The 288358-nt window shown below is 41.2% G+C and overlaps 3 protein-coding genes and 1 pseudogene across 8 annotated transcripts in view; 1 reads left to right on the top strand and 3 right to left on the bottom strand.

Moving 5' to 3' along the window:
- The window catches only part of ldlrad3 (low density lipoprotein receptor class A domain containing 3), a 107445-nt gene extending 13980 nt beyond the window's left edge, over positions 1-93465 (bottom strand). Inside the window, exons 1-4 of the mRNA XM_061821876.1 lie at positions 93339-93465; positions 57049-57195; positions 40125-40250; positions 37704-37838 (exon numbers count right to left, since the gene is read on the bottom strand). Coding sequence (XP_061677860.1) covers positions 37704-37838; positions 40125-40250; positions 57049-57195; positions 93339-93381 — 451 coding nt within the window. The 5' untranslated portion in view covers positions 93382-93465. The remainder of the gene's footprint in view (positions 1-37703; positions 37839-40124; positions 40251-57048; positions 57196-93338) is intronic.
- A 20784-nt stretch (positions 93466-114249) lies between these two features.
- Positions 114250-234133, bottom strand: trim44 (tripartite motif containing 44). 6 transcript variants are annotated; one of them, XM_061821870.1, is made up of 8 exons: positions 233942-234133; positions 230675-230851; positions 222544-223163; positions 219584-219661; positions 184571-184858; positions 169408-169430; positions 126515-126607; positions 114250-114598 (listed from the first exon to the last, which is right to left on the bottom strand). In XM_061821870.1, the coding sequence occupies exons 2-7, from the start codon at positions 230805-230807 to the stop codon at positions 126517-126519; spliced, it is 1233 nt and encodes a 410-aa protein (XP_061677854.1). In that variant the 5' UTR covers positions 230808-230851; positions 233942-234133; the 3' UTR covers positions 114250-114598; positions 126515-126516. The 6 variants fall into 6 exon arrangements, with proteins under 6 accessions (XP_061677854.1, XP_061677855.1, XP_061677858.1 ...); XM_061821871.1 differs by lacking the exon at positions 169408-169430; XM_061821874.1 differs by lacking the exons at positions 114250-114598; positions 230675-230851 and adding an exon at positions 226046-226246 and having other exon boundaries at positions 125403-126607.
- Positions 234134-258976: 24843 nt separating this feature from the next.
- Positions 258977-262768, bottom strand: fjx1 (four-jointed box kinase 1). The gene has a single exon (XM_061822489.1). It carries the CDS (start codon positions 262417-262419, stop codon positions 261169-261171), a length of 1251 nt encoding a protein of 416 aa, XP_061678473.1. The 5' UTR covers positions 262420-262768; the 3' UTR covers positions 258977-261168.
- A 9686-nt stretch (positions 262769-272454) lies between these two features.
- LOC133502818 (5S ribosomal RNA) lies at positions 272455-272573 on the top strand (annotated as a pseudogene).
- The last annotated feature ends 15785 nt before the right edge of the window (positions 272574-288358 follow it).

Raw genomic sequence — 288358 nt, 5'->3', positions numbered from 1 at the left:
CACAAAAGGCAGAGCGGCTTGCTATTGCGCAAAAAAAAAGAGCTCTCCCGCTCTCTTAAAAAAAACGTTTGTGTTCATCCATATATTTTCATTTAACTACGCATTTTTCCCAAGCATTTTGTGAGTGAAATTGACAAATTATTTCCTCACAAAATACCATGCTAATCTTTCCTGCTGCGATCACATGAACATGGTCAGGAGATGGATCTGAGATATCTTCTCCGTGTTGAGGTCGTCTTGCTCGGGGTTAACTCTTCCTTCTCTCATTGCACAGTTGAGGTGGGTGGTGGGAACAATAAATTCCACAGTTTCTATTGTGCTTTTTTTTCTTCTCACCCTCCCACTGCACAGGCTGCGGAGTCCCGTCTCTCTTATCAATCGATGCACACGAAGACGCACACTGAGGTTGTTGTTATAATACCCATAAAACACGTAATAAACTCAAGCAAAGTGCGCACGTAAATACCATGATAAACGCAAGCAACTACTGTAATGAACCCAAGCAAAGCACACGCGTGCGCGCAAACATAAACAGAGCTTTAATGTGCTTTTGTACCTTCAGAGCTGCACGAAAGGAGGAGGAGAAAGAGCTGCATGCGGCTCGAAAGTCGCAGGTTGGCCACTTAGATTCTAATAAAGGGCACCATCATCAAGAGAAGCTGCTGCTATATTCACTCATTTTGTGAGAGTTTTCAGTATATTGTTTCACCTTTATTACCTCTTTTACAATGAATCCATTTTTGTGATTGTTTTGTTTTGTACCATCCTGTAATATGTGGAGAACCTAAACTAATTTCCATGTAAGAATGAAAGCAATTCACCCTTTGTGAAGTGAAGTCTAATGAGATCACCAGAGTATACTGTATATACAATTGGGAGCAACTGACCCAAATGGGGGAATATACAAAAACATTTGGAATGTCCATTATCAGGGATGCCCTGACTCAATTTTTGAGATTGAAAATCATTCCGATCTCAGCAAAATAATTGAGCCTCAGATCGGATCGGACTGGATATAAAGTCTGAGAGGCCAAGACGTGGACAGCGAGAACAGCGATTGTCAATAAAACTAAACCCCAGTTTCATCAAGATGTTCCAATGTGCACTGCTGCACATGTGGAGAAAGCAAATGCGGTTCCCGCAATATACCGAGAGGAAGAAAATAACTGAATTAAAGAGTGTTTTGCACTTCAAAAGTATAATTTGAATTTTTATTTAAGGAGATTATTTTTTATCAAGGTTTTCATATTTGACTTTGTTTTTTGTATTCAGATGTAGAATATGCTTATTTTAAACGAAGCAGTGGTTATGTTGCAATTTCAAGATGTATATTTATTATTGGTGTTATTGAAGCTATTTTTCAGGATTGAAAAATATTTTTTTATTTCTTTTATTCAGTTGGAGTACATTCTTTATGTAATGCTTTGGTTAATAGTAAACGGGTCAGTTTTTCTCACACCCACTGTTGCTGACTATTGTTCTCTTAGTGCGATCACTTCATCAAGCCTTTTCTAACATCCCAAACTACAAAAGCAGTGATGTATGATTATTGCTGATATCAGATTGGACTGATATGGTAAATGACAAAATTTAAGGCTGCAATATCGATATCGGATCGGAAGTGAAAAAGTTGGATCAGGACATCCCTATCCATTTTTGTTAAATGAACTTGCAAAATATTTGCCAAAAGTTTCATTTAATTTTTTTAATTTGCATCCCTACATGTCAGTAGTTTGTGATTATCCTAGCTGGGAAAGTCAATGCAAAGTCCAATGTCATGTTTAAAGAAAAGATGGGGCCACAATTGCCTACAGAACCTGAACCTGTTTGGTTTTAAATGTAAAAGTGCAACCAACAGCCAACACGCTGCTGAAGTTAAATCTGTGTTCTTTATGCTCATTGGCTACTTGTCCATGTATATAAGCAACCAACTGTGGGGATGAACTTCATTTAGAATGAACGAGAGTACAACATGAAATAAAAATGAAGTACAGCTGGTAATAAACTCATAATGGCTGAATTGGCACACTTAAACCACTCCCAAAAAGTGGGGATAGAGACAACCAGTACTTTTAGCAAATTCCTCCGAGAGGTAATGGGCCCCACACAGTCCTGCTGTGCATCTCCTGCATCACGCTGAAGACCTATTTCACATTCATAAAGCACTTTCTTTAAAAAGACTCAAATTTGAGGGGCTGGAAATTAGTTAGCATTCCTCTGCTCCAGTTTTCCAGGCTTTGCTAATCCAAGTCTGTCAACGGCCTCATTGCAAAGTCACTTTGTATGATCCTAATGACAGGTAGGGGGCTGCTGGCTCCTTTGGCAGATCGGCTGCCACAGTTACGTTGACTTGTGTGTGATATAATGAGATGTAGGCGTAGAGATAGACTTGGCAGGCTGAGAGTGCCGTGTCCTGTATGAGATGAAATGAGAAAAGATGGAAAGAGAATAGGACCACTAGGAGGCAGACATTTCACATGTTTCTATCCACAAAAAAAACACTAGGCAGTTTTAAAGGGGAGGGGGGGGGGTAGCCCACACCATCTGTCTTCACACAGCTCTAATAGAAGTTCAATTAGTGCAATTAGCTTGCTGACTATCCCATATACAATCCATATCCACCGGCTTCAACCACTGTTGAGGGTAGTCTGTTTTGCACCATCACTTGAATTGCGTTTTTATCAGCTAAAGTATGACAACAAAATATAGGATAGTTAGCTCAGTCTGAAATATATTGCTACTAAAATCAGGATTAGCCCTCCAAAAAAAAAAAAATCCACAAATGTCATTCATGGAGAATTAATGTACATTAAGTGACAAAGAAAAGCACAATATATGCTCCATATACATGACTATAAATTAGTTACATACAGTAACAGCAGTTTTTATTTTCCCGCTACAGTTAAGACCTTGATAGCGTATAAGCTTATAACCTAATAAGGAAACACCTGCTGGCATTCCGTAAGTAACACAGTAGGCCCTAAGCAACATCATATGTCAGTTCCTGTGAGAAAGTGTGTGTACTGACAAAAACTTTTTGCAGGTTCAATAACAACAAGCCATGGTTTACTGCCATACTTGGGTAACTTCGCCGGGCTAAGGAGGTCGCATATTGTAGTGGGGATGGAGCCCTGTACAATCACACAAGAGACCGACTGACTAAAGAAATTAACAATGCAAAGAGGGATTATGCAGCAAAGCCAAAAAAAACAGTTTGGCGCCAATGACAGAGTCAGTCTGGCATGCATTATAATCACTAACTACAAGTGACAATACCCACAGTGAAAACAATGGTGGCCTAGTAGCCTGACCTGAACAGCTTTTACCTCAGACATGAAAAGGGCACTTTCACTCCACACACCCTCTAAGTTGCACCACCAACCGACTACATCAACGTTTCCGACTCCTCCATTGACCTTCCACAAACAGGACGTGAGGTGTATCATCAAAGAATGAAAGATTAACAACGCGGCAGACCCAGACCTTGTGTCCCCCTCCTGCCTCAAACTCTCCACAGATCAACTTGCTCCAGTCTTCACAAAGATTATCAGGATGTCTCTAGAACTGTATGGAGTACCAACCTGCTTCAAACGCTCCACCATCATCCCATTCCCCAAGAAACCTGCACTCTGGGCTCTAAATGACTACAGGCCAGTTACCTTGACATCTGTAGTCATTAACTCCCTTGAACGCCTCGTGCTGGACCACTTCAAGAGCTGCACGTCCACAGCTAGACCAACTGCAATTTGCCTACCGAGCAAACAGGTCTGCAGATGATGCAGTCAAAATGGATCCAAACAGTCCTTAAACACCTCAACAGCGTGGGATCCTATGTGGGGATCATGTTCATGGACTTCAGCTCTGCGTTTAACACCATCATCCCCAAAGTCCTGTCCTACAAACCTCTCCACTCCTTGCCTGCAATCTGCCAGTGGAGCTACAATTTCCTGAAGGGCAGGACACAGCAGGTGAGGCTAGGGGACAGCACCTCATCCACATGCACCATAAGCACTGGGGCACCCCAAGATTGTGTCCTCTCCCCGTTGCTCTTCTTGCTCTATATGAACGACTGCACCTCAATGCACCCCCAAGCTATCAAACTCCTTACATTTGCAGTTGACAACACAGTCATTGGGATCATCAAAGACAGTGACGAATCTGTGCCTCCACATGAAGTGGAAAGACTCGAACCTTAGTTTGGCCAACACAACCTGGAGCTGAACACACTAAAGATTGTAGACGTGATTGTGAATTTTAGGGGGCATTCTTCATCACCGCTGCCCCTCACGCTGTCCAACTGTCTCGTGTCAACCGTCAAGACCTTCAAGTTCCTGGGAATTACAGTCTCACAGGACCTGAAGTGGGAGACAAGCATCAAATCCATCCCCCAAAAAGCCCGGCAAAGGATGTACTTCGTGCAGCTTCTGAGGAAGCATGGCCTGCCACGAGAGCTGTTGAGACAGTTCTACACAGCAGTCATTAAATCAGTACTGTGTACGTCCATCACAGTTTCGTTTAGGGCTGCCACAAAAAAGGACAAACTCCGACAACAACGGATAATCAAAACTGGTGAACTAATTGTCAAAACCATCCTGTCCACCCTTGATAATTTGCATGCCACTAGAAGAGCAGGCAGGATCCTATCTTACTCTCCACATCCTGGCCACCAACTCTTCCAGCTCCTTCCCAATGCAAACTAAAAACTAGCAGGTATGGCAACAGAGTCTTCCCTCTTGCAATTAAATTCTTGAAAGGTAACATATATATATGCACTGCAACATGCTGCGAATTTTCTGCTTCGAGTTTTTGTCACATCCTGCAGGGCCAATTAGTATTATATACCATAGACTACTGCACAACTTGTCACTTTAAACTGCATGCAGTTCTTGGATTCTTGACACCTTTTGTACAATGATAATGGCATGGGACTATCACTCTAATGGGCACTCTAAATGGCCTCTAACTGCTAGAAAACTGCATCCTTAGCACAACTGTGTTTAAAAAACTGTTCCTAGTCAATTGACAGTCTGTCTGCTGTCGTACTAAACATGTATGTCGTACTAGGGGGGCTCCGACTACCAGAGACAAATTCCTTGGGTGTAGTTTCCATACTTGGCCAATAAAAATGATTCTGGTGTGGATACCATATCCCAAATCTGATCACAGTATAATTTATAGACAAAAAGGAGTCAAGGATCATCCTCCCCCAGGTAAGCCAATATCACAACTCCATTCTATGATGCATGTGCTCAGCTTGTCTACTATAGTTTACAATGTTTCATGTTTTGACAGGTTTCATCCGACTACTTTGACAACTGGCTTGTGAAACAAACGTCTACAACACACAGGTATATTTTATCCAGCAGAACCGTGGAAGCACTTGGCTACATGTAGTATTCTCATTGCGGTTTTTGTGAAGGGCTGGTTGACAAGGGATATTAGTAGAAAAGTATATGATTAATTATTTTGCATGACACTCAAAATACATCCGGAAAAAAGTGCCCGTTTGCCATGCATCTAAAACGGCACGAGCATTTATGTCTAATCTCTGTATGAAAAAATGTGTAATTTACAAAGACAATTATGGCTAATTTTGACTGACAGTGTCAGAGTGAATTTGTCAGTCTTTATTGCTGTGGTTGTAGTTTGTGCTTATTTAGGACTGCAATGCATCATCCTGAGAATGCTTTCTGATAAAAAAGTTACATCATTTAGTTATGTATGAGATGTATGTGGCCATGTACTCGAGCTGGTTATTGTTAACAACCTCAAGCTTCAACTTCATTTCAAGCCTTTCTTTTGCAATTCAATTGGATTTTATTTCTTCAGGTTGTGATTCGATTTGATATTGATTCAGTAAGAACGATATTTACGATACATGTGGTCTATCCTCACATTTTTGAAAAATATCTGAAAATTTTGGACAATAATAACTAATTCGTGTAACTTTAAAAAAAACGGAAAAAGTGCATGTGAATTTCAATAATATTTCTTTCTTCTTGGAAATGATGAGGAAAATAAAAATTTCTGCCTGCCACAGCAAAAGACCATTTTTTGGTGTCTTTCCTGTGTTTTGGATTTACAGGGGAATCTAAAATGACGACAGATGTCTGATTTAAAAGTTGTGCTTGCTTTGGTTTGCAATTTTTTGCTGTTTTTGTTGAGGATGCCTTCGTTAATACAATATGAATCACACTTATTGTTTAAGAGAGTTTGCTTAATCGAAGTTAAATTGAGGAGGCAAATGAGATGATTTGATTGATTGATTTTTCTGCTCACACATACCATGCCCCGGTACCTATTGCCACTTGGTGAACACTGACCTTCAAGAACATTATGACACTTTCACAATTTAAATAGATACAATACATGAACTATATGTCATATCGAGCCTTTACAACAATAGAAAATCCGTTTTGATCAACAGTACCATTGGGATAGGTTGCCATGGTGTAGATGTGTAATCCATTCTCTTGGGAGGTATTTCTAACATTTTGATTGGTTCATTTATGTCACGAACCAACAGTGCAGGGGCGGACCCAAAGGCAGGACATGATGTTCAATGGGTTTTATTATAAACTAAAGTTGTGCACGATAAAACTGTCCAAGAAACCAGGAACCAAAAAACAAGAAACAATGTCTGATAACGATGAGTCAACTAAAGAGCATAACAAAAGCGTGACTGGACTATAATGGCGCAGTGGCGGAGTAACCCTGGATGCGGGAAAGCATACTCAATGAACTGGCAAATGACTGGTGACAAAACTCCAACTGTCTTGAAATGCATGATTTTTAGTATGTTATTAATGAAAAAAACAGCAGCCGACATGGACACATGCGTTTTTTCACCACAAAACATGCTTTGACGTATATAGCTTTTTGTAACACCTGCCATGAAAATCCTCTCGAGGGATTTGTTTTTCGAGAAGAAGCAGGAAGTGACGTAAAGGACAGGGCCGCCCTCAAGTGGACTCGTTTGTTTCCATTAGTTTTACCTCCGTGAAGGTAGCTCGTTGTTCCTTCGTGTTAGTCAAAATGCCGGCTCGTTGGATTGCTGGACATTGCTTTAACACTTGGGAGGATGAATTTACCTTTCATATGTTTGCAAAAGACCCAGTTTGTTGTGAAAAATGGATTGCACAGGTGCAGAGGACGAGAGCTTCGTGGGTTCCAAATGACAGATAGATGTGTATACAGCTACTAAAAAAAATAATAGTTGGGGCGGACCACGTAATCAGTCTCATATAACGTAACAAAAGATCTGCGTACGAAATGTGTCGATGTGGGCGCCGGACTGTGTCGGGCTCCTGTGCCGCTTCGCCAGCGAAGGCTGCGCTTCGGGCTCACGGACGGTGGCGGCTCTGAAGAACACTGGCACAATGCCACACTCAGCCGCGTGCGACGACAACGCAGTAAAGCGCCCCGGCTTAACATTTACATACATGTTAATTAATAATTCATTAAAAATGGGCCATACCGGCCAGCTGCCCTCAGCCGCGATGGCCCATCTCTGCCGCGGAAGTGGATTGGACGGGGAGGGGGTTTGGCCGCGATCGCATATCATCTGAATATGGCTCGAAACAATAGTCTAATATTGCCCCGGTAACTTCTCTCGGTTGTGTGGTGTTCTCCTTTTTGAAAAGAGCTTCCGTGTCAGAAGGGGCATGTTTGTCTTCCATAGTAGGGTGCACCGTGCGTTTTCATGAGCGAATGTCCGGGTGACATCACGGAGAGAGGATACAGCCAATATGGCGACTACTTGGATGTCGTAGAATGACACTTCTGCAACTTTGCGCATGGATGACGCACTCTCCGCTCACATTTATTTTTTCGTATAGACATTGAAGTGACTAATGTTATATGTATTTTTCATTACAATATCTATTTTGGAAAGTTTATAGGATGACACTTCACCGTTAAATAAATGGTCTAATCATAGTGCCTCAAGAGAAACAGCTGTGAACGGCGACAGGTGTAATAGATGAAACCACTCGGAGGGGTGGTCAGGCCACGCCCTTCTTGGTCGTGGTCCAGCCTTGCACACGACAATTTAGCTACAAAGGAGTCTTTGGAGGTTTTTGGAAACAACTACCTGTATGATCCAGTGCAGTTTGAGACAAGTGAACAAAAACTAAACCAAAACCATTATTATCTTGGGGGGTTTACATGCAGAATTTAAAAAAATATATTTTTCTGTCATTCTGATTGAATTCATTACGAGTGAAAATCTCTGGTCAACTGTTTCCATCTATTTCAATTGGGTTAATACAAGTTCACTACATTTAATCGGACCATTGACGTGACAAGCGCACATTGACCTAAATATAAGATTATTAATCAAGATGGAGGTGCATTGTCTATTTAGCACGGTAGTTGGGATTGTTATTCCTCTTTAATCAAGCCAACAGCTTGATGAAAACAAGTTCCTCGTTTGACCTGTGCGCGACATAATTCACAAGGGAATGTGCATCCAAAACGTGGTCAGTTTCCTCAAGCTACACATCCATCCATCCCTCCATCCATTTTCTTAGCCGCTTATCGTCACAAGGGTCATGGGGAGTGCTGGAGCCTATCCCAGCTGTCAACGGGCAGGAGGCAAGGTACACACTCACCTAGTTGCCAGCCAATCGCAGGGCAAATGGAGACAAACAGCCGCACTCACAATCACACGTAGGGGCAATTTGGACACAATGATAGATTTAGTCGAACTATACATGTGTTGGTCAAAAGTTGTATGACACACTGATAAATGCAGCAGGAACGTGTGCACTGGTATCACTGCTCTTATCTGTGACTGTGTTTCCATTCCATCAATTGGCTGCAACCATCTTTGGACCTCCCCTTGGGTTCTCCCGAAAGCGAAGGTCCCCTTGGAAAGATGGAGATCCGACATACATTGATGCAAATGGCATCCCAACGGCGTACCAGATGAGTATAAGTTGATTAACGAGATTGCTGCAGGATGGGAATCTATCTTGTTATGGATACCTCTGAATAAAAACATTGAAAGAATCAACTACATTCATTACAATGTACAGAAACTGGGTAATTATACGGAAGCAGGCTTTATTGCCATAAGGGAACAACCAGCTGCATCCTCACTCATGACATTCCAGAACTGCATAGCGGTCGACATGCTCCTGGCCGAGAAGGGTGGCGACTGCTCAATGTTCGGTCACCAGTGTTGTTTATTCCAAATATCACAGCACCTGATGGTCACTCACAAGGGCCATTCAAGGCCTCCGCACCCTGAACCACAAGATGAAGGAGCACTCTGGTGTAAACACATCAGCCTGGTCTGAGTGGTGGGGAAAAAAAAAAATAACTTTGGCAAATCTAAAAATTTTTGTGTTCTCTGTCCTAGTTTCTATAGCTGTTTGCAGCTATTCTTGCATTGTGTGGATGTTGTTGTATTCCCTGCATAAAGGCATCACTTAACCAACTTATAACCACTGCTCTTGCTCAGACAAATAAAAAATCGGCAGAACTATATTCACTATTGGCACAACAGGGTAATGACAGTGATGTTGACCACGATGATGACGTTATGACTTCTCTTCCAGACCTGTTCTCTAATCCAGAAGATTACAAGTAATTATTGCTATATTTTCCTCAGAGTGTAACTATGTAGAATAAAGGCGAAAGGGTGATCTTTTAGATGATATGAGAATTTGAGCAAATGTAGGATAAACAGGAGGATAATGTAGAAATAATTGTAAATAGTATTAAGTATCTGCTTCTGACTGCAATGAAGAAATGCTTTGCTCTGGTCCAATTCAGTTACTGCTATGCCTGCAATGAAGAATGCTTTAGTCTGCCTGCAATGAAGAATGCTTTGCTCTTGCTCTAGAAAATGTGGTAGCAAATGTAGGATACACAGGGGGGAAATGTAGGAATAATTGTGATCATAATTATCATACATCTGCTTCCAATAAAGAAATGCTTTGCTCTGCTCTAGATAACGTGGCAGCCTCCTATCAGGAGAGAACTGTTAGAACTGCTGCCTGTTAAAGAAATGATGACCACACATGTATTTAGGAATCTTCCACAGATGCTCACGCACATGAACAAACATGTACACCTTGTTTCCAACTGTTTTGCTTGTCGTCTCCTTTTTGTAACATCCATGTAAATAAGGGGTGTCTTAAAACTAAATACAAAGAGGTGCTGAAGAGAGGATAATCAGAGAGTGCAGTGGTGAATTATACGAGACAGTTCCTCTCCTCGCTCCTCGCGAGACTTGAACTAGTGTCTTTGCTTCCTTTTTTGTCATGTTTAATGAATGTGTGATTGGTGAACCTGAAAGGCTTCTAAACCTATTAAAAACTCCCTATTGTTGTAATGTATACCACATTGCCTTTTTTTCGCTTCTCATTAGTTCAAATGAACATGCTAAAGGGCTCATATGTGTGAATATCACTATGGAATAGTTATCAGATGGCTTTGGGTCCAATTAACACAAGACCCAGGATCAGTTGAAGAGTATAAAAAATAATTGATGGATGGATGCTTTATATTCAATTATGTTGTTCATAAACCACCAAAAACCATTAGGGTCATGAAAGATGGACTTGATAAATTGAGAACTGCCATACAACCCACTAACATGCCTTGCTTATCTTAACCAATTAGTGACTGAGCTGTTCTAGAACTCTGAGTTCACATTCATGTCAATGATGAGGTGTCACGTCACATACATGTTCATAGTGTGAATGTATAGCACAATTCTGTAGGACTATATCTTGACTGCTGGGTTGTATTTTAATGTGTGGAAAAGGGGGTCGTAATGCGTCATGAGACCTCTATTTAACGGTCCTGTAATAACTTGTTCGCTCCATTGTTTGCTTCTATCACAACCACCATAACATTCAGTCAACGCTTACTGTGGTTTGCTGGAGGACAAAAGGGGGAGGATAGGCTAGAAGTAATAGATGAATTTGGTATTGAGTAGGGAGAGGAGAGTGGAGGGACACAAAAAAGGTGAAAGAACATGATAACATGGCTTCAGGAGGGTTTTTGTGGGTGGGAAGCTAAAGCATAGAAAGCGGAAATAAACTATATTTAGCTTGAAACGTTATGATCTTGTAATATTGGGTTATGTACATTAAATGCAGAATAGCTACTCCAAAATCTACAAAATTAATCATGGCTTCCTTATTTCTGATGAGGAATCACATGTGCAATGTTAAATAGTGATGTATACAATACACACTATAATTGTTGCTTAACAGAGGTTAATCACTGGAGGTTTCACTTCAAGCAGCAGTTCAGTTGGTAAAGTTGTAGATTTCAGCTTACAACAAAACTTTGATCTTCTTGGGTAACTACAGTATGTCTGACAGAGGATGTACTTTTTTGTACAACACAATGACATACTGTAGGTAAAAAATGATTACATTTTGTTTACAACTTTTCGAAAATACAAAATACATCACAAGTATAGTAGTACTGCTGATATAAATACTTTTTGTATTACAATCATTCAGAATCACTGGACCAAACTGTTTTACATGATTAAGAAGACAGTAGAAGCTGAAGGGACAAAAACAGTTTCTCCCCTCATAATAACTCAACATACAGCCATTATGTCACATCTAAACTGCTAACAACAAAAGTGAGTAGAAAATGTCCACATTGTGCCCATAGTGTCAGTATTTTGTGTGTTATCAGTGGTTGCCACTGGCATCCATTACTATGCCTCCATGACAACTTCACGGAGCTCATCAATTTTAGAGACCCAGTGCTCCTCCAACTTCCATTTGAATAAGCCCCACAGATGCTCAATAGGGTTTAGGTCTGAGACATACATGGCTAGACCATCTCTTTTACCCTCAGATTCTATAGTAAGACAATGGTCGTTTTTATATTGGAATTTTGTATGTCAAATTACAAGTTGGCATAAATGGTTCTATGCAGAGCCATTCTGAGGGGACAGTAAATAAATAATAAAAACTAAAAATAAATACACAAGCTGCACACTACATTGGAGCAAAATATCACTTATTCGATGTTGTGAAGAGAAGAAAAAATCTGAAGCAATATTAACAAAAATGTGAGGTCTGTATTGACTTTTGTGAAATACTGTGCAGTATATGCTTTATTCTTAGCATGTTCACTTCTCCTTTCGGCTTGTCCCTTTCGGGGTCGCCACAGCGTGTCATCTCAGATGAACGCACATATATGTTTGGCACAATTTTTACGCCGGATGCCCTTCCTGACACGACCCTTCTCAGGGAGTGGAAGCCCCAGTGGGATACGAGCCCACAACCCCTGGTTTACCAAACCAGTGCTCTAAACACTGACCTACGGGGCCTCTTATTCTTAGCATGTTCAAGGCTTCAAATTTTAGGAGTGGGAGTTTCTTTTTTTTTTTTTTCAGGACGCCCCAAAAAACCCTTTTATTTGAGGAGCTGGGTTGGAGAGGTTGACAGAGGAAAGGTTGCTAAGGATCACTGAGGCTTTGACGACGGGCTCATCCTATCTGTCTAATGGGCACAGTCGCTATGGCAACAATTCTTTTGGGCTCAAAGGTTAGTGGAACACAGCCTGACAGTGGATATCAAGCTCAGATGTGCCTGATACATGCACCAACAAGCTTAGATGTGACTGAGATGGCCAATAAAAAAAGATATAGAATCTATTTAGGGTCTTTGCACATGTGCAGAAACAGGATCCTGGGGCATAGATCAGTCTCAACTGGAGACCAGGATCAAGTGGTGCCCATAGCAACAGAGACTTAACAGTAGGCACGATGACAAAATAGGAATCACAAAGGAGTCACAGACATGTTGGGCGGGCTGAACAGCAAAGTGGCAGATATGGAATGACAGACGACTAAAGGGAAAAGTGCAAAGTATGCCACAGAGGTAGCACTAAACAGATGTGGAAAACGTTTTTTTTAGTATTTTGCAATAGCAAAAAATATGGTGAATTCCGACTTGATGGAGGAGGTGCAAAATGTGTATTACAAGACTTTCAGGTCTGAAAAGTTGTGCAGAAGACCTTGTGCAAAAAGTGAGCTGGCCCAAATATCTGCAACTTGGAGTTGAAGCCAATGTGTTCGGGAAAATGTGGCACTCAAGTCAAACAAAAACTCTACGATAAAGGATGACGTCAAGCAAGTCTTCTGAGACTTCGCTCGCCGAGTGTCTAAGACACGGGTCATCAACAGACCTTCTGCATTTACTATTTTGCTCTTCAGAATGAAATGAGGCAGACGCGGCAGCTGTATCTGTGTATGAGGTGCGTTTGGGGACATTGCATAAATGGGAGTGAATGTGTTCATTTGTAATACATTTTTTTCCTCATCTTTTTGAGAGTAAAAGGTTCTGTGAGTTATGATTGTGTGGACTGAATGAGGAAATGAGATGCCGGTCAGCAATATAGGGAAAGAAAAAAACTGTGAACTACTTCCTCCTTGGACCGGTGAACTTAATTCAAAATATGGAATTATAAACTATCAACTAAACCAGTGATTCCCGAACAGCGTGCTGGGATACAATAGTGTGCCGTGAGCACTCTTCAGGTGTGCCGTGGGAAGTTATCCAATTTTATGTAATTGCTAAAAAAAACATTTATTTCCAAGAAATAATGTATCTTTATTCATCTATTTATGCCAGTGAGGCACAATGACAGACAGAACAAAAAATTCCTCTTCTATGAGAGGGCAGGAAGTACATACAGTAATTAATCTATCCATTTTTGGTAACATTTACATTTGCTGGTGTGCCGTGGGATTTTTCAATTGTAAAATATGTGTTATGGCTCTATAAAGGTTGGAAATCACTGAACTAAACTACCATATTTTCCGGACTATACGTCACTTCGGAGTACAACCCACACCAGCCATAAACTCCTTAAAAAAGAAGAAAAAAAAGATATAGAAGTAACACTGGAGTATAGGTCACATTTTTGGGGGGAATTGATTTGATAAAATCCAACACCAAGAACAGACATGTCATTTAAAATTTAAATGACAAACAATCTAAAATAAAAATAGAATAGAGGCAACAACAGGCTGACCGGTATGCTTACATTACATGACACAACTGAGAACGTGCCTGGTATGTTAACATAACATATTAAGAGTTATTCCGATAACTATAGCATAAATAACATAATAAGAAGTTTACCATAACCATCCGTGTCACTCCAAATACCCGGTAACTAAAATCCAATGAAATCTTCATCCTCGGTGTCACTTATAAACTAGTCCGCCAACTCCAGAGGTAGATGACGCGTCGCTTCCTCTTCTACATCGCTTACGTCAGATTCATCGTTGGTTGCCATAACAACTAGCCTATTCCAGCCTTTCTGAATCCCAACAGGATGGTTTTGGTTGTCACAGAAGACTATACTTTGTCAAGCCATCCAATGACCCGGAAAGTTATATGTCCGATTCACCCGGAAGCTGTGCTGTCCATCGGTCATCCACTGCTCCCACAACAGGGGTCGGGATCCTATGCCTCGCGAGCCATACCTGGCTCTTTTGGTGGTTGCCTATGGCTTGAAGAGCCCTCATTATGACATAGTCTACATGTGATTTCTGTCGTATGGGCAATGCGAATGACGCAGAGAAGGTTTGTCCTAGTGGGGTTGCCATAGTTTGGGGCGGCAGGCAACGGACATGACGCAGGTTTGTCCGAGTGGGCTTGCCGTAGTTTGGGGCAGCAGGCAATGGAAATGACGCAGAGACAGTTTGACTTAGTGGAATTCCCACAGTCCACAGGCACAGAAGGGTTGAACTCCGATTGTGTCAGAACAACTAAGTAATTATGGAAACGCTTTTGACAAAGGTCGCTCAAAGAAAAAAAATATGAGGAGTACCGAAGTTTTCAACAAGAATGGACAACCTTTGTGGAGACGGATGGTTCACTTTGTGTCTACATTCACAGATGGGGAGTATGCCAAAGCATTCGTCCACGATGTTGCCAATAAACATTTTGCCAACTTCGTATATAAACAAGATGATCAAACGAATAAAAGACATCCCTTTGTTGGCAAGAACCATTCACCATCGCACCATCATGATGGCAAGTCAAACTGAAATACGTTCACGATAAACGGAAGGAAGTCTCAACGCCTGCATGAAGCTTAATCTAATGACGTATGAAAGACCACAAGTCGCATTCATGGTAAGAACTACTTTTGTCATCATGGGTTAGCAACATCATAAGAATGTTAATTATAATAATCTGCAGAATATGATTTTCTCTGCAAGGGCATTTTTGGTGAGTCCTTTTTAATTGTTATAAGTTACAGATAGACGGGCCTAGGGTGCCCTCTTACGGTTGTCAGTGTGAAAATAACCGATAAGCGACTCGGAAAATGGATGGATGTAATAATGTGTTAAAAATTTCACATACCTGTATAAGTCGCTCTGAAGAATAAGTCGGACCCCATGGCCAAACTATGAAAAAAACTGCGACTTATAGTCCGAAAAATACAGTAGTTCATTTTTGGAACAATGTAATGAAGTTTGAAGTAGTTCACATTGATCCTTTCTTATTTTACATTGCAAAACAGGGTGTCCCGTCAGTGTCCATACATAAAAAAAAGAACATTTCTTGACATGAACCACTTTTATTTATATAATGATAAATGACTTTTATCTATATCATATTCTAGGTCACCTCAACATTGTCTTAGTGTTAATAGAAGTGACAGCCATCATGACATGTGAGATTTTCCAGGTGAAATTATCCAAAAGTTCAAGTGTCAGCTCAAGGTCTCCATAAAATTATTGGCGGGACTCTCATTTATGTACCATTTTTTTAATAGACATTGATGTGGTCTGAAAGAATGTGTAATTCAAAGAATACACAAAAATGGTCAGGAACAGCCACATCCATTCTGTCAACTGATAAAATTTCAACATCCTTAGACATGACCAGGTTGGTCTCTTAATATCCCGTTGGTCTCTTAATATCCCGTAAAAGGTCAAATGTGTCCAGTGTAGCAGAGTTCCTTAGATTTTTTTCCCCATGTTCTTGTCAACATTAATGTTCAAGTCTTCCGTGATATCGAAACAGTCATAGTAGGTCTTGAAAATGCCCCATAAATTATTGTTATTATTATTTTTTTTTAATTAATAAGCACTTGGTTAATGGATCACTAAGATGCATTAATATGATGACTAAATGACAACTGGGCTAAAGGGATCAACATGCAGGTTAAATGAATATTTATTATGATATTGTGTTGTTATTTATTCAGGTCAGACTTGATAAAGTTTCACGTATAAGATGAATTTGGTTTCTTTTAATCATTCATTCATTCATTTTCTATGACTTGGGTCATGGGCGTGGCGCAGCCTATCCCAGCTGACTCTGTGGGGGTACACCCTGAACTGGTCGGCAGCCAAATGCAGGGCACATAAAAAATACGTTTTGCACTCCTCTTTACACTTTACATGAATTTTATTGATGATCGTGATTACAATATTGATCCTAATAATAGTGATTGGCATCTTGTCCATACTCTTGCATGTCTAATAGACAAACACATTTTGATCATGATAACATTTTGTTCCATTTAAATAGTACATTATTTCATCCCGGCCGCTTGTGTGGAGTTTGCATGTTCTCTTAGTGCCTGTGTAGGTTTTCTCCGGGTACTCGAGTTTCCTCCCACATCTCTAAACATGCATTTAATTGGGGACTCTAAATTGCCCTTAGGGCAATGCAGGGTAGGTTAACTGAGGATTAAATGGCCCATTGGCATGAATGTAAGTATGAATTGTTTGTTTAGATGTGCCCTGCATTCGGCTGGTGACCAGTTCCGGGTGTACCCTGTCTCTTGCACCAAGTTAGCTGGGATGGGCTCCAGCGCACCGGCGACCCTACTGAGCATAAGAGGAATGGAAGATAAATGAATGGTTTCATTTATACAAATGCTAATTTGACTCGAGAGGCATGTTTCATTATCTCTTTTCCCTTCACCAGTGTCATATTGTAGAACAGATATAAGGATGTCTTATGAGTGGGTTTCTCCTGTACATATTTTTTTCCACCGTCCTTGTCAAAATATTGTAATACTGCATTGTAAGGGACTCTGTGATTCCCAACCCTACTAAACATGCATACATTTCAAATATAAATTCCAGCATACAATCCCATTCCTGCCCCGGTTACTGTTCTGCTTTATTCTCATCCTAGTAAAGAAGTAGAGCAAGACCCCAGTGCCTATTCCACCATGTAATCGCTCTCTTTCAACAATAGGTCTGGTCATGCTGGAGGGAGAGACTGAAGCCCCTGCGTCTTTTATCAAAGTTAAACAAGAGAATAACACCCACCAAGTTGGTTTCTGCGAACTCACATCCTCCCTGCGCTTCAAAAGAGAGTGAATTCACTCTTTACAGCAGGATGGCAGACGGCGTGAACTCAATTTCAATCAATTTAAATATGTTTTTGGGGGGAGAGGGGTTACATCAATATAAAAATAATAACACCAATAATAATAATAATAATACAGTGTATGACTGGTTAGCACAATTGCCTGACAGTTCTGAGGACCAGGGTTAAAATCGCAGTCCTGCCTGTGTGGAGTTTGCATGTTCTCCCAATGCCTCCGTGGCTTTTCTCCAGGTACTCTGGTACTGGGAGTTGACCAGGAATTTCGTTGCTCCTGTTCCCATGGGACTATTATTGTTGCAAATACGGCTTTTTTTGTACCCTTTGTTCTCTCATCCCTTCTCTGCAGCAAAACCCATCCATTGTGTTTTATCTTCCCTTCTACTCATCCTACTCTCTCTCTCTCTCGCCATCTCAAGCCAACAGACTGAGGCAGACCGTGGCCCCACAGAAGGTTTATTTTTCAGATCCTTGCCTCAGTCCTCACTTCCTGTACATTCTGGAAAAATTGGCCACATTTGCCAATGTTGTACTTTGCTATGGGTTCTTGCTTAATTTCTTTATCAAAGGGCTGGTACATAGAACTTTCCTTGGCCTCCTGGTGATTTATTTAGCAGTGGCATTCAGCAAGCCAACACCAAATAAACGTACAAAAAGATACAGATGAAGTTGGGGTCATGCTCACTACTGAGTAATAAAAGCAGACTAACTCACAAGAGCATTGCAGGACACAAAGTATGTATATCAATCCCAGGAAATGAGAAGGCAAGCACATACGCCATTTTTATACAGTACTCGCTACTGGTTCTAACTTGAATTCTACTCTTTTTTTTTTTTTTTTCTTCAAAACAACAAAGGGTCTTTCTTAGAATGTTCTTTGGCTCCATGGTGGCTTATTTTGCAGTGGCACAAAAATGTCGCCAAAAAATTCTTACATCCACACAGAGGTGCAAAAAACATTGCGGAAAATGCAATCAAGAAATGTATGCCATCTCAGCAAGGGCCTGCATATTTTAGTGTTAAAGCATCATCTTCGAGACTGAAAACACTGAACTGCAGTGGTGTATAAAATGTATGGATGTTTTTTTCCCTGACACTCCTCAACTCACTTGCTGGTTATTTAGTATATCACAACTTTCTGAACTAGAAAAAAAACAGCGTTTGAAAAAACATTTGATGACACTCAAAAAGCCACAATAATAATCACAAATGAATTCTTTATTTGTATCGCTCCTTTAAAATATATTTACAAAGTGACAGACCAAGCAGAGACGCACACACACACAAAAAACAAAAAACAATGGTACAATAATAGAAACAACAACATTAACAATAATAGAGAAGCCCCAGGCAAAGCAGGAACCCAACAAAGCCAACTGCGATTAAGAAAGTTAATGTGGGAGTTTTAATATATTTTAAAACAAAGACCTAAAATGATGAGATACATTAACAATTGTGATTATCATAAAAATAAACTAGATTTACTGAACCATTTAACGTGGCAACTGCCGCTGAAAGAGTCCTCATGAGCAAAGAACAAGGACATGTAATTTTGTTTCACTCACAGAGACTGCACCTTTTACCACTTCGCTGCTCACTGAACCTCCAATCAAACTCGCACCGTGACATGTTGAAAGACATTACATTTAAAAGCTGTCGAGACACTAACTTCTCTAAGACTATGGAAAAAAAATGAAGTTTTGAGATCGATCAAGGCGACAAGGTGGATGACTGCTCAAAGCGTCTGCCTCATAATTCCTGTGTGGCATTTGCATGTCCGCCCCATTCCTGCATGGGTTTTCTGCGGGTAATCCAGTTTCCTTCCACATCCCAAAAACATGTGTTAATTGAAGACTAAATTGCCCATAGGTGTGAATGTGAGTGCGAATGCTTGTTTGTTCTTTTGTGCCCTACGATTGGCTGGCAACCAGGATGTACCTCGCCTCCTGCCTGGGATAGGCTGCAGCACTCCCATGACCCTTGTGAGGATAAGTGCCTCAGAAAACAGATGGAGGGAGATTGGTCTAAAATTATTATAATCAGAAGGATCATGGCTGTGTTGCATCACTCCATGTTTTAAAGCAGAGGGGACTACAACGTCAGGCAGAGAACTATTAATAATGGACCAACATCGCTTTTGCCGAACACATATTAATGGATAGTTTTAAACCAATCTCCTGGGTGCTGAGCACGTATTAATACATATTTATGGTTTCTTCATGGTTAGTGGTAGAGGACACTTTTATCTACCTCCCCACAAAGATTCAACGGTTTTCTAATAGCGAACCCGCTAAGAGAGGGCAGCGATGAATCATTTTTAGATTTGACACACAGCCCAGTAGCCTGACATGCGCTGCTGAGTGGCGGAGTCAGGCTGGAAATCGGACGAGCTGAAACATTTTTACACTCAGAGACAAAAGTATCGATAAAGTAATCGCAGAATATGTATTGTGGTAGTTAGCACCATTGTGTGTTTGTGTTAGAAATGTGATGTAACAGATCTTGTATGTCAACAGCTAGCAAACAACACGAAGCATCATAACTGACGTGATATCCGGTGAGTTTGAATTACAAACAGCAAATTACAGAGCCAAATACCTGATTATGCTGCAATCAATAGGCATTCCTAAATGTGTTTGTTAGCTGGATCATGCAAAGGAAAGACATAATGTGACAAAAAGCAAATAAAATATACCGGCATCAGAACTCCTGTTGCATAAATGTTGCTTTTCACAAAAAGCTAATTATCGCTATCATCTCTGAGATGCAACCAAAAACGCAAAATGTCTTAGATTTCACTACTCATAACTAATGAGCAGATCCATCTTTTTTTGCTCCTGAAAGAAGAGAGTTCATCCCTTAATTTGGTAGCTTTGGTATGCATACAATCATCAAACTAAATATTATGCAAGCCTTTAAAAGTTACTCAAAATCCTCCAAAACAGCTGTCACCACGGGGATTTTCTTTTCTGAAAACAGCTGGCACTATGAGTTAAAAACCTCAGAGAAATTTTGTGGAAATAGAGTCAAGGCTGCATGTAGTTGTTCTCATATGAAGCAACCGTTCTGAGAAGAGGGGAAAGGACATTGGATCAAAACTATGAAGGAGATCCTATTTGTGGTCTGAGGGGTTGATACCGTGCATGATGTCCTTAACCTTAGAATTAAACAAAGGTAAAAAACTGTCACACAGTTCCACGGAAGAGTAATTAAAATGGGGTGTTACATCTATTCATTTTCTGCGCTGCTTATCCTCACAAGGGTGGCAGGAGCACTTGAGCCTATCTCAGCTATCTTCAGATAGGAGGGACACCCTGAACTGGTTCCTAGGCAATCGCACGGCACACATAAACAAACAACCATCCACACACACATTCACACACACCTAAGAGCAATTTAGAGTTATCTATTTATTACGCTACTATAGATGTTTTGAGGATGTGTGAGGAAACTGGAGTGCCTGGAGAAAACTCACACCGAGGACATGCAAACTACACACAGACAGGGTTGGGATTTGAACCCCGGTTCCCCGAACTGTGAGGCAGATTCTCTAACCAGTTGTCGATTGTTCCATCTGGTGTAATGTTAGATTTGAATAAAATGCAAAAAAAATCTGTCATAACTGTGATGCATATGACAGTAGACTTAATATAGACTTGTTCCAGGTGGATTACAAGCAAAACAGAAGTTGAGGGACTGTTTTTTTCTTTTCGTTTGGATAGTTCAGGCTTTAGGAACTTTGAGGCTTTTCTCTTTGCATGAACTTTCATTCATGGTGGGAGATTTTATTGTCTATAATCTTTTTCATTTGATCAACAAAAGCCCAAGTTTGCATCAAAGATAATTTAGTTTCCTGCCTTATTCTCAGCAGGGGGACTCTGTTAATAGGTTAGACACCAATGTCAATGGATTCGGTGAGTTTCAGACAGTTATAGTTGATGTTAACATAAACAGGTACTGTACAGCGTGAGTATTTATATTGAACTGACAACTCACAGTCATGCACATATATCGTATTAACAATCGTTGTTCCGGAAGCCTTGACTTCAACTTTTCAAGTTGCCTGACCGGAATGAAAAAAACAGGGAAATCGCAACTGCTGAGTTCTTTGCAGTCTGTGAACACGGTGGATGCTTGGGTAAAGATGATGATACAATTATAGTACATGTACAGTGTTTACTACAAGGAATGCAAGTTTCGATATGACAAACAGATACAGAGAACAACACATCGAACAAAGCAATTTACCCAATTTTTTTTATTTTTAGCTTGAAGTTTTTCTTTTTCTTTCTACTTATCTTTCTATTCTATTTGTTGTGTGCTGACAGAGTACTTAACTAGTTACAACAAACTGGATATTTGCAATACATGAAGAAAATAAAAAACAAGCACACAAACAGTAGACTGTACATTAATAAATAAATTACACCTTAGACAAGATACAGACAAACAGAAGAAACACATATTTGTCAAGATAATGTTAAGTCCTCATCAGTCCACAGCTAAACATGTAACTTAAATACATAATAAAAAATGTTACTAACTTTAAAACCAAGGAATGCTAAATACCTCATTTGTGAAATTTAAAACTTGTCTTTGCTGCATATAAATGACTGCTATATTTGTAAATCATAATATTACTTAAACAAAAAAAGGTAATACTTTTTTTGAAGGAATACATAGCTCCCCATTTCGATGCTATTTCTAAGAATTTTTTCTCAAGTAGACTGCTGTGTCTTTGTGACACTCACAGTTCTAAAACACACTCAAAGCCCATCTCTCGAGAGACCACTTGGTCTCAAGATTCAGTCGATTTTAGTGGTTTGGACACAACTTGTCTTTTCGCTCAGGAGGCAAAAGCAAACCAAAGAAACAGAGAACAAACACTTTACTATATTAATGAATGCAGACGTGTACACCGAATTACTGGCACCTCACGAACACCACAATCCTTGAAATGTAAGCTTACATTTGAAAGTTTAAAAAAAAAAAGAAAAACTATTTGATAATGTGTTTGAATGTATTCAAAAGAAAGCTTTGTATACTATCATCTATGTCTCTTTTTGGCTTTGGAATGTTTGTGAGTATGGACTCAACATAGGCTACAACAGCAAGTTCTCATGATCTCATGATGATATGAAACTAACATAATGTGGTGTTTCTTTTTGTAGTTATTTCACAAAACAAGCTACTGTACTGTACTTCTGAAGTAGATTTTTCCCCATTCAGACACTCCAACAACAATGGTTGTTTTAAACGAGATTCTTCTAAAACAATTGTTGTCAAAGTAAGAATAAAGGGGCCCCTCTGTTACAAAAAAGGCAATGACATCAGGCAAAGTGTGCATGAGAATTTCAAATCAAACTGTCGGCAGAAATCAGAACATGTTTTGAGTAGGTGAGGCTGTAAAGAGACATCATAGCACAAATAAGGAGTATGGAAAAAGAAAAGCAAGCACTGGCAGAAATTGGAAAGTTGACGCTCATGTGAGAGGTGAGTCACAGAAACACATTTCCCCCACTGTAAGGAACAAAGAAGCAGTTGAGAGCAGCTAAGTGGCCTCTTGTTTTTGCAACGAATTTGATGACTAAAGCTTCAAGAGTGACCTTCAAAATGTAAAATAATTTTTTGCTTTTCACTATCTTTTGTTTCTTTCCTGTTTTAAGTCCTTATTTTCAGCCACTGATTTATTTCATTGCCATCTCACTAATGTTGTCATCCATTCCCCTGTTTTCTCATTCTGCATTTATACTACTTGCTCATTCCCATTTCAGCAAATACCACTACAGTATGTTCTGCTTACTTCACCTTTCTCTTTCACATATCTTTTTCCATATGCTCTCATGACCCCTCCCTGATCTGATGCCCGTCTCTATCATCCTGTTCTTTGTTCACCCCAAGATTCCCTGTCTTTCCACGCACTGAATCCAGAGGGTTATACCTCTTCCCTCAATGGCTTTGTCACTTTCCTTAATCCCTCATCTCTGTCATCTTTTCTCTCGCTCTGCATTATTCTCTGCCTCATGCTTTCTTTCCCTCTATCTCTCCACTCCCCTCTATTTCACGCATTTTACTTTAGCTCCTTTATTCACCCCACCGTCCACTCACATTTCCGTCTGTCATAGTCTCTGACACGACTCCTTTCTCTCTCCTGGGCACAGATCCTTTGTGTTTTTTCCAGAGAACTCTTTATTTTACCATTTCCCTGATGGATACACAAACAGCATATACATGGATGTGGAAACCAACACATGTAGGTTTGAATGATGTCTCACATTCAGAATTCTACAGCCTGTCGGCAACAACTTCAGTGAAATCGTTTTGCAGGTGAATGCACATTTACAGAACTGGCATGGAGCAGAAAATAACCAGGCCCATTACAGTGGGAAATGACCGACATCTAATGCATCACTTAGGTGCGTTTCTGTTTACTGGTAGAGTAAACACTGCCCATGATGAAAGCCCCCTGCCACTCAAGAAGATTCATTTTGGGATTATGTTGAGGCTATGGGATTTCATTATGGATTAGTTCATTTAAAAACCCTAATAATACATATTGAGGAACAACTATACTGAATATGCAAAGTATGTCATTAAACTTAGAGCTATTTATTGATCAAAATTCAGAATGATTCAACATGCAATGGCTACTGACAGGGAACGTGAGTTTAGGGAAATTTGTTGCCAGAGGTGGTTATACTGTATGTGATTTTCAATACATCTGCCACTGGTATTTGCATTTATCCATGATTCCTTCGAAAATATTTTCTATGAAAATGTAAAAATCGATTTAAAATTAAAGGCACATTCTTCGCAAAAAAAGTTTATAGAACCAAGGGTGCTATGACAGCATTTTCGAAATGATGCCACTTCATATGGACCTGCAAAAGATCACGTTGTAGTATTTATACAGGGCCAGTAGATGTGCCATTTTAAAAAAAATTAAAAAAACATAACACACAGGCCTTTCCCTCCTAATATGTTCCTTTGGCAATTAGACAGTTTTAAAACATTCAAAGTTTGCATTGTCAGCCCCCAACAACAATTAACACATTCAAACAAATGGCAAAGATCACATTGTTATTCATGCACCTTCTGTCAAAACCATGAAACAAGTTCCACAGACATTGTTACTCGATAAATGCATAATCTATTCAGAATTTACTGTCTGCAGAATTAAGTATTATTAAAAATACATCTATTTGAACACAAAAAAGCACAGGTAAAAAGGAAAAGAAATATTGTCAATAATGTAGTGTCTCTTATATAGTATGTGCCTTTTACAATGCCGCATTATTGTAATGAGATCACTCCCCACAACACAAATGCATGCAAAATGACACATGCAAACACATACACGTAAAAGCCCACAATCTGTCCTCGTACAGGTCTAACCTAAAGCAACAGAGTAGCCTTTGTCCACAGTGAAATTCCTCAAGCAGTCTGTGTATGCCTGTTGTCCCTTGCCCAACCATCACCATGGCAACTGCATAGGCTGCAGACAGGGAGCTTGTTGATTTACATGGACTTGACAAGTGACAGTTGACTAGTCCTGTTCCAAGGATGTGAGGTAATTTTTGTAGACCCAATACACGTTTGTGTGGCAAAAACCTTTTTCCAACAACCCCTTCAAGAGTAAGAGTTCCAAAAAGACTGGCCTTTGTTAAGTTGGAGATGAAGGAGTTTAAAAGTAAGGAACTTGCTCCTTTGTATTTTAACAATAGCACCGCAAAAACTATAAAACTCTTTTCAACATGAGTACATGTAGTAGTCATTTTAACACCACAAGAGCTGATGAATAATCATTTTATATATACTAAATGTTCACTAATTTATATGCATGTATGGAGGAAATTTGGTGAAGTGGCTGTGGAGTTTTTGACCAACTTATTCAATAGAATTCTAGCGGGAGAGAAGATGCCAGAAGAATGGAGCAAAAAGTGTGCTATTCCCCATTTTTTAAGAGCATAGGCGATGTTCAGAGCTCTGGAAACTACAGAGGAATAATGATGATAATCCACACAATGAAGTTATGGGAAACAGTAGTGGAGGCTAGACACAGGACAGAAGTAAGTATCTGCAAGCAACGGTAAGGTTTCATACCTAGAAGGAGTACCACTGATGCATTATTTGATGCTTGTGGAAAAGTACTGAGAAGGTCAGAAGGAGCTACATTGTATCTTTGTAGACCTAGAGAAAGCCTATGACAGAGTACCAAGAGAGGAACTGTGGTACTGCATGCGCAAGTCTGGTGTAGCGGAGAAATATATTAGAATAGTACAGGACATGTATGAGGGCAGCAGAACAGTGGTGAGATGTGCCGTAGGTGTGTCAGAAGAATTTAAGGTGGAGGTGGGACTGCATCAGGGTTCCGCGCTGAGCCCCTTCCTGTTTGCGGTCGGAATGGATAGGCTGACAGATGAGGTTAGACTGGAAACCCCCTGGACCATGATGTTCGCAGATGAGATTGTGATCTGCAGTGAAAGCAGGGAGCAGGCAGAGGAACGATTAGAAAAATGGAGGTATGCATTGGAATGGAGAGGAATGAAGATTAGCTCAAGTAAAACAGAATATATGTGCGTGAATGAGAGTGGCAGAGGAGAAAGAGTGAAGAAGCTCCAGGCAGAAGAGATAGCGAGGGTGGACGACTTCAAATACTTGGCGTAAACAATACAGAGCAATGGTGAGTGTAGTAAGGAAGTGAAGAAACAGGTCCAAGCGGGATGGAACAGTTGGTAGAATGTGTCTGGTGTTCTATGTGACAGAAGAGTATCCGCTAGGATGAAGGGCAAAGTTTATAAAACAAGTGGTGAGGCCGGCCATGATGTACGGATTCGTTTCAGTGGCTCTGAAGAAACAACAGGAAGTAGAACTGGAGGTGGCAGAAATGAAAATGCTGAGGTTCTTGCTTGGTGTGAACAGGTTGGATAGGGTTAGAAATGAGCTAATTCGAGGGACAGCCAAAGTTGGATTTTTTGGAGACAAGGTTAGAGAAAGGAAAGGATGGTTTGGACATGTTCAGAGCCGCGACAATGAGTATGTTGGTAGAAGGGTGCTGAAGATGGAGCTGCCAGGCAAAAGAGCGAGAAGAAGACCAAATAAAAGGTTGATGGATGTTGTGAGGGAGGACTTGAGGACAGTAGGCGTGAGAAAGGAGGATGCATGAGATATGCGTAGATGGAAAAAGATGACACACTGTGGCAACCGCTAACGGGACAAGCCGAAAGAAAAAGAAGTTCCCTAATTTGAAATGCTATTTTGGTTATCAGCTGTTTACAGCATTGTGCTTAAGTGTCCATCGACCCCTGAATGCAGATTTACAGCTGAAATTGAACAACACTGATTTATAAGGATTGTTTTCCGAATCTTTCCAAGAGTTTAAATGCACTGGCAGTGGTGACATGCATGGCCTCCAATGAAAGTTGACTAAAACTTAGAGATTGTACTCCCGTACCTCAGTCTAAAGCCATTACATTCCCTTATATTATTTCACACTCCCTCCCACACCCTTTCACTTTGCCATCTCTCAAGAGTGCTGCTGCTGAAGGGCATTTTTCAAAAGTTTCAGCCACACACACCTGTCTGCAACAAAAACTGCACATTAATTAACATTTTAATCTCATGCCCCTACTCTGCTATTATTTGGAGCTGTACTCTGGTTGGAATCAGTGTGGAGAAAATGGCAGCACGAGACACGATAAACTACTCACGAATACCACGAGTGAATACATGCTGAGGGCCATTAAATTACTCTGGCATTCTTTCCATACATCAGACTGACAAGACATCAATGTCACATTTATAGGCAATGGTAATGAAGATGGGGGAGATACTGCTTGATGTTTGCTGACAGTCACTGCATATTACAGCCCTATGTCAATTATTTGCTTTGTAAATGGCTGACTTGTATGGACAAATTACTGAAAGTGCTTATTTCAAAAGGGCAGATACACTAGATAGAATGCTAGTACATGTGGTGGGTAGCTATTACACTTCCTGAGCATCTCTCACTGAATTGGTGCAGATTACTCTTCACAACAGGCAAGTACTGCCCTGAGTCTAAAATGAGGAATTTGACATCTCAGCTGGAGTGCTTACACACATCAGAAGGTTATGACTGATAATGGTGTTGCAGTCATGGAAGTGAGGATATGAGCTTATGGGCAATTTCGTCATACACAATGACATAAGGCAGGCACTGGTTACAACATTTGCCTCCGAATTCTGAGGATTGGGGTTCAAATCCCGGCCTTGCCTGTGAGGAGTTTACATTCTGCCCGTGCCTGGGTTGCTTTACTCGTGGTACTCTGGTTTCCTCTAACATCCCAAAAACATGTGTGTAGGTTGACTGAAGACTTTGAATTGCCCGTAGGTGTGAATGTGAGTGTAAATGGTTGTTTGTTCAAATGTGCCCTATGATTGGCTGGACACAGTTCAGGGTGTATCGCACCTCTCGCCCGAAAATAGCTGGGATAGGTTCCAGCACGCCCACGACACAAGCGGGACAGAAAATTGGTGGATGGACAATATTATATGAAAACAACACTCAAATTTAAATGAACAGAAACAAGTTCAAGCAAACAAAACTGTTACCTTTTGGACACATCATTTGCTTATTTATCTTGCTGCTTAGTAGTAGGCCTAATTTTTATCAACGCAATCTAGGTCAATGGTGATAGCCAGCTGCCAAAGTTTCACACAAAACTCATGTTGTCAAATGAATCTTAATTGTAACATTCCCTGCAATGCAACTTCATGTTATGGTTCCCTCTTACAGAAACCTATTAGAACTATGCTGAGATCCTTAAAACATATCCATCCATCCATTTTCTGAGCTGCTTATCCTCACAAGGGTCGCAGGAGTACTGGAGCCTATCCCAGCTATCTTTGGGCAGAAGGTGGGGTACACCCTGAACTGGATGAGAGCAAATCACAGAGCATATAGAAACAAACAACCTTCCGCATGCACAATAATTAATCCAATTAATTCATGTTTTTGGCATGTGGGAGGAAACCGGAATGCCCGGACAACACCCACGCAGGCATGGGGGGAACATGCAAATTTCACACAGGTGGGGCGGGAGCCTGTGAGGTTAACCCTCTATTGGGTGGCACCACCATGCCGCCCCCATTAAAATGTATTGCAGTTAAAATAATAACTACTACACAGACACTGACTGACTGGCGATCTGTCCAGGGTGTAGTTCATCTTTCACTGAAGTCAGCTGGGAAAAACTTTAGCTCACCTGTGGTTCTGAAAAGGATAACCAGGATAATGAAAAAAATGAATGGATGGATGCTTTCCAGAAAATGGATTTTTGCATATGGCAACACAAGGCTATGAGAAACCTGAAAACCCACGCAGGTACATCCAAACTCCACACATGTGGGGCTGGGATTTGAACCCTGGTCCTCAAATGTGTGAGCCAGATGTGTATATATGATTGTATATTAGATTGTAAATTAAGTCAGATGGTGTTTTTTTTTTCTTCAACAAAAAATATGGAGTCACAATATTGCAACCATTCTTAAAGAGTGAGACCAGAACAGCGCATAAATCACAATTTCTACAGTGCAATAGATCAATTCTGTTGGTGTTTTAAGTACTTATTAAATGAGGACTCAAATCCACTTGTGTCCACCGGATATTTTTAATAATTTGATCAATAGTGGCAAAGATGTGGCCCAATGAATTTCCTTTTGTAAATCAATCCACTTTACTGAAATGAGTACAGTGTTCCCTTGCTACAACGCAGTTTACACTTATTTTGTTGTGTGCGTATTTTTTTTTACTGTGTAGAAGGCTTTTACAGCATATGAATGTGCAATTTGTTCTGTTTTCGGCTTCGCAAAGGGAAACCCTGCATCGTGTTCTACTTCTTGATTGCCTAAGAGACTATAGAATATTGTCAAGCGCCCTAAGTACCGGACCACTGACGCGGGGGTGGCCGGCGGCACACGTGAAATCATGGTCTCTAAGCCAAGTAGAGATAGTGAAAGGCAGGGACCCTTCGTCTTCTTGTCCGTGTGCCTATGTGCACTTTTGAAATACGGATGCTCACGTGCACAAAGCTAGGTTTTCTAACAGTGAGCTAGTAGCCACACAGTCACAGAAAATTTAGTGGCATTAATGCAATTAGTTCCAAAGCTAAACGCCACCACAATGATATAGGAACATTTTGGACTGAAGTTTAATGAAGCTCAAATTTGTATGAAGTCGTAACAAAGACAACATAATTCAAATTGTTTAATTTAAACGTGTCAACGTTCATTTTAAACACAATCATCCCACCAATTTATTCAAAAACAAAAAACATGGTGGGACAATTCCTGTTTGGGATCAGTTTGTAATAATGGAACTCTTTCCCCGACAATGCAAATACAAATGTGACTGCATACAGTATGTGATGCATATGTTCTCAAATAACATACAATATAGAGTATATTAAAGTATTGGCCTCACAGTTCTGAGGTTCCAGGTTCAATCCCGGCCCCGCCTATGTGGAGTCTGCATGTTCTCCCTGTGCCTGCGTGGGCACTCCGGTTTCCTTATAATTGGTAACTGGAGACTTTAAATTGCCCCGAGGTGTGATTGTGAGTGTGACTATTGTCTGTCTCCATGTGCCCTGATATTGGCTGGCAACCAGTTTAGAGTGTACCCTGCTTCCTGCCCATTGACAGCTGGGATAGGCTCCAGCACTCCCGCAAACCTTGTGAAGATAAGTGACTAAGAAAATGGATGGATGAATGGATGGATGGATGGATGGATGGATAGCATTACTTACTATTGTAGCAGATGTAGCGATTGAACATATGACAAAGGCTGCAGACTCTTGAAATGTAGTACAAATCTTGCATCAAAACAGGTTACTTTGATATACTTAGAGACCGCCCACTCTAAGTACCGGGGCGACTGGTGGGCCCCGCAGCGCTTCGTCACGGCTTCAGTTCACAAACATAATCAAAGGTGGCATGTCTGTTTATAAGAATATTCTGTCCTAGAATAAAAAAAGAGTCCCCAAAACGAACCATAACTATGTTTTTCACTCACAAAGAGACATATGCATCAAGGTGCTTCAGCAGAAAAAGACACTGCAGCAGAGCCGCGGCAAGAGGAAAAGGCACAGCCAGAAGAACTGTAAAATACGCCTGAGTTGCTATGAATAATTTCTTGGGTATCCAACCTCATGGATTATTCATTAAAATTACATTTATTCGTAAATTCTATAACTGTTTCTTTCTATGTGCCCTGTGTTTGATAGCAACCAGGTCAGAATATAGAGCTTGTGCACCTACGTCATAAAATCACGTGACATCGCCATATTGCGGGTCTAACAAAGCCTTGTTGCAAGTTAATTCTGTTAAACGAAGGTATGTGGAAAAATTAGACACTTGGCACAGAGGACCAATATTTAATGCCAAAGTCAATGTTTTCACTGATAAGAAATTGGACTGTTAATTTGTTTCCGCTTGTCTTGGACAACTAGATACATACACCTGGTAAGTAACTCATCGAGATTTACACACAAAAGTTCGAAAGCAGTCAAATTTTGGACACACACAAATACTTTGTTGCTCGATCTGTTCTTAATCAGGAATAAATCCCATATAATAATGGACCCACTCAGATTTTTTCAATATGAATACCAATATTTAAATAAATGACCCCGGTTTTACACAAACTCTCATTCATTAACTATGACTGGAAAAAAACATTTGCCTCCATAGGCGGAGTGTATTGCTATCCATCACGTTGAATTGCTGAAATCCATTGATCTTTTCTGGTCTTTTCAGCCGGTTTTCTATAGAATGATCTACTTGAAGATCTGTCTCGTCTGTTGTGACAACCAACAGCACAACAGGTCTCGGGCTTGTGAATATTCTGCTCTGGTTCATTGTCTCCCACAGTATCAAGCAGCTCTGTTTGACCGGCAATATGGCACCCTGAAAACGGTGACGTCACATCCATGAACTCTATACCCCGCCTCCTGCTCTAAGATAGATGGGACAGCACTCCCGCAATCATTTCTGTGGATAAGCGGCTCAGCTAATGGATGTTTATATTTCAATTGAAAGCTATCATATATGACATCCATAGAAAATGTAAAACATATGTACAGACTCTCAAATTGCTGGTAAATAACTATATAACACCAGGCAGTGACAACACAGACGTAACCAATAGTAAGTAAATACTACAAATACAATATAAAGCACTAAAGTTTGCCCGTGCTCAAGCTTCTCCTCTTAATTTAAATGAGGGATTATGTCCACATTACTCCATTGGTCACAAATGTCATTGGCAATTATTTTGCTAATTTGCTGATCAACACTTCAAATGTGCCATGTTTGGATCCCACTTTGCTGTGTTTTTTTTTTTTAAATGTTCATTTCTGTTGTTTGAGTTGACACATGGATACACATTCCTGATCCATGTACTGCATTTTTTTCCCCTGTTTTAAATGTTTTATTTATTTGAATTGAATTTTTTTTTGATCATGTAAAGTACATTGCATAACCTTGTGTATGAAATGCACTATACAAATACATTTGCTTTGCTTTGCTTTTACAGAGTGTATCCAATCTGTCAGCTCATGCTGCAGTCACACTGACAGATTTGAGGACAAAGGATTCCATGGGGTATTTTCTATTCACCCTGCCATGACATACTGTATATATATCTGAATCATGCCACTTGTGATTTAAAAAAAAAACAAAAACTGTATTTTGTCCCCTGAACCAAATGACGCTTGTCACTTGTGAAATGTTAGATTCTTATGCCGATGCAAAAAAATATTTTCAGATTGAAAATAAGCACTTGGGACTTTGTCAAATATTAAACGCTGCCCCCTCGGATCTTTGCTCATGCTCACGATTCTCACTCTACTTCTGCTACTTGTCTCTAACATCAACGACCCTCTAAAAGACAGCTCAGAGAAAGCCTCCTTGAAGTGACTTAATGTGAAATTTTATCACTTACTACAATCTCCAAACAGGTCATCACACAACTTGACATGCTTTTTACACTGAAACTACGTTTAAATTCAGACTCTGATGTGAGCATTTTAGGGGATTTTATTGCATTAAATATGTAGGACCCTGCATTGGAAGTGTCTAACACAAATGTTCCTCTCGTCGCAGCAAGGATCCAATGTGTCTAGGAACTCTGATTAAACAACAATCCCTTGCAGAAGTCGGCATTCCTTTTTTTTTTTTTTTTATGAAGACAAAGAGGATTGGAAAAGCAAAGAGAACACTGCAAAACTAGTTTCATGTTTCACTGCTGTTTCCAGATTTCCAATGTTCAGCCTCAGGGTTTGACTTCAGATAGATGCTGTTTTGATCCTCTCGAGTTATCGCACAATCCACACCTTTTTCTGCCTGCTTGGCACTTTACTGAGCTCGATCCTCCTACATTGCTATCCATCGCTACATGTGATGCCATTTCTGTGATGTTCATGAGGAGAATTTTCCATTTCTCATCTCTGTTAAAGGCACTTGAGCCCACTCTCTCTGCAGTCCTCTTCTGTGATTACAATACTGCATTTTTGGACGATTGTACATAGCGCACTTGAATCTCTCTGCCATTTCAAAATTAAATTTCAATCCACACTAAACAAACAATAAACAGAAAGAGCATCTGAGTATCAGACTGTCTGTACCTACATGTTTAAGGCAACTCTAATAAAAAAAATCAAAATATTAAAGGCATAAAAAAGCTGTAGATATCTAATTATCACCTCAAACAATTATAGCCCTGTTGTAATCAAATCTCATATGAGCAACGAAAGATTGATCTCTGGGAAAAATGTCCATAAATACAAGCTAAATGTGGACACAGGGAAGGAAGCAATCATTAGTAGTATACTGTAGAGTAGCATATGGACTGAGGTAAAGGGAGAAGAGGCAAAGTGTGGAGGGAAACGCCGTGCTCAGGTAGTTTTTGCTGGATATTGTATGCCTTATCTGTCACCTGCAGGTCTGTCCTCATTATAAAGGGAAGCAGTGCACGTACCTGCACATGCGTGTGTGGATGTGTGTCTGTGAGTGAGCGCGTGTGCGTGTTTTGAGTGATATACATGATTCAAATTGCAGTGATCCAATAATTCACACATCTCAAAGTAAAACTAATTGAAATGAAAATATGAAAAAAAGAACATTTTAAAGGTTGATACCTGTCCAAGCATATTCTTTTTCTGGGATGTGGATTACATTGATACACAGATTTTCAACATTCAATTATGCAGTAGTGCAATAGAGAGTGCAGGCTTGTGGAAAATGTAACAATCCAATCCAATCTGCTAAATGGCAAGGCTGCCAAAGTTCTCAAATTCATAACAAATGGAGCGCTCATAATACGACCAGCCATCCTTCCATTTTATGAGCCGCTTATCCTCACGAGGGTCACTGGAGAGCTGGAGCCGATCCCTGCTGTCATTGAGCAGGAGGCGGGGTACACCCTGTCAACCAATCGCAGGGCACAAAACAGACAACAGTTGCACTCACAGTCACACCTATGGGCAATTTGACTCTCCAATGAATGCATGTTTTGGGGATGTGGGAGGAAACCAGAGTGCCCAGAGAAATCCCACACGGGCATGGGAAGAACATGCAAACTATACACAGGCGGGGCCGGGATCGAACCCTGGACCTCAGAATTGTGAGGCCAACGCTCTACAGCTATTCCACCGTTGTGCGCTCATAACACGTTTTTAATTAAATACTTTATGTTTGCATTACTTCCTAATTGAACATTTTATGGCACTTTGTCTGTCTTTCTTTTCTCTCATGAACTCACTTAAGGACAATGGATCTTTGCGACTGGCGATCTTCAGCTCCGCCCCCCTTAGCTACAGTTGCCATCTCCCACAATCTTCCAAAATGGTGACTGAACAGAACAGGTATGAAGTGGATTCTCTATAACGTATTCCCGGTAACATTGCGGAATGTTTTTTGCCAAATGCGCCAGACTTGTCCAAGAGAGTTCTACAGAGAGGTCTCAACTATTTCACGCAAGGATATGTACACGGAATTATGATTTTGGACGGAGCAGGACGCAATGTCAGAGTTACAGCGAAACATTGGCAATCGATGCAAAAAAGTTTGACGCTTCACAAATTTCATATTGAAATCCAACAGGATAAAATAGTGGAATCGTACTGCGCATGTAAAGCAGGGTGAGTACTTTTTACTTGGAAAGATCACGAGCAATATCATTGAAGTCTTTATAAGTGAGTGGGTGTATTAATTTGAATTGGCTTGTAATGGAACCCAGTGCTGTGTTTTAAAAGTCGAATGTGATACAAATGGGCAAATAGACATTTTTCTTGCATGACATCGTGCATTTACGTATCACTCTTCAGCATAAAACATTACTCACTTCATTCAGCAGGTCAATGATACGCTAACAAAATGAAAGTTGTTCTCTTGCAATGTATAAAGCACTGATAATAATTAAATGGAACTCAGAGAAGTTACTTCTCCCTTAAATTTGAACATACAGCCTTGTGTTTGTTGATATTGTCCATACTTATTTGTACATGTGCGCTTTCGCGAGCCTTAATCCATCATAGACACTTCGTATGACTGTGTTTTAAGCTTTGGAAAATGAATCAACCGGGCCCCTCGTAACCTAGCTGGATATCTTTCATCAGAATTGCACGTTCCCCAAGCGCATCTGAGGACCATTTTTTTGTATCATTAACTTTTCAAAGCGCACATGACTGATAAGCAGCATTGCTTGTAGGATGTGACGACAAGAGGGGCGTGTCAAGCCAGGGGTCAAGACAATGCTGCTGATTGGCTATTATTGTACGAGTGATTGACCGGTCAGAAAGGTCCATTGACATTAGTCCATAACATTTATGTATGTATGGGCATTCATGAGGCCAATAAAAAAGGATTATGTGAGATGAATTACAGATTTTACCTTGTATATCTACTGTATATCTGGCAGACAATCAATATCATCATGAATAGTGATGCTTAAATCTCAAACTCGCTTAAGGGCCCTTTAAAAAACACATTTCCTTCAAAATTAAGTCAAATTTATCATTCCATAGCTTTTCAAACAAAACAAGCAGAAAAAATGAGAAGCTTTAATTCCCCTTTCTGGAGCAAAAAATCCTAACTGATTTAAATGGTACAGTTACCTGCAGTTTTTATTTGTCCTAATTTAATGGGGTACAAGAACTACTAAATAGCATAAAATCAAGATCAGAAATGAAAAACTCTACGTAGGTTTGAGTTCTGCTGAATACAACACATTTAAGACATGATAAAACAGGATTGCAGTCGTGCTGGTCAAATAGATGCTCGTTTTCAACAATTTCAGCAGAAAAAAAAGACTGTGTGCAAGAGCATTACCATCGAGGCCCAACATTGTTATTCCTTGTATGTTATTCCTTTTTTTTCTTTTTAAAGACTTCTCCCTCAGCATAAAAATAAAAGTCATCAGTGGGACTGACACACCTATACACAAGGATTGTCAAGGTTTGGCAGCTAGCAGGAAGCATCTCAACTTACATTCAAAGAGTGACCAAAGTGTTGACAGAAGCTATAGACACCAGCTGCTGTGTGAGGTAAGACTGCCAGTTGTACCAGACCCAGAAAAATACTTCATATACATAGAAGAAGGCTTCAAACTCACTGACAATGCTGATACAAATGTACACCAAACAGCCACAACACACAGTATTGCTAAAGGTGGATCAAAAATTTTGCCTTCACAAAGTTGATAATGTTCTTGCTGAAAGTATCCATCAAAAAAGATCATTATTGTCATTTGAAAGGGAGTGTATTGATTCAGCTCTTGTGTTGGATAGCATTCTATTGGGGAAGAGGTCACAACGTTGTAGCGAGCTCTGTGTGATATAGGTATAGTCACTCATATTTGAAAAATGTAAGGGTGTGGTCAGAAATGCCCGCACAAATAAAATTGTGGGTGTGAATAGGGTTGGAATGTCAAGACCTCAAAATAAGTTAGTGAGTTGTTATACCAGAGCACGTAGTTGTTACCCAATATCATAATTTCTGAGACACAGACTGAGACAGACATTTCTAAAAGCGGTCAATCGACATTCAATTTCAAAACTAAATATAGTCTGTAGCCTAACATTAGAACTTAGATCAAGTCAAAGTAAATCACAATCTCATACTTATTATAGTTAGATACTGAAACATTACCTGTGTTATATCCCAGAAATCTTTTCAGTGTAACTGAATTTCCTTTGACATGGCTCATGATGATGATGATGACTTTCGGTGTAGATACGCTCGGAACATGTGCTTTTGGCATAACTTCTGAACAAGCTCAGTACGGTTAACTTGCATTTCGTATTTCCGGGTGAATACTGATTGTTTAAGATCAGGCTTGTTTTGTTATCAAAGTTTATGAATTAAACATGCAAATTAATGTCAAGGCTACACAAAATATGCGACGTCTTTCAATATAAATTTCTACTCGTAACAAATTTTACGTGTGTGATTTTTCATGCTCAACTGTGAAGATTTGTGAGTTTGATGGCGCGCGGGCGCATACGTGCCCATCTAATCACAGTGACTGGGTATACATCCAAGATAATGCTCATCAAAAGAGGAATGAAGTCATAGCCGCTAACTTTGAGTTGGGTAAGAAGTGAGTCAGGCAGTCTTATTTCAAAATTGTGTTGAAAAGCCCGTAAGTCTTGTTAAATACAGTGTATTAGGCTATGGAAATATAAATATTGAATCCGCAACCTATCACCGTTTCTTGAATATTTTGCAGTCGGTAAAATTCTGTACAGTACTTAAAGTGCCAGGGAATCTGCCAAAAAACAAATTTTTTGGGTTATAATTTTATTTGATGATACATAATACTCAAGCTTGATAATTTAGCTGCAATCAGAAACCCAGATTTAACCAGTATAACTAACTAAGAGGTCAGTTGTGACACAGCACATTTAAACAGCTAAACTTGAAAAGTGGCAAATTTTCCTGCCACAATTTTTTTTTTTTGCCTGTCTGATTGCATAATTATATACAGGGCCAAGTAAGAATCTATTCACTACTGGCGAAGAACTTTTTTGATTACATTTCTGATAATAACATGCAGCCAGTGATAGTGTCAAACGTGACTACCGGTGCTAGTCAGATATCTTGGAGGCATTTAAGGTAAAAAATTTTGCTTTTCTTGTTCGACAAGCAGCTCTTTTAAAACTACATGGAGAAGACAAAGCCAGAGTTTTCATTGGAAATCTTAGGAAACGTTGACTGAACAGAAAGAAGAAATGTGTGCTACTGAGCCTCTAAGTATGAGGGAGGCTTTATTGTGACTTATGTGACATGAACTTTTGATCAACGAGCTTGTCTTACCTGCTGTACTCAGACAGAATTCCTCGTCACTGTTATCCTGACAATTGTCCTGACCATTACACAAAAAGCTGCGGTCTACACAGCGGCCGTTTCGACACTTGAAGCGGGCCTCAGAGCACACCAAGGGGTTACCTGCTATGAATTAGAGAAAGAATAAGAAATGTCAAAAACCTGTCTGCTTTGCTCTTACCTTTAACAGAATGCTAAGGAACCTCAGAGTAACAGGACCTTTCATCAGGACATCATTCTACTCAGAGAAGTAATAAATATCAAAGACAAGATGTTCACTTAATTTCATTCATTTATTCATCTTCTGTTCCGTTTATCCTCACTAGGGTCACGACCATGCTGGAGCCTATCCCAGTTATCTTCAGACGAGAGGTGGGCGGGGGACACCCTATACTGGTCTCCAGCCAATCACGGGGCAGATTGAAACAAACAGCTATTTGTGCTCACATTCACACCTATGGGGAATTTAGAGTCGTCAGTTACCCTACCCTGCATGTTCTTGGGATGTGAGAGGTAACCAGAGTGCCTGGAGAAAACCTACGCAGGCCTGGGGAGAACATGCAAAATCAACACAGACAGAGCCGGGATTTCAACCCTGGTCCTCAGAAGTGGGAGTCCTTTAACCAACTGTCCCCCCCCTGTGTGGCGTTACCGTGTTTCCTCCCAGATCCCAAAAACATGCCACATTAATTGGGCATTCTAAATTGCCCCTAGGTGTGATTGTGAGTGCGACTATTGTTTGTCTCTATGTGCCCTGCAATTGGCTGGGAACCAGTTCAGGGTGTAGCTTGCCTGCTGCATGAAAATAACTGGGATAGGCTCCAGCACTTCCGCAACCCTTGTGAGGATAAGCGGCTCAGAAAATGGATGGAAGCACAAAAACTACCTGGTACTTCATATTTTTGTGACAGGAAGGCAGTATTTTTTTTAACTGTCCGTGGTAATCCTGATCCATTACTGTTGTGATTATTGAAGCACACTTTGTGTATGCATATATTTCAAAGTTTTCTGCTCAAGTACTGGTGAGAACTAGAAGTTATTTAAGTTACAGGATTTACTCTTCTTTGGCTCACTGTACTTTATAAATAGGTTCAAACACTAGAACCAGTGTACCCTGATCTTCCGTATAGTTTGTGCTGCCTTTACAACATTACATTCAAGGATTACATATGCTGAATATTCAATACATAACGGGAGGAAAAGCCTTCAGGTTTCTCCAGTTCTGGTTCTGAGGGCAGACATGCTGTATATTTAGGAGCAAAACTAACACCCACTGGTGCAATTCAAGGGCAAGTATTAAATAGTTTACTTGCTTTCACCAACATAGCTGAATTTGTTCTGGTGGACCAGCTCCAAAAGCGTTAACCTACCTAACCTACCATACAAGATGCCAACCTGCTAATTAAGGAAAAAATAGGGGTTCCATTTCTTTTTCAAGTTTAGTGTGGCCTTTAGGGAACCGGTTGGAAACCCTCCACGAATGACATAGACATTCTAACATAATTTTAACATAATTCAAAAAGATTTTCTTTTGTCATTAATAAACAGCTAAATAAATGCTATATGTCTTGTGTAAAATTTGGAAATACAGAAAAAAGTTAATAAGCACAGAAACTTTAAATAGATTTTATAAAGATAAAACGTGATGATCTAAATTGCCCCTAAGTGTGCTGTCTCCATGTGCCCTGGAACTGGCTGGCAACCAGTTCAGGCTGTATCCTGCCTCCTACCCGAAGACAGCTGGGATTGGCCCCATCCTTCCTGCGACCCTTGTGAGGATAGGCGGCTCATAAAATGGATGGATGGATGGATGGATGGATGGATGAATGGATGGATTTAAGAACAAATTATCATAGTTTCTGAGGTAATTATTTTTTATAGCAATCACCAGAAACCTGACGCAGAGACTAACATTATTTGCTAATTGTGATATAACTGTACTGAAATGACGTCTTCACAGTCAGCTGCAGGCTATCCCATCTTTTGGGTGTGAGGTGGAGTACATCCTGGACTTCATGCCAATCATTTACAGGACACATATTGACATACACTCAGAATTTAGAACACTTGCATGTTTTTGGAATGGACGAGGAAACCTGAATACGGGACAAAAACCCACCCAACCACTGTGAAACTTGCTTAAACTGAGATTGAAACGCACATCCTCTTGAATGTGAAGCAGATGAGCTAACCTTTGTGAAAGTTATCGATGAGAAGTGTAATAGCTCCAGTTTACCAACTAACAAAATGTTAAATACTTAGTAGCTAAAGTAGAATATCAACTATGGAAGTAACAATATTTTGGTAGTACAAAATATTGAAATGCGATGACTCCCGCCTCATCATGAAATCTATTAACCTTAGCCTCATGCAAATGGAACTCATTAGATGTATTGATTGTGCGAGACTTACTGCAGTTTTCCTCATCGCTCCCGTCAGGACAGTCACTATATCCATTACACTGGAAGCGTCCAATGATGCAGTGGATCCCATTGGCACAGGCAAAAAATGTAGGTGCACACTTTGACCTGACTTTAGCTGAGGAGTGAATGGTGGCAGAAAATAAAATCACAAGTCATTAGTCTCCTAGCAGAGGACACAAAGAAACAAGCAAACAAAAAACACTCTATGCACAAATATATGTAGGAAAATTGACACTCAAACGATTGCAAATATTGCTACCATAAGAAAACAGAACTTAGCGATCACTACTTGTAGTATTTTATTATAGATGGAGATAGGATGCTCACTTCAACTCTACTAGTTAAGTTAAAAAATATATATTTTTCATATTTTAGGCAGCTGTCATTAGAGAGCTGAAGTAACTGCATTTCAATTCTTTGTAAGTACTGAATATATAGATAATTGAAAATAAAGATCCTTGAATGTTGAAATACATATCGCAAATGCCTGCAGGGGCATACTATTTTCAATAAATAATGTTGTGGGCAGTGTTGTTTCAAAGAGCATAAATGTATTTGGCAAAGCAGAAGGTTTAGACACAGCAACAACAAGGGGAGCACCTGTCTCCAAGATGAAAAGTAATCCGCAGAACAAGGGACGCAGCTGGGCTTGAGTCCAATCTGTCTGTATGTACTCTGGGAAGCCTTTGTTTACCTGGACAGCACACCCAGAACCACCCATAGCTCATTAGGCATGGTATATCATGCCCATTGGAGTCCAGGAAGGAAGGAGACATGGCTCTGAGTTATATGGCAAAAATAATAGGGACGAAAACAAAATGTTCTCGAATACAAAGTTTTACGCAATTTTCAGATTGTATTCTTCTATTTTCGTTCTGTATTTTGCCCATAGACCTTATGTTGCATTCTGCAAAATACATGGCTATGATCTTCTCAGTGAGGACAGCTCTGTGATTTCAGTGAGAAACGATTATTCACTTCCTGTCTCATCGACATCCTCATTACCACATCTGCTGTTGGCAAGATTTATCTGACCCGGTGTTTGTGTTCCCAATTAACTCAAAAGTCGCATGAAGGGCAAGCTCATGAAGGGAAAGCTCATGAAGGGAAATTTGTGGGTGGGAAAGACAGCAAAAGGATGGCGCTTAAGCAGTTAGATTAATTTGTGACGCAAGCCCCGATACGATGAGCTGGGTGGGATTCAGAACAAGACAACAAATATTATTACAGTAAGCACTGAGTAGTTCCAGTTGAAGATATGGAAAAACATAGTCATACTAGCATGCATTTGTTAATCATGTGAATTCAGCACTCTTACAGTCTGGAACACACATACAGAGCCACAGACAGCATATTAATCCTGTGTTCTTTTTCATTCCCGTGTTTCATCATTTGACAATTTTAAAGGTCTGTGCCAAATGTTCTTTTTCATCTCTCTTTAGAACTTGTTTACTATGAGAGAGCAGTGTTGGGCAAGTTCCAAACTGAGGAGTGTTTATAAGTGAAGCACAACTGAAGGTGAAACAAGATATAGTCAATCTGAAAATATCAAAAGCAGGGTATATGACAGAATACACTAGACTGCATATATGGATGGTATAGTTTTATAGTGAACTTTTATATTGCACTTGCACAGTCTAAGTTAGATTTAGAGGGGGAGAACACCCTTAACAAATCACCAGTCAACCACACAGTTGACTCACAGAGCTAGAGAACCAACCTTACATACCCGTCTTCAACTGACCAAACATACTGTTAAAGGAATACAGTACTATGGACTAGGTAGGAGAACCAGAGGTTACCAACACAAGCGTATGAAACTCCAAACAGAAAAAAATCTAAACTTTGAAAATGGAGCGGAGGAAATAATTACTTGATCCCATTGTATTTTTCTTCCATTTTCTAATTACTGTAAAAACAGGTGTCTTCTTCTCATGTTGCTTTTTTCCAATGGCTTTGTAGCCCATTCCAACCCTGTCCAAGGTCTACAATCTTTTCCCTGACGTCCTTATAAAGTTTTTTGGGCTTGTACACGACAAATAGGTTAATTGATTCTGTGGACAGGGAACAAGTTGATATAGAGGTCAAGATAAGGAGTACTTTCATATAGTGAGAGAAATAGTTTGTGGCAACCAGAATTCTTTATTGCTGGTAGGGTACCAAATATAATGCAAAGAAATGCAAATACAGAACACAATACAATAATGTTGTTTGCTGTGAACATCAACCCATGTTAACCTTCATACAGAAACTGTTAAATTTATAGACCGCTCATGTCTTTGTCAAATGGTGGACTTAAAAATTCAGTGAGTGATCAAAGAACTATTTTTCTCCACTGTAAATGCCTCTGGGCAACAATGCCGACCTTTGACCCACTGTGGAGACACACAGGTCTTTACCCTCTTACTATATGTGACTAATACACATTGCATGTAGATGTGCAGTGCCAGTATATAATTAGTAATGTCCCTTGTTCCAATTAGTTTATGTAAAAAATAAATAAATAAATAAATTAAAACTATATGTATACATATACAATATATTAAAAATACTAATAGTCATGATAATAAGAGATGGTAGGGTAGTAATTGATGAGCACATCGGGCTCATAGTTCTGAGGATCAGGGTTCAAACCGTCGCCCTGCCTGTGTGGACTTTGCATGCTATCCACGTCCTGCATGGGTTTTCTCCAGATACTCAGCCTTCCTCCCAAATGCCAAAAACACATGTGGTAAGTTGAGTGTGAGTACGAATGGTTGTTTGTTTCTATGTGCCCTGCGATTGGCTGGGGACCAGTTCAGGGTGTTCTGACCTTCTCGTCCGAAGATAGCTGCGATAGGCTTTACCCCACCCGCCACCCGAGTGAGGATAGGCAGCACAGAAAATGGATGGATGGATAATAATACCTCACAGTGCAACACACTCTGTTAACAGATTTGTCTCACAGATCTAAGGACCTGGGTTCGAATTCTGGCTTGTCTGTGTGGAGTTCGCATGTTCTCCCCGTGCCTGTGTAGGTTTTCTCTGAGTACTCCTTTTCCCTCCCACATACCAAAAACATGTGTCGAAGGTTAATTGAGGACTTTAAATTTCCTGTATGTGTGAATGATTCTTTGTGTATATGTGCCCTAAAATTGCTTGGAGACCAGTGTAGGGTGTTCCCCCGCTCTCACCCAGAGTTAACTGGGATAGGCATTCCCAGGACTCTACTGAGGACGGAAAATTAATGAAATAATAACTCAGTTCCTTTTCACAGTTACCAATAAACAATTAAAATCCAGGTCAGGAAGCGCAGTTACTCAAGCTGACATAAACCAGAACACTACTTTTTGTCTGCTCTTCCATGCCTTCTCCACCTACATACTTCGGAATTCATGTCAGGTGGTACCTGTGAGTGTATTTGTGTACTTTGTTTTGCCCTTCCCCCATATGCACCTCCATGCCCTTCTTCTGCTCTTTCTTTCCTCAACTCCCCAGAGTGGAGAATAACTCGTTTGGCACAGGTATGCTTGGTCGTGGTGAGCATGCGTGATTGATAGTGGGGTGAGAGAGGAATGCTGTGGGGGGACTGAAGAGACGAACACAAAAGATAAGCGTACAAAGGTCAGGGAAAACCGGATTTCAAAGATTTCTCTGACTTTACTTGATGCTAGTGAAGGAGGACAATCAATCAATAAGGTTATCTGACTCTGGGTGTATGAAAGAAGATCAGGAATACTTCCAGACGTGAGGTTTAAAAGATATAAACCATATCAGTGCCTTGAATAAATAGAAAGTAATGTGTCCAAGAGCCATAGTGAAGAGGCACAAAACAAACTGTACTGGGTTTAAGCTATCTGCTCCAATACGGATAGGTCAACAAGGTTCAGAAGAGCAAACATCATTGCTAGTGTTAAAGCCAGCATCACTGATTTACAACCTGTGAGGTGCAGGAGCTGAATATTAGAAATAATTCAATAGATTTTCATGACTGTACAGGGACAAAGACATGCTAGTAACAGGTCCTGACAATTCACCTGTGGGCCCAAAAAAAACATTTTCATCAGGGAAACCGTGCTTTTCTACATGTTTTTTCATTTATACTATTATATCAGAAACAGAAATGTAATTTAATGAACTGGTAATGTTAAAATTAAGGGATTTGCCACATCCTGTTATTCCCATTCCTGGGATGTGTAATCTATACAGGGTTCCTGACACAGACAGTAAGCCAAATATAGAATCAAGTGCCATTGTTACTGTTATTGCATATACATTTGTAGTGACAATAAATACAACAGATGACAACACAGAGACCTTCATGTTCTTGGGAATTACATTTTCACACAACCTGAGGTGGGAGATGGACATCAACTCCATCCTCAAAAAAAACTCAGCAAAGGATGTACTTCTTGCAGCTTCTGAGGAAGCACAGCCTATCACGAGCTGTTGAGACAGTTCTACGCAGCAGCCATCGAATCAGTACTGTGTACCTCCACCACAGTCTGGTCACTACAGTCTGGTTTGGGGCTCCCACAAAAAAGGACAAACTCTGACTGCAACGGACAAAAAAACCACTGAACAGATTGTGGGCACCTCCCTACCCACCCTTGAAGACTTGCATACCACTCAAACTAGGAACAGAGCGGGCAGGATCCTTTCGGACCCTCCATATCCTGGCCACTAGCTCTTCCAGCTCCTTATGTCGGGTAAACGCTACCGATCCCCACAAATCAAAACTAGCAGGGATTCAATCACTTTTTTCCCTCTTGCAATTAAGTCATGTAAGTCTTGTTCAGCGAACCTACTATTTCCTGTGTTGCGCTGTTGTTGGGACACACCCTGCTGGCCCAATCAGTATGACTATTAGTATTGCATACTGTAGACTACTGCACACTTTGAACTGTTCCCTTTGCACAGTTTTCATTGCACTGGTCTATAATGATGAACCCTAAACAGGTTCAGGCACTCTTTATTTGTTAGGCGTTAACACGTTAACTGCGCTAAATGCTAGAAGACTCTGCATCTTTGCATAACTGTGACTCTTATAAGGAATAGTTTCCTATTTTCGTTCTTGTTGGTTAGTTTGTTTCTTCTCAGTAGTATTAGTAGTGAATGTTGTACCAGAGCGGCACCGACTACCAGAGATAAATTTCTCGGGTGTTGTTACATACTTGCCCATTAAATTTGATTCTGAGCCTGGTATTTTTCTACAAAGAATTTCTGAAATTGTCCTCCAAATACTACAAGTGATATAGCAGTAAATGTAGTTACTAGTCAGAGTACGAATGTAATATTACGTACTGAGTAAGAACTGAATGTTCAGCGGATATCACACATCCAACAAACGTATCGTCACGCATTCATGACCACATTGAGAACAAACTAATCATCAGCTTCACAAAAAAAGAACAATAGTTACTTATATCCATATAAAGTGGAGGAAACAAATATTTTTGATCCCTCTGATTTTTTACGGTTACCCACTGATAAAGACATGAACAGTGTATAATTTTAATGGTAGGGTAGGGAGAGACATCTTAAAAAGAAAATCATATAAAACAAAAAATTTTGAGCAGGGGGGATCTTTTGGGTACTGCAGAATTTGAATCTATTACAGTGTAGTGTGTTGCCAATATTTTTCTTGGTAAATGTGGTTCGAGATGCCTTCAAATCATCAACAGGCTCCCCCCACGTAGTTCTGGGTTGTTTAACTTTTCTCATGGTCGCTGATACCCAACAAGGTGAAATCATGCAAAAAGGCCCAGACTGGGGGAAATTGAGTCTTTTTATGTTTCTTCCACGTTATAATAATTGCACGAACACGGCTCTTTTTGACCCAGCCTCTTGCCACTGGTTGTATTGCCCATTCCAGTCTTGTCCCTGATGTCCTCAGAAAGTTCTTTCGTTTTGTCCATAATGGAAGGTTGGTGTCGAATTGATTTATTCTGTGGGGAGGTAACAAGTTCAGATAGGTGACTTTCATACAGCTAACAAATTTAGATGAGAAGTACTTTCTTAAAGTGAGAAGACTTACACTGTGGGAGACAGAATTATTTATTGTTGTTTGTGCTCAAATACTTTATTCACTTATTTCACATTGAGTAAAAATAAAATCTTTTTTAAATCTGATGTTCTGGATTTTCTTTTAGATATTCTGTCTCACACCTAACATAAACCTACCATAAAAATGATAGACTGCTTATATTTTGTCAGTGGGTGAACTTACAAAGTCAGTGTGGGATCAAACAATTATTTCTTCCAATGTGCCTGTCAATCATGTTGAAATCCTATAAACGTGTGATTTTGGAGACTGAAATCTGGGAATAATTTAATTTTAATAGGAAGTACAAAGAAGAGTGTAAAGGAAAGTAAACATTCATTTACCTGTGTTTGTAAATGCCAAGACAACATGTATCCTTTTGCAACAGGATTGCTAGGAAATGGGTTGTGCGAAGTGGATGTCCATCGCATGTGATCCTGCACCGTGCAGCCACACAGGGTGCCGCCAGAACATCATGGATTGGAAATTGTGTGTGCTGACAGCTCAGCTAAAAGCTCAAGCTGCCATTTCAGAGGCTTGCACCCTCTTTAAGAAGGGAGTGAGGTCTCGCCCGATCAGTTGAAAACTGACGTTCCGATGGGAAGTGTGTTCAAAGTGACAATGATGTGCCTTGGAATGCCTATTACCTGTCACCACTATTTTTTTACTGGGTGCTTAACGTCTTTCCTTTGATAAAGAGTTACAGCTGGCGCAGCAGACATTTTGTAAGTGTTACTTCCGCATTGACTGGTGAAGCAGGATTTGCAGTTTCTTGGACCGTCAAGCGGACACAGCCCTATGGGGACACAACCCAGTGCAATATGTAGGCCTATCCTAAGCCCAGATAAATGCAGAGGGTGTGAAAGGAAGAATGTTTTGCGGCCTTTTGGAAAGAGGTGACAAAGACTTTATATGGACAGGAGGACCTCCCACGAGACTGGACGACTACAGCCAAGGTGATCAGAGAGACAGGAAGGAGAGTACTTGGTGTGTCTTCTGGTAGGAAATGGGAGAAGGAGACTTAGTGGTGGAAATCCAAAATACAGGAAGTTCTACAAGGAAAGAAGTTAGCGAAGAAGTGGGACACTGAGAGGACTCAGGAGAGGCGAAAGCAATATAGTGAGATCCAATGTAGGGCAAAGGTAGAGGTGACAAAGGCTAAACAAGAGGCATATGACAACATGTACACCAGGTTTGACATAAAAGAAGGAGAAAAGGATCTCTACAGGTTTGCCAGACGAAGGGAGAGAGATGGGAAGGATGTGCAGCAAGTAAGGGTGATTAACGATATAGATGGACATGTGTTAACTGGTGCTAGTAGTGTGCTAAATAGACACTTGATGAATGAAGAATTTGAAAGAAGGAAGAGTAAAAGAGGAAAGTGTGATGGACCAAGAAGTGGCCATTATTAGTAAGGCGAAAGTCAGAATGGCACAAAAGAGGATGAACAATGAAAAGCCAATTGCTCCTGATGATATAACTGTTGAGGTATGGAGGCAATTTGGAGAGCTGGCTATTGAGTTTTTGAGCAACCTATGCAACACATACTTGTGGGCGAGAAGATGCTTGAAGAATGGAGGAAAGTGTGCTAGTTTCTATTTTTATGAACATATGCAATTGGCAGAGCTGTGGGAATTTATGGGAAAGAGTAGTGGAGGCTAGAATGAGGACGGAAGTAAGTATCTGCGAGCAACAGTATGGTTTGATCCCTAGAAAGAGTACCACAGATGCATTATTTGCCTTGAGGATGCTAGTGGAAAAGTACAGAAAAGGTCAGAAGAAGCTACATTGTGTCTTTATGGATGTCGAGAAAGTCTATGACATAGTACCAAGACAGGAACTGTGACACTGAATGAGTAAGTCTTGTGTGGCAGATAACTATGTCAGAATAGTACAGGACATAGATGAGGACAGCAGAACAGTGGTGAGGTGTGCCGTAGGTGTGACAGAAAAATTTAAGGTGGAGGTGGGACTGTATCAGGGATCAGCTCTGAGCTCCTTTTTGTTTGCTGTGGTAATGGATAGGCTGACAGATGAGGTTAGACTGGAATCTCCTTGGACCATCATGTTCACAAATTACATTGTGATCTGCAGTGAAGGCAGGAAGTAGGTGGAGGAACAACTAGAAAGAATGAGGCATGCATTGGAAAGGAGAGGAATGAAGATGAAGCAAAGAAAAACATAAATGCGCGTGAATGACAGAGGTGGAGGGGGAAGAGTGAGGCTACAGGAAAAAGAGATAGCGAGGGCGGATGACTTCATATCTTGGGGTCAACAGTTCAGAGCAATGGTGAGTGTTGTAAATCAGTGTTGAAACCAGTCCAGGCAGGTTGGAACAGCTGGCAGAAGGTGTCTGGTTTGTTATGTTAAATAAGAGTCTCTGCTACGATGAAGCGTAAAGTTTATAGAACAGTAATGAGGCCAGCCATGATGTACGGGCGAGAGATGGTGGCACTGAAGAGACAACAGGAAGCAAAGATGGAGGTGGCAGCAATTCAGATGAGATATTCAGGTTCTCTCTAGGAGTTGACTGGCCAACCCGTAGAGATCCTTTTCTCCTTCCTTTGTGTCCAACCAAGTGTACATGTCATCATATGTCTCTTGTTTAGCCTTTGCCACATCTACCTTTGCCCTACGTTGCATCTCAATGTATTCCTTTCGCATCTCCTCAGTCTTCTCAGTGTCCTACTTTTTCTTCGCTAATCTTTTTCCTTGTATGACTTCCTGTATTTTGGGGTTCCACCACCAAGTCTCCTTCTCCCCTTTCATATCAGAAGACACACCAAGTATTCTCCTTCCTGTCTCCCTGATCACTTTGGCTGTAGTAGACCTGTCTTCCGGGAGCTCCTCCTGTCCATGGAGAGCCTGTATCACCTCTTTCCGAAAGGCCCCACATCATTTTTCCTTTCTCAGCTTCCACCACATGGTTCTCTGGTCTAGTACGTACCTAAAGGTCTACCTTTGTCTTCTTAATCTTCCTACCCACAACCAGAGTCACTTTGCACACCACCATCCTATGCTGTTGAGCTACCCTCTCCCCTACCACTACGTTTTACAGTCAGTAACCTCCTTCAGATTACATCCCCTGCACAAAATGTAATCCACCTGCGTGCTTCTACCTCCGCTCTTGTATGTCACCCAATGTTCCTGCCTCTTCTGGCAAAAAAGTGTTCACTTCTGCCATTTCTATCCTTTTGCATAGTCCACCACCATCTGTCCCTCAATGTTCCTTTCCTGGATCCCATACTTACCCATCACTTCTTCATCGCCCCTATTTTACTCACCATGTCTGTTACAATCTCCAGAAATCACAACTCTCTCTGTCTGTCTGGGATGCTCGGATATACTTCATCTAGTTCCTTCCAAAATTTCTCTTTCAACTCTAGGTCATATCCTACCAGTGGGGCATATCCGGTAATCACATTATACATAACACCCTCAATTTCAAGTTACAGCTTCATCACTCGATCTAATACTCTTTTCACCTTTAAGACATTCTTCGCCAGAGCTTCCTTTAAAATAACCCATACTCCATTTCTCTTTTATTGGACTCATTGTAAAATAATTTAAACCCTGCTCCTAAACATCAAGCCTACCTTTTCCACCTGCTCTCTTGGATGCGTAATATTTCTCCTAGTCATCATGTCAACCAACTCCTGAGCATTTCCTGTCATAGTCCCAACATTCAGAGTCCCTACACTCAGTTGTAGGCTCTGTTCATTCCTCTTCTTCTGCCGAGGAATCTGCTTCCCTTCTCTCCTTTGTCTTCGACCCAGAGTACCTGAATTCCCACCGATGCCCTTCGGGTTAACGGTGCCGGGGCGGACGTTGTTCACCCGAGCCACGACAGATCCAATATGGGAAGATGATCGCTCATATTTGATTGGCAAAGTTTTACGCCGATGCCCTTCCCGAAGCAACCCTCTGCATTTATCCGGGCTTGGGTCCGGCCTCCAGATTGGACTGGCCCCCAAAGGGCTGCATTAAGGACACGAAGGAGGATGAAAAATGTTGGTCTGACTGTTGGTCCTGATGACATACCTGTGGAGGTATGGAAGCATTTTGGAGAGGTGGCTATGGTGTTTTTGACCAACTTCTTCAACAGAATTCTAGCGGGTGAGAAGACGGCAGAGGAATGAAGGAAAAGGTTGCTTGTGCCCATTTGCGTCTGTCCAAATGATGTACAGATTAGAGATAGTGCCACTAAAGAGACAGCAGGAAGTAGAGATGGAAGTGGCGGGAATTAAGACGAGACGAGGTTCTCTCTAGGAGTGATCAGGTTGGATAAAATTAGAAATTAGCTCACCAGAGAGACAGCCAAGGTTTGATGTTTTGGAAACATCCAAAGGAGAAAGTAAGTATATTGGTAGAAGAGCGATGAGGATGGTGCTGCCAGTTAAGAGAGCTAAAGGAAGAGCAGAAAGCAGGTTGATGGATGTAGTGAGCGAAGAGAAAGATCAAAGTTTGTGCTAGAGAAGAGGCAGGCGAGTTGCTAGGAAAAGGATGATATGCTGTGGTGACCCCTAAATGTGAGAAGTTGAAAGGAAAACAAAGAATAATTTGCCTTATTTGGTTTGTATACTAATATAATGCTGGATTCATTGATTTAAATATAAACAGCAAAAAATGTTGATAAAATGCTGCTCTCTTGGCATCATTAAGACATTACCAGCCAGGGAGGAAGCCCCTGCTTTAGTTTAAAATATCCAGAATAGCGCATGATACAATTTACAAACAAACAGCCTTTCATATCCTAGATGCACCATTTCAGTCTCATGGATGTACAAAAAGAGTGCTGCATTACTTTTTAAAAAAAAAAACATTTTTAGAAAAAAATGTTGTCCGTTTCTTGTCCTTTAATACGTGACCTGTTTACCTATGGGATGGAAAGGCTTGCACCGCTGAGTTTAACTTTCTGCGTGGAAAACAATGTAGGTCTGTAAATTGTATGGAAATATTCTGTGTCTAAGAAGATGACACATTCGTTCGGAACAGAAATTTCTTTGAAATGCAAATCCCCTTTCATGTCAGTCTCAACAGACAGCATTTGTGTCACCTTATGATCTCTTCTCATTGCATTATGAGTCCCGCCCAGTCACCCTAGCTGCCAATGCTTTTCATTTCTCCTCTTTTGCCTGCTCATGCCCTGCCCAGACAAGGGCAAAGAGGCTAATCCTGGCTCGGAGGCCCACTAGACTCAGTCAGCTTTACTTCTACACTTCTCTGTCAGAATCTATTTTGTCCCGCGCTGTCATTTGGCACCCTGAGTCTGTGGTCCTTTTGACCTCTTGTAAAATTTTGGAAATTAAACAAATATGAGCGTTCATCTGAGATTTTACGCTGTGGCAACCCCGAACAGGACAAGCCGAAAGAAAGGGATATTGATGTCTATCTCAAATGTGGAATTAATCTGGAACAATTTCCTGGGATTAAAAATGAATCTTGCGTCTATTGGCTCATCATTTCCTTTTTATACATACATACACTTTTAGTTATAAAACAAACTGTCTATTGAGTTAACCTGTCCAAAAGACTTGAAAATAATTTGGCTGATCACACATCACCGCAACAAACAAATGAAATTAATGGGAAGAAGGATTGACACATTTACTCTGTTCCGATGATCGATATGGTTTTCACTACTTTTATTATTCATTCTTGCATTTGTGTGTCTATTTTTAATCTCCATCTTCGACTTCAGGATAAGGTGCCCATTCCACTAGTGAAATGGGATCAATAATGTCATTTGACTCCAATCACCAATCAGACAAGACAGACACATACCTTGCACGTAACCTTTAACCCATATAATCAGCCCTCAAAGCCGGCTAATTGAAACAAAAACAAGAAAAAATGAGCAGTGTATTTGTATTTTGCATTAGTTTGCTTTGTGTGCTCGAACACAGGCCCTTGTTCCATCCAACCTGCCAAGTGGCACATTTTTCTCCTGTGAGATACATTAATACATCCTGCCTGGACGCAATGGCATCTGTTGCAAAGTCCCACTAAATCACAAATATCATTGGGTTTGTGCTAAAAAACTGTAATATCCTTTGAATTCTTCTTTACATATTTTCAATTAATAAGACAATATATGAGTAAACAATGCAACTGTTTGGCAAATGAAATTTAAGGTGTAGTTTATTTTTCAGTTTTAAAGCACAGACTACATCTATGACGACATGGTGGAACAACTCTTTTGACCTTTCGCCTCACAGTTCTGAGGACCGGGGCTCAAACCCTGACCCCGCCGGTGTGGAGGTTGCATGTTCTCGCCGTGCCTGTGTGGGTTTTCTCCAGGCACTCTGGTTTCCTCCTACATCCCAAAAACATGCACTAATTGAATACTATAAATTGCCCATAAGTGTGAATGTGAGAACAAATGGTTGTTTGTGTCTATTTGCCCTGTGATTGGCTGACGACCAGTTCAGCGTGTACCCCGCCTCCTGCCCAAAGATAGCTGGGATAGGCTCTCCCACCCCCGTGACTCTTCTTAGAATAAGCGGTTCAGAAAATGGATGGATGGATGGATAATAGATGGATGGACTACATGTATCTCTTACTGTCAAAACCCATTCAGTATATTCCATTAATAGATTAAAAATAGATTAAAAAGTGATAGAAAATTAAAACATACCCAAAAATGTATTCGTAGACGCTTTCCCAATACGGCAGAAACATAATGTATCTTTCTATGTTAGTTACATGTGAAAAGTATTGGAAAAGTTTCATCTACAAGTATATACCTGATCAGTGACAGAAACAATACTACACGTAAACCTGTATTGTGTTAAGTTTGAATAAATCACATTAATAAGTAATGTTAAATACTGTCTTTTTCTTCTTTTCCTTTCGGCTTGTCCTGTTAGGGGTCGCCACAGCGTGTCATCTTTTTTCATCTAAGCCTATCTCGTGCATCTTCTTCTTTAACACCCACTGTCCTCATATCCTCTCTCACAACATCCATCAACCTTTTCTTTGGTCTTCCTCTCGCTCTTTTGCCTGGCAGCTCCATCCTCAGCACCCTTCTACCAATATACTCACTCTATCGTCTTTGAACATGTCCAAACCATCTAAGTCTGCTCTCTCTAACCATGTCTCCAAACCATCCAGCTTTGGCTGTCCCTCTCATGAGCTTGTTTTTAATTCTATCCAGCCTGCTAACACCGAGGCCCCGTAGCTCAGTGGTTAGACCGCTAGTTTGGTAAACCAGGGGTTGTGGGTTCTTATCCCACTGGGGCCTCCACTCCCTGAGAAGGGTTGCGTCAGGAAGGGCATCCGGCGTAAAAATTGGGCCAAACATATATGTGCGTTCATCTGAGATGACACGCTGTGGCGACCCCAAAAGGGACAAGCTGAAGGAAACAGACAGAACCTGCTAACACCAAGCGAGAACCTCAGCATCTTCATTTCTGCTACCTCAAGTTCTGCTTCCTGCTGTTTCTTCAGTGCCACCATCTCTAATCCTTACATCATGGCTGGCCGCACCACTGTTTTACAAACTTTGCCCTTCATCCTAGCGGATCATTCTCCCTGCTTTCACTGCAGATCACAATATCATCTGCGAACATCATAGTCCAAGGGGATTCCAATCTAACCTCATCTGTCAGCCTATCCATTACCACTGCAAACAGGAAGGGGCTCAGCGCGGATCCCTGATACAGTCCCACTGCCACCTTAAATTCTTCTGACTCACCAACAAGCACACCTCACCACTGTTCTGCTGCCCTCATACATGTCCTGTACTATTCTAACGTATTTCTCCGCTACACCAGACTTGTGCATGCAGTACCACAGTTCCTCTGTTGGTACTCTGTGATGGAGTTTCTCTAGGTCTACAAAGATACAATGTAGCTCCTTCTGACCTTTTCTGTTCTTCTCCATGAGCATCCTAAAGGCAAATAATGCATCTGTGGTACTCTTTCTCGGCATGAAACCATACTGTTGCTCGCAGATACTTACTTCTGTCCTAAGTCTAGCCTCTACTACTCTTTCCCATAACTTTGTGTTGCTCATCATCTTTATTCCTCTATAGTTTCCAGAGCTCTGAACATCGCCTTTGTTCTTAAAAATGGGGACGAGCACACTTGTCCGCCATTCTTCTGGAATCTTCTCTCCTGGTAGTATTCTATTGAATAAGTTGGTCAGAAACGCCACAGTCATCTCTCCAAATTGCTTCCATACCTCCTCTGGTATGTCATTAGGACCAACTGTCTTTCCATTTTTCATTCTGTCCTGTGCCTTTCTAACTTCCCCGTGACTAATCATTGCCACTTCCTGGTCATTCAGGCTTGCCTCTTCAACTCTACCTTCTCTTCCATTCTCTTCATTCATTAACTTCTCAAAGTACTCTTTCCATCTACTTAGCACACTACTGGCATCAGTCAACATATTTCCATCGGTATCCTTAATCACCTTTACTTGTTGTACATCCTTCCCATCTCTATTCCTCTGTCTGGCCAACCTGTAGAGATCCTTTTCTTCTTCTTTTGTATCCAACCTAGTGCACATGTCGTCATATGCCTCTTGTTTAGCCTTCGTCACCTCTACTTTTGCCCTACGACACATTTCAATGTATTCCTTCCGCCTCTCCTCCGTCCTCTCCATGTCCCACTTCTTCTTCGCTAAATTCTTTCCTTGGATGATTTCTTGTATTTTGGGGTTCCACCACCAAGTCTCCTTCTCCTCTTTCCTACCAAAAGGCACCCCAAGTACTCTCCTAACCCTCTCTGAAAACCTTGGCAGTAGTATTCCAATCTTGCGGTAGCTCTTCCTGTCCATCTAGAGCCTGTCGCACCTCTTTCTGAAAGGCCGCACGGCATTCTTCCTTCCTCAACTCCACCATCTGCTCTACCTTTGTCTTCTTAATCTTCCTACCCGCTACCAAAGTCATCTGACACACCACCATCCTATGCTGTCGAGTTACACTCTCTCCCACCACAACCTTACAATCAGTAACCTCCTTCAGATTACATCGTCTGCACAAAATATAATCCATCTGCGTGCTCCTACCTCCGCTCTTGTATGTCACTCTATGTTCCTGTCTCTTCTGGAAATAAGTGTTTACCACTGCCAATTCTGTCCTTTTTGCAAAGTCCACCACCATCTGACCCTCAAAGTTCTTTTGCTGAATGTCGTACTTACCCATTACTTCTTCATCACCCCTGTTTCCTTCGCCAACATGTCCATTGAAATCTGCACCAATCACAACTCTCTCTCTCTCTCTCTGGGATGATCAGGACAACTTCGTCTAGTTCCTTCTAAAATTTCTCTTTCAACTCAAGGTCACATCCTACTTGTGGGGTATAGCCGCTAAACACATTATACACAATACCCTCAATTTCAAATTTCAGCCTCATCACTCGATCTGATACTCTTTTCACCTCCAAGACATTCTTAGCCAGCTGGTCCTTTAAAATAACCCCTACTCCATTTCTCTTCCCATCGACTCCATGGTAAAAGAATTTAAACGCTGCTAATAAGCTTCTAGCTTTACTCCCTTTCCACTTGCTCTCTTGGATGCACAAAACATCAACCTTGCTCCTCATCATCATCATGTCAACTAACTCCTGAGCTCTTCCTGTCATAGTCCCAACATTCAAAGTCCCAACACACAGTTGTAGGGACTGTGCATCCCTCTTCTTCTTCTGCCGATTAAGTCGCTTTCCTCCTCTTTTTTGTCTTCGACCTAGATTACCTGAAATTCTACCTACGCCTTGAAAATTAATAGTGCCGGGGGCGGGTGTAGTTAGCCCGGGCCACGACCTATCAGTTATGGAAGTCATTCACTCATTACCCACAACTTCAAACATAAGGTGCATTATTTTCCCCTGAGCACACATCCAAATTGATGTCAGGTGTAATGAGGTCTGCAGAGCCTCTCATGTTGCCCACTGCTGAGTTTTGGGTATTTTGTCAAGCAGTCACTTGATCATTTCCTTTGATTTTAGAGCTCTTTTGAATGTCATAGCAAAATTAACAAATAAAGAATGCATCCTACCTTTATTTATTCATTTATTAGCAATTAAACAGTACAGCAAACCAAGCCTTGCCTGTGTGGCATTTGCATGTTCTTCCTATATCCCAAAAACATGCATGGTAGGTTAACTGAAAACTCTAAACTGCCCATAGAATTTAATATGAGTGTGAATGGTTGTTTATTTTAGCCGTTAGTTAGGCTCCAGTAGACCCGCGATCCTAGAGACAATAAACAGTTCAGAAAATTGGTCGATGGCTAAACAGTGACGTTACAAAGCTTTTAGAGTAAATTTAGAGTTCTTTAATTTTCTATGTTTATGCAAGTTTTATTTTGCAAAAACGACTGATAACATGGACCAGTGTACATGTGGGAATATAAAAAACAAACATTTATAACTGGCTGTTTGTTTTAATGAGAGAACCACGAGGAAAACTGAAGAGGACATTCTGACAAGGCCAAAGCAGGCAAACTTAATTAATTAAGTGACAGAATGGGAGACAATTAAATGTGGTGTGCAAAACAAATCTCTGCAAGAGGGTCATGACTTTCTAAATGAAAAGAATCAGCTGTAAAGAACATTATAAGGAAAGACTCGGGTTTCAGTTGATCAGCTAAAAATTAAACATACAAACAGGTGAAAGAAATTATACTAGACTACCTGGAGAAAACACAACAACAGAAAAAACATCCAAACTCCACACAGCCCAAAGTCTATGATCGTTTTGTCTGCTAACCACTGCACCATCCGATAAACACACAATGACAAAAAATGTCTTTGTTGGTATTTTTAACACTTATATTACCATTTAACTATTAAATGGTCAAAATTAGGTGCGGTAATAAAATAATAGCAACAATTCCTTTCTTGAGGGGCAACATTGATAAAAACATGATACAATAAAATGGTCTTACGGCAGCCTTTCTCGTCACTCTTGTCAAAGCAATCGGGCAATCCATCACATTGCCATCCTCCTGGGACGCACTTTCCATCTCCACACATGAAATTTCCAGGGATGTTGCACTCTGTGGTGAAGTTATTCCCTGGAAGCAGCTGGCTCTCTGAAAACAAAAAAGCAAACACAAGACAATGAGATTCCAGACATTCCAGAAAAACATTCACCTACTTTAATTTGCATCTATGTTACTGTCAAACCAACAGTCAATATTAAATAATGTCCATTTGGTAAAAAAAAAGAAATAAATTAGAATGATCTTACAAAAGCCATTACATAAGAAGAGATTACAGACAATCTATTGCAAAAAGGCAGATATTTAAGCGCTTAGGATAGTTTCGCATATAAGCCGGGACTGTGTCTGGGGCATTTTACTGTGCTTAATGGGCATAAATGTGAAACATGGCCTTTTAGCTGAGATCCGACACCTTGGAGCAAGCAATAATGAGTGTCGCACTGACCAGGGGAGGGTGTTATGCTGCTCTGCTGAAAATAGGTTGTACGGCTGGTCAGCTTCATTGTGCTTAAAAGACCCAGAAGCTGTGCACGCTGCCAAGAGATTTGGGCCTTGAAACCATTGGTGACCGACTGGCATAACTAACTCTAATTGCAACAATGTGCAACAGTAAGCATTTCCTTGATGATTCCCCCAAATGAACCCTAAAACAAGTGAGTTAGCCTTGACCTCAATACTTTAAACTGATTACTATGACTCAAAACAAAAGTTCAATATTGTTGATGGCATGCTGCCATGATAGTATAGCACTAAGACACAGTACAGTACAAAAATTTACACTTAATAAAGGTCAAGTTTCATCCCTATAAACATTCTAAAATAGATATTGTAATAAAAAATATAAATAACATTATTCATTTCAATGTCTATACGAAAAAATAAATGTCAGTGGAGAGCGCGTCATCCAAAGTTGCAGAAGTGTCATTCTACGACATCCAAGTGGTCGCCATAGTGGCTGCATCCACTGTCCGTGACGTCACCCGGACATTTGCTAATGAAAACGTGCTTCACCCTACTATGGGAGACGAACACGCTCCTTCTGACACGGAACCTCTTTTCGAAAAGGAGAACACCACACAACTAAGGGAAATTACCGGGGCAATATTACACTATTGTTTTGAACCATATTCAGATGATATGCGATCACGGACAAACCGCCTCGCCGTCCGATCCACTTCCGCGGCGGAGATGAGCCATAGCTGCTCATCACAGCCGGCCAGTGTGGCTCATTTTCGGCGCCGAGGTGGCTTATCATGGAGCCGAGACGTGCTGCTTTAGGGGGTTGTTCATAGCCGCCACAGTACGCAAAGAACAACACCGTCGAGCCGGGGCGCTTTACTGCGTCGTCGCCGCACGCGACTGAGTGAGGCATTGTCGGCTGCGTTCTTCAGAGCTGCCGTCCACAAGCCCAATGCGCAGCCTTCGCTGAAGCCGTGACCGGTGAACGCGGCGCCTCAGCTGGTGTGGCTCATTTTTACCACTGTGGTGCCTTATAATGGAGCCAAGCCGTGCTGCTTTAGGGGCTTTTTCATAGCCGCCGCAGTACACGATGAACAACACGATCGAGCCGGGGCGCTTTACTGCATTGTCGTTTCACGCGGTTGAGTGAGGCATTGGTGATGCGTTCTTCAGAGCCGCCGTCGTTTGCGAGCCCGAAGAGCAGCCTTCGCTGGTGAAGCGACGCAGGAGCCCGACGCGCACATCGACACATTTCGTACGCGGATCTTTTAAGTTATGAGAGGCCGATTACGGTGTCCACCCCAAACTATTTTTTTTTTAGTAGCTGTATACATACCTACCCGTCATTTGGAACCCACGAAGCTCTCATCCTCTGCACCTGTGCAATCCATTTTTCACGACGAACCAGGTCTCTTGCAAACTTATGAAGGGTAAATCCATTCTCCCGAGTGTTCAAGCAATGTCCAGCAATGCAACAAGCCGGCATTTTGGCTAACACAAAGGAACAATGAGCTTCTGTCCTTTACGTGACTTCCTGCTTCTTCTCGAAAACAAATCCTTCGAGAGGATTTTCATTGCGGGAGTTACAAAAAGCTGTATACGTCAAAATCGTGTTTTGTGGTGAAGAAACGCATGGGCCCATATTGGCTGCCGTTTTTTTCACTATTAACATACTAAAAATCATCTATTTCATGACAGTGTCCCTCCAAGATAATGAAGTGCTATTCAAAGTCAATTATTTGGGGGTATTTTTGAAAGTTTAGAAAATAATGACTGCATTTGTTGGTGGGAACAAGCAGCTCTCACTAGGTCTCTAAAATGAAAAAACATTTTAGATATCAGAGAGAATTGTGGACAAAGTCTTAATTGTCTCTTGCAATTGAGAACAGAGTGTTGGAGAAACAAAGACAAACTTACTTGATAAACATGACAGGAAAGCATTGCAATTATAGGGATTTTGTGGAATATAAAAAAATTAATTAATGCAAAAAAATATGAACTGGCAGTTATGAAAAGGTGTAGAATTTTCCATTATGATTATTGTTTTCCAGTTACACTGTCAAAATATACTTTTGATGGATTCTTCAACGTTCAAACAATCTGGTCCACAATGCTCATTTGATGTGGTTGACTTTCAAAACAAGTTATCACACCCCAGTCCATTAAATTTTGAATGATTTAACTCTTGTACTGAAACCCTGCATACTTCTCATATGCCAAGAGTTCACTAGCAAAGTTAGAATCCCTGTATTTTTTTTTTCTAAGCTGCTAGGCTGTGTCTTAGTTGATTAACGGTGAGTTTCTCTTCCTTCTAGTTTATAAGGGCATTTTGGTTTAATGCACACAAAGATAGAAATTCAAATTAATTGCAATATTAATAGGGTCTGTAATTGTCATCCTAGCCTTAATTCTAAAATGCTGTTATCCATTCATGGTCTAATAATATGATAAAACAAAGAACCAATAAATTAGCTATTACACTTGATTGAATGAAAGCCCTAATAATATTGTATCTATGATTATGAATACATCAACAGAAACGAGCCATCGCCTGTTGCAAGGAACTATACAAAAGGACTACAAACGGTCCCCTGTTTGAGAGGCATCAAGAAAATTGAACAGGAGGTTTGGAGGCGTGAGAGAAAGCACAAAGAAATATTTGTGTTGCTGTGAATTTGAGAGGGGGCCAAAAAAGATCCCGTGTTTCCATGAGTCTCGAACACTGTCAGTAATAAATTCAGCAGTACCTCACAAGCATATTGTGAGTTCCTCTGTCTCACTGTACACCTTAACCACCTTATTCATGAACGCCAACAAAGTCCGTAGTGTTTAATCTATACGACTTGCAGGCCTTTACTTTTGAGTTAAATAAACCTGACCCCTCTCAGTTACAGACACTACTCTTTGCAGTTAACCAATTAACTCAATGAGTGAGGACAGTGAAATGCTTACAGGGGAACATTCAATGGAAATTTCATTAAACATGGCATCAAATTAATTTCTTCTCAAGCTTTGTGTAACGCACAGGACATGATACAGAATATGCTGTCAACAACTGTGGAGACACATTGCAGGTACAGACTCACTCGCAATATTCCAGGTATAGTACTTGGTGCTCCTGTTTGTGCGAATGTTAGTGACTCATATTCAGAAGGTTTAAATATCATCATAAGCTACAATATTCATTCTTACTCTGGTCACCGATGAAAATGTGACAAATTTTAAGCAAAATAGCATTAGTGGGGCTTCCTTATCGTTTCCTAACCACTGGTCAAAATGTACTTGTATTTTCATGGCAAAAATCTTCCAAATTGTGCATATGTTTTCATTACCGTTCACAGGTGGCACTGTAAAGAATAAGATGAAGGAAGACCTTAAAAAGCTGAACAAAAAAACATGTACACATATTTGTAAATAAGATGAACAAGTATGCTGGACACTCACACAACAGCAACTGAGGAGGGACACTTTTGGAAGGGGAACAAAAGGCAATTCACAAATCCTTTAACGGTGCAACGACAACGTATGGCTGTGAGCAACACCCGCGAAGCACGCTTGTTGGAAGTACGTCTACAGTACAATAAAATGAAAAAATTGTGGGAAGTGTTGTATGTGTTACATGGTAAAAGTAGTGCTGCCAGTTTGTCCCAGTGGGACAAGGATCACAAAAGTTGATTGTACATTACTAGCTAACTTAAACAGTAAGCCTGCAAATCAACAACTTGGTACAAAACAAGCATCCGTTTAAATGTATTGATAATGAAAAGGTATATGCCATTATTAGCCATGCTGCAAGATGTTAGTCCTATAGTAACAATGATAAAATCTCCGATTTGCATAATAATACAAATGCAAAAATTGATATCAAACTCCGTTCAGCTAAAATGTGAAGGAAGTGCTGGCGTTGTTACTGCAAATGAGTGTTCATTAATTATTCAGTGCCAATCGCAGTGATTTAATTGTCACAGACTGTGTTCACTTGCATGAACATATTAAAGTAGATAAGGGAACCAAAAATAGTATGCTCTTTTTCATCCTCAAGGTGTTTTGTTAAAGTTTTCTGGGGCAACAACAAATGCAGCAACAACAGCAACATTGTTTAATTCAATTAAAACTTAAATGTTTCTTTTTTTTTTTTTTTAATAGCCTAATATATTTGGAACTTTCAAATCTGAGTCACAGTCAAGTGATTGACTGATTTACGAAATTGAAAAATAGGCAGGATGTTTTAATCCTGAAATAATAAACCAATAATTCTGACTTTGTAACTTTTAATGTCATATAGTATATGCTTTTGCTGTCATGCTCAGAGTGTTTTGAATTTATATCTTGAGTATTAATTTTAGTAAAAGTGAAGCAGTGAGCTGGGGCAGTGTGTATGTATGTTTGTGTGTGTGTGTGTGTGTGTGCGCGCGTGTCTATGCATTAGTTTAGATCCGTGCATGTTTGCACGTGTGTACGTGTATGTGCGCGTGTGCGTGTGTGTGTGTGTGTCCAAAAAAGGAGATGTACTCTGTGCCCAAGAAGGGCTTTTTTCCTATCAACAACCCTGCCTATAAAAATCACAACCTTCTGAAGTAACAATACTTAAAACTCTGAGTGAAACTAAATCCAGAATTATTGTTAAATTTAGCTTTGAGCAACGACATGTGTGACAACTCACATTAGTTTTCATTCCATATGAAAATTTTAAAAAATGTTGAATCCCATTCCAGTCAATTTTGCATTTTTAATTGCAATATAAGTATTTTAAAGGAATTGCCAATTATTTAATATGTTCAAAGTGCAGGCAGTATGGGTTCCCACTCAGTGACCTTGTATGTGTCCTGCAACTGACTGGTGACCAGTTCAGGGTGTGGTCTGCCTTTCACCCGAAGTCAGCTAGGATAAGACTCCAGCACCCCATGACCCTAACCGGGATGAGCGGTGTTGAAAATGGATGGATATTTACCATGGGTACATATCATACAGTATAATAATATGACGACAGTCTTTTGAAAGTAACATCTTCGGAACCACAGCGCAACAAATGTTTTCTGGAAAGCCAAATCAAACAACCACCCGGAACAAATGTTAGCTTGCTGCCCCAGGAGTTACTTTTATTATTTGTATATACATTTTACACTGTACATAAGTACACATATATACTTGTATGTCTACATGTCATATTCTATTCATATATGTATCTATAAATATACTATATTTATATATGTATATAGAAATAAAATGTATTTATGTTATAGAAATACAATGTATTTATGTATACAGCACTGTGTCAGTGTCATAACACTAGTTGGAATATGACATGTGGCTGGTGTGTGTAAGTACAGTAATAGATATCGTATGGTATATTGTATCATATATCTCTAAGGTAAAAAATAATCAAAAATGTATTCACATGAAAATGGCCAGTGGTTCTAAAATGTTTGGGGACTGCTGCCTTTTTATAATATATATATTATATATTGGGCATTACTTGTTTATGTGTTTATCTATTTCGAGGATAGCCCTTTGCAGTGGCTCATCTAATTTTCAATGGAGTCCTTTCAACACACACACATAATCAGACGATACAAAATAAAATTCCATTCATCCATCTTCCTTATCTTGTTCAGGGTTGCGGTGCAATGCATATTCCGGCTGACTTTGGGCAAAAGACAAACTACAGTACGTGTTTAACCGGTCGCCAATGAAAGGCAGGGCACAGACACAGACAATGATTCGCACTCACATTGACACTGACACTGAGCGGGAACTGAATCCACGCTGCCCATACCAAAGTCAGGTTTGTGTATCACAACACCACAGTGTAGGGTTAGGGTTCCCAGTCATTCCCCTGCCTCTAACAGACACACAGTACCCTTTTCATGTGTACCAGGACCATGGATGGGCAAACTACAATCTGCAGGCCATATCTGGCCTACCAAAGATTGATATAAATCATTACTACATTCATTTGACGTTGTCTGCAAAGCTGACCGGTTCTTCCAGGTTGTGATGTAATGCCCGCTAGTTCCACCAGGTGGTACGTTCGGTGATACATTGACTTGAATTCGGGTGTTCTGTTTCTATACTGCTTCAGTTCTGAACATGTCAACCACCAGTAAACCAAAGGGAAAAAAGTCAACAGTGAATTCTGAACAGTGATTCTGCTACTTAAGGAAATCAGTGTAGTGATATATTAACTTCTCCATCAGACTAACGAGAATAGAATTACTAATGGGTTTCAGACAATTCTCAGCAAAGCATGAGTGCATGGTAAAGATATAAAGGGTCATTGCCATAACATTCACAGACATTTGTAGATTGTGTATGTTTTGTCTTTGTTTTAATTTCCACATAAAAAAACAATTGTATTGGCTTAAGTGTGCAATGCATTGTGGGTCATCCCGACAAGTGCTGTCATGAATCGGTCATGGATGTTAAGGACTGTCTCATCGAAGGATTTACAATACTTATCTTAAATATTTACAATGAAAATCAATCATACAATCAAAACAGCTTTCTAAACAATAGTACAATAATTGTAACAATAACCCGCATCCTTACGGACAGTTGTCTAGTTATGGAAAGTTTTAGTCGATAATCCAGGCTCATTGTAATCCGGATTCGAAATTCCATCAGTAGACCGTGATCTGGTCACCATCTTGGGTCTTTGCTTGATGCAACCAGGATTACACAACGTTTGTTGTTGCCTTTCTTTTCCCTTTTTTGGGAAACTCGTCTGTATTTATCCATGGTTTTTCGATCTAACAGTGAATCACCGTGTTTGTCTCTATCTCTCTTTCTTTCTCTCTCTCTCTTTCTCTCTCTATCTATCTATCTACCACACCCTTAAAACCCCTAATCTTCCTCTGACATGCTGATAAAGGTCTGATCTACTGTTAATTGATCATATTAAAATCCTTCTTCAGCTTAAGATACTTATTGTGGAGCTGCACTATAACCTCTATTACAATTTCATTTAAAAAAACAAACACTGAAAACACATTGATACATCTTTGGCACTAAATATAGCAGAGTGAAGTTTTTGTATTTGTACATGTGTTTGCATGAGAATGAAAAAAGTCTGCACATTGTAAATATTTATTGTGAATGGAAGGTTTTCTAGTTCCCCCCCATCCCCACGACTGACTGGACTGTACCATAAGAGTGTCCCTGCTGGCTAGCCTCAACGGCAGTGTTCATCGTTTCTGGCCTAACCGAGGTGGATGCACACGTCCACATGGGCTCCAACCTTTACTCCTTAGCAGGACTTTGTTGGCCAGCAATGTCGCCTGACACCAGGGTGGCAATGGATCTCGCCGGTTGCCAGGAAAATGTAAAGCTCGCTGTTTGTAAATCTCACCCGCCTGAGTCCCAGGCAAAGGAAGACCTACAGACCCTGTACCTGATGCGTAGCGGGTAGTTAAGGAAGTTCCTGAGGTGCGAAAGCCCCTTTTGCCTCTCAACTGTCTGTCAACCTTTCGTAGATGACTGTTGTTTGATAAAGCATTTGTCCCATGAAATTACGTTATTGTTTGGTGAGTTGATTCTCGAATTTAAAAAAAAAGTTCTACTTTTACAACTACAAACTCAACAACAGAAGGCCTGGGACATCTTAATTATAACCCAGATTTGCTAAACACTACCTCTACCATGCTTCCCTGCCTTGTTTGTATACAGTTTAAAAATTCCCAAAAATCTAATTTAATTTCTAATTTATGGCCCTCTACAACTCATTATTTCTCATTACAACTGATTCCTGAATTGTTTGGCATTATAAATAAAGCTAAGCAAGCATCTTACAGTAGGACTACATCACAGCCTGATCTGTCTGGTGCACAATGCTATCGTCCACCCACATCCTAAGTCTACCAGGTTGTACCAGCACTTCCCAATGGGTGTTCGTGTCCTGCTTATCAAAGGGCTATTTGCAGCTTTTGCAAAAGCAAGCTACAGGCTTTTACAACTTATTTTTGAGTAGAAGCGCATGTTGACAGGTAAGATTGATGCTTAGTACTTGAATCGTATATGTTTTGTTGACCTCAAGGAAGGAATTTAGTTTGGATCAATGTTCCCTCAAAGCTGTGCATGTGCGCAATTGGGCACTGCTGATGTGGTCTCTGCACATAGACATTTTGCCCTGCGCACAAAAAAAAAAAAAAAAACCTAAATTGAAAGTATACCATAAACTATTCAGTTTGTGCCATTTTGCAATGTGATTCAATGAGTGAGGGATGACTGGCTGCTACATGCAATGGCACAATTCACATAAGTGCTGTAATGCCCTCAGTAATGGGCAATGAGTCACCACTGGGTTCTTTTAGTTGCTTTTCATTTAACACTTTGGCAGCACACCTAACTTTTGCTAACAATGAGCTGCTACTCATGCAGATTCACTCTCCCGCCTAGTTGACCTTACGCCGGCCCCCTCCACTCTTAAAGGAGTACACTCAAATTACACATATTACAGTACTTACTCGCCCCATCGATGCGGTTTACAATGACAATGTCCTTATGCGCAACCCACCACCAGTGCTTTAGTCACCAAAGCAGGAAACGTAGAGCAAAGACAAGCTAGACGATAATAATGGCATAAGTAAGAAAAAGAAATGCTGTCATTTTAAGATGCAATAACTGACGCAGTATGTGCTAATAGAAGAAAATGCGGTGAAACTGCATGAGATTTTCTCTTTTTCAAGTGAGAGAGATCTGGTCTAAAAAGTGCAATATGAAGCAAATGTAGAAAGTGGAGGATGAGATGGTGTGTAATGTTAACATTCCACATTGGCACACTCACATCAAGGATGAAAGCACAGGCAATACAGTGCACAAAAAGCTAATTCTGTATTTTAATTAGGTGGAGAAAAATAACCTTAAAACTGTTTGGGACCGTCATTCAGGTGTCAGCATGCATTGCAAAAGATTGTACCAACAATAATCCAGTTTTACACCAAGAAAAACAGATGGTAAAATAATTTGGAATTTGAAAAAAAAATGAATAAAGTTGCGGCACGTGGAACAACTGGTTAGATCGTGGGCTTCACCGTTCTGAGGACCAGGGCTCAAATCAAAGCCCCGCCTGTGTGTAGTTTGCATGTTCTCCCCGTTCATGCGGGGTTTTGTCCAGGCACCTGGGTTTCGTTCGACATCCCAAAAACATGGATTCAATGGAGACCCTAAATTGCCCCTAGGTGTGATTGTGTGCGCGGCTGTTGTCTCTTTCTATGTAACGTGGGATTGGCTGTGCAACCAGTTCAGGGTGTACCCCACCTCCTGCCCGATGACAGCTAGGATAGGCTACAGCACTCCCACGACCCTTATGAGGATAAGTGGATTGGAAAATTGATGGATAAAGTTGGAAGCCACGTTTCAATTTATAGTTCATAGTTGACTTGGTTGGGTTAGCAATGTATTTTTTTGTTTTATTGTAAGTTTGCAAAAAATAAAAATAAAATTGTCCTTAAAAGTGTTCCGTTGGTAATGTAAATGCTGTAATCTCAATCTTTTAATAAATCATGTAACTTCAATGGATGACACTAACCTGATCATAGTGTACATGTCTGATGTTGCTCATAGCGGTCAAAGGGAGCTTTCAGGGGCTAGGTAGTTTTGCTCATAAACATAAAAACGTGTAAATAATTAGAGGGAACATTGGTTCGGATAGAAATGTGCATGTTTACTATTGTTAGGAAACACAAGTAACATATTGCTCGAGTGATTCACCCTTTAAAACTAGGGCTTCTTTAAACAACATTATGTACATTTGACAATGTAGACCTTCAGAAAAAAATATGTATTTTTTATGGAATAAACTAGTTTTTCCAGCAGTAAAAACGATAAACAGAAAAACCCAAACAGACCACACAATGAGCCTGTCCCACATTTGTTTAAATTAAATATGCATCATGAGGTTGACTTAATGTGTCGATGGCATCTGTTGCCTTCATAAAAATGCAAAAACAAAAACAACAACAACAAAAATCAATTCAACACAGTGAGTGGTTGGAAAGTTGCTGTTTTCTTTTCCTTCCATTTATTTATTTTTTTTACAGACAGCAATGCAGGTAACTCTTCATTTGCAATCTCTGCTGGTAGGGACTGTCTGCCTTCCAAAGCTCAATTGCTTTCTACTACCAAAGGGTTCACGGATAACTGATACATCCACATAAAATCAAAAGACCTCTTTCACTAACAATTTTCACATGTTCAATATTTCAACATTCACAACATTCAAGAAGTATGCCAAAATGGAAAAAAATCTTACCTGTTGAACTTTAAACTCAGAATTATACATTACTTTTTGGCGCAATTTGGGGACTTTTGTTCTCCAAGTCAATGAACAATTAAGCACAATCACTATGAATAATTAACATGCTTTTTCTTTGAGTTAAGTTGAGTTTAGAATCAGAGCTATTATTTAATTTAATTTACTCACCACGTAACCAGAGGTGGGGGAGAACTCAAATACCATCTTAAAAGGCTCCAATTTGATAAAGAGGCTAGATTATTGATAGACACTCTTCGGGCAGAAATAGTACAATCATAACGAACTTGAATTTTTGAACAACTTGGATGGTTGGAATATAAAGCATTTTGAAAAACATTCTACCCAGTCTCACTTTGCATACAGCATCACATATTTAAATTTGCAGTACTTCATAAACCATCAAACACATTTAATGCTAAAATGCAAAGTGAGTATTGGGCTCCTAAACTCTAACTTGCTGAATTAAATTCCCACCCAAAATACACAGGACAGTCCAAATATTCAAACCCCAATTCCAAAAGAATTGGGATATTGTTTAAATTGTACCATATTTTCACAACTATAAGACACACTTAAAAGTCTTAAATTTTCTTCAAAATGGAGGGAGCACCTTATATGTGAACCAAAATTTGTAACTAACTAGGAGCATTTCCTGCTGACACGCTAGTTATGTAAAAGCAGATGTGTGAGAGGACAGAATGCGGACATTACAGGCAGAAATGTGGGAGTGGGAGAGGACGTTAAAGGCACGCCCCCCAGAAGGTATATAATTCCGATGTGCTAAATAACGTCCCTAGGGCAGAGGACCCACAAAAATGGCACTAACGAAGATACACGCTTATAAAGCACAATTTAAATTGCAAGCTTTCAGTCACACGGAGAAACATTGGAATCAAGTAGCCATGAGAGAATTCGAGATCAATATATCTGTGGTGCTAAAGTTGAAGAAGCAGTAAAACGTGCTTCGCCATGTCAAGAAGACAAAGCTGAGTTTCCGCGGAAACAAGCCAAGGTGGCCTGAGTTGGAAGAACAATTCGAGCAATGGATTACTGATCAAAGAACAAACAATCGCCGTAAAAAAAAAACAAGCACAGCAAATGAACTCGTAGCTTGCTATTATTCCAGGAGGCTTGGGGAAGCAACTTCATTCAGTGGACATCGGTGTAAACAGGATGTATAAAGTAAAGTTGCGAGTGGCGTGGGAGAGATGGATGACAAATGGCGAACACAGCTTTATTATGTCTGAGAGGCAGTATCGGGCGAGATACGCCACAATTTGTGAATGGATTGTCGATGCTTGGGCTAACGTGTCTGCTGCCACTGTTGTTTGAAAAGCCGGCATTATATCTGAGGACCCACACGCCAACAAGACTGACAATAACAATGACGAGAGGGAACCTGGCCTGTTTGATGGAGAACTTGCCCAGCTATTCATTTGGGATACAGAAGATGAGGACTTGGATGGATTTGTGGATGAGGATTAATCAAAAAATAACATGAATAGGGATATTGTTAAATACTTCAATAAAGTAAAACTCACTTTTGCTCCCGGTGTCTTTTTAAATAGCGTGCATGCATGCTACGGTATGTTTTAATGTAGTGTTGCTCAACAGCTATATGCTTTGGGGCGCTAAACATGAAAATAGCGTTTGAAGTACATGTTTTGTGTCAATCATTATATTATTAATAATTTAATTGATATATAATTATTATATCCTTGCTGATCGTTTTGGTTGTTTTGTTTTCTGCTGGTTGTGCTGTTCTGTTTGCTGTGGTGTAACTTTACTGGTTTGGTGTGACACCGTGAGTAAGGTTGGGATATTCACTAGTGACTGGCTTTCACTGGTCGTTGTGTGGAAAAAAATTATAAGCTTGTTCTTCTGATTACAAAAATGAAGAATGAATGAATGAAAAAATGAAACAAAGTAAAAGTAAAGAGAATAGTTTAGCACTGTACATTTCCATATGGAAATTTTTAACATTGAAAAAAAAACAATTAATAGGATTTCGGAATGGCTCACGAGAAATACAATGACAATCATCAAGTTGGAAATTCAACCCTGAGTTAGAAAAGGGGTACTCATCTTTGTCTACATCCAATGACTACAAGTACCATCAAGTTAGTGGGTTCGGATTTTGACACCTACTGTATTTGTACAAAATGTAGCTAATAAAAGATATTGGCACTGCAAGGTCCCACAATGCAGCACGCAGCTTATCCCATGCATTTGGCTCTATGTGAAGGCCAAATTGGACTGGAAGTTTTGGAAATGCAGTACATAATAATAAAAACTCAAGTATACATTCATGTCTACACTTGTCTATTTTAATAACTATAAATGTCTGAGTCTGCAGGCGCAGTGAAGAATCTGTGACTGTCTGCAGAGGTCAGTTAAGGAGGAATCTATCATGCTCCATCATAATCTGTTGCTGTGCTGATCCGTTCCTTCAGGGCAGATGAGCTTCGGATCCACAGCGAACATAGTACGGATTAGAAGCCCATGACGGTCAAATGTGACGTTAACCTCCTTGACTGATTTTGACTCAATCACGGGGTTTTCAGACAACTTGCAACTCAACAATTTACAAATGTGTAAATATTGACTGCATGATTTATTTCTGGAAGATGTCTGTATCAAACTATGAAATGAGTGAAGTAAATACATTATAGCCTTCCAAGAAAATACTGTTGTCCATTGTAGTTCAGGAGAGTTCGAATGAGTAAGAAACGTTTTTTTATGGCTGTCTGATTAACAGTGTTTCCGGTTGTATTTTACAAGCAAAGTCCTGCCTACAATTTTAGGCACATCAAATTACTACTGTGTTCTAAATTAAAGGTAAAAAAAGATGAGCTTTTACTTTTTGGGGAAGTTGTCCATATGTTTTTTTTCTAGTCCATGGTAAATAACTGATATAAATAGGTTTGATCATAAGTTTCCAAGTTTCCATTTTTACTATTATGATTTGTTTGATTTCACACATAATGGGGGGCCAGGCACTCTACAGACAAATAATTGTATGGAAACATTTTTCTGAAAAGACTTTTTAAGGATTGTGTTTTAAAAAAAACAGTTTTAAATAATATGTACATTTTCTATCAGTGAAAGGGGGAGAGATTTTCTTTTAAGGTCACTTCACCCAGGCATACACTCACAGGGGTCAGGAATCTTTTGGAAACTGATCTACTTGTTGAGTACTTCTTTGGGGGCGATTGGGGGTAGCGTACATCATCTTCTCATCATCACTAGTCCGTCTCTACATTGCTACGGTTTGGTCAGACACTATAGTGGTGCTTGTTGTTGTTATTGTTTTAACATTTTCATTTCCAGATTTTGATTTAAAAAGAGAGCAAAAAAAATATTAGGTGCAACTCACTTTTAAGTGGAAGTTTTTTTTTTTTTTTTTAAGAATAGGAGCACAAAAACAATGTTAACACATTTAATTGATAAGCTTTTTTTAGAACAGGGCTGGGAGATACTGGTCTTTGAGGCTACCTGTTGGCCACGAGCAACATGTTGGTGATCTCTGGTTTGTAACCAAGTGGATATAGAGCCATTTCTTTTGCATATTAACTACCACCTATTCACCCTATAACAGTATCCCTGCCAGCATAGTTCCTTTAATGATCCATTCAACACAGATTATTTTCAATCCATTCACTGAGCAGCATTTCACTTCCCTAAGAATGGCTATACAACAATGAATGGATCTTGAATTCTCTAAACAATATTGTCAAAAAACACATTTCACACGAGCTAAACTGATGCATTATTAGTGTAAGTAAGCATGCAATTATACTCTACTAATTACTGGGACTTTGACTGTCTGTCCTGTTACGTTGCTATAATGGTAGCAATCTGCATCTGTAAATTATTTCTGGAATTTATGTACGTACAGAATACCTATTGTATATGTGTGGCCTATCAACACCTAGTGTGTCCTCTAAGCAATGCTTTAATACCGGTGGCTGTCAAAGATGTATGACAATCATGATCAAGATTAATTATGCATGAGGCCATTTAGCAATCAGATTGCAATTAACACAGCATTGTCATCACCACATGCATTGGACAACTCAGTGTGGGAGATAACATGCTGGATGGCCATCCATCATCTATGCCCCTTAACCTGAGTAAGGTGGCGAGGGAGGTACAACCGATTCCAGCTGATTTAGGGTGAAAAGTGGGTACACCATGGACAAATAAGGAGTCAATCAACCACAGAAGCATCATACTCTGTTGTGTGTTGTCCACTTGAAATTTCACCAAATATGACAGTCGTGCTTGGTTTAAATCACGAGGAGCCCCATATACAGTACACGGGATCAGCTGCCTTCACTGTTTTTTAAGGCAACTGTATGTCAGGACCCAAAATGGGTAGGCAATTTTCAGGGTAAGATTTGAAAAATGTGTTGCCTGTCAAGCAGAAAGGGATAGACTGGGACAAAAAAAAAAAAAATGAATAGGCCCTGGCATTTTTGATTTAGACTGGCCCCTCATGGTTACCGGATCACAATGAGTATGAACATATGTACTGTTCCCAGAAAGAGTGTATTTTATTATAATGCTGCCCTTCCTCTACTCGACAGTTACACTTAGACTTTATAAAGTGGTAAAGTGAAAAAAATGTAAACCATAAATAAATAGCGAAAAACTACTTGGACGTTCCTGGAAAACATGGTGCAACATGCTAACTTGCTGAAACATGAAAATGGAACTATATATAACTATATACCGACATTATTAAAAAAAAAAAAAAAACAACAAGCACTTTTGACCTTTTGTCTGATGATAAATGTACAGTTGACACTACTGTGGAAAGGAAATTAGAAAATTTACTCAGCATTTATAGTTATATCTCCTGAGGTAGATGCTGTTTTAAACTTAATGTATCATCAACATCCTACTGAATACCAGACATTTACCGTATTTTCCGGACTATACATAGCTCTGGAGTACAAGTCAAACCAGCCATAAAATCCATAAAAAAAAGAAAAAAACACATATAAATCGCATTCGAGTATAAGTCCCATTTTGGGGGGAAATTTATTTGATAAAATCCAACACCAAGAACAGACATGTCATTTAAAATTTTAATGATGAACAATTTAAAATAAAAATAGAATAGAGACAACAACAGGCTGAACGGTATGCTTACATTACATGACACAACGGAGAACGTGCCTGATATGTTAACATAACATATTAAGAGTTATTCCGATAACTATAGCATACATAACATACAAACCATCCGTGTCACTCCGAATACCTGGTAACTAAAATCTAATGTAATCTTCATCCCCTGTGTAATTTCTAAACAAGTCCGCCAAATCCAGAGGTAGACAACGTACCGCTTCCTCTTCTACGTCGCTTACGTCAAATTCATAGTCAGTTGCAGTTACAACTAGCCTATTCCAGCCTTTCTGAATCCCGACAAGATGGTTTGGTTGTCACGGAATCCCATACTTTGTCGAGCCATCCAATGACTTCCCGGAAAATTGCATGGCGGATTCATCCAGAAGCTGTCCTCTCGCAATAATGCAGAGATAGTTTGTCCTAGTGAGGTTGCTGTCGTCCCCAGGCTTCGGGTCAAACGCCGATAGTGTCTGAACAACTACGTAATTATGGAAACACTTTTGACAAAGGTCTCTCAAAGAAAAAAAAATATGAGTACCGAAGTTTTCAACAAGAATGGAAAGCCTTTTTGGAGAGGGAGGGTTTTGCTGTGTGTCTACATTCACAGATGGGAAGTATGCCAAAGCATTCGTCCTCGATGTTGCACAGGTGTGACAGAAGAATTTAATGTGGAGGTGGGACTGCATCAGGGATCAGCTCTGAACCCCTTCATGTTTGGTGTGGTAATGGATAGGCTGACAGATGAGGTTAGACTGGAATCCCCTTGGACCAAAATAATTGCAGATGATATTGTGATATGCAGTGAAAGCAGGGAGCAGGTGGAGGAACAATTAGAAAGATGGAGCCATGCACTGGAAAGGAGAGGAATGAAGATTAGCCGAAGTAAAACAGAACATATGTGCGTGAATGAGATAGGTGGAGGGGGAAGTGTGAAGCTACAGGGAGAAGAGATAGCGAGGGTGGACGACTTCAAATAATTGGGGTCAACAATACAGAGCAATGGTGACAGTGGTAAGGAAGTGAAGAAACTGGTCCAAGCAGGTTGGAACAGCTGGCAGAACGTGTCTGGTGAGTCATGTGACAGAAGAGTCTCTGCTAGGATGAAGGGCGAAGTTTATAAAACAGTGGTGAGGCCAGCTATGATGTTGGAATTTGAGATGGTGGCACTGAAGAAACAACAGGAGGCAGAACTGGAGGTGACAGAAAGGAAGATGTTGAGGTTCTCACTTGAAGTGAGCAGGTTGGATAGGATTAGAAAAGAGCTCATTAGAGGGACAGTCAAACTTGGTGTTTTGGAGACAAGGTTCGAGAGAGCAGACTTTGATGGTTTGGACATGTCCAGAGGCAAGAGAGTGACTATATTGGTAGAAGGGTGCTGAGGATGGAGCTGCCAGGCAAAAGAGCGAGAGGAAGACCAAAGAAAAGGTTGATGGATGTTGTGAGGGAAGACATGAGGACAGTGGGGGTTTGAGAGGAAGATGCACGAGATACTACGCTGCGGCGACCCCTAACGGGACAAGCCGAAAAGAAAAGAAGAAGAAGAAGAAAATGTATTACGGGTTACATTTACATTTACATTTTGATGGGGAAAAAAACTCCATTAAAATATGAAATTTGGTTGATTTCATAATCTAACAGTCCTACATACTTTATTTCTTAAATTCAGGGGAAATCTGCTTTAACATACTGTCTGAGTGGTACGACACTGGATGCATTGCCAAAATATCAGTCAAAAATACCGTCAGCAGCTTAAGTGCCTGCCATAGTGTCTATGAGACAACAAAACAGCCAAAGCCTGCTGATGATTGGAACAGCAGGTTGGCTCGTAACTCAAACTAGGGAGCAAAAACAACACGGGAGACAAATACAGTGCTCTTCCTCTGTTGAAGTGCACATTTAATGACAATAGAGTGCAGAAACTAAGCGTTTAGGCAGAGCCAACTGGTGCTAATGTGTTAAAGTGTATGTCACGACCCAATGCCCCTTTTTGCTCATATTATACAGTTTTTATGCTTAATATGAATCTTAAATCCATTATGAAGGAAACATTTTTATTTTTGATTATCTGCAACAAATGATCGCACATAGCTGTATCCGCCGGAAAAGGATGGAAACGTCGCGGAAAAAGCCGATCAGGGGCGTGACAGACAACGTTGTGACAAAAACATGGATCCCGTAGGAATACACTGTAAGAACAACGATGAATTTTACGATAATTCGAGCGATAAACATTATTCTGCAGGTTCCCACAAAGACGTGAGGAATACAAGCATTATGAAGGCATTTAAGGTTATCAATTTGACCCAGTTAGACAGCACCTATGTTCGAATTCAGACAAAGTAAGTGGCGACGAAAAAGCCGACACAGCAGTTAGATCCATCGTGGAGGACATGCCTCGTGTTGGAAATATCGACTGGTAAGCGTTTGTGAAGTTCTTGTTCGGTTTATTTAGTCATAAAATGATCAATAGTAAAGGCTTTAAAATCCTGAATCTATATACAAAGTTTTCGGTCTTGTTTTGAAATCATGCAAGTGCCGTCTATTGAGTGATTTGGTACGCGACGACCACGACAACTACTTTGTGTATAAAATGCTTATTATTGCACCAAAACACACAGAAGCCGATAACGTAGTCTAACTTTGTATATTTTCACAAATGAGAATTTTAATGAACGTAATTAATTAAAAATGTTGCCACGTTTATTTGAGAGCTATAGCTGGTCATAACTTACTTCACCATATATATAATTTCACGTGGTAAACCGATGCCATAACCAGACAGTTCCCAGACCCGTCCAAACCCCATTTTTGTCACAATTTTCCCAAGATGTCATGAGCAGAACCGCAAAACTTTAAGATGAAAGCCAGTATCCTGTCCTTTTGTTTGGGCACTAAATTCATGAAATACAATTGACTCTCATCTTATAGTCGTTCTAAAACATGCCATCCCATCCCAGATTTTGTGACGTCAGAGGCCCACCCACTAAATGCGTCGTAGTCTGCCCACTTAATGGTGCGGTTTTAATTGTCTTTTTTTTCCGTTTTAAATGTTTTATATCTTTGTTTTCAATTGCCTTTAATCATTAATCAGCCATTAAGCACATTGAGTTACCTCGTGTATGAAATGGGTGATACAAATAAATTTGCTTTGGTCTGTTTTGGTAAAATGAGTCGTTTTGCAGGTAAGAGAAACTAGGGCAAAGTTTGCGGACTTTAATCCATAAACACTTATATTTTTTGGTAAAAACATCGAACAGGATATGCATTTTATATTTTATAACAGTTGAACATATATTTTCATCTAGATAAAATAATTTGCATTAGAAATTACACATTCCATACACTTTAATAGTAGGGATAAAACAAGCTTCAACTCGTTGACACAATTGTTACAGCAACTTTACAAAAAACGGTTCACCTTGGCGTATTTGTGCTAAGCTTGTACTGAAAATCTGCAGGTTTACAGGTGAAGAATATTGTATAAATACAATTCAGCACATAAAATAAAAAATATTGTGGCGATTGTTCTATTTTCAAGGTTGACATATGTAATAATAGAAATATGTACTGTATATGTAAAGATGTATAGTACATCTACATTTTACGGTTACTTGCAATTTAGTGATATTAAGCTAAAAGGTTTTTCTCTATAGTGAGTAACGCTGGATGATATGGTCTAAAATAAAATCTCAGATTTTAAAAAAACCCTCCTTGAGCCATCTTATTGTGGTGGAGGGGGTTTGTGTGTCCCAATGACCCTCGGAGCTAAGTGTCTGGGGCTTCACACCCCTTGTATGGTCACCCATGGCAAACAGGTCCTAGGTGAGGGACCAGACAAAGCACAGCTCCACAAAGCCTTATGATGAGTAAAAATAATGGATCAAGGTTTTCCTTTCCAGCTGGGATAGGCTCCAGGACTCCCGCAACTTTCGTGAGGATAAGCGGCTCATCACGATGGTCATGGCAGTGCTGGAGCCCATCCCAACTGTCATTGGACAGGAGGCAGAGTACACCATGAACTGGTTGCCACCCAATCGCAGGCCACATGGAGACAGACAACAGTCACACTCACAATCACACCTATGGGCAATTCAGAGTCTCCAATTAATGCATTTTTTTGGATGTGGGAGGAAAAAACACGCAGACACAGGGAGAACATGCAAACTCCACACAGGGGCAAGGATTTTAACCCCAGTCCTCAGCATTGTGAGGCGCTCCACCATGCCTCCTATATATAGAGTACATATGGTCTATATAGACATATGACTGTAATTTGGGTCTATAGGAGAGGAGGCAAAGGTCACTTGCTGCATGACAAATCACTAATCTCCCTGTACATTATACTGCAAGACATTTAAGTTTCAGTCATCATCCAACAGTGACAATTTGAGAAATTTAGCATGATAATGGACAGAAATAAATTCCGAAATCATTTGCAACCATCAACACAAATGAGAAATCGGGATTTAAAGGGAAAGTCTGAGCTCCAGTTGAAAGTGTTCCTGATGATCCTCAAAGGCAAAGTCATGTATTAATGGTGAACAGCATAAAGTCAAGATTAACAGACACTGTGTGTTCATTTAGTCAAAGCTATATTGTTACCAGGGTACCTAGAGTAATATGACTCGCCCAAACAAACCACTTGACCACACTTCTCGGTCAGTTGGCACAACAATCATGACAAAAACATGTAAGGATAGAGTCACGGCTTACTGCTTTACTGGACCCACTGGCCTAAAAGAGCAAAGCAACAAGGCTAAAATGTCCAAACATGACTGTCTTTATGCTTCTCTTGTCAGTTGGAGAAATGACCCAAATATGATCTTAAGCCGAGTCTCAAATGTCATAATTGGTTGTAAATAAATCCTTTAGTGTTGGTGCATACGCGCATGAGTGTGTGTGCATGTGTGTGTGTATGTGTGCCGGTAGCAAAAGAACTAATGACTCACAAACTGATTGATTAAACCGGAAACATCATGTTAGAGAACAGAATGCAACAGTCCTTTTTTGCTGGCTTCCTAATCTTTATGTTGAAGATAATAAATCAAGAAACCGCAGAGCAGATTGGTATTTTGTCAGTCAATTCATCTTGTCACATCTGATCATCCTCGACATTGAGCAAAGCACAAGACGACCAGGTGTTCTCTGGGTCAAAAGGAGGCTTTTCACTGCAGTTAATAAAACAAGTATAAAGAAACAAAGAAAAAAGGTTCCCAGTAACTGTCATGGATGGTTATGATGAATTATGTGAATGGTGCATGTTATCCATGCAATGATTAAATGTGAATGGAGTGATTCAATGGAAATTTGAAAGTGGTAGGCACGTTCTTTCCATGCCTGTGTGGGTTTTATTCAGGTATTCAGGTTTGCTCTCACATACTAAAACATGTGTGGTAGGTTGACTCTAAATTGCCTGTAAGTGTGAATGTGAGTGCAAATGATTGTTTAAATGTGCCCTGCGATTTACTGATGACCAGCTCAGGGAGTACCCTGCTTCTTGCCTGAAGATAGCTACGACAGGCTCCAGCACACTTGCAACTTTAGTGAAGATAAGTGAGATAGAAAATGGATGGATAGGCTTGAATTAAAGCTGCAAATCTGCAGTTAGCGAACATCTTGTTCGTTTAATTTCAAATCCATTGTTGTAGTATTACAGGCAAACAAATGACAATTGTGTACCTGACTAGAACCATATGGAATATCAATGATGCTAGTAACTTAAAGCCCAGGTGTCATCCCTATAGACATTCTAAAATAGATAATATAATGAAAAATATATATAACATTATTCACTTCAATGTCTATCCAAAAAAATAAATGTGAGCGGAGAGCGCGTCATCCATGCGCAAAGTTGAAGAAGTGTCATTCTACGATATCCAAGTTGACGCCATATTGGCTGCGTCCTCCGTCCATGACGTCACCCGGACATTCAGAAATGAAAACACGCGGTGCACCCTAACTATAGGAGACAAACGTGCCCCGTCTGACATGGAAGCTCTTTTCGAAAAGGAGAACACCACACAACCGAGTGAAGTTATCGGGGCAATATTACACTATTGTTTTGAGTCCTCGGGGCAATATTACACTATTGTTTCGAGCCATATTTAGATGATATCCGATCACGGCCAAACCTCATCATCGTCCGATCCACTTCCGGGACGGAGATGAGCCATCGCGGCGACGCGCAGCCTTCGCAGAAGCAGTGACCACCGAACGCGGCGCCTCAGCCAGGGTGGCTGATTTTCTGCGCCGTGGTGGCATATAAGGAGGAGGTGGAGCCGAGCCATATTGCTTTTAGGGGTATGTTCAAAGCCGCCACAGTACTTGTTGAACACCGTCGAGCTGGGGCGCATTACTGCCTACCTGTTATTGGGAACCCATGAAGCTCTCGTCCTCTGCACCCATGCAATCCATTTTTCACAACGCACCGGGTCTCTTGTAAACTTATGAAGGCTAAATCGATTCTCCCGAGTGTTCAAGCAATGTCCAGCAATGCAATGAGCCGGCATTTTGGCTAACACGAAGGAAATACGAGCTACCTTCCCGGAGGTAAAACTAATGGAAACAAACGAGTCCACTAGGGGGCGTCTTTGTTCTGTACGTCACTTTCTGCTTCTTCTCGAAAACAAATCCCTCGAGAGGATTTTCATGGCGGGAGTTACAAAAACCAGTCTACATCATGTTTTGTGGTGAAAAAACACATGGGACCATATTGGCTGGGGGTTTTTCATTAACAATATACCAAAAGTCATCCATTTCATGACACTTGACCTTTAAAGGCCCACTGACAGACAAATATACATTTTAAAATAGATATTATGATGAAAACTAAATATACAGTAATATTATTCACTTCAATGTCAATACGAAAAAAAAATGAGCGGAGAGCGCTTCATGGGCAATGCGGAAAGTTGTCTCACTCGGCATCCCAGTCATTTTCAGATGTCGCACTGGGACAGTCACCATCGAGAAGACGCTACGCCACCAGCTATGGGAGACGAACGAGATATTTTCGGATTTTTCTGACGCCCCTTCTGAGGCTGGAGCTCATTTCAAAGAAGAGATCATCTCAGAATCGAGTGAAGTGACTGGGGCAATGTTACCCTATTGTTTCGAGCCATATTTAGATGATATGCGGATCACTTCTAACTAACAAGACTGACAGATGGACGAGGAACCAGATTAAATATTCAAAATGAAAGGCCTATAATTGTTCGATTTCCTAATTCTTTTACACGTCTTGTGTGTATAGCGTACTCAGGAGGACCCATGCCGGGCGAAGTAACTACTTCAAGGACGACTGGGGGGGTGCTCCTTTCTCCTCCCCGCAGGCGGCCAAACCACCTCCCTACCTGATCCACCTCCGCATCGGGGCTAACGCTGGCGAGCGACAAGAACGCCGGGCCGCCGGTGAGCGACAACAACGCCGGGCCGCACACATCGACGAATTTAGCTCCCCTGACTTATGTAATTTTTAAAGTTATTATGACACGGATCTTTTGTTACGTTTTGAGAGAAGGATTACGTCATCGGACGTGGGCGGAGCTTTTTATTATTGCTGCTTTCAAGTTTTTTTTTTAGTTTTGGTGAGTATATGTCTAGTTAGCTTGTGTTACATGCGACTAAACTGTCTTTGTACTTCTATTTTGTTGTGTTGTGTTGTATTGTATTGTGTGTGCAATACAAGTGCTATGTTGCTGGTTAGACCAAGGGGATTTATTATAAATTCACACGTAACATAAGCCATAAACTGTGACAAATTAGACCCCCACAACAATTTTTTTTTTTACTAGCTCTATACATGCCTACCTGTCATATAGATCCCACAAAGCTCTCATCCTTTGCACCAGTGCAATGTATTTTTCACAATGAACCGGGTCTTTTGGAAAAGTGTGAAGAGTGAATCCATCCCTGCGAGAGTCGCCATTTTGGATAACACACAGGAAAAAAAACAGCTACTTTCCCGCCAATAAAACAGACATAAACACATAAACCCGCCAGTGTGGGCGTCTGCAAAAAACGTCACTTCCTGGTTCTTCTCCAACATAAATGCCTTGAGAAGATTTTCATGGCAGGAAATGCAAAAATCCATATACAACAACATCCTGACGTGGTAAAAAAAAACGGATGGGCCCATTCCGGCTGACTTTTTTTTTTTTTTTTTTAATCAAAAACATACTAAAAATTATGCTTTACGTGTCAGTGGACCTTTAAAGATTATGTTTATGGAGAAGGTCTTTGTTAGCTTAGAAAACCCACGCAGGCACGGGGAGAGGATGCAAACTCCACCCAGGCGGTGTCAGGATTTGAACCCAGGTCCTCAGAACTGTGAGGCCAACACTCTACAGCGGCACCACTGTGGCGTCCCCTCATGGTAAACCACCAAACATCTATCCATCCAACGATCCATTTTCGTTGCCGCTTATCCTCACGAGGCTGGAGCCTATCCCAGCTGTGAACGGGCAGGAGGCGGGGTACAGCCTGAACTGGTTGCCAGCTAATTGCAGGGCACATCAAGACAAAGAGCCGCACTCACAATCACACCAAGGGGCAATTTAGAGTGTCCAATTAATGTTGCATGTTTTTGGGATGTGGGAGGAAACCGGAATACCAGGAGAAAACCCACACAGACATGGGGAGGACATGCAAACTCCACACAGGGAGGGCTGAGATTTAACCCAGGTCCTCAGAACTGTGAGGCCATCGCTTTACCCGCTGCGCCACTGTGCCACCCCCACCAAACAAAAATGTCATTGAAACTATGAATACCGAAAAAATGATCTTGTCTCAGTTTACTCAAAAATGTACTTACTATGAAGTATGTGCCTCTTTAGTCAAACACAAAGTGAGGAATAATTGGAATGTTACATTTGTAAGCAATTCTCCACACACTAACAATATAGGCAAATCAATAGTCAAGATGTTGTTCACACTCGTGGTGACACATCAAAGTTATAAGTATCACACCCCAGTAAACAGAATAAAATAACTAGCAAATAATAAAACAAAACAATGACAGAAGAAATCATTGACACAAATTATGCACTTTCAACCCTATTTACATTCTTAGTAGTGCTGCAAAGCATGCTGGGAGTGTTCCCAGCTAGTTTGCATGCACATTATCTATGTAACAAGCATCTTTGGTTGTACATGTTGTTTCTTTTGTGATTAATGGCTATACATATAAAAGTGACTTGTGACTGTATTGTTGCTGGAGCCATAATGGTTTAAAACGGTGGAAAAGATTTATTGTAAGAACAAAATTGTGTTTGTAGTAGTCCAAGTAGTTTTTCGAACAAAGTGCAGTGATTATATCAGGTTTTCCCTCAGTTATTCACCTGTCAAAATGAAAACAAGAAACATAACAGTGGCTATGCTAGAAGCAGACTGCCTTTTTTCCGACATTAGTTTGGTACTGAGTCTGAGAGGACATGGAACAAGCACTACAGTAGTGAACAGGATTGTGTGGCAATAACCAACATGAACTGGCCTCAAAACCAAAGCATCTAAACGGAAAGCCCTCGTTAATATCAAATTTCTTTCTGTAAAGAAATATTGGCACAAACCAAAGGAGTAGTCAAAGACAATAGTAATACTAGTAGCAGAATAAGTAAATACCAGTCACTCGCATTTGAAAAATGTACGGGTGTGGTCAGTCATGCTCGCAGAATAAGTTGCGGGTGTGATTAGGAATGGAATCTCAAGACCTTAAAATAACTTACTGGATTAAGCTCACATAAGTGTAAATGAAAAACAAAATAAACAAATACATAACTAAAATGTAAAACAAAAAAATTAAACTCAGAAATGTACACTTTCTGTTTTGAGACAGTTTCTTAATGACGTCTTTACAATGTTATGCCTGCTGAAGCCACGTTCTACATCAACTATGTATTTTCAGTTCCAGCAAACGTGATCAGCTGTCTGCTGATTTTTCTCTAAGTCATCTAACTTCGGCGGCACCGATGATTTTCAGCGTGTCAGAACCATCTTAATTCCACTGTCAATACACTGTTGCAAAAAAAAAAGATTGAGAACCTCAATTTGAGCCACTTGAATTTAGAAAACCATTTCCGGTGAATCTTTCGCCTCTGCCCTGAAGTGACGGGAAGTAGATTTCCCGACAGCAGACAAGGTTGTGTTGGGCATCTTTCCCGCGTATTGACCACCTGTCAAAGTTGGTGGCTGACAAGCTGCACTTATATCACAGCCATCCATTGTTTTTCAGTAAATAATCCCAAATGTTTATACATTTTCTGTAGCATCCACAGGTAGCATGAACTGATGGCAAGAAAGTGTTGGTTTGATGCAGAAGCCGAATGCAGTTGTCTCCAATGTAAAGAATTATTTGCTCAACTTCCGGTATCACTTCCGACGAAACTTTTGTCACGCTATGGGTCAGGAATCAAATACCAATTCTTGTAACATACATAAAAGTCTATAACAGTACAGAATCGTATGCTAGGATAAACAGCCAATTTACACTTTTGCCAAATTTTTTCGCCATTTTAAAACTTTACTCGCCAGACTTAGTATTTGTTCGCATATGGCGAGGGCCCTGTAACTTCCGAACATGCTCAGTACGGTTAACTTGCATTTCCTGTTTCCAGGTGAATACTGATTGTTTAGGAGCAGGCTTGCTTAGTTAACAACGTTTACGAAATAAACACGTAAATTAATGTCAAGACTACACAAAATAAGCGGTCTTTCAATATCTATTTTTTCTACTCATAACAAATTTCACACACGTGATTTTTCATGCTTGACTGTGTAGATTTGGGGGCGCCATTGCGCTCGTCCAATCACAGTGACTGAAATACACTTCCTGCATAAAAACGTAAATTTTGCTAAGGCTGGATTTACACTGGATGGCTCCGATTTTTCTCTCAAGAGGCAGAATTTAAATGTGCATTATGGCAGTGTAAATATAAAAAAACATGACGAGATATCCTCACATTGTATTCAGGCATATTCCAAATATGGATAATGTTGCATGTTTTGGTGATGTGGGAGGAAACCGGAGTGCCTGGAGAAAACCCACGCAGGCACGGAGAACATGCAAACTCCACACAGGGAGGGCTGGGAGTGAACCCGGGTCCTGAGAACTGTGAGGCCAACGCTTTCTAACTGCGCCACCCTGCTGGCAAGAATAGACTATATTTCCAAAATAGAACATTTTAGGTTGCAAAATCATTAAGGAAAATAAGAAACTATATGTGGAACATCATGTAACCAATGCTGAAAACAGGATAGTTGACCTCCTGTGTATGCTAAGCTAACAAGCATATAACAAGAATTGAAGACGTGAGTCTTTGAAACCGAACTTGCTGAATTTTTTTTTTCTTTGTTGTCTTTGGACAAATGTTGAATACATGTATATCATTTTTAGTTACCAATATCCATCCATTTTTGTAGCCCCTTATCCTCACAAGGGTTGCAGGAGTGCTGGAGCCGATCTCAGCTATCTTTGGGCAAGGGAAGAGTACACCCTGAACTGGTTCAATATGATATACAGGACTGCATCTAAACACTAACGAAGTCTAGAATCGGCACTTGTCACCTTTGATGGCTTTTAGGTGACATCTTCTGTTAAAAAAAAATACCTTGTATACATTTAAAGTGCCCTATGAGTGATATATATCACTGTCTCCTTCACCTTTCACTTGAGCAACCAGGAAGAAGTTTTACTACTTTTCCCGAATGCGGTAGTGGATATACCCTATAAATTACCCTCATTTGAACGAATGTGGGGAAAATTGATCCCAGTCCAATTAAACAGTGTTTAACATTTATTAGCATTATTTATTTCTTACTATTTCAATGTTGGTGCACTAGTAGCAGTTACCCCAGCCAAAGCAATATTAACAGACAATATTAATACTAGACGGCACGATGGTTAGCACATCTCACTCACAGTTACGAGGACCCGGATTCAAATACGGCCTCTTGGGTTTTTGCCAGGTACTCCAGTTTCCTCCCACATCACCAAAACACATATGATAGGTTACTTGAAGACTAAATTGTCCATAAGTGCAGATGTGAGTGTTAAGGGTTAAGACTAATCCCAGGTCAATTAAACACTATGTAAAATTCATTATGTTATTGGTTAATATTTGTATTGACTGTCTTTTACTTATGTACAGGCAATTTGTGGATTTACATGTACAAATTATTTTCATCTGTGAATGTAAACAGTCACACTGATGTTTCAAGTACATGTCAATTGACAGTAAAAATAAATAAATAAAAATTAGGAATTATGGGCCATATTACCCCATTGTGGTGCTCTTACATCAAACTCCCATTTTTTCACTGTTTATGCATAATATGGTTCAAAAAGAATCTGGGACATGGTTTAACTTAGCCACCTATGAGACACTTTCACATATATAGTTTTGCCCAAGTACATGCGTACTCCATGGTTTTCAACACCGATTTAGCTAAACTGCAACATGGGACTTTGGGGATTTACAGTAAGAGAGTGGGTTTTAGACACACAAATAATGTCCATATAGTATAAGTATGTTGTGTTCTGCAACAATACTTAACTACTGTATTTTTCGGACTATAGAGCACATCCGATGAAAAAGCCCACCCACCTTTAGTAGAAATTTTTAAATACGTTAGCCACACCAGAATATACGCCTCTGATATAAACATTTTGAAAATTTATATCTACACTGAAAGATTTTTTAAAAATTTTATTTAAATACTTTTCTTACATACAGTGACAGTAACATGTAAAACAGCACAAACATAACTGAAGTCATTGTTTTTATTCATCCTCCTCCTGTTCAGTAAGACCACTGAAGTCGTCTTCAGTATCGGAGTTGAAGAGCCTCAGAAAGTCTCCATCACACACCATTTCAGTATCTCTCTTGCTCTCAAGAGATCTCAAGACAATTACCGCTGAAGTTCTGCTGTTCTCCTCAAGTAGGAGTCCAGCCTTCAAAATCAGTTGATCGTAGATTCTTTCACAGTGCTCTATGCTTTTAGGATACACTGGCAAACCTCAGAAAAGGATCATCTTCGCATGCGGACAGTTTTTGTGAGAGATTTCTTACCACTGCTCATCCAAGCCTCCCACTCACCTCGGAGTGCTGGTTGAAAAGTATGATTCACACTTATGTCCAATGGCTGCAAAAACTCTGTTGTACCTCCAGGAATCAGAACTGAAATTTAGTTTGATCTGTTGATGATTATTTTTTACAGAATCTCTTGTATGGGCCCGCATTCTGTCCCAAAAAAATCTATGCTTTTTTCCGGTGAAAAATCTTTCTGTAACACTCCGTCACCCATTCAGTCATCAAACTTTCGATCATCCACCTTTTTTTGTAAACTTTACCAACAATGCCTTTTGGGGAGTTTTTCTTTTGGCATAGTTCTCCATTTAAAACTCACCATCGGTAGAAGCTTTTGTCCAGAAGCGATGCAGCTCAAAACACACAAAAAGTGGATTCTCTTGTGGGCAGTTGTTTTCATCATAATGGATGATGGCTCCTTTCTTGTTCAGAGTTTGAGTTAGACGCAGGTTGAACATCAAAGGCACTTCATCCATATGTACTGTGTCGTCTGCTCCACTGGAATCGTCGGCTATTTTTGTTGCAATGAATTTATGGAAGTTAGCAAGTTTTTCCTCGCAGTCGGGAGGTATTCGCTAACAGTCGTCTGCTCCCTAATGGACTGACCTTTTAGTCTTATGAATTGAAAACCATGATGATCCACCATGAAAACAACACACTTTGTTGGCGATTTTTTTAGCTTTCAATTGGATCTGCACTGTGGACACACCTCTGCCATCTGATCGCGGTGCATTCACCTAGTCCTCAAGAACATTTTCAAGTTCAGGCATTTTGCTCTTATAACCTCTGAAAACCTTTGCTGCCTTTTGGCATTGCATCTGTTGCCCTCTCCAATGGCTCACCATCATTTCGTAAATGGCAAGCTTCTGTGCAGCAGCTCGATTTCCATCCTGTATGGACAGATAATGGCTTTCAACTTAAAAGCTGGATCACTTGCTATTCTTCTTGTAATTTCCACAATGATTGTGTGAAAAATAAAAAAAATATTTTGCGTCAGTGCATGTCATGCTTAGTTTTGCTTCGACCATGCCAAAAACTAGCGCCATCTTCTTCTACAGGCTGGACGTATCTTCCCATTCTATACGCTGGAGGCATTACGTTCGAAGAGGTTTTTGTTGTACGTTTAACATAAATAAATTAGTAGGGGCTTACAGTTCTGAAAATACAGGATATTCTTACTGTACAATTAAAGAAACCAACATTATGTTCAAGTTGATGAGAGTGGAAGATGACCCAAAACATGACCTTACTTTTATTTTTTTGTCTCCTTTTAGCTCACATTTACTAGGTAAATGTAAATGTCTTGTTCTTCGTTCTTGTTGCGTTTTTCTCTTTTTTTCTTTGTTATGAATCTCATACCAAGGCAGAACCGACTGTCGGGAAAAAAAATTCCTTGTGTATTTTTACGTCCAATAAAGCTGATTCTGATTCTAAACCAAGTCCAAAACTTGGTGAATTGTGCTACACAATAATACTAAGGCATGCCGCACACTACACAACGTGGTCAAAACCAGATTGGACATGACCATCACATAAATATAAGAGTTACCAATGCAACTCTCCACATTAGGTGATTGGACCCCCCTGAATATACAAGTTTGTAGACCCATTTGATGCTGTATAGAGAGTATTATGTAATTTATTAAATTTTTAAAGCCCATACAAAGATCACAGTTATAGTTAAGGAAGAAGCAGGTTGCTAACACCCTGAATTTCAAATTTTAGTCTCATCACTCGATCTGATACTCTTTTTACCTCCAAGACATTCTTAGCCAGCTCTTCCTTTAAAATAACCCCTACTCCATTTCTCTTCACATCTACTCTGTTGTAGAATAATTTAAACCCTGCACCTAAACTTCTAACCTTACTACCTTTCCACCTGCTCTCTTAGATGCAGAGTAGATCAACCTTTCTCCTAATCATCATGTCAACCAACTCCTGAGCTTTTCCCGTCATAGTCCCAACATTCAAAGTCCCTACACTCAGTTGTAGGCTCTGTGCATTCCTCTTTTTATTCTGACGACAGATCCGGTTTCCTCCTCTTCTTTGTCTTTGACCCACAGTCGCTGAATTTCCACCAACGGCCTGCAGATTAGCAGTGGCGGGGGCGGGCGTTGTTAGCCCGGGCCACAACCGATCCGGTATGGGATTCTTTAGATGAACGCTCATATTTGTTTGGCACAATTTTTACGGCAGATGCCCTTCCGGACGCAACCCTCTCCATTTATCCGGGCTTGGCACCAGCCTACAGATTTCACTGGTTTGTGCCCCCATAGGGCTGCATTTCGCAAACTCCTTTCATTTGAACATAAACTAGCTCACATAGATTTTAGTCACAAGCTACACTTTTCACCCACAATCACATTATAAATTATGAATATAGTTAAGAACTGATTTTAAAAATTTATTTTCAGCGTGAATAAAGTTTGTTCACAAATGAAACATTCTAAGGGAATATCGTCTTAAATGGCAGACAGAAAAGACTAGCTAGAATAGCTTGGAAAAGCTTATTCTGGGCATTTCCAACCTACAAAATATCGCAAACTCCAAAGAAGGATTTGATGGAAAGGGACCTTTAATTCAGATAATGCATGCAGCTGAGCCTTTTCTGGCTACACATATTCTCACGTAGGCATAGAACGGTTACTGATTTCAAGGTTTACTGCAGATTTTAAAAGTCACCGTTTCAAAGCTGCTAAACCTTTCTGTCAGGGTTATGAACTACTAGCTTCTGGTAGCACTGACTTATATTGTACTATACCTGGATAACGTCATGCATTATAAGCATCTACCATACAAAATGCTTTAATCCTCTATCATTTATATCATAATTTTGATGTGCAGTGCATAGGATGAGCTCCATTGCTACAATAGTGTACCATCCGAGACGATTAAAAAAAACAGTCGCTCTTCTTTTGTCGTCCTTGTTCCTCACTCTCCAGGCATGACTGATTTATGCTAAATCCAACTTTAGACATTTGCAACAGCTAATACAGGGTTGACATGCTAAAGAGAGACGACTGTTATGTTACACTGTTCACTTCTGAGCCCTTGTGAGTCTGGCCAATATGCATGAGTTTTTGTGCAACAAAAAAGACTTGATTTTCTACACCTCTGACTTCCCTTGAACATTGCATGAATAAACGAAGCTGCTGCAACACCACTACTGTACGATAACACATTTACAGTATGTAATATTTAAAGCATCCAATGCAGCCCTATGGGGGTACAAACCAGTGCAATCTGTAGGCCAGTCCCAAGCCCGGATAAATGCAGAGGGTTGCGTCAGGAAGGGCATCCGGCGTAAAAACTGTGCCAAACAAATATGAGCGTTCATCTAAAGAATCCCATACCGGATCGGTCGAGGCCCGGGTTAACAACGCCCACCCCCGGCACTCCTAACCTGCAGGGCGTCGGTGGAAATTCAGCTACTGTGGAGTAGGGGTTATTTTAAAGGAAGAGCTGGCTAAGAATGTCTTGGAGGTGAAAAGAGTATCAGATTGAGTGATGACACTAAAATTTGAAATTGAGGGTGTTATGTATAATGTGGTTAGCGGCTATGCCCCACAGGTAGGATGTGACCTAGAGTTGAAAGAGAAATTCTGGAAGGAACTTGATGAAGTAGTTCTGAGGATCCCAGACAGCGAGAGAGTTGTGATTGGTGCAGATTGTAATGGACATATTGGTGAAGGAAACAGGGGCGATGAAGAAGTGATGGGTAAGTACGGCATCCAGGAAAGGAACTTTGAGGGACAGATGGTGGTGGACTTTGCAAAAAGGATGGAGATGGCTGTAGTGAACACTTATTTCCAGAAGAGGGAGGAACATATAGTGACCTACATGAGCGGAGGTAGAAGCACGGAGGTGGATTATATTTTGTGCAGACCATGTAATCTGAAGGAGGTTACTGACTGTATAGTAGTGGTAGGGGAGAGTGTAGCTCGACAGCATAGGATGGTAGTGTGAAGGATGACTCTGGTGGTGGGTAGGAAGATTAAGAAGACAAAGGTAGAGCAGAGAACCATGTGGTGGAAGTTGAGAAAGGAAGAATGTTGTGCGGCCTTCCGGAAAGAGGTGAGATAGGCTCTCGATGGACAACCGAAGCTCCCGGAAGACTGGACGACGACAGCCAAGGTGATCAGAGAGACAGGCAGGAGAGTACTTGGTGTGTCATCTGGTAGGAAAGGGGAAAAGGAGACTTGGTGGTGGAACCCCAAAATACAGGGAGTCATACAAGGAAAGAGATTAGCGAAGAAGAAGTGGGATACTGAGAGGACTGAGGAGAGGCAAAGGAGTACATCGAGATGAGACAAAGGGGAAAGGTAGAGGTGGCAAAGGCTAAACAAGAGGCATATGTAGACATGTACACCAGGTTGGACACAAAAGAAGGAGAAAAGGATGTCTCCAGGTTGGCCAGACAGAGGGATAGAGATGGGAAGGATGTGCAGCAGGTTAGGGTGATTAAGGATAGAGATGGAAATGTGTTGACTGGTGCCAGTTGTGTGCTAAATAGATGGAAAGAATACTTTGAGAAGTTGATGAATGAAGAAAGTGAGAGAGAACCAACTTATTCAACAGAATACTAGCGGGTGAAAAGATGCCTGAAGAATGGAGGAAAAGTGTTCTAGTTCCCATTTTTAAGAACAAAGGGGATGTTCAGAGCTGTGGGAACTATAGAGGAATAAAGTTGATGAGCCACACAATGAAGTTATGGAAAAGAGTAATGGAGGCTAGACTCAGGACAGAAGTAAGTATCTGCGAGCAACAGTATGGTTTCATGCCTAGAAAGAGTACCACAGATGCATTATTTGCCTTGAGGATGCTAGTGGAAAAGTACAGAGAAGGTCAGAAGGAGCTACATTGTGTCTTTGTGGATCTTGAGAAAGCCTACGACAGAGTACCAAGAGAGGAACTGTGGTACTGCATGCGTAAGTCTGGTGTGGCAGAGAAGTATGTTAAAATAGTACAGGACATGTATGATGGCAGCAGAACAATGGTGAGGTGTGCCTTAGGTGTGACAGGTGGAGGTGGGACTGCATCAGGGATCAGCTCTGAGCCCCTTCCTGTTTGCAGTGGTAATGGATAGGCTGACAGATGAGGTGTGAGTGGAATCCCCTTGGACCATGATGTTCGCAGATGATATTGTGATATGCAGTGAAAGCAGGGAGCATGCAGAGGAACAATTAGAAAGATGGAGACATGCACTGGAAAGGAGAGGAATGAAGATTAGCCGAAGTAAAACAGAATATATGTGCGTGAATGAGAAAAGTGAAGGGGGAAGAGTGAGGCTACAGGGAGAAGAGATAGCGAGGGTGGACGACTTCAAATATTTAGGGTCAACAATCCAGAGTAATGGTGAGTGTGGTAAGGAAGTGAAGAAACGGGTCCAAGCAGGTTGGAACAGCTGGCGAAAGGTGTCTGGTGTGTTATGTGACAGAAGAGTCTCTGCTAGAATGAAGGGCAAAGTTTACAAAACAGTGGTGAGGCCGGCCATGATGTACGGATTAGAGACGGTGGCACTGAAGAAACAACAGGAAGCAGAACTGGAGGTGGCAGAAATGAAGACGTTGAGGTTCTCGCTCGGAGTGAGCAGGTTGGATAGGATTAGACATTAGCTCATTAGAGGGACAGCCAAAGTTGGATGTTTTGGAGACGAGATTCGAGAGAGCAGACTTCGATGGTTTGGACATGTCCAGAGGCGAGAGAGTGAGTATATTGTTAGAAGGATGCTGAGGATGGAGCTCCCAGGCAAAAGAGTGAGAGGAGACCAAAGAGAAGGTTAATGGATGTGGTGAGGGAAGACATGAGGGCAGTTGGGGTTAGAGAGGAAGATGCAGGAGATTGGCTAAGATGGCAAAAGATGACACGCTGTGGCGACCCCTAACCGGACAAGCCGAAAGGAAAAGAAGAAGAAGAATATTTAAAGCATCCCTGGAGGAGTATGATTGTAAACAACATTGTACATTACAACACACAACAATAGTCAGAGCAACAGTGGACATTCCTTGAAAACTGGTTGTAATTCCAGGTATTTATAATTCCCATTATTGTATTTGTATTTATTGTTTATTCACTTGTGTTTCCTACATTGAAAATTTCATTTAAAATTAAATAAGTGGAAAAAAGCCATTAAATGAATCCAGGAAAGTTACTGATATGAGATCTAAAATCACCAACACAGTGATTACAAAAGTTTGTCAATATCAGACAGTAATGGCTTCTGTCATTCAAAATTTCTTCATCTAAATCTGAAAAAGCACGTAATGTGTATAATTATTTCCGGTAATGAGCTGCTTTTTTTTTTTTTTTTTTTTTGGGGGGGACAGCAAGATAGGGACCGATTAGCACATCTGCCTCACAGTTCTGAGGTACCCGATTCAAATCCAGCCGCCTGTGTCGAATGACATTATGTTCCCTGTGACCTCCCTAAAACAGGTGTGGTCAGTTAATTGATGACTCTAAATGGCCCATCGGTGTGAATGATTGTTTAAATGTGTCCTGTGAGTCGCTGGGAACCAGTTGAGGGTGTACCCTCCTGCCCACAGTCAATTGGGACAGGCACCAGTACACCTTGGACCTGAATGAGGGTAAGGATGGATGGAATGTGTTGTTTTGGTTCACACATGTCGTTTTAGTGCTGTTCCTAGATTATCATATATATATATATATATATATATATATATATATATATATCTCAGTAAGAGGTTTTTTTTTTTTTTTTACCCAATATGACAAGTAATCAAAATTATATTATGTGTACTTCACTACTTTGCGTCAAATCAGTCCAACTTTTATCAAGATATTTTGGGGGGACGGGGGGGAGGGGGAATGTGTGCTTACTGAGGGGAAGAACTTTAGCCACCGTTGCTGGAAAAACAGCCCAAATCCAGTGGAGGAGCAAAGTACCAAGTGCCCCGTTATCAGGCCGCCCACGTAAGCTGTGCAGGAGCCCGGCTGCCATGGGCCGCCTGGGGAAACACTTTTGCAATGAGATCGCCGCTCAACAAGCTCCCTTCGCCGAGTTCATTCGTTCGCACAGAAGGAAGGATGGAAAGAGTGGAGGCAGGCTTGAGTAACACGCTTCCCTCGAGTCACTCATAACTGAAAGGAGCACAAAACTCGCTCAACAATATTCGACACTTGGCAGCGATGTCGCCAAAAAACAACATTCATTTAAAGTTCTTCACCACGGCAAACTAGCTAGTCTGTGGCGAGATACACCAGCTCGTCCCCTCCTCTTCACTGCCAGCGACCTCCCGCGCATCTGACGCCATTAAGTTTGCGTGTTCAGTTCCAAAACTTACCAACCGTGCCTGAGCCGAGCAGAATATACCAGATCCACATCATACGCTCTCCTTTCCCCGCAGACCTGATCCTTCCTGGCTTCACCGCGGGCCGAAAACGGGGAGTGAAAAATTTCCTCGGCGACGCTTGTTGGACTACAGATTTGGAACTACTTCATCACCGGACTGATTTAAAGTGACCATTTTTGGCATTCCTTGGAAAAGTTCGCTTTGACTGTGGGGAATGGCGTTCGGGTTAGGGAGAAGGGGGAAGGCAGAACGTGGACGGGTCTTCGGGGCGGAGGGTGGCAGCTTCAAATCTCTGTGGTGTTGTTGTTGAGAGGTGGAGGCGGAGACAGAAAGCCGGTTGCAGAGCTCGGTCCTCTGGGACAGTGGTTCCCAAACTGCGGTTCGGCAGGGGATCGCCAGTGACTCTTCCCACCAACTGCTTATTTGTCAAAATGGAAATGGATGCATGCTCAATTAAATATAAAATACAAATGTAATGCATCTGAATATGGGAACTTTTTCAAAAAAGTCTATGCCACAATTGTATTTTGTTTTTTCCACAATTTCTCATTCTTTCCATTCAGTGGCCACAACATTAGTACACCTGAACAATCTGACGTGACATATTTTCAAAAACAGATGAGTTCCAAAAATAACACTACAATCCAATCTCATCGTACTCACTAAGGTATAATTAGATTGGCTAAAGCCACATTAATAAACAGGCTTAATTCATTAGATTGTTTGTGTTTATAAGGTAAATTAATTGATGAATTCATTTTGATTTGATCGACAGACTGATCGATGCAGCGTCTGGAGTGATGCGGACTTTGCATCGGTCCGTTGTGGTAAAGAGGGAGCTATGTCGAAAGGCGAAGCTCTCAATTTACCAGTCGAGCTATGTTCCTATCCTCACCTATGGGGATGAGCTGTGGGTTGCGACTGAAAGAACAAGATCCCAGATACAAGCGGCTGTAATGAGTTTCCTCCGCAGGGTGTCAAGGCTCTCCCTTAGAGATAGGGTCAGAAGCTCAGTCATCTGGGAGGGGCTCAGTGTCGAGCCGCTACTCCTCCGCATTGAGAGGAGCCATATGAGGTGGCTAAGGCATCTGATGTGTATGGCTCCTGGACGCCTCCCTGGTAGGTGTTCCGGGCATGTCCCACCGGAAAGAGACCCCGAGGCCAACCCAGGACACGCTGGAGAGACTATGTCTCTCGGCTGGCTTGGGGACGCCTCGGGATTCCTCCGGAAGAGCTGGAAGAAGTGGCTGGGGAAAGGGAAGTCTGGGTATCCCTGCAGAAGCTACTTCCCCTGTGACCTGAGCCGGAAAAGCACTAGATAATGGATGGATGAAAGATTAATTGGACATGCTAAATTGCCGCTAGGTCTGATTGTGTGTGCAACTGTTGTCTATATCTACCTGCCTTACGGTTGGCTGGTGACCAGTTCAGGGTATACCCCAGCTCCTGCCTGATGAGCTGGGATTGGTTCCAGGACTCCTGCAAACCTCGTGAGGATAAGTGGGTATGAAAATGGATGGATGGATTAAAATCATCCATTTATGTACTGCTTATCCTAACTAGGGTTGCGGGCTTGCGAGACCAAATCACAGCTATTTTCAGGCAAGAGGCATGGTACACCCTGAAGTGGTTGCCAGCCAATCGCAAGCCACATCAAGACAAACAACCATTCAAAACCAAAGCTACGTGCAATTTAAAGTTTTCAATCAATCTACCATGCATGTTTTTGGGATGTGCAGGGAAACCGGAGTGCCCAGAGAAAACCCACTCTGGCATGGGGAGAACATGCAAACTCCAGAATTTCAACCCTGGGCCTTAGAACTGTGAGGGAGATGTGCTAACCAGTCACCTGTTGTGACGCGTGTATCATGTGCATGCTATCCTATAGAGCTTGTGCACCGACGTCATAAAATCACATGATTTTTGGTTACATGGCCACATTGCCGGTCAAAAAAAGCATTGTTGCAAGTTAATTCCGAATGGATACAAATACTTCATTCCTGGATCTGTTTTCAATCAGGAATAAATCCCACATAGTGATGGACCCACTCAGTTTTTCAATACAAATATTTAAATAAATGACCCCTGGTTGTGCACAAACTCGCATTCATTAACTATGATTGGGGGGGGGGCAGCAAGTCAGCTCTTCTCTACACGGAAGCGTATCACTGCCACACGTAAACCTCTCTGCGACAGACGGTTTATTTTCTTTTTTTTTAAACATGCATTGTTCTCAAACGAGTCAATTTGGCATTATAAATACTTCTTGGTAATTGGAAATTGAGAATAATAATTCCTACCTGAAATTAAATGATCACTACACAGGTGTGTGTATTTGGTTGGGTACCATCCATCACATTTAATTACCGAAACCCATCTTTTTTGGTCTTTTCAGATGGTATTCAATTCAAATACCAATATTTAAATAAATTACCCTGGTTTTACACAAAGCACATTTATTAACTATGACCGAAAAAAAATTTAGGACAGGTAGTCGTCTTTTCCGTACATGGAAGGGTATCGCTTCCACACATAAACCTCCTCCTTCTGTGACAGACGGTTTTTCTTTTTTCAAATACGCATTGTTCTCAGCTGAGTCAACTAGGTATTATAAATATTTCTTCCTAATTTTAGATTAAGAATATTTCCTACCTGAGATGAAGCAATCGCTTCACAGGGATGTGACTTTGGTTGGGCACCATCCATCAAATTTAGTTGTCGAAATCCATTTTTTTTTTTTTTTTTTCCCCTGGTCTTTTCAGCTGGTATTCCATAGAATGATCTCTTGGAACATCTCTCTCTTCTGGTGTGACAACCAAAAACCCAACAGGTCTCGGGCATTGTAAATATTCTCCTCCGGTTCAATGTCTCCCACAATGTCGAGCAGCTCTGTTTGACCGGCAATATGGCGCTGTGAAATGGTGACATCATCTGCATGAGCTCTGTACTTTCCCTCATCGCAGTTTATAACGCAAAGTTACCCCCAAAAAAAACCTACATTTTCTTTTTTTAGTATTGTGCAGACCAGTGGATGGCTGATATTTTATTTATATACACGCTGAAGAAAATGGTCAGAGCCAATATAGGTGCTCTTCAGTAAAACACCACAGTGTCTGGTAACTTGTCAAGACAGAATGTTTTCCAATGGATCTAATTGGATGATGTAGGTGTACCAAATGGTTTGGCTGGTGTGTTTCCCTGTGCCATCTGAAGTTGCAATGAAACAGAGTGGTTGATGGATACACAGGAGACCTCAACTATTAAAGCTTCCCCCTTTATCACCGAACCACAGCTGTGTTGCAGGCAGTCACCCAGGCTTCAAACAAATGGCTCCTTTTGATAGTGTGCTCACCTGGAGGCATGGACCCAATATCAGAATTTCCCAGCTCACTTTATTGCTTTAACGCTGCTTTATCAAGCCAGACAGACTCAGGCAGTCCCAAACTCCCTGGGATGGCCATGTCATGCAATTTAGGTCTTTTTCATCTTCCCACACCCAAACAAGAAAAAAAAAAAAGTTTGATTGCTTCTGCTTGTTAACCTGCAAAACAGACGGACTCATGAGTATGCAGGAGGTGAGGTTTTTGAAATGTGAAGCGATCCATCCGATGTACAGGGTTATCTATAAGGTTACGCTGCCCACATATCGGCGGCAATGTTGCCCAAAGGGCCTTGTGTATTTTAGTACATTTTGAAGGCTTATGATTGAATGTTCTGTAACTGCTCTTAAAAACTCTGGTTGGCAGAATATTTTAATAATTGCCAGAGCTAATGATGGCTGAGACAAGTCTGTTCAGTACAAATCCCAAATAAGCAAATGTCAAGTGAAAAAGTAAGCATAGGTCTTTAGATATAAGGGAAGCAATTTAGATTGCAGACAGGTCTTGCCTCTTCGAAAGTTCTACAATTTGGACTAACTAACCAATATTCAGGAAAAAAAATGCTTCTAACATTAAATAAAACTTGGTCAATTCATCATATCACACACAACTTCATTATAGCTCAAACCTGGCAGTTGTTTTTATTTTATTTTTTTGTGATAACTGTTATCTGTGAAACTCAACCAGAAATGTGAGATCACAACCACAGAACAAGAAATTAAACTTACTGTGACATAAGAAAGGTTCTGGTTTCTAGGTACAGTATAATACGATTAAATATCCATTAAGTACACAAACTGATACTTACTGGATTAATTTTTCATTTAATCAAGATTACTTAATTTTAAACTTGTAAGTTTAGGATTATGATGAGTATCTTTGCTTTTATGCAATTTAGTCTGTGCCAGGGCGGGACGGTGGATCAGATGGAAAGTGTTGGCCTCACAGTTCTGAGGTGTGTGGAGTTTGCATGTTCTCCCCGTGCCTGCATTGGTTTTCTCCTGGCTCTCCGGTTTCCTCCCACACATCCCAAAAACATGCAGCATTAATTGGATGCTCTAAATTGACCCTTGGTGTGATTGTGAGTGCGGTTGTTTGTTTTGTCTCTATGTGCCCTGCAATTGGCTGGCCACTAGTTCAGGGTGTATTCTTCCCCTTGACAGCTGGGATAGGCTCTCGCACTCCCCACAACCCTCGTGAGGATAAGCGGCAAAGAAAATAGATGGATGGAAAACATTTAAAGGCATTCAATTTTTCTTCATGCAAGTTCTCTAGCTTTACAGAACATTTTCTCACTTTTTTTATGTTTTATTCACCATATCCGATGACGCGATGTAAAATTGCTCGTTACATTATCAGATTGTCCAGTTTGTATATTCATTTGCTTCTACTTTGCTCTGTTTTATTCTGCTGTCTGCAGCCAGGTTGCAATGCAAATTCCTTTACCTGGATATGGTTCTATTATAAATAAATAAAAATTACATGACTTCATGGACATTTCTTTAAATAGAGCAGTGTGAAGTATTTGGTATCTGTAAATATGTTTGTAATTTAACAAAACAGACTGTATATTGCAAGAATTGATTTGTGAATGTACAAACACGGACAAAAATTCGGCTTCATTTACTGGTCTTGCACTATGACAAACACAGCATTTTTCCACATTTTTGAAGAGCCCCTGCCAAGGAAGTTTAAAAAAATAAATAAATTCCCAGCAACTGACTGTATTGGACCATCAAACCATCGTCATTGCTGGCTAGCTTCACACCGGTGATTGTCTCTTCTGGCCTGGCCGAGGAAGATGCATGCGGTTCAGAGCTCATCTCAGTAGGGCCAAGTGGGCCAGCGGTGTACCTCTCCACCGGGGCAGTGCTGGATCTTGCCGTTGAGACCGTAGCGGAAGGCAGCAGATTTCACCACCAATTCTCCCGCCGGTGTGAGGCTTGGTTTGACGGGGAGCTGCTGGGTGAGCACAGTCCACAAAGTCCATCCGGCTCTTTGTTGAGCTCAGTGGGAAAACATAAACATCGACATTTCAAAGTTTTTCTTTTCAATGTACACTGTATTCCAATCCTCTTATTTCTTGCTTTGTGGAACGCCACATCCAGTAATCTCAGCTCTGTGACTGAAAAGGTAAACATCTACAGAGGTCTGTCAACCAATCAGTTTTCATCAGCGGAGCCCGGCCTGGTTCCTGGAAGATCTTGGAAGATCTCATCTGGCAGGAGAAACAAAACAGTCCAGGAGGAAACCTTCCATAAACTAGTAGATTTTTTTTATTTTTATTTTTTTTTTTTTTTCTCTGTGGTGACACATGGGGAAGCTACCGAGATTCCAGTCCCATGCTCAAGATGGCACTGTAGCTAAGGAAGCTCCTGCAAAGGTTCCTGCTGTGGGAAAGCCGCTATATTTAGTGTAAGGTTTTGCATATATAACTTTTGTAACGCTTAGGTGGAATGATTCTCACTCAGCATGCTACTCACAATCTTACTGCCATAGACTGGCGATTAGTTCAGGGTACACTGTAATCTGCTTTTTGCTGGATAGGATAGACTCCAGCTCCGTAACAGGATTACCTGGAATAGAAAGTTGATGAATTGAACACCTTTTTGAGCTTTTGGACCGACAGCCCCGATAGAATAGGTCAATGGTATTTTTATAAGGACACCTGCACAAACAAGATGCGGAATAAAAGCTTAAAATGACAACGCTGCATTTGCACCAGAACCCTTTTAGTGGTGCAAATGATTGTCAACAAATTGACTCATTAGAGGAACATTAAACTCTAATATGAATTTTATTATGAACTAAATCATAGGAAATACCTAAATAGAGGATAGAGAATAGAAGTAGAGATGGCAACCCATGATAACTTTGTACTGTATGACTTTGCTTGTTGGTGAGTACTAGCCTTGAGAAGGAAACAACATGAGCCTGAGTTGCTGTGAGGAGTTGAAAAGGTAAATGGTAAGGATAAAGGTATGGAATAGACAGAGAAGTTTACTTTTATAGTTAAAACCACTATGGCAAATTGTAAGTGGATTCATCCAACGCTCTGGATCAACCATCACCCACTTTTGTTTATGATTCATAAAAACGAAACATGGTAAGCCATGATTTTATTGTGTTTGCAGTCTTGATAGATTTCTGACTTCTTCATCTTTTTCCTTTTGGCTTGTCCCGTTTAGGGGTCGCCACAGCGCGTCATATCTTTCCATCTTAGCCTATATCCTGCATCTTCCTCTCTAACCCCAACTGCCCTCATGTCTTCCCTCACCACATCCATTAACCTTCTCTTTGGTCTTCCTCTCACTCTTTTGCCTGGGAGCTCCATCCTCAGCATCCTTCTAACAATATACTCACTCTCTCACCTCTGGACATGTCCAAACCATCGAAGTCTGCTCTCTCGAATCTCGTCTCCAAAACATCCAACTTTGGCTGTCCCTCTAATGAGCTAATGTCTAATCCTATCCAACCTGCTCACTCCGAGCGAGAACCTCAACATCTTCATTTCTGCCACCTCCAGTTCTGCTTCCTGTTGTTTCTTCAGTGCCACAGTCTCTAATCCGTACATCATGGCCGGCCTCACCACTGTTTTGTAAACTTTGACCTTCATCCTAGCAGAGACTCTTCTGTCACATAACACACCAGACACCTTCTGCAATCTTTTCCAACCTGCTTGGACCCATTTCTTCATTTCCTTACGACACTCACCATTGCTCTGGATTGTTGACCCGAAGTATTTGAAGTCATCCACCCTCGCTATCTCTTCTCCCTGGAGCCTCAATCGTCCCCCTCTACCCTTCTCATTCACGCACATATATTCTGTTTTTACTTAGGCTAATCTTCATTCCTCTTGAAGTGCATGCCTCCTTCTAATTGTTCCTCCAAACCCCCTACTTTTCACAGACCACAATATCTTCTGCGAACATCATGGTCCAAGGGGATTCCAATCTAACCTCATCTGTCAGCGTATCTATTACTATAGCAAATAGGTAGGGGCTCAGGGCTGATCCCTGATGCAGTCACACCTCAACCTTAAATTCTTCCGTCACATCTATGGCACAACTCACCACTGTTCTATTGCTCTCATACATGTCCTGTACTATTCTGACATATTCCTCCATCACACCTCAAGGCAAATAATGCATCTGTGGTACTCTTTCTGGGCATGAAATCATACTGTTGTTCACAGATACTTACTTCTGTCCTGAGTCTCCACTACTATTTCCCATAACTTAATTGTGTAGCTCTCTAGTATTCTGTTGAATAAGTTGGTCAAAAACTCCAAATCCACCTCTCCAAATTGCTTCCATACCTCCAGTTATGTCATCAGGACCAACTGCCTTTCCATTTTTCATCCTCTTTAGTGCCTTTCTGACGTCCCCCTCACTAATCATTGCCACTTCCTGGTCCTTCACACTGGCCTCTTCTACTCTTCCTTCTCTCTCGTTTTCATCATTCATCACCTTCTCAAAGTATTCGTTGCATCTATTTATTACACTACTGGCACCAGTCAACATATTTCCATTGTTAGCCTTAATCACCCTTACCTGCGGCACATCCTTCCCATCTCTATCCCTCTGACTGGCCAACCTGTAGAGATCCTTTTCTCCTTCTTTCGTGGCCAACCTGGTGTGCATGTCATTATATGCCTCTTGTTTAGCCTTTGCCACCTCTACCGTTGCCCTATGTCACATATCAATGTATCATCAGGTTTGCACACACTGTAGGAGGGATTTTGGCTCGCTCCTCCACACAGATCTTATCTAGATTAGACAGGTTTCTGGGCTGATGCTGAGAAACAGAGTTTCAGCTCCCTCCAAAGATTTTCTATTGGGTTTAGGTCTGGAGACTGGCTATGCCACGCCAAAACCTTGATATGCTTCTTACAGAGCCACTCCTTGGTTTTCCTGGCTGTGTGCTTCGGGTCATTGTCATGTTGAAAGACCCAGCCACGACCCATCTTCGACGCTCTGACTGAGGGAAAGAGGTTGTTTCCCAAAATCTCACAATACATGGCTGCGGTCAACCTCTCCTTAATACAGTGCAGTCGTGCTGTCCCATGTGCAGGAAAAAAAAAAAAAAAAAAAACAAAGCATGATGCTACCACACTCATGCTTCACAGTAGGAATGGTGTTGTTGGGATGGATCATCATCATCATTGATCTTCCTCCAAACACAGTTAGTGGAATTATGACCAAAAAGTTGCATTTTGGTTTCATCTGACCACAGAATTTTCTTCCATGACTCCTCTGTATCATCCAAATGGTCATTGGCAAACTTAAGACGGGCCTTGACATGTGCTGATTTAAGCAGGGGAACCTTCTGTGCCATACATCATTTCAAACCATTACGTCTTAGTGTATTACCAACAGTCACCTTTGTGGTCCCAGCTCTTTTCAGGTCATTGACCAAGTCCTGTTATGTAGTCCTAGCGTCTTCCATTTTCTCATGATTGGTCCAACAGCGGACCTTTCACCGAGCTGCCTGGCAATTTCTCCGTAGAATTTTGACTCTGGTGTCTTTGGACAGCTCTTTGGTCTTGGGCATTTTACAAGTTTTCGTCTTACTGATTGTATGGGGTGGACAGGGGTCTTTCTGCAGCTAACGACCTCGCACAGGTGCATCTGACTCAGGATAATACATGGAGTGGAGGTGGACTTTTAAAGGCGGACTAACAGGTCTTTGAGGGTCAGAATTCTAGTTGATAGACATGTGTTCAAATACTTATTTGTAGCTGTATTTCACAAATAGATCGTTTAAAAAAATCATAAATTGTGATTTCTGGATGTTTCTTTTTAGATTATCTCTCTCACAGTGGACATGCACCTACGATGAAAATTTCAGACCCCTCCATGATTTCTAAGTGGGAGAACTTGCAATATAGCAGGCTGTTCATATATTTATTTACTTCCCTATATATGTTCCTGCCTCTTATGGAAAAAAAGTGTTCACGACTGCCATTTCCATCCTTTTTGCAAAGTCCACCACCATCTGTCCCTCAAAGTTCCTTTCCTGGATGCCGTACTTACCCATCACTTCTTCATCGCCCCTGTTTCCTTCACCAATATGTCCATTACAATCTGCACCAATCACAACTCACTCTCTGCGTGGGATGCTCAGAACTACTTCACATAGTTCCTTCCAGAATTTCTCTTTCACCTCTAAGTCACATCCTGCCTGTGGGGCACAGCCGGTAATCACATTATACATAACACCCTCAATTTCAAGTTTCAGCTTCATCACTCGATCTGTAACTCTTTTCACCTCCAAGACATTCTTAGCCAGCTCTTCCTTTTAAAATAACCCCTACTCCATTTCTCTTCCCATCTATCCATGGTAAAATAATTTAAACCCCTTCTCCTAAGCTTCTAGCCTTACTCTCTTTCCACTTGCTCTCTTGGTTGCACAAAACACCAACCTTTCTCCTAATTATTATGTCAACCAACTCCTGAGCATTTCCTATCATAGTCTCAACATTCAGAGTCTCTAAACTCAGTTGTAGGCTCTGTGTATTCTTCTTTTTCTTCTTCTGCCGACGAATCCCCTTTCCTCCTCTTCTTTGTCTTTGACTCACAGTAGCTGAATTTCCGCCGATGCCCTGTAGGTTAACGGTGCCGGGGGCGGGTGTTGTTAACCTGGTTCATCACCGATCCGGTATGGTATTCTTTAGATGAACACTCATATTTGTTTCGGACAATTTTACACCGGATGCCCTTCCTGACGCAACCCTCTGCATTTAACCGGGCTTGGGACCAGCCTACAAATTGCACTGGCTTGTGCCTCCATAGGGCTGCATTCTTAATAGAGGTCTGGCATTTTTGCTAAATGTACTTGTAGTATTGCAAAATAGTTTTTTTTTTTTTTTCCTTTTGCATTGAATCCTAAAGAATTCCTTTTTTTTCCATGTCAAATAATTGTATGGTACTGCTCCAGGGGAAAAAAAAAACCTATAACCTTGGCAATAACTGTAGGCACTCCAGTTGTATCAATTCATCTAATGAGAAGATGAAATGAGGCAAGGATGGCAGTAACGCAAGTCATGAGAGCTTCACGGTGTCATGTCCTTATCACGCAGACTGCACTAAGGTAGCTGTAAAATGCCAAGGCCCCAAGAGGCTTGGCAATGGGAGTTTGACAAACTAGTACAAGACTCCTTCCGTATTCATCTTACATTGAATAACCCGCCTTCTGATGTAAAGGACATCTTTGTTCAGGTTCCCGGGAGCATGCAAGCCAAGGTGCAATAGACACAGAAAAACAGGACGGAGACAACATAGTCTCACTTGCAATCCATTCAATAATGCCACTTGATCAGAGGGTCCCCATTCCTTAATGTCATTTGAGGAGATGAAAAGCCACAACTAGAATTATTCTGTCATGTGAGCTGAGACAGACAATGATTAAGCATGCGTGTAGGTGAAGCTGCACATTTTGCATTCTACCATAGACCCAATAGCCACACCCGACTGAGTGGCAGTGGCAAATATGATGTAATGCACTCCTTTACAAGTGTGTCTCTGCTCCCTACACACACAAAAACCAACATTCCAGAACCAACTAAAATGTTGACCACTTAGAATACAAATACATACACAAACCTAATTTTGGAGATTAGTAATCAACATCCACATCCTTTGGGAGTTGCTGTCTAAGATGATGAATTCAGGGAGACATCACTAAAAGAATTGGAGAAACATGGAAAAAGTGCCCACGGTGTGTGTGTGTGTGTGTATGTGTGTGTGTATCACACAAGTGAGGAACTGATATTGATTAGAGATATCAGAGGCTCAGGCCAAAAACAATTTAAGTGAGAGACCCTTAAAGCTTCAACAATTATTATCTTAATGGAGCCGGTCAGAACGATGTATCCATTGAAAGATGTTGCATAATAAACTGTTCTCTCAATTCCCTTACAAAGTGCTTTAGCAAAGAAGATAAAAATGGAAAATCGATGCGATTACAGTTATTCAAATGGACAGCCTGTGGTGTACAAGTAAAACAGATCCACACTATAAAACAAAAAAATAACATAGAAAAGTGTGTTGAATATACATATTTATGAATGACAAAGTTACTTTCTCACACACTCAGAGAAAGTACTGGTGGATATTTATTTCAATCAGCATTGAGCTGGTTGTTTTGCCAATCAACTGAGCTAATGATTTGAATCTTATTAAATTAGGGGGAATGTTGAGACTGAGGTCTTTCTGAACCAGAATCTTGAGTCTTATGAGTTGCAATGAGTAAGTACATGTTTTGGCAAAATCTTTTCTGACACCATAAGCAAGGATCTTTATAACAAAAAGAAAGGAAAATGTTTACATCACGGGACTGCCGTAAATAGGAGGCTGGCTTGCTAGAACGTGCCTTTATGTGCACGGGCCCGACGTATTAACCACACCTGAATCAAGTGACGAGGTCGATGATAGTCCAATGTTGTTGTTTTTTTTTTTACGCCGTCACACTGCCTCGCGATCGACTCAATGAGCACCCCTGGTGTAACTGAATTTCTTTTGACGTAGCTCATGATGTTGATGACTTTCAACATAAATGCGCTCGCATTATGTGAAGCAGTTCTAAACATGCGCTTTCGTACATGCTCAGTACGGTTAACTTACATTTCCTGTTTCCGGATGAATACCGGTTAAAGCAAGCTTGTTTGGGTAACAACGTTTATGAAATAAACACGTAAATTAATGTCAAGACCACACAAAATAAGCGACGTCTTGAGAGAATGTGAGTGGAGGGGCGTTACTCTTACTAGTGTTAGTGCGTCAACATGGCTACGCTCGTGAAAGCAAAACAACGAACTCAAATGCATGTTCGTCCAATGTCTAATATCCGGATTAATTTTAGGAAATTTTTCCTCAATTTTCTGGAGGTAACTTCATGAAAATTTAAAAATCTGAAATTCCAGGAAAATCCAGACGACTTTCATCACTGTCTGATGTCATCAATCTACTGCGACTACTACTACTACTAAATAAACTGTACCGATTTAAAATGCAAATATAAAAAACAAAGTTGTCAAAACACTAAAACTAACCAAACATGTTACTTAGTATAAAACATTAATGGCCTAAAAGAAAGTAAAAGCAAGGCAAAACAACTTAATACTAAATATTAACGAGCTAGAAGAAAGTAAAGGTAAAATGTGAAAAATGAAACAGCAAATCATCATTCAGGCAGTTGGATCAGCCTTCATGGGCTGAACTTTATGACTTTGATGACCTTAATGATCAATCGCCATAGAAGATGAGGAGAGCAGAAGACTCAGAACTGTCGGAGGCGCTGGGACCTTCACGCAGTGTGATGCGTGAACCCACGTAATCCTTTCAACAACCTTCACTGCAGTGTTGGTCACGAAAACGTCATGCAAGGGTCCATCTCCCGCCCCCTTAGTCAAAGATGTGCAATACCCAATTGTGTTGTCCTCATAAAGGTGTGGGTCCAGCATTTGGAGGGCCTGCAAACAGGATATCAAATGAGGACAGATTGTGCCTGGGACGCACCTGGATCCTCATATACAGTCAAGAAAATAAGTATTTGAACACCTTGCGACATTGCAAGTTCTCCCACTTAGAACTCATGGAGGGGTCTGAAATTTTCATCGTAGGTGCATGTCCACTGTGAGAGAGATAATCAAAAAAGAAAAATCCAGAAATCACAATGTATGATTTTTTTTTTTTTTTTAAGTATCTATTTGTAAAATACAGCTGCATATAATTATTTGAAGACCTGTTAGTCCGCCTTTTAAAGTCCAACTCCAATCCATGCACTTGAATCAGATACACCTGTGTGAGGTCGTTAGCTGCATTAAGACACCTGTCCACCCCATACAATCAGTAAGAGTCAAACCTGTAAGATGGCCTAGACCAAAGAACTGTCCAAAGACACCAGAGACAAAATTGTATTGCACATGGCTGGAAAGGGCTACGGAGAAATTGCCAAGCAGCTTGGTGAAAAAAGGTCCACTGTTGGAGCAATCATTAGAAAACGGAAGAAGCTAAACATGATGATCAATCTCATTCGGAGTGGAGCCCCATGCAAGATATCATCTCCTGGGGTCTCAATAATACTCAGAAAGGTGAGGAATCAGCCCAGGACTACACGAAAGAACTTGGTCAATGACCTGAAAAGAGCTGTGACCACCGTTTCCAAAGTGACAGTTGGTTATACACTAAGTCGTCGTGGTTTGAAATCATGCATGGCAAGAAAGGGTCCCCTGCTAAAAATAGCACATGTCAAGGACAGTCTTAACTTTGCCAATGACCTTTTGGATGATACAGAGGAATCATAGGAGAAATTTTGTGGTCAGATGAGACCAAAATGGAACTTTTTGTTCATAATTCCACTACACTAACCGTGTTTGGAGAAAGACGATCCCAAGAACACTATCCCTACTGTGAAGCATGGGGGTGGTAGCATCATGCTTTGGGGGTGTTTTTCTACACATGAGAAAAGACAACTGCACTGTATTAAGGAGAAGATGACTGCGGCCATGCATTGTGAGACTTTGGGGAACAACGTCTTTCCATCAATCAGAGCATTGAAGATGGTTCGTGGCTGGACCTTTCAACATGACAATGACCCGAAGCACACAGCCAGGAAAACCAAGGAGTGGCTCCGTAAGAAGCACATCAAGGTTCTGGCGTGGCCTAGCCAGTCTCCAGACCTCAACCCAATAGAAAATCTTTGGCGGGAGCTGAAACTCTCAGTAACAGCCCTGAAACATGTCTAATCTAGTGAGGAGGAGTGAGCAAAAATCCCTCCTGCAGTGTGTGCAAACCTGGTAAACATCTACAGGAAACATTTGACCTCTGTAATTGCAAACAAAGTCTACTGTACCAAATATTAATGTTGGTTTTCTCAGGTTTTCAAATACTTATTGGCAGCTGTATCACACAAATAAATCATTAAAAAAATCATACATTGTGATTTCTGGATTTTTCTTTTAGATGATCTCTCTCACAGTGGACAATGCACCTATGATGAAAATTTCAGACCTCTCCATGATTTCTAAGTGGAAGAACTTGCAATATAGAAGGGTGTACTTATACACTGAATACTTATTTTCTTCACTGTACATGAGGATGCAGGTGCGTCCCAGGCACAATCTGTCCCCGTCTGATATCCTGTTTGCAAGCTGTCCGAATGCTGGACTGCATCCTCCAGGCTTGCCAATGGACCCACACCTTTGAAAGGTGAAAAGAAAATTGCCAGACATTTGATACATTTTAATTTCGTGTCTTCACATTTTCTCAATTTAGATTTTAGAATCCCATTTTATTTTTCTCGTGCATCGCTGCGCTTGGGATGGTCAAATTGTAGTCCATCCAAAAGCTGAGTCATCACTTCATTTACAAAGTGCTTCCCATTGTCAGAAGAAAGTTTTTCAGAAAATTCACCATCTGGGAATAATTTCAGTCAACAACGCTTTTGTCACTGTAGACGCTGACGCACACTTCGCAGGAAATACTTCACTCCATTTTGAAAATATGTCAACCATAACTAGACAATATTTCTTCCCTTAACAGGGTGTTAATTCAATCAAGTCCATCATTGCATCATTGTTGGAATGGCCGTGTAGATAGTGGATGTACCGGCTGTTGCACAAGCAGTCACGGTGTACCAGAATTGAAGCAAGCACATGTGAGGTAAGATTTGCAAAAACCATCTGCGAAAGTGGAAAACCCTTTTGTAAACCAATGATATTACACCGCAGAAACTCCCCTTTTGAAACATGGTCCAATCCATGTGTCGTTTTAGCATGACAAAAAGAAAAGACAAGGGTTACCTTCAGGGTTCATCCAAATGCCATTCTTGAAAATCGCCCCCCCACTGTTGCCACACAGCATGTTCAATGAGAGTAGATAGTGAGTGAAGGTCAGCGAGAGAGCGAGAAAGAGTGGAGAGTGAGGAGATGAGATGGAATGAAGGAAGAGGCAGGCGTGATGCAGCCTTGGCAGCAGCGTCCACACGTGCATTTCCCTGAGAGACAGGGTTAGATAAGTCGGTGTGTGCCGCACATTTACACACCACGATAAGGGATGGCAGAAGGACAGCATTGAGGAGAGCTGCAAACTTGTCATGGTGAAGAATTAGTTTGCTATCAGATTTTAAACATTTGCAGTGGTGCCAGAGGGCGACAAAGTCATGGACCATGCCAAAAGCATCGTGGGAATCAGTGTAAATGGTGACGGATTTCCCCTCCCCCAAAGGACAGGCTTCTGTGAGCGCCACCAACTCAGCTGCTTGTGACGAGTCATGTGAAGGGAGTGGTGATGAAGCCACGACTCCAAAATCATTGACCACCGCAAAGTTGCAGCGTCAGGAACCAGTGTCAGGATCTTGTGAAGTAGAGCAGACTACATAAAAGGCCAAATCTGGATTTGGAAATAGCATATCAAAAAAATCAACACGAGGTGTACATTAAGTGCTTTCATTCCGCTACGCTAGAGTGTGGCTCCCCCTGATCAGGGAGTGGCAAGAGTAGCAGGGTTGAGACTTTTGCTACATCGTACTGATACATGAGGAAGGCCCAACAACACAGTGTAGTATTTGAGCCAAGGTGCAGCAGACAAGTGTGATGAGTGTTGCAAGATAGAAACTTACACAGTATGGGACATACAGAGTGAGGCCCGCATACCTCACATGGTCACGTGTAGCAAGTACACCCTGTTTACATGATGCCACTGCACAGTGGCACGCAGGAAGACATCATGCCGTTGGACTAAGTTGATGGGAGAAATACCCCATTGGAAGGAGATGGTCGCCTTGGCTCTGAATCAACACTGTCATGTTTCTGTGGCGTTCGTCTACAAATTGAACAAAGGGTTTGGATAAATCCAGAATCGCAAGAGTAGGGCAGGATTGCAAGGCAAAGTTGAGGTGTTCAAAGGCATTGGTAGCCCCAGGTGTCCAATGAAATTTTGCAAACTCACCACGAACGTATCAGATCATTCGACTTGGATTATTCGGTTGCAGCACTGGGCAAAACCGTGACACAAGTAACACCAGTGAACTGAATCACTTCGGGGCGTGCTTCAGATTTAGTTTCCCACTACTAATTCCACAATGAGAATACTTAGTATCACACCTGAAACCTGAGTTTTGCCTCATTACGGTTATCTTTCCATGCACAAAAATAGTTTTGTGACCAATGTCATGCATTTTGTCAAAGGAAGACACACTTGATCCAGTCCCTGCAATGTTAGAGTGCATCGTTTATTCAGAACTTTGCACACCATCCATCCATTTTCTTTGCCGCTTATCCTAACAGGGCGTGCTGGAGCCTATCCCAGCTGTCAACGGGCAGGAGGCAGGGTACACCCTGAACTAGTTGCCAGCCAATCATAGGACACATTGAGACAACAGCCGCACTCACAATCACACCAATTTAGAGTGTCCTATTTATGTTGCATATTTTTGGAATGTGGGAGGAAACTAGAGTGCCCGGAGGAAACCCACGCAGGCACGGGGAGAACATGTAAACGCCACACAGGCGGGTCCGGGATTGAACCAGGGACCTCAGAACTGTGAAGCCAACGCTTTACCAGTGCGCCACCATGCTGCCCTAACTTTGGACACATAATAATTGTTGACATCATATAATAGCATCCAACCGTAATAGTAAAGGCTAACAAGGATGCAAAGGGTCTCTTTAGCCAACAATAATCTAAACACGTTTAATCAACCAAAGGTTTGGACACGTGAAATGGAGGAAAACCATATACCCTAGAGTATCAACAAAGGGACGGAGTGAAGCGTTGCTCACATCTAATTTGGCTAAATGGCATCCATTGTGATTTGGGTTACTGCTAACACCTGCAGGCTGACTTGTTGAGTAGACTACCATCTAAAATAAAGCAGTTTTTTCTTATGGGCCCGTCATTCCCTGCCTGCCTGCCTACTTGCCATGCCCTGGCAGAGTTCTGCATTTTCCATTATAATGCTCAGTGCTCTAGGCTCTGAGAAAAGAGAAATAATGAGAAAAAAGATCCACATTGATGCCAGTACAACATTGAGAGTAACCTTGAAGGTAGAAAAGCACTAATATATGTCTACGGGATGGTATGGGCCAATGGGATTGCGTACAGCTCCAGCCAGTGATTGGCAGGTTTGATTATGGTGTGAACAGGGGAAGAAAAAGAAAGAGACAGTACTTGAGAAAACTGCCTTGGTAAAAGAAAAGAACCAGCTCCAAATCAAAATTCAGCGCTCATCTACAATTGTTGTGTCTGTGTGTGGTAATTAGGACAAGGAATGAAAACTTTATGGACTCGAGAATTTCGTCAAGGGCACAGGAAATTGGATTCTGGTGGGGTAAGACAGATTTTAAGAGATGAAAGCACAGCATGAGGAGAAACATTCTAAAAGAAGCTGCTTGAAAATGATGACTTACTTTGGCAAGAGGAAGCTGTGCTCAGAAGTGTAAAGAGTCAGTACAGTGAGGAGTTACACAGCTTAGTCGGAACCAGTAAGAGCTGCAAGGCTCCGGGATAATAAGCAGTAACGCCACATGGTTGTAACTCTCGCTGCCCTGCTCCAAGTGCTTACTTGAGTCGCCCCACGAGGTAGGGGGCTGGTCAAATAGAGTGAACAAAATGAGAGCGGAGAACACAACCTTTGATCGTCAGGACTAACTAGCTGAGTGCCCACTGTTGCTGGGTCTGCAGCTATAAAAATACCATCATAAAATACCATGTTTAACCATCAAGCCATTTCTTATGACACATTTGTGGTTGATATATCGGGAAATATTGCATCCAGACAAATGCATCTCCAGCATCCAATTTGCTCAAAATTCACTTTTATTTGCTGGTGACCAGTTCAGGGTGTACCCCCCCCCCAAAAAAAAAAAAAACAAAACAAAAAAAAAACAAACATACAACAAGCAACTGTACCAATGTCTCTACAATAGACCTATGAGATAATGTTTATTGTAGTACTTTATGCACCTTCTGCCCTGTGACCGACTGATGACTTGTTCAGGGTGTAATCTACCATCCGCGCAATGTTAGTTGGGATAGGCTCCGACAATCCCGTGACTCCTGAGGATGAGCATCTTGGAAAATGGACATGAAGATTTCTTAGTACTGGTTTCCAAAAAACTGTATATCTACAAAGGGTGTGTTGACAGGTCAGGTTTGGTTAAAGCATAACAGAGGGTAAATACTATAGTCTGATGTAATGCACACTATAGTCTGTGTGTGATCATCCGAATCACACTCCTAACAAGTGGACCACGATCATTTGAAGACGTGCAAGCCTTCTAGGGTGTATCAGTTAGGATGAAATGATGAAAACAGCAAAAACCTTCGGAAAATCATACGATGAAATCAGTCAAGCAATGTAATTGACTGTCGACCTGGTCAGCGTGTACCAATCCGCTTGCCCAACCTCAACTGAGATAGGCTCCAGGTCACCCATGTCCGAAATGAGGAAAAGAAATTAAAAAAAAAAAAAAAAAACTTTTTAATCAAAAAAGCCATATTGCGAGGCACTTTTGTCGAAATGGCTGCATTCTTGTGGCATATATTATCAGTGTAAAAAACACACCCAATGCCTTTTGGAACTTTATTATTATTATATTATTTTTATTTTTTCAAATCACACTCGACCCATTTATCTGTCATGCATGTCCAATGTTTTTCATATGCCACAATATAAATACAAATTCAATCCAACATCAGCATAAATAGGCCAACAAACTGCATTATTATTTGGCCTTTTTCTTAGCCATGTGCTTTTGGACATCTTGTGTTCTGAGGTTAAAGAGGACAGCGTGAATATTAAGTGAAGCGTGAACAAATGTACAAAGTGCCACTTTTTTCTTTGGTCAAGACCACAGAACAGAACTAGAATATATGTGAACACAAAGACAATATCACACTGACAAATTCAAGTGGCAACTTGTCCAAGAACAATTCAAATTGTGACATTCTAGCTCTGAATCTCCAAATCAGCTGCAAAATTAGCCCTTTGGATGCAGGCCATAAAGCAGGGAATGAAATGGCAGGTTTCAGCAGAGTATTCCTGTCCTCCCTCTGGTGTGTCTGGGCCAGTGGGGGTTTCCAAACTGCTATCGAGTGTGAGGAAATGTGAGCATGGAATGAGTACGGCTTTGTGGTTTCTAATCCTCAAAGGAGGGGAGGTGGTTCTCTGCACACTGCCGGGGTCAGAGCCAGCATTCCGGAAAATGTGTGAGCATTGCTTGCAACATAATATTGAGTGAGTTCCTTTGTGCTGATACGTTTGTATTTACGTGCTTGAAGTGTTTTTGAAAAGGGCTGTAATCAGCCTACTTTTGACATTTGAGCAACTGCTTTTCTTTCATTGGTGCGATGCCTTCAGGAAATACACCAAGCACAATCTTTAATGTCAAACGGCACTAAAAGGAACTTACTCCATCTTTACTTTACTGTGGATAACATAATGGAGAAAATGCAATTAAAAAGCACTGCTTGAGGGAACTGAGTCTAGGTAGGTGCTAAGCATGACCTTTCGTTTTAGGGACAATCAACAGGACTGAATTCATCCATCCATTTTCTCTAATGCTTCTCCTCACAAGGGTTGTGGGCATGCTGATGCCTATCCCAGCTACGTTTGGGCAAGAGGCAGCGTAAACCCTGAACTGGTCGCCAGCCAAGTGCTGGGCACATAGAACCAACCATTTGCACGCACACACACAGCGATGGGGAATTTAGAATCTTCTATGAACCTACCGTGCCTGTCTTTGTAAAGTGGGGCGAAACTGCAGCCCCTGGAGAAAACCCACGCGAGCAGAAGGATACAAACTTGACACAGGGAGCGTCCTCAGAACTGTAGGCAGTTCACCGTTCCACCGCTTTCCAAAACATGAAATTACAAATTTGTCATGATCATGAGGCATGGGACTGGACCCATTTGCAGGACTCCGAGGTGAGGGCGTGATATTAGGGGTGGTTTTATTCAAGATTAAGGTCGAACACAAATAAGCAGTCCAAAACAGGCGGAAGCACAAAAACGCTAGGCTACAGGCAAGATCCAAAAATGTGTACAAGGTCCGATGACTACGAGGCAAACTTAGAAACATGTACAAGATGTAATAAAAATAAAGTGGGACAGGCTTGCTGTGACAAAGGAATGCTCTTCACAAAACCTGCGAACTTACGCACAATAGCGGAGTCATGAAACGAACTGGCAAATGCTGATGACACATTGAAAGCTCAAATGCCTGGTCCAATTGGCATCCAATGCAGAGTAGCTGTGGAACTGCTGCCAGAGGCGGTACCGCCCAAGGCAGTGGTTTGGCCATGCCCCTGACAAATTTAGTATTTTAATCCACCTACTTACTGTGATATTTTCTTGTTGTTTTTTCACAAAAGGAAAAAGTAACCATTTCTCTATTTCCCCCCACTTATATTATTCTGTTTGGGATCTCGGGTGCGGGTTAGGGTTAGGGTTAGGACCTGAACCCACATTTGAATTGCCAGGAAATTAGCGAAAAAGAACAAAGGAAGTGAACAGCAAACTACACATAAAGAAATACAAAATTTAATTTCATTTAATTTTCAAAGCAACAGATGAAAAAAGAAATACAAGGTATATCTCAAATATACATATGTCCTTGCAGCCTTCTTGTTGTGCCACATTTTTTAAACTGAGGTAATTATGCATTCAGACCTTGTGGCATTTCAGCATAACCAGAAAAGCCATAAACATAACTTTTTGTATCCACCCAATATTCCTCTCATTGCTAACTGGGATTGGCTTCGCCATCCCCACAACCTTCGTGAGGATAAGTGGCTTGGATGGATGGGATGCCAGAAAATCCTCATGAAGAAACAAGCGTTTGTGGCACAGCCATGATATGCAGAGTACCTGATAGAGACACAGAAAGAATCAGGTCAATTCTTACAAAACTAACCACACACCTCTATTTTTCTGCCATGCACATTCGTGGTAATGGAGATGGAATGGCCAGATTTGAGATGATTATACTGACTTTAAAACGCCACCCTTTGTGGCTGTTGCGCTGCATCACAGCAAAGGACAGAGAGCGGCGTCTATTGCAACTGTTTCGAAGAAATTCCAAAACCACTTTCACATTGTGTTTGATATTGCGCCCCACAGGTAAACATCACAAGGCCACTCCGATCTACTGTGGGACAGCTCTCAACTGATTGTTCTATACACCGACGGACCCCGCAGAGGCACTCAGATGGCCGCCTAAAATTGGGACATATTTATCTCAATCTACTGGCTGCCAGCACGAATAGACGTTCCCTTGCTGGGAAAGAATAAAATCCAAGAAATTCCAAACTCTAATGGCATAGGCTGACACGTTACAAATACAAACACATTTAATCTATTAGCGTGGCAGTTTGTTCAATATAGTGTATATAATTTGTCATGTATAATTTGGCAATTTGGTAACAATATATAGCAAAAAATAACCCCACTCAAGATACAGCATTAGTCATGTAGAAATTATATCATCTTGGGGTTCAAATGCTTTCAGAAGACGTAAACCTTCATCTGCTTCATTGGAGAACATTAGACATCTGCTAAGCCTTTTAAGTGTTGTCACTTGATATAGCTCAACCCCCAAAAACAAACAAACAAAAAAAAAAAACACAAACCCTTGAGGCACTTATGGAGGGGACAGCTTGAGAGATAAAAAAAAAAGTGGAAGATGCAGCTGTGACAAAAGGATGGCCAAAATATTTTAAAACCTGTAAATCATTTTCTCAAAACTCACTCAGCACTCACCCCAGTACGCTTCTCATTATGGGGAAGGAGTGTCAGGGACTTGCAGAGATGCAAGGACATAAAGGCCTTCCACATATTAGTGAATAAATATACACTCTTACTGCTAGAAGCCAATATCATATGGAAATTTCACTTTCAACTTTACTAAGTGGCCTCACATTACTTTTTCTTGACTGATAATTGATATGGAATGTGTTGGAGTAATGCAACACATTAAGACAGTGTAGTCTATCTCTTCTTTGAAATTAAATACATCAGAATTAACTTCAGCCTAAAAGCTTAATTAAAGCCTGAAAATCAACTTTACATTTTAAAAAGTGTCTGCTTTATATTTCCCCCATGAATTAAAGTCTCTCAGAATAAGACCAATAAACTCACCAGGTTTCTGCTCTTAATAACCAGGTTCTTTGGATCACCATTTTACACTACATTTATAAAGTCTGTGCCTCAGGAAGTACCAACGATTTAGTGTCTATTAAGGGGATTTCACAGTTCCTGTGAGGCTAAGTTTGGAGAAATAAGAAGGCATTTGTTCTCTTTACTTTAAGATGTGAATACACTGCACAATTTTGCAAGTCTTCTTCAAGGTCTTCTTTTTACCTTCCAACCCACATTGCACATGATAATGGGCTGTGACGGAAAGTCAAAGCTAACGACAAAGAAAGCATGCGTGCAGTCGCAGGGTCGGAATGCTAATGCTAAAAACGTTAGCAACATTTCTCTTTACACTGCTTCCTTTTATCTGTACCAAAAACTCAAATCTCTTGACAGCAGAGCTCACTTTTTGAAATTCTTAAATACAATGCAAGTAAGCAACAGCCATAATATGCAAAATGGAAGGATGGAAGTTAAAAACTGTAAACATGAGTAGTGGTGTCCTGACAAATAACTGTGATGATGTTTGGCATCTGTGTGACGGCAGTGACGTAGCGATTATCATGTCGATCCAAGTGACTATGTTGTTTTTTTTTTATACTATAACCACTGCCTAAATTGTCCTTGCACGTAGGACAGGAGAGCCACAGGCACCAAGGCACTTTTCTTGTACAAGGAGTCCTCTGGTTAAAACGGTCTCAACCTACGTTTCGACTTTACAACACCGTCCCCGGTCCGCCATTTTGTCTAACTAATGAGCATAGTGCTCGTCCGTGTTTGTGCACCAGGTGTATCTTCACATTTTCGCCCTCCTTTTTAGACATTATGGCTTTGTCTTTTAGCAATGCTTCTGCAGCAACAAGAAAAAACATTACCATGAAGATCATAAAAAGATCAGGGAAAGGAGAGACACTGACAAACATCGGTAAAGAACTAGGTTTCAGTCGGTAGACCATGGTTACGATTATTAAAGACAATTCCCGTATTTTAGCACATGTGAAGGGTTCCGTTCCTATGTCGGATACAGTGATCACAAAACAACGTTCTGTGATACTTGTCGAGATGGAGATGTTGTTTACGTTATGGATTGAGGACCAGATCCCTTCGTAATAGCTAAGCACAGCCTCCCCTTCTTCTTTTCCATCCACCTCTTAGCACTAACAGTAAGTACAGCATCTTATTTTTCCATTTCAACATGTTTATTTTTTTATGCAAAGTATTTGGGCGTAAATTCTGACTTAAAGTTTTAATCCTATTTACAATGAAATTCGAGTTACATTACTAGCATAGGAATGGAACTCTTTCTTAACCTGAGGACTTCCTGGATTTAGAGAATGTCACGATGACAGTAAAAGACAACAAGAACATTTGGGCAAGAGCTGATATAGGAAAAAGATCTCACATGCATACTCCCCAAGAACACACACAACCCCACCTCCAAAAGGCACATATCTGTACATACAGGTACAGTATTTTCTAAACCAGTGGCTATCAAATATTTATATGGTTTCGCTATATTGCAGATTTTTACCTCTTGCAAGTGGGTTTAATGAAACGCCCGCAATAAATTGAAATTCACAGAAGTCCCTTTACGATGATTAAAAAATAACATTAGGTGTGCCAGTGCAACTCTTACTACTTTTATAGACTGATTCAAAACATCATTGAACATCATATTTCTGATGTGATGCTGAATACCGTTCAGTCCCTAAGGGAATGTTTGCATGCCATCGCGAGCTGAGAGGTATTAACGTGTTTTGGCACTGATTTTCTAGACATTCAGACTTCATTTTTGCCAATTCATCTTGACAGTGACAAGAAGTGTCAAGGCCCACATGAAATGTAATCATCCATCCATACATCAATTTTCCTAGCCGCTTCTCCTCACAAGGGTCGGTCGGGGGAGTGCTGGAGCCTATCCCAGCTATCTTTGGGCAGGAGGTGGGGACACCCTGAGCTGCTTGCCAGCCAATCGCAGGGCACATAGAAACAGCCATTCACACTACAATCACACCTACGGGCAATTTAGAGTCTCCAATTAATGTTGCATGTTTTTGGGATGTGGGAGGAGAGCGGAATGCCCGGAGAAAACACACGCAGGCACGGGGATAACATGCAAACACCACACAGTCGGATAGAGGATTTGAATCCCAGTCCTCAGAATAGTGAGGCAGACGCTCTAACCAGTTGTTCTACTGTGCCACACTGATTTTTTTTTTTTAATTATGTTTCCTCTACCATAACAGAGCAGTTTGTAGTTGTAATGGCTCCATAAACCACCAGATGACAACCATCGCTTAGTGCAGCTCCACATCTTCTCAATCAGAGAAGAAGAGTGGTGACGCCATGATTAAAATCACCAGAGAGGGTAATGTCACAATGGTGAAACCCGGCCAAGAATATCGCAGTTCTGTGTGTCCCCCTGGTAACACTGACAAGACTGTGGCCCCCGCCATCATTTAAGTTGCCCATCCCTGATTCACACTGAAATGGTGTTCTGTTCACATCATGACAAAGCTGTCTTTAATGAATGACCAAATGATTTCAACAGTTTATCCTTCATATGCATTCTTGAATTTCTTTAAAATATCAAACAATATCATCCCTCAATGTTAATAAGAGTGTGAAAAATGGAAGCTACGAGTTGATCGAACTCATATTTGTGACACAGTAAGCATTTAATAGTTCTACTGTTATCCGTGTACATTTGCAAATCATGCAAAGTGATAGCATTTTATCCCCATGTCTATTAATATAAATGCACAAATAGAACAATTAAGTGAGTTGCCCTGCTGTCATGTAAAGGTCATGGCTATCTCCACAAAGCGTGAAGCAGAGAGCATCTCCATCATACTAATGAAGTTCAATCTAGCAAGGCCAGTGGTGCAAGCTTGACTGAAGATTCTGTCTCTGGTGAAATTGCCAATATCAACTCCTTTATCACACACGGAAGCCATGTTTTTAGTCTCCCTTACTTGGGGCATGACCAGACAGATGCACCTTTCCCTCTCCACAGGCCAGGTCAGAGAAATGGACTCTTGCCTCACTCCTAAACCTGTGTTGCAAACACAATGAACAAGCTCGGAAGGAGACAGAAAGGGGCAAACTGTGTACACGCTTTGAATAATAAGCTGCATCATGAGCATGTAGGGAAAAGTTGAGAGCATCAGGCAAGGTTGATGATGTCAATTCTGTCATTCATTTTTCCTGGGCAGAGACCTTCTGAAGTCTTTTTTTTTTTTTTTGGTGAGGGAGGAGGGGGAGTCTTCCACATGTAGACGTATTTATGCCAAGCAAGTTTTCATTTTCATATCAGTATTTACGGTTGTGTTAACTTCTGAGTGGCTTTGGGCAAAGACATCGAGGAGAGTCTGAGAATATTTTTCCTCCCACCTCTCTATATCCTACATTTCTCCTCATTGTGAAGGCAATTCATCACAGTTGTGATGGCGAGAGAGTATAACGCGTTTCAGCTCCCACAAGCAACAGCAGGAGGTGTTATCTTGACGGGATGTTCATTAGGATTCAGAGTCACGTTCCATTATCAGCCAGAGGAAACTAACCATTGCAGCTCCTTCCCTCTGCAGCCAGATCATTGTGATCTTTTACTCTAATACCTTGCAGGGGACCAGTTTACAACAGCCATGATAGACTGTGATCATGCATCACTCAAGCACATCTTCTCTCGTCTGTGTTTCCCCTCTGTAATTCATAGTCGTCCAAGTCGGATGGTCAGACAGGAAAACGGTACACAGAGGTGAGAGAGGGTGCCCTCTAAGAGTCTTTGCTGACCTGAGGATGTAGGAGTGATTGAAGCTGTCGCCAGGATAAATGGATTCTCTGGGACCCACACAACATTGTTCATGAGCCAGGCTGCTGTCTGTACCTCCCACCCCTGACTGATTCCAGCTGTCAAGTCAGTCAGTCTGGGATGGGCCACAGTCTCCATCACACAAACTATGAACACGGACAGTATGACTGACAGCTTCTCAAGAGCATTTTACTTGCCAAATATAGATAGACTGTGATGTTCCATTTGTGGTGTTATGTTGCCATGTGGATTTATGATAAGTGATCTTAATTTTGTGCCTTAAGTGTTTATTATAGCTTGTTTTTTAAAGAGGAAGTCAGAGAGATACATACAGTCTAACTGGAAAGCTACAGTAATTATTCATATTCCTTTTTCCTTGCTATGTCTGACAGGGCTTATTTGTTACGTTTTATTTTCAGGCATCGTACTGTGTACAAGAGAAAATTTAGTTAAAATAGATCATTTCTTCATGAAGCTAACAATAAAATTAATCTCGCTGCGCCTAAATCTTTGCAAAGCGAATGTTACCATTATGGTAGTGGGGCCAATTATGTAAGTTTGAATATTGTAAACTTAGGTTTGTACATTAATGTGTTTTATTATGGATGAACATACAAAACTGGTGACATATTTTTATGTTGTAGTGCACACACACACACACACACACACACGCACGCACGCGCACACACACACACACACACACACACACACACACCACACACACACACACACACACGCACAAAACTTGGATGGTTAAGACTTATGAACAGTCTTGGCTCCTCCTGCCCCAGAAGAGAAAAATGGTATGGCCCCAACTTTTTACATCATCATTTGTCAACAAAAAAGTAGGTTGTTTCCATTGGAAACAAAAATAAAACAAAAACAAGAAACATAAACAGTACATTTGGGACAGAAAATAAAGAAGGCGCTTCTGATGTCAAACCTAATCCAATTCATGATGCTTTGCACGGTGATACAATAAAATCGAGACCCATTGCCATCATAAAACTTAAAAAAAACATCTTAATCAGCTAAAGTCCACTAAGATCCGAAGGGTCCCTCTTCCATCCATGAAGACATTTATCTCCAAATCTGACTAATATAAGCAGGGTCTTTTCCAGACTAAGGCAAACCCCTATGGACATCAGATATTTTCCATCCCTGGACAAAGGACAGAAAGTTGGTCAAAGAAATATGGCAGACAAAAACAAAAAAAGTACAACTAAAAGACTTAGTGAGGATAAAATGTGCTTGCCCTAAACTGTTTCAGTTATCTTTGTTCTTCAATGTTTATAAAAAAAAAACAGTTAGCTTGTGTATTAAATGCATTAAATCCGTTCCGTTAAATTCCGTTGCTTTGTTTTTCTTTAAAAGATGATTTTTTTTTCTTTGCTGAATAAAAATTCCCAGGTGTATGTATCAACATTATCAGTAAAATGCTTTCAAGGCTGTCGTCACATCATAGGAAAATGTTTTCTACCTTTTCACATCAACATGGGAGCAATGTTGTGTGTATGTGTGAGATTCAGTTCCACGCTTATGTACACAGACACACACATTTGCTTTCACAGACCACAATTGGCAGCGTACTGAGAATGGTGTTCTTGTTTTTAAGTTTAGGTATTGACTGTATCGTGTTGACATGTCAAGCCTGCACAAAGTTGCTAATTTAATGTGGATTGAACTACTAAGTTATTGATTCTTGTTGATGACATCATCCTCCAACTTCTGTGGCATACATGACCAAGTAATGGGAATGGTTCACCTAATGCTTTTCTTGTACAGTACTGTGAATAAGTGGTATTCCTGCTGCTTGACAACTGCTGAAAGTAATTTAAATATTATTTTTCTCCTAACTTTGTTACTTTTAAAATCAAACAATCAGGAAAGTAATTAAGTTACTCTTAAGTTCAAGTAATTAGTAAAATAGGGTAACTAAGGCAACACTGTAACTCAGACATATTTTTAGATTATAGGCATCCAACTAAAGATTTACTTTTGTTTTTTAATTTCACACTTGGATGGTCAAACCTGTAGAGGCAACAGATTAAGATTACTACAGTAAGCGGAGTGGGTTACAAGAAAGCAATGTCCAGTATTTTTACAAATTTTAATCATATGTATGATAAACCCATATTGAGAACCGAAGCCTATCCCAGCCATCTTCTTGCAGGAGGCGGGGTACACTCTGAAGTGGTTGTCGGATTTTCACAGGGTACACAGAAAAAGGCTGCGGCCACTGCACGGAGCACCCCGGGGGAGGCGGGGTGGGACGTATCCTGTCCACAGGGTTGCTCTCGGGTGGGCTTCTGGTCCCAGTTTCTGTCCTCGATTGATTGGGTGAGGTCCTTCACCTCCTCGTTGCCGACACAGCAATTATAGGACATTTCTAACAATCTTTTTGCATGCACAATGGTGTGAGTTCATTTGCACGTGTCAATAGGCACACACTGCTGGGATTCTATCACAGGGTATGGAACTACTCACAAGCAACTCATGTATACATGAAGAGCTTGTGTATCACCCCATTTATATTATCATTAGAGTAATCCCTCATTTTTAGTGGTTAATAGGGGACCAAAACCCCTTGCAAAAAGTTAAAAACCACAAAGTCGGACAATCACAACACAGTGGAAGCACAGCTTCCCTGAAGCAGTCTAACAGAAGTGGCATTTTGTCCTCATGGCTCCTCTGACCACCACGAACCAACATCCAACCACAGTCATTGCTTGATGAATGTTGGTTGCCCAAGTTAACAACAATGACGTGCTCAGGAATACAAACTGGCGACACTCTGGTTGCAGGGTGTACACTTACATTCTGCAGTGTAGCTCAAGTCATCATTGAGCCATATAAAACATGCTTTTTTGATTTCTCGAGACTGTAAAATAGCAGGTGTTATCCCACTGAGGAATGGCCTTGTTTGTTTTTCTATGTTAAAGCTCGAGAAAGCATATCTCAGATCCACCACAAATGGCCAGAGATGAAGTAATTTTGATCGAACAAGCATGGACTCTGGAAGGATCAAGGCATTGGATATCGACTATTCTGTGGATTGGTTGAAATGTGAAACTTTCACTTTCAAGCATTTTTCAAAATACTTATTTACAATAACTTTGCAGTGTACTTGGGAGTTTGGCCATAAAAAAATAACCCTACAAAACAATGATTTTGTACTGATCAGTAATAGGAATGCATATGGCCTGAAAAAAAGGCCCTCAATGTAACGGACAATCCGCAATATCGGACAACCTCGGCCCCGATTTGTCCATTCTTTAAAGATTCCACTTTAACATGACATATAGCTATTAAAATATTATGTATATGTATAGACCTATATCAGCGACTTCTGGGTCAATTGGTTGTCATGTTGTCTCGAGACATCGCTCAGACATCTTCCTGGTGAGAGCGCAAGCAATATTTTGGTCTCCGGGGCCTAGAGTCACTGTGACAGATCAGCCTCGGCAGGCTCTGCGACGTCTCAGACAATGAGATAAGCCCTTTAATCAGCATTGTGTCATCTCTTCTTGCAAATTGACCTTTTTTCTTTTCTTTTTTTAACCAAAAATAGTTGCATGCTCCAGTCTTAATATCTGACATTCTGATGAATAAAACTGCAAATGCCATGTTTGGTTCTAGTCAGTGGTTACATCTAAAGTAAACTGTGGGAAATGTGAAAATCCATAGTACTCTGCCTTGAGTGGTGGCTATTTTGCTGTGAGAATGTTTGCATTTGTCAAGGCCAGGTGTGTGTTTGTGTGTGTCTGTGCATGTGTGTTTGGTGTGGAGGTCGGAGAGATGAATAAGAAAGTGCATTTACTGTGAGACAAGCAATTCAATCTGGAATGAAACAAGAACATGCAATGCAAGCAAGAGCGAAGTTGCAAGTCTCTGCAAATGTGTCATTTTTTTATAGCCTAACGCACATCCACACAAATACCACACACACACACACCCACAGTCACAGATGTTCAAATCCGAAGGCGAAGCATTATTTGAGAAAAATCTCCCATTTCTTTGGGTTCTTGCTTGCTATTAATGAACGCCATCATTACTACAGGCCACAGTGGACTCGTGGAGGGGCGGTTTCATCAATGCAAGGTCGCTGTGTTCAAATGTATTCGAACAATCAAAGGAACACCAATACTAGTAAGCTTGTCACGAAACGAATTCAATCCCACAATATATGAACCAGTTAATTTGTGTCAATACAAAAATGCCCAGCGGGACGCCGAAGTCCTAGGGTTGTGTATATGTGTGTGTGTGTCTGTGTGTCCCTGTGAGTATATGCTCAGTGAACTGAACCTGGAAGAGCAGGTGTAATTGGGTGTGGAAATGGGGAACCCTGTGGTCTCCCAGGTTAAACGAGATCAGACATCTTCTCCTGTCCATTTCCTGCTGAGACAAAAGGAAGATTGTTGTCTGCCCTCCCCCTCCTCAGGTTTATCAATATTTCTTTGATGGTACTGGACTCAGCGACATGGGTGGAGGGATGAACTATGATTCATTTAAAAGCTGTCTCATTGCGGTTGTCTCTCCTCACACATACCAAATAATTTAATACGCAGCGATGGCAAAAGATCACAGCTACATCAGATATACAGTTATAAAGCAACACTAGATTACAATGAAACTGCATACCTTTCTGTTTCCTGACTGACATTGTGCTAGGCTGTGTTGATTCCCCGTGTAAGGTCCATGTCCACGCCGCTTTTCCTCACAATGGCAATAGGAGTGCTGGAGCCTATCCCACCTTGAAACTAATCAAGGAATGGTAATCTCTCCCTTTGGAATGTTATGAACTCATGTTTAAATGTCAGTATCGTGTTAAGTAAAATAATAATGTCTGGAGAAGATAAGCACAGCCCAGATTTGGCCTATGAACGTATTGCCCTGCTTCTTCAGGCCTTACACTCATCTGAGGCTCAATCAGCAGCTCCTCTGCTGGTTGAAGTCAAGTAGTTCACTCCATTCTACTTAAGTAGGTTCAATTTGTGAATTCAAGTCATTCAAGTCAATTCAACATTTGTTTGAATTGCCCAAAATCCGTGAATCAAATAAACCATTACAATGACCAGCCCTCGTGAGGATTTATTCCTTATGTGATGGATGATAAAATTCTATTACTTGTCTAAAGGAAACTAATAAGACTTATCTAACCAACCAGCTCAAAGTGAAGACCGTCTTAATTGCTTTTCCAAATTCGTACCTAATAGTGAGTGACGTGAATTGCAATGCGAGTGATGGTGATGTGCATGCGGAGTGAGTATTCCTGTGCCGGTGAACCATTTCAGGTGAACAGAAGGTGCACTCTTGATTTAGAGTTGATGAAACGTACCAGAAGCCCCTGGTTTGGACTCCTTTGAGTTGGTAGACACCTGGTATCTGCATTTAAATGCATCGGTAGTGAGGCAGATAATCTAGGGATCTTTCTGACACCAGCACCCTTTGTTCCAGTGTGTCGTATTCCCACTCCTGTCTGGAGGGTTTGCTGCTTTGAATTTTGATAAAGTCAAACTAGATCTAGATGCAGATGCAGCAATCCCCACCTGCTTGCAAACTTTTCAGATAATACAGTCTTGGTTGCTTTTTTGGAAACAAACATTATGCTTAAAAAGAAAATGGAGATGTCATCTGAAACATCAACTCTTAAATGGTTCTTTACAGATTCAAGACAAAAAATAGACTGGCATAAAAAAGGATGGGACTGAGACTCAAGCTCCTATCCGAATTCAGTGCCAATGGCTGTCTTGTGACATGTAACCGACATATCACTGCCTTTCACTGCAGAATTTGTGACAAGAAAAACAATCACATTAAAAATCTGCTGCGGTGCATCATAAATAAAAGCCGTGCTTGAGCGGGTCAAGGTGGAAAGTGCATAAATTTGCCAAGACGGTAATTTGTTACAGACTGTGGATGCTTCATTAGATGAACAGTACAGACAGTTAGCTGATACTGGGTGAAAGCTTTTTTTTTTTTTTTTTTTTTTTTTTTAATTAAATTAGTTTGAATTTTACAAAACACAAACTCATAAACATCCCTAAATCAATAGGTGTCAAAATGGTCCTGGGGTTGATTCTCCATGGTTTTGCATATAAATCCAAGAGGTTCAGTGAGTAGTTCAGTAAGTTGGAATGGGGGAATAAAACATTTGACTGAAATCCTATCGATGGAAGATCTCTGGTCAAGTGTTAGCATGTGAAGTGATTTATTCCAATAAAATTCATCATGAGGGATAATCATGACTAACAATATCGATCAAAAAAATTGCAACTATCATTGTGCCCATAATCATGCATGTCTAGCTCCATGGAAACCTAACTACTGCAGTAGCAGGATGATGAGAAGTGGAAGAGACGAGTATAAAGTAGTATGTACTAGTAGTAGTAAATAAGTATAAGTAGTTTGATGCCCTGTTTAACACAATCAAATGGAAAAAAAAAAGACTTCAACACTCCTGTCACTAAAAATGGAAAAACTAAAAATAAAAAAACCCTGGTGTTGAAAAAATGTCCAATTTTTGACATCTGCCGAGCTTAACGTACCCAATCTTCCTCTCTGAATCCGTGGCACACTCGCAAGCCCTGGATCCAGCTGGCAGTGGAAATTGGGCCAGATTGTAATCGATTGCAGAGAACTGCAGTGTTTCCATTAAGCGGAGTTAATGGGTGAAAAAAATTAAAATGTTTGAGAAGGGGAAAACATGTTCTCCCTTGAGTTGTCACGTCACGAGTAACTTCAAGGTCATTGCACTGCCATTTGAGGAGGGGGAACAGCAAAGAGCACAATGAGGCTGCAATTAGGTCAAAGCACAAGTTCATGAACAGAAAGGCTACTTTTATGGGGCACGGGTGTAGTCCATGTAAGGTCCAAAACCACCTTCTTCATAGTCCCGCGGGTTGACTGGATCTGCCCTCGGCACTGGAAGCCTGAAAGCAGCACAAAAAGAATGAATCACATCACTTATTTCTTGAAAGAATTACAACACATATTCTCCATGGCATGGATATTACGAAATATAATAAACCTTTGTGAGATGAAATCAGCTCCAATCAATCAACACTTCAAGGAGAAAATCATCCATTGGGCTGCTTTTCTATCAGCAGCTTTGTGGTGATGGAGACAAAGTGAAAGCTAAATTGCTGAGACCTGCAGCAATCTGGGGCTGGCTGATAGATTCAATCACACTGGAGACAGCCCACTCTCATCATAACGTATTCTAATTGCGCAATCTTGAAACATATGAAAAAGAAACTTGAAAATTAACGATTCCCGCTCAAAAATAAAGATTTGACGTAATTGCGGCCAGCTCTGTGATATCACGGAGCAGGGGTGTATACTTTCGAGCACCAGGTGACAACGCCCCCCATCCCCCACCCCTATATAAGCACAAAGTCATGTCATTCCATATGGCTATCATGCTCTGTTGTGAGTTATCTGTAGTTAGCTTCCATAACAAGGTCTAGTTACCACTCCAGTGTGCAGGAAGCAAGGCACGGCTTGGTGACATTTTCTAACCCCTCTCCCCAAAAAAGAAGAAATAAAATGGACTGGCTTTTTGAAGAAATGCAGATGGCGAGCTGATCAACACCACCTGACATTATATGAATATATACATTTCCTACAATATTATGTGCGTGCTGTAAATATTCTGTGACAATTGTTTTAGTGTCGCCAAGGTGAGCGCGTCCCTTTTGCCAAACAATTAATTGCAGATACTAGTACTACTGCTGACCAGTGGACAGCCACCAACCAGATGGAAAACACACCCATGGTAAGTCAGAGTAATGTATGGCAAAAAGCAAGGTTGTCATCTGCATATTTGATTACGTTATCCCTACATCTATACTTTTATGTTCAGTTCCAAATCCCGTTAGAGTGCTAACATGTGACCATTTTGGACCTGATGAAAGTGGGTGAAAGTGATGATCAAATGGTAAATGTTTCCTAAAATAAGATTCTCCTCCCTATCATGCACAAAGTTACATCACACACACCAATTCACACATGTGCACACACATCCAGAAGAAAAACAATGATGAAAGACGAATCTCATTAGAAGCTCATCATGGTTAACATTTCTATGTATAAAGAAGAGTTATGGAGTAAAATAGTAACCTTTACTAAATGACCACTATTCTTGAATTGTGCAAATCCTAAGCATTATAAGTATGCTGTTTTAGTATAATATGTGACCTTGTCATTAACAGTTCGGCTGATGACTCTGGAATTGCTGTACTTTGACTCCTAGATATGTTAAATCTCCAGACTATAAACTGTGAAACGTCTCCTACTTGATAATTGGATACACTTAAAATGCCCAGTGCATGTTATTATTATTGCTATTTTTTTTAATTGCACAGCCTTTAATGCTGTTAACTGTAAGCGCGTGGATGCAAACTTTTCTGACTAGCTGAACTGGCAGAGATTAATGCTACGATTGCCAAAAATCTGTGCAAGACCATGTCTTTAATTTTGTGAGCCATTGTGCGAGAAATTAACAAGTTTTAGAGGAAGGGTTTGATGTCACGCAACAAATTGATGGCATCGCCATCAACCTGTTGGTTCTATGTTGTGTGGCCACATGACTTTGTTAACCGACCTCGTCTCCTCTCTCCTCCAAGGACACAGTTCCATCATTCATAGCCGGCGTCATCATGAAACAGCTCAACACTGTTCTACCTCCACCCCATCATCAGTTTTTCAACCCATCCTGGGAACGGGGGGGCTTTGAGGGAAAGGGAAAAGAAGCATCTCTGAAATACGCCAATGATCATTGTGAGCACTGCTCCCTCGATATTTGTGTTCATAGAAACAAAAAGCGGATTTCTTTCCCTACTTGCACTTCTCGGGGAGACACCACTCAAAACTCACCACAGGGCATCTCATGAGACAGAATGAACTGTATTCCTCAAAGTGGTTGTAAAAAACAATTTATTTTCAAAACACCGCTGCCATGCGGCCATTCCACAAACGCATGCGCCTTGGCATTGCTACAAGCGAGCCGGCCAACAGAAGTGATGACATAGTGAATACACCCGCATAAAGCAGTTGCTGTAGTTTCGCTCATCTCCTGTCAGTGTACATTCAGTGGATTAATTATTCAATAGTGCTGTTTCCATTCAAAATTCTTGGCAATAGTACCACATGTACTTTCATGAGCCACACTAATTTTCCTGAGTACAGTATTCAAATTGGTACCAGCATTACACAGGCTGCTCAGGCTTTGTGATCGAGAGCACACTAAAGTGTTCAATACAGCCTACTTGTGTTTGAGATGGCATCCGAGGTCAAATGTTGTCACATATGGCCGACGCTACATAAAAATACACACTTGAGGGTATAGAAGCATGGCCACTACCAAAGTGAATTGTTATATAAAGCCAGTCTTTGGTAAGACTGAGGACACAGATGTAATAACTTATTCATTCCACCCACAGGAAAGAAGGGCCTTGAGAGAAATGGGGCGGTGACAGAAAAAGGACAGGGAGGAGCCTTGACATGCAACAAAATGTCACCAAGTGCTTGATACATTCTAGAGTACAAAGTAAAAGCCCTTGCTCTGCTCTCCTTCTCTTTTCGTTCATTTATCTTCCATGCTCTATAATAAAAGATCATTTGGCTGTATGGGTATGTGTGCGTGCAAATGGGTGTGTCATTCCTGTCACCTGGGTTCTCTGCTTTCATGACTTATTCATAAGCATTAATGCAGTCAATGTATTATTGATTAGGACCGATCATTGCCTTTTCCCCTTGGTGTGACCGTGGCCTAAGGATGGGGTGAGATTAGGCAAGGAGTTTCGACACACTGGCCATGGAAATGTACAAGTACACCACAGTCAAAACAAAAATGGCAGATAATTACTTCAACCAGCAACCTGTACTCTTTCTGCACTGTATCAGTGCATCTCGGGAATAACTGTATTACTAATAGTAAGTACTGAGGCACATAAAGAATCACATACATTGTAGTCTGAAGGAAGGTGTCCAAAAGACCATTCATTTCATCAAGCTTTCTTTGCAAAGTTATGGCAAACTAGTATTGCAAAGTGCAAAATATGTTTTCACATTTTAGGTCCGTGTAAACAAAAATTATTTTGACTCTTGTTGTAGATGGAATTTTTCAAAAAAACAAACAAAAATATTATGTCATTGTCTTGTAAACATGCCCTTTAGAAAGGACATTTCCCCAATAGCCCAAAAGTAAACCCATCCCGAGGGTTACTCCAGAGGAAAAGACGAAAAGTTTTGTGTCTCAATTATTCAGTTCCATTTTTGGCTTCTAACCAATGCATGTTGCTAGGAGAAGACGGGCTTTGGGGGTTGGGGGTGTCCTGCCCAAATTAAGTTTAAATGGCATGCTCCTAGCAAGAGTGCTTCCTGCTGCTAGGATAATAAGTTGTCCTCTGGAACAGAGATTGGGAACCTTTTTCGCAAAAACAGCCCAGTATTTGTAAGTTTATTTCCGTGAGAGCCGTTTAAGTATATATTTTAACAATACCACTTAAAGCATCCATTTTTAAGCAAGCCCAACCATTTTAGGATAAACCGTAATGAATATGAATTTATTCATTTTTATGAAGTTTTTTTTCCCCTTGCCATTCACTTCTGGTACTGCATGTTCTCCTTGTGGCTTTTGTAGTCTATTTGATACACGCTGAGCTCAAACCTCACGGAGTCACTGGGACTTCCATTTGTTAAAAATCTAGATTTTTTATTTATTTATTTTTTTTAAATGTGAGAACAGCTGCTCAGATGCATACATCGACATATTTCAATATAGAAGCATTTCAATATCTGTGCCAAAGAGTTCCAGCTTGTTTTCAAATGCAAACTATTTCTTGGAGGGTTATTCCCATGCCTTGCGTTCTCACATTGATCTGGTTCAGATGTTCAGTCATGTCCACAATATAAGAAAAGTACAAGAAACTCTGAGTGTTAGCCAACTCAGGATGCTCGATAGCATTCATTTCAAGAAAAGTCTGGATTGGACTCAGGGAAGGTGCAAAAAAAAAAAAAAGACGAGCGCCTTCCCTCTTGACAAACAATGCACATTGCCCGAAGGGAATGATTATTCCAACTTCTATGCAAATGTGACATGGCGGGTAACAATGCTGATGGTAAATTGTGGATGAAGGAAAATGTGGTCGGGAGGAGCCATCATTCGGATCATTTTGTTAAAATAACAAAGTTTAACATTTTTATTACCGGTAAACCAAGTCCAGAGGCCCCCCCCCCCAAAAAAAAAAAAAAAAAAAAGAAAAAAAATTAAAAAGTCAGCCCTAAACGTACCAGGAAGGCCAGCTTGCACTGGTGCCAACCACCTGCATTGTGGTAGCTAATGGATGGATGGATTAAAAAGTATGAGAATGTTCTCAATTTGGAACATACATTTGTAACAGTGTAGTTTTTGTAATGTTTAATTTTAAAATGTCAGGGGAATTATTAATTATTTATAAAGTTAAAAATTGTCAGCAAAGACCCTGCTCTACATATTCTCCCATTTCTGGGGCACTCGATCCACCCTCACTGCCATGTGAAACACACTGCAGTAGCTTGGATATGACACGTAGTGTGTGTGTGTGTGTGTGTGTGTCAAGAGGGAAGACAAAAAAGCCACAGTGCATATAAATAGTCCACACACCCCTGTTCAAATGCCACAATGTTGTGATGTATAAAAAGAATGAAACAGAAATAATTTTAAAAATGTCTTCCACCACCACCACTGTGACCTTGAGCCTGGGTAGCAATAATAAACAACTGAAATAATGTTTTATGAGTCTGTGCATCCTTAAGTGAGGGATGTGGCTGTGTTGAGGCATAAGCAATTTCATCTAACATGTGTTAAATGGGAGTTAGTACATACCGGCCACCAGGTAAAGGCCCTTTGATTAATTAACCCCAAATATAAAGTTTAGGTTTTTTTTTAGCGGGGCTGCAGTTTTGTTTTGCTTTCTAGCAGAATTCTAAAGTTTTGTGGAAGCACTAACTCCTATTTCAAAGTTGAAACTGTTTATATTCCTTCCACCTTGTCAAAGGCCCAAGTTCTAACAGGAAAAAAGTACACTGGTGGCAGCATCATGTTTTGGGGTTTTAGTTTAAACTGGGGCCTTTGAAAAGGTGGAGGGAATATGAATTGTTTGAAATCGTCTAGTCAAGCTTACTTGTTTCACCCTAAATCACAAAAGAGACTCAAAGGCCTTCACAGAAAGGCATTCAGTGTTTGGTCAAAACCTTTCGGCTTCTCCAAAAGATACCAAAGAAAAAGCGTACCAGAACAAGTGAACTTTTTGGGAGTTAATCAAAGGCCTTGTAAATGGTGGCAGGTGTGTAATGATTATCATTTAAAATATGTTTGAATGTGATTTGTTGATTCTGAACACAGCCACATTAAAGTTCTAAGAGGGGTTTCACAGTTGTTCAACCACATTGTTATTTATTTAATGCCTTTTAATGAAGTTGTACACGTCATAGACCACATTGATTGTGGAAAAGGTTTTGAAATACTTTCTCATTTTTTATTCATATCACAAAACCCATCATTGGAACATGATAGGGAGAATGTTAGATGAGGTTGATTAAGGAAATATGGGTTCAATAAGAAAATGTACTGTACTACAGTAGTAGTATTTGGAGTAGTCACCCACAGGGAAAATGAATACTGCCATTTGCATTTAGAAACGGTTGGGATTAATTACATCTACTGTATTTATATTCCGTCATATAAGGTGACAGGGCAGTTCTCAAGCCTGAGGGCTACGACGTTTGGCCTAATGAGAGAAGATCCTTAATGGTTATTGACAAAGCCCACAAGGACGAGTCGTACCATTTCTCTTGAGTGAAGCAGCACTGTCTGCCACAATTTAATGAAGTAAAAGCCATCACTTCTCTTTGGGTGATTCAGTGTAATAGCTTTGTATCAACCATGGAACATTTGACAATACACCAAAGAGGTGACAGAAAATTAACTACAAATTGAACGGTCGGGGGTGACTGTTGAATATAAAATACTACACAGATTAAAAACAACAAAAAATAAATAATATAGAGGACCGTAATGTGAGCACTACTGTGTCTAATTGTCAGGGCCTACTTTGTTTTGTCTTGTCTTTCCATCTTGCGGGCCATCTTGCTCTCATCTTTATGGATTTATACTCCTTTCATCTGACAAGGCTGACTGAGGATACATCATTTCAAGAGCGGCCCCGCACACAACTTTCATTGGAGAATGCCTCTGATCTTTCCAACACCTTGCTACAAGGATCCTCCCAGCCATAATTTGAGGTCTGTATTGTTTGGATCCTAATGACAAAAAATATCAGGGGGGAAACAACTTCATCTAAAATAATAAAAGGTACATTGAGGTGAAGGGTGATTTAAAGCATGGAAAAGAATTTTGCAGGAATGAGAAAAGTGGGCATCTCCTATAATGTCAGGAAATAGCTGATGACGAGATGAGGAAAAAAGCGAGAGAATGTTGTCATAGTTTGCTTTCTATAGTTCCCTTACCAGAGGACATAATGATTTAAGATTGCAACATTGCAACGCAATAGCACAAGGGTTCTGCACCACTGCACCAATTGCATTGTACTCCGACACTAAACAGTCCGTTCTTTCAATATACTGTACTTTCTCAAATGGTCATCTCGACTCTCATCATTTTAATCACTATGATCCATTGGTGAAACTAAAATATATGCTGCACAGCAAATACTGGAAAGAATGCATCATTATTTATCTGTGAAAGAATTCTTGAAAACAACAGCAACCAAAATTGGGATAGGTGAGGAAAATACTAAATAATGAAAGGGGACATGAGGCCTGGGACGGCGAGAATTCATATCATGGAATAAATTGGATTAATTCACACATAATAAGGTGTAACAACTATTATGGAAGTATTTCAGAATCAGCTTTAAAGTCTCCTGATGAAGATAAATTCTTCTTTTCCTTTCGGCTTGTCCCGTTGGGGGTCGCCACAGCGTGTCATCTTTTTCCATCTTAGCCTATCTCCCGCATCTTCCTCTCTAACCCCAACTGCCCTCATGTCTTCCCTCACCACATCCATTCACCTTCTCTTTGGTCTTCCTCTCGCTCTTTTGCCTGAGAGCTCCATCCTCAGCATCCTTCTACCAATATACTCATTCTCTCGCCTCTGAACATGTCCAAACCATCGAAGTCTGCTCTCTCGAATCTTGTCTCCAAAACATCCAACTTTGGCTGTCCCTCTAATGAGCTCATTTCTAATCCTATCCAACCTGGTCACTCCGAGCGAGAACCTCAACATCTTAATTTCTGCCACCTCCAGTTCTGCTTCCTGTTGTTTCTTCAGTGCCACCGTCTCTAATCCGTACATCATGGGTGGCCTCACCACTGTTTTGTAAACTTTGCCCTTCATCCTAGCAGACACTCTTCTGTCACATAACACACCAGACACCTTCTGCAATCTTTTCCAACCTGCTTGGACCCATTTCTTCATTTCCTTACAACACTCACCATTGCTCTGGATTGTTGACCCTAAATATTTGAAGTCGTCCACCCTCGCTATCTCTTCTCCCTGTAGCCTCACTCTTCCCCCTCCACTTTTCTCATTCACGCACATATATTCTGTTTTACTTCGGCTAATCTTCATTCCTCTCCTTTCCAGTGCATGTCTCCATCTTTCTAATTGTTCCTCTGCATGCTCCCTGCTATCACTGCATATCACAATATCATCTGCGAACATCATGGTCCAAGGGGATTCCACTCACACCTCATCTGTCAGCCTATCCATTACCACTGCAAACAGGAAGGGGCTCAGAGCTGATCCCTGATGCAGTCCCACCTCCACCTTAAATTCCTCTGTCACACCTAAGGCACACCTCACCATTGCTCTGCTGCCATCATGCATGTCCTGTACTATTTTAACATACTTCTCTGCCACACCAGACTTACGCATCCGGTTTCCTCCTCTTCTTTGTCTTCGACCCACAGTAGCTGAATTTCCACCGACGCCCTGCAGGTTAGCAGTGCCGGGGGCGGGCGTTGTCAACCCGGGCCACGACCGATCCGGTATGGGATTCTTTAGATAAACACTCATATTTGTTTGGCACAGTTTTTACGCCGGATGCCCTTCCTGACGCAACCCTCTGTATTTATCCGTGCTTGGGACCGCCCTACAGATTGCACTGGTTGGTGGGCCCATAGGGCTGCATTCTGATGAAGATAAATTGATTACAAAACATGCTTTAAGGCATTTTTTAAAGAAAACTTATTGTGCAGATTGACAAGATCAAAATGAAGCCCAGCACACTGGTGCAAAATTGCGCAACTAAATACAATTATATCATTGATGGTGTTATAATTATTTAACACACTCTATATTCATATAGTTTTTACCTCATTTGCTCTTCCCCCTGGCTAATGTATATGATTCATTTCCACTTTTCAGACATCCACGCAAACGATGTAGCTGTTATATTATTTTCTCTTTGGAAAAAATTACCTGCTAATTTGCTGCTCATATTAGATTGCACTAGACTGTGACGTCGTTTCATCCAGACCTCTATTAAAGGGTCAATGGGTAGTTTTCAAACTGTTACCAATATTTGAATGTAGCCTCATTTCAGTAACTTATCTAAGTAACTGAATATACCCAGGATAACATAAATCAAAGTTCGTCTCAGTCATCATGAAATGCAGTGACACAAAAACAAGTTGACAAACTAACGCAAAATGTGAAATTTCAATGTGAGAAAAACAAGGGCACACTAAAATACTGAAGTAATATATTACAGTATCATAATTACGTTCAAGGGTGCACACCTCAGACAAACGCCTGGTTTCCTAATCAGTTTCAGTGACAAACATTAACTGAGTTCTCCCACAGAGGTTTGCTTTTGGTCCATTAATATTTTAATACTAATAGCAAATTACATCGGCGTCACGATGTGAAAGCTGGTTAGCACATTGGACTCACAGTTCTGTGGACCGGGGTTTGAATCCTGGCCCTGCCCATGTGTAGTTTGCACTTTCTCCCCGTGCCTGCGTGGGTTTTCTCCAGGCACACCGTTTTCCTCCCACATCCCAAAAACTATTCCCTTCAATGTATTATGCTCTTGAGTTACATGTGATATAAAGCAGCCTGAGGCAAACGACGACTGACCTCGATAAAACCTGTATCAAGAAATGTTTAGGTCCTTTAGCAATCAAATGGCGAGATGAACAGGGCTAAATTCAATAGAAATGCTTTAACTTTAATTATTAAATATTCCTGCAGCTAATCCCTTAGATCACAAATGGCCATCTGAAAATGGGTTCGTTCCAAAGAAATTATTTCATTTTAACATTAATTCTAAACTATTCTTACTGCTGATCACCCAGATTCCATCGTTCATTTATTCATGACACAAGAATAGGATTACTTTGAAAACCTTTGACAAGCATTATGATATCCTATAATGTCAGCTAAAACTACTCTGCTAAACGAAAACTGTCTTTTATGGGATGGACTCGAGCAGTGAAAACGTATCGTGTGGTCAGGAGGATCAATAATTCAGATCATTTTGATAGTTTTGAAGTTTAGTATTATTTTTTTTAACACAGATACAGACATTGAAAAGGCGAGTGTGTATCAGTACAACTCCACAACAAAGTGTAACTAAGATACTGCAATTTCTGGACTATAGACCGCACCCGATTATAGCCCTCACCCAGGACATTTTTAAAGGAAAAAAACATTTTGTACATACATAAGCCTGTCTATAAGCCGCATGTTCCCACATTGAAACATGAGATATTTATTAAGAAAGACGGTACACAGAAAGTTTTCAAAGTTTTAATAATATACCTTAGCTTTTCTTTCCAAACACTGCCTGTGACGCAGTAACACAGGAGCAACACGCTAGCACAGCGCTAACAGGGCCAGTAAAAAAAAAAAAAACATACTGGTAAAAGTCACTGAGACGCGGCAGCAACACGGTTCAGCCTACCTGCTTTTATTATCTCTGAAAGACTTTTGTGTCTTTTTATATTGCTCCAGTTCTTCCTGCTGCCGTTTCCATTCATTTATGCCAAGTTTACGTGCAGCAGCTCTGTTTCCTTCTTTATTAGCCAGCTCGATTGCTTTTAACTTAAAAGCTGCGTCATATGCATTTCTTCTTGCATTTGCCATGATTAGGGTCTGTTCATGCTAATTTTATTCATGCACAAAGCGCAAAGTTACATTAAACTTGCGTTTTCCTCAGCATAGATATTCCACCCCTCTCACATTTACCGTTTCTGCTCGAGCCCCCCTAGTGGCCGTTAGAAAAAAATCCATAAAAAGGCCTCATCATCGCATAAGTCCCAGGGTTGAAATCATGTGACAAAAGTTGTGGCTTATAGTCTGGAAATTATGGTAGCTTTATAAGCATTTAACTCCAAATTTTATATAAATGCAAAGCGTATTTATTGGTGACTTGTCAACTTCCAGTAAAGTAGAGTACAGTGGTACATCTACTTATGAAATTAATCCGTACATGAAGTTGTTTTGTCATGTGAATTTTTCGTTAGTGGAAGTGCATTTAACATGTAAATAGCCTATTCCGTTTCAAGCCCCCCGACTCCCCATCCCCTGTCATAAAATATGCATTCCAAGTACATAATGTAAAGAATAATAAAAATGTCCCTCATAGCTAATGGGATCCCAGGGAGATGGGAGCGCAGCTCTATAGTGCCGCACAAACCAAGATACAGGATTTGCATAAAGGGTAAAGATTGACATCCCTCCTATCCAATGGGATGCCCGAAAGATGCTTCAGTGGTAGCCAATGAGAGAGCAGCTCTATCGTGCCACACAAACCATGATGCAGAATGTGCATCATGGGTAAAGTTTGATGTCCCTCTTAGCCAATGGGATCTTTAGGTTGGGTGGAATTTGGGGGAATCCAGCGCCCATTTTTTTCTTTTCGTATCCTGAATTTCTTTTATAGCGAGACAATATTTTTCCGAAGAGCCATTTTGTAACCTGAATTTTTAGTACTAGAGACGTTCGTGATTAGAGGTACCACTGTTCAGTAGGACAAATTATTAATTACAATTTGTTATTTTCAACAGGTTAGAAGTTACCGATCCACACCATTTTTTTTTTTTTTTTTTTTTGCAGGATCAAAAACTTTAAAAAAAAAGGGGATTTTCTGTGTCAGTGGTGGGCACACACAGTCCTCGACAAAACTACCACAAGAAAAGGACAGTGGATGACCACCACTAGAGGAACCTGTTGGAGATCGTAATAAGATTAGCACTGATTTTATGGAAAAACATAACCCTTCAAAAGACAGCTCAACTTGGTGTATAATGATTTCCTTGTATGATAACTATGAACTGGGCATTTGATGATAACCAAAATGAATGGATGATAGTGTTCCAAAGGCATTCTCAAAAATCTGGTTGAGAAGGGTGTGGTCCTTTGTGGGCCCATCATACCACCGACAAAACAATTGTGGTCCCTTCCATCATGTAAGTTACCCATTCCTACACTAAACAGTTTTATATGAAATGCAAGAGATGAAGGGTGGGATATAAAATTAGAAACAGTGTCTAAAATGTCTGAATATACATGAAACTTTTTCTTTTTATATAAATTTGTGGACACAGCACAGATTACCAGACAAGATTTATTAATGCTTGAAATTGCAAAAAGAAACAAGGAAACAAAAATGGCACCCAAAAAGAGAGCCTCATTCACACGATCCATATTTTTAGCTGGATAAGTAATAAACAATGAGAGTCTGCTCCTGTCATGCTCACTGCTCTAGTCCTACTGCTCAACAGGAGATTCTGCTCCTGAAAAACAATACAACACCCCGTAGTGTTTCCAGGCTGTTATAGAGGCTTAATCAGCTCATGGAGGAAGTGAAGAGACAGGGCAAAACAAAAAGGCAATGCATCATGGCAGGGACAAAGCACTAGCGGCTGTTTAATGACCCTTTGTGTGTTCTGAAGCTTACTCGGTGCAGCAAATTGCAACTACAGAAAAAAGTCTCATCACCCAGCAAATGTTTTTACATGACAAAGTGTGGTAAGGAAGGGCAACGCAAATAACGGCATCAAAGGATCACGTGCTGCCAAGTATGTTCATGATGCATGTATTATCCTGAGGATGGCTGGATATAGACTGAGCAGATGGGTGGAAAGGTCAGCGATGCAGCATTAGAGAGTGAGCTGATGCTTGGAGATCACGCAGGTTTCTGTATAGCAGCAGCAGGTGTGGGGAGTTTGATAATTATATTAGCGCAAAATAAATTAATCACAAACGATTTAAACACGGATGTCTTCTGTTAATCAAAGAGCGGAATTAATGCAGAGACATTATGAAAATGCCATTTGACCTCAATCTCATTTGGTAATTTAACAATTCTCGGGCACACAGGCACAACAGAGATTGAAGAACTGCAGCACTCAAACCAAACTGGGTGAAAATACGCAGCCACCCATCCATCCATTTTCTGGACAGCTTTATCCTCACAAAGCTCACGGGTGTGTTGGAACCTATCCCAGCTATCTTCAGGCAAAGTACACCCTGAACTGGTCAACAGCCAATCGCGGGGCACACAGAAACAACCATTCACGGACCCATACATACCTAAGGACAATTTAGAGTCTTCAATCGACCCACCAGCATATTTTTAGGATGTGGGAAGAAACCAGAGTACCCGGAAAAAAAACATGCAGACACAGGAAGGACATGAAAACGCCACACAGGCGGGGCCAGGATTTGAACCCTCAGAACTGTGAGGCAGACATGCCAGTGCCCGCCTCAACATATGCATAGTGAACATTGAATATATTTGCTAAGTGTCCTAACCAAAGTCTGCATTGAACAGATTCTTCAGGCATAATAGTACAAAAGTAATTGGAACATTTCTCAACTCAAGTCAGTAGGTTTGCTTTCATGGACATACTACTTTTAAATTAAGCACTTTGGAAAGCCCATTGCACTGTAAGTGTAAAGTGGTAGACCAAGTTATGCATTCCAAAATCACCAATAAGTCATCTGAGATCTGACATTTCAACCAGAGCATTGTGCCTGAACCTGTTTATCTACAACAGTCTTTTGTGCAGTATGTTCCACTTTGTGTCAGTCAGTCTGGCCAATGTCCACATTGCCCAGCTATAAAATTATGAAGCCATGGAATATTGTGTAAGTTAGATTTTTGTTCCCATGAGCTCTTACCTATTAATACATACTGTAAAACCCACTAACTCTGAAGCTACTCTAAGGTTGAACAGAGTCACTTACTCAATTAGTATTTAGAAACAAATATATGTATTTGCATTAGGTCTTTAAAGTGCCACTGACACCTCAAACATAAAATTTTGTATGTTGTCAATAAAAAAAATCAGATAGAATGGACTCATCTGTTTGTTCACAGCACGTCAGAATGTTGCTGTATATTGAGTTTTTTTGTTGAAGAAGAACCAGGAAGTGACGTTTTTTGCAGTGCGGGGTCAAGTGTTTGGATCTACTGTACCAGCGAGAAATTACCAGTTTTTTTCTGTGGCCCAGCTTGTTGAATTGCTCGATTTTGCTTGAACACTTGGGAGGATGGATTCGTGTTTCACATGTTTCCAAAAGACCCGATTCGTTGCGAAAAATGGATTGCAAAGGTGCAAAGGACAAGAGCTTTGTGTGTTCCAAATGACAGGCAATGTGTATAGAGCTATTAAAAAAAAAAATAATAAGAGTTGGGGGGACCAATTTGTCTCACATTTTAGAGCATTTTGCGAGTGAATTTATAATAAATCCCCTTGGTCAAATCAGCAAAATCTAAAAAAAGCACTTGTATTTCATTCAAGACAATTTAATCACACAATACACTGAGAGGACTGAGGAGAGGCGAAAGGAGTACATCGAGATGCGACGTAGGGCAAAGGTAGAGGTGCCAAAGGCAAAACAAGAGGCGCATGAAGACATGTACACCAGGTTGGACACGAAAGAAGAAGAAAAGGATCTCTACAGGTTGGCCAGACAGAGGGATAGAGATGGGAAGGATGTGCAGCAGGTAAGGGTGATTAAGGATAGAGATGGAAATGTGTTGACTGGTGCCAGTAGTGTCCTAAATAGATGGAAAGAATACTTTGAGAAGTTGATGAATGAAGAAAATGAGAGAGAAGGAAGAGTAGAAGAGGCAAGTGTGAAGGACCAGGAAGTGGCAATGATTACTAAGGGGAAGTCAGAAAGGCACTACAAAGGATGAAAAATGGAAAAGTAATTGGTCCTGATGACATACCGGTAGAGGTATGGAAGCACTTTGGAGAGATGGCTGTGGAGTACACAGTACAGGACATGTATGATGGCAGCAGAACAATGGTGAGGTGTGCCTTAGGTGTGACAGAGGAATTTAAGGTGGAGGTGGGACTCCATCAGGGATCAGTTCTGAGCCCCTTCCTGTTTGCAGTGGTAATGGATAGGCTGACAGATGAGGTTAGAATGGAATCCCCTTGGACCAAAATAATTGCAGATGATATTGTGATATGCAGTGAAAGCAGGGAGCAGGTGGAGGAACAATTAGAAAGATGGAGACATGCACTGGAAAGGAGAGGAATGAAGAGTAGCCGAAGTAAAACAGAATATATGTGCGTGAATGAGAAAAATGGAGGAGGAAGAGTGAGGCTACAGGGAGAAGAGATACCGAGGGTGGATGACTTCAAATACTTGGGGTCAATGGTGAGTGTCGTAAGAAAATAAAGAAATGGATCCAAGCAGGTTGGAAAAGATTGCAGAAGGTGTCTGGTGTGTTATGTGACAGAAGAGTCTCTGCTTCAAATATTTAGGGTCAACAATCCAGAGCAATGGTGAATGTGGTAAGGAAGTGAAGAAACGGGTCCAAGCAGGTTGGAACAGCTGGCGAAAGGTGTCTGATGTGTTGTGTGACAGAAGAGTCTCTGCTAGAATGAAGGGCAAAGTTTACAAAACAGTGGTGAGGCCGGCCATGATGTACGGATTAGAGACGGTGGCACTGAAGAAACAACAGGAAGCAGAACTGGAGGTGGCAGAAATGAAGATGTTGAGGTTCTCGCTCGGAGTGACTAGGTTGGATAGGATTAGAAATGAGCTCATTAGAGGGACAGCCAAAGTTGGATGTTTTGGAGACAAGATTCGAGAGAGCAGGCTTCGATGGTTTGGACATGTTCAGAGGCGAGAGAGTGAGTATATTGGTAGAAGGATGCTGAGGATGGAGCTCCCAGGCAAAAGAACGAGAGGAAGACCAAAGAGAAGGTTTAGGGATGTGGTGAGGGAAGACATGAGGGCAGTTGGGGTTAGAGAGGAAGATGCAGGAGATAGACTAAGATGGCAAAAGATGACACGCTGTGGCGACCCCTAACGGGACAAGCCGAAAGGAAAAGAAGAAGAAGAATCACACACAATACAATACAACACAAAACAATAACAAAATAGAAGTACAAAGACAGTTTGGTAGCATGTAACATGACATATAATCACCAAACTTGAACCATTGTTATTTCCAGCGAATGTTCTTGGAAGGCAGGGTAGTCTCCATGTACTTGTCCGAAAGCCGCAGTATTAATAAAAAGCTCTGTCCGCATCCAACGACGTAATCCTTCTCTCAGAACGGAATGAAAGATCCGCGTCATAATAACTTAAAGTACGTAAGTCAGGGGTGCTAAATGTGTCGATGCAAGCGGGCTGCCGTTCGCCGATGGTCGCCGTTCACTGGTGGCGCGGGCCGCCATTACCCCGACGCAGAGGTGGGTAGGGATGGAGGTGGGCGGCCGCGTGCAGGGAGGAGAAAGCAGCTTTCCCCCCCACTGACCACCGGGGTCTGGCCACCATGACGTACTTACTTTGCTTGGCATGGGTCCTCCTGAGTACGCTACATACAAAAGACTAGTAAAGGGGTTAGGAAATCAAACAATTATGGGCCAGTCATTTTGAACATTTGATTGGGTTCCTCGTCTGTCTGTCGGGGAGTCTGTTGTCAGTTAGAAATGATCTGCATATCGTCTAATATGGCTTGAAATGATAGGGTAATATGGCGCCGGTCACTTCACTTGCTTCTGAGATGTTCTCTTCTTCAAAAAGAGCTTCTGTCTCAGATGGGGCGTCAGAAAAATCCAAAAATCTTTTGTTCATCTGCCATAGTAGGTGGCACTGGATGTTTTCTCTGGTGACTGTCCCAGTGTGACATCTGCAAATGGTGTCGCAGGCAATACGGCCGCCACTGGGATGTCGAGTGAGACTTTGCATCTTTGCGCTTTAATAAAACGCTCACTTTTTCGGACTTCTATTATCATCACAGTGATTAATATTATATGTAGTTTTGATAACAATACCTATAATACCTATAACAATACCTATTTAAAATGTATAATTTGGTGTCAGTTGCACTTCAAACTTAACAGACATGTGTAAACTATATTCAAATGTGTTAATATAAAACAAAAACTACAAAAATGTAAACAGTCTTTTAAGAAAAATGATGACATTGTAATGCTAAAAATGCAAAATACAGTAACTAATGACACGATGGCATGGAGTCTGACCTGAATGGGAAAATGCCCAATTATCATCGATTCTTCTTCTCTTAAAAGAGACAACCTGCATTTTTTCTCCCAATTTAAAACAGTTCACAGGTGGTATATCAAAATCAGTCATGAGAGGTTGATTGCTTGAAAAGTTGATCTTGGGGCAAAAAGTTTGGGCATATCTGGGCTATACAGTAAGTAGAACAAACTTAATAAAAAATAAGATTTCTCTCCTTCCTTTTCTGTACAACTTATCTTTAATAGGGTCGTTGGCATGCTGCAGTCAGGTATTTAAAAAGAAAAACAGAAATCGAAGGTGATGCTGGAGCTAGGTGGTCACAGTGAGAGCTCGCAATAAATTCCCACTTTATCTTGGCGATCAGCTGTGTGCAAATTTCCTCAATCAAACAAGTTGGAAATGTGCGTGATAAAAGCCAACTACAGTCAACCTTTTCTGCTCCATTTCTTTTTGCAAGTTGTGGGAGTTAACAGGAACTACGTCTTCTAGGGTGGTCCGCCCTGTAGCGAAATCAAGACTCCCCATCTGACTCAGCTGTCCTTGCACCGGCAACGGAAGAAGCCTGTGTGAGTTCTTAAGGCCAGTTGTGTGGCGGTGTGCAAGGTATGTGCACGCCCTTAAAAATGGGCAACAAATCAAACCTGTTTATTCATTTGAAAAAGAACCACCCAAGTGATTATGTGGAAAGCATAAAAAAATGCAAGCGCAGTCCGTACAGTGTTTCAGTCAGTGCCACCACCATTTGTAGCACAAGCAGTTAGCCACTGCGGTGACCACCAGACCGAAGCAGCAATCAATCGTGTCGTCCTCATTATTCAGGACGTTTGTAAAATGGCAAACCTAGTTCATCTGTATTGTTATTAAAGATGATGCACATTTGAAAGGAGCAACAATGTTAAAAGGGCATGTATGTCGCATAATAACTGGAGAAGGATAATAGTTACAATCCAAGTTACAATCTCATTATGCCCAAGGAGGATGTTGTACTGTACAACACTCACTTCAAACTACTACTCGATTTCAAACTAATGCACCTTTGTTGAATATTTGTTTTAAATTTGTTGCGCTGTTGGGTCCAAAATATATGTTTTTGTATTTATCTTATTTTGGGTGGTACAGTGGAGACTGGTTAAAGGGCCACAGACAGGAAAAGCATTTTTTTTAGTATGTTTTTAACACAAAAAAAAAAAAAAAAAAGGCAGCCGGAATGGACATGAGCCACCCTGGCCGAAGCAGTGATCGGCGGACACGGCGCCGATCTTGGGTGGCTCTCCACGGCGCTTAGCTGGTCCGCTTTACAGCATTGGCGTCGCTCGCGGCTGAGTACGCTACATAGTGTCATACATACTGCCGAGGAGTCGGTTGTTAGTTAGAAGTTATTCGCATATCATCTAAATATGGCTCGAAACAATAGGGTAATATTGCCCCGGTCACTTCACTCGTTTGTCAGATGTTCTCTTCGAAAAGAGCTTCCATGTCAGAAGGGACGTCAGAAAAATCCGAAAATCTCTGTTGTTCCTCTCCCGGCAGAGTGTCTTCTCAATGGCGACTGTCCCAGTGTGATGTCTGCTGATGATGTTGCGGGCAACATGGCGACCACTTGGATGACGATTGAGACTTTGCGCACGGATGACATGTTCGGCGCTCATATTTATTTTTTCGTATAGACATTGAAGTGAATAATGTTATATGTATTTTTCTTTACAATTTCTATTTAGAATTTTAGGTATGTCCATGGTCCTTTACTATCTGCCTCAAAGTTCTGAGGACCAGGGTTTAAATCCTGGCCCCGCCTGTGTGGGGTCTTTGTTCTCTGCATGTCTTGAGTACTTCAGTTTCCTCCCACATCACAAAGACATGCGTGGTAGGTTGATCAAAGACTAAAATGCCTATTTGTGTGAATGTGAATGGTTGGTTGTTTATGTGCGCTGCATTTGGCTGGCGACTGGTTCTGGGTGTATTCCATCTCTAACCCAAAGATAGCTGGGATAGGCTCTGCATGACCCTCACCTTAGTAAAGATAAGCGATACAGAAATGGATGATGGATTTTATTGTGTCTTATTTGCTTAGTATACTAATAACAGCTTCGGTTTACCATGTTAAATACCAACCATGAAGAGTGTTGTTAGCGGAAGGTGCTAATAAAATGTTGAACTACTTCACGTACCATGGCCAAAGCTCAATCCCAAGCAGACAATTGAATAATTGAGACTGTAGCTATCCCTTGCTAAATTCCATGGAAAGACTGCATGACAGCAGACTTAACACATTCACTCCCATTGACGGCTTTAGAAGTCAAATAACCATATTAACTGGAGGACTTCCAGTGACTTTTAACTCAATCCAACAAACGGGCATTCCATCTATGCTATATGTCTTTGGCTTTGAGAAAAGCACAATGATGACAATTGTCTGGCTCTCTGTTATGGGGTAGCTGTAACTATGATGAAAATGAAAAGCACTTTAGTTGAAAAGGTTAAGAAAGTCATTCATTTTCTAGCAAACATACCATGTTTAAAAAACATTTCATACCATTTCATACCAGAATGAGCACATTCTCCATTATTTTCCTACCACACTGATAAAAATAAGGTACTTTTTTTAACTGAACTTTTGTGGCTGGAATGCATGAATTACATTTCGAAACATTTCAACAGGAAACATGACCTCGATTTGTGAATGTTGCACGTTGCAAACCAGGGTCGAAAGACTTGAATTTGTAACCCCGGGTTCTACTGTGTAGATTTAAAGTCATGTAAACAAGGCATAATATTTTAAACAAATATACAAACAATCATCAGCAATGACTGACAATTTCATTATTTTAAGTAGTCTATTATAACACTATGTAGTGTAGACCATGAAGCGTAGTTATGGTTCTGTCTTTTAATTTTAACATGCTGCTGACATAAAAATCACATTTTAAAATAGGTATTATCAAAACTACAAATAATATTAATCACTTTGATTAATAGAAAAAGTGAGCTGAGAGTGTCTTCTAAAGGCAAAAAGTTCCATAAGTGTGACCCCACACAATGCGCATCGCAGTGGCGGCCACATTTGTCTGTGATGTCCCATTCAGACATCACACTGGAGCACTGCTATTGAAAACATGGTGTGCCGAATGCAATAGCAGATGAACGGGACCGATTTTTGGATTTTTCTAACGCCACCTCTTAGACTGAATCTCTGTGGAAGAAAACATCTCAGAAGTGAGTGAAGCGACCGGGGCCCTTTTGCCATATCGTTTCGAGCCATATGCAGACGATATGCGGATCACTTCTCCACTCACAACAGAATCCGACTGACTCAGACAAGTGAACTGTCTCTTTATTTTCCTCTCTCACGTACCTTGTTACTCACGTCAGGGGTACCCAGACACTGGTGGCTGGTGGGATGGGAGAACTCCTTTCTTTTCCTCGCCCCCGGTGAGACCACACGCGCCTGCCCGCCACCCCGCCCGACCCACCTCTGCGTTAGTGGAAACGGTAGCCCGTGCCACCGCTAACAGCGGCCCGCGTGCATCGACACATTGAGCACCCCTGACTTACGTACTTTATTAAGTTATTATGACGCTGATCTTTTGTTACATTCTGAGAGAAGGACTCCATTACGTCATCGGATGCAAATGTCTGGAAAGTTCGGGAGGACGGCTGTCGACGGAGCTTATTTACTACCACTGCTGCTTTTGGACAAGTCAACAAGTAAACGGGCACCACGCTGTCTTCTGGATTTCGTCTTTTGAACATTTCCGGAACATTCGCCGACTTCGAACATTCGCCTATTTGGAACATTCGTTCGATTTGGGGACTATACGTTAATTGGCTAGTTACCTCGTGTTACACGCTACTAAATTGTCTTTCTACTTCAATTTTGTTATTGTTTTGTATTGTATTGTGTGATTAAATTGTCTTAAACACAATAGAACTGCTGTGCTATAATTTGCTGGTTTGACCAAGGGGATTCTAAATTCACACGTAATATAAGATATAAACCGTGAGACAAATTAGTCCCCCCCTATTATTTATTTATTTATTTTTTACTAGCTCTATACACACCTACATGTCATTTGGAACACACAAAGGTCTTGTCCTTTATACCTGTGCAATCCATTTTTCATGACAAATCGAGTTTTTTGGAAACGTGTCAAGAGTGAATCCATCATCCCAAATATTAGACCAAAAACGCAGAAGAAAACAGCTAATTTCTTGCCTGTATAGGAGGGAAATACACTTGATACTGCAGCTGAAGTTAGCTGCAATATACATTACGCCCGGCTTCTCTTTCAACCCCACACAGTCCACAGATTTTTCATGGCGCGAGAGTAAAAAAAAAAAAAAAAAAATCCAAATACCGCAAAATTCTGACGTGCTGTGAACAAATGGATGATTCCATTCCGGCTGATTTTTTTTATTTTTTATTTTTTTGGTTAACAACACAACACCACAACACAAAATTTCATGTTTTTGGTGTCAGTATCACTTTAATATTAGTCTGTTCTTGTTAGTCTGAAATTACTGCCCAGAGGGGTATGCTAGATGGTTTCCAAGCACGTAGCAGCTATCCATTGCAGAACCATAACAAACATGTTGCATTTATTTTATTTCATTACACAACTCCCTGGTATGGTAATCAATGATTTTTGCAAGTATAGCTAAATATAGTATAAGTACAAGTATAGCATTAGAGTATTTTTAAAGCAATGGGATGTAAACTTAAAATTCAGAAGTATTGAGTACTGCTTTGAAGTTTGAATGTTATGTTCAAACGAGAGAGAAGTTAGAGCAAATACACTGGAGAGATAAAGCTTTATCTGTTCTTCTGAGAGTACACAGCTTCAGCTCAGATGTAATGAATAGTAAGCACCTACAGTACATGGTCTCCACTCATCATTTTACTTTTGACTTTTTATATTTCAGAGGTTCCCACCTTCCTTTGTGTGATATGACCTTGGCAGATTGTATCTTAACTATATAGTGGCTTTCCAATTGCCTGTGACTCTTAAATATTTCACCTGAGCCTGTCCTGTCAACCTTTTTATTATTCCACCACAAGGCGCCATTTTTTCAGGGTTAGTTTGAGAGCACTTTTTAGGCTGATTTGACTACTAAACTGCCTTTGTCAGGGCCAATCAACCATTATGAGCGCCAAGTGGGCATAGCAGTGCCTACACACTTGGCAAGCTGGCAGCCTTGCCCCCCACTGCTACATTTTCACAGCCCCTTCTCAAACAGGCGACCGGCGGCGCCATTTTAATCAGCAAAATAACCAGATTGCCTGACATGTTACCACAGAAACTGGATTGCACTGGAGGGGCTTTCAAATTAAAATGCTGTTTACACCCTGTTAGGAAATGACACTGACTCCTCCTTTTTCTGGACCCTCCTCAATAGTGGAGGGACATCAGAGGCACATATGGCGAGGAGAACAAAAAGACATAAAAATGCTGTGAAACAGAGCTTGATAACAGACTGCCTATTAGACAAAGCCTTCTGTCATTTCAAAAATAGACCTTTGCGTCCAAATCCTGTCATCCAAGCCATCCGTGAGAAGGACACTCAAGACAGATGAGCTGAATAACACAAGAGCTCTAGATTTTAACAACTCACAACTTATTGATAAATGAATCATTGGCAGACCTATTCCTCCTCTCTGCCAGTGCTAAACACTCTGAGATGTAAATGATTTTCTTTGCATAATCTTCTACTACAACCAACTGAAATATATACTGTAACTATTCAGCAACAAAACCAACAAACAAAAAAGTTGGATTGAAAACCCTCGCTATATAATGGTTCACTTATTGTGGATTCACTGCAGCTAACATACACACTCATTACAATATGAAACTGGTTAGGCCAAGCATATAGAACAGATTCAAGTAAAGAAGAACATTTAGCTAAACCTTCTACAACTTGTAGTTAAATAGAGCACCCCAAATTCTGGAATGTATCAGCAAATAAGATAATTTTTCCTCCCTAAAACTTACTGTGAGGCAAATTGCATAATGATTTAGTCAGCAAATGGCCTGTCATAAACGTCTGTATGGGTTGACTTTCATGCCACTCATGCAAAGCGTACCTGCCTTTTGATGTTCTTATCCAGATTGTGTGGATGACAAAGTAAAGTGGATAAATAAATAACTTCACCTCTTTAAAAGTCTACCGACATTCCTATATACATTGTAAAATTGATATTGTTATGTTACAAATAATACTTTTCACTTCAATGTCTATACAAAAAAAATGAGCGGAGAGCATGGTATTCATGCGCAAAGTTGCAGAGGTCTCACTTGACATCCCAGTGGTAGCCATATTTCCAGCTAATTTCAAGCCATATTTAGATGATGTGCAGATCACTTCTAACTAACTTACAACAGACTCCCCGACAGTATGTAGCATACTCAGGCGGACCAAAGTAACTGGTTGGTGGTGGGGAGAGCTGCTTTCTCCTCCCGCACGCGGCCAAACCAACCGCCCCAATGCCCATGGGGGGGAGCTCCTTTCTCCTCCCGCACGCGGCCGATAAACAACACCGCTGGCGACCATCGACAAAGCCGACACATTTAGCACCCCTGACTTGTGTACATTATTAAATTATTATGACGCGACTCTTTTGTTACTTCTGATAGGATTACGTCGCCCCCCCCCTCAATTACTAATTCTTTAAAAGCTCTATACATGCCTACCTGTCATTTGGAACCCATGAAGCTCTCGTCTTTTGTACCTGTGAAATCCATTTTTCACGACAAACCAGGTCTTTTGGAAATGTACGAAGAGTGAATCCATCCTCCCGAGTGCTTGAGCAATATGCAGCAATACGAGACGGCTTTTTGGCTAACACGCAGGAAAAAATTTTACTTTCCCGCCGGTAAAACTGGTATAAACACACGAGCCCGCCAGTATGGGCGTCTGGAAAAAACGTCACTTCCTACTTCTTATCCAAAATGAATGCCTTGAGAAGATTTTCATGTCGGGAGATACAAAAAAATACATTTTCTTCAACATCATGACATGTGGTGAAAAAACGGATGGTCCATTTTGGCTACCTTTTTTTTTTTTATTAAAAACATACTAAAAATCACGCCATATGTGTCGGTAGAGCTTTAAGGTATCACTCATTGATAATGAACTGCATATCTGCAACTTAAAAATGATTATAAAAAGCAATATATATAAGGTCAATACACAGGGGATTATTGTACCGTACAGGTTGGAAATATGGCTGAGACTAAATGGAACAGTCCTTAAATGATTCAGGACCTACCTTGGGGAAATGACCTATTTTGTACCCATTAGAAGTATTCAATCTCAACGACTGGCAATGACCTATAGGGTCCCACAAGTATCAATTCTTGGACCCCTACTCTTCAGGCTGTATTTATGCTACCCTTGGGTCAAATTCTTTTGAACTTTAATTTCAACTGTCATAGCTGTGCAGATGACAAACAGTTATTTTTAGCAGTGTCTCGAGATGACAACAGTTCAACTTAGGTGTTGTGTCACTCTCTAGAACAGATAACTGGATGAGTTGAAAATTTTCTTCACTTAAACCATGACGAAACAGTGATAATTACTTTTAACAATAAGGAAAAGAAGACCAGGTATCACTATCTTGAAAAACATTCGAAACCTTGGTGCGCTGATAGATTCCGACCTAACTTTCAAAAGTCATACAGAATCAATTCCTCAAACTGCCTTTTACCATCTAAAGAACATATCCAGAGTGAAGGCTTACGTGTCTCAAGCGGACCAGGAGAAGATCACCCATGCAGAGACCCTGGGGACGACCCAGGGCATGGGGACGACCCATGGCATGGTGGAGGGATTATGTCTCTCGGCTGGCCTGGGAACATGTTTGAATCTCCACGGAAGAGCTGGATGAAGTGGCTGGGGAAAGGTACTGTAAATCTGGGTGTCTCTGCAAAAGCTACTGCCCCCGCAACCTGACCTCGGATAAGTGAAGGAAAATTAATGGATGGGTGGATAATAATAAACGTAATAATATATTTTTAATGCATTTGTAATCACAAAAAATAAGGCCTGTCATTATTTTTTGTTGTTGATTTTCTGTTATTGTTATCATAACTTCCTTTCATGTTTCTCTGTTAAATTGTTTCACTTTACTCTGTGATATAGAGACCCCTAGCTCTGGGAAAAAAAAAAAAGCTGCAAGACCAGCCTGGTTTAGATGGAGCCTTTTATGCCAATTATAATCCCTTTAGAAGCCCAACCTGAACGAAAATGCTCCATAAAACACCACAGTTGGAATAAACAGGCCGGATCCAAATGGAATATATAAAGTAGTAATTAGTTTTCCAGGGGTGGAATACTCCTTTTCCCAAATTAATCAGTAGTAAATTTTCAAAATTTATGCCATCATTTGTAATAGTGCTGGGAAGCGATCTATATGCACTTTCTTCGACCCTACATAAATGCGTGGTGACGTCATCATTTACGCACGGCATAAATATGGCGACTCCCAGTGGAGCTCGCATGTGACAGTATACCTGTAACACTACCCAAGGAGTGGCTGGCACAAATTGTCGCTGAAATCAAACGACCCGGATGCAAGAAAATGTAGAGTTTAAAGGGGGATTGTCATATACGATATGGCAAAATTGCATTGTGGATGGTATAATTTAGTGAGTTCAAAAATGTTTACATGAGTGGTGATGTTACCATGCTGGCTCTGTGCTATGCTAGCAGCACTGTGCATGCTGGGTTGCACCTGCCACTGACACACAATTTTCACAGATGTCAAATAAGCCATTACAGGGCACAGGGCAGATTTATCACAATTTGGAGTGTTCCCAGTTCCGAGAGCACCTTCTTTATCTGTTTGCATGTGCATTCAAGATTGCACTTGTTCTTCCACATCAATCTTTTAATGAATGAAGCCCTTAGTGTAGTTGTTGCCAGAAACACTTCTGCAGCATCAGTTCTAGGACCAACCGAAGCAAGTTGGTTTTACATGGTGTACTCAATACAAATTTGACATATTCAAATCGTTGGGTAGTTAAATACAAACAGTGCCCACTTTCCCTTCAATTAATACTATATATGTACATGGTCTCAGGGCCTGTGGTAGGACTACTGAATTAAACATGGCGACCTTCGTGTACGCTTCGTTTGGCTCACTTGGATGACAACCGAGCAGAGGGACAGACTGTGGACTGAGGGAGGGAGATGGCACATCCCAGTGAGTCAAGAAACATTTGCTGTGATGTTGCTGTGTTCAAATGTACGAGCTATGGGAAGGGAGATGTCTGCCACACTGTGCGTGTGGATGTGTCTGCTATTTATGTCTTGACACATCCTACCTAGGGCCAGGGGCTTGATAAGGCACTGATTCATTGCATCTTGATTCAGTCTGCCACTATCTTCCCCCATCTTCAACAAACTAAGATCAGACCTGTATTTCTATCTCTACACAATGTAATGTGCATGTGAGTATAGTAAAAGCGAACAGCTCTGTGGAGACAGTCCTTATCTGTACAGTTAATTCCATTAAGGTTGCTGCAGCACATTCTAACTGTCCATAAATTACTAATCAGGATCATGAACATCATTTTCTACCATTCAGGGTTAATTGAGCTGAACTCTATCAAAGCTGACATTGAGCAAGAGGCATGATATACACCAAGATTAAGGGCATTACATTAATTTGTTAAAAGTAATCAAGCACAACAAAATATGAGCGTTTTTGAACAGACATTCACTTCTTGACATGCATTGCTCTTTTGCTGGTTTACGCTGCATGGTTGAAGTGACAATTTTTTTTTCACCATGTGGCCCAATTCAAAAATAGGTCATGACAAGAATAATCAGGAAAATGAACTCCGAGAGAGTACGGCAATGCTTGAGGTTACTTGCATTTAGCCAGCCAGATTCAGTCAAGGATAACTAAACAGTATATGTTTAATATTGTTATATTTTTATTTATATTTCTGTAGGGTCGCACAGTGACCGACTGGTTAGGACATCTACTTCAAAGTTCTGAGGTCATTCATTCATCCATTGATTCGTTTTCTGAGACGCTGACCCTCATAAGGGTTCCGGGAGTGCTGGAGCGTATCCCAGCTATCATCAGGCAGGAGTTGGGTTACATCCTGAACTGGTTGCTAGCCAATCGGCACATATTTTACCATTGGAAAATCTAACAGCACACCAACAAAAAAAAAAATGTAACAAAAAGTGCATACATCACTGGATTTACATCCTGCCATCGACTTGGAGACCATTCATTTTGTCTGCTACTATTGGCATCAACAGATAAATACACATTATTTATTGCAAATATAATTTTTGGTCGGCACATCTGCCTCACAGTACAGAGGACCAAGGTTCAAATAACAATTTTGAAGACTCTAGATTGCATGTAGGTGTGAAAGTGAGTTTCAATGTTTTTTTCTGTGGGCCCTGTGATTGACTGGGTACCAATTCAGGATTTGCCCTGTCTCTCACCAAAGATAGCTGGGATCGCAGTACAGAAGTACAGTACAGAAGTACAGTACAGAAAATGCATGGATGGATTAATAACTTTTTTAGCAATTCAGTTAAATTTCATCACTTTTCATGACACACCCGAAAAGCACTCGGCCCGTTGATTGGAAATCACTGAACTCGAGGTTACCTTTGAAGATACCAATTATACAGTACACAACTATATCTGGTTAATGAACAAGTTATTCCAACAGCCAGATTGCTTCACCTTGAGATCAGATCATGATTGTATAGTAAGTTTCTTTCGGCTTGTCCCTTTCGGGGTCGCCACAGCGTGTCATCTCAGATGAACGCACATATGTTTGGCACAATTTTTACGCTGGATGCCCTTCCTGACGCAACCCTTCTCAGGGAGTGGAGGCCCCAGTGGGATACGAACCCACAACCCCTGGTTTATCGTATAAAGCCTAATAATTTTCAAGCAAGGTTCAAGTATATATATATATATATATATATATATATATATATATATATATATATATATGAAGAGTTTGTTTTCAAAACGAGACGGGCATTTTTTTTCAGATTTACGAAACTCGCGCCAAAATTATCCATTCGGAGCTGGATAATTTTGGCGCGAGTTTTGTAAATCTGAAAAAAATGCCTATGTCTCGTTTTGAAAATAAACTCTTCATATCTCTCTCTCTCTCTCTCTCTCTCTCTCTCTCTCCCTCTCTCTCTCTCTCTCTATATATATATATATACATACACAGCTCCTTGTGAAAGTATTCGACCTCCTTGAACTTTTCAACCTTTCGCCACATTTCATGCTTCAAACAAAGATACAAAATTTACATTTTTTTGTCAAGAATCAACAAGTGGGGACAATCGTGAAGTGGAAAAAAAATTATTGGATATTTTAAACTTTTTCTTAAATAAAACCTGAAAAGTGGGGTGTGCAATATTATTCGGCCCCCTTGCATTAATACTTTGTAGTGTCACCTTTTGCTGCAATTACAGCTGCAAGTTGCTTGGGATATGTCACTATCAGTTTTGCACATTGAGAGTGAAATTCTTGCCTATTCTTCCTTGCAAAACAGCTCGAGCTCAGTGAGGTTGGATGGAAAGCCTTTGTGAATAGCAATGTTCAGCTCTCATCTCAGATTCTCGATTGGATTCAGGTCTGGATTTTAACTTGGCCACTCTAACACCTGGATACGTTTATTTGTGAACCACTCTTTCTAGATTTGGCTTTACGGGTTGGATCATTGTCCTGTTGGAAGATAAATCTCCATCCCAGTCTCAGGTCTTTTGCGAACTCCAACAGGTTTTCCTCCAGAATGGTCCTGTATTTGGCTCCATTCATCTTCCCACCATTTTTATCCATTTTCCCTGTTCCTGCTGAAGAAAAGCAGGCCCAAACCATGAGGTTGCCACCACCATGTTTGATAGTCAGGATGATGTGTTCAGGGTGATGAGCTGTGTTGCTTTTACGCTTCCTCATGTTTGGTGTGTGTCCCAGGTGGCTTGTGGCAAACTTTAAACGAGACTTTTTATGGATATCTTTGAGAAATGGCTTGCCACTCTTCCATAAAGCCCAGATTTGTGCAGTTAACGAATGATTGTTGTCCTATGGACAGACTCTCCCATCTCATCTGTAGATCTCTGCAGGTCATCCTGAGTGATCATGGGCCTCTTGATCAGTCTTCTCCTTGTTCGAGGTGAAAGTTTAGCGGGACGGCCGTGTCTTGGTCGATTTGCAGTGGTCTGATACTCCTTCCATTTCAATATGATTGCTTGCATAGTGCTGCTTGAGATGTTTAAAGCTTGGGAAATATTTTTGTATCCAAATCAGGGTTTAAACTTCTCCAAAACAGTATCTCGGACTTACCTGGTGTGATCTTTGGTCTTCACGATGCTCTCTGCACTTTAAACAAAACCCTGAGATTATCATAGACCAGGTGCATTTATACAGAGACTTGATTAAACACAGGTGTATTCTATTTATCATCATCAGTCAACACTGGATCATTCAGAGATCCTCACAGAACTTCTGGAGTGAGTTTGGTGCACTGAAAGTAAAGGGTTCGAATAATATTGCACACCCCACTTTTCAGTTTTTTTTATTTGTTAAAAAAGTATAAATTATCCAATGCATTTCATTCCACTTCACGACTGTGTCCCAGTTATTGATTCTTGACAAAAAATGAAAACTTTATATCTTTATGTTTGAAGCCTGAAATGTGGTGAAAGGTTGAAAAGCTCAAGGGGGCCAAATACTTTCACAAGGCACTGTGTGCGTGTATATGTGCGTATCTCTCCCTTGCGCTCTCTCTTTCTCTCTCTCTTGAGAAAGATGCAGAATGCAGCTTTCGTGGTCGCTGAGGCAAAAACCCGGGCATGGGAGGAGTTCAGTGAGGCCATGGAGAACGACTTCAGGACGGCTTAGAGGAAATTCTGGTCCACCGTCCGATGTCTCAGGAGGGGGAAGCAGTGCAGCGTCAACACTGTGTAGAGTGGCAACGAGGTGCTGCTCACCTTAACTCGGGATGTTGTGAGTCGGTGGGGAGAATACTTTGAAGACCTCCTCAATTCCACCAACACGCCTTCCCACAAGGAAGGTGAGTCTGGGTGCTCCGAGGCGGGCTCTTCTATCTCTGGGGTTGAGGTCACATAGGTGGTTAAAAAGCTCCGTAGTGGCAGGGACGCGGGGGTAGATGAGATTGGAGTTCCTAAAGGCTCTGGATGTTGTGGGGCTGTCCTGGTTGACACGCCTCTGCAACATCACGTGGACATTGGGGACAGTGCCTCTGGATTGGCAGACTGGGGTGGTGGTCCCCCTTTTCAAGAAGGGTGACCGGAGGGTGTGTTCCAACTATAGAGGGATTACACTCAGCCTCCCTGGTAAGGTCTACTCAGGGGTACTGGAGAGGAGGGTCCATCAGGAAGTTGAGTCTCAGATTCAGGAGGAGCAATGTGGTTTTCGTCCTCTCCGTGGAACAGTGGACCAGCGCTACACTCCAGTCTACATGTGGTTCGTGGACTTGGAGAAGGCATTCGACCGTGTCCCTTAGGGAGTCCTGTGGGGGGTTCTTCGGGAGTATGGGGTACCGAACCCCCTGATACAAGCTGTATTGTCTCCGTACGATCGTTGTCAGAGTTTGGTACGGATTGCTGGCAATAAGTCGGACTCTTTTACGGTGAGAGTTGGACTCCGCCATGGCTGCCGTTTGTCCCCGGTTTTGTTCATAACTTTAATGGACAGAATTTCTAGGCGCAGCAGAGGCGTATAGGGCATCCCGTTTGATGGTCTCAGCATCGCATCTATGCTCTTTGCAGATGATATGGTTCTGTTGGCTACATCATGGAGTCATCTTAAACTCTCACTGGAGTGATTTGCATCAGAGTGTGAAGCAGCTGAGATGAGAATCAACACTTCCAAATCCGAGACTATGGTCCTCAGTCGGAAAAGGGTGGTGTTTCCTCTCCAGGTCAGGGATGAGATCCTTCCCCTAATGGAGTTCAAGTATCTTGGGGTCTTGTTCACGTGTGAGAGAAGAATGGAGCGGGAGATCGACAGACGGATCGGTGCACCGTCTGCAGTGATGTGGACTTTGTATCATTCCGTTGTGGTAAAGAAGGAGTTAAGTCGAAGGGTGAAACTCTCAATTTATCAGTCAATCTACGTTTCTTCCCTCACCCATGGGCATGAGCTGTGGGTCGTGACGTAAAAAGAACAAGATCCCGGGTACAAGCAGCCAAAATGAGTTTCCTCGGCAGGGTGTCTGGGCTCTCCCTGAGAGATAAGGTGAGAAGCTCGGTCATCCGGGAGGGGCCCAGTGTCGAGCCGCTACTCCTCCGCATTGAGAGGTGAGGTGAGATGAGGTGGCTAGGGTATCTGATTCGGATGCCTCCCGTACGCCTCCCTGGTGATGTGTTCCGGGCATGTCCCACCGGAAAGAGACCCAGAGGACGACCCAGGACACGCTGGAGAGACTATGTCTCTTCGCTGTCTTGGGAACACATTGGGATCCCTCCAGAAGAACTGGAAGAAGTGGCTGGGGAAAGCAAAGTCTGGTTATCCCTGCTGAAGCTACTTTCCCCATGACCCGACCCGGAAAAGTGGTAGATAATGGATGGATGGATATATATATAGTGAAGAAAATGAGTATTAGAACACCCTGCTATATTGCAAGTTCTCCCACTTAGAAATCATGGAGGGGTCTGAAATTTTCATCGTCGGTACATGTCCACTGTGATAGAGATAATCTAAAAAGAAATGTATATACAATGTATGATTTATTTGTGTGACACAGCTGCAAATAAGTATTTGAACACCTGAGAAAACCAATGCTAATATTTGGTACAGTAGTCTTTGTTTGCAATTACAGAGGTCAAACGTTTCCTGTAGTTGTTCACCAGGTTTGCACACCCTGCAGGAAGGATTTTGGCCCACTCCTCCACACAGTTCTAGATCAGACAGGTTTCTGGGCTGTTGCTGAGAAACACGGAGTTGCAGCCCTCGCCAAAGCTTTTCTATTGGGTTTAGGCCTGGAGACTCTGGAGACTGGCTAGGCCATGGCAGAACCTTGATATGCTTTCTTACGGAGCCACTCCTTAGTTTTCTTGGCTGTGTACTTCGGGTCATTGTCATGTCGAAAGACCCAGCCACGACCCATCTTCAATGCTGTGACTGAGGGAAAGAGACTGTTCCCCAAAATCACACAATGCATAACTGCGGTCATCCTCTCATTTATACAGTGCAGTTGTCCTGTCCCATGTGCAGAAAAACACCCCAAAGCATGATGCTCCCACCCCAATGCTTCACAATAGGGATGGTGTTCTTGGGATGGAACTTATCATTCGTCTTCTTCCAAACACAGTTCGTAGAATTATGACCAAAAAGTTCCATTTTGGTCTCATCTGACAACAAAACTTTCTCCCATGACTCCTCTGTATCATCCAAAAGGTCATTGGCAAACTTAAGATGAGCCTTGACATGTACTTGTTTAAGCAGGGGAACCTTCCGTGTCATGCATGATTTCAAACCATGACGTCTTGGTGTTACCAATAGCCACATTGGAAACGGTGGTTCCAGCTCTTTTCAGGTCATTGACCAAGTCCTGTCGTGTAGTCCTGGGCTGATTCCTCACCTTTCTCAGGATCATTGAGAGCCCACAAAGTGATATCTTGCATGGGGCTCCATTCCGACTGAGATTGACCGTCATGTTTACTTCTTCCATTTTCTAATGATTGCTCCAAAAGTGGACCTTTTTTCGTCAAGCTGCTTGGCAATTTCTCCATAGCCTTTTCCAGCCTGTGGAGTTGTACAATTTTGTCTCTGGTGTCTTTGGACAGCTCTTTGGTCATGGCCATGTTTCAAGTTTGAGTCTTACTGATTTTATGGGGTGGACAGGTGTCTTTAAGCAGCTAACGACCTCACACAGGTAATAAATGGAGTGGAGGTGGACTTTTAAAGAACAGTGGTGAGGCCGGCCATGATGTACGGATTAGAGACGGTGGCACTGAAGAAACAACAGGAAGCAGAACTGGAGGTGGCAGAAATGAAGATGTTGAGGTTCTCGCTCGGAGTGACCAGGTTGGATAGGATTAGAAATGAGCTCATTAGAGGGACAGCCAAAGCTGGATGTTTTGGAGGCAAGATTCGAGAGAGCAGACTTCGATGGTTTGGACATGTTCAGAGGCGAGAGAGTGAGTATATTGGTAGAAGGATGCTGAGGATGGAGCTCCCAGGCAAAAGAGCGAGAGGAAGACCAAAGAGAAGGTTTATGGATGTGGTGAGGGAAGACATGAGGGCAGTTGGGGTTAGAGAGGAAGATGCAGGAGATAGGCTAAGATGGCAAAAGATGACACGCTGTGGCGACCCCTAACGGGACAAGCCGAAAGGAAAAGAAGAAGAGGTGGACTTTTAAAGGCGGACTAAGAGGTCTTTGAGGATCAGAATACTAGCTGATAGATGTGTTCAAATACTTATATGCAGCTGTATCACACAAATAAAACATTAAAAAAAATCATACATTGTGATTTCTGGATTTTTCTTTTTAGATTATCTCTTACAGTGGACATCCACCAATGATGAAAATTTCAGACTTCTCCATGATTTTGAAGTGGGATAACTTGCAATATTGCAGGGTATTCAAATATTTATTTTCTCCACTGTATGTGTGTGTGTGTGTGTATATATTATTAAATGAGAACCAAAAAGCCCTCTAGGCCTAGAATTTAAGTGTCTGGACAAAAACTATTTTGCATTACAAACAGCAAGGTGGGAAGGCAAGGAAGGATATGCAGGAGGAGATGTATTTTCCACACATGGATTAACAATCCATTATTCATTGGCGCCACTGACTTGAGTGCATCACCCCAAACATAGTCGTAACCCGATTCTGCCATGCTGTAGCCTACAATGGATTCCAGACAGTTAATGTCTTATCCTTGCTCTCTGGAATCGTAGCTCTCTATCTAGAGAGCAGGTCAATACAAGAAGCGCTCTTAAAGCTATAAACAGTGAACCACTCAGCTCCAGCATCAACCGAGACTGTACTACAAGTACTAGGGACAAAACGTAAGAAGAAGCATGACAGCACATCACTAAAATTGAAATGAAGGCTAATATTTCTCATTTCTCAATTTCAGGAAATGTAAGCAAATTCTTCCAAATAGTGGCACAAAATAGTGTATGCCTCAAATAACAAGAAAAGTTATTGTGCATTCTACCAAATTATCATTCATCCATCCATTTATCCATCCATTTTTCATCCATTGCCAAGTGACAATGAATGGATTCCTCTCACTATGTACAGTATGTGCAACTGTAGTTGTACCTCACTTAGATGAAATGAATGAACACGCTGTTTTGATTGGTGGTGAATAAAGTCGGCAGTGTTTCCACCACTGCCGCAAACAACCCCTTTTGCTAAATAAGTCAGATGCACGTGTCTGTGAGATAACCACAATTCATTTGCTCACAGAGTGACACAAAGTGCTAAACTGAATTTGTGCTTGTCAACAAAATAGAGCCCAAAGTCTCTTTACCAGTCCAGGGTTGTCCCTGGGAGTCTCTGCCTGCGGAGTACTCCCCTCTCAAAACACCTTATAGAGCAACTACTTCAGTTTGACAGCATCCTTTGCTGCCAGTGTGTTCGGTAATTTTCAACAAGACTGCCACTGACCACATTGCGGCCGTTGTTCTGGTAGGCCATCTCAACAATGGAGGCACAGAACATGGACCACTCTGACTTCAACAATGGAGGACTGGAACATGGCCCACTCTGACTCAATGTCTCCAGACACGATGAATTTTCTTCCAACGGTGTAAAGTGAAACTCCTCCTGATAGACTTGTATCAGATGTTCCCTCGCAGCAGACCCTCGCAATATGTCTGTGTCTGGCAGTTGGGACTGGAACCTTCCATGAAGTCTACGTGTTGTGATCAGTTGACAGCGCCACTTGTGCCTCCACCTGAGATAAGGTATGTTGCTGCAGGTGCGCTAACAACCAAAAAGTAGATCATTGAACTGTCGGCTGGGGTGTCCTGATTCCCATACATCAAGTGCCCATACTGTATAGACACCTTTATATTTAAACAGTTTTTGTTATGGAGTACACACAATGAGTACAGAACTTTGATAACCAAAGACCACTTGGGTTGTGGTCTGGTGGGGGTAGTCTCACTGTCATTGGCCATGTGAACCGTGAAGTCCCCCAGGAGTGTGAAGGAGTCCTGAGCTAACACCACCTCCTCCAAGGACTCCAAAAACAGTGGGCACTCTGGAGCTACAATTTAGCGCACAGGCAGAAACAACAGTCAGGACTCATCCCTACCACCAAAGCCAATGGGGTACTGATCCAAACAGGTGACACTCCACACCCCAAGAGCCAGTTTTTGTCGCTCTGGGTCAGATAAGCACACAACTGGCCAAGTTCCCAGCTCTGGGCTCAATATACACACAACCTGCTCAATATGCACACATTCCCCATGGGAATAGGGACCCACGTTAGTTCTTAGGTTGTGCCAGGTTAGTCCCCATGTGTGAAACCTCAGCTATTATGCTCTTCCCATCAAACTCCACCTGTGGGCCTGGCTCCAAAGTGTGCTCTGGTGGCATATGTCTATTTGGGCTCGGGAAAATTTTGGTCAGTTTCATTGTGAGTTCTAAGCCATTCTTCGTGTGGTCCCTTACCAAGGAACTACTGTATTTATCCTGGGTCGCCCTGGGTCACCCTGCCAGGGGCATAAACCTCCAGATAATTTAGATCCTCAGATTACTGGGAGACACAAAACCCTCCATCATGATTAGATGAATGCTCAGGGAGGAAACCAAATCACAATTTGATAATTAATGTAAGACTGAGATGTCAGTTGCAATTCCGAAAACCAATTATTTTACATGATTTTGAACAGTAAGAGCAGTGGATGACAATTTCCTAGATTGGTTAATTGTATTAGTAGCCAAATAAAAACTGGCATCTTTTGACAAGTGAGCGGTTTCAAGATTTCAACTTCATAACCATCAATCCATGCATTGTCTATATGGCTTTCGGGTTGTGGGTGTGCGAGGCCCTATCTCAGCTTTGGTTGGGAAGGGGGGTTAACAGTCGTAGCTAGGCAAATATAGACAACAACTCACACTGACTTATCCTTCTAGACAATTTAAGGTCTTCACTGAATGTGGGAGGAAGCAGATTGCGTAGAGAAAAGACACTCAAACACTGAAACAGCAACCGAATTCCACAGAGGAAGGCTGCAGCAGAGATGTGTATCTTGAAAATCAGAACTGTGATGCAGACCTGTCATAAGCGTCTTTTAGAAGATCATATAAGGCTGCCCCCTTGCATGCAATACTGAAATAAATGCATGGTTTCTTATCTTAAAATCATTGAGCCTTGAATTAAGAGAATCCAACACAATCCATTCTGTTCTGTATATTCACTTCAACAACACTGCACATATGTCCTTTCACATTTGAATTCTGTTAAAAAAAAAACGGATCTGCCCACCATCATTTGTGACATCTTAGAAAACTTGACTGAACATCCTGCATGGATATGAATTATGCATGCTCACAGTCTCTTCCCAACAGAATGCTTCTCTTCCTATTTGTTACCATGTGTGTGTGTTTCAGGATCTTCAACATGATGCGGTGGATTGGTAATGGTTGAGAGCGACACAAAACAGGGATACTGTACACGGACAGATGGGGAAAAATTAGATTAAAAAAAAAATAAATAAAAATTTAAAATTTAGAGGTTGAGAACAAACAAACATAGCACACACACGAGAGACACAGACACACCCTCTTGCAGACACTTTCATTCATTCATTCATTCATTCATTCCGCTTATCCGCACTATGGCTGTGGGCGTCCTTTATTCTTTGTATATATCTATAAAGTCATCTATGGACGAGACGCGGGCTGCAACCTTAACTGGTTGCCAGCCAATCACAGGGCACATATAAAACACAAAACCATTCGCACTCATCCACACCGACGGCCAATTTAGATTCTTCAATTAACCTACCCTGCATGTTTTTGGGATGTGGGAGGAAACCGGAGTTCCCAGAGAAAACCCAGGCAGGCACGGGGAAAATGACAAAATGACAAAAAGCAGCTCCCACCCTGCCTTCATTTCATAGCTCTATACTATGTCCTCCAACCATGATGGCCTGACACAGCCCTGCCTTCCTCAGCTCATCTATTTGACCATGTGAAGGGCAAACTGCTCAGACAGATAGGGGGATAAGATATCCTCCAGTGTCGCCAATTCAATGCCCTCTTGGGGATGTTCCCTTAGCCTTCAAGTCCATTTACACTATGAAAAAAGGAAGCCAAAAACTGTCACTCAATTCTACATAGCAGGGGATTTGGTCTTGGTTTCAATTACAATTACAGAACATAATGTTCCAGATAACTAACACAATACTTAATCACGAGGTATTTATGACATTAATTTCCCAAAAACATTTTTAAGAAGGGGTGATTGTATCCAATCTTTAGGATCAGTCCAAGAGGATCATATTGGACTGGATCTAAAATATTCAGATTTTATCACTCTTATACAACTATTCTATTCCATGCCCTGCTCCTCCACTTCTATCCAGGAGCGCCCAGATGGCATGCAGACCCCACGTGATCACAACAACAGGTTGCTAAAGTGCTAAGATAGTAGCAAGAGGTCAGAGTGACTGCTGCTTGCTTAGTAATTTATTGAAACTCCAGTTGAAATTCCCTATAAAACCAAACACACAAAAGATTCAGACCCATTGAATGTTTGAATACATCACAGAGTTGGTGTCTATATTTTTGTTTACAAAAAAAATCCCTAGCTCAAAGCAAATATGCAAGGAATGAAAAATATTCTACAAGCTCACAAAAATTAGCATTGAAATCGTGCTACTTACATCTCACAAAATAATTAATATTGGTAGACAAACATCGTATGAACACATTCAAAAGGGCAATATAATAACACTCTCGGGCACATTTTTTTCAAACTCTATGAAAAAAAAAAAATTCTATGCGCAAGGCGCATGGAGACAGACAACAGTCACACACCTAGGGTCAATTTAGACACTCCAATGAATGCATTTTTGGGGATGGGGGAGGAAACTGGAGTGCCTGGAGAAAACCCATGCAGGCACAGGGAGAACATGCAAACTCCGCACAGGTGGGGCCAGGATTTCAACCGTGGCTTTCAGAACTGTGAAGCCAATGGTCTACAGCTGTGCCACCATGCCGCCTCAAACAAAACACTCACCATGAAAAGAAAATAACTGGGTTGAACTTGAATTGTTATTTTTGGGTTTATCTATCCATCAAATTTTTTTCTCACTAGGATCACAGGCGTGCTGGAGCCGATCCCATCTATCTTGGGGTGACAGGCGGGGTACACCCTGAACTGATCGCCAATTAAACAACCATTCACACTCACATTCACAAGTATGGACAATTTAGAGCAGGGGAGCTCAATGTTTCCATCACGAGGCAGTTTTGGCCGATCGCAAGTTGGCGTGCCAAAAAAAAAAAAAAAAATGTCAGGCTGGCGTCTTTTTTTTGGGGAAAATTTCAGAGCACACGGAACTTTCTCTGACAACGACATGCTGCTTACACACTCCCCTGCCTAGTTTACACCCCCCCCCCTCCGCTCTTAATGGGGGACACTCATAATTACAAATGTTACAGTCCTTACGCAGCCCATCAATGTGGTTTACAATGACAGCATCCTTATACACCGCCCACCACCACTGCTTTAATTCGCAACACAATCTGGGCAAAGTAGAGCAAAGACGAGCTTGACATGCTGCTTATGTTTGCTCTCATTAATAATGGCAAAAGTAAAATAAAAGAAAAAAAAATGCTCTTGCTTTAAGATGCCATGAATGTTGGAGTATGTGAATAATAGACGATATTTTTTTTTTTCAAATGTAAAAGGTATGCTCTGAAGCCAAAGTAGAAAGTACAGGATGAGATGGTGTGTATTGTTAAAATTCTACCTTAGCACAGCCTGATCCAGGATGAAAGCACAGACAATACAGTGCATAATAAGCTAATTCTAATAATTCTAATAAGCTAAATATACATGCAGGCATGCAAGGACAGATTCAGAGTAAAAGAGGTGTGCAAAGATTGTGGCAGCACTTAAACTGGGGTGGTGGGGAGGATCCCTTGCACAAGAGCATCTCAACAGTAGCCAGCAAGCAGACTTGCATCTGTCCTACAAATACTTGCAATTTCTCCTTTTTTTTTTTCTTTTTTTTTACCCCATCCATATTTGGACTCCAACCCATGTCCTCCAACCCCAAAGCCCAAATCCTTGAATGAGCAACTGTCATAAAAAAGAATTATCATGTGTTAACAGACTATTTTATTCAAGTATTAAATTTAGACAGAAAAAGGCAAACTGTAGGGAATATAGTGATATTCTGTTTCTGGTGTATAATCATTTACATTATTCAATACTTTTATTGTATTGTCAAACCTAGGGATGGACATCAAGGTAAAATACGTCACGAATGCAGCTCATTGTCTGAGACTGGTAATCTATCGTTTCATGAAGTATTTCAGAAAGAGTGAGTGCAGTACTTTGCTGCAACCAACAGAGATGTTGGGGATTACTTACAAATATTTGTAGGCCACAACATATCATTAGCTGTGGGACAATGATCTATAGTCATAAAATCCATAGATATGGGAACCTATCCAAAGTGTAATAATAATCTCAGGCCTGGATAAAGCTTGAAAAAAAAAAAGAGTTGAGAACATTCAGAGACACTCGAAAAATTAAAAAAAAAAAACATTATTATTGATTCATTAATTTTTCAGAAGAATGATCAAGGACAGTCAAATTATCCCCACTTGTCAAGCGATGAAAAAAAATGAGCTCAAGGAGACAATCAATTCACTAATAAAGCTGTCGACGACAGTTCTTCCCAATCATTCCCCTTGCGATACTTCTCTGCAGTTATTTTCCACCAGCTACATTTGATTCTGCACAACTGCATTTTAGTGCAATATGGGAGACTGGAGCGTAATTACAGTATATCAGGAAGTGTGTAAGTGTAGCAGTTAACCTTGGTCAAAGCCAGTTGCATCTTGCCCTTCCGTCCAGCCTTTCTGCCATCTGCTCCAAACTGGGAGCTCATAATACTGGCGGAACCATCAATGACTTATTTACACATCAGCACAGAGACTGCTTTGTTGCCCATAAAAAGTAGGGAATATTGCAGTTCTCGAATGCTGACCTTATCATTAAAATGCACTTTTCCCCCGCCAAATGCATACAGAACCACAGAGATGACATGAGGGCAAGTTATATAATGCATGCACGACTTATACAGTGAAGAAAATAAGTATATGAACAGCCGGCTATATTGCAAGTTCTCCCACTTAGAAATCATGGAGGGATCTGAAATTTTCATCGTAGGTGCATGTCCACTGTGAGAGAGATAATCTAAAAAGAAAAATCCAGAAATTAAAATGTAGGATTTTTTAATGATTTATTTGTGTGATACAGCTGCAAATAAGTATTTGAACACCTGTCTATCAGCTAGAATTCTGACCCTCAAAGACCTGTTAGTCTAACTTTAAAAGTCCACCTCCACTCCATGTATTATCCTGAATCCTATGCACCTGTGTGAGGTCGTTAGCTGCATAAAGACACCTGTCCACCTGTATGGGGATACAACTAGTAAGACTCAAACTTGTCACATGGGCAAGACCAAAGAGCTGTCCAAAGACATCAGAAACAAAATTGTACAACTCCACACGGCTGGAAAGGGCTACGGAGAAATTTCCAAGGAGCTTGGTGAAAAAAGGTACACTGTTGGAGGAATCATTAAAAAATGGAAGAAACTAAACATGATGGTCAATCTCTCAATCGGAATGGAGCCCCATGCAAGATATTACCTCGTGGGGTCTCAATAATCCTTAGAAAGGTCAGGAATCAGCCAAAGACTACACGACAGGACTTGGTCAATGACCTGAAAAGAGCTGGGGCCACCATTTCCAAGGTGATTGTTGGTAATACACTAAGACGTCATGGTTTGAAATTATGCACGGCACAGAAGGTTCCCCTGCTTAAACTAGCACATGTCAAAGCCCATCTGAAGTTTGCCAATGACCATTTGGATGACACAGAGGAGTCATGGGAGAAAGTTTTGTGGTCAGATGAGACCAAAAGGGAACTTTTTGGTCATAATTCCACAAACCGTGTTTGGACGAAGACGAATGATGAGTTCCTTCCCAAGAACACCAACCCTGCTGTGAAGCATGGGGGTTGTAGCATCATGCATTGGGGGTGTTTTTCTGCAGATGGGACAGAACGACATCACTGTATTAAGGAGAGGATGACCGCGGCCATGTATTGTGAGATTTTGAGGAACAACCTCTTTCCCTCAGTCAGAGCATTGAGGATGGGTTGTGGCTCGGTAAGAAGCATATCAAGGTTCTGGTGTGGCCTAGCCAGTCTCCAGACCTAAAGCCAATAGAAAATCTTTGGAGGGAGCTGAAACTCCTTGTCTGATCTGAACGTTTGACCTCTGTAATTCCAAACAAAGGCTCCTGTACCAAATATTAACATTGGTTTTCTCAGGCGTTCAAATACTTATTTGCAGCGGTATCACACGAAAAAATCATACATTGCGATTTCTGGATTTTTCTTTTTGGATTATTTCTCTCACAGAGGACATGCACCTACAATGAAAATTTCAAACCCTTCCATGACTTCTCAGTGGGAGAACTTGCAATATAGAAGAGTGTTAAAATACTTTTTTTTCTTCACTGTAAGTTATGCTCTCAAAATGCCAAATTCTGCGCACACTTGATTTATCTCGTTAGTCCAATTTAGTAAATCGCTCACGTGCCTTACGAATTTCGTGTGACCAAATTATATGTCATGCCTGCACTTTATGTAATGTCTGAGTGGAATATTTAATGCACGGGTACACAACTGAAACACATCAACTCTCCCCATCTCTCCACCATAAAGAGTAAAATACTAATAAATGTTCTTGTATTTCCTCCATGTGTAAAAACCCCTGTGTGAACCCAATGAGGATTAACGATGAGGAGGGGCCTGGTTTGATATCATGCAGGCAATATTTTGAAAAGTGCATGTAAGATTTACTGAAGGGCATGTGTGACATACAATATGTAATAACAGAACAACATGTATTGGGGTAAAGTTTGCAAACACACCTGAGTTATTAATAGCTTTGGATCTTCCATTGCAGTTAGTTTTCCATTTATTTATTTATTTATTTATTTTTTAGGGATAGTGCATTTAAGTCTGTTTTTGTTGTTGTTTCTGACTCCATGATTATTATGACAAAGCTTCTTAAGTTTTTCTGCTATTGCTGAACTAGCGCTGGGAAAATGTCCTGTTGTTGCAATAGTTGCAATCACCTGCTTTGTCAGTTTGTTAGTATGACAAACTCGTCCACTTTCACATCTGCCTTTTGTGGCGAGATACAGCAAAATTTTGAGACTCTCAGTCCATACCTAACATTCAAGTTCTATGAAGGCGCTACAGCCATCTTGAGCTTTCTTGGGCAACAAGTAGCTAAAAAAACCCCAGCATGGACGTAAAAGATGACTTCTTGGCAAATCTGGCGAGCTAACATTAGAATGGTGCTACCCAATGGTGTCATCTGCAGGTGACACAGTCAACTAAAGGTCCCAAAGGACTGTTTGGACTTAGTTGCGTATTCATTTTGTATGGATGTATTTAGCAGAAAGAAATGCCTTTAAAATCTCATGTATGAAGTTAATTGACAGGAACCAAAGCTGAAATTTTCATTACAGTTATAGTTGGTTATAGTGACTTTTACAAATGTAAAATGTTGATTTAGGAAGGTCTCATTTTTATTTTGTTTGCGAAAAAGATTTTTCACTTTTTGTTTTAATTACTTTGCTAATTTTCATTGACTATAATATCCTTGTAACATATGGACAGTACATACTGAGCAGGAGAGATTGGGCACACATTAATAAATGCAACTAATTGCCTTGCTAGGAAACCAACGTGACCCACGTGAAAGGCTTTGGAGGATAGGGAGTACTTGAATTGCATAAGTGAGCTTCTATTGCTACTGAACATTGGGTGAGACTTCAATAAGCAATACTTGGATGTTGCATGTTAGTTTTCACAAAGAAGTGCTTTTGAAGTGCCCTTAATTTATGCTTAAGTATCATGCTGTAAAAAAAAGGTGACCCCGGATCAAATGTGTGTTCTTACCTTGGTCTGGGCTCAAAGGCATCCTGTAAACAGAAAGAGAGACAAAAACAGAGGGAAAATAAAATACAAAAAAATCATTATGCATGTGGTGTGGGGAATATGCAAAAGGTAAACACCATAATTCACATTATATAGGGTCAAAGTTTGTGTGGCTCTAAATATAAAACCAATTCTGACTCAATTGACGATTAGAGAAAATGCTCCTTTTTTTATCAGCTATTCTGGCAGTTCATTTTCCAGTGATAGCATTAAAGAATAACATTTACAGAAGTATATTTTCAAAAAATGCAAAAATATTAATAAAAAAAACACTAAGAAGCAGTATATGTACCCTGCGATTGGCTGGCAACTATTTGCCCAATGACAGCTGGGATTGGCTCCAGCACACCTGCAACCCTCGTGAGCATAAACGGCTCAGAATATGGATGGATGAAACAGTATTTGAAATCCAGCAACAAGAAAATTACAGATTAACCCACATTGTAAATCAAGGGTCTCTATTTTCCTGACAAGCAAAAATAGGATGCCGTACGAGGCCTAAGTCTGGGAAGGGGCAGGTTACATCAAGTTGTCATAATAGCTCAGCCGCATTTAAGTGGCACGTTTAACGAAAGGGTCTGTTTGCGCCATTGACCAAAAACACATCCGAACTTATGTGCTGCCAATCAAAGCGGCTTCACTTCATTCATTCCCTTTCAGTGAGTTGAAGTGATGCTCTTGCATGCATGGAGAGAGCTATCCGTATGTCACTGAAGCATTGTCAATTGGCTGGTCTAGCTAAAAGGAACCTGATTTAATAAAGGATGTGGTGGTGAGAAGCGCAGGTGACTTAATATGTCCGTGACCTCATTACTGTATCCCTATGTGCTCCACACCCTTGCCCACCCTCTGAAGAGGTGTAGTGGGTGATTTAAAGGAGGGAAAAAGGGGGCTTCTGGTGATGATAATGATGTGTTCAATGAACTGCTTTCTGCAATGATTCAGAGGGTTTGATGTCTGCTGTGCAAATATTCGTGAATGAAATACGTCTGATCCTCCGAGCTAACAACAATCCATTTAATTAATTAATTTTTACAATTATTGAGAATTTTGGCAGCCCACTGTTTACCACAATCCTCATCCACGTCACTTTTTTGAGGACCTTGTGTGTTTATCTGCCTATATTTACACCAATAAGATTAACCACGCTCATGTTAGATGTAAGGGGGCGGCATTATGGGAGGGGAAAAAAAGCAAATAAATAAATTGACAGTTTCATTTTAGCCTAAAAAGAAAAATAATCATCTAAATATCAACTTAATTCCCAAGACATTTATTGATGGAGACAGCCTTTCAGAACAACAGCTTGTTTATTTTGCAAAGTGCTTCATACATGAAATGCAAAACATTGTACAATAATCTTGTATGGCAATATTTAACAGTTAATAACTTAAAGGGGAAATCCAGTGCTTTGCATGAACTGTCTATCAAATAGTTTATGTAATATGTACTCTATTTTGACAATGTGATGTTAAATCCTCTCTCATTTAATAGTGTTTTGAGAAGATTTTTTATTGACATTTCAGGGGCTGCCATTTTCGCGAGTCACATGACCTACGTGCGCGGATGTGACGTGTACCGTGCCGCAACAAAGTCTCGATTACATTCTATATCATTTATTCCCAGCGCCGATTGCTCGTATTCATCCTCACCTGGTGAAGAAATAGCAGTATTGGTTGATTGGGAAGACGGAGGAATACTTCCATACAGATTTGAACCTGTGGCTGTAATTAATATTCAGATGGTTCTTCGGGCGGAATGACGGGGAGTCTGGCTACTCGGAGGCCTACGCGCGACATAAGTGCGTTATGGCATTCTATAAGTTTTGCCAATGTTTACTTGCTTTGGCATGTGGTACTTATGACGAGGGGACATATGGTGGAAAGTTGACATTTCTTTGTTTCTGTACAGACAGTTTGGGTCTTCAGATTCAGATTGGGGCCTACCCATCAAAAGTTCATTTAAGCACATAAGTAAATCTTTTGTTGCCTACCTATTTCTGAATGTCTGTCTGTGAGTGAGCGGATACAGATGTTAACACCACTGTTATGAAAAGTTGGCGCTAATTCAGATAATAAACAACTCCGCACTGATATTTGTGACCAGCTGGGATGGCTGAAGTTCCACAGCCCTTTTTACATGACGTCTATATTCTGGACACCGGACTACATGGAAGCACGAGGATGTCAAAGCTAAATAATAAGCACCACAGCAATGCTAGCATAGTAGTGTCAGCCTTTAGGTAACAGCATTAGTATCCGATAAACAGCACGTACTCATGTTTGACTACACTGACAACATGGAGGTATCTTCAATTGGCAATGTCGTGCACGTGACTTGCTCATGAGTACTGCCTTCAAGAGTGACTACTCCAGCTTTAAAGGACGGTTTGGTTATATGGTTAAATTAGTGAGTAGTGGCTTCAAGCAAGTCCCATTATGTTGCTCACATTTGGTGTTGGCGTCTGATAAAGGGTACTAACTTGATTGCTCGGTAGATTGGTTGACATGGAGTATGGGAGTATGTGTATTTGGCGATGTGTCTGCGACACAATAGATCTGTGCAGTAATTGAAAAGAGAATCCATGCTGTTTCTCCTGGGGCAGTAACTTGTTGAGATTTGAGGTGCTACATTCAGCAAATTTTAGCTCTGCCTCTAGTCATCATGCCAACAAAAGTTGTACTCACTACTGGCCCAGCAGTATGTCTGGCGGGATTAGTGGAAGCTCATTTTCATGAGGCTGGGTCACTCTCTCAAGCACTATAATTCCTTATCTTTGGGGGCACTTGACTTTTTGTCTTTTTTCTGTGAGAAGCTTGGTCATCCAGGAGGGGCACAGATTTGAGCTGCTGCTCCTCCGTATTTCCAGACCCCAGATAAGGTGGCTTGGGCTTCCGGTGAGGATGTCCCCCCGGACCCCTCCCTGTTGCGGTGGTGAGTCAGGGTGAGCCCCTGGGGATAACCCAGTATGTGCTGGGGAGACCTTGCCTCCCATGGCCTGGACAAAGTGGCAGTGGAGAGAGAAGTCTGGGCTTCCCTCCTTCATCTGCTGCCCCTGCGACCTGAACTCATACAGTGAAGAAAATAAGTATTTGAATACCATGCTATATTGCAAGTTCTCCCACTTAGAAATCTTGGAGGGGTCTGAAATTTTGATCGTAGGTGCATGTCCACTGTGAGAGATAATCTAAAAAGAAAAATCCAGAAATCACAATGTATGATTGTTTTAACAATTTGTGTGATACAGCTGCAAATAAGTATTTGAAAACCTTTCTATCAGCTATAATTCTGACACTCAAAGACCTGTTACGCCACCTTTAAAAGTCCATTGTATCATTGATGTATTATACTGAAACAAATGCACCTGTGTGAGGTTGTTAGCTGCATAAAGACACCTGTCCACCCCATACAATCAGTAAGACTCAAACTTGTTAGACGCCCAAGACCAAAGAGCTGTCCAAAGACACCAGAGACAAAATTGTACAACTCCACACGGCTGGAAAGGCCTACGGAGAAATTGCCAAGCAGCTTGGTGAAAAAAGGTCCACTGTTGGAGCAATCATTAGAAAATGGAAGAAGCTAAACATGACGGTCAATCTCAATCAGAGTGGACCCCCATGCAAGATATCAAACCGTGGGGTCCCAATGATCCCTAGAACGGTGAGGAATCAACCAAGGACTACACGACGGGACTTGGTCAATGATCTGAAAACAGCTGGGATCACCGTTTCCAAGGTGACTGTTGGTAATACACTAAGACGTCATGGTTTGAAATCATGCATGGCACAAAAGGTTCCCCTGCTTAAACCAGCATGTCAAGAGGGATAGGACGACTGCGCTGTATTAAGGAGAGGATGACCGCGGCCATGTATTGTGAGATTTTGGGGAACAACCTCTTTCCCTCAATCAGAGCACTGAAGATGGGTCGTGGCTGGCTCTTTCAACATGACAGTGACCTGAAGCACACAGAAACCTGCATGATGTAGAGAGGATCTGTGTGGAGGAGTGGGTCAAAATCCCTCCTCCAGTGTGTGCAAATCTGGTGAACAACTAAAGGAAATGTTTGACCTCTGTAATTGCAAACAATGGCTACTGTACCAAATATTAAGATTGGTTTTCTCAGGTGTTCAAATACTTATATGCAGCTGTATCACACAAATAAAACTTTAAAAACTCATACATTGTGATTTCTGGATTTTTCTTTTTAGACTCTCTCACAGTTGACATGCACCTGTGATGAAAAGTTCAGACACCTCCATGAATTATAAGTGGGAGAACTTGCAATATAGCAGGGTGTTCAAATACTTATTTTCTTCACTGTATAAGAAGAAATATATGGACTAGTCTAGTTCTAGTTCTAAATTAGCATTTTTTACATTTTAAAAAAATAGCCAATTTAAGCATATACAAACACAAAGTAGTTCCAGGGCGAGTGTCATCAACACTTTATGGTGTACAGAATACTGCAGCAGTCATCTGAAGAGCACTCAAGACAGTGGGATTATTTGATATTGATTGTATAATTGAATTCAGATTATCCATTGACAGCCCAAAACAATCTGGAATGAATCGGTCCACATCTTTGTCTGCCTCAAACAGTAGCACGACAACCAAAAGCTATCAATTCACGAACTTTGGCCCATCTTTTCTCAGATCACAATCTGCAAGAGAAATACAACCTCTACTGATACCTACCTCACCCACGGCAGCATCAAGAGGATAGTAAAGATAGCCTGGCTGATTGTAACCTATCCCAAATACAGCAATTTTCATTTGTGGCCACAGAGCAGTAAATGCTTCCTCTTCAGGCTTTAAATGAGAAGCAAGGGAGCAGGTTAAGTGTTACTGAGTTTAAAAGGGATGGAAGAATCTAATGTGCTCCGGGCCTCTGAAATATTAACCTTTGTGCACAAGTATTGATGTCAAAATGCTTACGCACATTTAAGGGAGAAATCATTTGTCCTGACAAACTACTGACCAGTATAGAAACATAGACAATGCTACAAAAGTTTCTTTTCATTGGAACCGTAATAAATTGGTGTTGAGTGTTTATTCTGACCAACCAATAGCATGTAATTGCTCATTGACAAGCTAATCTTTATAGAACTAATCTATGGTTGAACATTAAATGTATTCTTTAATCACAACCACTGGGAATGTTTGCTTAAACCTGAATACAAAAAAAGTAAATTTAACCTCAGTGTTATATGTTATATGTTTTGATTTTGCAGACAAGATTGTTTTTTAGTTTTGAGACAAAGTCCGTCTTGGAATCGAATGAAAATAGTTAAACTGTCAAGGGTAACGTTTAAGGGCTTAAGAAAAGTCACTTTAAAATCTTCCTTGCAGAAATCTATTTCAATCCAGAGGACCACTTCTCTCAAGGATCACTTCTGAACTGCATCACTGTTATGTCTACAAGATTGTCTTAACATTGTAAGCAGGATCACACAGAGGCCCATGTTAGAACACTTCACTTCATCATCATGAATTGGCTTTTGACAGATTGTTAACAAGGAATAGGTTAAAAAAAAAAAAAAAAAAAAAAAATCAATTCCGAAAGCATTAAAATTCAAGCAATCCATGGTGGAAGATATTACCCACAAATGGAGACAACATGGAACAGTGGTATACCTTCTAAGGAGTTGCTGGCCAACAAAAATAACCCCAGGAACACAATGATGACTCATCCATAAGGTCACAAAGCAACCCAGGACAACATCTAAAGAACAGCAGGGTTCCCTTGCCTCAGTTAAGGTCAGTCTTGATGACTCAGTATTAAGGAACAGACTGGACAAAAATTGAATCAATGTCAGCATTCCAATGTAAAAACAAATGCTGACTAAAAAGAAAGATGAATGCTTGTCACTAGATGTAAACAACATCTGAATGATTCCCAAGTCTTTTTGTAGAATATTCTATGGACTGGTGAGACAAAGGTTGAACATTTTGGAAGGTGTGTGTCTCGTCACACTTGGGATAGTTCTAATACAGCATTTGAGAAAAATAAGATTATAACTAGTCAATCGTGGTGGTGATGTGATGATCTGTGGCTGCTTCCCTCTGGAACTCGACAACCTGCTATGATTGACAGAACTGTGACTTGTGCTCTTTAACAGAAAATCCTGAAGTTCACTTGCACTCTGGAGCAAGACAAATATCCAAAAACACACGTCCAAAGAAGGTGCTACTTTGGAAAAGCCACGGAGCACATCGAGTCATTGGCCCATCACATGCTGTGATGATGTACTAAGCATTGCTCCTGGCTCCACATACCACCTATGTCACCGCTTTCTCGATTGATTTTGCAGCATAATTAAAATGTGTCATCTGGTCATGTAGGTGCATTTGTTCAAGCAGACTCTTTTCCAAGGTCACCATTTTTGTTTTCCCCGGTCGTGATTGCTTTGTTCCTTTTTAAGCAAAGAAAAGTAAAAACGGCTACCAGAAATGAACAAAATATCCTGAGGAAACCCCACTCTGTGGTGTCCTAGCCAATACCAGCCAACTTGGAGAAGAACTGCAGCATATTTTGAAAACTGAGCATATGGGTTGCGCTGAAGTGTAAAGGCAAAGTACACACAGGAAAGACGCAATGACATCAGCGCGGTCACCTCAAGCACGAGTATAAAGAAGCATTTAGTCAACCTCTGAATGGCTTAAAAACTAATGGAGGTTTTGGAATGGCCAAGTCGAAGTTTGGACTTGAATCCGACTGAAATGCTGTGGCATGACCTTCAAAACCGGTTATGCTTGAAAACTCGATTGTTGCTAAATTCAAAAGATTTTTTTAAGGTTGTCATATACTGCCCTGCAGTACCATTATTGGGGCCTGGAGGGCGCTATGTGCCCTCTCGCTCCACTGTTTCTTTTAGCACTTGTCTCCAATCAGCCCTAGTTACCACTTACAAAAAACCTGCCTGTTCCTGGAAATCATGGCAAAAGTATTAGTTATTTCCCGGGTACCACGGCTCATTTACATCACGGAAGCCACTCTATACCTTGTTCTTTGGACGCATGTCTCGTTTTCAGTCCCCTCCTGTGTTTCTCAGCCCTGTCATTCATGTCACGGACTCTGCACCGCCTACTACCTGTCCACACTACCACCTGCCAACAGATTCAAGACCATCCATCCATCCATCCATCCATCCATCCCTTAAGCACTTATCCACACAAGGGTTGTGGGAGCCAATCCCAGCTGTCATCGGGCACGAGGCAGGGTACACTCTAAACTGGTTGCAAGCCAATCACAGCGTACATGGAGACAGACAACAGTCGCACTCACAATCACACCTCGGGACAATGTGTCCTGTTAATGTAACATGTTTTTGGGATGTGGGAAGAAACCAGAGTGCCCGGAGAAAACCCCACGAAGGCAAGGGGAGAACATGCAAACTCCACAAAGGTGGGGCCGGGATTAAACCCTGGACCTCAGAACTGTGAGGCCAACGCTTTGCAGCTGCACCACCGCTTCCATTACCTTGTCTCAATAAACTGTTCATCACATTTCATCTGCCTCCACTTGCTCTTGGGTCCAGCTTCTCTCCATAAGTGAAAAACGTAGGCCAAAATAGCTCCACAGAGATGTGAAAGACTTATAGAAACCACCTGATTTCAGTTGTTGGTGCTGAGGGTATTTAATAGGTTTTGTGGCCCGTGACTTTTTTTTTTGTTGTTGTTTTGTTTTTTAACGCAGGGCCAGGAAGATTTTAATACTTTATGTAATGGTATAATAGTCATGGTATAATATTTTTTTCCTTAAGAAAAGAAATAATTTAAAACGAGGATTTTATATTTACTTGGGTTATTCTTGTCTAATATTTAGGTTTCTTTGATGATCTTTACCATTAAAGTGAGGAAACTATGGAAGAAAAAAGTATTTGAAAAGGGGGCAAAATAAGTACTTTGCATGGAACTGCATATAATCAGCCTTGCCACCATACAGAAACTATGAGTATCATGGATTCATTCATGCATGTAATTACAGCAAATTTACTTTCCGTACTTTATTATTCCAACTTATTTGCAAAAACATTTAAACCCTTTAACTTGTACTGCTCCTTCTCATCATGTTTGGATGTGCACATACACGTCAGGGTACATGTGGGGGTACATACATAATTTCTGTGATGGGAGACATTTATTGTATAGTCATGTTTAAAATAAAGTAAGAACTAAGTTGTGGACATTTTAAAAATGTAATTTCTTTCATAATTATGCATCAAAATACAATGTGATTATATATGTCTGACCGTAACACTTTAATGGTTCCCAATATTATACAAATGTAAATATTAGCGAAAGACAACAAAAAAATTGCAGTATTCAATTGTGTTTTTATGAATAAAACATACTGTAACTGTGGTTTCCAAGTTCAAATCGCTGCACCAAGGCCTGATACTGCCACACCTGTTGTCAATCAAGAAATCAGTTAAATAGGACCACCCTGACAAAGTGAAGTAGACCATAAGCTTGATCTGGCTGACATCCGAACAAATTCAAGATCAAATTACAAAGAAAGTAATTGAGATCTATCAGAGTGGGAAAAGTTCAAGAAAAAAACAAGCCAATTCTAACAACAGTGAGAGCCATTATTCACAAATTGCATAAACATAGAACAGTGATAAAGCTACCCAGGTATGGCCCGGTGACCAAAATGACCATAAGAGCGCAACTGATCCAAGAGATCACAATAAGATTGACTGAACTGTGGGCCTCACTTGCCGAAGTTAAATTGTCACATGACTTCTTCTTCTTTTCCTTTCGGCTTGTCCCGTTAGGGGTCGCCACAGCGTGTCATCTTTTGCCATCTTAGCCTATCTCCTGCATCTTCCTCTCTAACCCCAACTGCCCTCATGTCTTCCCTCACCACATCCATAAACCTTCTCTTTAGTCTTCCTCTCGCTCTTTTGCCTGGGAGCTCCATCCTCAGCATCCTTCTACCAATATACTCACTCTCTCGCCTCTGAACATGTCCAAACCATCGAAGTCTGCTCTCTCAAATCTTGTCTCCAAAACATCCAGCTTTGGCTGTCCCTCTAATGAGCTCATTTCTAATCCTATCCAACCTGGTCACTCCGAGCGAGAACCTCAACATCTTCATTTCTGCCACCTCCAGTTCAGCTTCCTTGTTGTTTCTTCATTGCCACTGTCTCTAATCCGTACATCATGGCCGGCCTCACCACTGTTTTGTAAACTTTGCCCTTCATCCTAGCAGACACTCTTCTGTCACATAACACACCAGACACCTTTCGCCAGCTGTTCCAACCTGCTTGGACCCGTTTCTTCACTTCCTGACCACACTCTCCATTGTTCTGTATTGTTGACCCCAAATATTTGAAGTCGTCCACCCTCGCTATCTCTTCTCCCTGTAGCCTCACTCTTCCCCCTCCACTTTTCTCATTCACGCACATATATTCTGTTTTACTTCGGCTAATCTTCATTCCTCTCCTTTCCAGTGCATGTCTCCATCTTTCCAATTGTTCCTCTGCATGCTCCCTGCTTTCACTGCATATGACAATATCATCTGCGAACATCATGGTCCAAGGGGATTCCAGTCTAACCTCATCTGTCAGCCTATCCATTACCACTGCAAACAGGAAGGGGCTCAGAGCTGATCCCTGATGCAGTCCCACCTCCACCTTAAATTCCTCTGTCACACCTAAGGCACACCTCACCATTGTTCTGCTGCCATCATACATGTCCTGTACTATTTTAACATACTTCTCTGCCACACCAGACTTACGCATGCAGTACCACAGTTCCTCTCTTGGTACTCTGTCATAGGCTTTCTCTAGATCCACAAAGACGCAATGTAGCTCCTTCTGACCTTCTCTGTACTTTTCCACGAGCATCCTCAAGGCAAATAATGCATCTGTGGTACTCTTTCTAGGCATGAAACCATACTGTTGCTCGCAGATACTTACTTCTGTCCTGAGTCTAGCCTCCACTACTCTTTCCCATAACTTCATTGTGTGGCTCATCAACTTTATTCCTCTATAGTTCCCACAGCTCTGAACATCCCCTTTGTTCTTAAAAATGGGAACTAGAACACTTTTCCTCTATTCTTCAGGCATCTTTTCGCCCGCTAGTATTCTGTTGAATAAGTTGGTGAAAAACTCCACAGCCATCTCTCCAAATTGCTTCCATACCTCTACCGGTATGTTATCAGGACCAACTGCCTTTCCAGTTTTCTCCTTTGTAGTGCCTTTCTGACTTCCCCCTTAGTAATCATTTCCACTTCCTGGTCCTTCACTCTTGCCTCTTCAACTCTTCCTTCTCTCTCATTTTCTTCATTCATCAACTTCTCAAAGTATTCTTTCCATCTATTTAGTACACTACCGGCACCAGTCAACACATTTCCATCTCTATCCTTAATCACCCTGACCTGCTGCACATCCTTCCCATCTCTATCCCTCTGTCTGGCCAACCTGTAGAGATCCTTTTCTCCTTCTTTCGTGTCCAACCTGGTGTACATGTCTTCATATGCCTCTTGTTTAGCCTTTGCCACCTCTAGCTTTGCCCTACGTCGCATCTCGATGTACTCCTTTCGCCTCTCCTCAGTCCTCTCAGTATCCCACTTCTTCTTCGCTAATCTCTTTCCTTGTATGACTCCCTGTATTTTGGGGTTCCACCACCAAGTCTTCTTCTCCCCTTTCCTACCAGATGACACACCAAGTACTCTCCTGCCTGTCTCTCTGATCACCTTGGCTGTCGTCGTCCAGTCTTCCGGGAGCTTCGGTTGTCCATCGAGAGCCTGTCTCACCTCTTTCCGGAAGGCTGCACAACATTCTTCCTTTTTCAGCTTCCACCACATGGTTCTCTGCTCTACCTTTGTCTTCTTAATCTTCCTACCCACCACCAGAATCATCCTACATACTACCATCCTATGCTGTCGAGCTACACTCTCCCCTACCACTACTTTACAGTCAGTAACCTCCTTCAGATTACATCGTCTGCACAAAATATAATCTACCTGCGTGGTTCTACCTCCGCTCTTGTAGGTCACTATATGCTCCTCCCTCTTCTGGAAATAAGTGTTCACTACAGCCATCTCCATCCTTTTTGCAAAGTCCACCACCATCTGCCCTTCAAAGTTCCTTTCCTGGATGCCGTACTTACCCATCACTTCTTCATCGCCCCTGTTTCCTTTACCAATATGTCCATTACAATCTGCACCAATCACAACTCTCTCGCTGTCTGGGATGCTCAGAACTACTTCATCAAGTTCCTTCCAGAATTTCTCTTTCAACTCTTGGTCACATCCTACCTGTGGTGCATAGCCGCTAACCACATTATACATAACACCCTCAATTTCAAATTTTAGTCTCATCAATCGATCCGATAACTCTTTTCACCTCCAAGACATTCTTAGCCAGCTCTTCCTTTAAAATAACCCCTACTCCATTTCTCTTCCATCTACTCCGTGGTAGAATAATTTAAACCCTGCTCCCAAACTTCTAGCCTTACTACCTTTCCACCTGCTCTCTTGGATGCACAGAATATCAACCTTTCTCCTAATCATCATGTCAACCAACTCCTGTGCTTTTCCTGTCATAGTCCCAACATTCAAAGTCCCTACACTCAGTTGTAGGCTCTGTGCATTCCTCTTTTTCTTGACGCTGGATCCGGTTTCCTCCTCTTCTTTGTCTTCGACCCACAGTAGCTGAATTTCCACCGACGCCCTGCAGGTTAGCAGTGCCGGGGGCGGGCGTTGTTAACCCGGGCCACGACCGATCCGGTATGGGATTCTTTAGATGAACGCTCATATTTGTTTGGCACAGTTTTTACGCCCGATGCCCTTCCTGACGCAACCCTCTGCATTTATCCGGGCTTGGGACCGGCCTACAGATTGCACTGGTTTGTGCCCCCATAGGGCTGCATTAAATTGTCACATGACTACACCATAAGAAAAAGACTGAGCAAAAATTATCTCGATGGCATTGTTCCAGGATGGAAACAACTGCTGAACAAACAAACATTTAAGGAGGACTTTGTTCAAAATTTATTTGTACAATAAACCCTCCAATGTGAAGTAATATTATTATTGCCTGGATGCTAGATTGAAAAAAAAAAAAAAAAAAAAAAAAAAATGAAACAAAAGAACATTTTTGAAATCCAAGCAAAATCTGGATATATGGCGGCTTTCACAGCCAAACACAGAAGAAACATGCTTGACCCCGCCCCTGATGTCGCCAGTGATTAGCATTACAGATTATTCATTCTAGCTAAACCAAGATGCCGATGTGTTGTGCGACAAAACTGAGAAAACGCACCCAAATGTCTCCATCCTTAACCTTCCGTGGGGTCAACCTGACAGGTTAAAGCTGTGGCTGTTAAAGGAAATTTGCACGAATTTAATCATTACTGGTCATTAGTCGCTAAGTTATAGCCTCTCGTGCTGGTACGGTAAAACAACATAGGTTATGAGGGTGGCACAGCTGTTCAATCCCGGACCTCCGTGTGTCGAGTTCGCATATTCTCCTCGTGTCTGCGTGTGTGTAACCTGCATCCTGCCCATTGTTCTCCCCGTGTCTGCGTGTGTGTAACCTGTCTCCTGCACGATGACAGCTGGGATAAGCTCAAGCACTCCTGCGACCACCATGTGGCTAAGAAAATGGATGGCTGGCTATATACGTGTAAGCACACAACACTTCTCGGTTACTATTTATGGCAATGCGCGAGTGGAAACCCTCTGCGCCCCATCTCCCTTCATCCCCACCGCCGGTCGATCGCGAGAAGCTGGCTGCTTGAAAAGTACAACTTGGGGTAGAAAAAAAGTCTGGCCACGCCTGCTGTATATTCATTACATCGAAACCAAATCAGAAAAGCATGAAATCTACACGGTCCTTATAATGGGACTGTTATTGTTTGTCGTCTGCGACACACCCCTCCCAACACATCGAGTTCCGCCTGTGTGTATTCTGGCTCAAATGCTTGAACATTGTACATTCTTATTTTTGTTTTGTTTGCTCAATGGTGGGAGTAGTAATAACACAGAGCACAGACTCTGTTATACTCGCTTTGTTGGCTCTGAGCACATAACACTTCCCAGTTACTATTTACAGAGATCCGCGTGTGTAACCTCCACCGCCCAACTCCCGCCGCCGGTCGTACGCGAGAGGCTGGCTGCTTGAAAAGTACAAGTTGGGTTAAAAAAAAAAAAAAAAAGTCTGGCCACGCCTGCTATATCTTCTCTACATCTCAACCAACTCCTCAGAAAAGCATCAAACAAATCTCCGCAGTTTATATAATGGGATTATCGTTTGTCGTTAGTGCCACGCACCCTCTCCAACATGTCAAGTGCTGGCTGTGTGTATTCTGGCTTAAGCGCACAGGTTTATACATCATGCTATTTTTATTTTGATTGTTTGTAATCATTTTTCACAAAAGTGGGCCACAAAATTCAGATAATGGACGTTCTCTGTTCGGTGAAATGTATCCACGAGCAATGGGGGGTGAGAACGGCAAGCGCTGGAGCCGTGGCAAACGTTGATTGGCTGTCAGTTTTCCAGCCAGGCTCATTGGAACGTCTGCGCAAGAGAGGAATTTTGATGATACTTTTCCAATTTTGAAATGTTTCTTGGTTAAATCTGTGGATAACTGTGGCATTAAAAGAAACACTGAAACCTCATCTACTAAGTTTTATTGTGTGTTCCCATTCCTATTAGTTTGGACTAAGTATTCCTTTAAGGCTCATATCAATTTTGCCAGAAGACATCTTGATGAGACCCAAGATTTTTGGGAAAATAATCTGCAGTCCGATGAGACAAAAGTTTAATATTTCTGAAGGTGTGCCATTCCATTTGTCATAAAAATAACATTTCAGAAAAAGATCATCATACTAACATTAAAATATGGGGATGGTAGTATGTTGGCCTGGGGCTGTTACACTGCTTCAGGACCTGGAACATTTTAACTTTAACAATGGAACTACGAATTCTACTGTCTACCAAAAAATCCTCAAGAATATCCAACTACCTGTTCATGACCTCTAGCTGAAACAAACGTGTTTTACAGCAGGACAATGATCCATAACACACCAGCAAGTTCACCTCTGAATGGGTGAAGAAAAACAAAATTAAGATTCTGGAGTGGTGTAGTGAATGTCCTGATGTGAATCCTATAGCGATACTGTTGCGTGACCTTATAAAAATATGGTTAATGCTTGAAAACCCTCCAATGTAGCTGAACTACAATAATTCTGCAAATGGGCTGAAATTCCTCCACAGCGCTGTACAAGACTCATTGCAAGTTATCGCAAATGCTTGATTGCAGTTGTTGCTACTAAGTGTGGTCCAACCAGTTATTATTTTTCGGGACCAATTATTTTTTCACACCGTACACGTAGGTTTGGATTTTTTCCCCTCTTATCATAAAAACCTTCATTTGAAACCTCCATTTTTGTTTACCTGTGCTTTCTTTTCACACCACTGTCCATGGTTTCCAAATGATAATGAACTTTGTTATTTGACTCCTAGAAAATTTTCAGTATGTAGTATCGTATAGTATATATAGTATAATATCAATACATACATCAATACATTTGAGAGTGAACACAATGAGCATCAGTGTCTGACTGCAAAGCTTAGATGAAGGTAGAGGTCTCAAACTCAATGTACCTTGGAGCCACTGGAGGCAGAGTCTGGACCGCAGCCTCGGCACACACACACACACTCGCAATTTAAATTGGAAATGTAAAAAAGAAAATCCTTCTCAAATGTCTTTTTTATCTTTTAACACAAAACAAAATAACGATGCTAGTGTAAACAATGTGTGTGGAAAAACTACTTGTAAAACTCTCCATTGCAACAATGCTGTAACTTTCACTCATTGAAAAATATTTCTGTGCTTGCATCAAGCTTGGTCGATGTCACGGCCCCGAGAGCCATATACCCAGCTGTAATTGGTGGGTTTGTAAGATCCACATACAAAACTGTAAAAGTGCCATTCATTTAAAACTCATAGGCTGCACAAACAAACTTTCATATTAAGGTGGGGGCAACAAAATATCATCTCTGTCATGTGCCAGTTTGAGACCCCTGGTTTAATACATAGTAGACACAGCATTAGCTGGGAAGTCTAACAAGCACACAAAATGTAAAGAGGATGGAGGTCCGGTTACCGGTAATTTCTGGCTTGGTCCTGAGGTTTCTGCAAGAGCCTCTGCTGCCAGTACAGGACCAATTGTTGCCTTCTCCAACAAGCAAAGCTGCTGTGTAATGCTGGCCATTTCTTCATGGAGATGCTCAGTTTGAATATTGATCTCCGCAATCTTCTCAGCAGCAGATGCTAATAGGGATGCCTCTTTGAGATCTACAAGGTGTAGGGTCCTCTTTTCTTCCAGATGTACCAATCTTTGAAGTGCATCAAACTGACTGCTCACATACGCCTCCAGTTCCGCTGCAGACATCTGTGTTATGATTGAAAGGACAGAGAAGTATAACTAATTAATACATAGCCATCAAAGTCAAGAGTAAACCTTATATCATATTATAATGTATTTACAAAAGCAGTGGGGAACAATTTACTCAACTGCAAATGCTGTGGTCCCCCCATAGGCCTTTATTTGTATTCATATACTGTACTTTACATGAAAAATAAGATATGTTCCTGTTATATTACATTTTATGGCAAGTGGAATTTTAGTTTATAACAAAATAAACATGAATAAATATCATGAGGAAATGCCATGAAATGTCAAGAACCGAGGCCGACTGGATGGAAATTCCAAGGCTTCCTGGAAGATTAAAAATGGATGCACACAACCTGTGATCACATGCCTAATTGTACTGTAATTAAATTTGCATTTAAGATACAATTTCTAAATAATGTCAGAATATTCAGTTCGTCCGCACATTTTAATTAATCAGAGAAATTGTTCAAGAGATGCTGGCTTGGATAGCAATGACGTAAGCAACTGTTGGAGTTTGGCGTTTTAATGGGCTATGTACCTCTTGAACTTTACACCGATCTGAACAGAATGATCAGATTGACCAATAACTTGTATTCGATGTAATGTGTTAATTTGCTGATCCGATCAAAGATGTCATTGATCAAAACTGCGAATTAAGACATTGGCACAATCTTGTTTATTCCGAGAACATGCCGTGCTGCCATCTTTTATGTTTGAATCAGAAACAGGGTTCGAGACTGCCACAAAAATGGTTGCATACACGACCCTTTTTACACTGTGTCCAAGTAAAAAAAATGTAATCTGGTTGCACCTGCGCACTTGAATGTTTTAATGATCCCTCTAACACTAACAATATACTGCAAGACATCGTTACTCAAAGTCACTGTCTTTTTTTTTTATCCTCTGATTCCTCTCCTGTCCTGAAAAGAGAGCACCGTTTCGTTATTATGAATGGTTCATGGGCGCACGCACGGCCTCACCACGACTCAGAGCAACCCTTGCATGGCGGAGTGGACACGGGCTGGTTGCGGAGCAGTGCCCTCAATCATCGGGCAAGGAGATGCCATCAGCAAGGGCGCAGGTGGTACTGGTATCCACTCAGATTCATAATGACACAATCACGGAAATTGAACACACCATCACCGCACCGTGTCTCACGCCTCACACTGTAAAATGTGTTGCTGAACTTAAAGTAAGAATTTGCACAGATAATTTCTGAGTTGCTCTGCTTGGATACATCTTGCAGCATGTACTCAATAATATCTGAATTGAAATTCATTCAAAATATTTTGGGGAAAAAGTTCCAACTTTTATTATTATTTTTTTTTTACTCTGAGAGAACGCAATTTATTTTTTTTTTTTCTCCATCGCCTGCGCCCTGTGACTAGGGTCTTTAAAAACAGGTAACACGTGGTGCCTGTTGTATTGTTCAGAAAAATGACTAATTGTGTCTTTTTGTGCTTTTTTTTTGTAAACAAAAAACTTAAAACCAAAGAGACATGACTCAGCGTCTAAGTCTCAAGGCTACCACACACAGACCGATGCAGCACTGTCACACAGTGTGTGTGGTTTGGCAACTGTTTTCAAGAGTGGCCGATCTGATGGATTCAGTTTTTGCTACAATTAAAAATGTTAACCACCCACGAATCCCTTGCAGCTTACATCCAATCAGAATGCACACGCTTTCACTCACGCTGAAAATAAATTTCTAGGTTTTTACAAAAACGAGATTCTGGACAGCAACTGCACCACCTCAAGCCAAATAATTGCCTTATATAAACCATCATGTGTTTTCCATCAATACTTAACTATATTCATAATGTATAATGTGCTGATGGACCAACAAGCAAAGCTTCTGAACAAACTTTAAGAAGATGGGACATACAATCTCATTAGGTACGTTTAAATAAAGTCACCAAGACTCCTTTAAAGTGCGGGTGACTTCCCTATAAAAATTCTAAAATAGATATTGTAATGAAAAATACATATAACAGTATTCACTTCGTCTATACGAAAGAAAAAAAAAAGTGAGCAGAGAGCGCATCATCCATGCATAAAGTTGCACAATTGAGTGTCCCTCGACATCCAAGTGGTCGCCATATTAGTCGCGTCATCTGTCCTTGACGTCATCGTTACTTCCGCCGTTGAAAACGCGCAGCGCCTGCTACTATGGAAGCCGAACAACAGAGATATTCAGATTTTTCCAACGACCCTTCTGACACGGAAGCTCTTTTCGAAAAGGACAACACCACATAACCGAGTGAAGTTAGCGGGGCAATATTACACTATTGTTTCGAGCGCTCAGGGCAATATTACACTATCGTTTCGAGCCATATTCAGATGATATGCCATCACGGCAAACCGCATCCCGGCTGATCCACTTGCGCGGCGGAGATGAGCTATCGGGGCTCATCGCAGCCGGCCGGTCTTGGTTTGTGTTCACAGTCGAGCCGGCGCGCTTCATGCGAGCACGCGACTGAGTAACGCATTCTCAGCTGGGTTCTTCAGAGCCGCCCCCGTCGCAAAGCCTGACGCGCAGCCTTCGCGGAAGATGTGACCGCCGAACGCGGCGCCTCAGCCAGTGTGGCTGAGTTTCAGCCCACCATGCTATACAAGGAGGGGTTGGAGCCGAGCTATGTTGCAGGCTGAGTGAGACATTGTCGGCTGGGCGACACATCGACACATTTCATAGGCGGATCTTTTGTTACGTTATGAGAGAGACCGATTACGTGGTCCGCCCCAAACTATTATTTTTTTTAGTAGCTGTATGGGCACATCAACACATTTCATACGCGGATCTTTTGCTACGTTATGAGAGAGACCGATTACGTGGTCCGCCCCAAACAATTTTTTTTTAGTAGCTGTATACACACCTACCTGTTATTTGGAACCCACGAAGCTCTCGTCCTTTGCACCCATGCAATCCATTTTTCACAACGAACAGGGCCTCTTTCAAACTTATGAAGGGTAATTCCATTCTCCCGAGTGTTCAAGCAATGTCCAGCAATGCAATTAGCCGGCATTTTGGCTAACACGAAGGAACAACGAGCTACCTTCGCGGCGGTAAAACAAATGGAAACAAACAAGTCTACAAGGGGGCGCCACTGTCCTTTAGGTCACTTCCTGCTTCTTCTCAACAACAAATTCCTGAGAGGATTTTCATGGCGGGAGTTACAAAAAGCTGTATACGTCAAAATCATGTTTTGTGGTGAAAAAACACATGGGACCATATTGCTGTGGGTTTTTCATGAATAATATACCAAAAATCATCCGTTTGAGGACACTTGAGCTTTAAAATATCCACACTCGAAGGAGGCCCCATAACTCAGTGGTTAGAGCATTGGTTTGGTAAACAAGGGAAGGGTTGTATCAGGAAGGGCATCCAGTGTTTAACAAAAAAAAAAAAAAAACTGTGCCAAACCAAAATGAACGTTCATCTGAGATGACACGCTGTGGCGACCCCTAAAGCCGAAAGAAACTCTCATGCTTTTATTCCTGATTCCTGGCTGTGTCCACTATCTTTAACGACTTGCCGCTTCCTCACCATTATGCTACATTTTTATGGTTTAAAAAATGCCATAAAGCATAATATATTGTTCTGTATATCCAGCATCAAACACCTACACAGGTTTGCTATTCAGGGTGTCACTCAATGTGTGAGGTCACCAACGGCATCTTTTATTTTTATGCGATGGACTGTTCGAGTTGCGTTTGACCACATTTCACAGTGTACAGCTGGCTGCAAAGCATGTAACAGTGTTTTCTTGAGACTTAAGAATGCAATACAAATCCATTAACTGAGCCACTTATCCTCACAACAGTAACAAGAGTGCTGGAGCCTCTCCCAGCTATCATCGGCCGGGAGGCAGTGCACATCCTGAACCGGTTGCCCGACAATCGCAGGGCACATAGAAACAACCAAACAAATACTTCAAAACACCCCGAAGGTCAGATTAAAACAGTTTATGTTGTCTGTGCTTACGTTATTGTAAAATACAATCAGCAAGATTACCTTTCATCGTCTTTACTGACTGGGAGGCCCTCGTTCAGAAAACTGACCACGTCCTGTCATTGCAAAGTTTGAATACTTTGAGGGTAAAGTGTTTGTAGAGTCCAAAGGACAAGACCTCAAAGGAATTTTGTTTGGAAAAAACAATTAATTCCCCAATTAAATCAACGAGAGGTACAACATTTTATACCCCTTGATGAGAATTTACCAAAACAAAGGCAAAGTAGCATGTTTGGTGATCGACAGGTTGTATGTCGACAGCCAAATATTTCGGGATGCCAGCACCACACCCTGGTTCTTCTTTATATGTACTTCTTTTGATTTGTTGCTATTGTGAATGATTAAAAGTGTATTATATTCTGTTTCATTCTTTTCACTTTTAGTCAATCGTAATAATATTCACTCTCATCACTCTGCTCTCATTCACTCTAATCACTCAGCTCTCCTGTTGTCCTTGATTCCAAGAGCACTAAACACACAATTTGGTCAAAATTCTTTTTCCACACCACAAACCACCACTAGGACACATCGTATTATCCCATTGTCACTGTTTGTTTTCTGTTTATTGTTTGTGCCCTTCTATTACCCTTCTATGTGCCCTGGCTTTGTAGTACATAACTATAGCACAGTCTGTCTCTAAAGAACATTTGTCAACACAATATCTACAAATCCCTTGAAAACTGTTAAAAAAGCAGCCACAAAGAATGGATAGTACCAAATCTATTTAAAATGATACACACACCTATTATATGTCACACTTAACATTCGTGTCTAGGAATGTCAATGCCATTCGTTCGCGGGCAAAGACAATCAAAATTATGGATTGTACCACTAAATTGAAAACGGATGACCTCCCATTACAAGAAACATATTAAATCAGAAGAAAAATGCCTCACTGACACTAATTTCACTTAGCTTTCCTTGGCCTTTTATAATTGTAGACAAAGAAGAGTTGCGTTATGTCTATAAAAGTCTACTTATTATAATAATGGTCCTGGAGTAGGGCGGCACAGCTGTAGAGCTCTGACCTCACAGTTCTGAGGACCGGGGTACAAATCTATCGTGTCACACAAACCAAAATATAGGATGTGCATCATAGGTAAAGAGTGACGTTTCTGTGAAGCTTCTCCTGCAAAGCAAAATGATAAATCTCTCAAAAGTGTACAAATTAATATCTTGTACTACATAAATTGGGAAGAAGCCCTTTCCATGTCTGCTGAGAATAACTGTTGGATACAAATACAAATATGTATAATACATTTAGAACAGGGGTAGGCAAACTACGGCTCTGTGGCCACATCCAGCCTGTTGATCATTACAATCCGGCCCACCCAAAAATGATACAGTATTGCCCAAATTATGTCAAAATCATGACTACATTTATTGGACCTTGTCAAAAATGGCAAATGGCTCCACCAAGTTTGCCGTTGCGATTGTTGAATCTACATTGCACAGTGAAGGTGCAATACCATAAAAGTGTAAAGTAATGCACAATTTCAATGTTGCTACACTCTTTTGATTTTCCTTTGGAAAATGTTTTGTTTTGTCTTTTTAATTATATACGTTTTTAATTTTTTTTTTTAAAGTTTTATGAGTGTGTTAAATGTGCAATGCACTGTGGGTCATCCCAATGTGCACTGTCATCAATTGGAGGTTAAGGGTGGTCTCACTGAATGATTTACAATACTTATGTTAATATCTAAAATGAAAAGTGAGAACTTTCAACTTCATTGTAGTCCGTACTCTGTGCTAGTTTTATGCGCTGCACAGCTGACATCACCTAAATAAGTGTTTTTTCCCCTGCCTTCATTCATCCAGTTTTGCTAGTTAAACAGTTGTGTAATCTTGTCCTGTCCCTTGCTCTTCACATCAAAATTATGGTGGTGGGAGCAATTGTGTGTGTGTGTTTGTATGCCCCGGATATCAAACCCCCCACTTTTACATTTCCGTACACACACGCAAACACTTGGTTGCCTTCATGGTGCAAAATAGGCCTCCATACATCCATCCTTCCATCCATCTACAGTGAAGAAAATAAGTATTTGAACACCCTGCTATATTGCAAGTTCTCCAAGGAGGAGGGGTCTGAAATTTTCATCGTAGGTGCATGTCCACTGTGAGAGAGTTAATCTAAAAAGAAAAATCCAGAAAGCACAATGTATGATTTTTTTAATGATTTATTTGCGTAATACAGCTGGAAATAAGTATTTGAAAACCTATCAGCTACAATTCTGACCCTCAAAGACCTGTTAGTCTGCCTTTAAAAGTCCACCTCCACTTCATGTATTATCCTGAATCAGATGTAACTGTGTGATGTCGTGAGCTGAATAAAGACACCTGTCCACCCCATACAATCAGTAAGACTCAAACTTGTAACATGGCCGAGACCAAAGACCTGTCCAAAGACACCAGAGACCAAATTGTACAACTACACACGGCTGGAAAGGGCTACGGAGAAATTGCCAAGCAGCTTGGTGAAAAATGTCCACTGTTGGAGCAATCATTAGAAAATGGAAGAAGCTAAACATGACGGTCAATCTCAATCGGAGTGGTCTCAATGATGCGTCAGGAAGGGCATCCGGTGTAAAAATTGTGCCAAACATATATATGCGTTCATCTGACATGACATGCTGTGGCGACCCCGAAAGGGACAAGCCGAAAGAAACACACTATCAGCTAGAATTCTGACCCTCAAAGAGCTGTTAGTCTAACTTTAAGAGTACACCTCCACTCCATGTATTGTCCTGAATCAGATGCACCTGTGTGAGGTCGTTAGCTGCATCATGACACCTGACCTCCCCATACAATCAGTAAGACTCAAACTTGTAACACGGCCAAGACCAAAGAGCTGTCCAAAGACACCAGAGACAAAATTGATGAAAAAAAGGTCCACTGTTGGAGCAATCATTAGAAAATGGAAGAAGCTAAATATGACGGTCAATCTCAATCGGAATGGAGCCCCATGCAAGATATCACCTCGTGGGGTCTCAATGAAACTTAGAAAGGTGAGGAATCAGCTCTGGACTACATGACAGTACTTGGTCAATGACCTCAAAGAGCTGGGACCACCGTTTCCAAGGGGACAGTAATACACTAAGACGTCATGAAATCATGCATGGCACGGAAGGTTCCCCTGCTTAAACCAGCACATGTCAAGGCCCGTCGTAATTTTACCATGACCATTTAGATGATACAGAGGAGTCATGGGAGAAAGTTTAGTGGTCAGATGAGACCAAAATGGAACTTTTTGGTCACAATTCCACTAACTGTGTTTGGAGGAAGATGAATTATGAACACCATCCCTATTGTGAATCATGTGGGTGGTAACACACTTTGGGGGTGTTTTTCTGCAGATGGGACAGAACGACTGCACTGTATTAAGGAGAGGATGGCCGCGCCCATGTATTGTGAGATTTTGGGGAACAACCTCTTTCCCTCAGTCAGAGCATTGAAGATGGGTTGTGGCACGGTCTTTCAACATGACAATGACCCGAAGCACACAGGCAGGAAAACCAAGGAGTAGCTCCGTAAGAAGCATATCAAGGTTCTGGGATGGCCTACCCAGTCTCCAGACCTAAACCCAATAGAAAATATTTGGAGGGAGCTGAAACAACGTGTTTCTCAGCAGCAGCCCAAAAACCTATCTCATCTAGAGAAGATCTGTGTGGAGGAGGGGCCCAAAATCCCTCATGCAGTGTGTGCAAACCTGGTGAACAACTACAGGAAAGTTTTGACCTCTGTAATTGCAAACAAAGGCTACTGTACCATATCTATCTATCTTGAGTCTAATCGCCCTTTCCAATAAATATGCATGTCATGGAGTTGTTAAAGATCTAGTTAACTAATGTGAAGATAATTCTATTAAACGGGAAAAACAAAGATGCTACCAATGTCAATCGGTGGCTAAATCTCATCAAAAACTATACTGCTTTAGAAAAAAAACTTAGCAGAAAAAAATAAATAAATTAATAAATACTTAAGAGCTCTTGTCACCTTTCCTGAATGTCTAGACTCTTGATTCCTTTGCCTAGGTTGGGTGCTTTCTGAAAATAACAAGACTATTTCCTTAAGTGTGAAAATAAACTTCTGATATATTTATTATTTGTTGTCAAAGTTGTTGTTGTTGATCATTATTGTATTTACTTAGTTACGGTTTTCTGACATTTCAGATCGATTTGCATGGTGAGGGGGCAGATGCATGGAGTGGGGATCTTCTTCTCTTGTCCCTGTGTTTGTGGTTCCGGCTGCTGTGGGGGCCTGACTTTCTTCACTCCTTCCTGATTTCAGGGATGGTGGGAGGACCACTCGCGTGACCTCCCGGGATGTATTGGTGGTGTGATGCTGACTGGTTGGCGGACCACCCGAGGCCCCTCGTGCTGTCCAGTGGGTGCCATTTGGGTGGGTCACTAGGCCCGACCCCGCCCTCGACTGATTAGGTAGGGTCCTCAGCCTCCATAGGGCAGGCACACCAAACAAGAAAACCAAAACTGTCAATTCACTTGGATGTGTACGCAGGCACACACCCCTGGGACTCTTAATAGGAGAAATGTTTGTGTGTACCGCCCCCCTGTACTTTCACTCCATAGATTTCTATAATTTAATTAGTTAATCCTAACACATTTAAGTTGTGTATTCACAAGCTTTATTCTGAATGCTTCTTTTCCCATCCCTGTCCTGTCCTTCCCCCACAGAGTGTAGTGCTACAGCCCCAGGCAATATCTACATTTAATGTTGCTTTGTTGGAGGTATGTATTGAATTTTTTTTTCTTTCACGTACTAGTTATAACTAGCGCTTTATCTTTTGTCTTTGTTTTCTTTCCCCTCTACAAGGCTTTTTCAGTTCGACTGATCAACTTCTCAATAAATATTAATTATAATACTTTGTAAAATTAACAAAATTACAGAGGAAGCCTTGAAAACTACAATGTGCTCCAATAAAACTGTTCTGGCAGAAAAAGGATACAAATCCTCTATTCTGTTTGACCTGACAGCCGAACAGGACAAAAAAAAAAAAAATAAATAAATAAAAATTCACACCTAAGGGCAATTTAGAGTCCACAATTAATACGTTTTTGGGATGTGGGAGGAAAGCAGAGTGTCTCTAAAAAACCCTCACAGGGAGAGGAAGAACATGCAAACGCAACACAAGCAGCGTCAGGATTTGAACCCCGGTCTTCTGTTGGGCTCACACTCTAATCTGTCTAATCAGTCAATATTCATCAATCTGGAAAATACAGGATACTTTCAATTTCGCAGTGAGACTTACTTTGAAGTAACTGCAAAGCCCGTGCTGCTACCAGGACTACATGCAGATGATCCAATTGGGAATACCATCCATTTTCTTAGCTGCTTATCCTCACAAGGTTCGCAGGAGAACTGAAGCCTATCCTGTTGTAATTGGGCAAGGTACATCCTGAACTGGTTGCCAGCCAATCGCAGGGCACGTGGAGACAGACAATAGTCACACTCACAGTCACACCTTGGGGCAATTTAGAGTGTTCAATTAATGTTGCACATTTTTGGGATGTGGTAGCACAGTGGATCAGCTGGAAAGCATTGGCCTCACAGTTCTGAGGACCTGAGTTCAATCCTAGCTCTCCCTGTGTGGAGTTAGCATGTTCTCCTTGTGCCTTTGTGGGTTTTCTCTGGGCACTCTGGTTTCCTCCCACATCCCAAAAACATCTAACATTAATTGGACACCCTAAATTGCCCATAGGTGTGATTGTGAGTGCGGCTGTTTGTCTCTATATACCCTGCGATTGGCTGGCAACCAGTTCAGGGTGTACCCTGCCTCTTGCCCGTTGACAGGTGGTTTTGGTTTGTTTTTTTAAATATACTAGCATGGACAAAAATCTGATGGACATTAGGGTCTCACTAAATAAGATGGTGAAGCTTATTCCTGCTCACCTCAACACAGCACTCATCGCCCTCTCAGGACAATGGATACATGTTACAGATTGAGTAATATTTTCAATAAAACAATCATTCTGCGGTGACCGCCACCTGCCTCTAACTGATGTAAAATGGTGAACATCCCAGGATTGCCATTCGACAATTCTTTGCCATCCTGTTGTTATAAAAAAATTTTACTTCTGTACCAAACAGCCCTCAGTTGATGTTAGTTGTTAAAAAAAAAAAAAGTGGGGGAAAAATTGCAACAGCTTGAACAGTTTTGACAGCTTTCAGGGAGTCTTATTGAAGTAGTGTAGGGTATATTGTAACTGCCTCCAAAGTTCAAGTCCCATTTGATTTCTAACTTCCATGGGGTTTCAAGACTTACTTTAGCCTTCAGTGTGTGAATGAGGTCATCAAGAGAATATGCGCCCAGCCAGATTTGACAGAGAACGCCCACATTTCAGGGTTGGTCCACCCAGAGTGCGTAGCTGCCACAAGGCTATGGAGATTTAAATTAACCCAACAATGCGGCCAGCCAGAAGAATGCCCACCTATACTTCTTTTCTGACTTATGCACAATGGAGAATATGGCCCTAAATATTTAACGCATCATTGTCCCATTAACATGACTTTATTTGTAAAAGTTTTAGCTGTGCATGAAATATTTGATGTTGATGACAAATAAAATAAAACAATGTTGGTCAGAAGAGCACAGAGCTCCAAGACTTAACACCTCTCGCCTACATGTAACAACGATTTTGAGTCTCCTATTGATCAGAGTTACAACAAAATATTAAAATTATAATGAAAAAAACGTTCCAGAGAACTATTTATCTTAATGCTAGAATAACGTTAATCTACAAAAAGATTTTATAGAACCCTGAATTTTGCAGGGTCAAGCTGGTTTACACAACATACGCCACAGTGCTTAAAACTTACTAAAAGTGAAGAAAAGGACAAGTAATGAAATTCCCAGTAATCATTAGCTGCAACTTTCAGTGGGGTTTATCAGTGCTAAATGAGACTTAAGTTCCCCTCAATGAAATAAGTTATTGCAGATATCAACAGTCTAATTGGACTCTGGTGAGTATCACTTCAGCAACATGCAGATGAGTTCATCAACTTCAACGATTATTGGGTCAGCACATTTGATAAGATGACAATCACATCTTGCCATTAGTCAAACAAGTGTAATGAGGCAAGGTAATGACTTCCTGGGGCGAGGAAAGTGTTATCATTGTTTTATTTTGCTTTATTCTGTTTAGCTTGCTAATTGATCTACATGCATCTCAATAGAAAAGGACTGGTAATGCCAAATTGGAACATTCAACACCAGCAACTATCAATGTTCTGTTGATAATAGTGGTAATGCTAATCATGGAAAAGAAATAAACAATGTAATACAGTGAAGAAAATAAGTAATTGAATACCCTGCTATATTGCAAGTTCTCCCATTTAGAAATCATGGCATGTCATGTTGAAAGACCCAGCCATGACCCATCTTCAATGCGCTGACTGGGGGAAAAGAGGTTGTTCCCCAAAATCTCACAAAACATGGCTGCGCTCATCCTCTCCTTAATACAGTGCAGTCGTCCTGTCCCATGAGCAGAAAAACACCCCCAAGGCATGATGCTACCTACCACCCCCATGCTTCACAGTAGTGATGGTGTTCTTAGGATGGAACTCACCATTCATCTTCCTCCAAACAGTTGGTGGAATTATGACCAAAAAGTTCAATTTTGGTCTCACCTGACCACAAAACTTTCCCCCATGACTCCTCTGTATCATCCAAATGGTCATTGGCAAACTTAAGACAGGCCTAGACGTGCTTGTTTAAGCAGGGGAACTTTCCGTGCCATGCATGATTTCAAACCATGATGTCTTAGTGTATTACCAACAGTCACCTTGGAAACGGTGGTCCCAGCTCTTTTCAGGTCATTGACCAAGTCCTGTCGTGTAGTCCTGGGCTGATTCCTCACCTTTCTAAGTATCATTGAGACCCCACGAGGTGATATCTTGCATGGGGCTCCATTCCGATTGAGATTGACCGTCATATTTAGCTTCTTCCATTTTCTAATGATTGCTCCAACAGTGGACCTTTTTTTCATCAATTTTGTCTCTGGTGTCTTTGGACAGCTCTTTGGTCTTGGCCGTGTTACAAGTTTGAGTCTTACTGATTGTATGGGGAGGTCAGGTGTCATGATGCAGCTAACGACCTCACACAGGTGCATCTGATTCAGGACAATACATGGAGTGGAGGTGTACTCTTAAAGTTAGACTAACAGCTCTTTGAGGGTCAGAATTCTAGCTGATAGTGTGTTTCTTTCGGCTTGTCCCTTTCGGGGTCGCCACAGCATGTCATGTCAGATGAACGCATATATATGTTTGGCACAATTTTTACACCGGATGCCCTTCCTGACGCAACCCTTCTCAGGGAGTGGAGGCCCCAGTGGAATACGAACCCACAACCCCTGGTTTACCAAACCAGTGCTCTAACCACTGAGCTATGGGCCACAGAATTCTAGCTGATAGACAGGTGTTCAAATACTTATTTGCAGCTGTATCACACAAATAAATCATTAAAAAAAAATCATACATTGTCATTTCTGGATTTTTCTTTTTAGAATATCTCTTCACAGTGGACATGCACCTACGATGAAAATTTCAAATCCCTCCATGCTTCCTAAGTGGGAGAACTTGCAATATAGCAGGGTGTTCAAATACTTATTTACTTCATTGTATATAAAGACCTCCAAGACCTCTTCCAAGTCTTACTTAAAAAGCTCTATTACAAATATCTTGAAAAAAAGGTTTTGAATACAGAAAAAAAAAAAAAAATCACAAAAGTGAAAACAAAACATTTAAAAAATGTTATCTTAATTAGATTTAGAAATAAACACTGAAGATGCAATAAAGTGCTGCACATACAGTAAATACATGTTGAGCATAAGAGAATACATCCATCCATCCATTTTCCTAGCTGCTTATCCTCAACAAGGGTTGCGGGGAATGCTGGGAGCCTTTCCCAGCTATCAACGGGCAGGAGGCACAGTACACCCTGAACTGGTTGCCAGCCAATCGCAGTGCACATCAAGACAAACAGCCGTACGCACAATCACACCTAGGGTCAATTTAGAGTGTCCATGTGGGATGTGGGAGGAAACTGGAGTGCCCAGAGAAAACCCACGCAGGCACGGGGAGAGCATGTAAACTCCACACAGGCGGGTCCGGGATTGAACCGGGACCTCAGACCTGTCGAGGCCAACGCTTTCCAACTGAACCACCGTGCTGCCGAGAACATACATTAAAAAATAAAAATATGAAACCAGACAGCTATAGAAGAGTACTTCAACAAGTGAATATTATTGTGTCTATGATAGGCTAATTGATAGTTTGAAGCAGAATCCCTGGAGGTAAACTTTATGCATCCCATCTGTAGATGGAGACAGCAGAGCCTCTTTCTATCACAGGAGGCCATCTGTTTGGGTTTCAAAGCAATTTAACTGCTCACCAGCATACTTATTTAATCGACCTGTTTCCCCACCAAGGATCTTTTTAGCTATGACTTAATACTTACTTATCTCTCGACCTAATGTCACGATATCAAACACCTCGAAGACCCATGCCATGATTTCGACTTGTGTTGTGAATTGGTACCTTGGCTCATCCCCCCCTTTAAAAATACCTATATATATATATATATATATATATATATATATATATATATATATAATTGCCTTTGATGTATTTGATCTTTTTTCTGCATCCCTATACCGAGTGGTAGGAGGAATCTTTTTTTTTTCCAGCATTCAGTCTTAATGAGATCAGAGACTTATTGACAATACCTGGAAAGTAGAGGCAATATCTCTGTATGATGCAATAGCACAGATGCCCTGGATATATATTTGATAGTGCATTAGGACAGCTAAGAATGCGATGCTAAAACTTGCTTGAGACAAAGTACGAGTACAAGTAGTTGCAATAGAACACTCACCAATACTGCTACAGATACTTAATAATGCAATCAGAACTTGCAATTGGGATGAGAACGTTTTATTTACACCAAATTTTGTTCAAAAACAAAAACAAAACACAAACTTGTGGCGCAAGTCAAATATAAGACTTTTTGGGATAACTTGTCTTTACCGACATTTTCCCATCCAACTGTTAGATGGTATGCTGTTGAAATAGTCCTAGTAAGGAGCTCGTGCACGTGACGTCACCATTTTCACTGCGCCATATTGCCAGTCAAATAGAGCTGCTCGACATTGTGGGAGACATTGAACCGGAGGAGAATATTTACAATACCCGAGACCTGTTGTGCTGTTGGATGTCACAACAGACAAGACAGATATTCAAAGAGATCATTCTATGGAATAACAGCTGAAAAGACCAGAAAAGATCGATGGATTTCAGCCATTAAACATGATGGATGGTGCCCAACCAAAATACACACATGCCTGTGTTGCGATGGCTTCGTTTCAGGTAGGAATTGTTCATCTCAATCTCAAATTACCAAGAAGTATTTATAATGCCAAGTTGGCGCATTTGAGAACGATGCATATGAAAAAAAAAACTCAGGTTTACGGAGGTTAAGTGTGGCCGGAATCGCTTCAGTGTACGTTCCGTGGAGAGGACTGTCCTCTTTTTTTTTTTTTTTCTACCAATCATAATTACTGAATGAGAGTTTGTAAAAAAACAGGGGTCATATATTTAAATATTGGTATTTGTATTGAATACTAGCTCAAAAGATCGATGGATTCCGGCAAAGGTTATCGTGTGGCCGTAGGCTTCCACGTTCACGAGCTGTCAAAACCATCACTATGTGGGATTTATGCCTGATGAGAACAGATCCAGTAACGAAGTAATTGTATGCCTCCAGACTTTTAGACACTTTCAAACTTTTCTGTGTAAATCGCTACGACTTACTCACCAGATACATGTGTATATCCAGTTGTCCAAGAAAAGCGGAAGCAAAATAACAGTCCAATTTCTTATCGGCAAAAACATCGACTTTGGCATTAAATAGGGGTCCTCTATGCCAAGTTTATCTAATTTTTCCACGTACCTTCATTTAATTTCACCTTCTAAATGTCTAACAGTATCAACAATACTCTGGGTATTGTGCTATAAGACATTTTTGTGTCGTCTCGGACCAATTTAGCATTGAACAATGCTTTGCTAGACTGGCAACATGGCCACATGATTCACATGATTTCGGTGACGTAGGTGCACGAGCTCTGTACAATTCACTTAAACGTACCCTGAAACACAAGGCATTTCATTTTAAGTTTTCATTCTATCATCGCTGCATTGAAACAACAAAATTCCATATGCCCTCTTCCACATAAAAAACACACCATACAATCATCAGCAACCATAGCAAACACACAGAATATGACATTGAAGCGCTTCAGTAAAAATTTATAAAAGTGAAATAATCTTTGTATTCAGATAACACAAGCAATAGAAAGGCACGTTTAAAAAAAAAAAAAAACAACAGTTGTGTCATCTGCAAACTTAATAAAGATTCCTTCCCCCGTCACATGTAATGTGCCGGTGACTACGATGTATGTTGGTGATTCAGAGAGTGATTGGCTTTTGGAAAAAAGTATCCATTGGTGTGCAATCTAATTGACCTGTATCGGCTCACTGAGGGCAAAAGAGTGAAAGGTGATGACTTGGTTGACAAGTGTCTGTATTGATGTTCTTGGCTCTAATGTGATAACTGTTGGCAATGTCCTGTAATGGTAGAAGAGAAAAGCTAATACTGATAGAGATGAAAATGGACTTTTGTGAAAATTCCTGAAAATACAAATGCAAGCACTACGGGGGTCCGGGGGCATCCCCCCCGGGGAATTCTTGAAAAAATGGATGGCTGTGGTGCATTCTGGCGATATCTGTGAACAAAATTTGGACCAAAATTTAAAGTAAAATTTAGAAGTCCTGACCGGAAAAAAAAAAAAAAAAAAAAAAAAAATGGGCAGAAGTTCCGCAAAGGGCCAAGCCCAGAGTTTTTTGCCCCCCATTCCCCTATCACTGGATAGCACAAAATCACATTTGTCATTAAAATATGCTTAAAATATGCCACCTTATGTCAAGACAAATGAATTAAGTGAACTATTCAGGAAAAAAACATCTAAAATTGTCCTTTTCCCCACGTTATACATATGATAGTATAGAAATAGAATACACATGAAAATATATCCTAGAAATTCTACACCGTACAGCAAAACATGTTAAAGAAGTTGATCTGTAGTAATTACTATTAACGTTTAAGTCTCAAACTTGTTACGTCGCGTTGTACTAATACACTTGACCACATTGCTCACTATCTTGGATATAGATCTAGTAATACTAATAGTATAATCAGTTGCCTTTAATATATATATATAATATATATATATATATATATATATATATATATATATATACACACACACACACATACACACTCACCCACATTTGAAAAATGTACAGGTGTGGTCAGTCATGCTCGCAGATAGAGTTGCGGGTGTGATTAGGGATGGCCTTAAAATAACTTACTGGATTAATATAACATAACTGTAAAATAAAAATAAAATAAATACATAACTAAAACAGAAAACTAAAATTTAAAACTCAGAAATGATAATTTCCAATGTCAACTGATATTGTTAGAACATGATATAAAACGGTATTTAAAAATTTTCATCAATAAAAATTCTTGATCTGACAAACTATCTGAAGAAAAGTTAAATGCACTAGCCTGTCAAGAAATAAACAAAAACTGTCTATACTCTCAATGTTTTGAAATTGTTGAAAGTTTAGTTCAACATAATCAGCGTTCGCGCCTTTATGTGCATGCGCTTGACGTATTGGCCACACCTGAATCAAGTGATGAGGTGGATGATAGTCTAATGTGCCTTTTTTTTTCTGGGGGGGGGGGGCACACGCCATCACACTGCCTTGCGATTGACGCAACGAGCACCCTGGTGTAGCTGAATTTCCTTTGACAGGCTCATGATATTGATGACTTTCGACGTAAATCCGCTCGCATTACGTGAAGCAGCTCTGAACATGCGCTTTCATACATGCTTCGTACATGCTCAGTACGGTTAAGTTGCATTTCCTGTTTCCGGGTGAATACCGGTTGATTTGGAGCAGGTTCGTTTAGTTAACACGTAAAATAAACACGTAAATTAATGTCAAGACCACACAAAATAAGCGACGTCTTGAGAGAATGCGAGGGGAGGGGCGTTACTGTTACTCGTGTTAGTGCCTCAACATGGCTACGCTCGTGAAAGCAAAACAACGAACTCAAACGCATGTTCGGTCAATGTCGTCAACTAATATCCAGATTAATTTTAGGCAATTTTCTGGAGCCATCTTCATGAAAATTTAAAAATCTGATATTCCGTGAAAATCCGGAGGACTTTCATCACTGTAATGACTTTTTCTGCAGTTCTTACAACTCTCTGCAGTTTTTTTTTTTTTTTTTTTTTTTTATCCCCAACATAGCAGCCTGTAGGAATGGTGGAACAGCTGGAGAGCATTGGCCTCACAGTTCTGAAGACCAGGGTTAAAATCCCGGCCCCGCCTGTGTGGAGTTTGCATGTTCTCCGCGTGCTTGCTTGGATTTTCGACGGGCCTTCCAGTTTCCTCCCACATCCAAAAAACATGCAACATTAATTGGACAGTCTTCTTCTGGTCCCCGACCTGGTGGCAGCGAAAACAAGGAGGCTCCTGCAAACACGATTGAACAATAAATAAATCCTGCTGAATTTGGACTGAGTGTTGTGAATACTCGACGTGGGACTCTCCTGGTAACGACTTCAGTGGACTAAGAATCAACATCTGTGAAGTCTTAGTACCCAATTTGGATCCATATTCATTCACATTTGAAGCAACGTGATTGCTGTTGAAGAAGCACCGAACATGAGTCACTGCATAATCTTGTTCAACAAACACAATTTGTACAACGAGGATCGTGAGGACAACTCAACCTGCAACTACCGGAGTGAGAGCCATTGGTCTGAATCTCTTTCATCCCTATATCCTTTAAATCTACATATCCTGTACATTTTTCATACTCGAACCTTCTTACCCACATACCCTTTTAACTTAAACTTTAACAGTCTAGGTAGTATGTGAATTGTGTTACTTATGTGCTGACTTTGTTTTTTGACTGCTTCTATTTGGACTTTAACATAGATTAGGTTGTATGTGAATTGTGTACCTTATGTGTTGACTTTGTTTATTTGATTTCTTTTTTTAATATCTGCAGCCTTTCGGGGAACACAATATAGTGTGACCTGTAGGCCGGTCCCAAGCCCGGATAAATGTAGAGGGTTGCGTCAGGAAGGGCATCCGGTGTAAAACTGTGCCAAACATATATGAGCGTTCATCAAATGAAATCGATAATGGATAGGTCGTGGCATGGGATAAATATGTCCGCTCCCGGCACTGTTAATCTGGAAGATGTAGGTAGAAATCCAGATAATGTAGCTTGAAGGCAAAAGAGAGGAGGAAAGCGGCAGAAGAGGAATGCACAGACCCTAAAGCTGTTTAAAGGGACATTGAATGTTGGGACTATGACAGGAAAAGGTCAGGAGTTATTTGACATGGTGATTAGAAGAAAGGTTGATATATTGTGCATCCAGAAAAGCAAGTGGAGAGAGTCAGGCTAGAAGTTTGGGAGCAGGGTTTAAATTATTTTACCATGGAGTAGATGGGAAGAGAAATGGAATAGGGGTTATTCTAAAGGAAGAGCTGGATCAGAATGTATTGGAGGTGGGAAGAGTATCAGATCAAGTGATGAGGGTAAAATTTGAAATTGAGGGTATTATGTGTAATGTGATTAGCGAGTTGGATGTGACCTCGAGTTGAAAGAAATTCTGGAAGGAACTAGACAAAGTAGTCCTGAGTATCCCAGTCAGACAGAGAGTTGTGATTGGTGCAGATTTCAATAGACATGTTGGGGAAGGAAACAGGTGTGAAGAAGACGTGATGGGTAAGTACGGCATCCAGCAAAGGAACCTTGAGGGTCAGATGGTGGTGGTTCGCAAAAAGGATGGAATTGTCAGTAGTGAACACTTATTTCCAGAAGAGACAGGAACATAGAATGACCTACAAGAGCGGAGCTAGAGGCACGCAGGTGGATTATATTTTGTGCAGACAATGTAATTTGAAGGTTACTGACTGTAAGGTAGTGGTGGGTGAGAGTGTAGCTTGACAGCATAGGATGATGGTGTGTAGGATGACTGGTAGCGGGTAGGAAGATTAAGAAAGCAAAGGTCAAGCAGAGAATTAGGTGGTGGAAGTTGAGAGAGGAAGAATGTTGTGTGGTCTTTCGATAAAGAGGTGAGACAGACTCTAGATGGACAGGAAATGCTCCCAGAAGACTGGAATACTACTGCCAAGGTTTTCAGAGAGGCAGGGAGGAGAGTACTTGGGCTGTCTTCTGGTAGGAAAGGGGAGAAGGAAGCTTGGTGGTGGAACCCAAAAATACAGGAAGTCATTTAAGGAAAGAGATTAGCGAAGAAGTGGGACACGGAGAGGACTGAGGAGAGGCGAAAGGAGTACATTGAGATCGAGGCAAAGGTAAAGGTGTCGAAAGCTAAACAAGAGGCATATGACGACATGTACACCAGGTTGGATAGAATACGACAACGTGTCATCTTTTTCCATCTAAGCCTATCTCCTGCATCTTCCTCTCTAACACGGACTGCCCTCATGTCTTTCCTGCTAACATCCATCAACCTTTTCTTTGGTCTTTCTCTCCCTCTTTTGCCTGGTAGCTCCACCCTCAGCACCCTCCTGTCAATATACTCACTCTCTCGCTCTGGACATGTCCAAACCATCGAAGTCTGGTCTCTCGAACCTTGTCTCCAAAACATCCAACTTTGGCTGTCCCTCTAATGAGCTCTTTTCTAATCCTATCCAACCTGCTCACTCCAAGTGAGAACTTCAACATCCTCCTTTCTGTCACCTCCAGTTCTGCTTCCTGTTGTTTCTTCAGTGCCACCATCTCAAATTCCTACATCATGGCCGGCCTCACCACTGTTTTATAAACTTCGCCCTTCATCCTAGCAGAGACTCTTCTGTCACATAACACACCAGACACCTTCCGCCATCTGTTCCAACCTGCTTGGAAACCGTTTCTTCACTTCCTTACCACACTCACCATTGGTCTGGATTGTTGACCCCAAGTACTGTATTTTACGCAATATAAGGCGCACCTAAAAGCCTTTAAGTTTCTCAAAAGCCGAATGTGCACCTTATAATCCGGTGTGCCTGGTATATGGATCAATATTGAGCCTTTAATGCAGCTCCATCTAATGGATGAATAACGTAACCCCAGCCTTTACTGTAGCGTCTATTCTATGCACCTTACAATACGGTGCGCCTTATAATGTGGTGTGTCTTAAGTATGAAAAAAGTTATGAAATTGGCCATTCATTGAAGGTGCACCTTATAATGCGGTGCGCCTTAGAGTTCGGAAAATGCGGTGTTTGAAGTCGTCCACCCTCGTTATCTCGTCTCCCTGGAGCCTCACTCTTCCCCTTCCACCCTTCTCATTCACGCACATATATTCTGTTTTACTTCAACTAATCTTCATTCCTCTGCTTTCTAGTGCATGCCTCTATCTTTCTAATTGTTCCTCTACCTGCTCCCTGCTTTTATCTGTCAGACCACACCAATCAGGAAGGGGCTCAGAGCTGATCCCTGATGCAGTCTCTACCCTAAATTTTTCTGTTACACCGACTTCATATACTATACTCATATGTAGTGTCGGTACAACTGGGAATTTAAGCACATTAAAAATAATAATAATTATATTATTATTATTATATATGTATGTGAAAAATGTCCAAAATATTTAAAACACTCAACAAATGTAGTCCCTCAAGTGTGGGAACAGCTTTTCCAACCACTCAGGACCCACCCGCCCCATCGGATCCCTGTCAATGAGTGTAAGTGGAAAGAAAGCAGTGAACATGAATCTTAGAAGAACACTGCTGTGTCCATTAGCCAAGCCACAACGGGAATTCTAACACAAATCTGATCACCCTTATTATCTTATCTGTCACGATCTGATACATTCTTTGACTACCCAAACCGATCTCTCGGACCTTCTTGATGGCCATCGATCTCATTGCCCTCTCAGCGAGTCCCCATTGCCTCAACAACAGTCAACGGCAGATGGGGCCTCAAGGGCAGATCCTTGTTTTTTTGTTTTCTGGGTGGCAGGATCTATGTGCTCAAAAGCATTTTGCTGAGAATGTGTAAAGCTTGCAATTATGATTCATTCTTGCTTGCTAAACTTCATTTGCATTGCAGACAAGCTAAGGTCACAAAAAGAAGCCTTGGGAGAGTCTCCTGATAAGAGATGATAAGTAAGCGATGAGTGATGGGCGAATAATTATAGAAATTACGTCGGGATAGCACATTACACTACACATCTATTGTAACTGCAAGCTGCTTCAATATGCAGCACTGTTTTTGTCAATGATACAGGAACGTTAGTTTAAAAAGGAGGAACAACATACAACAGTGATAATGTGCAGTTCTCATTTGCAAAAATGCTAAAGAAAAGAAAAAAAAGGCTGAAAGTTATAGATATAATGTCAGGCATCTATGCCTCTTAAAATGTTGACTTAAAAATAGGTTGACAGAATTTCTTCCTCAAAGCTTTGTTGGGATCAAGACAAAATAAAAAGTTCCAGTGGACCCAATATTTTTGTTTATCTGAACAAATACAAAGGTAGTGCTCCATTGCTTACATGATCACGCCAACCTTCCCAAAATTATGAGTGATGAGGAATGACAATCAGCCGGGGTTCCTGATCTAATGTTAATACCAATGCCTGAGAGGATGTTATGTGAGGTCATGTGACTTTCTTTTGTTCGATTGGCAAACTGGACTTAAACATCACTAGCGCTTAAATAAGATGGGCGCAAAAAGTACCCGATGCGGAAGTTGTCGTCTTGCACCAAAAATATATCATGAAAAACAATGACTGATGAACAAAAGTAGAAATTTAGCTCATTGTAATGGAGTAAAAGTACAGTTTCAGATAGATGCCAGTGTTCAAAGAGTACGAAACAGCCTATGAGGACAGCTACACGATGGCGATCCCACCAAACGGGGAATTTCTGCGTGTATTGTTGGCTTGCACAAGGTAGCAATAAAAGTACAGAACCAAGGTATTTTGAAGTTAAAAATAGTACAGCACCAGTTTTTTAACATACCAGCGTTAAAAACAGATATGCAAACACACAAAAGTGCTGTAATTGTGTCTTAAAGACCAGTACAAAGAAAGCTGACGGTTAGCCAATGACTGCCTGTCTGACGAAAAGTTTGGAGGAAGGCTTGTGTGTCTCTCAGTGTAATGGTGTGTCTGCTTGACTATGTGTGAGGCAGCGTGAGGGATGAATGGCAAGGTACTGAACTGCTGCGGAGAAACAAGATGCAAGAGTCATCAACTTGCTGTTTGTGATACAGGTATTTTTAATATGCATTAGCATCAGCACGTTCGAATGCATAAGCAGTGCTTGACAATAACCTTTGCAATAGTAGCACTGGGGCGACCAACTTTTTCAATTGGTTCCTCTTTGAGGGCCTGCACCAGCATCTTTTCCAGTAATCCTTCTTTCTTTGCATCACCTCTTACTGACCAGAGCCTCAAAGCTGTTGACCTCATTGCACAACTATCTCTGGATTCGACTCAACTGGTTAATGGTTCATCAGATTTCATAAATACTCATGACATAAAAAAAGTCATCGTCCCATGCCACCTTGCTTTTTCTAAAATGTATACAGTTAAACTTTAAAAGCAAAACAGCAGTTTTAAAAGTGTTTTTTTGGATCATATAAAGTAGACGCATTGAAAGAGGGAGATGAGAATTTTTGGGTGAAAAAACGTTGTTGGCACATATTAACTGTTTTTGACAGAAGGCCAAATAGCAAGCCAAGGCACCTTCTTTGGTCATTCAATTAAAATTCTGTGAGCAGAGGCAGGGCTACAGACTTACAACACAATTGGAGAAGGGAGTGAAAAATAGGAGTGGATCAGGCAAAGTAGAAGAGGGAAGGGGAAAAACTCCAATCAAATGTATGAAAAAAATGTTTTCCATGTCTGCCTTGTTTGTTCCTTGACCTCTCCTCCAGAAGACATCTTTTATGTATCTGCTGATCTTGAAGGTTTTACAAGAGAATGAAAAAGGATGCAGCCAATACCCATCCACAGATTTGTGACGAGATTAAGCTTGGCTTCACAGACCTTTGTACCACTTTGGTGAAATTCATCACGTTGTATGTGTTGAAAAGTGGTTCGGGAATGGAAACTCTTCTGTGAATAATTAAGCAAGGCTAAGGTTTAATGAGTCAATACAAATTTAGACAACCATGGACAGCACTTTCTTCCTCAAACTCTTAAAGCCATTAATATAGAAATCTAACTTGTGCAACTTATGTCTCCCCTTTTTACCAGCTCTCACACACACAGACCTTTCCTTACCAGGAGCCGTCACTCTGATGCTCGCCTGCTATGCATAATAATGCAAGCGCTGACATTTAAGAGTGCAGAGAGGACACGATGACAAATCCACATGATACCTCTACCACTGCCCCACGAGGAAGCCAAAAAGTGGGTTTCAGCCAGGACACTGCACCTCTATATTGGAACAACCGATGACTACCTTATGTAAAGTCAGACTTAGATAGTCCTTGATATTTCATTATGATAATAAGACGCAAATTCAGCTTTGGTGCCAGCTGCCATTTACTCAAATTAACCTCCTACAATATGCTACTGAACTTGGGTCAAATCTCTGCAGGCACTTAATGTTCCTGTGTTCTCATCCATTCCACAGGGTTCACACCCAGTTAATGTGGCGTTACAGAGGCGGCTGATATTGCTGGTATACTGATACTATCAGTGATGGATGAAAGGCTGGGACTACGGTAGCTGTACCTGTCCTTGACGCTCACTGTACAACTGTGGATTATAAAACATGGGCAGTGAAGTTTAAAGTGCCACTGACATCCCTATATACATCGTAAAATATATATTATGAAAATTACATATAATATTATTCACTTCAATGTCGATACGAAAAAATATGAGCAGAGCGCATGTAATTCATGCACAAAGTTGGGGAAGTCTCACTTGACATCGAAGTGGTAGACATATTGCCAGCTTCGTCATTTACAGATGTCACACTGGGAAAGTCGCCATTGAGAAGACGCTGTGCCACCTGCATAGGGAGACGAACAACAGAGATTTTCAGATTTTTCTGACGCCCCTTCTAACATGGAAGCTCTTGTCGAAGAAGAAAACATCTCACTATCGAGTGAAGTGACCGAGCCAATATTACTCTATTGTTTCGAGCCATATTTAGATGATATGCGGATCACTTCTAACTAACAACAGACTCCCCGACAGTATGTATGACAGTATGTAGCGTACTCAGCCACGATGATTCATCGCGGCCCAGCTGCGAGCGTTGTCGTTGCTCGCTGAAAGAAGGATTACGTCGTCCTCCCAAACTATTTTTTTAATAGCTCTATACAAGCCTACCTGTCATTTGAAACCCACAAAGCTCTCGTCCTTTGCACCTGTGCAATCCATTTTTCACGATGAACCGGGTGTTTTGGAAAAGTGTGAAGAGTGACTCCTTCCTCCCTTCAAGCAATATCCTGCAATAAAACGAGATGGCATTTTGGCTAACATGCAGGAAAAACAGCTACTTCCGCGCTGGTAAAACAGGTATAAACACACGAAACCACCAGTGTGGGCTCCTTGAAAACGTCACTTCCTGCTTCTTCTTCAAAGTGAATGCCTCAAGAGGATTTTCATGGCGGGTGATACAAATGAGGTTAGACTTGAGTCCCCTTGGACCATGATGTCCGCAGATATCGTGATATGCAGTTAAAGCAGGGAGCAGGTGGAGGAACAATTAGAAAGCTGGAGGCATGCACTGGAAAGAAGAGGAATGAAGATTAATTGAAGTAAAACAGAATACATGTGCGTGAATGAAACGGGTGGAGGGGGAAGTGTAAGGCTCCAGGGAGAAGAGATAGCGAGGGTGGACAAATTCAAATACTTGGTCAATAATCCAGAGCAATGGTGAGTGTGGTAAGGAAGTGAAGAAACTGGTCCAAGCAGGTTGGAACAGATAGGAGAAGGTGTCTGGTGTCTTATGTGACAGAATAGTCTCTGCTAGGATGAAGGACAAAGTTTATAAAACAGTCGTGAGACCAGCCATGATGTACAGATTAGAGGACGGTGGCACTGACGAGACAACAGGAAGCAGAGCTGGATGTGGCAGAAATGAAGATGTTGGAGTTCTCCCTAGGAGGGAGCAGGTTGGATAGGATTAGAAATGAGCTCATTAGAGGGAGAGCCAAAGTTGGATGTTTTGGAGACTACGTTTGAGAGAGCGATGGTTTGGACATGTCCAGAGGCGAGAGAGTGAGAATAATGGTAGAAAGGTGCTGAGGATGGAACTGCCAGGCAAAAGAGGGAGAGGAAGACCAAAGAGAAGGTTGACGGATGTTGTGAGGGAGGACATGAGGGCAGTTGGTGTAAGAGAGGAAGGTGTAGGAGATAGAACTACGTGGAAAAAGAGGAAACACTGTGGCAAATCCTAATGGGACAAGCTGATAGGAAAAGAAGAAGAAGACTGAAACAGTATATGAGCTCAAGTATAGTATTTGCTTCATATCTCGGCATACAAATATTAGTCTGTCACAACTTAGATTACAGTAGTCTCTGGATGCCACCTGACAACCTGCAAGGCTATCAAGAGCCAATATGGATTGGTTATTCAGTGAAAGATAAAAAATATATTTATAGAAACAGGACTTGTGATATTTGAATTAGGGACTTTGGAGGTTCTCTCTAGGAGTGGGCAGGTTGGATAGTATTAAAAATGAGCTCATTCGAGGGACAGCCAAAGTTGGATGTTTTGGAGACAGTGTTCGAGAGAGCAGACTTCGATGGTTTGGACATGTCTAGTGGCCAAAGAGTGAATATATTGGTAGAAGGGTGCTGAGGGTGGAGCTGCTAGGCAAAAGATGAGAGGAAGACCAAAGAGAAGGTTGATGGATGTTGTGAGGGAGGACATGAAGACTGTGGGTGTTAGAGACGAAGATGCACGAGATAGGCTTAGATGGAAAAAGATGCCACGCTGTGGCGACCCCTAACGGGATAAACTGAAAGGAAAAGAAGAACATACAAAAATCCATATACGACAACATCATGACGCGTGGTGAAAAAATTGATGGGTCCATTCCGACTGCCTTTTTGTCCATTAAAAACATACCAAAAAACATGCTTTATGTATTAGTAGCCCTTTAACTTGCAAAATACAATATGTCCCATGATGGATTTTTTTTTTGTTGTTCTTTACTCTTAGCCCATTTCACAACATTATGTCATATGGCTGACTAAAGAAATGCATATAACAATAAAAATAATGTTACAGTCTATAATGGTGAAGTACCAAAGGCCTGTTCTATGTTTGCAGGCCAGAAAATATGACTTGAACTGTGTAAGAGGCGAAATGTAATTTCTGTTCTTCAAATACTTTCAGTCAAAATAATTAGTGTCTAGTTTCGGTGAAATAATTTTAGCTAAGTTTTAATTATGTAGCATCAATAATTCACAAATTTTTATTATATGTATGCTGTGGATGATGAGTATATTGCATTCTGTGGTTTTTAAAATGAGAATTTGAGGTTTGCTACATAGTTGATACGTTGGGATGACGTAATGAACCGGAAGAAGAACTAAGGTTAGATGGATAGTGGAAATATGGACGGTGAGGCGAAATTGTTTTTTCACCATCATCACTTGCCAATCATCATCATTTTCTTTCTATTTGTTTATTGACCTGGATTTGCTGTGCTTTATTGGATGCAGGATTGAATTCGAGTAATCCGTTTTCTTTGACCAAAACACCTACATCATGGATTATTATTTTCCCTTTTTTTTGTGCATGTAAAGAAGGAATGATGGGTCAAGATTAGCTATATTATTAACTACAAACTGGGTGAATCATTAACTTACTGAATGTACATCACGATTTGGGCAATCACATTCATGAAAGCCAAAATAGTAGAGAAAAAAAGCCTAAGAAACACCATACACTATAGAGCTCATGCACGTGATGTCACAATTTTCACGGCGCCATATTGCTGGTCAAACAGAGCTGCTCGACAGTGTGGGGGACATTGAACCGAAGCAGAATATATGTATTTTCATGTCGTCTCCAACCAATTTAGCATTGAACAATGCTTTGCTTGACCGGCAATATGGCCAGTCATGTGATTTCGGTGACGTAGGTGCACAAGGTCTATAGGCAAACTTGTGATGCAAAGCAAGAGCTTTAAACAACCCCACTTTAGTAGTAGTAGTATCCAAGAACATTTACCAATAGTTTGAAAAAAAAAAAAAATAAATAAATAAAGGTACAGCATTATTGATGTTAGATGTTTAGAAAGCTCCTACCGCAACTATTCTGGATAATCACATAGAAAACAAGGCTATTGCTCTCTGACGGTGTCAATGTCTGTGGACAGCTGAACTAACTAAGTATTTACCATCACGGCAGGGATCAGTTGAGCACTGAAAAGTTACAAAGGCTGAATGAATATCTCCCAGACAGGGAACAATAAATGACTGTGAGGCAGACCTATTTTTCTATATCAATAAGAATAGGAAACATTAAGGTCAAACACAACTAATTCAAGCTGGTGTCTGTAAATTTGAAAAGTACCAGAAAACAAATCCACAAAAACTGTACTCATCTTATGGCTGTGTTGTGATCAATAAATGGATAAAATGTCCCTGTGGTAATTTCACAGAATATTGTGTAGTATGGCACTGCATTATATCAGAAAGTTTAATTCATCCAGACAATGTTTTTTTTTTTTTTTTTTTAAACCGGAATGTTCGGCAATTATACTTACCACTTTTTAAAATACATAACACGCACGCCACCAAAATACTTGATTCAATTAACTGATGTTGGTTATTTAATCGATGGCGAGAGAAAATGTGGTTGGATGTGTTCCCTTCTAGTTTATATAAGAAAATGCCAGAATCAGCTTTATCATGGAAGTGAAAAAGAGACATCAAGTGAAGGTGGAAGTAATCAATCATATAATGACTCTATAGTATCTCATAATAATATAGTATCTCATACAATTAAAGTATATCTGCATAAAGTGAATCCCGTGTGTACAAGACAGTACATAGTGTAGAATAAAAAAATTTGACCCAAGGAAAAAAAAAAAAACGGCAGCCGTCATGGACCCATGCGTTTTTTTGCCACAAAAGATGATTTGGACTTATACAGCTTTTTATAACGCCCTCCATGAAAATCCTCTTGAGGGATTTGTTTTCAAGAAAAAGCAGGAAGTGACATACATGGCAGGACCACTTCAAGTGGACTCGTTTGTTTCTATTAGTTTTACCTCTCGGAAAGTAGCTGGTTGTTCCTTCGCGTCAGCCAAAATGCCGGCTTGTTGCATTGCTGGACATTGCTTGAACACTCGGGAGGATGGATTTACCCTTCATAAGTTTGAAAGAGACCCGGTTCGTTGTGAAAAATGGATTGCAAGGGTGCAAAGGACGGGAGCTTCGTGGGTTCCAAATGACAGGTAGGTGTGTATACAGCTACTAAAAAAAAAAAGAAAAAAAAATAGTTGGGGGGGGGCATAATCCATGAATCAGGATTGCTAAATGTGTCAATGTGCGCATCGGAAGGCTTCCATGCAACAGCCGCTGAAGGAAGGCCTCCCCAAGCCTAGTGGATCAGTACTGGCCTTGTCGACAAGGCCAAGCCGGCCGCCGGCTTTGTCGGCCGGGGTGGTTTGTCGCCGCGGTGACTGATGTCCGCCGCAAAGTGGGCGTTTATCACCGCTGGAGGTGGATAGGGTGGGGAGGTGGTTTGGCCGTGATCCGCATGTTATCTAAATATGGCTCCAAACACTAGGGTAATATTGCCCTAGACACTTGACTCAATTGTGAGACATTCTCTTCTTCGAAAAGACCTTCGGTGTCTGAAGGGGCGTGTCCTCCAGTAGGGGCCACAGCATGTTTTCAATGGCGAATGTCCGGCGTGACGTCACGGGATGCAGCCAATATGGCGACCACTTGGATGTTGAATTAGACTAACGCAACTTTGCGCATGGATGACGGGCTCTCCTCTCATATTTATTTTTTCGTGTAGACATTGAAGTGAATAATAGAGTATTTTCCATTTCAATATCTATTTTAGAACGTTTATAGGGATGACACTAGACCTTTAAGAGTACAATAAGGCAAAATAAATACTTTCTTCAAACAGAAAAATTTGTTTACAAAGCTCAAGTACATGTTGATGTACAAATTTAAGATCATTAAAGTTGGTAAATTTCTTTGTTCTTTCTTTTTTGGGTCATCCAACTTTAGCCAGGCTCATCTCCACCTGTACCTGATGTCATTTTAAAGCTCTTGCACATGAATAGCATCCTCTTCTTTAAGCACTCATTCTGGAAAACAACTGACTAAAACCATTGTTTCATTTCATTTTTTAGTTACTAACTTCAAAGGAAAATCTCAAATGCATCCACCAGGAAAATATTACCGTTAAGTACCCTATTTTTCTTAGTTAGTTAATTCGGTGTTGTGATATAATCCCAAACATCGCTGCATCGCTTTTACTTACAATACATTTAACATTAACATCTGTAAACTGATTACATAAACGTATGTGTGTTTACGAATTAACGAAATATGTACAAGTGAAGAAAGTTTTGTTGTCTTTATGTTACATGTGTTTCACTGGGACAACAACCGGCATTATACATAACACAATTTCAAGTTTCAGCCTCATCACTCGATCGGATATTCTTTTCACCTCCAAGACATTCTTAGCCAACTCTTCCTTTAAAATAACACCAACTACATTTCTCTTCCCATTTAATCCATGGTAAAATGTTTTAAACCATGCCCCTAAACTTCTAACCTTTCCACTTGCTCTCCTGGATACACAATATATCAATCTTTCCCCTAATCATCATGTCAACCAAGTCCTGAGCTTTTCCTGTCATTGCCCCAGAGTTCAAAGTCCCCACACTTAATTGTAGGTTTAGTGTGTTCCTCTTTCTTTTTTGCCAAAGACTCCGCTCTCCTCCTCCCCTTTGTTTTTTACCTATAGCCAGCAAATTTCCACCAGTACCCTGCAGGTTAACGGTGCCACGGTTCCGGTGGGACATGCCCGGAACACCTCACCAGGGAGGTGTCCGAGAGGCATCCCAATCAGATGCCCCAGCCACCTCATCAGGCTCCTCTCAATCCGGAGGAGCAGCGGCTCGCCACCGAGCCCCTTTCAGATGACCGAGCTTCTCACCCTATCTCTAAAGGAGAGCCCAGACACCCTGTGGAGGAAACTCATTTCGGCCGCTTGTATCCGGGATCTCGTTCTTTCAGTCATGACCCACATCTCGTGACCATAAATTAGGGTTGGAACATAGATCAACTGGTAAATTAAAAGCTTCGCCTTTCACTTTAGCTACCTCTTAACCACAACGGACAGATAAAATGTCTGCATCATTGCAAATGCTGCACCTATCCATGTACTTTGTACTCAATCAAGTACTCTGTAAATACTATGGACCTATGTTATACTATTAACCAATTATCGGATGGCCCCATTATTTTCAATGATGTCTGGAATTTTTCCATATATCAAAAGTATTTTTTTTTAAATCTCATGCGGCGCTATCAAAAAATTAATTTACAACTAGGTTAGGCTCAAATGCAGCCACCCCTCCCTCTCCTGCCCTTTCTGTCCCCACCATTGTTTCACCAACGGTATCATCTGATAGGTTAAGCGGTCACACCACGAGTAAGGAACAGAGCCCATCTGAAGCGGAAATTCTCCTCACAAACACACGCTGGAGAGAGAAAAAGTTTTCTAGTGCAGTGAGAAAAGCTCATGTGTCGAAGGTAAAACGCAGAAAACGCTCCCTAAATTTTCATAAACATCCCAATGCTCTATATCTCACAACATAATAATGTTACAGTGATCAGCAGAATAACATAAGGGTGGAGCAAACATTTGCACCAGTTATGCTAGCTTGGAGTATCTCTCAACATGACTGAGAATTACTTGAAAAAAGGCTGCTGATAACATCGATATGGAAACAGTCCAGGATAGCAAAAGCATCTGTGTGAGTGAGAGAATGTGCACACAAAAGAAAATAATTCACTTTTTATTTGAAGGAAGCACGTTAAGGCAGAGGCCGATTTTCTTTTACTGTAACATTAGTTCGCGCTCTGGCTCTAAACCCTCTGCAGACAATGTATTAGCAATGTGGAGAATGTATGCAATGTGGAGACTTGTGGGTGTTTCCATGAAAGTGACATGAAATATTCCAGAGCTCCCAACTAGCACAACAAGGTAATATTAACCTCTGCTAGCTTGGCGTACTGCCAATATGTCTGTGAATCAACTGAAATATTGCTGTTGATGACATTGATGTGGAAACAGTCAGTGATTGTAGAAGCCTGCGTGTCTGAAATTGTGAGAGTAAAAAATTCAATTCAGTCTTGTTTTGTTGCAGGGAAGTATGCTGAGAAGAAGGCTGACTAGTTTTTAGCGTTACCATAGGTCACGGGTCCGGCTCTAAATGGTGACCAGACTCAATGGAAGCATCTATGTTGTGTTGAGTATAGTATCAGTTTGTGTGAAAGACATTAAAACCTCTTCAACTCACAACTACTAACATTGTTTTGAGCTTTCTATTGCTGTTCATGACATTGATGTGGAAACAGTGAGTGATTGTAGAAGCCTGTGTGTGTGACATTGTAATGGAGCATTAGGGATCCTGGCATGTTTGATGGAGATTTTGCCCAGCAGTTAATTTCAGATACAGAAAAATTAAGGCTTTGATGGATTTGTGGATGAGGATTGATAAAAAAAAAAATAACATACACTGATAAATACGTCAATAGAGTACAACCGAACTCACTATTTGCATTGTTAAATACTTCAATAAAGTACAGTTAGTCAATTTTGCTCTCGCTGCCTTTTTAAATAGCATGCATGGATGCTACCATATGTTTTAAGATAGTGAATTGTAACATGACTGGGAAGCTTGAGGCACTCATTGTATGTAAATAGTGTTTGAAGAGGATGCTTTGTGCTAATTATTTCTTTGGTTATTTTTTTTTTTTTTTTTGGTCTGCCGGTTGTAGTGTTTGCTGTGGTGTGATGATTTTGGTTTGATGTGACACCATGATTGTGCATGGCGTTTTGACTGGTCACTTGCCTGCACCTGTTGTTATGTAAGAGAAATTTAAGATTGTTCTTCTCCTTACAAAAATAAAACTCCAATTGTTCCTCACTGCCTCGTGAGAGCCACCGTATGTTTTAAGCTAGCGTATGTTTTAAGCTAGCGTATGTTTTACCAGGCCTGCACCCAATAATACGGTGCGCCTTATGGATGTGTTAAATGCAGAAATAGTAACTGTAAAGGAGACTGCGCCTTTTAATATGGTGTGCCTGATGGTCTCCAAAATACGGTAAGTGCGAGAGAGTAAAATTTAATGATTCAGTGATTTATCTGAACAAAATGGTGGAACACTTTAAATACGTCAATCATGTGGCAGACCGGCTCTGGCCACCGAGGCCTTGAGTATGACAGTGTGGTTTAAAGCATTTGAAAGAAGTGTTTGTATTATTCAAATCTTTTACCCCAACTTTTACTGCAAATGAATATTGGAGTAATACCCCTGTTTGGATCAGCGTACCTGCATGTGCAGGTATTGTCAAACATGAACTACATTAAATCCAAATAGCTCAACCACCTCACAGATGAGACCTTGCTGTAATGTTACAAGATTTAAGTTAAATCTTACACGCGTGATGTTGAGAAGCCTTCCAGTGATGTCCGAAAGCAGAAGTTACATGAAACAGGTAAAATAAACAATTCTGTCATTAGCACATATTTACCAACAAAGTGTCTGGGTTTATAGAATGTTTTTCGGTATATATTTGATATTTTAATTTGTAGCTTGGGTCTGTGGATGTACTATAGTGTATTGTCCATTTTAATAGAAGATACTGCTTTTTACCTTGCACTGACAAACTGAAATGAAAAAGAAGAGGAAAATGCACAGAAATCAAATTTGAATTATTTAAATTTTTTATACTTTACCTTTTCAAAAGGCTGCTGTTTTATTATTCAGGCAGGCAGCGTTTTAATTCCAGGCTGTGATTTATCACACTTGTGCAATTGTATCCTATTCATTTGTGTCTGTTGCAGCCATTAAGGGGGAAAGAAGAGAATTTTGCATTCTTTTGCTCTCTTATTTTCAAAGTACTTACCTTTTCAAAGGCTGCAGTTTTATTTTTATAATTGCAGGCTGCGTTTTATTAATCTGTTCCCCAGAAAAGGGGGAAAAGAGGACTGCATTTTATTAACACCTGGATGTCTGAAATTACATGAGGCATGCTACATTTTATTTTTTGAATCCTTGAAATAATATCCTTCCATTATCCAAGCTGCTTATCCTCACAAGGGTCACAGGAGAGCTGGAGCCTACCCCAGCCAGCTTCGGACAAAAGGAGGACTACACCCTGAACTGGTTGTCAGTCAGTTGCAGGGCAGATATCGTCATTATCACTGAGTGGGAATCGATCCCACGCTGCCCACATTTAATTCAAGCGTGTGTACCACAAGACCATCACTGACTCTAAATAATATATTTTCTTTATTACATTTCATCAATGCAGCCTAACGTAACTCAATAACGGAAGTTCAACTTAAAACACCATGATACAGTGGAGTAGTCACATGGCGCGGCATTCTCTCCAGGATGCACTTCAAGAAAAATAAACATTTAATCTTCGGGGCTCATGATGTCCCTTGGTAATGGGCTTCTTTAGACACTTACAGCATGTGTTGCCTTTATCATAGGACTTATAGAAGGCTTTTTTTTTCAGATCCAATCAGTATTGATTTTTGTTTTTTTGTTCCAATATGGATCCATCAACATTTTGGGTCGCTGACACCTGGCCTTGCACGTCAGAGTCGGCAGCGACCATGGGCCTCAATTTACACCCAACCATCTCCAGGAAAAAAAAAAATCATCTAATCTATATGATTCATGTAAATGGCCTATTGTGACTTCAAAATGACAAATTTCACTGAAAGGCAACGGATTTACATGCTTAAAATATTAAAAAGGGGATAAAATGTGGATCTCGACACCTTTGTGACACTGTCTTCCTGATAACTCACTCACTCCCCACTACTGCCACCTTTGCAACTGTAGTGTAGCCACACAATTACAAATTTACAAATAAAAAAATTTGACACCCATTTAGATGTGCAAAAATAAAGGTAAATGTACAATGTAATGTATTGAAACAAAATGTTCTCATTGCACTATTTATATGAATATTTTATTTGGGGTCTAAAACCAACAAAATATATTGAAACAACAAACACAATGTATATTTCTCATTGCCATGGAATTTCCAATAGCACGCAGGAGGGATCTTAGCCATATCTGTAGAGCAAATATATATACAACATAATATAATAGAACCATACAGAACAACAGGCTTTATTTATGTAATTTAGCAGAATAGTTTTTATTTTCTGAATACTTGCTTTTTTTTTTTCCTAATGTTTATTCACTCCTTTAGATTTTACAAAACAAAAGCCAAATAATGATAATTCTTATAGCAACTTAGTTGGCTCACCCCCTGCAAACAGTAATTGGTTCTGGACTTTTTGTACTCACTTTGTTTATTCAGATGTTTGGACTCACCTCTGAATTTGTCCACTTGTTTGAGATATTTTCTTCCATCTGTAGTGTACAGTCCAGCAGCTCATAACAGTGTCTATTCTATATCCCACACACAGACAACAAATGCAAAATTATCAATTATTTTGTATTATAAGGAGTTTTAATATATACAGCAAAGACAAAGATCATTGAAACTTAAATACTTAATGACTGAGGTGTGAGTTACTAGAATCTAGTTTCTAATCTAGTTTCAGCAGCATTATGAGATGGGTGGACTGCAAATATGTTAGACTAACAAAGTACTAAAAACTCAAAAGCAATCAATATATCCACTCCCAGGATTTTCTCACAGGAATATAGAGAAAAAGGATAAAAAGATTTGAGTGGTTTTAGCATGAATGATATAGCCTTGGGCTCTGAGTGACCCTCTTTGTCTAGGACCAATCTATATGGAGCCCTAATGGAAGAGAACATGTTGCAGTGTTAAGCTACTTTGTTTTTCAGCAGTTTAGCCACAGGCGAGAGGACAACACTGTTTCTAAAGCAACACTAGAACATTCCATGATGGTCACTGCTTCTTTGTTAAATTTGATATCGTACTGCTGAAAAGTTCAAGTACATACTTGTTTTCAGCCATTTTTAACAGAACTGTTTGTTGGGAATTGTGTGTTTACAGTCTAAGCGTAGTCCAATTATTTTAGTTAACACTCCTTTTGATTCATGCTCTGAAAACAGCAATTCTGAATACCTTGTAGCTTGCTGTGTGAGAAAATATTGTTTCACCCATGGAATACTGTGTTGCCTTTATTGACTGATAAACACCATCAGTCTTGAGTACTTCCAACACAGAGTAGTAACTTGACTGCTATAAATTGTTGGTTTAAAATATTCAGAATGAGGAAGGCCTACATATTTTGGCTCGCCTGGTAACACCTTGGGATCCCCCAGAAGAAGTGTGTTAACATTGAAAAGTTAAACTGAAATACACCTATTGAAAATGTGATCACTTTGAAATAATGTGAATTTTAAAATGTAGTCAAAATATGTATACAAAAATACAACATACAATTTTCAGTGACATTTTTAATTCAAATCCTAGAAACACAAATTTACTTCCACAAGGCTCACTTTGATTTTTATCGGGACCGGATTTTGAGTCTTGACGCAAGCAATTTTGATTCATCAGTATGGTTAAGCATCGAAAACTGACTGCGGTTGTCCAGCAATAGTTCAAATTTAACATTTTGGTTCACAATTTTGATGCCGAAAGTCCACCTACCCCAAGCAAAAAGTGGGGGAAATCAATGAAGAAGCGGTGAAAACCAACAAAGAAAAACACAAAGACAAGCTTGTGCCCAACAGTGGCGGTTACAAACAAAAGTGTCTTAACATTATTACCAGTGGTGTCAGTGAAACACTTAGAATATTACATTGTGCAAAAGGAGGCTTTCATGATGTGCTGGGTCTGATGCGCTGCGAGCCTCAGGCTACACAGTGCGGAGTTTCACTGAAGTCAAGCCTCAGTCAATCAATTGGGTGAGTGAAATAATAAAATAAATTTATCCCAACATTGTGACAGCTAACAAAGTAAACAGTTGGTTACAGTTTTGCACTGATGGCTTTTAGCATTCAAACCACGTAAGTGCCGATGACGTAGAAAGTTTACATCACAATGAATTGGGACGATTCATGGAAAATTCACAAATGTCTCACAGTATCACAAATACTAATTTTGTGCCTCATCGGTGAAAATCGGGAACTGAATCAGTGTTTTCCACCATTTTGTATTTGGTTCCATCTATTAAAATAATAAATAAATAAATAAAAATTACCAGTGCCAAGTAACGTTCCTGTCATGTCAAAATGCTGACTTCTGGTGCATATCTTTCAAAAGAAAAAGTGAAGCTTAAAACAGTGAGATTTAAATTTGAATATACATTATAACCCATTTTGATGTGATGGAACACTCCCAAATAACTTCTAATTTGATGATTAATTTTTAGCTGAAACCATAATTAATGAATATGAAGTCAAATGGGTTATTTCCACGCACTGCCTTTTAGTTCATCAATTTGATATTGATACTGGTTATAAAGACCCCATGTTCATTTTAGTCTATGGTGTGGGTTATTTGGCAGGGTAGCAAACATGGCTAATATTCATTTTGCTACATTGTTTCATTTAGTCACGAACGGGGAGGACGAACCCTTCAATGCACCAGACACAGAACACAAGGTAGTCATTACCGCACAAAAAAACCTTCATGGTACAATCAAAGTGACTCATTTGGGGAAGGAGGGAGGTGGGGGGGGGGGACAGATGCATGAGTGTTTATTTGACAGACTGACAAAAACAGCTTCATGATGCAGTGTAGTCTTGCCTCACATGAATATTTCAGCCCACTAGTAACTTGGGAAAAACATATTGCAATAAGGTGCAGATGCTTCATATGGAAACATTAACGTTATTTTATGGTCAAAAGTCACTGTAAAACATCCTCGTATGGCAATACATGCCACACTGTAATCTGTCCTTCTCTCGCTCTCTCAGCATGTACATGTGCGTACACGCACTACCTGGTCAGCAAACGGCTTCTTTATTCAGTGATCTAAGTGAATAAAACTGTTTCTGTTAGACCCAAAGCATGTTCTGTGCAGGTTGACACACTAGTCACTTACTGGGCTGAAAAAAATTGTTACCATGTAACAGGTATTTCATATGCAGACACTGACATGACTCATTACACAAAGTTGCTGCAAGTCCCCCGCTTCATGTATCAAACAAATTATGCAAGTGATTTCCCGTATTGACCCCTGATGAGACAACCCGAAAGTCACAATTGGGTCCTGTCTATAAGGCATTGCTTGCAATCTTTTATATGTGACACAGTATATCTGTGCAAAAGATGCTATTGAAAGTGACTTACATTGAAATAAACACAAGTGTCACAATGGCATGCATCATAAAACATCATAACTAACCTTCTGCCAGATGTAAGCATCATGCAGGGTGATAATCTCATGTCCCTGGTGGTCACCCTGCACAGCACACACAACACAGATAATCTTTTCATCAGGTTTACAGTAGAGGGATCCATCCTGCCCATGCTCCAGACAACGTAGCCTAGCTACTGTCACAGTGTCCCTCTTCTCTGACTCTAGAGCAGCCACCTCCTCTTGCCCATCTAGTGAACCTTCAGCTCCTAACTCTGGGTGATTCTTGGATTCATGGCCATTCATAGCATTACCACTCTCATGTCCAAGTGCTGCTTGCTTCAGAGCCATGTCCTGTTCGTTCAGCAAACCCATCAATGTCTCCTCTTTGGCCCCATTTCCAATTCTGGAATATGTGTTTGCGTTAACTCCATTAGCATGCATTCCCTCATGGTTATAGGGCAATAGCGGGTGATGTGTACTGGAGGCATGTCTGTCACCATGCAAACAGCAGAAGGCAAAACTGCAGGTGTGGCATAATAGCGTGGCCAGTTGAGCCTCATCAGGCTCACATGCATCACATGTTCCGTCCATCTGTGGCAGCTCCTCCAGGCCCATGACACCTTCCATTGGTTCTCCTTTGTGATCCATGAATACAGAAAGTATACCTGGATGACATGGGAAAAAAATCTTACAAAAGATACAGTGTGTAAACCAGATGACAGTATAATACAGGTGACTTTCTGTCGTTCTACGATTTGCACAGTGGAAAGATGAAGAGACACAGGACTAACTTTACCTGACAGAATGAATTGGATAGAGGTAGCCTACCAAAACAGAAGCAAGCTTTCCTAAAGCACATCATAGTGCTGGGCGATGAATGGAAATGTGTGACTTTGATTTTGACTTTAATCAAAGAAAAAAAATGAATGTGGCAAAGCATGGGTTGTGTATCGAAGTTACTGTGCTGTTAACACACCCGGAATGCACCCTGTGTTGCCTTGCAGCAAGTGTTTTGGACGCATGTTCTTCTACTCTCCCTGACCATGCAATAAGTTGCTTGATATTTTGGTTTGAGTTTACTATCAAATTAAATGCACAACAAAAACAATTGCACACGTTGCATATTTAAATAAAAGACATACAGTACAAGACATACAGTACATCGTTGAAGAAATCGTCATCCTATGCTAACAGGCAAAGGAAAACTCGATTGCCAGGATTGCTATCATGCGCATTAATCACAGGAGGGATTTACCTTCAAATAACTATATAAACGCAGATGTTGTAGAAACAAACACAGACAGTAAATTAACAATAGTTACAGGCATATGTTTCTAGTCTGAGAAAATAGAGTTTGATACAATTTTATTGGGACTTTATTCTTCTGCTTTTTTTTTTTTAATATGACTGGAAATATGCACTTCCATCCATCACGCCACAATGCACCTAAGAGGACAATGTGCGCACAGCACGAACAGCAGATAGAATTGTGGTTACAATATTCATAGAAAAAGAACTAGCGTGGCCAGTTACAATGTAAACGTAACGCCAGTCAGCCAAAACAGGAGGTTAAGACCATAATTTAGGATTCATGGGGGCATAAGAATAAATTGTATTAAAACTAACTTTTTCCCCTGGATGTCCGACATGAAAACAGACATTTCTAACATTTCTTCTATGTGGTAAATGTTAGACTATTGAGGGGATTTGGGTGGGAGACAAATATTAAGTATACAATAGACAATACACTCACCCCTGGCGTGCCAATGTTTTTGGCCATTGCTATATATTTTTCATTTATTAATTTTATTTGTATTTCCTTTTATATTCAGTATATTATTTTATTTATTTTTTCGGGGGTCTTTTTTGCTATTTTTCTTGTTAGGTTTTCTGCAGATACCCTAGTTTTCTCCAACATGCCAAAAACATGCATGGTAGATTAATTGAAGACTAAATTGCCCAAAGGTGTGACTGAGTGTGAATGAGTTTTTTTTCATATGTGCTCTGCAATTGGTTGGCAATGTTTCAGTATCTAACTATAATAAATATGAAATTGTGATTTACGGGTACTTTGACTTGATCTAAGTTCTAACATGAGACTAGTCTGTCCATATCTTTAAATGCAATTTTCTCCCGTGGTACTGCGTTATCTTGAAGTTGAAAACTTTTCCCCTCTACATGCTTTAGGAAGATATATACACACACACACATATATATCATCCACTGCTAGCTTTCGTCAATGGATTGGCACTAGATACGGCCGTAAATTATGGTAGATGATAAGAATACATCAGCCACTCACATTTGAAAAATGTACAGATGTGGTCAGTCATGCTCGCATATAAAGTTGCGGGTGTGATTAGGGATGGAATCTGAAGACCTTAAAATAACTTACTGGATTAATATAAAATAACTGTAAATTAAAAATAAAATAAACAACTAAAATAGAAAACTAAAATTTCAAACTCAAATGATAATTTCCAATTTCAACTGATTTTAGTAGAACATGATATAAAACGGTATTTAAAATTTTTCATCAATAAAAATTCTTGATCTGATAAACTTTATCTGAAAAAAAATTAAATGCACTGGCCTGTCATACATACCCACAATGTTTTGAAGATGCTGAAAGTTTAGTTCAACATAATCGGCATTAGTGGCTACAAGCTAGCAATACATTGTAACAAACATTCCTGACAGCAAAAGTTATGTATTGTTGTGGGGGGGTGGGGACGCATCGCGGGACTGCCGTAAATAGGAGGCCGGCTTGCTAGAACGCACTTTTATGTGCATGCGCTCGACGTATTGGCCACACCTGAATCAAGTGACGAGGTGGATGATAGTCTAACGTCTTTTTTTTTTTTTTTTGATGGCACACAGTCACACTGCCTTGCGATCGACGCAATGAGGACCCCTGGTGTAACTGAATTTCCTTTGACACGGCTCATGATGTTGATGACTTTCGGCGTAAATGCGCTCGCAATACATGAAGCAGCTCTGAACATGTGCTTTCGGCCTAACTTCCATACATGCTAAGTACAGTTAACTTGCATTTCCTTTTTCCGGGTGAATACTGATTTTTTTGGAGCAGGCTCGTTTAGTTAACGTTTATGAAATAAACACGCAAAATAATGTCAAGGCTACACAAAATAAGCGACATCTTTCAATGTCTATTTTTTCTACTTGTAACAAATTTTACGAGCGTGATTTTTGTGCTCAACTGTGCAGATTTGTGAGCACGGAGGCCCGCGCGCATCAAATGTGAGTGACTGATACATCATGATGAAATAAAATGATTTGATTATTGAAATACTTAGTTTTGAAATTGAATGTCTGTTGACCTCTTTAAAAATGTCTGTCTCAGTGAAATGTCAATAAATTATGATTATGGTATGAGGTAACGACTACTTACTCAGGTATAAGAACTCAGTAAGTTATTTTAAGGTCTTGAGATGCCATCGCAAATCACACCCGTAACTTTATATCTGCGGGCATGACTGGTGAACCACACCCATAACTTTATATCTGCGGGCATGACTGACCTCACCTGTACAGTTTAATTGTGAGTGACTGCCTCTCCCCTCTGCTCTTGTCGCTCTACATGAACGACTGCACCTCGTGGCATCCAACTGTCCAACTCCTGAAGTTTGCAGATGACACCACGGTCATTGGCCTCATCAAGGACAGCGACGAGTCTGGGTATCGACAGGAAGTGGCGAGTCTGGAGCTTTGGTGTGGTCAAGACAACCTGGCGTTGAACAGCATATAATTGTGAACTTCAGGAGGCATCCTTCACTACAGCTGCCCCATACGCTATCCAACTGGCTTGTGTCAACCATCGAGACCTTAAGTTCTTGGGAATTACAGTCTCAGAGGACCTGAAATGGGGGACGAACATCAACTCCATCCTCACAGTAGCGATGGTGTTCTTGGGATGGAACTCATCCTTCGTTTTCCTCCAAATACGGTTAGTGGAATTATGACCAAAAAGTTAAATTTTGGTCTCATGTGACCACGAAACCTTCTCCCATGACTCCTCTGTCATTGGCAAACTTAAGACGGACCTTAACGTGTCGGTTTAAGCAGGGGAACCTTCCGTGCCATGCATGATTTCAAACCATGACATCTTAGTGTATTACCAACAGTCACATTGGAAACGGTGGTCCCAGCTCTTTTCAGGTCATTGACTAAGTCCCATTGTGTTGTCCTGGGCTGATTCCTCACCTTTCTAAGGATCACTGAGCCCCCACGAGGTCATATCTTGCATGGGGCTCCACTCCGATTGAGATTGACTGTCATGTTGAGTTTCTTCCATTTTCTAATGATTGCTCCAACAGTGGACCTTTTTTCACCAAGCAGCTTGGCAATTTCTCCGGAGCCCTTTCCAGCCGAGTGGAGTTGTACAATTTTGTCTCTGGTGTCTTTGGACAGCTCTTTGGTCTCGGCCATGTTTCAAGTTTGAGTCTTACTGATTGTATGTGGTGGACAGGTGTGTTTATGCAGGTAACGACCTTACACAGGTGCATCCGATTCAGAATAATACATGGAGTGGAGGTGGACTTTTAAAGGCGGACTAACAGGTCTAGGAGGGTCAGAATTTTAGCTGATAGTTGTTCAAATACTTATGTGCAGCTGTATCATACAAATCGTTAACAAAAAAAATCATACATTGTGATTTCTGGATTTTTATTTATAGATTTTCTCTCTCACAGTGGACATGCACCTACGATGAAAATTTCAGAACCCTCCATGATTTCTAAGTGGGAGATCTTGCAATATAGCAGGGTATTCAGACTTATTTTCTTCACTGTAGTATTAGTAAAATATATATATATATATATATATATATATATATATATATATATATATATATAAATACAGAGAGAGAGAGAGAGAGAGAGAGAGATATTTGTATTAATTTTTTAGATTTTGTAGACTGCACGATTCGTCACTTTAAACTGCTCCCTTTGCACAATTGACATTGCACTGGTCAATAACAGGAACCGCGAACAGGTAAAGAGACTGTGTACAAGCTTTACACAATGTGGGACGTTGACACACTTATCTCATACCTGTTCTCAATGAAGATTTTACATCTTTAACGATTTACAAGGAATGCTTCCTATAAACAGAAATGTCTCTTGTTCATGGTTGTGGTTGCTCTGTTGTTCCTTGTTCTTTGCTCTGAATATCATAACAGGGCAGCACCAAGTGGCGGAGAAAAATTGCTCATGTGATTTTACACAGTTGGGCAATAAAGCTGATTCTGAATATAATTTTCTCGCCCACAGTTTGCTTGGAGGGTGCTTGCATACTCGTGACCCTAGTGAGAATAAGCGGTGTGGAAAATAGATGGATTTTACTTGTTCCTAATTTGTTTTCAGGTTTTTCTGTTTCATTATACAGTGGCACCTCAAATTACGAAATTCATTCATTCTGGAAACTGTTTCGTAAAGCAGTCACTCACATTTGAAAAATGTACAGGTGTGGTCAGTCATGCCCGCAGATATAAAGTTGTGGGTATGTTTAGGGATGGAATCTCAAGACCTTAAATAACTTACTGAGTTGTTATACCAGAGTATGTAGTTGTTACCCAAACCATAATCAAAATTTATTGACATTGCACTGAGACAGACATTTTTAAAGAGGTAAACAGACATTCAATTTCAAATCTAAGTATACATATAATCAAATCATTTTATTTCATCGTGAGGTATTGTTATAATATAGCGTAATTTACAGCGGTATCTATTGTCAATCCATTGATGAAAGATAGCAGTAGATTATTTATGTCTTCCTAAATCATGTCGAGGGGTTCAACTTCAAGATAATGCGGTACCACGGGAGAAAATGACCGTTCGCATTTAGATATATGGACAAACTAGTCTAACATTAGAACTTAGATCAAGTCAAAGTAAATCAAAATCTCATATTTATTATAATTAGATACTGAAACATTACCGGTGTTATATCCGAGAAATGTTTTCAGTATAACTGAATTTTCTTTGACATGGCTCATGATGGTGATGACTTTCGACGTAAATGCACTCGCAGTGCATGATGCAACTCTGAACATGTGCTTTCGGCATCACTTCCGAACATCCTCAGTGTGGTGAACTTGCATTTCCTGTTTCCAGGTGAATACTGATTGTTTAGGATCATGCTTCTTTTGTTACCAACATTAAATAAACACAAATTAATGTCAAGAACAACGTTCCCTCTAATTTTGTACGTATCTGACCGAACACACTAAGCCTGTGAGTGCCCCCTTTGACCACTGTGATCAACATCAGACATATGCACTGTGGTCAGATTAGTGTCATCCATTGATTTTGACACTGTATTGTCTGCTTTCATCCTCGATCAGGGTGTGCCAAGGTGGAATTTTTAACATTATACACCATCTCATCCTGTACTTTCTACTTTAGCTTCAGACTAGACCTTGTTTACTCAAAAAAGAGAAAAATCTCGTCCAGTTTCACCACTTTTTTGTCTATTATTCACGTACCCTGACATTCATTAAAGGAACAACACTTTTTTTTTTTTTTTTTTTTTTACCATTATTATCAAGCGTAAACACAAGCAGCATGTCTAACTCTCTTTGGTTTACTTTGCTCAGACTGTGTGGGTGGACGGTGTTTGTAATTATGAGTCAGGTAAACTTGCAGGAGACGGTCAATTCACAGTGACTACTAATGTGCTTTTTTTTTCTCATAAGGAGAACCGTTTTTCCAAGGCCCTCCACCCCCCCCCCAAAAAAAAAAAACACGTACATTCAAAGTACACAATGTAAAGAATAAAAATGATGTTCATTGACCTTTGGCGTTGGGTGACGATGCAAAGAGAAGGTTGAGTGAGATTGTCGTGCGTGTATTCGCATGTGTGTTCACGAGTGTCCAGTTGTATTTTGCATTCCTTTGACTTTTCCTTTATTTTTTTTTTTTTTTCAAATGCTAAGTTGCTTGAAAGTGGCATTCTACTCCTTGTATACATTCTTCAGATTCCCAACCAAATGTGTTGTGTTGAAGCATTTAGATGACGTTCCCCACAACTTCATTTACGAACAGACTGAGAATAACTTGTGTTTTTTGTCTGAGACACAGCAAAATATTTCCACTCTGATGATATGCTTTTTTAACCTTCTCGACTCAAAAAACTGTATTGACCTTCAGATAGTTACAGTACCACAGGACACCTGACAATGGTAAAAATAAACTAGCTTTCGTATTCATACAGGACAGAGATACGTAGTTAAATGTCTTAAGCAGAGCCAATCAATGATGTAATTGATCAGATTGGCAAATTATGGAATGAAAGCCAATCATCATAAAATGCAAATTATTGGCCGATCACATATATCAGATCGGCGTAAACACTACTACAAACACATTAACAGTGCAGCCTTTCTAAGAAGCATTATAGTGGAGGAGAGTAAATTTTTATGAGCCAAAATAGCAGGCAGGATGTCTGGATATAAAATAGCACACAGCGACACAAACTCATCGCTAGGTCAAATGAGAAAAGAGGGCTATATGTTTACAAGATATACTGTAAATAATGTTACATTTATTAGTTCCACAATCAGGAAATATGCGTTGTTTCAGGAGCAATACTGGATAAAGGACATGCAAAAAGCCAATTGACTAGATTGTCCGTAGGTGTGAATGCGAGTGGGACTGGTTGATTGTTTCTTATGTATGTGCCCTGGAATTGGCTTGACCAATTCAGGGTGTAACCCAGTTCTCGCCTGAAGTCAACCGGGATAGGAGCCAGCATACCCGTGACCCTAGTGAGAATAAGCGGTTCATTGGATGGATGCATCATTGTTATTATCATTTAGATCGCAATTTTGCATCCCAAATTATCAACCAAGGTCAATCAGTTTAGCTGCAACAGTCCTCAATTTAATGACACTGTTTTAGTCTTCATTGATATTAGTGCTAGTGTGTGGAACTAATAGGTCATAGTTTGAGTAAAAAAAATAAATCCAGATTCAGAAGGTTCACTTGGAATGAAAATTAGTTCCTTTTTTTTATTCTGACAATTATGGCAATGCCTGTTTACTTACATGGCCATTTTGAGTTAATGTGCATTACTTCTGCAAATGTAAGCATTCACTTAGAGCATCACAAAGTTTCTTTAATTTTTCTTTTTTTTAAAAAAAAACCCGACTCACCGCTGAAGCAGAGTCGCTTTGAACTGAGCTCTCCAATGTGCTTCACACTGGATACAAAGGAAGCGGAAAAGGGGCCATGGCTGGAGAATGCGACCCTGGTGCCAAATTTAATGGGTGAGTGTTGATCCAACATAACGTGCCATGAAGCTAACAGCGGGTAAGTAGCTCGCAGGCAAACTAGAAAGGTGGCAGTTTGGTCCAATCAGTGAGGATTTATGGCTCCGACAACAAGTACAAAACAGACCTTCTACCTATGGCTGAGCTACAGTGAGAAATCATCGTTACTAGGTATGTTACTAAAATCTTCAAAATAGCAGTAGATGATATCCTTAAATTGAGGAGTGGCACATGAATAAAATGATCCCTATTGTGTAAGAATCTTTACTCCTTGTAAAGATTTTATGCCACTTTTATCAAGCAAATCAGCTCAGATTTGAGATATGAACAAATCAGTGTAAATCATTAGAAATGTGCACCGAAACTCTGAGTCTTTGGTAGAAAAATACCTGGTTATTTCTTATTAAACGATCACAGCTGCATTTGCAATTGCAATTCAACTGCCATTCACAACGTGACAATTCTGACAGACGGAAAAAAAATTTTGAGTACGCACCAAATTAGTTGAAATTTTTCTGACAGGTTCTTGATCATCCTTAACTAAATCACTGATGATTTTTTTTTCCAGGCAAAAACCTCAAAGCAGTGCAGCCATCATTCATAAAATTAAAATCATAGAAAACAAAACAAAATGAAGTCTGATCCAGGGGATTTCCCCAACAACACCATCAACAAGGATTCTATGAAATCCTTTCCACATCCCTAAAAATTACCATTTTCAAACGTTATCCCTGTCATTTGGTAAAAGACTAAGGGTTGAAACGTATAGTGGCTGCCAAATCAACATTTGCAAAAATATCTTCGTCAAATGAAGCCATTTGAAACTAACGTGATAAACTTTTGCCGTATGAAGACACAGCCAAAACCCGTCAGTCATAACTCAAAATTTAATATTTTACAGGTTAAATTTTTCAAATAATCAATTTGTGATCTATTTGTTAGAATATTATTTTGGAATTGCAAATGCGGTAACAAAATCAACTGACTCATTAGTCGTCCTTTTGGTCTACACAGGGTTGATACTCAGTCTGACCCAAAAAATTTAAGGGCTTTTTAGGGGCATTCTTAGGGGCTGACACGAAAAATTTAGAGCCGACACGGAAAAAATTTAGGGTTGACACGAAAAATTTAGGGCCATCGTGGGAAAGCAGGAGTAAGGAAAAAGGACTTAACCATTGGTGCCATCAACCGTTCTTGGTTCATCAAATGTTCCAGTACCTCAGTACCTGTGACAGTGATCACCTGTCCCCCCTTGTGGTAGTTCTCATTGATATGACCATTGTCAATGTCTTCACATAACAGTCTACAGAAAAACAGATTCTAACTACAATTGCAACTGTATACACAAATGTCTTCTACTGATGTCTGTTTTAGCACCCCTACTCGAGCTCCTTGAGCCTACTCAGTGCCTCCTCTATTTGTTGCTGCAGAGATGCCAAAGTGGCTCTCTTGTCCTTTGCTCTGCCTCTGAGTGCATTGGCCTCGATGATAAACATCAGTTTCCTCTTTTCTTCTGCCTCCTCACACAGCCGGTCAGCCTTCTCAATAAGCGTAGATATGTCAGTCTATTCTGGCTTTTTTGGCTTTGAGGCAGTAGAGATGAAAAGTGGGCAGGTACGAAGTTTTCCTTTCCCCACAGTGGTAGTTTTTAGCAATGTCACTGTCTGGGAACATGACTGCAAACACTTTTGAATTATTTTCACAAGATTTGTAACTGTAATGGCTGCAGATTACTTTTAAAGTCCACACGATCTCTGCCTTTAACGAGTCAGTCTTCGTGTATTGAACTACATTCATAAAGCCTGACTTCCGTCTGGTTGAAGTCGATGACTGGACAACTGTAGGTGCGCATGCACTACTAGCACCACTGCCTGAAGTTGATGCTTCACTATCTTGATATTTTCGAAACCGATTCATACCAACGGAAGATGAGAGAGTCTTCGCCAAATCAGTGTGTCTCCGGTTTTTCCGGTCCAACTCCAACTCTTTGACGCCCATCTTTTCAAGCTGGTAACTCTGCTTGCACAGATGGGAGTAAAACATGTGCCGATCTTTTGGATCTCGACGAACCCAGCTCCCGAACTCCTTACTTTCAACCCAAGCATATTGAAAAATGGACTTCGCCATGATACAAGTTGGAGCGATGAAAGAACTACGCTACGTCGTAACGAAGACGAAGTGAAATGCCTACTCACGGAAACAAACAATGGAATATCGACAAGATGGCGACAAGTTCTCAACACGGTGACTTCCGTTGACAATTTCCGGCTGTTTTGGACGCCAGACGGATCTCTATTTTTTTTTTTTAATAAAAGATTTTTTTAGGGAGAATTTTGGCGGGAGAGATCCTCCCTTTGATTTTTTTTAATTTAAGGCCATTTTAGGGGCTTGACCGGTTTTCGCGTATTTTTAAGGACTTTCAGGAGCCCCTAAATGCACTTTCAAAAATTTTGGGCTTTTTAGGGACTTTTAGGGCCGCGTGCGAACCCTGTCTACAGGAATGGATAGGCTTCCAATTAAGCCATGTTGTGTGTCATAGAGGTCAGAGAACACAGGTGATAGGGTGAAGTTTTTTTTTTCCATCGTTAATTTATCTGATTGGTCTAAGTGACTGTGTTGATATAAACACTGAGTCCGAACCTTAATTGATACTATTACTCTATTAATAATTAAATGAATAATGTAACAAAATGTGAACGTACATGCTCAATCAAGCATTGGTCATATCAAAATTATATCGTATTTGTGTGCAACATAAGGAGCACTGAAATATATTAGAGCAACCAACACACTTCACTTTTCTATTTGTGCAAGGCAGTATTTTTTTCGTTTTTTTTCCCCCTTGAATCAAAAGATTATTTGCTGCGTCTGTATTTTTAATTTATACTTGCATGCATTTTATTATATATATATATATATATATATATATATATAAACACACACAAGGTCCACTCTAAGGCGTTTTTCATGTCAGTGCAGGCGGGGAGTAGTGGGGTCTCTCAGACAGCCCCTGCCGTTCCAAATGGCGACACACACCTCTGGGAGAACCTCTAATTTAGCAGACTTCATAACCTTGTGTTTTGGGTGTTTGCAAGTGGTTCCTCGCACGAACATATGCGGTCCTAAGGAGTTTATTAAAAGTTTACTTACAGGTCGATGTTTCACCTCGGCTTTTTCCGACAAGAACGTGCCTTTGTTAAGTCAGCAGGGATATTAGCCTAACGTCTACGTACTGATAAATTAAAAATTAAATTACTGAGCTGTCTCAAAGGCTTCCGTTTTGCATTGGAGGATCTGACAGATCAACACGGTACGAAGAAAGTGTACTTCCTTGTTTTCCAACTTCCGGAATGGCGTGACGTCACACACGCAAGAGTGCTTTAATATTGTAAATTGTAAGTCTCTTAAACTCATAATCAGAAAGATTAATACATTTTTGATATACATTTACCTCTATTTGAAACTGAGTTGCAATCATTTATTTTATCTTTGGAATTTTATAATTTTTATTTAATTTCTTTTTATGATACTTCTTTCTTTTCAAGAGGCACTCATCGTGTAGTGGTACACATGCCTGACTTTGGTGCGGACAGCGTGGGATCGATTCCTGTTCAGTTATGGTGGGGATATCTGCCCTGCGACTGACCTGCAACCAGTTCAGGGTGTAGTCTGACTTTCGCCTGAAGCCAGCTGGGATAGGCTCCAGCTTTCCCGTGATCGTTGTAAGGATGAGTGGCTTGGACAATGGGTGAATATTTATTTTCATCCATCCATTTTCTTAGCTGCCCATCCTCACAAGGGTCACCCAAGTGCTATCCCATCTGTCAACGGGCAGGAGGCAGGGTACACTCTGAACTGGTTGCCAGTCAATCTCAGGGCACATGGAGACAAACAGCCACACTCACAATCACACCATGGGGCAATTTAGAGTGTTCAGTTAATGTTGTATGGTTTGGTGAAAGTTGGGATTGGCTGCAGCACTCCCACGGCCCTTGTGAGGATAAGCGGCTCAGAAATTGGATGGATGCATATTGTTAACATAGTATTGTCAGTCCCAAAAAATAAATAAATTAAATCACACCCTAATAGTGTGGCTTAAAATCTGCAGAAGTGCTGATGATCATTTATTTGAGTGATTTTGACTCTAAGACAACCATCGGTACTCACATTTACACTGTCACTGAGTGAGAACTGAACCCACACTGCCTGCACCCAAAGTCAGGCGAGTGTACTTTTAAAAAATGTGGGCTTCAATGTACCCCTGTCTTTTGTTGCATGCTACTTTTCTAATTTCTGGATCCACTATTGCTCTTGAAACTATACAAATTTCCCTTTTGTGGAGCTAATAAATGTTATATTGTAAATATTTATTAAATTGGTGACGTGATAATTTACCTACTTGAGAGTTGATATTTAGTGTTGAACGTCCTAAGGTTTGTCGCAGACAGCTGTCAAACCCAATTGGACGAGACCACATAAAAATGAGACAGAACCCCATATATTGAGTGAAGGGATATATTCCGATGGGCACCCTGAATAGCGAGCCTGTATTGGCATTTGATCCTGTACATGCAGTGTAATGTACTTTATCACAGCTAGTAAATCACAAAAACCTAAATTTATGATTCAAGAAGAAACAGGTTGCTAAATAGTAGACGTGGACAAGAATATAAGTGAGAGTATACATTTTGGCCACAAGTCAATATTGTGGCATTTGCCAAAAAGTTATTCAATTTGGTAATATTAAATGACCTAAAATGGGAACACTTTAGGTTTCCGTCTGATTTCACATCAGAGACATTAAGCTAACTGGGTTGGTCGGAGAACAGGCAAAGGTCGATACACCGGGATTCAGGATCAGAAACAAGGAAGTGCTAGAACGAAGCATGGATGGCAACGATCTGGCAAAGCCAGACCGTCCACTGCGTCCTATAAGTACTGGGGTTCATTATTGCAGATGAGGTGCAGGTGTGCGCCTCCTTATCAACGCAGGTGTGTAGAGGACCTGCACCGCCCAGGCTGGGACCGGCAGGACCATGACAGGAATGTCTGCTTGCTTAGTTTGCATTGATAGCAACTATCTGAGAGAAGGAGCTGGAAGAAGTGGTGACCAGGATATGGTGGGTCTAAGAGAATTTTGCATGCTCTTGTCTTAGTTCTGGCAGCGTGTAACTCCTCTAGAGTGGGGCGGGGTATAACAACAACCTTTTCAGCAATTGGATTGTCTGTTAAAGTTGGAGTTTATTGTTTTTTTTTTTTTTGTAGCACCACCAAACCAGACAGTGATGGAAGAAAGAACACAGAACTGGTTGAATAACGTGCATGTGGAACTGCCTCAAGAGCTCCATTGGCAGGCCATGCTTCCTCAGAAGTACATCCTCTGTTCCTTGAGAATGGATTTCATGTTAATCTCCACTTCAGGTCCTGAGAGACTGTAATTTCCAGGAATTTGAAGGTCTCGACAGTTGACACAGGGCAATTGGACATAGCATCATTCACCAGCTCCTGAAGTCCACAATCATCTCTACAGTCTTGAGCGCTGCGCCAGGTTGTGTTGGCCGCACCACAGCTCCAGCCCCTCAACTTCCTGCCGATACGTAGACTCATCACCATCTTTAATGAGGCTGATGACTGTGGTGTTGTATCTAAACTTCAGGGGTTTGACAGGCTGGTGACTTGGGGTGCAGTCATTTGTGGAGAGAGAGAAAATGTAACTTTGGGGCACCCCAGTGCTTGTGGTGTGTGTAGATGAGGTCTTGTCCCCCAGCCTCACCTGCTTTGCCCTGCCTGTTAGGAACCCGAAAAATCCAATGGTAGATGGCAGGTGAGAAGTTGAACTGGAGAAGCTTGGAAGAGCGGAGTTTAGGTATGATTGTGTTGAATGCAGAGCTGAAGTCCACCAACAGGATCCTCGCATACTACTTAAATACTTGTGCCATCAAGGTGTTCTAGGATGAAGTAAAGCCCCAAAATGACTGCATCATCCACAGACCTGTTTGCTTGGTAGACAAACTGGAGGGGTTAGGGACCTATGACACTTTTGAGGTGTTCCACCATGAGGCGTTCAAAGGACTTTGTGACCATAGATGTCATGCAAGCTTGCTGCCAGGTTCATGGGTCCTTTTCCTATCACCAAGATTATTAACCCTGTCGCTGTGTCCTTGAAGCTTCCCAGATCGGTGAGGGTTCATCCCATGTTCCATGTGAGCCGGCTCCGGCCAACTTGTCCATCGCCATTAGTCCTTCCAGCCAAGCCTCCTCCACCCCCCGGCATGATTAATGGAGGTCCGGTGTACTCGGTATATCGGCTTCTATCATCCCGCCATAGAGCCAATACCTGGTGGACTGGGAGGGATATGGCCCTGAAGAACGTTTCTGGATCCCGTCCCATTTTATTGTGGACCCCAGACTTATCAGAGACCTCCACACATCCCATCCTGGGCCGTCTGGAGCCGGCCGTTGAGAGTGGGGGGGTACTGTGATGGTCCTGCCGGTCCCAGCTCTGGTTGTGTAGGTCCCCTTCACACCTGCGTTGATTAGGAGGCACACACCTGCGCCTCATCTGCAATAATGAACCCCAGTACTTATTGGACCCGGCGGACGTTTGGGCAAGTGATATTGTCCCAGATTATCCCACTACTACATTACACTCTCAACATTTTCTGAAGTCTTTGAGACCTTTGGACACTCGTCATTGCAACGGAGTATTGTTGTATTAGTCATTTCAAACTGCTCTAATTGCTACCGGAGACAAATTCCTCGCATGTTTTTGACATATAGTGCCTGGTGAAAGTATTTGGCCTCCTTAAATTTTTCAACTTTTTGCCACATTTCATTCTTAAAGCATAAAGACATAAAATTAAAATTTTTTGTCAAGAATGAAGAACAAGTGAGACACAATTGTGAATTGGAACGAAATTTATTGGATATTTTAAACTTTTTTAACAAATAAAAACCTGAAAAGTGGGGCATGCAACATTATTCGGCCGTTAACTTTCATTAATACTTTGTAGCGCCACCTTTTGCTGCAATCACAGCTTCAAGTTACTTGGGGTATGTCTCTATAAGTTTTATCATAATTGTCCTGTTGGAAGATAAATCTCCATCCCAGTCTCAGGTCTTCTACACACTCCAACAGCTTTTCTTCCAGAATGGTCCTGTATTTGGCTCCATTCATCTTCCCATCAATTTTAACCATCTTCCCTGTCCCTGGTGAAGAAAAGCAGGCTCAAACCATGAGGCTGCCACCACCATGTTTGACAGTGGAGAAGGTGTTTTCAAGTGTGTTGCTTTTCTGGCAAACATATCGTTTTGCAGTGTGGCCAAACAGTTCGATTTTGGTTTCATCTGACCAGAGCACCTTATTCCACATGTTTGGTGTGTCTCCCACGTGGCTTGTGGCAAACTTTAAACGAGACTTTTTATGGCTGTTTTTGAGAAATGGCTTTCTTCTTGCCACTCTTTCATAAAGGCAAGATTTGTGCAGTGTATGACTGATTGTTGCCCTATGGACAGACCTCAACCATAGATCTCTTCATTTCATCCAGAGTGATCATGGGCCTCTTGGCTGCATCTCTAATCAGTCTTCTCCTTGTTCGAGGTGAAAGTTTAGAGGGATGGCCGGGCCTCGGTAGATTTGCAGTGGTCTGATACTCCTTCCATTTCAATGTGATTGCTTGCACAGTGCTCCTTGAGATGTTTAAAACTTGGGAAATATTTTTGTATCCAAATCCGGCTTTAAACTTCTCCACAACAGTATCTCGGACCTGCCTGATGTGTTCCTTGGTCTTCATAATGCTCTCTGCACTTTAAAGAGAACCCTGAGACTATCACAGACCAGGTGCATTCATACAGAAACTTGGTTACACACAGGTGGATTCTATTTATCATCATCAGTCAACACTGGATCATTGAGAGATCCTCACTGAAATTCTGGAGTGAGTTTGCTGCACTCAAATTAAAGGGGCCGAATCATATTGCATGCTTCACTTTTCAGTTTTTTATTTGTTAAAAAAGTATAAAATATCCAATAAATTTTGTTCCACTTCACAATTGTGTCCCACTTGTTGTTGATTCTTGACAAAAAATTTAAATTTGATATCTGCATGTTTGAAGCCTGAAATGTGGCTAAAAGGTTGAAAAGTTCAAGTTGAGAGAATACTTTCACTTGGTATTGGCAAATAAAGATCATTCTGATTCTTTTAATTGTAAATAAAACTCCAACTGAGGTGTTAATAAACAGCTTAAATGATGCACAGGGAAGGCAGAAGAACTTGCATCTTATGCTTGCTCCAAGCAGCATGGTGCTTTTACAAGCCAGGAACTTGCATGCAAAACCTGCACCAGGGCACATTAATCGTTTTTCTGCAACTATAACAGTTTTATGATCGTGAGAGGCCAAAATCGAAATCACAATTAAATTTAGATTAATCGACAAGCCCTAATAAAGATGGAAAATTTAATACGTTATGGGCCGTTGTTACGTTAAAACTTCAACGTATTGCAACATAAGGTGATGGCCGTAGATCCGTCCGTGCACAACATTAGGCCCTGGAATTTGCCCATGGCATCTCTATGCGTTTAAATGCCATAAGAAATATGCTCCTGTGTGAGTTGTCCATAACATACGCCTGTACCATAACTCCAATGTCACTATGGGCCACTCAATCCGCAACATTGACATCAGCAAACTGCTCACCCACATAATGATGTATACACTGTCTGCCATCTGCCCTGTACGGTAAATATTGGGATTCATCCATAAAGAGAACCCCTCTCTTTCCAAAGTGCCACACGCCAGCGAAAGTGATTATTTGCCAACTCAGGTCTGTTACAATGACTGACTGCTGTCAGGTCGAGGCCCTAATGAGAATGACAAGCATGCAAATGAGCTTTGCTGGGACAGGTTCTAACAGTTGCTGCTGAAAATCTTGGGCTATGCAAATCAATTATTACAGCAGCTGTCCAGGTGACAATCTTGGATGTGAAGATGCTGGATCTAGAGGTCCTGGACTGGTGTGATTACATGTAATCTGCAAATGTGATGAATATACTGCTAATATTGTGGCTGATGGTACAGAAATCAACATTTAATTCACAGGAGACCAGGTGGACATTCCTGTCATTGACAAGCCAATGGCACACTGCCTCAACACCTGTGACATCTGGGATAACACTCCAAATATTAAGTCTTTTTTTTTTGTGGTCAGTCTAAAGCACAATGTGAAAAGTTCATGTTGCCTAATCAGCATTTGGGTATACGACACTTCTGGGGTTAATTGATTATCTCAGCAAAGGAAACGTGATCACAAAAACATTTGGACAGATTTTTGAACAATATTTGAGAGAAATGGGCCTTTTGTTTGTGCACATATTCTGAGATTAGATTCTTTAATATAAGAAAATTAGAGCGAAAGAAAAAGTGTGTGTTTGTAATTTAATTCACTATATACACAATACATGTGTGTGTATTGTGTGTAAATGAACAAAATATTACACAGCATTAGACGTCTCGAGTGAAAGAGACAATCTAAAGCAGCTGTCCAGCGTGCAGTGCCTGAACAAGTTGCTGACCTAATCTTACACAAGCAGTATTTGGCTCATAATTGATTTCCTTGCTTTGATTCAAATGACATGCAATAAACAACCATGAATACTGTTCTAAAAAAGATTAGAGCAATGGTTTTTAAACTGGGTGGGGGCACCTTGGGTGGGGGGTTGTTTCATCCCCTCACTTGATAATTTTTTAATCCCCCCATCCAATTTTCACTGCTATCAACCATCATTGTTTTTATAATATTCAATGCTTACATCCTACCCACATTTTCAAAAAGTGGGGTGCACCTAAAAGTTTGAAAACCACTGGAATAGATTCACAACTCCAAGATGGGTGAGATGAGAAGAGGAGTGGTTCCAATGATATCTTGGTACAAGTAATTTCATTATGGTGGTTGAACGAAAACGTATTTTGCTGCAAAATAAATAATGTCTGGGCATAAGACATGCTCAAGTCATATAAATGTATTAACTGAAACTTCCCAGAGGACCTTTATTCATTGGCGGTAAAGATTGTGATTAGGATAGCCGACCCAAGAGTGTGCATCTTTTTTGGAAGGTTGGAAAACCCACAGCTACAGATAGGTCATATTTGATCGCAATCTAATTAATTACAATGTTATTTAGAGAATCGTTGACTTGTTAATATAAATAAAAATGAATAAAAACTATGAATAAATAATATATTTTAGGGCTTAAACATAAGCTAAATGTGGAATGTATCTATCCATCCACAATTGACACTGCTTAACTGTATCCAGATGACCTTGGGCAGGAGGAGGCCCACGCCCTCTTTCATTTGCATATAAACAACACATGGAAGCATGAAACAGTCATTCCAAACCAGAGAGGAGGAAGTGTGAGGTTAGGAGTGTTATTGGCAGGAGAGCGGATGCAAAACACTTTCCGTATGCATCATTTTAATTTCATTTTACTGCTTTTGGGTCTGATGTTTGTATTGAGATGAGATGTCCTTCAGGACAGCTTAGAGTGATTTGGTTCCTTTTTTTGTCCCCAGTCACAATTATCTTTGTCAGTTTCCTGGTTCTTCAATTTCCCGGTTTATCACTTTGTGGATGCTGTTGACTTTTTTCCATAACTTGTAATACTTGTCACCCGTGATGCCATCATTATTTTATTAACTAATCTTAATATTCTTCATTACCACAAGGAGGTAAAGCAATTTAGATTTTGTGTCAAATCTGGTGCCTGATTAAGAAGTGGGAAGTCAATTTAGTTCCTAAATGATCAAAATAAAATACCACACAGTGGACAGTGGTTGAGTGGTTAGCATGTTTGCCTCACAGTTATGAGTATCTGGGTTCAAATCCGGCTTTGCCTGTTTGGAGTTTGCATGGTATCAGAGATTTTTTTCTGAATACTTCATTTTTCCTACAACATCCCAAAAACATTCGTAACTGAAGACTTTAAATTAACCGTAGGTGTGTTTATGAATGTGAATGGTTGTGTGTTTCTCTGTGGCTTGAAAATGGCTGATAACCAGTTCAAGGTATAACCCGCCTGCCGCCTGATAAGAGCAGGGATCGACTGCAGCCCTCCCGCAACCCTCGCTAATCGGTTAAGTGCTGCTCATCCTCACAAGGGTCGCAGGAGTGGTGGAACCTGTCCCAACGGTCACCGAGCAGGAGGCAGTGTACACGTTGAACTGGTTGCCAGCTAATCGGAGGTTAGGGTTAGCACATGGAGACAGACAACAGTCGCACTCAAGATCACACCTAGGGTCAGTTTAGAGGGTCCAATTAATGTTGCATGTTTTGGGGATGTGGGAGGAAACAGGAGTGCCGGGAGAAAACCCTCGCAGGCACGGGGAGAACATGCAAATTCCACATAGGCGGGACTGGGATTGAACCTTTGTCCACATAACTGTGAGGCCAAGGGTCGCGGGATCCCTCGAGCCTACTGCAGCTGTAAACAGGCAGGAGGTGGGCTACACCCTGAACTGGTTGCCAGCCAATCACAGGGCACATGGAGCCAGACAACACTCACAATCACACCATGGGGCAATTTAGAGTGTCCAATTAATGTTGCATGTTTTTGGGATGTGGGAGGAAAATGGAATACCCAGGAAAAAAAATGGGGAGAACATGGAACATCCACACAGGGAGGGCCGGATATATGTGCAGACTTGCCTTGCTTGTGTGTTATGTGTGATAAAATGATAGTGATGATAAAATTAATGTTTGTTTTGTACGTGTGAATACGTCAATGTGGCGGAGCATGGGAGGAGCATTTATCATAACAGACCAGGGGCACTGAGATACAGTTGAGGAAAAACAAAGAAAAAAAAACACAATAAAGGAAGAAAGTTCATTTGACCAGTACTTCCCAAATATTGCCATCTAAGATTGCATCGAAAGTATTTTTATTTATCTGACAATATCACTGCTGCTTTCTGATGCTGAAAGCAAGGTTTATTTTTTTAAGTACTTACTTACCCGCTTCTCCCACTCTCTAATTCTAATTATCACAGTTGTTTGTTGAACCATATCCCCCAACCCCTTAAATTGCTTTTGAGGGTTTGTAAGATTTAATGAAATGAAGCTATGTTCAGTTAGCCAATAAAATGCATACCACTGGACTGTTTTTTAAAACTTCTTAACAAAGTTGAAAAACTTTTCTGTTTCAAAACGACCAATTTCTCAATCATTCTACAGTATTTTATTTCACTGTACACTACTTTGTGTCAATACATCCCAAGTGTTTTTATGCACATCATGCAAATAAACAGATTATTATCTGCTGCTGAAGAGAACTCTGAACAAACTCTCGAGCCCTCCAACCTCTCCACTGATAAATAAAAAAACATTCTGAATGTAGCCTCATTAAACTTACATTCCAACTTCAGTGAAAAAGTATTGAGGCTGAGGAGACCTTCTTCAGATATACACATTAGAAGGGAGAGATTTGGTATTCATTAGTTGTATTTGTACTTGTAAGTGAGAACCTTTTCATGTTCTGTACTGTTTCTGTGTGTTGGCGTTGATTGCACCATCCCTGCCTATCTTGTTTCATCCTCACCCGCTATCAGCCTCATGTACACACTCTGTGATCAGGGTAACTCTCTTACACCACTAATTGTAGGCCAGTGATATACAACGAACAGTTTTCTATAGCATTTATGTTTGACTCTTTTCTCAGCGAGGCAGAAATTGAGTGTCTGGGGATAACCGTACATGATTAGTGAAAGTGATTAAAGATGGGCGTGGGAGGCTTATCTGTGTTCCTCTGGGGTTTCAGATGAAATAAAATCTAATTTGAGTAGAATTTACTGGTCTTGATCATTGTAACCACCTGCCTAATATCGTGTAGGTTATCCTATTGGTGCCAAAATAATTTCAGCCCGCTGAGGCATGGACGCCAGATGGGGTACTGCGGTATTTGGCATCAAGACAGTATGTAAATTGATGGGGCTTCTCTAGAACAGACTTGTGCTGTCCTCTACAGTTTTCAGAGATCTTTGTGTTCAGTACAGAAAGTAACTTGCCTCTCGCTCTAAGTCAGCTGGTATTACCTCCAGCACACCCTTGAGCCTAACGAGAACAAGTGGTACAGAAAATGGTTCCTTAAATAGATGGATCGCTTTGAAGCAAAGATTCAAACGAGGCTCTTGTTTAAATATAGTCATGTTCATGGTCAAGAGTCATCAAATGGCAGATTTTTGGTATATTATTAATGAAAAACCCACAGCCAATATGGGCCCATGTGTTTTTTTTTTTTTTTTTACCACAAAACATGATTTTGATGTAAACTGGTTTTTGTAACTCCCGCCATGAAAATCCTCTCGAGGGATTTGTTTTCGAGAAGAAGCAGGAAGTGACGTACAGGACAGAGGTGCCCCCCAGTGGACGCGTTTGTTTCCATTAGTTTTACCTCCAGGAAGGTAGCTCGTTGTTCCTACGTGTTAGCCAAAATGCCGGCTCATTGCATTGCTGGACATTGCTTGAACACTCGGGAGAATGGATTTAGCCTTCATACGTTTGCAAGAGACCAGGTTCGTTGTGAAAAATGGATTGCACGGGTGCAGAGGACGAGAGCTTCGTGCCTTCCAAATAACAGGTAGGCAGTAATGTGCCCTGGCTCGATGGTGTTCAATCAGTACTGCGGCGGCTTTCAACATACCCCTAAAAGCAGCACGGCTTGGCTCAAACTCCTCCTTATATCCCACCACACGCAGAAAATCAGCCACACCGACTGAGGCGCAGCGTTCGGCGGTCACTGCTTCTGCGAAGGCTGCGCGATGGGCATGAGGTTTGGCCGTGATCGCATATCATCTGAATATGGCTCGAAACAATAGTGTAATATTACCCCGAGGGCTCGAAACAATTGTGTAATATTGCTCCGATAACTTCACTCGGTTGTGTGGTGTTCTCCTTTTCGAAAAGAGCTTCCGTGTCAGACGGGGGGCGTTTGTCTCCCATAGTTAGGGTGCACCGCGTGTTTTCATTTGCGAATGTCCGGCGTGACGTCACGAACGGCATGCAACCAATACCGACCACTTGGATATCGCAGAATGACACTTCTGCAACTTTGCGCATGGACGACGTGCTCTCCGCTCACATTTATTTTTTCGTATAGACATGTATGTGAATAATGTTATATGTATTTTTCATTACAATATCTATTTTAGAATGTTTATAGGGATGACACCCGGGCCTTAATATCAAGTATACTGTATGTTAATCACAATTTTGTCATTTCAACTGTCATGCACATTCTTCCACAGCTGGACACTTGTCTGCCAAAATGGATGGCAGGACATTTGTGTCTTACACTGATGACATTTAGTGTTTCCCCATTGATCCCTCGAAGCAGCCCCCTAAATATGTTCAATACTCCTCTGTGTCCCCTGATGTATGGCATCCTGGCACTGATGTTCATTTTAAACATTCACAGAATGAAACAGCATGTCTGGATCTTTTGAACCCCTGAGGTCTCTGTAGGGTTCAGGCTTCATTGTCTGGGACTCATCATGGTCCCGACTGCAGAAAAAGTCAACTCTAACTTAAGTCTGGTACACAGGTAGGCTGTTTTTGTACCAATTCTGCTCTTTCCCGACCAAACACAGAAAGCACCACAGAATCTATGTCTTTTAAGATTGCCCTGGAAGATTGTCCTTAGGTCTGACGTGGGTTAACAGTGGATTTGTCCCGATTTTAAAGTCCAAAACAGGTTGCACCATCCATCTGTTCTTCCATCGATCTTCTTCACTGATCCCGTGTCTGGATGCAGGGGCAGCAGCCCAAGCAGGGAGGATCAAACTTCCCTCTCACGGTCCACTTCCTCCAGCTCTTTTGGGGAGAATTCTGAAGGATCCCCAGGCCAACTGGGATATGCAGTCTTTCCAGCATGTCATGGGTCGTCCCACTCTACAGAGGAAACTCATTTTGGCCACTTGCAATTGCGATCTCGTCAATACAGTCATGACCCACAGCTCGTCATATGTAGAGGTAGGAAAGTAGCTCAACCGCTAAATCGAGGGCTTTGCCTGTAGGCTCAGCTCCTTCTTCAACAGACCCTTACAGAGTCCTCATCACTGCAGATGCTACATGATTTCTCCTGCCGATGTCCCGCTCCATTCTTTGCTAACTTGTGAACAAGTCACTTGAACACTTCCATTCGGGACAGGATCTCTTCCTGGACCCAGAAAGGACACCCCATCCTTTTCTGACTGAGGACAATGGCCTCAGATTTGAAGGTCCTTATTTTCATCCCAGGCAGTGCTCGAGGGAAAACTGAAGATCGCAGCTTGAGCACATCACAACAACATAATCGGCAAAAAGCAGAAATGTAATGCTCATACCACCAAACCGGAGCACCTCAAAATCTCTCCTAGACAAAGAAATTGTGTCCATGAATGCAGTAATCAGAACCGATATCAAAGGGGCAGCCTTGGCGGAGTCAACCCTCACTGGAAACAAATCCAACATACTTGTTACAGAAAGGAAAGTAAAAGCCAAAAAATGCTGAGGAAACTCCACCCTGTGGCTTTCTGGCCAATACCAGCCATAGCGAGTCTGACTTGAAAAGAACTGAAGGACATTTTCAAAACTGCGAGCGTGGGTTACACTTGAGTAGGAAAGCAAACTACGTGGAAGATAGCCCCAGTGACATCATCGCCCATATCAGGATATAGAGACCCATAAGGGTGTGCAGCCAGATATTATGGAACGGTGCCAATACTGCTGCACATGTTCGTTTCTCTTTTTTCTTTGAAATGACAGTAGGTGTGGGTCTATTTTTTCTGTCTGGTGCTTGTCTGCTTTTGTATTTCAAGTATTCAAACATTGAGTTTATAAATCTTAAAAAATACGGCACCATGCTTATGATCTCTTTCTGTGCTTCCACACCTGTTTTGAAAAAAATTGAACAGAAACAGATTCCCCTGAAGAACCCATACCCAGATTCGTGATTAATAAATCTTTTTATTCTAACATTGAAGATAACATAACTTACTCCATGGACTAAAGTCTAACAGTGAACTAAAGAAAACACTGCACCTGCCAGTCAAAAGTTGTCAGCGTATGCCTTAATTCCCTTCTTAGTGCAGAGGGAGATAGTAGCTGGGGGAACATATCCATTCCTCCATCCATCCATCCATCCATTTTGTTCACCGCTTATTCTCACAAGGGTCATGGGGAGTGCCGGAGCCTATCCCAGCTGTCAAAAGGCAGGGTACACCCTGAACTGGTTGCCAGCCAATTGGAGGGCACATAGAGACAAACACCCGGACTCACAATCACACCTAGGGGCAATTTGAGTCTCCAATTAATGTTGCATGTTTTTGGGATGTGGGAGGAAACTGGAGTGCCCAGAGAAAATCTACGCAGGCACGGGGAGAACATACAAAGTCCACACAGGCTGGTCCGGGATTAAACCTGGGACCTCAGAACTGTGAGACCAACGCTTTCCATCTTATCCACCGTGCCACCTGGGCCAAGATAAATGACTGTAAATAGATTCGACTAAGTTACTGAAGTAATAAAGGATTTTTGGGGGGTGTTTACTTGGCCAGCCTTTCCCAACAAAAGAGGAGAATCTTTGCACATTTGTTGCTGTAGTCACCACATGGAGGTGACAACACAAAAGGGAATGGGGAACAAAAGGAAAAATGGAAGAACAGGTTTAAGGAGGAAAAAGGAAAGAAGAACTCTAGTAAAAGGGTTAGGGGGAGAAGTCAGAATGGCACTGAATGAAAGGATTGAGGTCGAATTTCATCTTCAGACGGTAAAGCTGTCCTGCAGGCAAACAAAAGAATGAAAAGATAACCTGCAGCATTTCTTTCTTCAAATGACAGCTGGACTGGCAGCCATCTTCATGCAGCCCCCTCCCTTCTCGTTCACTACCCTTCTGTGAATTCTCACTGTCAACTCTTAAAGCACTGATTGGTCTGCCAGAGGGCGAACACAGTGCTGTGTCAGCAAACATTAATGGAAGACTACCTGTCAAAGTAGTTGGGGGGGCTATAAAAAGCATGAACAGATGAAACCAAAAGGGTGTATGAAGAATAAAGGAAGGATAGATTATTGCAAAAAATGCAATCTAATGATTGTTAAACTGTTTCTTCACTTAGCTGGAATCGTGACTCCATGCATGTGTGTGTGCTTTACTCACATACCTTTCAGTCTGCCAATCGTTTTACCCTACCTCTAAATGAATACAACATTAGTCACAGTAAAAGCAGATTATGAGATTAAGTGGTTTGCTTCTGGGGAAAACAAAAACGAGTAGTGGTTGAATGTACTGTATGCAATAGATGGAAGGATGGCATAACTGATCAATTCGATGTCATCCCGATGAATAGCAGCGCTGTATAAATGCAATAGGTCATACAACTGTTTGAAGTATTACAAGACAAAATAGGAAGATAAAGGTTAAACTGACTTTGCACAGCATGAGTGAGAGCAGAGAATTGGATCGCTAAATCATTAGCATTGGCTTTGGTAGAGGAGTAACCTGCAGAGAATCACAATGACTGCTTTTATCTCTCTCAGGGTTGCAATCCTTTTCAAAATTGCCTTGCAAATACACCGCTTAATCCCCAAGGATTAACTTGTATTTGCATGCATGTGTAGCTCCCCGAGGAAGAATTTGTTAGCAAATGTAAATATGAAATCAGGATTTCAATCATTGGAGTGGGGGGCAGTGTCATCCTTTTTAACTACCCTCAGCCCTTTCCCTTCATTTCTATTCCACTTGGTTCCCTCTCAAGTTCCCACTGTATGTTTTGAAACAAGATCTTGTTGCCTCAAAAAGAATTGGGTCTCCTTCCACAACACATGGCAACAGATGTGTGGCATAAGTGTGAAGGGGGAAGGCAACAGGACAATTAGAATGGGATGGAATGAGATGGAAAGAGAAAAGGAAATGCTAAGAAAACAAAGAGTGACAAACTGGGGGAGGGGAGAGCATGAATGGAATCATTGGGAAGAATGAAAGGTGAGTGGGGGGATGGGAGAGAATTGGAGAGGAGCTAGGAGGTTCTCCAACACTTTGCACAGAGAATGCCACATTCTGTCTGGCACAATGATATGTGGGCTACCTCTATTTATATCCTCTCTGTGTCATGTCAGGGCAAGCACACAGGTCCAGAATCAGGTTTTTGCACTTTTGCAGCTCTTCATATTGTCTGCCGAAAGACATGTGGCAAACTTTAGAAAAACAATTTTTAAAAAATGTAGAAACGCTTCAGATCACCATGAACCATGAATAGATTCCCTAATAAAGATACTTTATGATATACTAGATTTTATACACATTAAAGCGCAATATAATAATTATATGAAACTTGACTCTAAAACTCAATCTTGCAGGTGGCACAAAAAAAAAATGCACTTTATGCTTTCATAACTGACTGGCTAAATTGGCTGGCTAAACCTCAGAGTGAGCAGTGAAAATGACCAAAAAGTGCCTTTTGGATCACCCTTGTTCCTGGAAATAACTTCTAGATTTGGAACAGGAACGTGCCTTTAATGATGACGACAACCGGGTACATAGAGATAAACTGAAATCTTGTATTCATTTCAATATTCATCATGCATCTTACTTGCAGAAAGAAATGCATGACAGAGTCAAAAACAAGAAAGGTGCTCCTGTTTATCGTATTTGTATTATCTACTTTTCTTTTTATCTGGCATTGTTAAACACAATCCCATGAAATACGTATTATTATTTTTTTTGTCACACCAACGCAACACATATCTTACAGAGGCAGACCTTACTGCACCACTACTGTATCACTGTCACAGACCACGAGGCGCTTGCAGTATAATACCAGCAGGTTGAGTGCAGAGGGTTACGCTCCAAACACATGCAAATGCAAATCTAGTCACATGTGCACAAATATAGCTAGATAGACATTTCTGTATGACCTTGGGTTTTATAACCAAGGTCAAGAAGAAGGTGGCATTTTAAAAGATTGGAAATATTGTTTCCAAATGCAATAAAACAAGATTGGAGGCAATCCACAAGGGGTCACCTTTGAAATCCTGAGAAATTAAAAGCCAAACATTGCCTACAATAATTATGTGTGTGAGAAGAATATACACAAACCTTAAATGAGGCATCGCGTGAGTTGCCTGCTGCTCTTGTCATGGTGGATGACAAAAACGACAAATCTACACTGAATGTGTGCAAAGTAGTAATTGAACACTTCAGTTGTCAATAGCACAGAGCATGTGAGAATTGTGAATATTTGTCTATGTTGGAAGGAACAACACTTCCTGTTCTTTGAAGTTCTCGCCCATGCTACACAGCCCCTCCCACTGTCCATCAACAGGCCATAAATCGACGCTCTCATCTGCCAGCGACCCTCTGAAGTTCAGGAATGTCCTTATGGTATTTGAGGCCCTGTGAATTATGGGAACACCTGGAATGGATAAAAAGGGTGCATGCGACACTGGTGAAAGGGAAGGGCTTTCTGGGCATCCCTTAGACCTATGAAAAGCAGTATGCTGACAGCCAGCTAGTCAGATGGATTAGTAAGCGGTCAACTATCTTAAAAGTCCTCACTAGAATTAAAATTATGGAATATATACATGACATGCTTGCCTGCCAAGTAAGAACATTATATGCAAACAACTGCTGAAGATTCAAGGCTGTATAGAATGGAGTTTGTTTTTATAGGATGGAAGTTAACAAAAAAACAACATGGCTGAGTCTCTCAGTGTTGCACATCGATGTCTGCATTGGCCAAACTCACCCAACCACCCAGCTCTGTCTCTGTGCAGTTGTGACAATATATTGTGCTTGTTTGTCTACCACTGAAGGACATTTATGGACTTGGTTTGCTTTCAGTATGTTGTGCACGTTGAGTATTATAGTGACAGTTGATGGCATTGATGTATTGCATGTTAGGGATCTATTTGTGAAAATATAGTGAGCTTCACAAGACAGTAAATTCCCATCCATCCATCCATCCATCCATCCATCCATCCATCCATCCATCCATCCATCCATCCATCCATCCATCCATCCATCCATCCATCCATCAGCATTTGACACAAAAATTTACCATACCCAAAAAAAAACATCTTCCAGGCTCCAAAGATGTTTTGTACTTCTCAGAGTCCGTGGCACAGCTACTCTCTTTGCTCTATGTACAATTGACAATAGATACAACTGTCGTTTAATGGCTGGCACGTCAATTCAATATGGCCACCACGTAGGCATGGGAAGCATATCTTTCCATATCATTGCCACTTTTCATTTTGCCCATACAAAATCATCTATGGTCATTATTGCATTGTGAAAACAGCAACTCTAATGGTGGCATAATATCACTCATTTCATGTCAAATTCCATCTTGTCAATGGCTCCTTTCTGGCTTTGTTTGTAGCACTTCCATGCTTCCTTCCACTGCAAAGAGCTTGTTTTTCCAAACAAACGTAGAAATCTACAAAGCCACAATGTGTAGATACGCAGAAACGATTGACACTCAGTCAGAATGGTGGTGGCTGTAAAGAGCACAGACAAACAGACCAACTGTCATGGATCTATTGTTTTTTCCTTTAAGTAAATACACCGTGGTAACAGTTGCAGCACTTGTCAGAACAAAGTACTGCACAGTAATTAGTATGGTATTTTTTTTATTTCATTCTGATTCTAATGTGGAATTTCAGATTTTGTGTACTATTGGATTACTATAGTGCAATGCACTTATAATGTAGCTATACCTATGATTAGCCAATGGCCTTGTTGTGTATCTTTATTTTTGTTTTTATTCTTTATCTTTCCAAGTCTTCTTGCTTACTTTAACTTTTTTTCTTAGCCCTCTCCCGCCCTTATATAATTTCGACCAAGACACCTGTATAGCACTCAGCAAACAGCTTTCTTTCCACCGGAGTCTGAATGTTAACTTAGAGAAAGAAGAGAAGGGAAGCCAATACTAAGTGACTGCCAGTGCTCTCCAGTAATTTCCACACCAAAAACATTTTGACACATAACTTTTGAACCTCAGTCATTCTGGGTGGGGGGGCAATCCCCTTGTTCCTAGAAATGTGAAACCATATCCGAAATGAGCAATTACAATTCAAAATGGAAAAGGTGTTGACCAGTCAATGATTGTTTAAGAAATTAATGTAATTATGTGATATCTGGGCGGCACAGTGGCGCAGGTGTAAAGTGTTGGCCTCACAGTTCTGAGGTCAATCCCCACCTGTAGGAAGTTTGCATGTTCTCCCCGTGCTTGCATGTTTTTTTTCCGGGCACTCCCATTTCCTCCCACATCCCCAAAACATGCATTCATTGGAGACTCTAAAATGCTCGTAAGTGTGATTATGAGTGCGACTCTTGTCCATCTCCATGTGCCCTGTGAATGTCTGGCAACCAGTTCAGGGGGTACTCTGCCTCCTGCCCAATGACAGCTGGGATAGGCTCCGGCACTCCTGTGATCCTTGTGAGGATAAGTGGTTTAGAAAATGGACTGATGGATCCCAACCATGCACATGCTAAAAGACATTCAATTCCAACAACATTTACTGGTATTTAAAATGCCTGGAATCAAGCCATGCAGATGACAAACTCCATGTTATTAATTGAAAAGTGAAATCCTTGTCAGAAATACTGTATATGTCATTGGTACTTTCAAGCCATTCCCTCCTAAAATGCACACGTGCACGCACACACACATGTAAACACACATTCACACGTACACACTTCACACTTAGTACGTGTACTTTTTCATTTCCCACTCTATGGACATGAACTTAGAATGACATATAGTTCAAACCCCAGGTGTTCCATAAAATTCTCTCTTATCCTTTTTCTTTTTAAAAGATAAATGATATCATACAAGGTGATTTCAAATAGAAAAAAAAAGCAGAACAAATGACAAAAGAGAATGACGGCCCATGTGGAAGAAATTGCTGAATTACAAAAGCACATATGGGAATGAAAAACATACATTTTTCTTCCAACAAAACCAATTTTGTGGATGTCTTTGAAGCTTGTCTTTAGTCTGAGCTACTCCATCCAGCAAATTGTTTGCAGAATGTAAATATTTATGCAAGACTAACACAGTTGACCAAATATAAATGAGTCAAAATTGAATTGTGAAAAATTGCAGCGTTACCTCGATGACAGTGCATTTTTTAAAAAACAATTAGATTTGCTCCCTGTGTGCTTAGAGGCTATTGCAGTCTCCACAAGGATTTAGGATAAGAAGTGCGTCACCACACTTCCTCCTGGTTTCCATTTGTTTAGGATACTGCTGGGTTGTGGTAAAACACGAGACTTGCCCTGCAGGTATGTCATAATAGCTGGGACTGCCAGCGTGAGAGCCTTGGATGACTTTGTGTTTGAGACAAGTCAGTAAAGCGTGAGACAACAGCTACAGCATGTGCTTCACTCGACAAATGGGGGGAATCACAAGACTTCAGCATTGTGTACAGAAAAACACTTCACAAAGGATCAACTAAGACCACTGTCTTGACCCCTACAATAGAATTAAAGCGTGATCTGTGGATTTGTTAATGCTGTGGGACAAGAAGAAGCACTCTTGTTGAGGCAATAAATAAATAAACAGATGAATAAAATCTGAAATACGACACCTTGGATCTTGAAAAACTAGAACGCTTTCTTTGTATTTGCTAAGATGACCTGTGTGATAGTTGCAGGAATTCTACATCTATTGTTGTCTGGTCAGAAAAACAACGATGAAAGTGATGCCTTGCACATTGCCACAAACTATAAAGGAATAGGATCCAGATCTTGTGACATTAGTCGTTGCTATATGGAGTTCCTTTGAAGTCTTGACTTTGAATTTCGACTGTCACCACTTTCTTTCATGCTGTGCCAAAATTGGTGGAGCGAGAGTCACAGCTGCCTGAAATGCCAAGGACAAGATGCAGAACTGAAAAAAAAAAAGTTGTTGTTCAAAATTTTAGACTGGTGATAGAGACAACACCCAGTGTTTTCTTTTCTCTGACTCAAAATGGGACCATCATTTTCAAAGAGACATTTTAACCTTGATATTCAGGGAGGTAATGGATCGCTTCAGAACAAGTAGGATTTTCTTGCCAACTTGTTGACCTTTAGAAACAAAGTATCGCTGTTGTTTTGCCTCCAGACTGGTAGGCGACAGCAACTGTGGTTTACGGTCTGTTTTTGCACTCAAGCCAAAGCAGAATATCCATCAACTCACATCAGCTTCATTAAGCTATATTTGTATTATCGTGTCACAATTATGACGGATTGCCCCCAGTCTTCTGTTTTCTGCAGTCGGTGGTCTCATCTCACCATCAGCAAGGCATGTCAAATCGTATTCAAATGACAATGTAATGACAGTGTCAGCCATAAGCCCCCTATTGTTTGCCTTGGGTGAGTTGTTGCATTATCCTGCTGCTACTGTCTCAGTAAGTGAGGCTAGCACCTGGATCCATTCCAAAATAGCTCCGGTTAATACTTCTCCTCATCCTTGCATGCTCGAGTGCCCTCTGCTTTCCTGTATATATACTCTTTGTCACCTATCTACTTAACTGATTGACTACTGACATATCCCCACAGCTTCAATCGTTCCCGTGTGGAGGCACGATGGAGCATAGAAAGTCAGAGTGCTTGTTGCAGTACAGCAGACAATGTCACAAACTCACAATTTACATGCAAATGACCACATTTGAGACTTCCTGCACTGTCAATAGATACGATAATTCAAGAACACCACATTGGCTCACATTTACGCTCTGAAGCCAGCGGAGAAGGGGAGGCAGCAAAGGATCAAGTCAGCCCTGAGGAATGTGCTTTTTCAGCAGGGTCGAAGAATTTTGTCATCACACGTCCTCTTGCCCTTCTATGTATTGATTCGTTGTGCTCTTCAGGGATGTCTGGCATAAAGCCTGTATGACTTTGTCACAGAAAACTGCAAATCACAAGACCTGGAAAATCTTCTGTCAAACAAGCACTCTAATGCCAATTTACACTGAAGTTTCATTACCCAATTCTAATTATTGCCTATATCAGATTGTTTTTTTGACTGTGCATTTACAGCACTAATTGACGTAATGATCTGTACTGTATCACATTCAAATCATGATTTTGATTTTCAGTATCACTAGTAGTACGCTTCTTTCAGCTTGTCCCTTTCGGGGTTGCCACAGCATGTTTGGCACAATTTTTACGCCGGATGGCCTTCCTGACGCAACCCTTCACAGGGAGTGGAGGCCCCAGTGGGATATGAACCCACAACCCCTGCTGTACCAAACCAGTGCTCTAACCACTGAGCTACGGTGTCTCTCCATAAGTGTCACGAGTAGTATGTGTCCTATATGTCCTTTAGCTGTGTGCAAAAGAAAAAGAAAATTAAATTAAATTAAAAAAAATCACTAACTGAATACAATACAATTAAGTCCATCACAAACAATCAAAAATATTATAATGAATAAAAATATCTTAACAACAGATGCCAAGAAGGAGAACTGAATATTAGATCATTTCATTGTTTCCTACTTTTGCATTTAACACCAAACTTTAAAGACTGTTTCTTTTTAAACACATATTTGAGGTTTTTTTCTGGTTTACATTTTAATGCACAATAATTTCAATCAAATAAAGTTTTCAGTACCTTTTAAATTTTTTCGGATATTGAAGAACAGTATTCATGTTGAAATTGTAGTGGCCTGGAATAAAATGAAATGCATTTTTAAGATGATGACATGAGGACTACTTAGTCACTGTTGGTCTAGTGGGGCATTCGCCTGATTTTGATACAGGCAGCGAGGGTTCACGTTCAGAAATTGCTACATTGTGGTTTTTCATGAAAGGGCAGGTGCACGTCTTTACACATTCTGCAGAGAAATGTGTTTGAAAAATTACTGTAAAAAAAAAGAACTTCAGTCATTTCCATAGGCACGCTAATTCTCATTTACATAGAGATGAACCTTATGCAAATGAGCATGCTCTCAAAAGTGCTATCCTCGCACCAGGAAAGTAGCATAACATCGAAATATCAACAGCAGAGCATGTCAATCAAATGCCATGAAATATTTTAGGTGAATTATGGCGATAAAGAGCATTATTAGCAACTGTGATCAGCCCCCTTACTAAGACGATTAGCTCACACTCAGTAAATAAAACAGGCAAACAAATTCTAAAAAACAGCAACAAACAAGGATCAAGTGTGTTGCTGCAACTTACAGTTAGTTTTGTTTTTTGTCAGTGGTATGTCACTGGTTCTGTCCATTTTATGTGAATTTATTTTTTAATTACGTCTACATAAATAGTTGTTTCCCAGGAGTGCTTTCCAACTCGCCAAGTCTGAAATTACAAGAAATTCAACAAGAAAAATGTGGCTATGAGCGAGCTGGTCTCAATTTTACTGTATTGTGATTGTGTATTAGAGTGTGCCTAATTTACATGAAACTGCCCTCACACAAAAATTATGGAAGCGAGGCTCTGCAAAGATTGAGGACCACATGGAAGCAATATCATATCAAATCCAAAAGGTAAGCAGAGCTTCAGTATTAGCACAGATTACATTATGCTAAAAGTGTTATCAGCGTTAGCCTCTTATAACCAGCACATACTCAAATGTTCAGCGAAGTTGTTGGTGTGGGGTCAGGGATTATTGTTTTTTTTTGCCTGTGCATGATAAAGTGATGTGTTGTGTGTGATGTGTGATTAATAAGTGTACTGTAACTTGCTGATGAAGTGCTGCCTCCATGAGCGAAAATAGCTTTCTCTTGAGACTCTGGCCTGCTTTAGAACAATTACTCAACTGGTCACTGCCCCCATCAGCACCACCCAATTTCAACCGGAATGTCATGAGTGTATGTCAACTGTGCGGTAGTTCTTTATGTTCATTCTGACCACAGAATGTCAGAGACATTCTCTTAAAACACCTGGGAACTGTTTTAAAAGGTGACAATAATGCATGCCTCCTTTACAGCAGAGCCTGCCATTTTCTTGATGTGCCACTTTGAAAGGGTTTTTACATACATTGTTTGTGCTCTAATGCCCATGGAAAAAAGTCCAGCTTGTATATGTAGTGTAGTACATACTTCACAGCACAGGATATCCATCTATCCATTTTTTGAGCCACTTATCCTCACAAGGGTCATGGCAGTGCTGGCTAACTTTGGGCAGGAGGCAGTGTACACTCTTAACAGGTTGCCAGCCAATTGCAGGGCACATAAAGACAAACAGCCACACTCACAATCAGACCTAAGGCAATTTTTGAGTCTCCAATTAATGCATGTTTAGGGATATGGAAGGAAACCGGAGCGCCCGGAGAAAACCCACACGGGCACTGACACAACATGCAAACTCCAAATAGGCGGAGCCGGGATTTGAACACCGGTCCTGTGAACCGTGAGGCTTACGCTATAACGCTATAACGAGTCGCTCCACCGTGCCGCCAGCATGCTTAGGGAAAAATATATTTCATATTGTGACGCTATTTTCTTGATGTAAATGAGTGTACATTTTTTCATCCAGTTGAATTAACATTGCAACTTCATGCAAGATGTTTTGGAGACAGACTTTGAAGGGTGAAGCACAACAAATAGGATAGAATTAAGTATTGAAATTAATCTGGATTTATTTTGTGCAAAAACTACCATAAAGTAAATAGCATTAAGGGAAAATAGAGAGAATCTTAAATGAGGCTATAACAAGTCTTATTGTGATTGCTGAGACAGATTTGGTGTCTTGTACATATATCAAGATATTGAATGGAAATATCAATGTATTAACTGCTTTTGCTGTTTGTCAAATTGACATCAAAGCGATATAATTTTGACTCCTATGCAACTGTAGGATAACAAAGGAATGGAAGACCAAAGACAGACTCATGAGAGGAAGAATGATAAATATGGCGTAATCTGCTCCTTAATCTGCAAGCATGGCAACACTGAAAGATTAGACAACAGCTGTTTTTGTACTTACCCTGACACACAAGCATTCTTTAATCATTTTTATTTTCTTCTTGACCTCCAGAAAATACAGAACTATAAAACAGCACTTCTGTTAGATGAATACATGCTATGTGTCCTGCTCCAAGATCGATCGGAAATTTCCAACATCCAATGTCTGCAGTTATAAAATAATGCAAGTCTGAAGTCAGATATTTGTAATTCACGAATAAAGTTGTTGTTTTTTCTTCTGAGGAATGCATTACCCTGCCTGACTGCATACTTTGGTCTTTCTTGGGGAAGAACCCCAAAGGCCCTGACCTTATTTTTGTACTCCTTGTTTGAACACAGTCAAGCTTTGTGCCAGCTCTCCCAGCACACCAGCGCCTGGATGTCCAGCCCACAATGTGAAAGCCCCACTAGTTGTTGCCCCAGCCCCCCGACGATTGACCCTTTATGGACGGTATCCACTCAGCTGTGACTAAGTGACTCTCCCCCTATGTGGTGTGTTTTATAATGAAATCATTCAGCCCTGCCCAGGAAGTCCCTTGCACTATGTTGCCTTGAAAGAATGGCAGTTATGTCTCTCCACTCGCATATGGCAAGGCAACTGAGGAAGGAGACAACCTGAGTTTTAGTCATTTTCTTAATGGAAAAACTACCCATGTTTTTTTCATCATTTTTGTATATTTTTTGGGCCTAAATTTAGATGGTCGTTATTCAGACTAATAAATCAATGTTATCAGTATTCTTACCACAATTGCCTTCTGGTGGAATGTATAAAAAGTGAGGGGAAAAAGTGATCAGGGTTATATCCTTCGACATTAAAGACAGCCTGTGTACACAGCTGGTTCCTGTTCCATTTTCCTGTTGGAGAAATTGCTGCGTGCGTGTCCATGGAGATGATCCTCCCTCTGCTCCTCTGGAATGTTTGCAATGTGCACAAATAAAAGGAAGATCAGTTGAAGTACCTGCAGGTCTGTGCCGGGGCCTCCAGCGGGCTCCAGCCCGCGTGACCGTCTGGGCCGGCGGCTCTTTGTACACACAAAAGTACCACATGTGAAGAGAACCGCAGCACACTGCCATTTCTAAGGGTGTAATTAAGTATCACTGCTTTAGTGTCATGAGCTATAGGAAAAGTTTAATTCATTGGATTGTTTCATACAGGACTGAGTTGCCTGCAAAAGAGCATAAATTGGGTGCAGACTTACGAAACTCTATATCGTTATCCGCAACAAACCAAACAGAAATTGCCAGTAATGCGTAACATGCTGGATTTGATTCATAAAGTGAGGATCTTTTTTATAAAGTAACAACAAAAATCCCATGTTCATTTATTTGACAAATTAAGTAGACACTGATGTGAACAGTGGAAACAGACACGTCGCTAGAAGTGCAAGACATGGCAAATTGTAAAAGGCAGAAAAGGAGGTTCTTGAGTCTGGTTTACACATGCAGACCAGAGTTAAAGATTGTGTTGAATCTCTGGTGTCTGCAACTCATCATAAATCTCTTTGGAGGGTTCAGCATGAACAGGCATGCTTAGAAGGTGCCCAGCTGCACGTACACCTTCCATTGAAACTCACATCGGCAGATTAACTGTAGAACCAGCACCCAACCCATTACCAATTTCTCCTTTCTCAACTGTTATTGCACATATTGATCTACTAAGCAGCTGTAGCAGGTGGTTACTCTGGGGGTGGGGGCAAGGATTGTATACCTGCTTAACCCTATGTACTGCGTTGGTACCATTGTGACCCTCCAGACAAAATCAAATATCACTTACATGTACCCGAGGGGTGGCACAGTGGATAAGATGGTAAAGCGTTGGCCTCACAGTTCTGAGGAACCGGGTTCAATCCCGCCCCCGCCTGTGTCGAGTTTGCATGTTCTCCCTGTGCCTGCGTGGGTTTTCTCCGGGCACTGTGGTTTCCTCCCACATCCCAAAAACATGCAAGATTAATTGGACACTCTAAAGTGCTCCAAGGTGTGATCGTGAGTGTGCCTGTTTGACTCAATGTGTCCTGCAATTGGCTGGCAGCCAGTTCAGTGTGGACCCCGCCTTCTGCCCGTTGACAGCTGGAATAGGCGACGATCGTGAGGATAAGCGGCAAAGAAAATGGATGGATGTACCCTAAGCATAGAAATGCGGCTAAGTCACTGTTCGAACCCCAATACCCCATACCCCAACACAGAGCTGCAAAAATGCTGATGAAGCCTGCCTAGAGTTGGCTGAACATTCAGTAGTGGTAAACAAACCAGCTGCAGAATAGCAAGAGGCTTAAAATATGACTTCATTCAGTATATCACTGGTTTTCCCTCTGAAGATCAGAGAAGTCCAATCTGTTCTGAAGCTAATAAAGAATGGGCATTTTTAAGATAGTCAAAGAAAGAAACATTTTGTGTTGTTGTAATGAAAACCTGAAGAAATAATAGTGACCTTTAGGCACTCAGGTACTTTGAATACGCTTCACAGTTCAAATTTAACCTTTTAAAAACGGTAAACAAAGCCCTCCTCCGAGAGAAAAAGCTAGAATTAATTAGCCTCTCAGCAGCGTATTCTCCCACAAGGGGAGGTGTTTTTTACTCTTTAACTGAACAGACAGAGGAACCTAATTAATGAAGTCCTTGATTCAGATGCAAAACGGAGATGAGAACTAATTTCAATTTAGCTCAGAAAGAGCGAAGCCTTTTGAAAATGCATCAAATGATGTCACTTGTCTCCTCCTTCATAATTCCTAGTAAGATTATAAAGGATTAGCATTTTTCCGTTGTAGCGTGCCTTTGGCTGACAGGATGGCTCAGAGGGAACATTCATGCAAGTACCACGCATTTATACAACACAATGAAAGCACTGTAATGATCAGCACAACGGCTTGCGCGTGCTGCGAAAAGTTTGACGCACCATAATAAGGGCTAAACAGCACACAGTGTTTTAAACATAAATTACTGTATATTTAAAAAGTGGGGAAGGAACAAGGTATTTTGGAATGTTACAATGCACATTAAATTAGTGGAAATGCCAAAAGAAGTTGGTGAACAATAATTTACAACATGTACAATGGAAATGTTACACTTTTAAGGCTGACTAAAAATTAAAGCTGACTCTATGTGACAAGCGACTGTGCAAAAACATTTTCCATAAAAGGGACTGGATGTTACCAGAAATAAAGTATTAAATATTGAATGCTAAACAGTAAGGCTTTGGAGTTTATTTTCTCTCGATTATAGACCATATGACAATAATCCAAAAACGCATCGAGCATGAGGCAATATGTTACCCCACGCAGTCACTATTAGTTTTTACATGTGATCCTAAACAAGTGGAGCGTACGAAGCGAGATTTATAGAGGGAAGCAAATCAGCAGTGATTATATTGGCACAAATAGTTCATCAAGTATGCGTCGTCACATTTTATCGATATTAGAGGTAGTTCGCCCTATTGCCCATCTTGGATGCTCATAGTTGGCCGTAGTTCTCTTTGCAGTATGAAATGTGTTTGTATACTCTGTCTATCCTTTCCTGGAGGACAGCGGCGTGCTCGTCGGAGAGAAAGCCCAGTTCGGCAGCCAAAGGCTCGTTGTCTCTGTAGAGCTCCAGGAGCCTTTTGCTGGAATCTCTGCTCTGGTGGAGCTCAGCCACGCGCTGCGCGGTCCTCTTCCTGAACACGCACACGGAGCCCAGTACCGTCTGGTGATATCGCTCCCACATGCTCAACACCCGGAAGCCGTGCACCAGCCCGGCCTCGTTGTCGATAAAGACCAGATCCCCGCGGGGCGTTTTCAGGAGATTGTTGGTGTCCCTCTCCATGACGCGCGCGTCCCACTGCAGGCTGAACAGATTGCTCACCAGCCGGTCAAAGTTGGCCGACATGTAATCGAAGATGATCAGGTCACTCCACTGCATGAGCTCCAAGAGCTCCGCCGTGCTCTTGTTCCGGAGCTCAGGGTGCAGCCCGCTGCTCTCCTGTCGCAGCGGAGCGGGTGTCACGACCCCGCTCAGGTTGGAGACCCACTCAGTGAGAGAAACCACGGCGTGGTCGCTCCATTGTAATCCGGCAACGCGCGTCCTCACCGCCGCCCATTGTTCGCTGTCGGTGCTCAGTTGGGACAGTACCAGAGGGGGCACGTTGGTCAGGCCCAGCAAACAAGCGAGGTAATAGGTCAGAGTTTCACCTTGCACCTGATCCGCGTTGATCCCGTAGCGCACACAAGCTTTGGAGCCATCCGCGAAAGTGGCCATCTGATTGGATACCCTGCCGCATCCCGCCTCCAGCTTCACGACCCGCGCTGCCCGCGCCCTGTCTCGCCAAGCCCGGGCGTAGTCCTCCGTGAAACCCATCGGGAGGAGATCCTCCAGCCAGGCGCTCCAAAATATACCATCCTCCACGGGGGAGTCCAACTTGACCGATCGCCCATTAGCAGTCGACGTGTTCCTATTCACGTGGTCATGGCGGTTTCCCGCAGGGTTCCCACTCGCGTTGTGAACCTTTACTTGCGTTCTGTGTACCGCTGGGACTGCAAGCAGAGTCCGGAAAGTTTTAGCTGAAAGGTCCACAGGGACTTTTGGCGAGAACGACCCACGTCCAGGCACCGTAAAGCGCCGTTTGTGTCGCTCCAAGCGGTCCTCCAGCGAACTCCACACGTAGAAAACACCGGCGAATGCCCCAAGGAAGAGCAGCCCGAACAAGTTGGATGTCAGAACTCTCATGGCGAAGAGCACACGCACACAAAAGATACACTTTTATTCAAGCCACGGCTGAACCGGGCGACCGAAAACACGTGCGCCCCCGGAGCCCACTGGCTGCCAGGATGACCGGTCGAGAAGGAGACTCCGAACCAGTCTGTCGCTCATCTCCCATGCAGTCCGGTTCAAAGGCGTATCAAAAGCCTCCTCTTCGCATTGACGTTTTGGATCTGTCCTCTACTGAACCCTCTTCATCAGTGATGGAGTGGCTCTCTGCCCGCGGACACCTCGCTGCTTCTCATCTTCCTCTCGCTCTCTCTCCTCTCTCTCGGGCAAACTGGTGTTGGCCGAGTTTGATTTGTGGCGATGTTGGCTGGTTGAGAAGCGAGACACGTGACTCCAGTCCCGAATTGGTGGGAGGGTCGTGCGAAGGAGGGCGCAGGGAGGAGCGGAGCAAGTGCACTCTGCGCTCTGGCTGGATGTGTGTGTGTGTTGTCGGGGCTCCATCCTTTCACTCTATTTCGGGGTTAATTTTTAATCATTTCATTTTCAAGCAGGGGAACGGGAGTTTTCAGAAATAGACTCATCACCTTGCTCATATTTCTAATGATAACATATTTCCAGCACATAAAGCATTTTTTTCCTATTTCTAGTGAAGGAAATTGACTCATGATTCCGTTTCAGAAGTGCCAAAATTCCAAAAGTACTAGACTAGTCTTTACAAGATAAATGATGAGTTTGCAGGGGGAAAAGTTTTATTTTTTTATTTTTTATTTTAAAAAATATTTTTTTAAAATTCCTTTTGTGGTATATGTTAAAATTGGAGGCGGCACGGTGGATCAGCTGGTAAAGCCTTGGCCTCACAGTTCTGAGGGTTCAATTCTGGCCCCGCCTGTGTGGAGTTTGCATGTTCTCCCCGTGCCTGCGTAGGTTTTTTCCTCGCACTCTGGTTTCCTCCCACATCCCAAAAACATGCAACATTAATTGGAAACTCTAAATTGCCCCTAGGTGTGAGTGTGAGTGCGGCTGTTTGTCTCTATGTGCCCTGCGATTGGCTGGCAACCAATGCAGGGTGTATTCCACCTCCTGCCTGTTTGTCACGGTGCGGGGCTCAAGGGTGGACCCAAATGCACGACTCCAGAGACAGCAGACAGTACAGAGGAAAGCTTTATTCGGTCCGAGGTCTGAGATCAGGTAGACAGTCCAAACAATTCGTAGTACCAGTACGAATGGGCTTACGAGGGTGGTCAATGAACAGGCGTGGGTCGGTGCACGGAGGTCAGAAGTCGAAAGCAGGAGTGCGGGAACGAGGCATGAAGAGTAACGATCTAGCAGAGTAATAGTCGTCCCCCGGGTCCTATATGTACTGGGTCTAATCAAAGTTCATGAGGCGCAGGTGTGCACCTTCAGATTAGCTGGCCACGCCCAGCCCTGGCTGGAATCCAGGAGCATGACAGAACCCCCCCCCCCTCAACGGCCGGCTCTGGACGGCCCAGGAGCATCAGGGTGAGCCGCGTGAAAGTCCCTGATGAGGGAGCGGTCCACGACGAAGCGGGAGGGGATCCAAGAGCGCTCCTCCGGGCCATATCCCTCCCAGTCCACCAGGTACTGGACCCCCCATCCTCTGCGACGGGAAGACAGCAACCGGCGCACAGTATACACCAACCCACCGTTGACCATGCGGGGGGGCGGGGGGGATTTGAGCGGAGGAGCCAGCGACGACGTGCGATTCGGGCGAAGTCTGCTGACGTGGAACGTAGGGTGCACCCTCATCGACCTGGGCAGTTTCAACGAGACGGCGACCGGGTTAATAACTTTGGAAACCGGGAACGGGCCAACGAACCTGGGAGCAAGTTTGCGGGATTCCGTCCGCAGCGGGAGATCTTTGGTGGAGAGCCACACTCGCTGTCCCACTCTGAGCTCTGGTGCGGCCCTTCTCTTGCGGTCTGCTGCGGCCTTGTAGGCGCTGCTCATGCGCAGCAGTGTCCTCGGAGCTGCTTCCCAGGTCCGTTTGCAGCATCGCACCACGGCCAGGGCTGACGGAACTGCGGAGTCTGTGACCAGTGGAGGAAACAGGGACGGAGGGTAGCCATGCACGACATGGAGTGGAGCCATACCTGTTGAAGCAGAGGGTAGAGAATTGTGGGCATACTCCACCCACTTGATGTGCTGGCTCCACGTGCTCTGGTCCCTGGATGCCAGACATCGAAGACCGGTCTCTAATTCCTGGTTAATCCTCTCAGTCTGGCCATTAGACTCTGGGTGATGACCCGATGTCCGACTTGCTGAAGCGCCGATGAGGTTGCAGAACTCCTTCCAGAAATGGGCGCTGAATTGCGGACCCCTGTCCGAAATGATGTCCTGGGGAAGGCCGTGGTAACGGACGACCTTGTCTAATACCAACTGGGCTGTCTGCTTGGCCGACGGGATCTTCGGAAGCGGCACGAAGTGGACCATCTTGGAAAAACGGTCCACTACGGACAGCACCACTGTGTTCCCTTGTGAAGGCGGCAGGCCGGTGACGAAGTCCAGCGCGATGTGTGACCACGGACGAAAGGGGATGGACAGGGGTTGCAACTCACCAACAGGCCGTAGGGGGGAAGTCTTATTGGCAGCACACACCGGGCAGGCGTTGACGAACTCCCTTACGTCCTTGCTGAGGTTAGGCCACCAGAACCTTTGTTCGACCACTGAACGTGTCTTCGCCATACCCGGGTGGCAGACCGTCTTGTTGGTATGGGCCCAGTTGATGACGTCTCCCCGCAGAGATGGGATGACGAAAAGGCGGCCCGACGGACAATCCGCGGGTGGCGGTGTCTCTCCCAGGGCCTCCTTCACCCGCGACTCGATCGCCCAGGTGAAACCGGCCACGAAGCACCCCGCTGGCAGGATAGTAGCGGCGTCTGAATCCGTGCGACCTCCCTCGTGGACCCGCGAGAGTGCATCCGGCTTGCCGTTTGTGGAGCCTGGGCGGAAAAACACCTTAAAGTGGAAGCGGGTGAAAAATAGAGCCCACCTGGCCTGACGGGCGTTCAACCTCTTCGCAGACTTCAGGTATTCAAGGTTCTTATGGTCCGTGAAGACAACGAACGGTACTTGCGAGCCCTCCAGCCAGTGCCCCCACTCCTCCAACGCGCTCTTGACCACCAGCAGTTCCCTATCTCCCAGTCGTAGTTCCTCTCTGCCGGGGTCAACTTTCTAGACAGGAACGCGCACAGGTGGATCCTTCCATCCCTGGGACTCCTCTGCGACAAGACTGCTCCGATTCCTGAATTCGATGCATCCACCTCCACCACAAACTGGTTATCTGGGTCCGGAATAATGAGAACGGGTGGAGTAGTGAAACTTGCCTTGAGCCTGCTGAAGGCCTCCTGGCAGGTCCCGGACCAGTCGAAGGGGGTATGTGGCGAGGTGAGCGAATGCAGAGGAGCGGCCACGGAACTGAAGTTCCTGATGAAATTAGAAATTAGCGAATCCCAAAAACCTCTGTACGTCCTTCCTGTTGGCGGGGGGTAGGCCACCGCAGTACCGCGTCGACCTTCCCGGGGTCCATACGTATCTCTCCCTCTGCCAGGACGAAGCCCATGAAGGACACGGATGCCCGATGGAACTCACATTTGTCCATATTACGTACAATTGGTGCTTCAGCAGACACCGGAGCACTTCTCTGACTTGTCGAATGTGAGTGGTTAGGTCTGCCAAAAATATGTCATCCAGGTATACAAAGACAGATTTATTCAGAAACTCCCAAAGCACGTCGTTAATGAAGTTTTGAAAGACGGCCGGGGCGTTTGTCAGTCCAAAAGGCATCACAAGATACTCATAGTGCCCTGTGGGGGTGTTGAATGCCGTCTTTCTCTCATCTCCTTCCCCAATCCGCACCAGATGGTAAGCACTGCGCAAGTCGAGCTTGGTGAAGATCCGGGCTCCCTGAAGGAGTTCGAATGCTGTAGCGATCACCGGCAAGCGGTACCGGTTCTTGACTGTGATGTCGTTCAGTTCTCGGTAGTCGATGCAGGGTCGCAGCATGGAGTCTTTCTTCTTAACAAAAAAAAAAAAAACCCGCACCGGCTGGTGAGGATGAGGGGCGAATGACCCCGGCTGCCAGCGAGTCCTCGATGTAGTCCCTCATGGCTTGATGCTCTGGTCCTGTTAACAAGAACAGTTTCCCTCTGGGAGGAGAGGTGCCTGGCAGGAGTTCAATCGCGCAGTCGTATGACCGATGTGGCGGCAGAGACTTTGCTTTAGATTCAGAGAAGACCTCCCGTAGGTCATGGTAGCAGGAGGGCACTGCGGTCAGGTCCAGGGTGGTACTAGGTTCTGTTAGCCGAACCGGCGCAACTTGAATACCCCTGTCTCTCCGGACAGCGAAACAGCGACTGAGACAGTCCTCTCCCCAAGTCTTGATCTGACCCATGGTCCAATCTATGTGCGGATTATGTTCTTTGAGCCACGGGCTGCCCAAGATGATGTCGCTACTACGTGCGTCGAAGACATGAAAGCTAATACGCTCCGAGTGAGCGTCCGGAAAGCTCATACGTAGCGTCTGAGTGCAATGTGTAACCCGACAAAGGAACTTGCCGTTGGCGGCATAGGCGTGACGAAACCGTTGCGTGGGGAAGGTTGCTGCCCCCAGCTCCTCGACCACGCGGGGATTTATCAGGTTAGCTTCCGACCCAGAATCTATGAAAGCCGTCACAGTGCATGAACGGGAGTCCGTTCCCAAGGTGAGGTGAAGAAGGGACCTCCCTGACCCCGCCGCGGTGTACCGCACACTCACCGGAGCAGAGATCCTGATGTCAGAGTGCCCTGGTCGAGTCGGGCAGCGGGCGATCAAGTGTCCCAAACGCCCGCAGTAAAAACAGCGTCCCTCTCGTTGCCGACGTAAGCGCTCCTCCGCTGAGCCGCCAAGCCCCTCCACTTGCATGGATTCCGATGAAGCCGACAACACGGGTGGCCGGGAAGCGGAAGCAACCGGACTGCGACTCTCCCTCTCCTCCTCCCTCAGGCCCTCCATCTGTCTCTGCACGGTGAGGCGCTGGTCCACCTTGAGGGCCAATGCGATGAGGGAGTTAAGCGAAGGCGGTAGATCCATGGCCACGAGGTGACCACGGATCTGTGGGGACAGTCCCTCGTAAAACGCGTCATGGAGGGCTTCCTCATTCCAGCGGCTCTCGGCAGCCCGAATCCGGAACTCAATGGCGTAGTCGGACACGCGGCGACGTCCCTGACGAATGGTCATGAGCGAGGACGCCGCCTGGCGTTCCGGAGCCGCGTACTGGAACACCTGGGTGAGCGCGCAGACGAAGCTCGCCCATGAGCGGCAGGTCTCCGAGTTACGGCTCCACTCGGCGGTGGCCCATACCTCCGCCCTCCCTGTCATGTGGGAAATGACGAAGGCGATCCGGGAGCGGTCCGTGGGAAAGGCGGATGCTTGCAGCTCAAAGTGGAGATCGCACTGCGCCAGGAAGGACTTGACGTTACCGCAGTCGCCTGAGAACCGCTCTGGTCGCGAGAGCGAGTGATGGTGGCACGGAAAGGCACAGGAGCGGCCGCGCTAGCTTGGGAGGCTAGCCACGGTTCCAGCTGGGTGCAGAGCTCCTGGATCTGGTGAGTCATACCCTGGAGAGCAGCCTCTTGCTCACCCAGGCGTTTGCCCTGCACTTGCAGCGCACGGCGAATGGCTTCAGAGTCGGCTGGGTCCATGTTCTGGCTAGATCGTTCTGTCACGGTGCGGGGCTCAAGGGTGGACCCAAATGCACGACTCCAGAGACAGCAGACAGTACAGAGGAAACCTTTATTCGGTCCGAGGTCTGAGATCAGGTAGACAGTCCAAACAATTCGTAGTACCAGTACGAATGGGCTTACGAGGGTGGTCAATGAACAGGCGTGGGTCGGTGCACAGAGGTCAGAAGTCGAGAAAGCAGGAGTGCGGGAACGAGGCATGAAGAGCAACGATCTAGCAGAGTAATAGTCGTCCCCAGGGTCCTATATGTACTGGGTCTAATCAAAGGTCATGAGGCGCAGGTGTGCACCTTCAGATTAGCTGGCCACGCCCAGCCCTGGCTGGAATCCAGGAGCATGACACTGTTGACAACAGGGATAGGTTCTAGTACTCCACACGACCCTCGTGAGGATAAGCGGCAAAGAAAATGGATGTTAAAATTGTCTCCATAACCTGAGAGTAGGCTCTTGTAATAACCCTTTATGAACACCCTCCCACTCTGGCCCTATTTTATTCCATATTTAATTTCAATCATTACTTTAATACTGGGTACGGCGTGACAAGAAGAGTCAATCAGAAACTTTAGAGACTGGTGACGTGACCGAATAGCCTGTAAAACATTTGCTCACTTGCACCGAGCTCGCAGAACAGCCTCTCGCAACGTAAACTGTAAATCTATCTTGGCTGGATTATAATATCCAGGTCACAACATGATTTAAAAAGAAAGAAGTGGACAGTTATCTCTTGAGATAAATCACCCGTAAACGTAAAAGTAAACCTCATCTACATCGCAGTTTGCAATCCTGCTATATCACAGATTTTTTTGTTTTTTTGTAAGCGTTATTATAGCTGTTACTCATTTTTTATGCTGTTTGTTATCCAATGTTCTTGGTCTCTCAATTGCACAGTTTTAAATGTGTGTTTAAAGACTCAAATTCTTTTAAAATCCTGTAAAAACATATCTCGGGTGTATTTAAATGGAGTATTTCTATATTGTGCAGTTCACTTATTGCTGTGGCAGTCTGCAAAACAACCTCTGCGATGGAGAGGCGAATACTTTTAATGGTGGTGTCCCACAGTACTATACGTGGACAGTGGGTGCATACGTTTGCACCCACTGGCGCCGATATCACCATTCTCACCAGGTCGTCAGGTAAGTTGATCACTTCTCTTATAATTTTAATTGATTGTACATTGTACATTCAACAAGAACTAAATTGTGTTTGGCAATAATCATTAATGAATATGCCATGTTAGCAATGTAGCTGCGGATTAATGAGCTGGGAGCACCCGAGGATGGGTGGATGGGGGAGTGAAGTTCAGCAACATTCACATCTTACTGGCAGTTGGAATACTCCATACAGGTAGTCCCAAAAATCACAATATGCTTCCATTTTCAATTTCATTTCAGATATCAGTCAGACAGACACATGGCCATCAGCATTTGAGACTTTGGGCTTGATGATCATTCTCTTGACCATGGCTCCAATTAACATTGGAGAAGGACTGCAAAATCACCACCTGGCACCAAGTACGAGGGCCCTACCAACTTCAGATACTTGAACATTATAGTCTTTCGGTTGAAGTCTTTGAATAACCCTAAATTGGCAGGGGTACAGCTTTATCACCCCCGAAAGAATCTGATGAGCTCAAGTGGAGGCCTCCGGATCGTCTTTCCTTGGCTTTGTGGGAACGCCTTCCTCTGAGTTTAGAGTTTTCATCAGTGGTGGTCGTTGCAGGCCTTCCACTGTGTATTTTGTCAAGAACAGTGTTGCAAGAAATTTGTCATGGAGAGAATAATTTTCACTTTGCAATGGAGCAGTATGATGGAGGCAAAGTTTCTCAAATTGGTGCTGAACTTCAGTCAGGGACAGAAAAACCTCTAGCGAGGGAGCAATTTTGCAACACTACACCAGTGTTAATTGGTGAGGCAGGGGTGAGGGAATTAATGATTTATTTTAAAAACTGCCAAACCTAAGATGTGAAATGCTGATAGCCTCATATCCCTCCAAAAGGTAGCTGAAATGAAATAGGAAAAGGTGTGTATCTATCTATCTATCTATCTATCTATCTATCTATCTATCTATCTATCTATCTATCTATCTATCTATCTATCTATCTATCTATCTATCTATCTATATCTATCTATCTATCTATCTATCTATCTATCTATCTATCTATCTATCTATCTATCTATCTATCTATCTATCTATCTATCTATCTATCTATCTATCTATCTCTCTCTCTCTCTCTCTCTCTCCTCTCTCTCTCTCTCCTCTCTCTCTCTCTCTCTCTCTATATATATATATATATATATATATATATATATATATATATATATATATATATATATTATATATATATATGTGTGTGTAAAAGATAAGAGCTGATTGCTTTTTTCTGTAATTTAATCATTTGATCTAGATTTGTCTTGCATACATTTCACCAGACCTCTCACAATGTGATATATACGGCACTACTGTATAAGTGAAAAATACACTACATGCAAATATTTCATATTCAACAGATCCCTTGTTTTATACAGAATACAAACTCCGTTGGCTGATTTACTTTCAATGTATTTCATACTGTGTGTGGCTTCTATCATGACACTAAAGAATTTTGTTTCAAAGACTCTTACGATTTTTGATCTATTTAACTAACAAATAAAAGTTGAGGGTGATTAGAAAACTTTAAGCTGTTCTGATTATTATTGTTGGTGGTGGTGGCAGGCATGGGGAGAACATGCAAACTCCACGCAGGCGGGTTGGGGAACCTGTGACCTCAGAGCTATGAGGCCAATGCTTTACAGCTGCTCCATTGTGCCACCTACACACAATAGCTTGTTAAAAAAAAATCCAGTTAAAACTGAGTTTTGAAAAACATTTTAAAACATTAGGTGCAACAAAAATCTCAAATGTTGTTAATTTACCTTTTAAAAGGTGTAAATCTTTTTTTTTAATGTTCTGATTTGTTAAAAAACCTTTATCTCTTCACTATATGTTGCGACTGGCGTAAGAATCTATCCCTTGACTTGCGATTTACTTAAACCAAGTAATGACTTGCATGACATTGAGTGACTTTGAGTTTCTTAAAGGTTACAGCTTGAGAGTTTCTGGTGACTTTCACCCACGTCTGTCATGTTCTGTGTGTACCTCCCACCCAAGCTTCAAAAGATACAACACAAAACACATGAGCTCAATAATGCATAAATAATCACTATGAGGCAAACATGCTCATTATTTAGTATTCTTATTTTTTAGTCAGTCATCAACACAGTGATTTTTCAAAGAACAAGGATATAAATATAACCCTAGAATAATTTGTTCATTTCAGATCAGTGGATTGCGTGAGTGGGTAACATTGTGGAATATAGTGGTTGTCATGTCTGACTCAAACCTTTGAGATTCTTTGACTGTCTGCGTGCATGTTGGAACAGAAGGTTAGGGACTGGGATAAGAAGGTCGTCAAGCAGGAAAAGTTTCAAAGGTGAAGGACTTGGTGCGTGAAATACCACTAAGCTTTTGTTTGTTTTTGCTGCTGTGTCTCAGCCCGGTAAGAGCTTAAGAAGAGACTCGATGTGTTTCCAACAACGCTCCAGAGAGCAGCCATACTCAATCCAACACATACTATTTATATTTTCTCACTCAGATATTTGACAAAGAGTATACATTCATTTAAAAAAAAAAAAAAAAATCCCTCATTTGTGACACTGCCCCATTCATTGTGCATAGCTTTGTATTTCCCTGGATTCATCCTCCATTTCCTTTTTCTTGGTTGGACGTCCTGTGTTACGCAATGTACAATATTTTAGTATTTACCATTTCATCAGTTGTATATGCTACTTTATAGCAAATACACATTGTACAAGGAAGAATTGTGTTAAAAAATTTGCACATTTAGTTAATTGAACATTTTAATTGTCCATAGTGTGACTGTGTATGTGGATAGGGAGGTTGGTTGTAATATAAAATATAAAGACATACATGCAATTGGAGACTCTAAATTGGGCTTAGGTGTCATTGTGAGTGTGTCTGGTTGTTTGTGTTCACGTGCTCTGCGATTGGTTGCCAACCTGTTTAGGGTGTACCCCTCCTGCTGGGATAGGCTCCAGCAGTCCGCAGCCTTTGTGAGCTTAAGTGGCTCAGAAAATGGATGGCTAGACACAGTACCTCTGTGAAACAATGAAATGTTTTTGTGTTTCCATCTATGGTGTGCATATGATGTGAAACCGTGGAAAAGACTAAATGTGGCTCTCCAACAATGTCTAAGTATAATGAACCAGTTACAAAAGAAAAAAAAAACATTTTCATGGAATAGTACAGGGGAAAAGGGCTTAAGACCATGCTACCCTGAGAACGCCCGATCTCGTCAGATCACAGAAGCTAAGCGGGTTTGACCCTGGTTAGTACTTGGATGGGAGACCGCTTGGGAATACCAGGCGCTGTAAGCTTCTCTCCGCGGCAAAATGCAGAGGGATTGCGTCAGGAAGGGCATCCGGCATAAAACTGTGCCACACAAATATGCGTTCATCTAACATGACACGATGTGGCGACCCCTAAAGGGGCAAGCCGAAAGGAAAAGAAGAAGAAGTAAAGGGGAAAAGGCATACCTTTGTTAATCTGCAGGCTTTCGAACGCAGGTGTCAAACTGGCGCCAGATCCGGCACACAACAGGATATTATATGGCCCACGAAGGCAAATCATGCGTTGACTTCTGTGATTCTTGTTAAAGACGATCAAAATTTCAAACTGTCATATAAAAGACAATGTTGTGGGACGCGGTAACTACAATGTGGCTGGTGACCAAAATGAGTTTGACACCACTACTTTAGAATGATCTAGTTGTTGCATGACTGTATATGTTAAATAACATTTATTGTTGTGATAATGCTTATCATATTTTGAAATGAATACATACACTAAATGAGTTATTGTCATGGGCAGGTCTATTCTTTATATCAATAACTTGTGCATTACCTGTAATAAATATTTTGATTAGACATAGTTGATGACTGGTTCGTACATCATCAGATGTCTGCGTGCCTGCGTGGGTTTTTTCCAGGTCCTTCAGTTTTCTCCCACATCCCCAAAACATGCATGGTAGGTTAATTTATGACTCTAAATTACACGTATGTGTAAATGTGAATGGCAATGGTTGTTTTTTACTCTATGTGCCCTGCAATTGGCTGGCAACCAGTTCAGGGTGTACCTTGCCTCTGGCCTGAAGATTGCTAGGAAAGGACATCTGTGACCTGAGTTAGGATAACTGGCTCAGATATCGAATGGATAGTAGAGAAAAAATTAACAGTATGCATATAAATATGTTTATTGTGACAGGATTGGTTTTGCACATTGGTATGTGGTACAAATTATTATATATTAATAGAGAGAGGTGTATGAATATTTTTAAATATTGTTAATTTATTCAAAATAAAATAGAGATTGGGGGTAGGCGCACATAAGTTCGCCTGTGACCCTAATGTGGACACGAGCTAAAGATAATGGACTGATACTCTAGTGTTTAATACCACAAAATGGCAGTAGTGACATTGAAATGAGAACAGAAGCTTGGTGGCGTATGAATGCATTGGGAATAAATTCCCTCGAATCTGTATTAAATCTTTAGCATCTGGCGGATTGTGCTTTTTTTAATTTTTAACACAGTTCACAAGAAAATAAACCCTTGACATGATTTCACCCCACCGATCTAATGTTGAAAACTCTTTCAAGCAAATTAGTCTCTGCAAGGTGTCTGGGTCCCAATAGCTAGATAGCTATGCTCTTTTGAAGACATTCTCAATAAGTGCCAAAACCAAGATCACTAAACTACCTAAATTCATAAATATTGTAACTATAAAAAGAGTACGGCATGTTTTTTGTGTGTGCACCTGGCGTCTAAAATCCGACTTCATATTAGTTGAGCAGTTTAGCTTTCACTATGGAGCTAAATAACACTGGTCTCCTGGGGTCTCGACACGGCAAATGAATAAGGCTTAAGTGCATTATTGGAATTCCATTGGATGTGTGTTGGCTTTTCGAAATGTGGAGTGTACATGTATGGACTGGATCAGTGTGCATCAGCGGCCCAGCTTCTGCTGTCTCTTTTATTTGGCACAAGTGTGGGCATGTTCACGTGTCAAACCTGTCCGATCTGCTTCTTGCCACCTGTTATCTTGCAGGTCAGCAAACCTTGGAGCAACAGCCCCTCCTCCCAAATTCCTCCCCCTCGCTTCCTCATAAAAACCCACAGTGCTCCCCCGAGGACCGTAACACCGGGCTGTCTTTTCTCCACCGGCCTGTGGTCAAGCGCTGCAGTGACACAAGAGAGCCTGGGCCATCTGTCATTCGATCTGCAAAGATGCAGTGGGTCCATCAGCAGCCGTCTGGGCACGCCACAGCTGTGATGCCGTCTCGGGCTCTCTGCGTGGTGCTCCTCCAGCCTGTGCAGATGGCCAGAAGAGTGGGAAGAAGACATAATGTATTGGGGATCAGGACAGAGGAAGCGAGAGTGCACTGGGCTCTGTTGCTTCCTTTGTAGTTTAAGGTTAGTTCACACTTAGCAATAACTCAAAGGTCCCCTGACACTTTGCAGCACTTTGTCTTCTGGACTGAATAATGAATGAGCACGTTTTCCATTAGCGTTGAAAGCTACAATTATTTCACAGGGCCTGACAATTACTCATGCGCTGGAATTCAGGACTGGGTGGGGGAGATCTATCGGGATGAATTTATCGTCATGAGGTTTTTATGGATGTTGAAAAATGTGTTTCACTGAGTGCGAGGTGGTTTTGCATTTCTTTTATAGGTGTTATACAGGTTTTGCAAGAAAGACGGAACAGCTGATAAAAATAAAGTTAGTTACTCTACAGGTAAGTATGTTTGAGTACCAATTCTTGAATATTGACTGCTAACTTCTGATTCCCAACAGCCATAAATAAAACAAATCTATTTCTTTCACTTCAAGTAGCATATGGCTACAATTCACAATGTACTAGTGCAAAACAGACATTACCTTTAATTTTAACTCGTCAAAACTGATAAAACATATTAGGTTATCTGGCCATTACACCTACATTTCAGACAATTTTAGGTGTAACTCTCCTCAGAAGCTTCAGTATAAGTGCTTCCTCTTAACTGTGAAGACTATGAACAAATTAATAGGAACTGGAACTGCAAATTAAGGAATTAATCACCATTCTGCATCTTTAAAAGCTTCTGCTCCTCTGGGGTAGATTTTTGTAAAATTTTAGAGTGGTTGCGACCATTCATAAGAGAAACAGATTGGCTTAGAGAGCCTCATGGGTGATAGACAGTCTCTGTTGACATTGATCCCAAAGTGTGATAGTACTGCAAGGCCCAGTCTGCACCTTCCAGATGAACGTTCACTAAACAGTTTACACAAAGACAGAATGATGTGCTAAATTAACCTTTTAAGGTTCAGGGGTAACTACAGGGTCAACCTTATATGTTCCAAAATCAGTATCAGCATTCAATTGATAGGGAAGAACTGCCCCATGCACCTGGTGTAAAAAAGCCAAAAACATTCAGTGCCTTTGTTGTCCTTAGTGATATTGTTTTATTGACAAAAACACATGCAGGGTTTGCTTGTGATGCAAAACTACACGTGTCATTAATTACACTTACATTGTAAGTCAGAGGACCAGAAGTAGCCATAATTTAACTACACATGACCAGAAATGACAGCACTTCAACTATTACCCAACATCTAAAAAAATAAATAAATAAATAACACAATGAAGAGACATAATAACGCAGTAAAACGTGATAATTGTGAAAAGAGAAAAGTGTTCTCGGAAACGCCATCTCCTCTGATTAGCTTAGTAAGTTTTTAATCCTGAGATGTGAAGTTCTGATGACACCCAAACTCCAAATCCCATAATGTAGTGTAACAGCTGGCTAACCGCACGACAGGGTACCTGTGATCATTCCGTTCCTTGAACACAGTATCTTCGGCTGCACATAGCCTTATAATAAGTGCATGAACAGCTGTTCTCTGTGATAAAAATTAACATTACAGCTCAAGAGTCACTAGTTCCTTCACTGATAAACACCTGCAGTCCATCTTGCAAATCACTGCAACACGAAAACCTATCCCAAACATAAACAAACTCGCTCCCAAGAAAATATGCTGAATACACAGCTCTAGCCAAATTCACATAAGAGTGAAAAAAATGTAAAGTTCAAGGTAAATTGAGTTTAAGTTTAAAAGTTTCAGTGTTTGTTGAAAAAAAACCCCACACATTTTCTTTATATTTTCAGTTTTGTTGAAGCATGTTCAGATGCAGATTTTTCTAGAAGTTGGACTGACATTTTTATGATGAGGAACAATAAAGTTCTGCTTTTAGATTCAAGTCTCTAAACTGTAATATTGTAATATTGTACTAAAGCATTAACAGTTTATGAATCGTAAATAATTGCAGTTACTTCTCTTGTGTGTTCCTTGGCCACTGAGGGGCAGTATAACAGTGATGCAGACACACACACAAAAGTTTCACAATGAGTATAAATACCCTGTGATCTTGTAATATTTTTTCACAGAGGAAGAATTATATGCCTGTGACAATGAGTATTTTGTCTCAATGTGGCCTGCGATTGGCTGGCAACCAGTTCGGGGTGTACCCCTTCTCCTGTCCGTTGACAGCTGGGATCGTGAGGATAAGCGGTGAAGAAAATGGATGGATTGAAAGGCAAAGTTATATAGTTGTTTTAAAAAGAAAACATGGAAGTCACCACATTTTTAATCCTTGATAATTCAAATCTGTGAATGGCCCTACTTTACCTTCCTGCTAAATGACTTATTGACTCAACTGTGCCGATTCTTGTGTTGAAATCACTGTAAGGAGTGTTAAAGCATCTGGTTGTTAAAGGAAATGTCAAATCATTTAATGCATCAACAATTTTTACAGACAAAATGTACCATGTCATACTTATTAATACTTACTGCTACCGTGCACTGGCTCTCCAAGGGTCAGGCGGTCAGAAAGAATTAGATAAGGTAGTTTCATGTCCTCTGAATATTTCAGCAATAATGTCACAGCTGAAGGCTTAATGGGAGAGCAGTGTAAACTGCTGACTCTCATCATATCAAACTTGAATGAATTTTTGGCATGTCATGTACTTGCTTATTCTTTAGTGACTCTTATCTTCTGAAGATTCCAAACCAACCGCCCCAGACAAAGATTAAATGGAGAAGGGAGAGAGTTTTGCGATAATGATTAATAAAACTTTGTGATTTGAAGTACAGTGAAAAAAATAAGTATTTGAACACCCTTCGATATTGCAAGTTCTCCAACTTAGAAATCATGGACGGGTCTGAAATTTTCATCGTAGGTGTATGTCCACTGTGAGAGAGATAATCTAAAAAGAAAAATCCAGAAATCACAATGGGTTATTTTTTTAAACGATTTATTTGTGTGATACATCTGCAAATAAGTATTTGAACACCTGCTTGTCAGCTAGAATTCTGACCCTCAAAGACAGGGGTGCCCAGACTTTTTCACCCCAAGATCTACTTCTCAAGCGTTCAGCCTCTCGCGAGCGACTTGGGAGACTGATGTTTATTTTAATTATTTTTTTAGAACAACCAATGATGGAATAGAATGACCAAATCACAAAGATCTACCATTACAAAAGTATATTGAGGATTCTTTATGTATAAATGTATGTTTGTGTGACTTGCATAACCACATGAGCCAATATTACACAACATAATTAACTTTAAACATTTTTTGTATTTATCTGAGTTCATGTTGATGATCCCTAAACACCATACAAATGAAATTGCACACCCGGGCTGTGTCACTCACGTCAGTGGATTTGTCAAACTGCAGTGAGAAACACTCACAATCTGAGATGTGTGTGTGTGTAACCAATTGGGATTTTAGTTCATTCACTTTTCTCATTCTCAACTTGCTTTTCAGGGGAATGTCGGTGTCGTATTTTCCATAAACAGTTTGAAAATGCCGCGACACATTTCACTACACTGGCAGATGAGGTAAACGCAAAACAAAAAGGACATCGTTAAAAAATTGTCCGCCTCCCATTCCGTATGAAAGTTATACGTTTTTGTCATTTTTACTGCAGCATCCATACTCATGTTTGTTCAGATTTCTTAAGCGAGAGTTTAAAATAGGGGGGATGTCACTGACATCGACCGATGGACCAAAACTGCCTCGAGATCGACTGGTCGACGCATTGAGAACCCCTGCTCAAAGACTTGTTAGTCCGCCTTTAAAAGTCCACCTCCACTCCATGAATTTTCCTGAAACAGATGCACCTGTGTGAGGTCGTTAGCTGCATAAAGACACCTGACCACCTCATACAATCAGTAAGACTCAAACATGGCAAAGACCAAAGACCTGTCCAAAGACACCAGAGACAAAATTCTACAACTCCACACGCCTGGAAGGCCTACGGAGAAATTGCCAAGCAGCTTGGTGAAAAAAGGTCCACTGTTGGAGCAATCATTAGAAAACGGAAGAAGCTAAACATGCTGGTCAATCTCAATCAAGGAGTGGAGCCCCATGGAAGATATCACCTCGTGGGGTCTCAATGATACTTAGAAAGGTGAGGAATCAGCCCAGGACTACACGACAGGACTTGGTCAATGACCTGAAAAGAGCTGGGACCACCGTTTCCAAGGTGACTGTTGGTAATACACTAAGACATCATGGTTTCAAATCATGCATGGCACGGAAAGTTCTCCTGTTTAAACAAGCACGTCTAGGCCTGTCTTAAGTTTGCCAATGACCATTTGGATGATACAGAGGAGTCATGGGGGAAAGTTCTGTGGTCAGATGAGACCAAAATGGAACTTTTTGGTCATAATTCCACTCACCGTGTTTGGAGGAAGACCAATGATGAGTTCCATCCCGAGACCACCATCTCTACTGTGAAGCATGGGGGTGGTAGCACCATGCTTTGGGGGGGTTTTCCTGCACATGGGACAGGACGACTGCACTGTATTAGGGAGAGGATGACCGCGGTCATGTATTGTGAGATTTTGGGGAACAACCTCTTACCCTCAGTCAGAGCATTTAAGATGGGTCGTGGCTGGGTCTTTCAACATGACAATGACCCGAAGCACACAGTCTGGAAAACCAAGGCTTGGCTCCGTAAGAAGCATATCAAGGTTGTGGCATGGCCTAGCCAGTCTCCATACCTAAACCCAATAGAAAATCTTTGGAGTGAGATGAAAGTCCGTGTTTCTCAGCAATAGCCCAGAAACCTGCCTGATCGAGAGAAGATCTGTGTGGAGGAGTACAGTGTGTGGACTGTGTGCAAACCTGGTGAACAATTACAGGAATCGTTTGACCTCTGTAATTGCAAACAAAGGCTACTGTACCAAATAACATTTGTTTTTTCAGGTGTTCAAATACTTACTTGCAGCTGAATCTCACAAATAAATCGTTAAAAAATATCATACATTGTGATTTCTGGATTTTTCTTTTTACATCATCTCTCTCACAGTAGACATGCACTTATGATGAAAATTTCAGACCCCTCCATGATTTCTAAGTGGGAGAACTTGCAATATAGTAGGGTGTTCAAATACTTATTTTCTGCACTGTACATACAGTTGTATATGTAAATATCTTGGATTCATGTTAAACCCAACACCCAACAGCTCTGAACACAAGAGACACAAAAATGTGTGTTGCCATATTGTAAGTTGAACATGTTCTGTGGGTGTGTGGACGCCAAAGTGCAGACTTTCCCTAACACTTTCCAAAATATCTGATCAATTACTATATCTTCAAAAAATGTTGAATTTGTTGTTGTAAAATGTAAGTTTATGTCTATCTGAGCTTGCCCCATTTTCCTTATTCTGCTTTACAAATCTGATTTATTAACTTGCTATTTTCAAACTTCTCTCCCAGCAGGCTTATTTATGCATCTTAAATTCGTTTTTGTTCATTAGTTGTCTGTTAAAAAATGACACATGTACAGGGTATGTCAAAAACTTTCAGGAGTGTCACAATCACAAAAGATGTATTTCAAATTCAAACTACAAACAACAAGTTTTCCCTTTCCTACTGAGTTAAGCATACCTTTGTATTCTTCTCTGCCGTGCCATCATGCTCTCCTGGAAAGATTCCTCTGGGATCCTCCACAGCTCCATTGTCAAAGCCAACATAATTCATCCTCATTTTTAACTTGATAATTATCTATCTATCTATCTATCTATCTATCTATCTATCTATCTATCTATCTATCTATCTATCTATCTATCTATCTATCTATCTCTATCTATCTATCTATCTATCTATCTATCTATCTATCTATCTATCTATCTATCTATCTATCTATCTATCTATCTATCTATCTAATGAAAATGATCTTTTCATGGAGTGAACAAAGCAAACACCGTGGGATCTGTTTGAAGATAGGCTGCTTGATTTTCTTGACCACATTGAAGGGAAAAAATGCAATTTGTAGTTTGGGTTTATGTCTTTCGTGACTCTAGTTGTGGAACTTTTCAAACAAATCATGTAAGGGAAACTGACCTGCAGTAGATTGGTGACCAGTCCAGGGTGGACCATGCATCTCACTTAAAGTTATCTGGGTTAGGTCATCTAATGAGGACACTTGTAAAAAAAAATGGATGGCTCGATGAATGGATGCATACACATTTTTTTGGACAATTCGAGCATTTATACTGCAATTGAATATATAAACCCACCGTTGGGTCAAAATGGCTGCTCTAAAAAGACTAATCAAACAATGTAGCCAGTATAAAGTCACTAATCTGATATCATTAACTGCTCGAAAACACGAGTCATTAATTGATTAATACATGTCACTGTGGACACGTTCAGTTTGACATTATGTAAAAAACACCGATCAATATATAATAAAGGGCAATATAGGTGCAAAACATTTGTGTTTTTCTTACTTTACAGCACTTTCCTGATGAAGTTTTTTTTTTTAGGAACACAAGCAAGACCCATTTGAGAGTCTTGACCCACAAGGTCGACTGTTTTGACAGAACCCTGGTGGGGTGACAGGCAGGCAAACAAACAACCCACATGGGAAACTCTTTTGAGAAATCAAATTAATCTGTTAAGTCTTGTTACATCTCAATGGAACACAGCCTGATACAAGTTATTTTCGTAAATGAAATTACGGCTCCTGAGGAGGAATCCACACTTTTTATTATTTAATCTTTATATCTCTTAAATGTGCAGCATGGTTGACATTCCACTTCCCTTGCTGTGTCAGTGAATCACACATTTTCAAAACACCATTTAAAAGATCTGTTTTCATGACGTCAACATGAGGTTGCTCAAACACTTGGAATACGCTTTATTTCACTCAAGGTGAGTGGTGGGTGGTAAATTTATGTCGTTTACGCCTCCACTCGGGGCAAGCTTGTGACACAGTGGAGTCTCGGAAACTAGATTATGCTGTTTAATCAAGAGTGATCACTCCTATTAACAGCAAAGCAGGTCCAGTTGAATAATTGAATCTTGTGGGGAGAGGCAGTACATGGCTCTTTACTGATAAAAGGAGGGCAAGACACAATTAATCAAACAGCCAGCCAGACACGAGAGAATACACGTAGAAACAATGAAATCAAAGCTATTAGATATGATACTTTGTTGTCCAGTGAGAAATGCCTTTATTTCTCACGTGCTGGGATTCTAATCTTTTCTCCACGCTTCCCTCTCCTATTGGCCAGTTTATGTATTGTAACAGACAAAGGCAAAGAAGGAAAATTACCGTTTGTCTATGCGTAAAAGAACAATTTATGCATGGATTTTTTTCTCTCTGTGACTCTGATCAGTGCATCTTTTTATGGGTAGATAAAAGAAAAGCCATTGATTCCATATTCCTTCCTATACAAGGCTATGTTGAGTTCAGAACACTCACCCTTGAAGGCCATTTGATAGATTTAAAGTCTCTGACTCCCTCTAGAGGGAGAGAGTGAGCGACAAACAAAAATCTTCATGAGACCTTTAATTAACATAGGCAGAAAATTCAGTGCTTACCCTTGGCCATTAAAAAAATAAAGAAATAACGTTTTTGCGGTCTCTTTACTGAGAATCCCACTACATTTCCAGTGTCAGTTGTGAAATGTGCCCATTTTTGCATGCGCAGGATTACTTTGTTCATTTATGAAAGATACGATTTTTTATAGTTTTGCTTGGAAAGCCTTTGTGAAAAATGGCCCTTTATTATTGAGGGGGGAATAATAATATGCATCTATATATGCATTAAAAAAGGTGCATGTAACACACCAATACTACTCTGCAGTATTTTAGACATTCCATTGCTGATGGCTTCTGTGCGAGGCAAGCATGACGTCATAATTTTCTAAATGCAAATTAGAGACAGAAATACATCGGCAGCTATCGAGAGAATTTTGCTTTGTTCCTCAACAGCATGTTGTGCTATTTCTGGCAAATATCTTCAGCACTTTCAAATATTTCTTTGATCCAACAGCAGATCATTCTTCAAGCACATTTTTGTGTTACTGAAAGATTTGTCATATGTAGTCTACATTAGGCATTTCAAAGATTGATATGATTAATAACAAGAAAAAAAAAACAATAAAAGACTTTGGTGCATGTAAAAGACATTAGTTACTTGGTGAATGTCATCAGGCGATGTCATTGGCATTTCATTCCCCTATTTTACATGCAATATTTTCTGTACCATGAAGGTCATGTAGATATTTAGAAAACAACAGTACCGAGAAGTGATTTTCAACATCTGGTATTGTGTGGGCTGTCTCTAGTGGGACCTGACAGGATCCAAATTAAATGCTCAAACTGCCTATTGTTTGAGCAATTTTGCTATTATTTTGTTTTTGAAATCCAGTTTAGTACTTTTGTTGAGTAGAACTCATCCATCCATTTTCTTAACCACCTATCTAGGGTTATGGGCGTACTGGAGCCTATCCCAGCTGACTCTGACCAAGAGGTAGGGTACACCCTAAACTGGTCACCACCCAATTGCGGGGCACATAGAAACAAACAATTCAAACTCATATGCACATGTATGGCCAATTTAAACTTCATTAGGAATCACTGACTCGATGGCGCCATAAAGAGGTCAATAAATTGTACTACAATCTAGTGGCCCACCTAAAAAAACAAGTGATAAGACCACAGTGAAACTTAATATTGAAATAGGAATATTTTTTCATTGGTCTTTGGTCATTGGTCAATGACAATGATGTCAGCGAGGACTTCGTTATCATTAAAACACGGTGGCTCGGTATTGGCCATTTACCTGAAAGCCACAGGAATGTTGTCAAGGTTTTAAAATGTTGTATTGTGAAAGTTTAATTGTGTTTAAAATTGGAATCAAACTGTATATATGTATATCATGTAATGGCACAACATCAAAACATGAGAGGGGAGTTTAGGAGCGAAAATGAAACAAGGGTGAAACGGAAACTATTGTCTCGATCCTTTCAGGCTAGTATTGATTTAGTATTGATATTATCGATATTTTGGATCGGTTTTACCACCACTAAAAACAGGTTAAACATTCTCATCAATTGTATAATCGATTAAATGTAAATAGGATAGCAAATACAGAAATTCCGCTCAGTTCTTTCATTAAAAGTTTAAATGGCAATTGTCTTCATTTTATAGTGTTTCCGGGTTGCTTTGTTCAGTTCGCAGTCATGTACCAGACTGTATATGTAGATTTTTTTTTCCTTCTGTTTTTGTCCAAATAGATTTCAACGCCTATGCATTGCCATGTAACTGTAATCTGGCCAAAGTCACAAAACCCCAAGTGCTGGCGTCAAACAAGTAAAATACATGCACGCACACACACCCAGACACACGCACGCACACACACGCACGTACGCACACACACACGCACACACGCACACACACGCACACACACACACACAACACACACACACACACCACGCACACACACACACACACACACAACACACACACACACGCACACACACACACGCACGCACACGCACGCACGCACACACACGCACGCACACACACACACACACACACACACGCACACGCATACACACACAATATGTTGCAATAGTTAATTAAATAAGATCCACCACACAAGCGTATTTTTCCTGTCCTCTGATTGATCAAATCATTGAGCTGAATATGTGCATGGGATCGATTTAGTGAAAAAAATATGATAGAAAAAAAATATTATCAAGGCTACTTCCATTTAAAAAATAAAATAAACAAGGCTATGGGGTTAAGTTGCCCAAGCGTCTGACTTGTTGTCTGCTGCGTCTCCGTCAGCATCTCCTGTGAGTACAATATATATGATTCAAAGTTTTAAAAATGTGGTCATGTTAGTAAGTAAATATTGATTGCGAACTGCAATATTTGGTTTTATTCTCATCTGATGAAGAAATAGCAGTACCGGTTGATTGGGAAGACAGAGGAATACTTCCATACAGATTCCTCCATCTTGCTGATTAACTGATACTGCTCTTTCTTCTTCAGATGAGGATAAATCCGAGAAATCAGCACTGGGGACCAAGCAATCGAGCCTTTGGTGCAGCACCTTACACGTCACATCCGCGCACGTAAGTCATGTGTCTCGCGAAAATGGCAGCGCCCCTGAAAATTCGTAATTGTCCATAAAAATCTTTTCAAAACACTTTTAAATGAGAGAGGATTTAACACGACATTCTCTAAATAGAATACATATTAGATGGCCTATTGGATACATTGTTCATGACAAGCACTGGAATTCCCCTTTAAGTAAGCACGACACTCATCCTCAAGTATGGGGAATGTCTGTCTCTTCTTTTAATGCCACACGTGTAGCGTTTTCGTACAATATTTTTGTCACATGATGTTGTTATTAAAAGGTGGATTAAGTCATTGAAAGCCTGGGTCCCAAATGTAATTGCTGCTACTGAATGATACCAATACAATCCAACACACCAACACTTGTGAACAATATTGTTGTGTGCGTGCGTGTGTGTGTGTGTGTGCGTGTGTGTGTGTGTGTGTGTGCTTTCAGGACAAGACTTTGGCCCACTTTACCAAACACGTATGTGTTTCCATATTTTGCCACAAGAGTCTGCTGTACTTCAAATAGTTGCTGCTACATGCGTCTTGTGGGAGCCGTTGATAGTTGAAACGTTCATAAGTTTTTATAAGAAATGCATTATTGAAAATAGTATGCATGAAAAAGCGCATCCAACCTCTAAAACAAACATTATGTCTACCGTACTTGTATTTTGACATTGACACATAGGCTACACTCAATGGATAATCGAGAGATATTGTTACTTAAATCATTGTAGTTAGCAATCGTGTAGAAATTGATCACCAAATAAGCAATGACACACCTCTTTGTTATGATACAGCCTTGTTACTAAAATTTTTAGAGTAACAATAAATGTTATTATTGAGGTCGCATGGTGAAATCTCCTAAACTTGCATACAATGGAAGAGTTTTTGTCTTACCTAAGCCAGAGCACAGACACATTTAAACCAGATTTTTGAAGCTTTGCATGAAATCAATGTTTTAGGGATCACATGGATCTGTAGTACATATTGTATGGATGGTGGGAGTAGAAAGAGTATCTTCACACAGTCCGATGATTAGGCTGATGGTTTCCTTGTATGTAGTATCAATCTTTTTTTCTCATTGAGCCACTGAAATAAAAAAAATAAAAAAATACGTTCCTGCATCAAATGTTGTTTTGACTAGGGAGCAACAAACCCTCTCATAAAACACATTCTAAACACAAAAGAACTCTTGGGACACACCCTGCTGGATGACATGCCTACAGAGTGTGATCCCACCCCTGTTTGTTTTCCATGTAAGTTCTCGTTAAATGGTCTCTTGTCGATTAAAGTGTGCTTTTTTATTTTCACAAGTCTTAAACTGCTGAGCACTTGAGATCACTGGCTCCTGTCTGGACGCTCCTCAAGAATTGCAGTGAAATGAAATGTCCTGATGTGTTTTACAAAGGGGAAATTACTCTCCGGTGGCACTGGTGGACCCTGAAACGAGGAACTGATGTGCCATAAAATATAGAATTTTTAATAATGGACATTGGGATGGTGTTTTTCAACTTTACATTTGCTTAATATGTCCAATTCTGTTCCAGGTTGATATATAGTGGCCAATTTCTCTCTCTGTAACTCATTCTCCCTCATTTGTGTTCTTTCACATATAAGATGCTTTGCAATTGATGCCCTGATGTTGAAAGCAGGAAGAGGATAAAAAATAGATACACACTTCAAACTGCTGGTTGTCATGGTTCATAAACAACACATTGCCATTAAGGGAGACAGTAGCTATCTGGTGCCTTGCCCGTGTGCTTTTATTTCCCTCAATCACCCAGCAACAGTCACTTCCCAATAAACAAGGACAAAGGGGAAGGAAGCGTGCGATAAACAACTGGCAGAGGTCTGGATAACCATGCCTCATATCAGAGACCTCTTGGCTCCTCGTTGCAACCCTGACGGAAATGTTGAAATAGCCATTATAAGAATGACATCTTTCTTATTCTCCTACTGTGTTGACATCATTCAAGTAAAGAGCTTCGTCAGCAGTCCAAGGATTTTTACAAGCTATGCTCATAAAATGCAAAAGCACAGAGCACAGCAGAATCTAAAATCATTTCATAAACATGGCTTCTTCAAGATTTACACTCTTTAATTGGATAAAAGAAAATGAGAGCGTAACATTTGTGAAATCTTTTTTTTTTCCAAAACAGAAGCTTCCTGGAGGAATAGACACGACCACAATTATACAGTATCTCCTCATTTAAATACTTGCAATGTTCAAAATTAATGAGATTTTGCTGTTAGAGCCAGCGGTGTCCAAATGACATCATGGAGCTATTTACTAAATCTTCCTGGTCTTTGAAGGCCAAGCAAGTCTGCTTTGCCTTTTTTTCATTGATACAGTATGCAGTTTTCCATTTGAGTCATTTGTTAAATGGTTTTAATGCATCACGTTTTTAGGGCTCCAGTGACTTGGCATTTTGATCGCATCACAGATTGAAGCTCTGAGATCATTAGTCATATCATGCACATCTGGATGATTAGTTTATATCCATCCATCCATCCATTTTCGGAGCCACTTATCCTCACAAAGGTCACGGGAGGGCTGAAGCCTATCCCACCTAACTTCAGAAAAAGGTGGACTACACCATGAACTGGTTGCCAGTCAGTCACAGGGCACATATACACTTCATGCCGTCAGTGAGTGGGAACTGAACCCTCACTGCCTCAACCAAAGCCAGGTGAGCGTACCACTATGGTGTCAGTGACTCCGATTAGTTCACTATTCATCCATCCATCTATCCATTTTCTTAGCAGCTAATCGTCACAAGGGTCACCGGGAGTGCTGGAGCCTTTCCCAGCGGTCCACGGGCAGGGGGCGGGGTACACCCCGAACTAGTTGCGAGCCAATTGCAGGGCACATCGAGACAAACAGTCGCACTCACAATCACTCCTAGGGGCAATTTGGACTGTCCAATTAATGTTGCATTTTTTTGGGATGTGGGAGGAGACTGGAGTGCCCGGAGAAAACCCAGACGGGCACAGGGAGAACATGTAAACTCCACAAAGGCAGGCCCGGGATTGAACCCGGGACCTCAGAACTGTGAGGCCAACGCTTTCCACCTGATCCACCGTACCCCTCTATTCATTGAAAATGTAATGATGGCTTTTGCCTTAACATGGAGCACTTTTAATTCCATACTAGATCCGAACAAAGGGGATCACATCAGGTCATACAGGCAACGGCAAGCAGACATGCTTCTCTATGAATAGAAGATCTTGGGGTGCTAGTGTGATCTTTTACATGTTTTGCAGATGGAATTTATTGCTCTGGGATTAGCAGAGTGGATGTGAAATCCAGAGCTTTGTCCTCACTAGCCAGGGCACACAAGGCTGTATTGATTCACGAGCTGGATATTCAGGGGGGGAAAAAAAAAACAGCATACAGTATTTAGAGCTTCACACAGACAAATGTGTATGACACATATTTGACCTGGCGACACGGTGTCTCAGCCATAAAGTGTTGGCCTCAAAGTTCTGAGGTCCAGGTTTCGATCCCGGCCTCGCCTGTGTGGAGTTTGCATGTTCTCCCCGTGCCTGCGTAGGTTTTCTCCGGGCACTCCGGTTTCCTCCCACACCCCAAAAACATACAACATTAATTGGACACTCTAAATTGCCCCTAGGAGTGATTGTGAGTGCGACTGTTGTATGTACCTATGTGCCCTGCGATTGGT

The sequence above is a fragment of the Syngnathoides biaculeatus genome, chromosome 6, assembly GCF_019802595.1.
Source record: "Syngnathoides biaculeatus isolate LvHL_M chromosome 6, ASM1980259v1, whole genome shotgun sequence".
Lineage (NCBI taxonomy): Eukaryota > Metazoa > Chordata > Actinopteri > Syngnathiformes > Syngnathidae > Syngnathoides > Syngnathoides biaculeatus.
This window is presented reverse-complemented; position numbering and strand designations above follow the sequence as displayed.

Excerpts from the sequence above, each read along its gene's own strand:
- trim44 (XM_061821870.1), bottom strand. The coding sequence starts at position 230,807 with ATGTTGGATCAACACTCACCCATTAAATTTGGCACCAGGGTCGCATTC. Across the intron at positions 219,662-222,543 it reads ATGCTTACATCTGGCAGAAG|AATAGACACTGTTATGAGCT; the intron begins GTTAGTTATGAT and ends TGTGGGATATAG. Across the intron at positions 126,608-169,407 it reads GCCTTTGAGCCCAGACCAAG|GCTTCCAGTGCCGAGGGCAG; the intron begins GTAAGAACACAC and ends TGCTGCTTTCAG.
- fjx1 (XM_061822489.1), bottom strand. The coding sequence starts at position 262,419 with ATGAGAGTTCTGACATCCAACTTGTTCGGGCTGCTCTTCCTTGGGGCA.